Source organism: Myxine glutinosa, chromosome 2, assembly GCF_964187855.1.
Source record: "Myxine glutinosa chromosome 2, kmMyxGlut1.1, whole genome shotgun sequence".
Taxonomy (NCBI): Eukaryota; Metazoa; Chordata; class Myxini; order Myxiniformes; family Myxinidae; genus Myxine; species Myxine glutinosa.
Genome location: NC_136262.1, coordinates 253,839,386 through 254,127,743, shown reverse-complemented (window position 1 = coordinate 254,127,743; position 288,358 = coordinate 253,839,386). Strand labels below are relative to the sequence as shown.

Genomic DNA, 288,358 nt, shown 5'->3' with positions numbered 1-288,358 from the left:
TTTCCCTGCCAAACCATTGGCAATCTTACTCTATGCGGTTCTAAAAACCAATTCCCATTGACCAAACTGTGGTGCTTATCAATTTGGGGTCTCACTCCCCCGGTTCAACTCCCTGTGCCCTTGCACAATTTCCGGGCTGAGTCGTGTAGCTCTCCCAGCAGGTCTACCCACCTGCACACCTCCACCACTGCAGTTGCCTCCGAGCTTACCTGCTCCTTGACCTAACCTATCTAACTGGGGAAGGCCCTCTGGCGCTCTCCCCACTCGGTGCCCTCTCTGGCACTGGGCTACCCGGGTCCGTCCTCCGGATCCTCGGACCCCATCAACAACTCTACCGGCTCCCAGAGCCCACCTGCGGCCTCACCTGGCCGACATCCTCACAGTGGTGGAGTGCTCAACCAACTACACACACTAACAGGCCACACGCCCAGCCATTTCCACGTCACTAATGCACCAATCCAAACTCCATTCTTCCACACACACCACAGATGCCAATATCCAACCACAATTTACCTGTACCCTCTACCTCACTCTTAAACTACCCTCCCCGGGTATTCGTGATGGGGGTCCACTTTTCCCCCATTCACCCCTTTGCACCATCCACTCCACTCCACATTTTCCACCATACTCACTCCATACCATCCACTCCATACTCCATATATTCCATACTCCATACACCTGTTCAGTTGCACACCTGTGCAATCTCACCTGGTGCCACCTGCACCCTCCTTCCTCCAAAGCTCCTTCAATCATTCAATACAATGCACAACCACAATCGTTCCTCATGCACTGCTCCATACACTTCCATGCTCAAAACCATTCACAATCACCTTCTCACAATACACTCCTGAGTACACCTTCAATTCTCAAACAACCATTGCCTCAGGTACCCAGATTTTCCCACGCTCACACACACATCTCTCCCGAGCATTGCCCCGCAATTCCTCATTTCACCGATATCAATACTCACTCACACGGCATCATCTAATCTACCTGGTGCCTGGCTAAAACTTGCGCTTCCCCGTCGCCCCTTACATTATTGCGCTCCCTCGTCATTATCATCCAGCTACCCTCTCTATGTCCCCGACTACCTGTCCACTGTTGCTACCTAAACTTACCGTTACCTATGGTCATCTTCTCTAGATCCCTATCATTATCCTAACCCTTCCGGGCTAGTTTTCACTGCCAAACCCCATACAACTATTGCTCCTTTGCCCCCGCTGTGAGGGATGGCAGAGTTGCCATCCCACCACATCGGGCATCTCTCACTATCACTATCAATTTTGTTCATCCAATTCCTGCAAATCAAAAAATTTCCAATCACTGCCAATTCTATTCACTTTTCTAAATTTCGGATCAAAAACACTATCATCACAGTCTACTCACTGGAGCCTCTCGGTGCGCCAATTCATCTCCAAAGCTCGGCTTCGCAAAGCCGAGCAATGAATGCGGGTTGTTCGGTGCCGGCGGTTGGATCCGTCCGGCATTCGGTGCAGGGAAGGAGGTTTACTCGGGCCGAGATCCCAAGGTCCACCTCGGCACGGAGCCTTTCGGTCCCCCGCCTGATGACCCAATCTCGCCCTGCCGGAACGCCTCAAACAAAAGAGGTCGCCGTCCCGACCCTTCTTACCGGGCCGCCCGTTCCGCCGAGCGGAGCACGCACGCGGCCGTTCAGAGTGCGGCCCGGCGTGGATCCCGCATGGCGGTTCTTTCGAAACCGCCGCGGTTACGATCCCCACTGGTTCCAGCAGCACACGAAGCCCGGCACGAACCGAGGGCCCGCTTCGGCTACAGGTCGATCTAACCGCTAACCCGGTTACCGTCGATGCTCCACTTGCATGCTTGCACACCGCAGCCCGTTCCTTGCTCACACATCCAGCTGTCTCCATGCTCTTTGTCATTGCACCTTCTCTGACACACCCAGGTACACTCATTGACTTCGTCACACACCCGACCACCGCACACCTTAGCACACACTCGTCGTTCGCACACCTCACCAACACACCTCTTCGCGCCCCCTCCTCGGTCACATCCTCTGTGACAACAACGGATGTGCTCTCACTTGCACACCCAATCACGTGCTTGACTACTAACTCCAGGGTGCATTCCCACACGCGCTCGACCATCTCAGGTGTGCATCCTTCCATTCCAGGTGTACATTCTTTCTCACCTGCCGCAACCAACTCACGCTCCGTGTCACTCTCACTACTTTCACCACCACACTCCGTCGCGCATTCACCCTTACTCTCGACGGCGCATTCTGTCCTCATGCACTCCGCTGTTACACACCTTTCTCGCGCATCCTCTTGCGCACACTCTCCCGTCACACCCTCCGTAACACTCACCACAGGTGTGCACTCTTTTGTTACATCCCCTGTAACACTCCCCATCCCGTGCTTCCATGTGCCCCCCCGCACACGCGCTACGACCAACTCACTCTCGACAGCACACTCACTCCTCGGCGCGCACTTTTTCCTCACACACCCCATAGTCGGACCTCCTCGCACACCTCCTCCTTCACACTCTGTACCTGTCGCACACTTCACCCGCGGCCTTTCACGAACACCCGGGTCCAAACCAACCCCCAAGCCGACTGAATCTCCCCTCACACCATATACATTCCCGAGTATATCGCCACTCACCTTGGCACCTCGTCTCCGCACCTCCTTCGCCACCTGCAAACTCTTTATTTGGTTAGCAAGCACACCATCACGATTTGAGCACTGACCTTGTACATATTCCATCACTTCCTCCTTTATCTCTTTCTTAGTTTCCCTCCGTCTCTTCTTAATTTCACTCACCCCCTCTTCCACATCCTCTAACTTTTGCTTCACCTCTTTTATTTCCCAGTGCGTCTCCTCAATTTCGTCCTCTAAGGCCACCTTGACCGTTTCTATGTGCGTTCTAACCTCCCGGTCCTTCGTCTCTATTGCCTCCGTCACCTTGTTGTCAGTCCCTCATGTACCATCTGACATTCCCTCTTTGTCGCTATGAGTTCATTTTTGATTTCTTTTTGTGTCGCTTTCAACCCTCCTAGTACCGCAGTGTTCTTTTCTACCTGCTCCACTAGTTCCTTTTGTCCCACCGTCAGCTGCTCTACTCCCCATGTCAGGTCCTCTATGCCCCCCTGTAACCTAGCCATATTATTCCTCACCTCTTTCTCCATACGCTCCTTACCTCGCTTTACCTCCTCGCGTACCCCCGAGACCTCATCGCTTACACCTCGTCTTATCTCCTCCCCCATCTCCTCCATTTCTTTAGTAGATGCCGCCTTCATCTGTCCCAATTCATTCCTCTGAGCATCCAATTTAGTGTCTAACCCGATTTTCACCTCCTCTATCTGGTTCCCCATCTGTTTGATTTCCCGGGCGGATTGCTCCCCTATTTCCCGCAATTTGCCTTCCATCTTATCTTCTAGCCTCGTTAACCCATTCTTTACCTCTTTTATCCCGTTGTCTAACAACTCAAATTTATTGTCTAAACCCTCAAATTTATTGTCTAAACCCTCAAATTTAGCTTCTAGCCCCCCGATTTGATTTCCCATATTACTTAACCCGTCTCTCAGTTGCTCACTGGTACCCCTCGCTTCGTCCCTCATTCTGCTTTCCATCCCTTCCATCTGGTTCCCCATTTCTGCCCTTGATTTGTCCATCTTTTCATCTATTTCTTTACTTTGCACCACGAAGCATGCCCTGATTTGCGCCATAAAGAGGTCCAATTTCACCAGTGCCGCGGACTCGGCTGCCGCAGCGCCGCTATTTTGCGCCTCTGCAACCACGGGCGCGGCTAAATTTGGTGCCGCTGCAACCACGTGCGCGAGGGCACCATTTTGTGCGCCTGATACCTCCTCAACCACCTCCTCATTGTTCTCCTCCTCCATTTCTCCCACATACATTTCCCTGGGGTCCTGGGTCGACTCTAACTCTTCTATCTCTCCCACCGGCATCCCGTCGCCTTGACCATCCATGGCACGATTTTCAAATTTAGGATGTTAAATAAAAGTAAATTTCGGCCCACTCGAAATTTGAGCGCACTATTCACGCTTCAGGTCCGAATCTCGCTCCCGACACCAATTGTTACGGAATCCAACGTTGGCCTTCCCCACTTACCAAGGGGGGATTAATCCCCTCGCTTATGACTGACCGACGTGGTCCCGGGGGTATAACGCCACGCCCGGTCGGTGCTGGGTAGGGTAGTAGGCCCAAACGTCCTATGACCTAATTACCAGCGCTTCCCGGCACGCGAGGAAATACTCCCCCGCTCACGGCCGCAGTGTAATGGATTGCATGTTTGTGCCGAGCGAAGCGAACTGTGGCGTGAGCCGTTTACCAAGACTAGATCCGATTCTTTACGGTGGCCAAATCGTGCCACAGGTTGTCAATGGGGAAAAGACAAAGACGACAGATGTGAAGAAGAAGAGACAAAGGCAAAAGGTTGGGAATACGAATACTATTTATTACTACTATTTACACAATTAAAGAAACCAAGGAAGAAGGAAGGATAATAAAATAAAAGACAGAAAGGAGCAAGGAGACACAGTGCAACGCTAGCTTATATATTACAGTCTTATTTAACCCCAAGGACAAGACACACAAAGACAGACTACGAGCACACTTACACGGGGGATGATGACAGGAATGGCAGGAAGTGGATGGCTGGAGGGAGAGGAAGGCACGGAGCTGGCTGGAGCTTGATCCCGCACGGGACTTCGGGCTGGACCTCGACGGCCACCGATGCCACCGATCCTGGTTCCCGCGGGGTAACGGGTCGGAGCTGCCTGGTGGAGCCAACGCTACCTGGTGGAGTCAAAGCTGCTGGTGGGGGGTCTGGCGTGACGGGTTCTCTCTCTCTGTCTTGCAACTCGCAGGACCCTCTCACTCTCTTGGCTCTCTCCCTCTCTTGAACTCAATGGTTCGCTGTCTCTTCGCCGTATATCTCCCGTCTCTCTCACAAAGGCTTCCGCGCGCTTATATCTCCCTCGGGCGATCAAGCCGCCGGCCTCCAGGACACGCCCATCGGTGAGGTCGCCTCGGCCCTGATTGGTCGCGAGGGCTCGCCGATCCCGCCCTTAGAGGAGGCGTTGGCAAGGCCACGCCTTGTTCCCGGCGCTGGGCCGACCCCTCCCACCTTCGGCTCCGAGATGACCTCGTGGCTAATGGAGTCTTGCAGCGAAAAACAACCACAACCCCACAGCAGCGGCAGAATGTAGCAAACCGCCCAGTGCAGTTGGCAATTGTTGAAAGGGGAATGTGCAGGGAATCTACCTTATTTGAATTCGGTGCAATGGAGTGTTAAATTAAAGGAAGACAAGGCCTTAACCTACATAGAATAAGGAGATAACTGTATGGAAGGATATATGATTGGCTACATGTGGTATATGAAATACCTACGGGAACGACCTTTTGACGTTTATACACAACAACTGGAGGAAGGAGGGTGATATTTACAACAATTTCATTGCACTTGCAACGATAATAAAAACTACAACACCATTCTCAAATCCACAACAATATATATATATATATATACCCGGTCGTTAGTCATATGGCGAGACCCCATTTTAAAATACCAATTTCACGTATACATCGAATAACTAGAGGAATTTGATGAGAACGCATGAGCATACCTGTTTCTACAGAACGATGGACAAACTAGTGATAGAAAAATTAGTGTCCAAGCAACTGGGATTGCAGAGCAGCAGACGGTTGCGATATGTGGATGTATAAATCCAGCCATGAGACCGTATAAAAATTGGAGGCTGTCAAGCCGTCTGTAGTGATAAAGTAACAAGGTAACAAGATCTGGACCTGACCCATTTGTTGGAAAAGGTGTGATGATGTCCATTGGAGGGAAAACATGGTTGCAGGAACCGTGGCCCACATTGGAGAGCAATACTCCATGACACTGCCTTGCATATCATGCAGAACTAAGGGTCGCCTCAAAAAGGTTCCAATGTATTTGATCAATTGGGCCTAGAATTGATCATGAGCCCTCCTAGAAGGACCTTATAGATAGATGGAGGAATAATGTGAGACTCCAAGTTTAGAACCTCCAACTTTTGGTGCAATTGGAGGAGTTCATGGAGGTGTAACTGTGGAATCTCTGTGTTTGGGCAAGGAAATGCTTGGCAAATGATTAAATATTATCTTCAGAATGATACAAAGGTTTGTCGATGAAGGTTTTGGAAATAGACTAAGAGAGTGATTTGTCCCAGGAGGTTGCAATGAGGAATGCTACCTGAGACGTTCAAAAAGGTTCTATGAACGAGATACTCACAATCGTCCAAGAAACGCTAACATTTTTTTTTAAATCTGAATAAATTCGAATATCTAATAATTACTAGAAAAAGTATTTTAATACTAGTTCTACTGTTTTTTTTTCTTAAACAGCCCCATTTATTCCGAGCTTATTATTGGATCAGCAAGGTAAAGATTTTGACCCAAGTATTTCTTCTTCTTTTTTTTCTTCTTTTTTTAAGCAAGATCTCGGGCAAGATCTCAGGCCTTCATGGCCCGAGAGCTTCATGGCCCGAGTACCGCGCCGGTAAGAATTTTTTTCTTCTTTTTTTAAGGCAGATATTTCACATATATATGCAATACATGTTGATTAAGAAAATATTTTCTTAATCAATTGGCTAATAGCATAACTAAACCACTTGTGCTTCATCCGAAGATGTATCTTTTAGAAATGTAATTAAATAAGTCACTGTAATAAAAAAATTAAATAATTAATTTATTAATCAATAAATAATCGATTAATTGATGAATCAATAAATCAAAAATATCCTTTAGAACCAAATCCCTTTTTTTTGTATACAACATCGAGGCTTGTGAAAGAGCTAACATTTATCACACAAAAAAAAAATCAAACAGACACAAAATATATAATAAGGGGAGCGGTAGACAAGATGGGGAGAAAAGGGGAAGCACAAACACAACATTTGAGAGCAGGGACATCAGGAGATCTAAAGGAGGGTGAGGGCTTGGGGGGAGGAGGTGTGGGAAGGGGGAGGGGGTGGGAGAAGTATAAAACACAAGGACACTGCAAGGACTTCCAGGAAATAAGTTGGTATTTCAAAAAAGTGGATCTGGGGTGAAATTAGTGGGGGTAGAAAAGATCAAGGTTTTGGATTGGGGAAGATAAGAGATGGTGGTGAACAGCTGTTTTAAAGACCTGGAGGGAGGAGTGGGATAGAATGGAGTGGGGGAATTTGTTCCAGAGGCGGGAGAAAAGAGGAATGAAGGAGTGAAGCTAAGTCTTGATTTTGGCAATTTAACCATAAGAGGGTTGCTGGCAGATCTTGTGCGACCTGTAGGGATATTTGGGGGACAGAGCCCAGAGAGAGCTGGGGGAGCAAGGCTGGAGAGGAGTCGATAGAAGACAGAAAGACCACCAACCTGCCTGCGGTGAGTGAGTGAAAGGCCCTCGGAGTTAGCTTCATCGCGGGAGATTCCAAAAGATGCTGTGAGGATGTTAAAAAGATGTTATTTGTTATTTCGTGTTATTTCATGAAACATCTGGCCTGAAGTTCGACTGGAGTTGATTTTGGCAGAGATTTCAAATTGGTTGAGAATGGTGGTGATGACTCGCTGGACACCGGTCTTTGACATCTATCAACTAATGATGGCAGACAGGGCACCCAGTGGGTCCATCCAGACTCCAGAGGATGGCAAACTTTGTGGTGCAATGTCGTACCTGCCTGCAAAACAACAATTAGACAGGTGGGAAACTTGGGCCTCAAATAGACAGCTCAAAGGCAAGAGCTCTACCTCTGTCCAATCTGGTCAGAAATTGTCTTACTAATTATATATCCTTTTATGTCATAAATTATATATATATATATATATATATAATATATATATATATATATATATATATATATATATATATATATATATATATATATATATATATATATATATATATTGTTGTGAATATGAGAATGTTTTTTTTAATTTTGTTGTGGTGGTAAAATGTTGTAAAATATCACCCCTCCTCCCTCCGTTGTGGTTGTATAAAGGTCAAAGGGCGTTCCCGTAGTTAGTCCATAAAAACATACATGCAGGACACGATATATCTTTTCTTTTGCCAGTTATATCTTATTCTGTGTTTTAGGATAAGGCTGTGTCTCCCATTAATTGAAGTACTCCATTGCACCAGTGAAAGAGAATAGACCCCCTTTCATTCCCATCCCCAAAAATCCCCATTTCCTTCACATCCCCCTTTCGTGATTGCTGAGCCCTCGATTGCCATATTACATCCCCTCTCGTCATTGCTGAGCCCTCGATTCCCAATCACCTCCCCTCCAATAACCGCCATTGACCACGAGGCTCGAGTCAGGGAAGAAAGGCGTGTCTCCACCTCGTCAGAGGAGGGGAGGGGCGCGCCCGCCCGTCGTCGTCCGGGGCGGAGCCCGAGGGTCGTGCGACCAGCCAGGGCCGAGGTGAGCGCCCCGATGGGCGTGTCCAAAGCGCCGGGGGCGTGATCGCTGGGGGCGCTATAAAAGGGCGCAACCGGAAGTGGAGAAGAAAAAGAAGAAAGAGAGATGCACTCTGGGTTGGTCTGGGTCGGTTGAGAGAAAGAGAGGAGGAGTTGGTTGCAAGGAGTGGTCACAGTCGGTTGCCAGAGAAAGGAGTTGGTCACAGTCGGTTGCCAGAGAAAGGAGTCGGTGGTCAGTTGGTTGCGGTGGTGAGGAGTCGGTGGTGACGAGTGAGACAAGGCCTGGCAGGGCAAGTGCAGGCGGCCGCAGCAGCGCCACCCAACCGCCAAAGGGGGCCTGAACGGCGGTTCGGAGCAGGGCCGAAACGGACCGGCGGCTGCTGAACGCGCCGGTTGTGCTGCGGGACCCCCCTTGGACCTTTCCTCTCCCTCCAGCCATCCACCTTCTGCCATCCCTGGCATTCCCCGCGTGAGTCAGCGTTCTGTTTGTTCTGTCCTGGGATATAAGTTAAGTCTGTAGGTAAGCTAAATTTGCACTGTGTCACCTGCGTCTTGTGCTTGTAAATAAACGTGACATCTGTCTTTTTGCTTGTGTGTAAATAGTAGGAATAAATGTAGTAGTATTTCAAACCTTTTTTTTGTCTCCGTTTTCCTCTTGCATTGCGTCGCTTTTGTCTTTTCCCTCATTGAGCAGCTAGGGTGCGATACAACCAACGTTCGGGTGGAATCGGGTGAGTTTTGTTAGGTCGCGGTTTTAAACCACCGCTCGGTCTATAACATCCTAACCGCGATCAGTAACAATTGGTGTCGGGGAGTGAGATCGACCCGGAGCGCGCTTCACGCGCTCAAAATTATAAAATACCGAAATTTGTTTTGTTTTAAAGGAAAAGCCCGAATTTTGAAATCGCGCCATGGCTGTCCAAGGCGACGGGATGCCGGTGGGAGAGATAGAGGGGTTAGAAATAACCCAGGACTTCGGGGAAGAAAGGGAGGAGGAAAATGGCAATGTGGTTGCGGGAATTTCAGGCGCGCAAAATGGCGCGCTCGCGCACATGATTATTGTGGCACCAAATTTGGCCGCGCCCGTGACCGTAGCAGCGCCGCCGATGGATTGGGGCCTATTTATGGAACAAATAAAGGCGCTCATGGTCCAGACAAGTGAAGACCTGAGGAATGACTTGGGAAACCAAATGGGGGTAATGGGGAACCGGATGGATGCTCAGGGTGAGCGATTGGAGGGCCAAATGGGGGTAATGAGGGACGAAGCGGGGGGTACCGGTGAGGGGTTAGACAATAATTTTAAGGGATTAGACAAGAAATTTGGGAAGTTAGACGACAAATTTGAGGGGTTAGACAACGGGATAAAAGAGGTAAAGAATGGGTTAACGGGGGTGGAAAACAGAATGGCTGCCCAGGAGAATCAGTTAGAGGGGGTGAAAAATGGGTTAATGGGGTTAGAAAATAGGATGGAGGACAAATTGCGGGAAATAGGGGAACAATCTGCCAGGGAAATCAAACAAATGGGAGAGCAGATAGAGGAGGTGAAAATCGGGGTAGAAACCAAACTGGATGCTCAGAGGGATGAATTGGGACAGATGAGGATAGCATCTACAAAAGAGATGGAGGAAATACGACGAGGGGTAAGTGAGGAGGTTTCGGGGCTACGCGAGGAGGTAAAGCGAGGCGAAAAGCGTATAGAGAAAGAGGTGAGAAATAATACGGCAAAGTTACAGGGGGGAATAGAAGATCTGACGAAAGGAGTAGAACAGCTGACAGAGGGACAAACTAAGTTAGTGGAGCAGGTTCAAAAGAACACTGCGGTACTAGGAGGGTTAAAGGCGACACAAAAAGAAATTAAAAACGAATTAATAGCGACGCAGAGGCAATGTCAGATGGTACGGGAGGAACTGACAATGAGGGTGGAAGAGGTGACAGAAGCAATGGAGACAAAGGACCAACAGGTGAGGACGCACGTAGAGACGGTCACGGTAGCCTTAGAGGACGAACTTGCAGAGACGCACCGAGAAATAAAAGAGGTTAAGGAAAAATTAGAGGAGGTGGAAGAAGGGGTGAGTGAAATTAAGAAGAGACGGAGGGAAGCTAAGAGGGAGATAAAGGAGGAAGTCATGGAATATGTACAAGGTCTGTGTTCAAATCATGATGTGATGCTCACTGACCAAATAAAAAGTTTGCAGGTGGCAAAGGAGGTGCGGGGACGAGGTGCCAAGGTGAGTGGCAATGTATATGATGTGAGGAAAGCTTCAGTCGGCTTGGGGATTGGATTGGATCCGGGTGTTCGTGAGAGGCCGTTGGTGAGGTGTGCGACAGGTCTGGTGTGCGAAAAAAGAGGTGTGCGAGAATGTCCGACCATGGGGTGTGTGAGGAAAAAGTGCACGCCGAGGAGTGAGTGTGCCGTCAGGAGTGAGCCGGTCGTAGCGCGTGTGCGAGGGAGCACAGGGAAGCGCGGTGTGGTGAGTGTTACGGGGGAAGTAACGAAAAAGTGTGCGCGAGAGGATGCGCGAGAAAGGTGTGTAACGGACGGGTGCATGAGGAAAGAGTGTGCCGTCGAGAGTAAGGGTGAGTGCGCTGTCAAGAGTGGAGGTGAGAGTAGTGAGAGTGAAACGGAGCGTGAGTTGGTTGTGACAGGTGAGCAAGGATGCACACCTGGAATGGTAGAGCGTGTGTGGGAAGGCACATTTGAGTTGGTAGTGAGGCACGTGGTTGGGTGTGCGAGTGAGAGCACACCTGTGATTGTCACAGAGGAAGTGACCGAGGAGGGGGCGCGAAGAGGTGTGTTGGTGAGGTGTGCGAGCGACGAATGTGTGCCAAGGTGTTCGGTGGTCAGGTGTGTGACCAAGTCGGTGAGCGGAATGAGTGTACCGAGGTGTGTTAGAGAAGGTACGACCAAGAGCATGGAAACGGCTGCATGTATGAGCACGAAAGGGGTAGCATATGCTTGTAAGCATACAGGTGAGGCGTCGACGATAACCGGGTTAAAGGTTAGAACGACTTATAGCCGACTCGGGCCCTCGGTGCGTGCCGGGCTTCGCGTGCCGCGAGAACCAGCGCCCAGCGGGGATCCGAACCACGGCGGTTTCGAAAGAACCGCCGTGCGCGATCCACGCTGGGCCTCGCGTGGAACGGCCGCGTCCGGGCTCCACTAGGCGGAGCGGGCAGCTCGATAGGAAGGGTCGTCATGGCGACCACTTTCTATTGAGACGTGCCGGCAGGTCGAGATCGGGACATTGGATGGCTCCACGCCGAGGTGGTGCGTGGGATCTCGGCCCGGGTAAGCCCCCGTCCCTGCCCCGAATGCGGGACGTATCCAGCCGCTGGCACCAAACAACCCGCATTCATGGCTTGGCTTTACGAAGCCGAGCTGTAGATGTGAATTGGCGCACCGAGAGGACCTAATAAGTAGACGGACTGTGATGATGATAGTAGTGATTTGGTACGAAATTTATAAAAGTGGGTAGAATTGGCCGTAAATGGAAAGCTTTTGATTTGCTGGATTTGGACGAACAAAATTTATAGTGAGAGACCCCCAATGTGGTGGGATGGCAAATCCATCATCCCTCACATTGTGGGGCAAAGGAGCAATAGATTATGGGGTGTATGGCAGTGAAAACTAGCCCGGGTGGGTTAGGTTATATTGATAGGGCCCTAGAAGATGACATTAGGTAACGTTAAGTTTAGTTCGTGACTGATACCTGTAGTGGGGACGCAGGTAGATTAGTGTGGTTGATAATGACGTGGGAGCGCAATAGTTTAAAGGGACGACTGGGAAGCGCAAGTTTCAGAGGGGAGAAGTTAGCTGAGATGATGCCGTGTGTGTGAGGATTGAACAGGTGTGATTGAACAGGTGTGATTGCACAGGTGTGCAACTGAACAGGTGAATGGAGCAGTGTATGAGTGAGTGATGGTGATGTGTGTTGTGTTGACCAACTGGTCCAGGAAGAGGAGGAGGGTGCAGGTGGCACCAGGTGTGAGGGCACAGGTGTGCAACAACAGGTGTATGTGGCTGTGTGGAATAAATGGTAGTGTGGAATATCTGGAGTATTGGAATGGATGGTCGTGGAGTGAGAATGGTGGAAATTGTGGAGTGGAGTGGATGGTGCGAAGGTGTGAATGGGGGAAGAGTGGACCCCCATCACGGATACCCGGGGCGGGTAGCGTAAGAGTTAGGTAGAGGGTACAGGTAAATTGTGGTTGGATATTGGCATCTGTGGTGCGAGGTGAAAGAATGGTATTTGGATGGGTGCATTAGTGTTGTGGAAATGGCTGGGCGTGTAGCCTGTTAGTGTGTGTAGTTGGTTTGGGCACTCCACCACTGTAAGGATGTCGGCCAGGCGAGGCCGCAGGTGGGCTCTGGGAGCCGGTAGTAGTTGTTGTGGATGGGGCCCGAGGATCCGGAGGACGGACCCGGGTAGCCCAGTGCCAGAGGGCACCATGGGGTGACAGAGCCAGGAGAGGGGCTGCCCCCAGTTAGATAGGTTAGGGTGAGGAGCTAGGTAAGCTCGGGTGGCAACTACAGTGGTGGAGGTGTGCAGGTGGGTAGACCTGTTGGGAGAGCTACACGTCGCAGCCCAGAAATTGTGCGAGGGCACCGGGAGATGAATCGGGGGAGTGAGACCCCAAATTGAGAAGCACCACAGTTTGGTCAATGGGAAGTTGGTTTTTAGAACCCATAGTGTAAGTGGCCAATGGATTGGCAGGGAAAGACCCCGGGTAGTGTAAAGTGTGTTAATGTCATTTAGAGGATAGTTAGGATGAAGGATCCCCTCGCACCATCTGCACCCACTCACCGGAGGTGACAGGTAACTCCACACCATGCCATGGTTTAATTATTTTTATGATGCAAATGTTTGGATTGTGAGACGCATCATGACGTGGGTGTGACATTGTGCTTTGATGTTCCATCTCTGCCTCCTTATGAGGATTGATGATGACTTGATGATGGCAAATTTTGAAGTAGAGGGATTGTGGAGACGAATTTGGTATAGGGGAAATATGGGGAAGACGTGACAGTAGTGACGAATTGGTAATGTGTAGGTTTTGTACATATGGGGTAAGGGCAAGGGTGGGCTAGGTAACAGGGGGGTGACGTACGGTAGGGACGAGCTTTCTCACTTCGCCCTCCGTACGCATTTCGCCTTGCATTGCCTTTTTGATGTGTACCCTTGAGACCTTACCCCTCGCTCATCTGTCTTGTCCCCCCTGTTGTCTCCCACATGAGGACCTGAGCGCCGTTGGGCGCCGAGGGGAGCGTGCGTGGGTCGGCCATTGTGCGCCCGAAATTCCCAGAACCAGCTGTCTGCATCGATGCACCACATTATGGACCACATGTCAGTGGCCGAGCACCACTTATGGACCCCATGGGTTGGGGCATGGCCCCTCTGCTGGAACCGGCCATGAGGGCCCGAAATCTTGCTGGCGGACCTTGGCCACAGGGCACCGATGCCCCACAGGTGAACCACACGTAGTCGGCCCTGTGGGCCATAAATAAAGATAAATAAAATGGACACGTTTGGGCAAGCTTTATTGCAAATAGGCTGCCAGTAAGCAAAGCAAATGAAAATGACAACAACTGGAAGAAATGATAATAACCAGCAGAGGGAGCCGAAGAGCAAGAGACACCTGCAGGGTTGGGTTTGTTGGTTTTATTTTATTCATTGAACAATGGTGACTGCACCGATTGGTGCTTGGGTGTGTATTGGTGCATTTTTGGGTGCTTTAATGGTGCATTGATGCAGAGCAGACTGTCCTCCCCCCAGAAAGAACAATTACAGGTCCTGGGTTAGTTTTGTAAATAAAATTAGCGTCAGTGTAAATAATGCTCCCCACCGTCAGTGTATAGTTTGAAGACCATTCCGCAATTCGGTTAACTGTGGGCGTAAGTCTGTTAGGCAGGGTGCAATGGAGCAGCGGGACACATTTATTTATGTTTTAAAACCAGTCGCACTCAGGGTCAGGTTAAAAGTAGAGGGAACTACACCTACATGCCACACTAAGGTAAAAGTAATAGGCCCGGGACGTGCCTAAGGGGAGGAGGGTGCAGTGTTGTGAATATGAGAATGTTTTTTTTTATTTTGTTGTGGTGGTAAAATGTTGTAAAATATCACCCCTCCTCCCTCCGTTGTGGTTGTATAAAGGTCAAAGGGTGTTCCCGTAGTTAGTCCATAAAAACATACATGCAGGACACGATATATCTTTTCTTTTGCCAGTTATATCTTATTCTGTGTTTTAGGATAAGGCTGTGTCTCCCATTAATTGAAGTACTCCATTGCACCAGTGAAAGAGAATAGACCCCCTTTCATTCCCATCCCCAAAAATCCCCATTTCCTTCACATCCCCCTTTCGTGATTGCTGAGCCCTCGATTGCCATATTACATCCCCTCTCGTCATTGCTGAGCCCTCGATTCCCAATCACCTCCCCTCCAATAACCGCCATTGACCACGAGGCTCGAGTCAGGGAAGAAAGGCGTGTCTCCACCTCGTCAGAGGAGGGGAGGGGCGCGCCCGCCCGTCGTCGTCCGGGGCGGAGCCCGAGGGTCGTGCGACCAGCCAGGGCCGAGGTGAGCGCCCCGATGGGCGTGTCCAAAGCACCGGGGGCGTGATCGCTGGGGGCGCTATAAAAGGGCGTAACCGGAAGTGGAGAAGAAAAAGAAGAAAGAGAGATGCACTCTGGGTTGGTCTGGGTCGGTTGAGAGAAAGAGAGGAGGAGTTGGTTGCAAGGAGTGGTCACAGTCGGTTGCCAGAGAAAGGAGTTGGTCACAGTCGGTTGCCAGAGAAAGGAGTCGGTGGTCAGTTGGTTGCGGTGGTGAGGAGTCGGTGGTGACGAGTGAGACAAGGCCTGGCAGGGCAAGTGCAGGCGGCCGCAGCAGCGCCACCCAACCGCCAAAGGGGGCCTGAACGGCGGTTCGGAGCAGGGCCGAAACGGACCGGCGGCTGCTGAACGCGCCGGTTGTGCTGCGGGACCCCCCTTGGACCTTTCCTCTCCCTCCAGCCATCCACCTTCTGCCATCCCTGGCATTCCCCGCGTGAGTCAGCGTTCTGTTTGTTCTGTCCTGGGATATAAGTTAAGTCTGTAGGTAAGCTAAATTTGCACTGTGTCACCTGCGTCTTGTGCTTGTAAATAAACGTGACATCTGTCTTTTTGCTTGTGTGTAAATAGTAGGAATAAATGTAGTAGTATTTCAAACCTTTTTTTTGTCTCCGTTTTCCTCTTGCATTGCGTCGCTTTTGTCTTTTCCCTCATTGAGCAGCTAGGGTGCGATACAACCAACGTTCGGGTGGAATCGGGTGAGTTTTGTTAGGTCGCGGTTTTAAACCACCGCTCGGTCTATAACATCCTAACCGCGATCAGTAACAATATATATATATATATATATATATATATATATATATATATATATATATATATATATATATATATATATATATATATAATGTTGGCATTTCTTGGACTAATGTGAGTCCCTCATTCATAGAACCTTTTTCACATCCCTCACAGCTTTCAAATGGAGAGTGGAAATGAATGTCCGCAAGAGAAACACGCTTCTTGAGTGCTTTAAGAAAGTGAACGAGAAATGTGAAATTCCATCGGGAAAGAGCTTATCAAGTAAGTTTGGGTACAAAAAGTTTCCAGGATACACGGGTCTCTCCAGTACCTCGCTCCCAAAACCCAGACTGACTGTACACCTCATCTCCTTGTTCGTCCTTTCAGCGACATTAAAATCTCTCTTCCCTCTAGGCTTGGGCTTCAATCAAGCAGTGCAGGCCTCTCTCCTGTCATCCTCCATGTGTATCCTCAATCTTTTCCACATCCATTAATCCTACCTCTTTCAACCCTCTTACTTGCAGGTTACTGTGTTTCCCTCCACTTTCATTCATTCATTCATTCCCTTGCTTATTGTGTCCAGTTGTCGCTCCAATGCCCCACTGTTAGATAATTGTCTTGTTTACCTTTCTCTTTGCCCTTCATTGAGCTGATTACAGATTTAAACGAGAATGCATCTCAAAATACAAAGCCTGTTTGTGTCTGTTTTTTTTACTCGAACCAAACTTTACAAAAACAGCAGCTAAAAAAAGGGAACTACATTTTATCAATTAGTCTTCTCTTTATTCTCATAATAAAGGTTTGTTGAAAATTTGATGACAAAAGGTTATGCTATGGACACACATATATACACACACACACATATACACACACACACATATACACACACACTCACACACACATACATATACACACACATACACACATACACACACACATACTCACACACATACTCACACACATACACACACATACACACACGAATCATAATTATACATACACATTCATGTACATGCACATGAATCATGATTATACTGTATACACACTTTTACATGGTTGTGATTATACATATTGTCGCGTGATTCCCCTCGGTTAAGACCGGGAAATCACGAATGGCAATCGAGTGTTACTGAGGTGACAATCAATGGCGGATTTGACTATATATCTATATATATATATATATATATATATATATATATATATATATATATATATATATATATATATATATATATGCGCGGGGGAGGAAGGATAGAGGAAGAAGAAGCGGGAGCTTTACCTGTGGTTCCGAGCAGTCTTCAAATCTGCAGGAAATTAAACTCACGAACACGGATTTCAAATGTACAAGAATAACACGGATTTCAAATGTACAAGAATAACACGGCTTTATTGCCGGACCCCCGAGAACAATGGATGCGCTGGTAAATAAATGTCCTAAGTTAGGATCCCACACACCTCACTTCAAAAACAGCACAGGGGAAGAATTCATCAAAAAACCATTGCGTTCTGTCATGGGGACTTAGCTCTGTCTGGCTGCAGTCAGGAATCGTCAGGCTTGAGCACCGTCGTTGATCCCGTCAAAGGGATCGAAAAACCGAGAGGAAGAAGGTGTTACGTGGTCCCCTCGGTGAATACCTGGTCTCAGTGACCCCCGGACCGTGAGAGGAACTTCGCCAGAAAGCTGTATTATATATGCGCTTTCGCCACGCAAGCCATATGAATTTCACCCAAGAGACAACTGACGTTCAAGGATATATTTCAATGGTAATGATACCATACAATTTCCATTACACAACCACAGAGATTTTCCCCGAGCAATCAACAATACACAACCATCAACAATATTTCAATGACACCACCACGGAGATTTTCCCCGAGCAATCAGCAATACTCTACCATCAACAATTCCCCAGCCACAATCAATTCCCTATGAGTAAGATGGCCATCTTATACATGTGTGTCCCGGTGAGTACTCACGACACCCTTTTGGTCTCGGTCCCGCACAATGTCTCTGGGCCCCTCCTGACCAAGATGATGGTCGCCGTCGCCGCACTCGGGCGGTTGAACGAACCCCGGGTGGACGTGTTTCCACCGGGCAGGTATCGTACCAGGCACCGTGGCTGCAGCCCCTCGTGGCCACGCGAAGCGGATGCGGTAGAGCAAGCCAAACCCCACGCCGCTTGCAAGGCGCGTTAGGCCCCCAACGTGCGACCCGCACGCGTCTGTTTGGACGGTGCCGCGAACGAGGCCAGACGCGGGTCGATGCACGGCCCCACGTCAACTTGCCGTCTCCACCGGGCAGGTACACGTCCCGGTACTTCCTCTCGCCAGACAGGCTTCGGATCGGAACGCCGCTTTTCCACGCAGCGCAAGGTCGATCCCACCTTTTGTCGGAGCGGGGCGAGGAAGAATAATCCTCGTCCTTTTTTCCTCGTGTCTTTTTCTCTTCCGTTTCCGGTCACTTCCGTTTCCGGCCACTCCCTCAGAAGGGCTCCTGACCCTCCAACCACAACAACTACACAACAACTTAATATACTACACCCGGATAAGCAAAGACCTGAATGGTAATTCACATACATTCATATAAATATGTAACACTCCCCCCCTTCAAGAAAGAAAGTTTGAACCCAGCGAAAACTTTCTTTGCCGGCCAATTTGGAGAAACAAACCAGATAACTCAACCCCTCCAGATTACTCCCTCTGGACTAAGTACCAACAACGACATTGTCCCTGCCAAATCAAACTCCATCTCATGACCCTCTGACTTTGACCGTCAGTTTCTTGGGACTGAAGGTTAAGGGGTTGATCAAAGATCCAAAGTTAAGCAACTCGATAGCACTTTTTCCGGGAGGCCAAGCCGAGTATTCACTACATGGATGCCTTTAGGAACGCGGAGTTCACGGTTAGTCCGTGCAGGAAAGTTCTCTACATGGGCGCCTTGAGGAACGTGGAGTTCACGGTTAGTCCGTGCATGAAAGTTCACTACATGGACGCCTTTAGGAACGGCGTTCACGGTTAATTCGTGTAGGAATCTTGGCTCGGCGGCTCCGCCGCCTTCAGTGCTTCAACTTCTCAGAACTTCCCTAATAATTAGGGTGGGACCACTGGTCCCTGTAGTCCCATGAATAGCGGTCTCCTTCTCGGCCACTACCAAAACTACCGCCCAGTTGTCCTCTCCTGTAGACCTCTCGACGCCTACGAAATGCCTTCCCTACTGTTATGGTCCGACCCTCCAAATCCTTGCCATTCCAATTCTTCTCTGCCTCTCTGGCGTCTTTTGTGCTGGCAAACGTGACAAAGCCGAACCCTCTTGACTGTTGCGTTTCCCAGTCTCTTACCAACCGCACTTCCACCAGCGGCCCATATCTGTTGAAGACAGAGGTCAGAACTTCTTCCTCTGTTTTGAAGTTCAGTCCCCCTACAAATAACTTGGCACTTTTGTCGCCATCCCGAGCTGGTGTGGTGTTATTTTCCCTGCTGGGCTCTTTACCAACCCTCAGGTTACCATAAACTTGACCCCCGGCCAAATCATTCCCGATAACCACAGATACACCCTCTACAGGAAGCGTGGCTTGTAAACCGACGGTGACCGGTCCTGACACCAAATCGGACTCCAACTGGATGACCTGAAGGGGAGCACTAACACCGCCCCCGATCCCCTGTAAACGAACACTATCCCCCGTTGCCGTCTCCTCGGACCATGGCAAAATGCCTTCAAGCATTAAAGATTGATGGGCCCCTGTGTCCCTCAATATCCTAACCGGTCTCCGGTTAGTCGAGGCTCCATCCAGTGACACAAACCCCTCTGAAATAAATGGTTGGTAACCCTTTTGATGGCGATTTCTTACGCTAGCCATCGCATTCGGAGTTGTAATAGTCGGACTCCGCTCTGGGTTGTCCCTTTTCATGAGGTAACAACTGGACATCAAGTGTCCAGGTTTCTTGCAAAACGCGCAAGTAGGCCCGGAGGAAAAACTCGGGGTCTGCCTCGGGCCCCCCGAACTATAAGTTTGTCTTGGGCCCGCATCCCTCTGATTTCGAACCGGTGGGGTATCATAGTTGTCCCCATAATCATCTCGAGGCCGCCGCCATGTATGGTCGTTCTCCGCACCTGCTGTTCCCCACCTCCCCTGCGGAGATCTAGGCGAGGAGTTAGGTTTGTGGACCCCTATTCGGTGGGTTAAGGCATAATCATCTGCCATGGTGGCTGCGTCCCACAACTTTGGTACCTTCTTTTCCTGCAGGTACACTTTGATGTCCTCGTGGACACACTGCTGGAATTCCTCCACCAGGATCAAGTCCCGCAATGTCTCGAAGTCTTTCCCGACTCCTTTTGACTCACACCACCGATCAAACATGTTTTCTTTCACTCTGGCAAACTCCACATGGGTCTCACTCTCCCTCTTCCTGGCGTTCCTGAATTTTTGCCTGTAAGCTTCCGGAACCAACTCATACGCTTTGAGGATGTGCGTCTTCAGTACCTCATAATCTGCACATTGGTCCATGGGTAGCGCCGAATAAATTTCCTGAGCTTTCCCCACCAGCACACTTTGCACGAGTATGGTCCAGGCCTCCTCCGGCCAGTTTAATTGTCGAGCCACTTTCTCAAAGTGTGGGAAAAATTTCGCGACTTCTTTTTCACTGAACGGTGGAACCAGCCTCACATGTCTGCCCACATCCCAGGTTTTCTGGTTAGGTGTCGACCCCGTCAGCAAGGGTGGTGCCTCTCCCCGTTCTCTCATTAACTCCAGCTCCTTGAATTTGATTTCTTGCTGAAGCTCCATGTCACGTTCCTTTAATTCCCTTTCCGCTTTTCTCTCCTCTGCTTCGAGGTCCCTTGCAGCTCTCCTCTCCTCTGCTTTTCTCCCTTCTAACCTTTCCTGGAGTTCTCGTTCCACTCTCCTTTCCTCCGCTTGTTTCTCTTCCCTCCTCTCTTCTGCTTTCCTTTCTTCTTCTGCTCTTTCCTTTTCTGCTTTCCTTTCTTCTTCTTTTATCCGTTCCTGGCTCCGTAATTGCAACTCCAGTTTCCGGAGCTCAACGTCTTCTGGTTCTTCGGGTAGCCACTCCCAGGCTAACTCGTCCCATGTTCCTAATCCCACCATAGATTGTATCACCGTGGCCTGCAACTCTGCCTTCCTCAAATTAGTTCGGACCTCCAAGTTAAAATGTTTGGCCAATTTCAAGAGGTCCGACTTTAGCAACGCTCGGAACTGTGCCTCACTCGGGGTTACCCCAAAGTTCTGTGCCACAAACGCCATGGTGTCTATCGTTAACACCTGTTAACCTTCACCCAAGACTTTACCCCAATTCTCCAAAAAAAATATTTACCAATTAATAATTAATTAATACATTTTAATTAATAAAAAATTATTATTTTATTATTTTATACAATTTTAAATCCCGGACGTAGACCCAATTGCGAAACCGCAAATCGTAATTTGGACGAGCCCCCAATTCTGTTACGTGGTCCCCTCGGTGAATACCTGGTCTCAGTGACCCCCGGACCGTGAGAGGAACTTCGCCAGAAAGCTGTATTATATATGCGCTTTCGCCACGCAAGCCATATGAATTTCACCCAAGAGACAACTGACGTTCAAGGATATATTTCAATGGTAATGATACCATACAATTTCCATTACACAACCACGGAGATTTTCCCCGAGCAATCAACAATACACAACCATCAACAATATTTCAATGACACCACCACGGAGATTTTCCCCGAGCAATCAGCAATACTCTACCATCAACAATTCCCCAGCCACAATCAATTCCCTATGAGTAAGATGGCCATCTTATACATGTGTGTCCCGGTGAGTACTCACGACACCCTTTTGGTCTCGGTCCCGCACAATGTCTCTGGGCCCCTCCTGACCAAGATGATGGTCGCCGTCGCCGCACTCGGGCGGTTGAACGAACCCCGGGTGGACGTGTTTCCACCGGGCAGGTATCGTACCAGGCACCGTGGCTGCAGCCCCTCGTGGCCACGCGAAGCGGATGCGGTAGAGCAAGCCAAACCCCACGCCGCTTGCAAGGCGCGTTAGGCCCCCAACGTGCGACCCGCACGCGTCTGTTTGGACGGTGCCGCGAACGAGGCCAGACGCGGGTCGATGCACGGCCCCACGTCAACTTGCCGTCTCCACCGGGCAGGTACACGTCCCGGTACTTCCTCTCGCCAGACAGGCTTCGGATCGGAACGCCGCTTTTCCACGCAGCGCAAGGTCGATCCCACCTTTTGTCGGAGCGGGGCGAGGAAGAATAATCCTCGTCCTTTTTTCCTCGTGTCTTTTTCTCTTCCGTTTCCGGTCACTTCCGTTTCCGGCCACTCCCTCAGAAGGGCTCCTGACCCTCCAACCACAACAACTACACAACAACTTAATATACTACACCCGGATAAGCAAAGACCTGAATGGTAATTCACATACATTCATATAAAAATGTAACAAAGGGGACGTCGATGCTGGTGCAGCCAAAATGCGACCGTTCGCTATTGTGTCCAGAATCAGAAGCAGAAGCGAGAAGAGAACGAGAGAAGGAGGTCCAAAAACGAGAAGAAGCGAGAGAGAAAATGTCAGTCACGACCATCTGCTATTGCATCCAGAACAACAAGAACAGAAAAATGTCGGTTCGCCGTTCGTGGTGTGGCTCGTCCTCTGATGTCACTGGCCATTCTCTCCAATCAGCGCGTCGCTCCTTGCTCTGCCAATCGGCGGTATGCTTTCTACTCGCCCCTCCTCCCGGTCAATCACGATTCCTTCTGGGCGTGGCTATTTCCTGCCTGAGCAATGTTCCATCACCATGGTGCGCAATGCGCAGCCGCTTCCTGACTGGTCTTCCGGTAAGTTATTGTGAGAGGGAAGTTTTTATTAATGTGTGCGATAATGGGGCTAACTAATGTCTACGGGACAATGGAATGATAACCAGGTCTGACACAGGGGAATTAGCATCATCCCGACAACTACTTATCACAAAGCCATCCTCGTATGGCCACAAAGATACACTTAATCCGAATGAACCCGTCGAATCCGTCGAAGCACCTACCCATGCAGATCTACCTGGATATATATATATGCCCTACCCAAAATTCATAACGATATGATTATACACACAAAGAAACACACAAACACGCTAACGGAGGTGGATAGCTTGAGACTTGGTAGGTCTCTTTTCCATCTCCTGAAATCCACCAAAGTGTGGAGATAGCAGCCAACAGTAGCAACTTGCAGATACTTTTTATGGAGGTGGATACTTTGAGACCTGAGAGGACTCAGTTCCACCTTCTCAAATCTGCATATGGAGATAACAACCAAAGACGCACATACACACACACACACACACGCACACACACGCGCACGCACACACACACACACACACACACACACACACACACACACACACACACACACACACACACACACACAATCAATCAAGGGCATTGATCGCTGTTGAAAAGTGTGGGGAGTGTGGCGGAGGGGGTGGGGGTCTAAAACAACATAATAGACTGTAAATAATGTCTGACAAGCATTATGCCTAGGTCCCCCGTCGATGAAGTGATGTGAGTTGACGAAGTGGAAGACGCAAGGCGGCCATCTTGGATTTTGACGTGGCGACCCAATTTTCAATAGCATTCTCCCTTATGCCGAGCTACACCCACACACCAGATTAGAAGTTAGTAGTTCGTTTATTTTTCAAGATATTTCGCTCACAAGGTTCAGACATATATATGGTGGTGGCCATCTTGGATTTTGACGTGGCGACCCAATTTTCAATAGCGTTCTTTCTTATGCTTAGATACACCCACACACCAGATTAGAAGTTGGTACTTCGCTTATTTTTCAAGATATTCCGCTCACAAGGTTCAGACATACATGGCGGCGGCCGTCTTGGATTTTGACGTGGCGACCCAATTTTCAATAGCATTCTTCCTTATGCGTAGATACACCCACACCCCAGATTAGAAGTTAGTAGTTCGTTAATTTTTCCAAGATATTCCGCTCACAAGGTTCAGACATACATGTCGTCAGACCTTCATGGTGGTGGCCATCTTGGATTTTGACGTGGGTTGCACCCACACACCAAATTAGAATTCGGTCCTTCGCTTATGCACGCATGCATGCACGCACGCCCGCACGGACGGAGGGGAAAACCATAGTCCCCCTTTCACTCCGCGGTGCGACGGGGGACAAAAATGTAGAATTAAGGTGGAAATTATCGAGATGGAAGGCCTGTTGTAATGTGCTCGCCCACCGGGAGTGACGCTACATGGTACATATTGTTACGTTTGTGGGGGTATGCATGAATTATGTCATAGGAAAGTTCAGAATGTGTAGGTTTTAGTATGGACCGTGTGACGCGAAGAAGAAGAAACCCGTCTTGATGTACATAAGCAAGGTAAATGTTCAGTTTAAGATTGTTTGCATGTCGCCATACGGAGGGTGGTTTTGTGATAATTAATTATATGGCTTGTAGTTAATCCCCAATATGTATTGCCTCCCTGTGATTTTTCCCTAATGTTCTTATAAAACTCAGCCGGCCAGGCAATGGACTCATTCGCTCACCATGCTGCCAGGTCCGACAGACACAGCACATTTACCAATTGGCAAGTAAACCCCACGTCATCCGAACCTTCCAGAACAGCGATTAGACTCCGCCCCTGACGACTCATAACGAGGAGGCCACGCCCCAGCCTTCATGATTTGTGGAGGCGTAATGGGATGATTGAGTAGCGCTCGGTGATTGGACAGAGTGTGACGGTCGAACATTCGAGAGCTGAAGGGAAAAAGACACCGGCTCACTCTCTCTCTCTCTCTTCTGGTCCTGGCTGTGTGGTGGACGGTCGCTCCTCTCGTGCGCGCTCGTGCAGAGAACCTTCAGAGCATTGTGGAGGTTTTCAAACCTCCACAATGTGAGGTTTTGCAACGCTTTTGAGGTTTTGCAACGTTGGAGGAGGGGGGTGTCGTTGGACTGTGGTGTCTTTCGGGGGGAGCTGGGGCCGCGTTGCGCTTGGTGGTGGAAGCGAGGAAGGGCTGGTTGAGTGCCTGCTTGCGCCTGGGCGTTTTCTGATGCGCAGGTTCGGTACCATTATCGGGGCGCATCCCGCACGCGTGGCTACACCGGCAGCAACGACCACCGCACCCCTGACACACTTTGAGGCCAGAGCTGAGGATCAGCCCTACAGCAAGGGAAGTTATTTTTATTTATCTTTCCTCCTTGTTTGTATTTGAGTCTGAGTGGAGACGTCTCATTTAGATCGTAGTTTTACCACAACGGTCATTTTTTATTTATTCCTCGCTTTATTTTAATAAATTGGTTTGTGTTGCATTTTCAACGATGTCGTGTTTCTGTGTCTGTGGGGCTCGGATTAACCCCGTGTGTTCCCGATTAGATAAGGCTTCGGGCCTTTCCCACGCGCGCCAAAGACAATCCCGCCAAGGTTTGAAATATGCCTCGGAGTTGAAGCTCGTTTCGGCTATTCGTCTTTGGCCTGTCTTCATCGGCCATGGACAGGACAATATTTACATTGAGCATTTTCGTCGATCCTCCCTTCCAAACTCCAGGGGAGGGTGGCAAATCAAGTAGCTACTATGCCTTTGGCTTATGAGTTACAATGGTCCCTTAGTTCCCCTGGTAAGTTTGGTTGAGAATGGATAACTATTGACCAAATGCATCGAGCAAGACAGACACCAAATTATGTATTTTAGTATGATGATGATGATGATGTCCCTCAAGTGCTGGATCATGCGTGCTATGGAGCGGTGCACATGATGTGGAGTGATTGGGCCAAATATAATTAATTATGTTCAGTCTACTCGATATTCAGGTTAGCAATGTTTGCAAATAGCGTAAAAATATTAATATTCCATTTGCTAACTTTGTTAGTATAAACACTTCTTGTTTTTCACCCGAAACAAGTAGAGGAGACAATTGATATGCCCCCCCCCCCTTCCCCAAAAGTTGATCTGTATCCATGGCAATCTGATGGCAGATCGACAATTTGCAAAGGATTTCAGAAATACCACCCCACATCGTGACACGTCCACATCTAAAATTTTCAGCTTCATGGATACAGACTTGGGCATATCAATCATTGTGCCTTCTGTCGACCTGTGCATGCCAATTGTGCCTTTCCTGGAGAAACCTCACTCAAATCGTCACCGACCATAACACTGATCTTGATAACTGATAATGTTATCTTACAGCAACATGTGATGCATTACCCTTCAACAACATGGTCCAGGCATCACCTTAATGCACGATATTGCTCCCTTTCAGAGGGCCATTCAAACAAGGAATGTTCTTATCAATACAATGTTAATGTCATGAGACACTGGGTTGCCATCTCGACAGATTTGAATCAATTGAAGATCTATAGGATATCATTGATCGTTGCATTCGAACCTTGCCAAGACAGCCACAGGCCCTCCTCAATGAGCTGGACCAGGAGGTGATTTGGGTATGGAATACCATTCTCCAGGTTCAGGCTTGATTGCTCATTTGCTCAATATGGCGACGGTACAATGCAGTGATTCCTGCAGGAGATGGACATAGTTACTCCCGCCAGGGAGTAACGCATTCACTCGTGTGTGTGTGTGTGTGTGTGTGTGTGTGTGTGTGTGTGTGTGTGTTCGTGTGTTCGTGTGATTGTGAACAAGATATCTGGAAAAGTTCTGAACGGATTTGGATGAAAGTTGGTGGGATGATTTCCCTTGGGATAAGGAAGAATTGATTAGTTTTTGGTGGGATATTATTCCCGATCCAGGAATTTTTTGAAGGATTTTTTTACCATTGGAAGATAGGGCTCACCTTTTTTAAACATTATCTTCTACATATTCTATATTTAACATTGTGATATGAAAATAGTTTTCATATTTGTTGTAAATGTAGTTTAAACTTGTGGTTATGCGTTAGAGCGGTGTATTTTTTTAGCAGCGTCGTCTTCAATGTTAATTGTTTTTTTTCTAATAAACACATATTCTGTCATTTTAAAACCACCAAAGTGTGTATTAGGTTTCCCCCGTTTCATAAAATGTATCGTTTGATACGTATGTTTTAAAACTGTTTTTTGTTTTTGTTTTTTATACCTCAGAAGAGATATCAACATTTAGCACAGCGAATGTCATTCGCGGTGTCAGTATTTGATGAACTTATGAAGACTTAGTTCCAGATTTGTCAATAGCTGAGGTATATTAACAAACGAATAAAACAGATTTGGCAAAATTCCAACTTTTTAGCCGCGTCGCAGACGCTGCTCATAGAGTGCCCTCTGCTGTTGTTGTTGTTGTTCTTCTTCTTCTTCTTCTTCTTCTTCTTGCAGAGAAGACAAAACCTCAAAGCTCCACCCATTCTGGGAACCATAGCTCCACCCATTCTGGGAGAGCCTTCATATAAACAAATATCCACCATTTTATTAACTCGCATAGCTTTGAGGCTTGTTTTGTAGGCCCGTGGTGTCTTCCTCTCTCACACAGTTTTATTTCAAATCAAATTCGATATATCATTTCATTTTTCACAGTCGCTAACATAGTTTTAGACTCGGTTGAAAAAAAACGGGAAGAAAATCCGATGAAAGTTGCCCTTTATAGAACGAAATGAATTCTCAAAGGCCTGTAACTTCAAGTCCATTGAGATATATTTTGTTTAAATCGCGGCATGCTCAGTCATACACCGCCCGAAATAACAGACGGGAAAATGCCGAGATATATTAAAAATTCGTCGCCACACACGGGAAATTGCCGAGATATATTTTCACTTTGCACAAAAATAACATCAAGTAATCGAATCAATAGGAATGTCCTGTGCCTATAACATCGACGTTATAGGCACAGCTGCATCTAGGCATTGTGTAACATCGACGCGGCTTTTGTTTTAATTAAAACTTTTTGTACTTGTTTTTAAAAGATCGCATATTCACCCAGGGGTGTGAGAGGCTGAAGAAGAAGAAACCTCGCATGGGCTTCCCAGACCAAATAAATAATTCTGGTTCTGGCTCTGCGATCTTCAGGTTTATTACTCCCGCCAAGGAGTAACGCATTCGATCGTGTCCGTCCGTGTGTGTGTGTGTGTGTGTGTGTGTGTGTTCGTGTGTTCATGTGTTCGTGTGTTTGTGGACAAGATATCTGGAAAAGTTCTGAACGGATTTGGATGAAAGTTGGTGGGATGATTGCCCTTGGGATAAGGAACAATTGATTAGTTTTTGGTGAAGCTCAGGATATTATTCCGGATCCAAGAATTTTTTGGGGAAATTATTTTGGGAAATATTTTTTTCTGTTTTACTGCATTGAAGCTTTTATTCTTATTCTTAAATGATGTTTTTCTCCTCCAATTCCGAGATATATCAAAATAAATTCTCTGACAGTTCGGGCCTACTTTCTCTTTCATTTATTGTTTTGGGGAGAGGGGATGTTAAACAAAACGTATTATTCCAACTAAACCCACGGCGGGAGTATGCGCTCTACTGAGTGGCGTTCTAGTTGGTATTGAAATTGTTGCTTCCATGTTGGATCCGGATGTGCAAACTTACTTTAAATCAGAATCACTTCACTGCCAGATTTAAGTGGTGTATTGATCGCTCCGAGCGTCTTCCCCGAGCTTGTCAGGTCAGTGGTTCAAACCCTGGCTGAGTTATTGTGAAGACTTTAAAAATGCTACGTGCTGCTTCCTTGCTTGATGTTCAGCATTTACAATGATAAGAGCACAGACAAGCCCCATAGGTTCTTGGGATTCATGGAGAGGAGGAAATTGCTCATTAAGAAATGCCCCACTGAGGCGGTGAGAAAGGCGGTGCCGTTGTTGTGGTGTCGCAGTTACGCAGTGCGTCCCAGGAAGTGACGGCATTTCTCCCAAGCCCAGTCGCTCTGTTTGTCTCGTTTAACACTCGTGTGATATCTCGTGTATTTGTGTATATGTGATATGTCCGTGTATGTAAGATGTGTGTTTGGCAACTCAGCCACGAACCTTAGATTCTGTAAGAAAAAGAAACATTCACCACAATGCAGCATTGTGTGTGTCGGTCACAATGATATGTACGGTACATGTTTAGCCTATGATGCTACATAAATAAATTGCATCTAAAATCACGTGTTCAATGTTTTTTTTAAATGGCGGAGAATGTACATTTCGCTCACAAAAGCAACAGATGCTGCCCATGGTTTGTTTTGATCTTCGGCCATTCTAGTCAGGTTCACTATGTCAATAAATTATATTTCGTTCAAAATCATGGTAGATTAGCAAACCTATACATTTTTGGAAAGGTTATAGCATAAGGAAACTAAAAATCAATGTTTACATTTGGAGAGATACCTGTATGGCGGCCATTTTTGATTTTCAAAATGGCCACTGTAAAATACATATTTTGTTCTATTTCTGCCTCTAATTACCCTAAAAACTTTTTAAAATATACTAAACCTATATTTTCAGGGACAAGGAATCCAATGAAAGTATCAAATTAGTGCTATGGGGAATGGTAAGACACGAATCAAAGGTTTTGAATTACAAAATACTGTCTTTATATTCGCGATAAGTTGCATAATCAAATACATGTTATCATTTTGTACAGGCAGTTAATAACATCAAAATGTGTCACAATAATTCATATCACCAAACATACACAGGCAGTCAGCAAAATCATACATACACATGCAGTCAGTATAACTTCACATCTACACAGGCAGTCAATGGCATCAAACATACACGATTACAGAATATGCCATTTAGAGTTCGTCATCACTGTCCTGTGTGTCGTATCCGACAATATAGTCCGCATCGTTTTCACAGTCCGTTCCACACAAGCAAAGGTCGGTCAAATTGATTGGCAAATCGAATTGGTCGAATGGTCGATCGAATCGAATTCGATGAATCGAATCGAATCGAATCGATCGAATTGGTCGAATGGTCGATCGAAGCGATTGGTCGAATGGTCGAATTGGTCGAATGGAATTGGTCGAATGGGCGAATGGTCGATCGAAGCGATTGGTCGAATGGTCGAATTGGTCGAATGGAATTGGTCGATTGGTCGAATGGAATTGGTCGGAATTGGCAAATGTAAACATTGATTTTCAGATTTTCCATGTAATAACGTTTCCAAAAATGTATAGGTTTGCTAATCTACCATGATTTTGAACGAAAAAACATCGTGAACCTGACTATTCGGTTGATGACACCAACTCTGATTGTGTCCAAATCGGTTAATAAAGTCACCTGGTTCAGAAAAGCTAACGCTGCATGGTAGCGTCGGCATCTAACTTCATAATCGATGGTACAATATTGTTACAGACGCGGCTTAGATGTTATTTACCGAGCGGTTTGGTATGACCACGTCTGCACAAGTTACCCGATTATACCCGAACGTTGACTAATCGCGCTACGCTAGATCAATGAAGGAAAAGACACACGGCTGGGATTAAAATGACACGACACCAGGCATACGGTTCTCAAGACCTCCGGAGGAGATTATATTAAGGCGGAAGGTTAGATTACAACTACAAGAGGGACATCATAGAAAGACAGGCACTTAGACACACTTATATTAACCCCAACAGACGACAGATAAACGGGACAAAAGGCTGACTCACACGGGGATTGATGGCAAGGAAAGCGGGTATTCGATGGCCAGCACAAGGTGCACCTTGTGCTCAGGGACAGGATAGCGCGGCCCAAAAGATGCAGGAGGTCTCTCAGCGCTCGGAGGTGGCTCTCTTGTCTTCTCAAGGCTCAAGCTCGGGGCGCATCTGACCTCACATCCGGTAAGTCGCTGCGTATATCCGGCGGGGAGTGACACGCCCTCGGCTCGTTAGCTCCGCCCCAGATGGAATCGGCTCGTTGCTTCTCATTGGGTGCATGCGGGGGGGTTACCGGCTCCGCCCTTGACGAGGGGCTGACAGGGAGCCCCTTCGTGGTAACCCCGTGGAGCGCATGGTCATGGCGGCTAACCGAGCTGGTGGGAGGACGCACACTCCCCCCGCGCGCCGTGGTTGTAGTTGTTGTTGTAGCTGTAGTTGTTGTTGTTGTTGTTGTTTGGGGAAGAAGATGGAAGGAGGTATGGCAAGGTCCTAAACTCACTACTGGTGCCATATAATCACATTCTGGTGCAACGAAGGGTCAGAATTAATGGAAAGGAGTCCTTAACTGACATAGACTAAGAATAACTAGCAAGATGTCCGAAAGTTGTCTACGTGAGATGCGGTGGACCTGGGCACGACATTTAATGGGGGAAAAAGGGGAAGGTCGGTTCTACAGAGTGTTGTTTACAGACAATGGGACTAGGGAATGGGGGATTGGGGATAGTTGGGGAGTATTGGGGAAATAGGGGAATATTTACAAGCGGATATGGAGGCCAAATTCCATATTCGCAACAATATCAATCAACACTACTTTCCAGGGTTGCTGTAGGCCTACCATCCAAAGTGTCATGTCCAGTCTGGTGCACACCCTTGCTTTTACCTTTGACAAGTCAGAAAGGCAGATATTGGGAGACACGGTATTAGATGTTTGTTGTTTATATTTGTTTTTAGGACTGCATGAGGTGATGCTACCCAAGGCAAAACGTGTTCCGGCCATCCAGGAGCTGGCCTCGCTTGCTCGTGCGTCCTTCTCAGGTAAGTTCAACATATATCGATACATACATATAAATACATACATACATATATATATATATATATATATATGTGTGTGTTATTGGTCCTTTTATTCTAGAATCCACAGACAGCCATTATTGTATTCTCTTTGGAGTAGTGAATTCCATTGGACATCAACATGATCATCCTCGTCCCTCATAATTCGTCGGATACGCACAAGTCTTGTTTGTTGTCCATCATACCTCACATAGTCTACCATTACCATGCAGCTCTGCGGACATTTTTGACAGGTGATAAAGTGTCTTTAATCGGTATTTATTTAATTCAGCTCCAGTATTTTATTCACATATTCAAACTAGAGCGAAGTCTGTGGCGCACCATCACAAATCCCCATGCATGTTTCCCACTTAAAACAAATTTGAAAGATGGCAAAAAGTTCCAGCAGGAATGACCGAATATGAACATTTGAGTTGAAAAAAATCTTCTGTTTTTACCCCTGTGACCCCAAGTCCTCACCCCTTGGGGCATGAACCAGGGTTGAAATCCAAAACATTGTTACATATTTCACGAGTCCCACATTATTGATTGCATACACAAAGTGTCATTAAACAATGTTTAAAATGTGCCTTTAATTGGCACGTTTTTGAGTATTCGACCTTTTGACCCAATCTCAGTGCCCCAGGGGGCAGGGCCGAAAATGATACCGCTCTCGCACCTTCTTGGCATGTGTTGATCATAACATTTGAGTTGATATTTGAGTGCAGCGTAAAATGGCATATTTTGTCCAAGTACAGTACTGCAAAACTGGATGTTTTTTGAAATGGCGAGAAGGCGATTTGTGTTCCACAGTGTTTAAATATATAATTCAATTTAAATAAAATAAACATTTTAAAGGTTGTAGAAAAAAAAAAAATTCCCAGAGGTTTACCGCTGTTGATGTTCAGCATTTAAAACCACCTTATTTGACATGTTAAATTAGTTATTTGTGCCTTTCGTTTGTGTCCTTGAAGATGTCCCTAAAATTGGGACAATTGCCCCTGCTGACTATGTGTTAGAGAATATTGACCTGAGGAGATCTCACTGAAGATTTTGATATCGATGTGATAGATTAGATGTCGATAACATATTGTTATGTCGGGGGATAAAGGAATATCTAGAGCCAGGTAGATCTGTATAGGTAGGTATCCGACTGTTGTGATAGGGAATCTACATGTAATAAGTTCTATGTTTAGCCAGTTTGTCGGTATAAGCTGTATTGGTGACCCCGCTATGAGGGGGGGGGGGGGGGGGGGGAGGCTTGCTAATTAGTGCAGGGATTATGGATAAAGTTCCGTCGTTCGTCGTTTCCCCCTGTCGTCGAACCTGTGTCCCTTATGGCAAAGCATTGACATAGACACTTAGATAGATCCCTTAGTGCACACATTAAATAATTCCCTCCCCTTACAATGACTGACCAGAAAGACAAGTAGGCAGCAGCCGTGTACAACGCCACCAGGGCGACCAAGCATCGAGCAAGGCTGGGAGACACGCCCAGGAGTACTGTTGATTGGCCAGGGGGAGGGGCGAGCAACACCCCAGGGCGGGAAGCACTTGGCCAATGGGAGGGCACCAGTGCAGTCAGAACATTCGAGAGGTCGAGAGACGAGGCTCTGATTGGGAACGTGCGAGAACTGACGTCACAGGGCGAGTGACAAAACGTCTCGTTCGTGGGCATTCGCTCTCTTAGCTCTCTTGTCTTCACGCTGGACCTTTTCATGTTGGAGATCGCCCTTCCTGCTTTTTGCCTCTGCGTTGGACCGTCGTGCTTCGCTCTCTTTTGGCCTGGGTTTATTTGCGCTCCTCCCTGCGTTCTTGACTGGTGGTCGTTGGTTCGCCATCTTCGTGGTGCTTGGAGCGGTGCTCGGTTCTTCGCGGTGCTTTTGGTGTGGTAGCAAGGTTCGGTGCTGTGAGCGGGCCGGACCTCGTGGGCGGTCGACGAAGAGCCTGGAGTGGGGTGGGTCGCTCGGGGCCTGGCGGAGCGTGTGGGCGAAGCGGACGGAGGGTTTCTTCGTGCCGGAGCTTGGAGCCGCGTTGGACGGCGGACACGACTACAGACAAAGATAAGATGCACCACATTTCCCAAGTACACGACGGACAGTTATTTTATTAATTCATTTTCCTTTGTCTCGTATTCTGAAGTGAGTTGTGGGGACGTCCCAACCTAGGATTTATTTGTCATCGCATTTCCTTGTCCCGATCTTTATTTCAAATAAACCCTTGTATTATTTTCCATTTCCTTCTAAACCCGGATTCCCATTTGAGTTCATTCCCTCTACAGCTGGGGTGGGGAACCTCCGGCCTCCGGGCCGTATACGGCCCGCGAGACCGTTTGATCCGGCCCGCGAGGCAATTCATCCATCTATAAAAAAATAATTTTTTTTTTTTTTTTTTTTTTTTTTTGTATACAAGATCGAGGCTCGTGAAAGAGCGAACATTAATCACACAGAAAGACAAACCGACACATAAAACATATAACATCGGGAGCAGTAGACAAGATGGGGAGAGGGGGAAGGACACAAACACAACATTTGAGAGCAGGGACCGAGAGACATGGAGACATCGAGAGATCTGTGAGAGGGAAAGGGCATTGGGGGGGGGGGGGCATGGGAAAGGGGGGCATGGGAAGGGGGGTGGGAGAGGTATAAAACATATGGACACTGCCAGGACTTCCAGGAAAGAAGTTGGAATTTCAAACAAGGTGGATCTGGGGTGAATTAGCAGGGGTAGAAAAGATCAAGGTTTTGGATGGGGGAAGATAAGAGATGGTGGTGAACAGCTGTTTTAAAGACTTGGAGGGAGGATTGGGATTGAAGGGAGTGAGGGAGTTTGTTCCAGAGGCGGGGGAAAAGAGGAATGAAAGAGTGAAGGTGAGCAGAGAGCCGAGATTTCGGCAGTTTAACCATCAGAGGGTTGCTGGCAGATCTTGTGCGACCTGTAGGAATATTTGGGGGACAGAGCACAGAGAGAGCTGCGGGTGCAAGGCCGGAGAGGAGTCGGAAGAAGTCAGAAAGACCACCTACCTGCCTGCGGTGAGTGAGTGAAAGGCCCTCAGAGATAGCTTCATCGCGGGAGATTCCAATAATTCTGAAAGCTTTGGTTTCAACAGCGTGAAGCCGAGCTAGGTGTGAGGCAGGAGCACCGGCCCATAGGGGAGAACAGTATTCCATTGAGCTGCGTATGAAAGCCTTGTATGTGGTGAGGAGCTCAGGTGTGCCGAGGAAGGACTTCGCACGACGGAGGATGCCCAGTCGGCGACTGGCTTTGGAGGCCAGCTTGGAAATGTGGTTTTCCCAAGAAAGATCATGGCAGATAGTGAGATCCAAAAGCTTGAGCGACAGAACTTCTTGGAGAGGATTGTTGAGAAAGTAGATGGGAGGGTTGTCCAGTCGATCTTTTCGGAGAGACATAGTAAGAGTGTGAGATTTGTCCTCCCTTTGCTCGAGTTCTACAAACTGTATGTACGTGCTGAGGATTTTACCATTCTGAGGAGACATGCACTGAAGTTTGCATCACTGTTTGGGACGACCTACAGCTGTGAGCAGTTCTTTTCAAAACTGACTCTTGCAAAGACTCGGTTTCACTCAAGACTGACTGACCCAAACCTGCAAAACCAGCTGCGAGTAGCATCATCATCACTACCACCTGACACCAAACGCCTCGCCAAAGAGAAACAGTTCCAGCCATCGCATTAGGTGAGTCCGATATATGTATTCAATAATTTAGCATGGCCCTCGAAGGATGTTCTAAAAATCGAAATGGCCTTCGACAGGAAAAAGGTTCCCCACCCCTGCTCTACCGGTATGTGCTTTTGCCGCTTCTTCCTCTTCATTCTTCCCCCCGTGCTTCTATAGCAAAATCCGTATTTGGTCGTCGCCTCAAGTAAAGCTGTTCGGTCATCCGCGAGCCCTGGTATTAACCGAAGGGGTCGCGCGACAATATTCATATCAGTAACTTGGCACAAGTGTGTTGAAAGAGCAGTGAATTGAGACATGTTATATGCGTGGAGATGTATTAACAACCCAAGGTATGCTGATGTTACTACCCTGTGGCAGAGAGTAAAGAGGACTTCATGAAACTGCCACAGACGGTGAAGAATGAACGTGAAAAAGCCAGTCTTTATTTAAACCTAAAAAAAAAACTAAAATATTGTCAACAGAGAAGATCGACGGGTTCACCAGGGGAGATGATCAGGTGTAAATAGTGGAAAGCTTCTTCTTCCTGGGTTCTAAGATTGAAGTGGGTGAAGAATGTAAAGGAGAGACGTTTGGTATTGACGAGAACAGCAATGTCAGGATTGACAAAGATCTGGAAAGACAAAGATGTGCCAATAAAAATGAAGAGGAAGCTGGTGAATGCTCTGGTATTTCCAGGGGAAATGTATGGATGTGAGTCGTGGACAGTGAAAAACAAATAAAGGAAGAAGATTTACATTTTTGAAATCTGGTTTTGGAGACTAATATTTAAAATTCCACGGACTGCAAGAACAAACAAAGTGCTTGAAGAAATGAGACCATCATGTACATTAGAAGTGCTGATGCTAAATCAGAAACTGTCATACTTTGGTCTGGCAAATGTGCATGCAGACCAGAAACTGGCAAACGTGCATGCAGACCAGAAACTGGCAAACGTGCATGCAGACCAGAAACTGGCAAACGTGCATGCAGACCAGAAACTGGCAAACGTGCATGCAGACCAGAAACTGGCAAACGTGCGTGCAGACCAGAAACTGGCAAACGTGCGTGCAGACCAGAAACTGGCGAGCATGTGTGCAGACCAGCAACTGGCGAGCATGCGTGCAGACCAGCAACTGGCAAACGTGCGGGCAGACCAGAAACTGGCAAACGTGCGTGCAGACCAGAAACTGAAAAACGTGCGTGCAGACCAGAAACTGGCAAACGTGCATGCAGACCAGAAACTGGCAAACGTGCATGCAGACCAGAAACTGGCAAACGTGCGTGCAGACCAGAAACTGGCAAACGTGCATGCAGACCAGAAACTGGCAAACGTGCGTGCAGACCAGAAACTGGCAAACATGCGTGCAGACCAGAAACTGGCAAGCATGTGTGCAGACCAGCAACTGGCGAGCATGCGTGCAGACCAGCAACTGGCAAACGTGCGGGCAGACCAGAAACTGGCAAACGTGCGTGCAGACCAGAAACTGAAAAACGTGCGTGCAGACCAGAAACTGGAAAACGTGCGTACAGACCAGAAACTGGAAAACGTGCTTGCAGACCAGAAACTGGCAAACGTGCATGCAGACCAGAAACTGGAAAACGTGCGTGCAGACCAGAAACTGGCAAACGCGCGTGCAGACCAGAAACTGGCAAGCGTGCGTGCAGACCAGAAAATGGCAAGCATGTGTGCAGACCAGAAACTGGCAAGCGTGCGTGCAGACCAGAAACTGGCAAGCGTACGTGCAGACAAGAAACTGTCAAACGTGCGTGCAGACCAGAAATTGTCAAACGTGCGTGCAGACCAGAAATTGTCAAACGTGCATGCAGACCAGAAATTGTCAAACGTGCGTGCAGAAAACGAAAGTCTGGATAAATCAACCATGCTGGGTATGGTTGAGGGAAGACGAGGAAGATGTAGACCTTGTAGACACTGGATGCATGGGGTAAATGGGGGGCAGCCAAGCTGTCTCTACCTGAGCTTCGGAAAGCAGTGCAGGATTGGGATGTTGGGAGAAATCTGATCATGAATGTCACCAGAAGTCGGTAACGATTCTGCATAAAGAAATGAACTCTTAAATTAATTAAGAAGTTAATTAATGGATAACTCTGCATAAATAAATGCTTAACAACATAGCAGTTTTCCAGATAAATGATGCGGATTTAGATGGACAGTAGTCTCAGGTTGAGATGTAAATCCGTGTTGGAGTAGAAACCGATGCATTTATTTACACGTGCACAGTGAAGAGTTTAATTGCAGTGCGCATGGTTAAATAAATACATTCCTACTGTTGTTTTCTTGTGTGACTGCCACCTATTCACCTTTGTTTTGTCAAATTTCTCGTTTTCATGTGTGTGCGGCATGTGTGAAATTGGCTTTGTACGCCTGGGGGATTGAAGGAAGGGTGGAAAAGATTGAGCATTCTGTGCTTGACTTGACTATGACGTCATTTTGTAGTGCATTAAAACAGGCATCATTTAACATAGTGGTTTTAAACTGATTAGTTTAATATCGTTTAGCTAATGCAGATGCAATTTAATCGTTTATTTACTTATTTTGTCTGTTTGTTGCACTATGCTGAATACAGAAAAATGACTTTTAATATCGCCGATATATATATATATATATTTTTTTTCCCGCAAGTTAAGACTTCAATACATCGATTATTCAGGAGGATATTTGAACGCCATGTACTGTTAATGTCAGCTCATCCAATTTACATTGAGAAAGAACAATTCAATTTCCATGGTTCATATTTATGTTCGGTGTATTGAATGTCGTCGACATGTGGCATTGTGAAATTAAATAATTTCACTGTGCTGAACAAATTAACAAAAAGAAGCAGGAATATATATATATATATAAAACCTGACACTCAGCCACTACCATACCCTTTACGAAGAGCATATATATAGACATCGGCCAACCTGTTTATTACATTTCTTGATGAGATTTATCTATAACTAGCGGAGCCTACTCGTTGTTTCGCTGACAGACCAATTAGTCATCCTCTTTTCCAAAATAAATTTACCCGTGGGAAGAGTGCATTAACCTCAGCGATATCCAGGTAAAAAGGGGGAATTGTAATACCCAATGCCACCACCACCAGGAGGCGCTACATGGTACACATTTACATAGAGAATTTATTTTCCCCTGCCCTCCTCATCACCATGTCCTCCACCGCCACACAGCCAGCCTATGTTACTCCTCCCCTCCCCCGCATAAAGTTGTATTTGTATCCGGAGTTTGGAGTTTGTAACTTAAAATATGTGGCTGTGCATAGAACACATACAACGAGAGAGAGATTTTTGCCTTTTATAGGTACACACACACACACATACACACACACACACACACACACACACACACACACACACACACACACACACACACACACACACACACACACACACACACACACACACACACACACTCACGAGAGGTCTATACAAAGAGCACATGGAACATTTAAGCATTGCACCATGTAAAGTCACTCGACATGGTAAATCAATCAAAACTGAACAGATTTTCACACAATTTGTTTTCACCGACTCTTTATCTATCTTATCGACTACTAGAAATTAAAACAGAAATGAAATCGGAAACAGGAAAAAAAAAATTATTATTATTATTATTATTATTATTGCTAGCAAAGGTACCTGACATTGCTGGGTAAGACTGAGTCGCTTTGTGATGGGAATATGAAGAAGAGGAGGGGTAGAGAGAGGAGGGGAGGTGGATGGGGAGGGAGAGGAGGAGGAGGGGAGGGGGAATGATGGAGGATGGGGGAGAGAGAGGAGGGAGGGGGGGTGGGAGAGAAAGGAGGGAGGGGGGGTGGGAGAGGGAGAGGGAGAGGGGAAGGGGCGTTGAAAATCTGGCAGATGTGACGCCCAGTTTAACGTCTATTTAAACCCCCCTTCCCCTCTCCTTGCTGGACGAAGGATGGGAACAGTGGTGAGTTTGAGGTGAAGGTGGGAGTGCATCAGGGGTCGGTACTAAGTCCACTACTATTTGTAGCTGTGATGGAGGTGCTGGCTCGGAACGTAAAGGAGGGTTTACCGTGGGAGTTGTTGTATGCAGATGATCTGGTGTTGATTGCGGAAAGTATGGATGGACTGAAGGAAAAGATGAACAAGTGGAAGGAATGTATGGAGACAAAAGGTCTGAAGGTGAATATCGGAAAGACGAAGGTGATGGCAAGTGGTAAAGCATGTGGTGAGGTGGAAATAACTGGGAAGTGGCCCTGTGCTGTGTGCAGGAAGGGTGTCAGAGTGAACTCCATTCAATGTACAATGTGCGCTGAGTTAGTCCGTGGGCTGAGTAGGGTTTACATGCACCCCCCCCACAACTTAACTTCCCGGGTATGTCCATGTACCCCCCACCCTAGGGGTTAGGAAAAACCATGTTAACAGAAAAAAAACTCATTCCCAAGGTACCTCCCACGCATATTTTGATGTTACCCCCCCTGTGTCTGATTTCCGAAAATTAGGGGTAGGCGAAATTCAAATGGCCATAACTTTGTACCTAGTCATCCTATGGTTGCATATGACCGCTCAAAATGTTTGTCCTGGGACACTCTTTACAATGATATGTGTTATATGCAAATGAGGTCACTAATGAGGTCACCAGAGGTCAAACTATGAGGGAATGAGTTTTTTTTCTGTTAACATGGTTTTTCCTAACCCCTAGGGTGGGGGGTACATGGACATACCCGGGAAGTTAAGTTGTGGGGGAGGGGGGGTGCATGTAAACCCTACTCAGCCCACGGACTAAGTGGGTTCATCAAAAATGTAGTCTGAGAGGGTCATTAACCAGTGTGGCAGCCACATTCAAATGTAAGGTGTGCACAGAGGGAGCTGCAGATGGAGGAAATGTTGAGTTGGATCTTGGAGACGGCTTGAAGCTGGAAGGTGTGAAAACATTTTGCTACCTCGGAGACATGCTGAATGGAGAAGGTGGATCAGACTCGGCAACGGTTGCTGGAGTGAGATGTGCATGGAAGAAGTTTCGGGAACTGAGTGGCGTGCTGATGAGGAGGGGAGTGTCGTTGAAGCTGAAGGGAAAGGTGTATGCTGCATGTGTGAGAAGTGTTATGATTTATGGGAGCGAGACATGGGTAATGAACGTAGAGCAGCAACGAAGGTTGGAAAGGGTGGAAATGCAAATGGTTCGGTGGAGTGCAGAGTATCGTTGAGAGAGAGGAAGACAAATGATGAATTGCGAAAAATGATGGGAATAGAGCCTGTGATTGATGCTGTGAAGAGGAACAGGTTGAGATGGTTTGGTCATGTGTTGAGGAAGGATGAAAGTGACTGGTTGAGAAGAGTGATGGAAATGAATGTAGAAGGAAGTAGAGGACGGGGAAGACCGCGAAAGACTTGGCTAAAGATTGTGGAAGAAGAAATGCGGGCAAGGGGGTTAACAAGGAGAGATGCAGAAAATAGGGCAAGATGGAGAAGATAGATTGTCATGGGGACCGCAAGGCTAACCCCCGCTCTAGCAGGGAAAATGGCCTTAAAATGCATGTTGTGTTGTGTTGTAACCCCCCCCCCCCCTCTCCCACACAATCCACTGACACAGCCAACCAACCACCCACCCTTACAACATACACCACTCAAGATTAAAACACATGCAAACATAACCTCCATCCACCTTTGGTGGTGGAGGTAAAAATACACACAAGCAACCAACTAGCCTCATAACATACTGCTCAAAACAACAACCATAAACACCTCCATTTCTCTTCCACTCTCAGCCACTACCATGCCCTTTTTGGGCTAAAAGAACCACCACACACTCAACAACCTTCATGTACACCATTCGACCAGCCTCCATAAACTTCCTCCAAATCCAAAGTGAGCCTTTCAAGGCAGCCTGGGCCCACCCTCTCTCACATCGTCCTTCTTTCTGTTCCACACACCAAGTTGAACAAGAAATGAATAAAGGAATTGCCAGTATACCATCTACACCCCCACCACAAATGGCTGACAAGAAACTCGCCAACCCTTCTCCCGACGCTCCACCTCCAACTTACTGTACTTTCTTCTCTTCCTCTCGTGCACGTCCTCCATGTTCTCTTCCCAACATTCTCCCGACGCTCCACCTCCAACTTACTGTACTTTGTTCTCTTCCTCTCGTGCACGTCCTCCATGTTCTCTTCCCAACATTCTTACGGCGATGTAATTCAGGAATGAAAAATTCTCTCAGCATTTCGTGGTACCAATCGCCATTCATGGTCAGAGTTTCCCTTTGCTCAATTTCAATGAAAAGGCCTCTTATCCAATATTTTGAGATAGCACACCACACTGTCCCTTTCTGGCTGTATAAAGCTTTTTCATGGATTTTGTGAGGATTTGTGTTACTCCATATTCGACAGTTTTTTTTTGTTGACCTGCCCCAGATAAATTAATATGTGCTTTGTCAGACATTATGAGGTTTTCGCCAAGATTTGTGTTACTTCGCAAAAGTCTTATGATATTGTTACAAATTGCCAGTCACCTTTGATTGCCTGTTTTGGAGGGATATAGACCAAGATCCTTCTTCATAACTGTACGCATAGTTTCTCTGTTAATGCCTAGCTCTTGCGACTTCTTTCTTCTCCACTTATCTAGGCTCTGTTAGACGGCTTCTCTCAATCTGTAAATAGTTTCTTCAATTCTTACTGATTTTTTTTCACCCTGACCTTTTTGCATCTGCTTCACTGCCAGTTATATTCTTCCTGACTGGCCTCCCTGCTCTCCAGATGTTATTGTACACCGCACCTTTCCTATGCCATCTCCAGGCATTGCAAATCGTCACTGCCGGGCACCGAAGGGGGCTTGGCAGTGACGCACGCTGAAAGGGAGTACTCCGTTTTCACTCTGGTTGTTTGTTTGTTTGTTTTCTTTCTTTCTTTCTTTCTTTCTTGTTTGTTTGTTTGTTTGTCCGGGCGATATCTCAGCCATCCTTTGAGTTAGGAAGCTGAAATTTCGGCACAATAGTGAGCAAGTCCTTTGTCAAAAACGTTATTTTTTGTTTTTTGATTAATCAATTAATTGAGGAGTTATTTAATTATTAGCGATTGATTAAGTACTTATTTAATTAATCAAATTTCCTTTCTCTTCTGACCATCAACTCAGGCACCTTTTGAGTTAGGAAGCTGATATTTGGGCATGCCAATGACCAGGTGATTTGGCTGCAAAGGCTATTTTTGATTTATTAATTAATCAATTAATCAATTAATCGATTAATTAATTGAATTATTCGATTAATGAGTAAAAAAAATTTTTTTCAGTTACAGATTCTGATGAAATGGTGGTGGTTTATGTGTTCTGTGAGCGAATTGATTAATAATTTAATTTTTTTATGATTATTATTTATTTATTTTCATTATTAATCATTTATTTATTTTCTTTCTCATTTGGCCAATATCTCAGGCACCTTTTGAGCTGGGAAGCTAATATTTGGACATGAGTGACCAAGTGATGTGACTATCGCGGATATTTTTGATTTATTGATTAATCATTTAATCGATTAATTTTTTATTGATTAATCGATTAATTATTTGTTGATTAATCAATTAATTATTTAATTTTTTATTAATGAGTTATTTAATTAAATTTCTAAAAGATACATCTTCGGATGAAGCACTAGTGGTTTAGTTATGCTATTAGCCAATTGATTATGAAAATATTTTGTGATAATCTTTTATTGATTTTAATTATACAATTAATCAATCAATTAGCGTACACCTCTCCCTCCCAATGCAGCCTCTATGAGCTGCACTGCAGTATTGCCGGGCGCCGGAGGCACTGTAGGATATTTAATTATTTGGCATGGGGGCGGTGTACTTTGAATGTATGTGTACTTGTTATTATTACTATTTTGTATACAAGATCGAGGCTCGTGTAAGCTCGTGTCAGAGCAGATCTGCCCAACATCTTTGTTGTCGGGGTTCTTCCTGACATTTTTATTCCTGGTTCTTTTCTCATCTCTTTCTACTTTTTCACATTTATATAGTCCAGGCAAAATAAGGTTTCACTTGGAACAAATTGCAACAGAAATTATTTCACCACAATGCATTTCTACAAGGTCCCCAGAACAACATACTGAAAGTCCCAAGCAATCCCAACATGGGAAATATGTCTAGTTTGCATAATCCAATATGGCCGCCAATCTGCAATATTTCTCTCATATAACGAATGATGCTCTGTCTATTGGTGACAGAGACACGAGTTTCATTACAAAATCACCATACTATGTTTATATAACGATGTTCAGCTAGCGAAAATTGCTGCAGTGATTGCTGTAGGTATACAAAATGCTGGAACATCCAACTCAAACGATTAAACAGTTTTGTCATCCTCCTCTGTGAAATCTGGCAGTTCTGCATTGGTACAACTTGCACCATGACATTCCCCGCACACAGCACTGCATGTGAGACCATATTTTCTACAAGTACATCTTCTTGTATTGCAGTCCTTTTTACAGTTGCAGCAGATGACGTCCAGGAGTGCTGATGGTGCTGCGGCCTGATCTGTCAGTATTGGTAGGCAATGTCCATCTACTACGTGCCATCCCCACTCCAGTGGATTTAGATCGATCCCTTTCCACTGCTGTATTTGGTGGTACACACGAAGGCTGTGGTATCTTGCAGCTGCAGAGGCGGGTGGCAGGGTCTGTGGCTCTACATGTGAAACATTCTTGGTGACCTTCTCACAAAACCGCTTGTACCTAAGGTGTCCAATCCTTCCTCCTCAGATCCTCCATACAACGACACTAGTGCATGTTCTCCTGCCTTGGCGATAACCTTCTCCTCCATTTGATGTGTTTGACTGAAAACTTTAGCTTGTTGATAGAAGAAGGCATCGTTGATGATTTTTTTTCAGTGCTGGACCCTTTCCCAAACCAAACAGGCGAGAAGTTGTATCGCAACCAAGAATAGCATGTACGAACAGCATACAGTCACGTACATCACTGCCAAGCAAATTCTTTGATTGCTTCATGTTGCAAATCCTGTTCTTTCTTGAAGTTTGCTTTGGTTCTGGTGTCAGGAACAAGTCATGTGCGTCCATTTCAGCATGGTGAATAAGAAGGATGAGTAAGTCCGTGTCATCTCCCACCAGGACAGTGTCTGTTGTTCGTGCAGAGGCGACAGCTGTTTGAACAATTAACAAATCAGCATCTTGCTTCGCATGAAATGTGTTGCACCCAGCTGTCTCCAGTTTGTCACTCAGATAAGAAATGAAGCGCTGTTTGTTCCTCGCATTGTTCAAGAAATCCTCTTTTCTGGATTGAATCACCATTTCACCCGCGAAGTGAACTGTCACACCAGTACAGGCTCATGTTCCTCGCATGTGTGTGGCATCTTTCGTCGATGGGTCATCATTGTAGCCATCAAAGACAACAGTAGCATCAGCATATTTCTGTACAACATAGTTGGTGTATAGATCACACACATTAATCAAAGGTAGAACCTCTTGGCCAGGGTAGTCTGTGAAGTAGAGCACCACCATCAAGGATGTACTGGACATTTTCAGTGGGTTCTCGTTGTTTCTCTGGGATGACTTTCCAGATAGAATCAGCAATTAGTTGCTGACCGTCCCTGACCAAGGTCCTTCTTGCCCAGTTGCTCAGTTTGGTCAGACAGCCAGCTCTATAGGAAGAGTCTGGGTAGTTCCATATTTGTTCAATTTCCTAATGATGGAGCTCACTTTGTTCTTCGGAACTTTCAACACTCTAGATATTGCTTTATACCCTTCCCCACATCTACGCTTCTTCCTCACAATTATATCTCTGAGTTCTACAGACAGTTCCTTGGCCTTCATGGTAGAGTTTCTGCTCTGACATGCACTGTATACTGCGGGACCTTGTATAGAAAGGTGTGTTTCAATCGAAATCATGTCCAATCAATTGAATTGGCCACGGGTGGACTCCAATCAAGTTTTACAGACATCTTATGGATGATCAATGAAAATTGGATGCACCTGATCACAGCAAAGGGGTTGAATACTTATTGATGTGAGACATTTCAGTTTTTCATTTTTAATGATCTTGTAAAAAAATTTAAAAGAAAGAAACGCCACTTGAGCATTATTCATATAGGGCACTATGTGTATATCAGTAACAAAAAAAATAATCTCAATTTCATCCATTTTCAATTCAGGCTGTAACACAACAAAATGTGAAAAAGTCAAGGGTCACGGGTGGTCAAAAAAGTCATGGGTGTGTACATATATACTGTATATAATATATATGTATATAAATAATATAAATGAAGAGGATTACAACTAATTAATTGACATATATGGGAAAATTACACGCCCAGACCGGGAATCGAACCCACGTCCAGGGCATAGGAGCACCGACAGCCTGCTAATGAGAGGGTCTTCTGTCCTCCAATGGGGGGCAAATCCATGTTCGCTATTACAAACACCACTGGGGGCATAGAAACGCAATTAAATAAATGAACAGGATTATAACTACTTCATTGACATATGTGGGGAAATTACACTCAGACCAGGAATCGATCCCAGGTTCTCTGGTGGACCGTACCAGTTGTCTGTGGACAGGATATCTCAAAATGTTGTGGATGGATATGGACGAAATTTCTTGGAGAGTTTGAATATGTAAGCAGGACGAAATGATTCGATTTTGGTGAAGATCCGGATGCGGATCTGAGAATTTTTAAGCGATTGCTCACCATTGCTCTTTCATTGCTCATTTTAGCTCTTTCACGAGCCTCGATGTTGTATACAAAAGAAAGAAAAAAAATTGAGAGAAAGGGCAAAAACGATGTATATCGTGATATCTCAAAGAGTTGTGAACGGATTCGTACAAAACTTGTTTGACAGGTTAGGTGTGTGAGAAGGAAGAATTGTTTCAATTTTGTTGAAGATTCGAATCCAGAGATTTTACATATATTTTTTCGAGATTTTTTATCGATTTTTTTTCTTTTTTTCAGTGATTCTTCACTATTGAGTGATAGGGCCAAGAACGATATATAGCATGATATTTCAAAAAGTTGTGGATTACTTATGACAAAACTTGGTGGATGAGTTGGTTAAGTGACAAGAACAAGCCGATTAGATCTTGGTTCAGGTCTGGATCCAGGTCTTACCTGTCAGTGGGATAGTAAATGTTAACTGTTCAGTCTGGCGGATGTATGCGCTCCACCGAGTGCTCTTCTGGTTTAAACTTGAATTTTATGTTGACTTACAATCTGGTGCAATTAGCTACGTGTCTTGCACAGGATACAGTTCGGAGAGCAAATGAAGAAGAGGATTCAGAGATGCATTACAGATTCCATACATTACAGATTACAGATTCCATACAGGGGGTTGAAATTGTGGAAGCTACTTTGCAGCCTTCAGGTGATGCTGAAGGGATTTGGGTTCAATCCCCCCATGATCAATCTCAGGTAGTTTTGAGTGATGAGCAAAGAGCTCGATGAATTAATATCTTCTGGGGAGAAATGCGAGAACAAGCAATGTAGATGTAAACATTTATTCATACTCCCTTTAATGCTCAGGATACTAAAGCAATTAATAGATGTTAAAATCAGAATTACAAAAGCAAACATTGGAACATTCTTTATATTATGAATGTGATGGTGATAGCTATGATTTCACCATTCAAACCTCAGCTGATGAAGATGCACATGCGAATGCTGTAATAGATTGTAAATGCCAGGCTGACTGGCATAATGAGTCTACAGAGGTCTGAGATGCCAACCTCTGAGCGATAAATTTGGCACATCTTACGGATAAGTCAATCATACAAAGGAAGGGATCCGGGGGAGACTTGAAATGAAGTGTTTTGTAAAATGGAGCTCAGAGTCCAAAGAGTGATGAAAAGGGAGAATGTTCTTGATCGTAAATTAATGGGAGCGAGGAGCGCATGCCTTGGAGCAATGACGAGCAATGTGATGAACCATTTGTGGAAAAGGTTGTGCAACTGGTGGAGGCAGAAGAGGTTGCGGAACCCGTCGGAAATGTTTGCAATGGCAAAATGGAGTGTGTGAATGGAGCTGCGGACTTATTGATCAGGAATGGTAACAATGGCCGAGGGGGAATTCTAATGTCGGATGTCGTGGATACAACCGATGTGAGGTTGTGCGGACTGGGGAATTGGTGGCAAAGTGTGATAATGTGGAAGAACACGTGCAAATGGAAAGGCGGGCATAAATGGAGCAGCTGTTCGTAAATGAGCCATGGGATTGGTATACGGGTGCACGCGTCGCCTGGGAAAATTATTACCTGAAATTGAGAGTGATGGTACATAAGTAAATCTGGAATTCTGCAAATGGTGGATTGGAAGCATAAGGTATGTCCCTTGGATTTTAGTAAGGTGACTGTGAGGAGCACCCGGACATTCAACTGAGACATGGCAATTGAAGCTCCCCAAAGAGCCCCGTGAGCATCCTTATTTGATTATAAAATTTATTTTTACATTTTACAGTGGTCTAAGACTCGTGGAGGCTGAAGGATAGCTTAGAGGTGTGTACACCCACCTTTGAGCTATCTAACCTGGGTTCAACTCCCGTCCCAGCTATGAATTGTCACCGCACTGTTTTGCATGCAGAGCGATGCATCAGTGGGCTTGTGGGCTCCTCTACCAGCACTGTAGGGATGTTTGCAGACGTTAAACATCCCTCAATTTCTTTCACAAAGAATAGGCAAGTTATCGCCACCACCTTGAACAAATTCCAAATTCCTTGACTGCTGGGAAGGCAACGGCAAACCACCTAGCATAACCTCTGCCAAGAGACTCTTCGTCAGCACCGATGTTCTGTCAAGACTGGTGGCTCAGGTTTTGGAGTAATGGCGAGCTTTGGTTGACAAACAATGAGTTATTGGATAAGGGTCAGCTGAGCTATAGATGAAATCCAACATATTTCAACAATGATGAGATAATGTGAAAATGTGCCCTGGAGTGCAAAAATGAAATAATGATGATGAATGCTCATGGAGGGACTTGTACATAAATCACATGGAGGACAAAGACATGAGTAGATATCGGTGTACATTTACATGAAATGGAAAACTCCGGGGTTAGTCTGGGGGAGTATTAAAATAAAAAATTTCTGCCTTCAATTTCTGATATTTTGCCTTTTCATTTCGGCTTCCCAATTGAAGCCCCGCCCGTAGGGCGGGTACCGTTGCTAGTTGGAGAAAATGGGGCAAAAACAACAACATGCATTTTAAGGCCATTTTCCCTGCTAGAGCGGGGGTTAGCCTTGTGGTCCCCATGACAATCTTCTCCATCTTGCCCTATTTTCTGCATCTCTCCTTGTTAACCCCCTTGCCCGCATTTCTTGGAGAAAATGGGGCAAATATATATATTTGTGCCATGCCTAGTAATCCCTCCAGTCTCCAGCAGAGTTCAGTAAACCATTTACAACCACATATAAAGGCAAAAATCATAATTTGAGTGTGTGGATTTTTTGTGACCCTTCCCTGACCCTGGGTACCTCCAGTATGTATGCAAAATGTGGTGGAGATTGATCCAACCATGTTCTTTTCTGATTTTCAGACGTACACAGAAAATTGTATGATTTAACATGAGCAGGGGTACCTGGCGTTGCCCGGTGATGTTCTCACCCTGTTGGCATTTTGAAGAAATTAATTTTTTTTCCTGTTTTTTTTTTCTGGGGTCCTAAAACACTTCCCTGCGCACACTAAGGAATGGGGTCGGGGATCATTTAATATCACCTTTCATATTGCTACAAAGATTAGGCACTACAGAGCGATTAAATATACAGTATAATATACTGTTGACCTACATCCAAAAAATTCCATTTTTTTTTTTCTAAAAAATAATAAATGCCCCTTGAAACACTCCCCAGCACTGACTGATGAACCATCTCTGAGAAAAATGGCGACACAGACAGACAAACATCTCTCTTCTGTGTGCATTGTAGGATTACAAGGACATTAGTAAACATTCCATAAACACTGCAGGGAACATATGGTATTTGCGATCTGAACCTGAGTCCACATCTACATGAACCTGTGTCCACACCAGGGGTTAAGTTTGGAACACGAACAGGCCAAGCCAAGTTTTGTCACTGTTTGATTAATTAGAGTACACAAGCAAGATAATGACATGCAAATGCGTACGGAGCATTGTTTTTTTGTGCTTTTGTGTTTCAGTTTAAAGATCTTTGGTTGAAAATTGTTGCATTTAATTTGCAAAACGGCCCAATGAGAACATTTTGTGTAAAAATAAAGACTGGCAGTTGATTAATAATTTGATTGAAGTCTAACTTTTTGGATAGATTTATCATGATCAAGCTAAGAGTTGAAGGTTGAGAGAGTTTAGAAAATATATTACCGAATGTTGTGTTCACTTTTAGGATTTGTTCGTTAATAATTTTGCAAGAGTTTATTGTTTGAAAGTAACTTGCAGCCACGCAGAGAGACCAAGTGTGGGGTGATGTAATATATATATATATATATATATATATATATATATATATATATATATATATATATATATATATATATATATATATTTATATACAGACTTGGCATTTAATATGGAATATTTTTTTTTTCTTGACTTGGGTTTACTTTCTTAACTCAGTATATCAATCTTGTGAGTTTCTTTTACACTTTGGTGATTTATTTGTTAAAAGAACCATGTCACTGATTGTCTGTCGCAGCAAGAAGTCAACAACAGGATTATATCACAGGTGGCGTGGCAAAATGTACGGACAGGTGCATTTGATGATTGGCTTCACAGTCGGGTATACAAGGGTTGTTGCGTTCTGTATTAGTGGAAAACAACTGCTGCACATCTCCAAAAGTTATTGCCGCTTCCTCTGGAGATGGTCCATCAACTCGACAATGTTGTTTGTCATGGAGTGGTGGCTTTACGAAATTACGGCATGAAACAGCGTGCTATTGCTCGGCAGTATGGCATCACTCAAGGTCAGGTGTCAAAGATCCTGAAACGAAATGCTCAGAGGGGTGTCCTTACTCCAATACCGAGGCCAGGACGTCCCCGCGCAACCACAATGAGGGATGATCGCCAGCTGCACCGGTTAGTCCGCAATGGCCGTACCAAGTCAGCTAATCGGCTTAGGGCTGAGTGGCAGCAACTGACAAATGTGCCTGTATCCAGAAGGCTAGTCAACCAACGACTGGTTCAAGCAGGCTGTCGTGCCAGGCGTCCCCTGACAAAGCCACGCCTGAACAGACAACACCGCCAGCGCCGATTGCAGTGGGCCAGAGAGCACCGTCAATGGCAGCCAGGACACTGGAATCACGTGATCTTCAGTGACGAGTCTAGATTTCTGGTCTGTCATCAAGATGGCCACGTCCGAGTGAACAGACAAGTGAATGAAGCCTACAACAAAGATTGTATAGTGCCGAGAGTCCAAGCTGGAGGTGGTGGGGTGACCGTTTGGGCTGCTTTTCATGCAGGGGGCAAAACTGACCTGGTTGTTCTGAATGGAAACCTGAACCAGTTCAAGTACCGGGCCATTCTGGAAGAAACATTGCTTCCATTTGCTCGTGCAGCCTTTTAAGGAAACTTTCTCTTCCAAGATGACAATGCACGGCCTCATCGTGCTCGCATGATCCAACACTTTCTTGCTGACCGTGGTGTAGAGCATATGGAGTGGCCTGCCATGTTCCCGGATATGAATCCGATAGAGAACTTGTGGGCAGAATTAACGCGTCAAATCGACCACTTGGACCAGCAGCCTACCTCTGTGCGTGAATTGCAGCAGGCTATTGTCACTGCATGGCAAGCGATTCCTGTCCAAACCTTGGCAAATCTCGTGAACAGCATGCCTCAACGTGTACGTGCTTTCCTGAATGCTCGTGGAGGTTACACGAAGTACTGAACTATAATTTTACTGTTTGTAATCCCAGTCATAATTTAGCTTTTGTTTTTGTTAAAAATTTTTTTGGCTAATGTGCAAAATAAAGAGATACTTCTGGAAAACGTACAGAAGTTTAACACAGTACTGTCCATGAATTGAGTTCGATATCAGTTTACATCACTTTCAAGGATCAATTTATTTGTTTCGAAATGTCAAATGTGGTTTTTGTTTCTTTTAAAGGCCACATTAACAAAATCTAGAATAATTTCAACATAATTCCAATGAACTTTTGGTTCTAAGACATCTTGAAAAGTAAGTTCACCCCCACAAAAAATATATTCCATATTAAATGCCAAGTCTGTATATATATATATATATATATATATATATACACAAAGAATTAAGTTAAGCACCCCCCCCCGTTTTTTTACAACCTCGCACATTACAAGTTTGTTGTCGTCAAAACAGTGTAATATACCCATGATATTGCTATATTTTCTGGAGAAGTGATATTATGGTCACATAAAAACATAACAATCATGCCGTTTTCAATATTTTATTCTGAATAATTTAAGGTGAAATTTTTTGGGAATTTTAGGCATATTCTCACCTCAATTTAAGTATGGAGCTATAGGTCCATCACGGACAGTGTGGATGACGTTTATGTTTTCTAACGTACAGTCATTGTTCTGAGAAGACCTCTAGCGATCTTTGCGTCAATAACGTGTGTAGGACCCACGTGATCGGATCACTGACTCAACCAATCACTTTTTTTCACTTTGATCACTCAATTTCATCAATGGATAATTGCTAATGTCATACCAATCATTATTTGATCTCACATACCTTAGAATATATGCCAATGTATACATATACACAAAGAATATATATTAGGGGGTGCTTACCTTAATTCGTTGTGTAGGGGTGCTTAACTTAATTCTTTGTGTATATATATATATACAGTCACGTGAAAAAGTAAGTACACCCCATGTAAAGTTTTGACTTTTTCAACATATTTCAACATACAGCTATTTGATCTTCATTTCAACAATATTGATAGATAAAGGTGATATAATATAACAAATATCATGAAACATTTACAAAATGTAGTCCATTGAATAATTTAAATAAACATAAATGCAAATTTCGCATGTGGAAAAAGTAAGTACACCCTTGGCTCTAATTGGTGGTATTGCCCCCTTTGGCAGAAACAACCTCAAGTAGGCGTTTCTTATAACTGTCTACCAGTCTCTGACATCGACTGGGAGAAATTTTTGCCCACTCCTCCATGCAGAATTCTTTCAGCTGTGCGATGTTTGAGGGGTTTCTTGCATGCACAGCTCGTTTCAAATCCCCCCACAACATCTCGATGGGATTTAGATCCGGGCTTTGACTTGGCCATTCCAGAACCCTCCATTTCTTTCTTTTCAGCCATTCCTTGGTGGATTTACTGGTATGTTTAGGGGCATTGTCATGTTGCAAGGTCCACCTTCGGTTGAGCTTCAACTTTCCGACAGATGGACTCACATTATCCTCAAGCACCCTCTGGTACAATGAAGAATTCATAGTGGATTCCATGATGGTGAGCTGCCCAGGCCCTGATGCAGCAAAGCTGCCCCAAACCATAATATTTCCACCACCATGCTTCACAGTTGGTATCAGGTTCTTGTGGTCAAATGCTGTCTTTGGTTTTCGCCAAACATGTCTTCTGGTACTGTGGCGAAATACAGTTGTAGCTCTACCTTTGATTCATCTGTCCAGAGCACATTGTTCCAGAAGTGCTGGTCTTTGCCTAGGTGTTCATTGGCAAACTTTAGTCTTGCCCTGATGTTCTTTCTGGACAGCAACGGTTTCCTCCTGGCACACCTCCCATGTAGATCAAATTTGTGCAGCCTCTTTCTAATGGGAGACTCGTGCACTTTGACATCAACAGTGGCAAGAGTTACCTGTAGGTCCCATGATGACATTCTGGGGTCCTTAGAGACTTCTTTCAGCATCTTGTGGTCTGCTCTCGGGCTGAACTTGCTGGGGCGGCCTGGCCTCAACAAGTTGGCAGTTGTTTGGAATCTTCTCCACTTGTGGATGATCTTCCGGACAGTCGAATGATTGATTTCAAATTGTTTGGAGACCTTTTTAAATCCCTTCCCAGACTCGTAGGCATCTATAACCTTCTTTCTGAAGGCCTCAGACAGCTCTTTTGATCTAGGCATGGTGACGCCACACACTTCAACAACAAAGAACAAACCAAACTAAATGTCTGAGGTTTAAATAAGACAGGTTCCTCCAAGATCCGATCCAAGACCGGCTCTCCACGGTCCCCGGCACGTTCCGTGAAGATGGAGGTAGGAGAAGGCAGGACCGCGTATCATGTCGCTCGAACGGAACGGGTTATCTCAGGACGAACGGTAGGGGGCGGACTTAGCGCGGCTGGCAGCTATTCAGCCGCGTTCACTCGCTTTGGCTGAACCGCTTGGTGAGCAAGTTATCAACACCCTGGCTGCGCCCACATATCCCTCGTAACAAAGTTCATACAGCGCGGGTGATCATTTTCAAGTGCGTCTCCTTAGAATCCTCTCATAAACTCCTCACAAGCTCAGTACACCTCCCTCGATAACTCTCAAGTCCTTTCCTCCGCGAGTCCTTTCCTCCGTGAGTCCTTTCCTCCGCGAGTCCTTTCGAGGGCTTTTTCGCATCGGGTTCTATATCCACGCCCTTCGAACCCTCTGGAACTCACCAGACGCTCTTCACCACGCCCTCTCATGCCATGCCGCTCGAGCTCTGATTGGCTGGTTCATTCTTACCGTCCCCACTGCTGCCGCGCCGAGTTCAACTCTCCTTCACCTTTCGAGGCCCTGCCTCGTGTTAGCTTGACTAGTGGACAGCCAAATGGGACGCGGGATGGATTGCGCCCATAGAGGTAGAATGGAGGTATACGCAAAATGAATGGAGGGCCTATTCTCCTGTCTTTTCACAACGCAACTACTAAGAGGGGAAATGGCCTATTCTTACACATACTAAGACATAACTATACTACAAATCGGCCTATATGTTGCTCGTGTGACTGACTATGGAGGGCAAACCTTTAACATTTATTTACTTCAATGTGCCAATCTCAAAACCGCAGCACTGCCCCCCTCCCTCGTCAGACCCGTCCCCGAGTCGAACCCACACAAGTGTGAACGACCGGTTTTGAGCAAGACTTGGGACTAGTTTTTAATTACGTGTGACACTTAGATGTGGTTCCCCTCTAACATTTACTCTAACCCTTGTATGTGACAGTTTTACAACACTAAATATGTCCCACCTACTGCGTTGTGTAACTAACTAACAGACTCGCACCCACAACTAACCAAATTGCGGAATTAATTCTCAAACTACACATAAAGCCGGTGGGTAGCAACTTATTTACAATCACAGAACCTAATTATTTACATTTCTATAACCTAGGACCTGTTCTTTTTGGAAAGAAGATTGGAGGGGAGAAAAAGCACAGCAATGCACCAATACACCAAAACACATTCATCAATGCACAGTTCAAAAAGTTCATAGTTTACCATTTGCTGCAGGGCCGCATCTTCTTCTTGTTTCATCTTCTGTGTGCAATAAAAACTTAGTTCTTCTTTCCTGGCACACCAGAATAAAATGTACAAGAACCCGTGTTCGTTTTTATTTGTCAGCAGGGCCAACCCTATGTGGTCCAACTGCGTGACATTGATGCCACTTAAAACCAGTGGTCCGAAGATGCAAGGTAAGTTGGCAGCAAATGACTGCTCAGCAAAGTGTAAAGCCATAAAACGTGTGGTCCATGTGTAATGTGGTGCAGCAAAGTGTCTGTGCATGTGCAGCAAAGTTATAATAAAGAGTACGGCAGCAAAGCACCATGCAGTTCATCTGCACGGGTGTAGCAATGTGCAGCCGCCCAGTTCGAGGTTGCTGCACAACTCCTCCTCCAAAGTGGGTCCATGGGTGGGGAGGAGAGACAAAGCACAGTTAGCAAAGGAAAGGGCGCAAGGATACACCAAAACACAAGGTAATGCAACATGAGGGGCGCGGGAGAGCGAGCAGAGCAAGCTCGTCCCGAACCGTTCGTAACCCCCCATGTCAGCTTACACTACCCTTGCCCTTCCCTGTATTTACAAATTACAAATCCGTCTACGTCTTTGTTTTTTTTTTTTTTTTTTTTGTATACAAGATCGAGGCTCGTGAAAGAGCGAACATTAATCACACAGAAAGACAAACAGACACATAAAACAAATAACATCGGGGGCGGTAGACAAGATGGGGAGAGAGGGGGAAGGACACAAACACAACATTTGAGAGCAGGGACCGAGAGACATGGAGACATCGAGAGATCTGTGGGAGGGAGAGGGCTTTGGGGGGGAGGCATGTGAAGGGGGGGGGGGGGGGTGGGAGAGGTATAAACATATGGACACTGCCAGGATTTCCAGGAAAGAAGTTGGAATTTCAAACAAGGTGGATCTGGGGTGAATTAGTGGGGGTAGAAAAGATCAAGGTTTTGGATGGGGGAAGATAAGAGATGGTGGTGAACAGCTGTTTTAACCGTGCAGTTCATCTGCACGGGTGTAGCAACGTGCAGCCGCCCAGTTCGAGGTTGCTGCACAACTCCTCCTCCAAAGTGGGTCCAGGTCTTGTCTCCCATATCCCCCTCTAAGCCGAATTCGTCGTCCAATCCCTCCCAAGAAGGAAGAGATGGAATAACACACATTGTCAAATCACGTTGAGATGCGTCTTACTCACTCAAATCATTTACAAAGCCTTGGTGCTGGTGCGGAGCTTTGTCACCTTGGTGAATGAATGTGGATGGTGCGAAGGGGATTCCTCATCCTAACTACACTAATGACATTAACTCAGTTAAACTAACCCAGGGTCATGCCCTGCCAATCGGCATCTTTAAACTATGTGGTTCTAAAAACCTGATTCCCATTGACCACCTGGTGCCTTCCAAATTTGGGTCTCACTCTCCAATTTTTCTTACTGTGCCTTTGCACAATTTCGGGGCTGGGTCGTGTGGCTCCACTAGCAGGCCTACCTACCTGCGCACCTCCACCACTGAAGTCGCCACCCGAGCTTACCTTGATCCTTGTGACCACCTAAATTGGGGAAGGCCCCTCCTGGCTCTCTCACACCCTGATGCCCTCTCTGGCATTGGGCTACCCGGGTCCTTCTCCTGGATCCTCGGGCCCCACTGAACAACTACTCTGACTGGCTCCCAGAGCCTACCTGCGGCCTCACCTGGCCGACAAACTACCAGTGGCGGAGTGCTCCAATAACCATATGCACCAACAAAGCCCACACGCCCAGCCATTCCACAGACTCATGCACCCAACTAAGCACTTCCTGCTACTTCCTGCACCACAGATGTCAATATCCAACAATTTACCTAAACCCTCTACCTGACTTTAAACTACCCACCCCGGGTATTCGTGAAGGGGTCCATCTTCCCCCATTCACTCCTTCACACCATGCATTCCACACCATTTACTCCCACCAAGCATTCCACACCAAATATTCTCACACACACCAAGTTCTCTTGCACACCTCTTGTGCTCACACACCTGTTCCCCACTTGCACACCATGCAAGTCAATTCACTTCAACACACTCCATTCGTCCTCAATACACCACCTCTGGTTATCCCCAACCAACTCCTCATTTGCTCACAAGCTCAATACCATCCTTACACACACGGCATCATCTAACTAGCTGCTTTTTCTAAAACACGTGCTTCCCCGTCTTCCCTTACACTAAGCACTTCCCTCGTCATTAACATCCAGCTAAGCTCTCTACGTCCCCTCCACCTGTACCATGTTGCTGCTTAACTCTCATGTCCTATTGTCATCTCTAAATCCCTAACAATATCCTAGCCCACCCTCGGCTCGTTTGTACTGCCACCCCATAATCTACTGCTCATGTGCCCCAAGATCGTGTGAGGAATGGCGAAACCACCACTCCCCCATGCCGGGTACCATTTCTCAACACTATCGCTATCCGTCCACAATACTGGAGCCTCTCGATGCGAAAATACATCGTCATAGCTCGGCTTCGAAAAGCCGAGCAATGCATGCGGGTGGTTGGTCGCCTGTTGGTTGGGTCCGTCCGGCATTTTTGATTCAGGGGAGGAGGCATGCTTGGGCCAAGGCTCCAGGCGCCATCCCTACGTGAGGCCTTACGGTCCCATGCACGATGGCCCAACCTCCCACGGTCAGAGCACCGCAGCCATGCAGCTCCGACGAAGCTCCGACCTCTCCTACCCCCCCTCGAACCATGCCGATCGCCTTTCCCGCCAAGGCGAAGCACCGACCATACAGGGCGGGGCCCGGCACGAATCGTGCACGTCGCCGCGGCAACGATTCCCGCCGGTCCCCGCTGCACACAAAGCACACCAGCCCCGAGGGCTCGCGTTGGCTATACGTCGCCCTAAACGCTCCCCCGGTCTGCGTCGATGCTCGAGCCGCGTTCTCAACACTCGCGACCCGCTCCATACGCACACAACGTGGTGCTCCAGCGCCTCCCATACACCCCCTGCATTCGGTTACCGCAAGCTCTCGTGCATTCTCTTTTCTTGCACACTCAGGTGCACACCACACAGGCGCACTCATGCCGCTCACACACTCCATTACACACTTTTCCTCCACACACTTCGTCACACAATCGGCCATCGCACACTCTCGCGCACACTCTCTTGTTACACACTCTAACAACCACGGGTGTGCACTCTCCCGGTACACACCCAATCAGGCGCTCTGGTGTGCACTCCTGCACACTCTCTTCAACACGCTCTGGTGTGCATCCTCTCTCACTCTCTGTCTCACACTCCATTTCACACTCGGTTTCACACTCTCGCTCCGGTGCACACTTCCTTCGCACACGCGCGCCATTCGCTCTCGTACATCACACCATGGACCTTCCACGAGCGCCCGGGTTTCGTCTGGATCCCAAGTGCGCCAAAAATGTTTTCGCGCCAAACACTTTCGCGCCATACACACTCCTGCTCACCTTAAGGACCTTTTTCTCCGGCAACCGCACCTGCAAACCTTCATTTTTGTTAGCAAGCACGGCATCACAATGCGAACATGGACTTTGCGCGGATTCCATTTTTTCCTCCCGCGATACATGTACTTTCTCTGCCGTCTCTTCGGCCCCAATTTCAACTAAACTTTCTTTCTGTTTATCTAGCTCGACGACCGCCGGCGCACTTAAAATTTTCTCTTCCAATTCGGCGGCCGTCGGCTTTTCCACACCCCGAGTCGCGATTTCTACACCCTCGGTCAACTTGGCTGCGCTCTGCCCAAGCTCGCTTTCTACGCGTTCCTCACACGGCGTTACCTCATCGCGTACCAATGCGACCTTCCCGCTCGACCTGCGCCTCATGTCCTCCCCCATCTCTTCTATTTCCCTCTTAGATGCCACCCTCATTTTTCCCAATTTGTTCTTTTGGGCACCCATTTTGTTTTCCAGCCCCGTTAATCCATCTTTCATTTCTCTCATTTCCCGGGTGGATTTGTCCCCCATCTCTTTCAGTTCCCGGGTGGATTTGTCACTTTGGGTGTCCATCTTACCATTTATTTTATTTATTTCATTCTGTTGGGCGCCCATCATTTCTTTCATTTCCCGGGTTTCACCCTTCATTTCTTTCATGAATTGCGCCATAAAGAATTGCATGTACTCTGGCACTGCGGGCTCGGCTCTCGCCGCCACGTGTGAGGCGCCGCCATTTTCTACGCCAGCTACCTCTGCTGCCGCTTCCTCTTCGGCTTCCTCCATTACCAACTGTCCTTCTCGGTCCTGGGTTATCAATTCCTCCTCTTCATCTACTCCCACCGGCATTCGACCGCTTTGGCTAGCCATGGCACGAATTTAATCTGGATGTTAATAATAAAATTTTGGTCGCTTGTAATTTTGAGTGCATTAAGCGCACTTCGGGTCCTATCCCAAACTCCTGACACCAATTGTTGTGGCCAATATATACAATTGGTGTCCAAAATTTGGTCTAAAAAATTTCGTCCCAGGTTCCAAATCCCACTCCTGACACCAATTGTTGTGGATCTGTCGCCGGCCTTCTCCCCTTATCAAGGGGGGATTAATCCCCTTGTCTTTACTGACCTGGCGTGACCCGAGACCTATTACGTCCCTTCCGGACAGCGCCAAATAGGGTTTCGGGATCAAATTCGCTCGTACCTATGTACTAACGCTGCCCTGAAGCGAGGAAATAAGCCTCGCACGAACCAGGTGTGATGGTGATACGCCGAGCGGTTTGCGTACACGTGATCCGCGCTATTATTAGTTACTAGACCCGATTGGAGCGATCTTATTCGTACCACGCTTAGTCAATGGAGAAATCACAAAGGCGATCAAATTGGAAAGAAAAGGAAGAACAAATTGGTTTAATTATTATGCACGTATTTACAGCACAGGAGGAAGAGACACAGAGCAATCCTTATACAGTCTTATACTTAATACCCCAGGACAACGGGCCTGACTGACACACAGACACACTCACACGGGGATTGCAGATGGGCAGGATGCTGTTCAGGCCAAACGCGCCGGCTTGGTCGTCCAGGATTGGCCCCGTCCGGCTCTCCACGGTCCCTGGCACGTTCCGTGAAGATGGAGGTCGGAGAAGGCAGGACCACGTATCGTGTCGCTCGAACGGAACGGGTTATCTCGGGGCAAACGGTAGGGGGCGGACTTAGCGCGGCTGGCAGCTATTCAGCCGCGTTCACTCGCTTTGGCTGAACCGCTTGGTGAGCAAGTTATCTGCGCCCACGTATCCCTCGTAACAAAGTTCATACAGCGCGGGTGATCCTTTTCAAGTGCGTCTCCTTAGAATCCTCTCATAAACTCCGCACAAGCTCAGCGCACCTCCCTCGATTACTGTCAAGTCCTTTCCTCCGCGAGTCCTTTCCTCCGCGAGTCCTTTCCTCCACGAGTCCTTTCGAGGGCTTTTTCGCATCTGGTTCTATAGCCACGCCCTTCGAACCCTCTGGAACTCACCAGACACTCTTCACCACGCCCTCTCACGCCATGCCGCTCGAGCTCTGATTGGCTGGTTCATTCTTACCGTCCCCACTGCTGCCGCGCCGAGCTCAACCCTCCTTCACCTTTCGAGGCCCTGCCTCATGTTAACTTGACTAGTGGACAGCCAAATGGGACGCGGGATGGATTGCGCCCATAGAGGCAGAATGGAGGTGTACGCAAAATGAATGGAGGGCCTATTCTCCTGTCTTTACACAACACAGGTACTAAGAGGGGAGATGGCCTATTCTTACACATACTAAGACATAACTATATGACAAATGGGCCTATATGTTGCTCGTGTGACTAACTATGGAGGGCAAACCTTTAACATTTATTGACTTCAATGTGCCAATCTCAAAACCGCAGCAATATATATATATATATATATATATATATATATATATATATATATAATTATATCTCTATATATATTGTTGCAGATCCCGTGTCTGTCGACGTACTAAGGGGGGGGTGAGGGGGAGGGGGTTAAGACCCCGTTTCCCCACAGACACCGGGTCCACGGGCCATCGACCGCGACGAAACTTGCGCCCGGCGGGTTGTGGGGCAACTCCAATCGCCAATCCCCCAACCATGGGCCGAAGGGTTATCGACCGGGATCCGAATACCTTCGAGACCACGTGCCAGAGAAGACAGGGGATTGAACCCCTCACGATCCCACACCTAGTTCAATCGGGTGCGCCGAGCGAATCGCGCAGTGTGGGTCGCGTTTTTACACTACGTTATCAACGGACCTAATTGAGCAGCTGAATTTAGTTCGGATGATGCCGGTTAAATGGGGGAAAAAGACGCACATGAGCAGGTCGAGAGGAAATACAATGTACACGTCTTTATTCACAAAAAACACAGAAAAACGACGAGAAGCAGGCTTATCATAAATCCTGACCTAACTATTCCCAACACAGGCGCCTGGCACACTCGGACACAGGGGATAAATCACACCGGTTAGACTTGTACCGGGAGGACATGCGGACGCTGATTCAGGTGAGGGCAGTTCCTGCACGTAGCCTATGGGTCGATCCGGTAGACAGCACAAAGAAAGTCCAGCACAGAGGAAGATCAGCACAAAGAACGACCAGCACGAAGAACGAACAGCACGAGGACGATCAGCACGAAGAACGACCAGCACGAGGACGACCAGCACAAATAATGACCAGCACGAGGACGATCAGCACGAAGAACGACCAGCTCTGCCTTTTATCGGGGGGTGGGGGTGGATGTCCTTCTGGACGTTTCCACGGACCCCTACTGGCTGCTGCAGGTCACGTGCTGCCATTCATCCACGTCTCCCTCTGGAAGGTCCACGGCCTACCACTGGCCGCTGCCGGTCACGTGCTGTCATTCAACCACGCCTCCCTCTGGAAGGTTCCACTTGGACCGTTCTTGCCCACCCATGAACCAACATCTTCTTCAACAACACGAGGGGTGGGATCCTGCCTAACTCAACGCATACAGTATACAACAACACAACAACATGCATTTTAAAGGCCATTTTCCCTGCTAGAGCGGGGGTTAGCCTCATACAGTATATGCAGCTTTAATGACTACACAATGGAAAAGGAGCTCATCTTTACATTTAATAAGAAATAACTGACTAATGCAGGCTACATGTTGTCGTGTAATTAACTAGAGGGGGTTTCTTTTATTGCTCAACCGTAACAATATATATATATATATATATATATATATATATATATATATATATATATATATATATATATATATATATATATAGTCGCATGTCTACCCTGTAGTGAAGACCTCAGGGCGACAGATGACCAAACGAGCTTTAACTCCGAGGCATACACCCAACTATGGCGGTGCCTTGTGCACGCGCGGTGCATAGTGCAGGGCAGCGAGGGCTTACCTGCACGGACGGATGCAGCACGGGGGTTATCCGATCCCCACAGACAAATAAACGTACAAGACAGGCACGGCAATGGAATGCAATAATTAATGATTTAATGAAAATAATACCAGGATAACAAAAATGAATGCGCGGTAAAATCTAATTTCCTATATTGAGGGACCCTCCATACGGACTCGTATACAACACAAGAGGATGATAAAATTAACGAAAGTAAAATGTAGTGTAGTGTGGTGCATTGGCTGATACTCCGCCTGGCGTTCTTGACCGGTCCCTGAACCACCGGGCGGTAACTGCACAATATGGTGCGCAGTCGCGCCCGTAGCCAGCCCGTAGCCGTATTTATATATACAATATACCAGTAGAAGCCGAGAAAAGAATTTTCAGTCCCCATGTTAAAGTTGCATACAGAGAAACCATCCCCAAAAAAGGAAGGAACACGAATGCTTTGCACCTCCTCCCCTGATTTCCATGCAATAAGCAATTTGATGTGGTACAATACTCATAATGTTTTAATTGAATTCCTCATCTTACTATAATTCACCAAATGTCCGTCTGTCCGTTCAAAGGTACCGCAAAAACGGCTGAACCGATCGCAACGATATTTTGGGTGGGTATTCCTGGGACCCCTTGGAGTAAAATAGGCTATATTGTTTTTCCAAACACGATGGAATAATATTTACCGATATGAACAGTAATGTGGCTTTTATTGAAATTCTACAAATACTGTTTAGATTTTGATGAGAATTACGAACCTGCCACGAATGCGGAAGTGTACAGATTACAGCAATGCGCAGGTTTGATAATATCCCAATACAACCATCATTCAATCGTAATGTTTAATCGTTAAACGTTAAACGTTAATTGTGTTTATCGTTTTGTTAAAGTATCAATGGATGATTGGAATTGAGTGAATACAAGTACGATTTTGAATTCGTAATTGTATTCACCCACCCGTACGGAACTTCATATCAGGATTTAAATATTTGTTTATGTCACGAATGTTGTTAAAAGTTTATTATATTAATGTGTATTTGTGATTGGAGTTATGCTGTTTGGAATGAAAAAAGAGATATCGAGTTCAAGTGAATGACGGAATGCAGTGACGGTTTTGCGTTTTAAACGTGAAATTCGCGGATCGCCATATGCAGATTCGCCATTGCCTGGAACACATGTACCTGTTTGTTTGCGAACGGGTACGTTTTTCATGGAAGTCCTTCACGAACTTGCTGACCATGTCTGACATGCGACTGAAGGTGCTACAGGAATGTGGAATTTATTGGTTTCATGCTTTAGCATTCGCCGTTTCTGCATTGTCTGTTTGCTTCTGGCCTCCCACCCGTGCGTAGCATCAGTGCGTAGCACGGGTACCTCACTAGTCCTAAAAATCTGAAATTGCATGCACATGATCTGTGACCCATTTGTATTGAAATATTACATTTATGACATCATAGGTCACATGGTTTGGCAGCCATATTGGATTTAACCTAAAATCTTTTAAAAAACAGCTTCTCCCAAATCACCAAATTGATTGACTTGAAACTGAACTTTACGTGTGTCATTGACTAGGAATGGTGATTTAAAGTTGATTACGAAAACGTCATTGGTCACATGATGTGGCATCCATATTGGATTGAAGGAAAACATTAAATAATTATATCTCTGAAGCCGCTTACCCTATCGATGCAAAATTTTAAATATGTCATCTAACACCATTGTTGCATATAGTTTCAAAATGATGATGTCGTAAGTCATGTGGTCTGGCAGCCATATTGGATAAAAAAACGAACCTTATCCGAAACTTCACAAACGTGATCCCCTACCCATACATATGCAGAGTGTACATTTTCTAACGTCATATGTCACGTGGTGTGGCAGCCATATTATTAGCTTGAAAGCTGATATTTAAAAAAAAAATTCCCTTCTCTGAAACAGCTTCACCGATTGATGTGAAACCAGTCCTGTCTGGTGAAAACATCTGAAGGTATTTAAATCAAACTTGTTTATTTTTAGGACAGTGAACCAGGGCATCTATCCATTGTCATGGACAGGTACTATGCGGAGGCATATTGGCGACACAGTCGCATTGCTCTAGTTTAATTTTATTTTATTTCCATTACTTATCCCTCCTTAGGGGTCCAATAATCCGTAGTTGAGAAACGTTGTGGACCTAAGTGATGGAAGAGTAACTTATTTGATGACAATGCACGCTTGCATCTTGTGTGTGTTCAGCTCGCTAATCCGAGCACAGACAGATACTGTACTCGTACATCTCTAATGACATCAGCTTCGTGTCTGTGTGTCATCTCACTTTTTGGATTATCTATATCAATTTTTTCAATGTTTGTGTGTTTGTTTTGTTGCGTTTGTATGTTATCCTTTTACGACCGAACCGGCTGTGCCGCTGATGCAGTGCCCCCTGTTTCCAGTAAGCTGGTACTCATTTTTCTGACCCTCAACCCACCTGGTGTTATTTAACGGAACGTCAGGGGCTCAAATTCAAGACCCTACCATCTTAAGCTAGCTACCTTAACCGTTAAGCCACTACCAGGCTTTTGCATCATAGTTGTCATCATAATGATTGGCTAAACCTTCTGCCTGCTTTCCTTTGACAGTCTGTATCATTTCAGGAATATGCTTAATGCATTTTTTTGTTTGCAACTATTTTTGAGATTACGTTCAAATATGGTGATACTTTCATATTGTCATCGTCATTATGTATAAGTAGTATAAAAGCCTGTCAAAAATGACGGGTTGAGACAGTTTATTTGACAGTACAGCCTCATGAGCGTGCCAAATGCATAATTTGGGTGCTCGGGGTCTTTCAGGTCTTTTCGGTCCTCAGGGTCTTTTGGTTCCTAGGGGTCTTTTTGGTCTTCTGGGTCATTTGAGTCCTTGGAGTCTTTTGGGTCTTCAGCGTCTTTTGTGTCTTTTGGGTCTTCTGGTTCCTTGGGGTCTTTTGGGTGATTTGAGTGTTTGGGGTCCTCGAATAGTTTTGGTCATCTGGGTCTTTGGGGTATTTAAGAGTCTTTGGGGTATTTTGAGTCTTTGGGTTAATTTTGGTCTTTGGGGTCCACTGGGTCTTTTGGGTCTTTTGGATTGTTTGCATCTTCAGGGTCTTTTCTGTCTTTAATGGTCTTTGGGGTATTTTGGGTCTTTGGGATCTTTTGAGTCCTCTGGGTCTTTTGGTTCTTCTGGGTCTTTTCGGTTTGCGGTGGTTATTGGTCTTTGGGGTATTTTGGGTATTTAAGGGTCTTTGGGGTCTTTTTGGTCTTCTGGATCTTTCGGGTATTTTCATACTTCAGGGTCTTTTGGGTCTTCAAGTGGTTTTAAGGGTCTTCTGGGTCTTTGGGGCCTTTAAGGGTCTTGGGGTCTTTTGGGTCTTTTAATGGTCTTTGGGCTATTTTGGGTCTTCAGGTTATTTTGCATTTTTGTGGTTCATTGGGTCTTCAGGGTATTTTTGGGCATTTGGGTATTCAGGGTCTTTAAGGGTCTTTGCTGAATTTTGGATCTTGGGGTCTTTTGGGACTTCAGGGTTGTTTGGGTATTTTGGGTCTTTGGGTCTTCAAGGGTCCTCGAGGTTGATTGCGTCCTCGGGGTTGTTTGCGTCCTCGGGGTTGTTTGGGTCTTTTGGATCCTTGGGGTCTTTCAGATATTTTGTGTCATCATGGTCTTTTGGGTCTTCTGGGTCTTCTGGTTCCTTGGGGTCTTTTGGGTGATTTGAGTGTTTGGGGTCCTCTGATTTTTTTGGTCATCTGGGTCTTCAGGGTATTTAAGAGTGTTTGGGGGTATTTTGAGTCTTTGGGGGTAATTTTGGTCTTTGGGGTCCACTGGGTCCTCTGGGTCTTTAATGGTCTTTGGGGTATTTTGGGTCTTTGGGGTCTTTTGAGCCCTCGGGGTCTTTTTGTTTCTCCGGGTATTTTAGTTTTTTGGGGTTTTTTAGTCTATGCGGTATTTTGGGTCTTTAAGGGTCTTTCTGGTCTTCGGTGTCTTTTGGGTCTTTGGTGTATTTTCGGTCTTTTTGGTCTTTTAATAGTGTTTGGGGTATTTTGGGTCTTTGTGGCCCATTGGGTCTTGAGGGTATTTTTGGTTATTTGGGTATTCGGTGTCTTTAAGGGTCTTTGCTGAATTTTGGGTCTTGGGGTCTTTTGGGACTTCAGGGTCGTTTGGCTATTTTGGGTCTTCGGGTCTTCCAGGGTCCTCAGGGTCGTTTGCATCTCGGGGTTGTTTGGGTCTTTTGGATCCTTGGGGTCTTTTGGGTCTTCTGGGTCCTTGGGGTATTTTGGGTCCTCAGAGTGTTTTCGGTCTTTTAACCGGTGGACACACAGTCGTGTTCAAAGATTGCCAATTAAACCCCCACTCAACCCCCAAGCCTTTAAAACCTACACGTATGAATGGGGACAGACACACACATACACATACATACACAGACACACACACACACATTGTGTTTCATAAGGTAGATTATTATTGGCTGTGAAGTTCATCATATGGACTGTAAAAATGGTGCCATGGTGATAATGCCTATTGTTACTTGAAACAGTAAAATTTCAGCTAATTCTATATTTTTAATCAGAATCAGGCCTTCTTCTTAGCATAGCTGGACGCCGCGGCATAATGTCAGATTCCAATGGGCTTGGTTCCCAACCATGCGCAGAGCATCCTCGTGGGATTGATTCATCCCATGCCAATGGCTTTCGAGCTTCTTGCGGCATATTAATGTTTAATCTCAGGGAAGAAAGCACAGCGAAAATAACACAGTTGTAATAAATGGTTTTCACTAAATATTGCAGTTTAACGTTCTGAGTAGCACATAAAGAAAAACCTACATTTACCTGTTATGCTTTGGCATTTTGAGACATCAGCACAACTGAGATTAGCACTAGGATGATGTTTGCTGCTTTATTTTCCCAAGCTCAACTCGCCCTTTTTCTTCAGCTATCTAAGAAGTGTTGTAGTAAGTAAACCTTTGTTTGTGCTTTCATTATAATTTGCTTGAACTCTTTTTTTTTTTGCCTTTGCTTGCAATGTGGATATCAATGTTTTTGCCTTTTTGCTTGCATTATTTTTAAAAAAATATATATATTTTTGTAAATTAATTAATTATTTAATTAATGTAGGTTATTTATTAAGAATGAAAAAAATGTAAAAAGTTAATGATTTTTTTTTTTTTTTTTTGCCTTTGCTTGCAATGTGGATATCAATGTTTTTGCCTTTTTGCTTGTATTATTTATTTATTTATTTTGCAAATTATTTATTTATTTAATTAATGTAGGTTATTTATTAAGAATGAAAATTTTGTATAAAATTAATGATTTTAATTTTTTTTAATTTTTTTAGTACTTTTTTTTTTTTTTTTTTTTTTTGCCTTTGCTTGCAATGTGGATATCGATGTGGATTATTTATCACCATGATTCAGGCCTGTCACAGACAGTGCGTGAGCACGTAACTCAACCAACCCTGATGGCTCGAGGACGTGTTGCGCATGTCATAGCCTGGAAAGGTTGGGAACGACCTGGGGGAGGCCGTCCAGCCACACCTGAAGCCCAGGCTTACAGTGAGCTCAGTGCAACAGAGCAAGCCGCTCTGTTTGCTGCAGGTGAGCTGAATGCACGTATTCACATCATGCTACGTGAAATACTCTTATCCATGCTTCGTTTTTTCTCTCAGGCTGGCAGGATGGCCTAGACTAGAGGTACGCACACTCACCTTTAAGCTGTCTGGCCTGGGTTTTGAATCTCAGCCAGATGTAAACTATCGTCCCTGTGTTTCAGCGGCAGGTGAATTCATCAATCTATGTGCCGACCCTCGGATAGACGTTACATTGAGAATCCCGTCTCCTGGCATCAATTGGTGGATGTTGAGGATCACAGAGTGTCCTTTTCGAGGTGTCGGCGAGCTATCGCCGGCACCCTGAACAAATGACAAATTCCTACCCGAACCTACAGAGGGAATTTCATCAGCAACACACAGCCGCACCCTGGACCAACGATGCTACCCCGCAGCCTTATACTGGATACAAAAGAAGAAGAGGACTCTCTTGTTGAGGGCATAGTGGGCAATTGCAATTGAAAACTAGAACGGTACTCAGTAGAGAGCATACCTCCACCTGATTGGCCATATCACTCAATGGTGAAGAATCACTTTAAAAATTCTACTAGCTGGATCCGAATCTAGATCTTCACCAAAATTGAATCGATTCTTCCTTGTCACGCACACAACCTGCCCAACAAGTTTCGTCCAAATCCATCCATAACTTTTTGAGATATCCCACTATGTATAGTTTTTGGCCCTATCTCCCAATGGTTAAGAATCACTTAAAAAACTAGATGGTATTCATGGAATACTTACCCAATACAGTCGGAAACCTTAAGTTAAGAAACCTATACAGTCGCCGATTGGGCATCCTCCGTCGTGCGAAGTCCTTCCTTGGCACACCTGAGCTCCTCACCACATACAAGGCTTTCATCCGGAGCTCAATGGAATACTGCTCTCCCCTCTGGGCTGGTGCTCCTGCCTCACACCTAGCTCGTCTTCACGCTGTTGAAACCAAAGCGTTCAGAATCATTGGATTCTCCCGCGATGAAGCTAACTCCAAGGGCCTTTCACTCACTCACCGCAGGCAGGTTGGTGGTCTTTCCGTCTTCTACCGACTCCTCTCTGGCCTTGCCCCCCCAGCTCTCTCTGGGCTCTGTCCCCCAAATATTCCTACAGGTCGCACAAGATCTGCCTGCAACCCTCTTATGGTTAAACTGCCAAAATCAAGACTCTCTGCTCACCTTCACTCCTTCATTCCTCTTTTCTCCCGCCTCTGGAACAAACTCCCTCACTCTCTTCAATCCCACTCCACCCTCCAGGTCTTTAAAACAGCTGTTCACCACCATCTCTTATCTTCCGCCATCCAAAACCTTGATCTTTTCTACCCCCGCTAATTTCACCCCAAATCCACTTTTTTGAAATACCAACTTCTGTCCTGGAAGTCTTTGGTGTCCTTGTGTTTTATACTTCTCCCACCCTCCTCCCCCCCTTCCCACGCCTCCTCCCCCCAAGCCCTCTCCCTCCCACACATCTCCCTGCTCTCAAATGTTGTGTTTGTGTGCTTCCCCTTCTCTCCCCATCTTGTCTTCCGCTCCCTCTTTTTATATATTTTGTTTGTCTGTTTGATTTGTTTGTGAAATAAATGTTAGCTCTTTCACGAGCCTCGATTCAGTATACAAAAAAAAACCAAAAAAAAAAAACCCTGCGCAGTCAACTTGGTGTGAGCCAACTCTTCTGTTTTTGAACGGTTTTTTTTTTGATCTAATATGGTTGCCAGACCACGTCAGCGATGACATCATAAACTTATATTCTCATATATAATTGTTGTGTAGGTTACGCTCAATAAATTTCAAACTGATCAGACTAAGCATTGTCCCTGTCGAAATGACGTCATAATTATGGCACCAATGACGTCATAATTATGGCACCAATGACGTCATCGTAAGCAACACCTATTCCCCATATGGAGTTATTTACAATGAGCCACGTTTCAATTTTTTCCATAGAGCGGTTTTGGAGATTAGAGGTGCAACGTTTTTCGGTTTTTCCAAGATGGCGCCTGTACCACATGACCTATGACGTCATGATTATCATTAAAATATTCTAAAAGAGGAGGCGCTCTTATGGTGAAAATTTCATGTCCATCAGACCAACAGTTGCTGATTTAAAAAAAATAATGATCGGATGGATAAGTGTTTTATTTGTCGAATTATGACGTCATAACGAAGGCACCGATGACATCATTAACATATCTTATTCCCCATGGGGAGTAGTTGACAATGAGCAAGGCATCAATTTTTTCCATGGAGTGGTTTCAGAGATGGAGGTGTGAAGTTTTTCCAAGATGGTGCCTGTACCACGTGACCCATGACGTCATAATAATCATTAAAATATTCTACAGGAGGAGGCCCTCTTATGGTGACAATTTCGTGTCAATTGGACCAGGAATTGCAGAGAAAAAATTCATACTGATCGAATCAAGCGTTGTACTTGTCGAATTATGACGTTATAATTAAGGTGCCGATGACATCATTAACATATCTTATGACAATGAGCCATGTTTCACATTTTTTCCATGGAACGGTTTCGGAGATATAGAGGTGCAACTTTTTTACGATTTTTCCAAGATGGTGCCTGTAGCACGTGACCTATGACGTCATAATTATAATTTTAAAAATTCCACAGGGAGAGCCGGTCATATTCTGAAAATTTTGTGCCAATCGGACTAACAGTTGCAGAGGAATTTTTTTTTCATACTGATCAGATCAAGCGTTGTAATTGTCGAATTATGACGTCATAATTAAGGCACCGATGACATCATCATCAACATATCTTATTCCCCATGGGGAGTACCTGACAATGAGCCATGTTTCAATTTTTTCCATTGAACAGTTTGGGAGATAGAGGTGTACCGTTTTTCCAAGAGGGAATTCGTACCACGTGACCTATGACGTCATAATTATGAATAAAAATTTTCTACAGGCGGAGGTGCTCCTATGGTAAAATTTCGTGTCAATCGGACCAACGGTTTTGAGAGAACGGTTGCCGAGAAAATGAATTTTAAAAATGCAGACACGTCACACGTATGGCACACGGCACACGTACGTAACCGATTGCGTAACCCCGTTTTTCGCTTCGCGAGCGCAGAGTAATTATAGTAGCTAGATCAGAAACCGGATCTTCACAAAAATCGAATGATTTCGTCCTCGTCACATACGTCTCTGTAGCGTCACATACGCTACATCTCTGCCTAATTTTGTCCGAATCCGTCCTCAACTTTTTGAGATATTTTGTTCACAAACGGACAAACAGACAAACAGACAGGGGTGAAAACATAACCTCCATCCACCTTTGGTGGTGGAGGTAAATATTTACCCTGCGCTCGCAAAGCGAAAAGCGGGGTTAAGCATTCACCTTCGTACGTATGTGTGTCGTGTGTCGTGTGTCGTGTGTCGTGTGCCTTGTGCTGTGCGTGGTGTGCCGTACGTGTCTGCATTTTAATTCATTCATTAAATGCATTTCGTGCCCAAATTCATTCAATTCAATTCAATTCAATTCAATTGAAATGCATTCGGGTAAATTCATTTTCTCGGCAACCGTTGGTCCGATTGACATGAAATTTTCACCATCGGAGCGCCTCCTCCTGTAGAATATTTTAATGATTATTATGACGTCATTGGTCACGTGGTACAGGCGCCATCTTGGAAAAACTTCGCACCTCTATCTCTGAAGCCACTCCATGGAAAAAATTGAGACCTTGCTCATTGTCAAGTACTCCCCATGGGGAATAAGATATGTTAATAATTATGTCATAGGTGCCATAATTATGACGTCATAATTTGACAAGGACAACGCTTAGTCTGATCAGTTTGAAATGTATTGAGCGTGATCTATGCAACAATTATATTGGAGAATATAAATTTATGAAGTCATTGTTCACGTGGTCTGGCAGCCATATTGGATCAAAGAAAAAAAATGTTCAAAAACAGAAGAGTTGGCTCGCACCATGTTGACTGCGCAGGGTAAGTAATCCATGAATACCATCGAGTCACGAACTGAATTGGTGAAGGAGAGATTTTGCTGCATACTTCCCAACAGGGATATCTTTTCCCACCTTACTCTATCACTCCATCAATTTTCATCGCATTCACTTAATGTCATTGTTTGTAGCTCACCTGGAACCAAGTTCAGGGGAGCTTATGCGATGGCGCGTCGTCCGTCCGTCCGTAAACACTTGCAACTTCTTCTCCGAAACCGCGGAACGTATTGTGACCAAACTTGGCACAAATCATATTTGTTGTGTTGTGACGAAAGTTTGTTCATGGCATTAAAAAACTCGGGGTCTAAGGGGGTTTACCGGGGGTCAAAGTGGATCCAGGTTTGCCCCCCAAAATAGGAATTTGCTTTTTCTTCAGAAACTACGCACACTATTTCGATGAAACTTGACCACAACCTTCATCACCCGTACTGTACCAAAGTTTGTTCACAGCATTAAAAAAAAACTTCCCCTTTGGAGATCTACAGGGGGGTCGCCCCCCAAAATAGGTATTTGCTTTCTTCTCAAAACCACACACGCAATTTCGATTAAACTTCACCACAACCTTAATCACCCATGATGTATCAATGTTTGTTCCAGTCATTAGAAAAATTGGGGTCTTAGGTGGTAAATGCGGTTGGTGGAGGGGGGTATTGCCCCCCAAAATAGTTTTTTTTGTTTGTTTGTTTAAAATCTTATGATTATGTTAGTATGATTCTACATGCTGTCCTGTATTGTAGCAACAATTGAAATTGGCTTAAAATACCTTTAGTCAGTGCAGTATACTGTTTATTCTACCAGGTGAGCGCCAGGGGTATTGCCCCTATGTTTTTATAGTAGCTTCAAGTTCACCAGTAACAGTTGAATGTCAGGCTAGTCCAACGAGTTCATGAATGATATTGATCAAAATCATTCACTGGTCAACCCTACAAAAAGGGGGGAATAATTGGCACCTATTAAATAAGTGTGGTAGTTATCGTAGCAGTAGTAGACTTGGTAGTAGTAGGTGTGATAGATGGGTTTTGCTGTAAGTTGGTCTCACCATCCTGGTGGGCTGGCATAATAGACTAGAGGTACAGTAGGAGCACTCTCGTCTGATCTGTCTCGGCTGTGTTTAAATTTCGACCCAACTATAAACTGTCACCCTGGTGTTTCACAGGCAGGTTGAGGCATCAATGTGTTCCTCGGATGAACATTAAGATGGGTGTCTCGCCTGCTAGCATTAGTTCGTGGACGGCAAAGATCTTGAGTTCTCCCTCGTGAAGAGTCGGTGACCTATTGGCGACACCCTGAACAAATTCCGAAATCCTGCTCCAACATAAAGGGGGCACCGCATCAGTGGCACCGCTGCACCTCTGCAAGAACTGATGCTAACCCACAGCCACGTGCTGCAATAAAAACAGCGTCAGCATCCTGGTTGTGTACCTTAACAGAATCGACTGATTTGTTTCTAGGAAATATGCTCGATGCACAGAATGAACACTTGACAATGTAAGAAGCATGTGCTGTACCTGGGAGTGAATGTACTTCTTGACTGACATGCAGGTGTGGCTGAACAATTTGCCATCGCTGAAGCAAGACTTCGGGCATGGTCTTCACTCGACGATGCAAGTGACGAGTCTACAGATGTTAGTCGGAGCGCAACGCCATCCACAGGTCAGCCAGTGGGGGTGTTGAGGGTAGTAGCTACTTGGGCATTGGGCTGGGGGGGGGAAGGGAATATAGGCTGAAGTTGGTTTTATTATAAAACCCTCGACAGATATTCATCGATATGTGATGTCACTTCCTAATTTTTCCCTTCGCCCTACTCCTTTGAACCCAGAGCTATCATCCAGTCATCTGACACCCATCTCTGATGGATTTCCTCCTGCACTTTGCGGAGAACCCAAGGCCGGTGGCGACAGATAATCATCGTTATTCCGCAGGCCGATGCAGTCGGTCAAGTTTTAGCAAAGTTTTTAAAGAATCAAATTGTCATTGTCTTGGTTTGTCCACTAGTTGGTGATTTTGTAAGCTGTTTTTAAGAGTAAAATTGCAAGCATCATTGTACTTTATGCAAGGGTGCTGTTATGCAGCCTTAATACTCAAAATGCATTGTTATGTCATTCGTATTTGACTTGCTGTAGTCCACCAAATTGCGTGCCGATAACATGCGGTCTCCCGTTAAACACAAATTAAAAAAAAAAAAATTCTCGGACGCTCAGTCCATAATGCTCGTATTATTCTCTGAACTTGAAAAAAAAAAACCTAAATGGAAACATCAGAATTTTCTTTATTATTTAAAAGTATTTGTTTTTGTACCTGATGGGTATTGTGTTTTAATGATAATGCTAATCATAATAAGATGAAGAAGAAGAGTAATAATAACCCGAATAGCATCAGTACCACATTTATTTATTAATATTTTAACATGAATCTCTAATTGGCCACCCACAAGTCATTATTCTTCAACTTGGCCAAATTAACGAACTTGCTTGTGTGGTTGGTGGGTTTGACCACCGTCAGCGGCCATCTTGCGGCGGCCAAAGTGCAGGAAATCCGTCAGGAAGTTGTTGCGTCATGGTGAAATTCTGCAGTTGTGGGCCTTCGAGTAAGCAGAAAGCTATCCGTCATCATTGTGGAATCATAGTATGAGCCGACAGCCATAGCCCAGTCTCTGTACAGTTTTTGTATTTGCATGATCAATTACCACTTGGCGGCTACTGCACTAGCTTTGCTATTTCTGCTTGAATTTCTGCATTATTGCAGAATAAGAATCACATTGTTACTAAGGAAGAGCAAGAACCACATTTATGATTTTTTCCCTTTCCTTGAAGAAATAAACCCAAGTTATGTTTGTTCTCTGCATGATGAAGAAGATTTGCCAGCGGCATATGCATCCCTACATCATAGCACTTAGTATTTTGCTAACTGCATTTGAGTGAAAAATAGAAACAAAGCACTCGTATTACCTCAATGAGGAAGTTCGATTTAATACACACGCCCTCTCCAAAAAATACAAACAAAACACGCCTGACATGTAAGCATTCGGCACCAGAACGCACAAACGTGCACGCGTGACACGCACCGCAGACGAACCGATTCACTTAAAAATGGCATTGCTTAAATATTTGTTCCTTTCTTGAAAGTCCTTTTCCTTTCTTGTCCTTTTCCTTTTCATGAAAAGGTTTATCTCGTAAGCTCGACAGTATTCGACCGCTCGTTTTGTCTGCACGGGCTGCTACCTATCGCATTGGTTCGCGGCAAAGCCATTCTGCTCCTCACGCGCAGCTTTTGTACAACATTGCACCCAATAAAGATGTTGCTTATCAAATAACTTGCTTTGTTTATCCTGTGTCAATTAATTTATTCCTTTTTTTTTTTTTTTTTTCAATTAAAATTTTTTATTGCCATTTTATTGTCAATTTTATTGTCAATTTTCAATTAATTTATTGGCAGGCGCGATTTTTCACCGCATGGTAGGGGTGATGGTGGGAGACGGATCAGTTGAGGACTTTTCCAATTGCAACAGTCCCTGAGCGACGAGGGCGAACCAAATTCAAGGTTATTCTGCACTTTTTCTTTCATGTTATTTCATTAAACATGTGTACATATTACCGTTTGCAAATACACTGTTTCACCTAAATATTTCACAACTTTGCTAATCAAAAACACGACATGCCGTTCATTAACGTCTTAGAAATACCCACGATGTCTTCCGCTGCTGTCACTTCACTGAATAGTTGTCATATAGCACCACAAACATTCAGTGATCTGTCTTTCCTTTGTTTTATCATTATATAGTCGGTGCTTCTCAACCTTTTCCAACGTCATTCATCCTCATCAAGTGGTTCCAAAAACTCTTTCACCCCATGGTGAAGCAGTGGATTCAATCACAGTGATTTGAAAACGAAATAGTAGGAGATACTCTGATCTTTTTGAGGATGAAATGAAGAGGATGTCATGCCAGAACTAGGTACAATAGGGTGGTCCAAAAAACATCGATCTCTCCGATGTTGATGATCTACTGGATTATTGTTAGAAATGGTCTAAAACATTCACCCACCAAATATTTTCGCTCAATTCCATCTAGAAACTCATACACACTTCAATTGAAATATGGCGTTTTTCACCAAATTTGGCTAAATGAGAACAATCCAACAGCAACCTAGGTGGAAAAAGTACATGCACTATTGTACTAAAAGCCATTTTGTGGTTCATGACTTTTTGCATGCGCATTGCGCCTGTGAGTGTGAAATCATCATGGTCGAAACATGTTTGACAATGCTTGAAACATGTTTGAAACATGTTCATACATGTCTGACTCATGTTTCCACCATGAGGACTTCACATGGGTATGTACCATCAATGACATTATTTAGGAAAAAAATATTTCTAAAGTCTTTGTAAGTCATTATCTCATTAAAATTGACCAAAATGACAAATTTATATGTTGAGTGTGTATGAGTTTATAGATGACTCGGATGCAAAATATTTTTTGGGTGAATGATTTAGACCATTTCTAACAATAATCCAATAGAGCATCAAAATCCAGATAAAAAAGTGATTTTTTTTGCATTTATGGACCACCCTAAGGTACAAGTCAATCAAATAGGCCTACATACTGTCGGCATCGTTTTCATGTCTACACTTGGATTTACACACACTTGGACGATGAGAGGCAAAGCAATCCTCTGACCTGCCCCACAGAATCCTGCCTCCTTTCCGCACAATATGCCTACATCTACATTGTACATTCTACAACAAATCCTCATGTCTTCTCTTCTCCTGCATCTGGTCCACGATGGCATCGTAGCATGGAGTGATGGATGTTTCCAGAGCTCACCGCATCAGAGGATCGAGGTCCAGGAGAGCATTCTGTTTCTTCATTTTGATCTCGACTCATGCTGAGAATCCCTTCTCTGAAAGGTAGGTGGTGGCCATGCGAACAAGGATGGGCATTGCTTTCCCTGCCAGTACCCAGTATTCAGGAAATTGAATCAGAGATACCCCGAAGTCCCTGTGGTAATCAAATTCAAATGCAGTGAAGGAATATCAATTTATAAAATCCCTTTAAAGTTAGTTATATTGTTTTGTCATATCATTAATATCATGCTATTATCATAAGTGTTGTTTATACTTTTGTAATGAAAAGCAGCTTTCGAAAAATGCCACGAAAGCTCCTTGTAAGAACTCCACGGAAATGGCAGGAAGGGTCGTGTTATTAACCCTTGAGGGGTACATAAACTGCAGTAGATCTACGATTAGGTGCGATCGTCGACGAGATAAGCAAATACTAATGTCCGGATTCCTCCAAATTTGTTTCGGTTCAATGTTAAATAATATTATCGACTATTTAAAAATATAATCAAACGTGTTTGTGGTTTATAATATTTTTACTTCCTGTCGAGGTCGTTGCTCCTATGAAAACGGCATGATAAGCTATTTATACAAATTAACACGGAAGAAAAAAACCCTTGAGAGATAGGATATTATTAGTGTTAATATTGTTTTGTAATAACATAAATATTATGCTATTATTGTTTGTTTTGTTATTAGAAGCGGCCTTGGGAAAAAAAAAACGCCACGATAAAGCTAATTTAAGATGGATATACACCTCAACATCCCCATTGGCGGCAATGGCGGGGAAACCCACTTGGGGGAGAAAACCCCTTGGGTAGGGGGGCAAATGAATGCGCTACAACCTTAGTCATCCTGTCAAGTTGAGATTGGATAAGTAACGACAGAATGTATCGCGGTCAAAAAATCATCAGACAAACAGACAGATGCCAAATTGCGTATTTTAGTATGATGATGTCCCAACCTTTTTCCCTGGATTGGCAGGTTCAACTTGTTCAAGTGTTCGAATATGGAGGACTTCTAATTCAGTCTGGCAAGCCAATAGTCATCCTGAAAGTTTGAAGCCTTCTCCCTGTCTTTTTCAAAGAACACAGACAATTCGTCTTTCTGAATTTGGGGCCTGAATTTGGGCCTGAATTTGGGCCTGAATTCCAGAGCCTGAATTTGGGGAAAGCATTTGCCTCTCAACAGCAGAGGCTTCGTGTATGTAGCATCCATATCTTTGCACAGCTTTGACAACAAATGGGATTTATTGGCATGTATACGGATGGCATCAACTATTTTCACAGTATCTTGAAGGACCTCTTTGAGATCGTTCTTCGCAGCCATTTTCACACAACCACCCGGGTCACTTTTTTCACACAAGTGACTCGCGCATTTGTGCTCCATCAGGTAATTCGGGAGTAGACGAAGATAAGTCACGAAGGCCGAAGTAGTTCTCTTCGACAGTTGAGAGGTGCACAGGAAAGTGAGAGGAAACTCTCTGTAACTCTAAGAGGGGTTGCAAATAATCTACTATATAAGAGTCTGAGACTATCTATTTCAGTAGTCCACTATCAAAAATGTAGTGGTCTGAGAGGGTCATTAACCAGTGTGGCAGCTACATTCAAGTGTAAGGTGTGCACAGAGGGAGCTGCAGATGGAGGAAATGTTGAGTTGGATCTTGGAGACGGCGTGAAGCTGGAAGGTGTAAAAACATTTTGCTACCTCGGAGACGTGTTGAATGGAGAAGGTGGATCAGACTCGGCAATGGTTGCTAGAGTGAGATATGCATGGAAGAAGTTTCGGGAACTGAGTAGCGTGCTGAAGGGCAGGGGAGTGTCGTCGAAGCTGAAGGGAAAGGTGTATGCTGCATGTGTGAAAAGTGTTATGATTTATGGGAGCGATACATGGGGTAATGAACGTAGAGCAGCAACGAAGGCTGGAAAGGGTGGAAATGCGAATGGTTCGGTGGATGTGCGGAGTGTCGTTGAGAGAGAGGAAGACAAATGATGAATTGCGAAAGATGATGGGAATAGAGCCTGTGATGGATGCTGTGAAGAGGAACAGGTTGAGATGGTTTGGTCATGTGTTGAGGAAGGATGAAAGTGACTGGTTGAGAAGAATGATGGAAATGAATGTAGAAGGAAGTAGAGGACGGGAAAGACCAAGAAAGACTTGGCTAAAGGTGGTGGAAGAAGAAATGCGGGCAAGGGGGTTAACAAGGAGAGATGCAGAAAATAGGGCAAAATGGAGAAGATTGTCATGGGGACCGCAAGGCTAACCTCCGCTCTAGCAGGGAAAATGGCCTTAAAATGCCTGTTGTATAAGAGAGCCATTGGTCTGTCTGTGTGTCTGTGTGTCGCCATGTTTCTCAGAGATGGCTGAACAGATTCTCATCAAACCTTCAGAGGTTCATCCGTGAGTGCCCGGGAGTGTTATGGGCAAAAAAAGAAAAACAATTGAAAAAACAATTGTTTTTTGGGGATTTTTTTTTTAATCGCTTGATAGTGCCTAAGCCTTTTTGATTAATGAGAGTTATATACAAGTACTCATTCGCATGAATAAATACAAAACAATCACCAGACATTTGAACACAAATAAATCAAACAATTCCGGAAGGGTACGAATTTGGTCGTATGGCTTCTTCCTCCTGATCGGCATCACACTTAACTCAAACGTGATGAACGGCACATTCACCAGCATATATTCAACGAAAAGGTAATGAACCCCCTTCCACTCCCCCCACTCCCTTCCTCACCCCTCCCTCTCCTGCCTCCTCGCCCCCCACGCCTCTCCCCCCCCCCCCTGCCAGGCAACGCCGGGTACTCCTGCTAGTTTGTTATAAAGAAAAAACACATTACCATAAACAAGAAATAGCTTTGCTGACTTTGCCAATGCAGGACCTTTGCTGGCTTTGCCGGCTTTGCCAATGCAGGACCAGAGGGCAGATATGATTGTGTTGGAATGGCGCAGTTCCCACAGTGGGGTTCCCACAGGCTTGAGTGTTTTGGGGACTTTTTTTTTTTTTTTTTTGGTATACAAGATCGAGGCTCGTGAAAGAGCTAACATTAATCACACAATAAGTCAAACCGACACATAAAACTCAAAATAAGGGTAGACAAGATGTGGAGAGAGGGGGAAGGACACAAACACAACATTTGAGAGCAAGGACATCGAGAGAACTGTGGGAGGGAGAGGGCTTGGGGGGGAGGTGGGAGAGTTATACAACATATGGACACTGCAAGGACTTCCAGGAAAGAAGTTGGAATTTCAAAAAAGTGTATCTGGGGTGAATTAGCGGGGGTAGAAAAGATCAAGGTTTTGGATGGGGGAAGATGGTGGTGAACAGCTGTTTTAAAGACCTGGAGGGAGGAGTGGGATTGAAGAGAGTGAGGGAGTTTGTTCCAGAGGGGGGAGAAAATAGGAATGAAGGAGTGAAGGTGAGCAGAGAGTCTTGATTTTGGCAGTTTAGTTTAACACTTTTTTCACCCAGCATCTACTTACTTTTTAAGACTCCGCCCCTGAAGGTGGCCCGGGGAATTATGTTTTCGGGTTGTCCGTACGTACGCATGTACGTCCATCTGTATGGCCTAAACCTCGTTTTTCCCAGAAACCACATGTCCGATTGAGATGACACTTTCAGGTTAGGAGCAACACCCATGTAGAATGTTTTTATGATAATTGTGACATCATAGGTCATGTGGTATGGTAGCCATATTGGATTAAATGCAAATAATAATAAAATTATTTCTCCAAAACCGCTGAGTGGAAAAATTTGAAACTTTGCACATTGTCAAGTACTCACAATGGGGAACAAATGCATGATGATGCTGACATCATTGGTGAAGTGGTATACCAGCCACAATGTTTTTATCGAATTCCTTATCCTAAAAATCTGAAATTGCATGCACATGATCTATTATCCATTTGTATTGAAATATTAAATTTCTGACATCATAGATCACATGGTTTGACAGCCATATTGGATTTAAGCTAAAACCTTTAAAAAAAAACTCTCAAACCACCGAAGCAATTGACTCAAAACTTTACATGTGTCATCGACTAGGCATGGTGATTAAAAGTTGATCATGAAAACGTCATCGGTCACATGGTGTGGCAGCCATATTGGATTGAAGGAAAATATTAAATAATTATATGTCAGAAACCGCTTACCCTATCGACACAAAACTTTAAAATGTCATCTAACACCATTACTGCATATAGTTTGAAAATTATTACATCATAGGTCACGTGGTTTGGCAGCCATCTTGGATATAAAAAACCTGATCTTGACACTCCACAAACGTGATCCCCTAGCCATACATATGCTAAGTGTGCATTTTTTACGTCATATGCCACGTGGTTTGGCAGCCATATTAGCTTGAAAGCCGATATTAAAAATAAAAACCCTCCTCCAAAACTGCTTCACCGATCGATGTGAAACCTGTCATGTCTGGTAAAAATGTGATACTTGAAAACAGCTGAAGGGATTTAAATCAAACATGTTTATTTTTAGGTCAACCAGGGCATCCATCCATTGTCACGGGCAATGACTATATGGAGGCATATTGGTGACACAGTCAAATTGCTCAAGTTTCCCTATCATCTAGTTGTGGATTCTACAACGAGTAATGAACACATTCACCCACTAGTCATTCACCCTCCCATTCACCCCACCTTTCCGTTTCACCCAAATCCTGATCTCATTCACCCTCGGATGAACCATGCACCCAGGTTGAGAAACAGACATAGAGTAAAAAGCCCAGATTGGCCTTAAATCACAATGTTAGATGGGTTTTGTCTTTCATTATCTTAGAAATCTCATTGTCATGCCCATGATTCACTATTAGCATCAAATTTAACCTGAAAGCAGCCAAAGTTAAGCACTCAAGTATTTCTCTTTCAACACAACTTCCTCGGGGCCCATGATCCCTCAAGGTTCTTCATAACAATAGAGCAGCATCATTCAATTGGGAAATCGGAGCTGCTAAAACCACTTCATGTTGTGAGCCAAGCTTTTAGGAATGAGGATCGAGTCAAAACAAAATGAATCAATAATTCCCTGCAAACCAGTTCAACTTACGGGAAATAGTAAACGTGTCTGAACTATTGACCTCTTGCGGTTAAGGAGCTTGTGTAATTTCCATTGGGGGCGTGACTGACTACACGTCCAAGTTATGCAACATCAATTGGGCACACTGACCTCGTTTCCACGAAATGAGCTCAAAAGTGACCGTTTTCTGAGCTGTAACCAACCTGAGCTCGTTCTTGCGGTTCCCAAGTTGCTTTCCTCTATGAATTTTCAACTCACGTTGTCTTCTCAGTGAGGGAGATGAAGAAGACGCCTCACGAAATAATGTGGGATTGACGAAAAAAAAACTTCGCATACAGAAGGAAACCACAGAAGGTCCCACTTTCGTAATGTATGTATTGACTTTAGAAGGCAATGATTTTGCACAAAAAGGTTTCTTGTCAAATATGTGTTATTTTGCTGTGTACAATCATAATACACACTATTTATGAAACACACACATTTATGCTTGAGAATAGCGAATTGCAACCAAAAAAACTTGCACTTTTGTGTCAAAACTGCTTCTTTTTGGCAAACAAGATTGGTTTGCACAAAAAAGGTTTCTTGTCAAATATGTGTTATTTTGCTGGAAACAAGCATAAACACACAGCATTTGATGAAACACACGTTTCTGCACGAGAATAGTGACTTGCAGCCAAAAAACTTGCACTTTTGTGCCAAAACAGCTTCTATTTGGCAAACAAGATTGGTTTGCACAACAACGGATTCTTGTCAAATATGTGTTATTTTGCTGTATACAAGCATAACACACACTTTTTGATGAAACACACGTTTCTGCATGAGAATAGAAACTTGAAACCAAAAAAAACTTGCACTTTTGTGTCAAAACTGCTTCTATATGGCAAACAAGATTGGTTTTGCACTAAAAAGGTTTCTTGTCAAATATGTGATATTTTGCTGCATACAAGCATAAACACACTATTTTATGAAACACACGTTTATGCATAAGAATAGCAAATTGCAACCAAAAAAACTTGCACTTTTGTGTCAAAACTGCTTCTATATGGCAAACAAGATTGATTTTGCACTAAAAAGGTTTCTTGTCAAATATGTGTCATTTTGCTGGAAACAAGCATAACACACACTATTTGATGAAACACACGTTTCTGCATGATAATAGCGCTTTATACAAGGACAAGCACCGTTCAGGGGGAGGGTTATAAGAAGCTTTCAGTCACTCATTATCCCTATGAGTAAGGTGAAATCCATCATCAAGAAGTGGATCATACCACCCAGACTCTACCCAGATCAGATCGCCCACCCAAACTCAGCAGCCGGACAAACAGGAAACTGGTTCAGGATGCCACTATAAATCCAACAATGACTGAAAGATCTGCAAGGCTCTATGTCTGAAATGGGGGTCATTGTTCATCAATCAACAATATCCCGTTCCCTTCACAAAGCTGGCCTCTATGGACAGGTGGCAAGAAAGAAGCCATTGCTGAAAAAGACACATCTGAAAGCTTGCAAGGAGTTTGTGAAAAATATTCTTAATAATACTGCAGGTATATGTCGAAACGTTTTGTGGTCAGACAAGACAAAAATTGAACTTTTTGGTTTAATTCAAAGCGTTACATCTGGTGCAAGTGTTACGTCTTACATTACACATCGCCCAGTCAACACCATCCCTACCATCAGGCATGGTGGTGGCAGCATCATGTTATGGGGCTGCTTTTCATCAGCAGTGACTGGCAAGCTTGTCAGGATTGAAGGAACAATGGAAGGTGCAAAGTACAGGAGAATCATTGATGAAGGATTCTGCTTGAATCAGCCATGAATGTGAAACTGTGTAGGAGATTCACATTTCAGCAGGACAATGATCCGATGCATTAAGCTAAAGACACACTGGAGTGGCTGAATAAGAAGAAAATGAATGTTCTTGAGTGGCCCAGTCATCGTGAACCCAATTGAACATTTATGGTGAGACTTGAAGATTGCAATCCATCGACGATCCCCATCAAACTTGGCCGAACTAGAGCAATTTTCACGTGAAGAATGAGCAAATATTTTACCATCTCACTGTGCAAATTTGGGAGAGACATATACTATCCAAAAAGACTCGAATCTGTCATTGCTGCAAAAGGTGCTTCCACCAAGTACTGACCTAAGGGGCTGAATAATTTTGCAACAGGTGAATTTTGATTTGTGCATGTTTACAGGTGTTCCTAACATGCAACCTCCTTATGTTATGAATAAAAAAGTTCATTTGGGAAAAATGTTTCTATGTAATTTGTAATTGATGTAAATATGACATTATTGGAAGGGGGTGAATACTTTTGCAGGCCATTGTACACACAGAACAGGTCGTTGTTGGAGGCCTACAGCTGCCTGTCCTTTGGTGAGTTAATGATTACGTACTTAATCAATTGGCCTGGCCCTCAGTGGGGGGATTGGTTCACTGCTCGACAACAAGGGACACGAGTGCATGTCTCTGTAAAGTAGTTGCTCTGCTGATTGAGTTTTCCTTTTCGTTGTTGATACACAACATGTCTCGTCTTATGCAGTCTTGGATCATCATACTCTATGGTTGCTTCGCGTTTGGCAGGGCTGAGTTCGACATGGTAATTCAAAGAGCATTTCAACACGGTAAGCTTTTCTTTTTTCCTTCAGCCACAGTCCATAACATGTCTTTACAAGTCTTTACATACAGTGTTTTCAAGTCATTGTCTTTTACAAGAGTAAATGATTTTGTTCTGGCTGCATCAATCTGCGGTTTGCCTCATTATTTGTGTTGTTCCTTGATCAGACATTGAAGTGAACAAGGTGGAATCAAATCGTTTCTACCCCTTAACACTTATCAGAACCAAAAATGCAACTTCTGGTCCGATTACTTTTGGAAAGCATTGGGAACTAGAACGGCACTCAGTAGAGAGCATACCTCCGCCAGGTGAACAGTTTATGTTTTGTATCCGAGGGCAAGAACTCCATGGCTTTTCAAAGTCCAACACGTCCCAAAACTACCACCGGGAAAAGCTCAGCCAGCCAGACAGGGCATATAACTAAAGTAGGTGAGTTATTGCCGACACCCGAGCCAAATTCCAAATTCTTGAACCATGATAACAGCTAGATTGTGGTAGATGTAGTATGGTCCTTGTATTGTGTTTTGAGTTGCAGTTAGATTGCCATGTAACAGTGATCTGTCAAGTTACGTTGTTTGTTGCAGGTGATGCTGAGGATGCAGCGTATGTAATTTATAGGCAGGTTAGACCTTCAATTGTGTGTGAACACCTCATGTAAGTAGGTGGGGCTAGTAGGTGACAACTTCTCATGAGAGAGGCATATGTCATGTGTGCAAAGGGCTATCATGATCTGTCTGGCCACTGTGTGTTAGCCATGGCGGCGTAATGTGCTGTGGAGCTGGAAGTACCAATGTGCATTTATCTTTACTCGTGGGGTCACCCGTGGGAATCCCACAGGCATGGAGGTGTATCGCTGCGATCGGTGTAGCCGTTTTTGCGGTACCTGGGACAATAACGTTAGGCGGGAGTCCAAACCTGAAAATGCTGGAGACCAAAGCTGAAATTGGAAAACAATATAGCCTATTTTACTCCAGGGGGTCCCAGGATTACCCACCCAAAATTTTGTTGCGATCGGTTCAGCTGTTTCTGAAGCGTTGTTTCCACCTGGTTTCTGAAGTGGTCTGCTTTGAGTCTGGCATCCATCCTGTGCATCAGAGAAAAAGGGGAATCTCGACTACGTTATCGTCGTGGTGCATGAGTGTGATCTGTGGCCTCTCGTGGGTAAGGAATTACCGTATTTTTGAATCATTTTACATAAGTTTGAATATTCCCATTTACCTCTCTGTGTCCATTTGACTCACTTGGTTAGCGTCTTGTTACTCTCTTCCCTGTTTACTTTACAAAATAAATCCTTTAAAAGGTAAGAAAATGTGTTTGCGGTATATGATTTCCATGTGCATTTGCTGCCATTGCTTCGGCCAAATTGAACGATCCTTGGGGAACAGTAAAGTTGTATAAATTAATTGAACGCAGTGCAATAAAATATCGTTTGGTCCATCTTGCGAGACTAAATGTCTCGGTGCTAAGGTTTCTGTCTTAATGGGAGCTTCAGACGTGACAATATGTTGTTGTTTTTCATTTGAGTCAAACAGACATTATGTTTATTTCAACCTGAACACAAAATCTAGGCTCATGCAAGAGAGAGGAGACTGAGGGTAAAATGACAATGCACTGACTGGGGGGCAGTGGGACCATGACAGTTTAACACCATAAGCACAGCAATGAATGAACAGGAAAAGAGGAGAAAAAAAAGGGGGAGGAAACAGAAACCTGAAAGTAGGACTGTTGGGTTATTTCAAATTAATAGTGAGAAAAAATATATATAATGGGTCAGGATTGGGGATGACATGAGATGGTGGAAAATATTATGGGTAGAGATGAGGGATCACATATCTACTATATAAGAGTGTCCTGGATGTTCCTGGATGTCTTTTTGTTGAATGTGTTTTAATAAATGTTTCCCCCTGTACTGTCTTTCCCTCGTGGTCCCCCTGTGCTGTGTTCCTGGATGTCTTTTTGTTGAATGTGTTTTAATAAATGTTTCCCCCTGTACTGTCTTTCCCTCGTGGTCCCCCTGTGCTGTGTTCCTGGATGTCTTTTTGTTGAATGTGTTTTAATGAATGTTTCCCCCTGTACTGTCTTTCCCTCGCGGTCCCCCTGTGCTGTGTTCCTGGATGTCTTTTTGTTGAATGTGTTTTAATGAATGTTTCCCCCTGTACTGTCTTTCCCTCGCGGTCCCCCTGTGCTGTGTTCCTGGATGTCTTTTTGTTGAATGTGTTTTAATGAATGTTTCCCCCTGTACTGTCTTTCCCTCGCGGTCCCCCTGTGCTGTGTTCCTGGATGTCTTTTTGTTGAATGTGTTTTAATGAATGTTTCCCCCTGTATTGTCTTTCCCTCGCGGTCCCCCTGTGCTGTGTTCCTGGATGTCTTTTTGTTGAATGTGTTTTAATGAATGTTTCCCCCTGTACTGTCTTTCCCTCGGGGTCCCCCTGTGCTGTGTTCCTGGATGTCTTTTTGTTGAATGTGTTTTAATGAATGTTTCCCCCTGTACTGTCTTTCCCTCGTGGTCCCCCTGTGCTGTGTTCCTGGATGTCTTTTTGTTGAATGTGTTTTAATGAATGTTTCCCCCTGTACTGTCTTTCCCTCGTGGTCCCCCTGTGCTGTGTTCCTGGATGTCTTTTTGTTGAATGTGTTTTAATGAATGTTTCCCCCTGTACTGTCTTTCCCTCGCGGTCCCCCTGTGCTGTGTTCCTGGATGTCTTTTTGTTGAATGTGTTTTAATGAATGTTTCCCCCTGTACTGTCTTTCCCTCGTGGTCCCCCTGTGCTGTGTTCCTGGATGTCTTTTTGTTGAATGTGTTTTAATGAATGTTTCCCCCTGTACTGTCTTTCCCTCGTGGTCCCCCTGTGCTGTGTTCCTGGATGTCTTTTTGTTGAATGTGTTTTAATGAATGTTTCCCCCTGTATTGTCTTTCCCTCGCGGTCCCCCTGTGCTGTGTTCCTGGATGTCTTTTTGTTGAATGTGTTTTAATGAATGTTTCCCCCTGTACTGTCTTTCCCTCGCGGTCCCCCTGTGCTGTGTTCCTGGATGTCTTTTTGTTGAATGTGTTTTAATGAATGTTTCCCCCTGTACTGTCTTTCCCTCGCGGTCCCCCTGTGCTGTGTTCCTGGATGTCTTTTTGTTGAATGTGTTTTAATGAATGTTTCCCCCTGTACTGTCTTTCCCTCGCGGTCCCCCTGTACTGTGTTCCTGGATGTCTTTTTGTTGAATGTGTTTTAATGAATGTTTCCCCCTGTGCTGTCTTTCCCTCGTGGTTGTCAGCTCTTTCACGAGCCTCGATTCAGTATTAAAAAAAAAGAAAAAAAAAAAAGAGAGATGTCTGTCTGTGTGTGTGTCTGTCTGTGTCACCATTTTTCTCAGAGATGACTGAACAGATCTTCGTCAAACTTTCAGAGGTTCATCAGTGAGTGCCTGGGAGTGTTTTAGGCAAAACAAAACAAACAAACAAAAAAAAAATTGAAAAAAAATCTTTCTTTGGAGTTGTTTAAAAAAAAAAAAATTGCTTGATAGTGCCTAAGCCTTTTTTAATTAATGACAGTTATACACAAGTACACATTCACATAAATAAATACAAAACAATCACCAGACATTTGAATACAAATAAGTTAAACCATTCCGGAAGTGTACGAAGTTGGTAGTACGGCTTCTTCTTCTTCCTGATCTGCATCACACTTAACTCAGAAACGGGATGAACGCCACATTCACCCCATTCACCCACCAGTATATATATTCTCCCTCCTCTATATCCTTCCCCCCTATCCCCCTCCCCCCCCATTCCCCCATCTCCCCCCTTCCCCTCCTCTCCGCTCCCCTCCCCTTCTCCCCTCCCCTCCTCCTCACTTCCCCCCTCTCCCCCCTCCCCTTCCCCCCCTCCCCCCTCCCCTACCCACTCCCTCCCCCCCCTCTCCCCCCTCCCCTTCCCCCCTCCCCTTCCCCCCTCCCTCCCCCTCCTCTCCTTCCCTCCTCTCCCCTCCGCCCCCACTCCCCCCTCCCCTTCCCGGCAACGCCGGGTACTTCTGCGTCTATTCTATAAAAGAGCCGTGTGTGTGTGTGTGTGTATGTGTGTGTCACCATCTTTCTCAAACGGATCTTCGTTAAACTTTCAGAGGTTCACTAGTGAGTGCCGGGGAGTGCTTTAGGCAAACAAAGAAATGTTTGAAAATTTTGAAATTTTTCATTGGATTGTTTGGGGTGTAGGAGTTGCGGGTAACGGGGAGGCGAGACACTCGTAGCTGGTTCAAAGCTCGTTTATTCCGACGGACTGAAAAACCGACCGGAACTCATGCATCATTTTTATCAAGCCCAACCCTCTTAAGGGGGCGTGGCTCCAACCACCGAGCACACGCCACGCCCATACCATCAATAGCCCCACTGGTCCCGTGCCCGTGGATTGTGCCCCAATGGGGTAACCCCCACAGGGGTCTCATTTCTAATTCCCTCTGTTGTGCTTCGGCCTTTGTAGCTATGTGAAAGGTAATTTTAAATGGTCCCCAACCCCATTACTTAGTGGGTGTCGGGAAGTGTTTTAGGCCCCTCACAAATTTTTTGGAAATAAGAACAAAATTTGATTTCATTTAAATGCCAAGAGAACAGCAACCCCAGGTACCCCTGCTAGTTATTAATAAGACACAGACATATAAATAATAACCAGGTTACGACAGATTAAAAATTGACTCTGAGGGCATTATCTGTGAAAGAGCTCCAATGAGATTACACAGAACAAATCGTTAACTTATTGCAAACTCCAGCCGCAAGCCTGAAATGACAAAGGGGATGTCTGGATAGGGGTTGCAAATGTACAAATAAACCTTCAACTGGGGACAGAGAAAATAAAAGAGAGATAACGGGAGGAATGGCATCTGTCCCTGAAACCGCAAGTGGTTATAGCACAACTAGTGGGAAAACTGGATCCCATGTATTCACGATTGCCAGTGAACCGCACATCGCAGCCTCAGCTCATGCTGAACGATGATGGCGGCCTCCTCTCTCTCCCATACTTTACTGCCGTCCAGTCCATTCTTCTCTCCAATAGATGTCGCACCTTCCAGCCCAATCTATTGGGGTGGGAGTAATTTCCAGCTCCACTTGAATGAACTGAACATACAACTGAACTACTAAAGTCAATACAACTTCACTCAAATGAACCCCCATCTCAAAAAATTCACCTGAACTCCACACTTCATTACTCACCTGCCATCTTTAATAACTCTCTAATCTCAGGACGAAGACTCCTATAACCACTTATTACTCCCGCCAGGGAGTAATGCATTCGCTCGTGTCCGTCCGTGTGTGTGTGTTTGTGTGTGTTCGTGTGTTTGTGAACAAGACATCTGGAAAAGTTCTGAACGGATTTGGATGAAAGTTGGTGGGATGATTGCCCTTGGGATAAGGAAGAATTGATTAGTTTTTGGTGAAGCTCAGGATATTATTCCGGATCCAGGAATTTTTTGAAGGATTTTTTTACCATTGGAAGATGGGGCTCATTTTTTTTTTTACATTATCTTCTATATATTCTATATTTAGCATTGTGATATGAAAATAGTTTTCATATTTGTTGTAAATGTAGTTTAAACTCGTGGTTATGCGTTAGAGCGATGTATTTTCTTTTAGCAGCGTCGTCTTCAATGTTCATTTTTAGCCGCGTCGCAGACGCTGGTCATAGAGTGCCCTCTGCTGTTGTTGTTGTTCTTCTTGTTCTTGTTCTTGCAGAGAAGACAAAACCTCAAAGCTCCACCCATTCTGGGAACCATAGCTCCACCCATTGTGGGAGAGGCTTCATATAAACAAATATCAACCATTTTATTAACTCGCATAGCTTTGAGGCCTGTTTTGTAGGCCCGTGGTGTCTTCCTCTCTCACACAGTTTTATTGCAAATCAAATTCGATATATCATTTCATTTTTCACAGTCGCTAACATAGTTTTAGACTCGGTTGAAAAAAAACGGGAAGAAAATCCGATGAAAGTTGCCCTTTATAGAACGAAATGAATTCTCAAAGGCCTGTAACTTCAAGTCCATTGAGATTTTTTTTTTTTAAATCGCGGCATGGTCAGTCATACACCGCCTGAAATAACAGATGGGAAAATGCCGAGATATATTAAAAATTCGTCCATTTGATGACAATCGTCACGATGAAATATTTAATTTATACGTCGTCACAATAATGTGGAGAGAGGAGCATAGCTTCGTTCACGTGTCGCCACAAACGGGAAATTGCCGAGATATATATTTTTAAATCGCGGCATGGTTAGTTATACACCGCCTGAAATAACAGACGGCAAAATGCCGAGATATATTAAAAATTCGTCCATTTGATGCCAATCGTCACGATGAAATATTTAATTTATACGTCGTCACAATAATGTGGAGAGAGGAGCATAGCTTCGTTCACGTGTCGCCACAAACGGGAAATTGCCGAGATATATATTTTTAAATCGCGGCATGGTCAGTCATACACCGCCTGAAATAACAGATGGGAAAATGCCGAGATATATTAAAAATTCGTCCATTTGATGACAATCGTCACGATGAAATATTTAATTTATACGTCGTCACAATAATGTGGAGAGAGGAGCATAGCTTCGTTCACGTGTCGCCACATACGGGAAATTGCCGAGATATATATTTTTTTACATCGCGGCATGGTCAGTCATACACCGCCTGAAATAACAGACGGGAAAATGCCGAGATGTATTAAAAATTCGTCGCTACACACGGGAAATTGCCGAGATATATTTTCACTTTGCACAAAAATAACATCAAGTAATCGAATCAATAGGAATGTCCTGTGCCTATAACATCGACGTTATAGGCACAGCTGCATCTAGGCATTGTGTAACATCGACACGGCTTTTGTTTTAATTAAAACTTTTTGTACTTGTTTTTCTTCTAATAAAGACATATTCTGTCATTTTAAAACCACCAAAGTGTGTATTCGGTTTCCCCGTTTCATAAAATGTATCATATGATACGTACAATGCTTTAAAACTGTTTTTTTTATTTTTTTATTTATTTTACCTCAGAAGAGATATCAACATTTACCTCAGCGAATATCAATCGCAGTGTCAGTATTTGATGAACTTATAAAGACTTAGGTGAGTTATAAGTGTGACAAGCTATTCTTCCCAGAATGAGTGGTCGCATTAGCTTGTACGACTTAAAATGAGCGAGTTTTGTTTTGCCGTTTGGGCCAGTTTTACATGTTCTATCCCGAAGGAATGAAACGAACGTTTTTCTGGCTTTCAATTTTATTTGAAGTCACACATGCCTCAAAATACACTCACTTATATAGAATTGAACGCTGAATCCGAAAATATAAGTGAAATTGTCTTGTTATTTTTTAACATTATCTTCTATATATTCTAAATATATATCTGTGCAGTGTCTGTCTTGTGTTGTCTTGTGTTGTGTTGTCACTGAACTACTCCCTCAAACTTTTGTGAAATCGTACTATTCCAACTTGACCCACGGCGGGAGTATGCGCTCTACTGAGTGGCGTTCTAGTTTACATGTATATCCTTTCTTACATGGAAATTCTGACTTGATCAACATTGTGTTCCTCTGACCTTTGCAAGTCGTTGACACCAATTCTGTCCTGATGAAATCTGGCCCAAAGGAATGTTGCGACTTCAAAGCAGATTATGAAATAGTTCAACAACATTATGGAAGATTAGATTATCCCAATCTGGGGCTGTTCAAAAATTACGTAACGCTATTTGCTTTGGGAGGCGTGTACTGTGCATGCTGATTGGCTTGGTTAAACCTTACCAGTAATTTTTATTCGACATCTATGATCTATGATATATGATCTATGATCCCTGGTGTTGGGCTAGTGGCTAGGGTGCCGGCTTAGGATCTTAGGATAAACCTAGGATCCTGGGTTCGAATCCCGGTCGATCGCTGAATTAACGCCAGGGGGGTTGACTCAGCCTGTTCATCCTTCCGAGGTCGGCTAATCGAGTACCAGTTCACTGGTAATTCCCTGGTTGTCGTTAAAGACGGCAAAAAGGGTTGGCGTCAGGAAGGGCATCCGGCCGTAAAAGCATTGCTTCAAAAAGGGGACCAAAAAACAACAACAACCACGGTCCCCGAAAAAGGCCAACCCCTGCTTTGTGGGGAAAAATGGCCTCTAAAGGTGTTTTTATTTATTTATCTATGATATAATATAAAAGGAGCTTGGTCTCGGCGTGTCTGCGTGCATGCGTCCGTCCATCAACAATTGTCCGAAAAGGGATTTATACATCGTACTATTGCTCGCCATCAATTCTGATCGTCATCTTTTTATCAATCAGATGCTAGGCAATCCACAAACAGTATGATATAGTTGAGTAAGATGAGGATAGATGGGCCAGTTTCAATTGAAGACCATAGAATTATAACCAGGCTAAGTCACATTTTTTTTTTTTTTTCCCCCGTTTTTCACGTTTTTCACGTTTTTCAAAATATTTTTCACGTTTTTCTCGAAATGACTAAAATGTGACTTAGCCTGGTTATAATTCTATGGTCTTCAATTTACATCACCAAAAACTCTTACTCCATCTTCTTCTTCACTTTTAATAATGCTAAGTCTCATTGAATCCCGTTTCTTATATCGATTAGATTCAGAAAACGCTTGCTATATTCAATACATTTTATTTCAACATTTCTATTTTATTAATATAACAGTAATACATCGCCCTATCAAACAATATTTCTGATTATACACCGCCTTTTAAAGCATCACAAATCAAGTAATTGCCTGGAGGTAAAATAGGGGGACTGAACATAAAAAGTTATATGGTTCTGCAATGGTGAAACATAATTATACATAGAAATAACAAGAAATATAAACTGACATTCTGTACTCTTGCCTCTTATTTGTCTTTTAATCTCAAATCCAAATTTCTTGAGTACATAGGCCTACATAGCAATAATTACAAATTTATCTTCACTGTTCCAAAACTTATGGAGGGCACTCTAAGGAAATGCCTTTTCTACTGAGATGGAAAATTGCTCATGAAGGCTAGTGTAAGGTAAGCTCTGCTGGTGATAACCACCAAAGGAAAGACTCGTTTGGAAATTATTAGGAATATGACTGATTGTGATGAAGAAGATGAAAAGATTGTGAAGATGAAGCTGATTGTGAGGGCCTTTCACTCACTCACCGCAGGCAGGTTGGTGGTCTTTCTGTCTTCTACCAACTCCTCTCTGGCCTAGCCCCCCCCCCCCCAGCCCTGTCTGTGCTCTGTCCCCCAAATATTCCTACAGGACGCACAAGATCTGCCTGCAACCATCTTCTGGTGAAATTGCCGAAATCAAATCTCTCTATTCACCTTCACTCCTTCATTCCTCTTTTCTCCCGCCTCTGGAACAAACTTCCTCACCCACTCCTCCCTCCAGGTCTTTAAAACAGCTGTTCACCACCATCTCTTATCTTCCCCCATCCAAAACCTTGATCTTTTCTACCCCCGTTAATTCATCCCAGATCCACTTTTCTGAAATACCGACTTCTTTCCTGGAATTCCTAGCTGTGTCCATGTGTTTTTTTTTTTTTTCAGCTATCTCACCCCCACCCCTCCTTCCCACACCTCCTCCCCCCAAGCCCTCTTCCTACCACAGATCTCCCGATGTCCCTGCTCTCAAATGTACTTGTGTGCTACCCCCTCTCTCCCCATCTTGTATCCCGCTCCCTTTATTTCGTCTTATGTGTCCGTATGTTATTTATTTTTTTTGTCATTAATGTTAGCTCTTACACGATATTGTATACAAAAAAAAAAAAGACACAAAATAATACGAGCCCTTACAAGAGACTTTTGCTGCGGGAGGAGGCCATTAAGCCCCATCAAAGCCTGTAATATTATTACCAACCTATGTGGTTATTTCTTTGTGCTCTATCCTTTTAAATGCTGACCATTGAGCACACACCATTCTTGAACTCTTTTGTATGACTCTGTGACAGCAGCTCGGCGTATGCCACTGTGGGGATTTCACAGGTTTTGAGGAACGAGGACCGATGACCATGGGTTGAATACAGAAGCTTCATTCACCAGAGCAGACACCAAATAGGTCGTTTGTTCCTTTATCAGCACCCACCACAAACTTTCTAGGCTGTGAAGCTCCTAAAGCTCGGAAGACTTTGTTACAGCTCCATTAACGCTCCATTCATTAAAACTCCGTGAAACTAGAATAAGGAACGAATAACAATGTATCAGATACGGGTTTGGGTTAACAAGCAGCAAATACAAACCCGGACAACAGCATGTTGCTTTATCCTCGTTGACAACCATCAGCTGTTTATTGAATTATTATACTTCTGGAATGTGTTTGCTCGTTAAACACAGCTCTACCCTTCGGTGTAGGGTACTGCTGTCCTTTTTGCATTCAAACTGTCCTCATGAGCAAGATGGCTCCAGATAGATAAAGGATGCAATACCAGTTCTCTGCACCACTGATGTCACATGGCCAATGCCATTAGCAATGGAGACAAGTGTGGTGCTGCGCACACACGACTCGATTGCCAGAGAGGTAGGCCACAACGCGTTGGTACAACAAGAGTCTTTATTCAGAGCTCGCACTTCAGCACTGGGCGGGCTCGAGCTTAGAGCCCGCATATATGTCCCGAGGCCACGCCTTGCCCCCGGGCGTGGCCGATCGGTCGAAAGGTGGGGCATGCATTTTAGTTCCCCGCCTGGATGCTCGCGCCACCCACTGGTGCGCGGAATTATTGCCCCTTGTGCCCGCCACACGTGCCCCCCCAGAATTCCGCGCACCTGAAGGGTGAGCTTGCGGGGAAGCCGGATGACCCGGCCGAAACGCCCCCTGGCGATGCGTGCAGGGCTGGGGGGTAGCGGGACGGCCTCGACGCGGAGGCAGAGCTGCTTGCGGGGGGTGGTCCACATCGAGGTGGGCCGGCTTGAGGCGGTCCACTGAGATACGATCCGGGGCACCGCCGATGTCGACGGTGAAATATTGGTCCCCGGTCTCCAGCACGCGGAAGGGCCCGTCGTACGGGGGCCGCAGCGGTGCCCGGTGGGCGTCGTGCCGGACGAAGATGTACTTCGCCGTGCGAAGCTCCGGGGCGACGTGGGAGGACCGGCAACCGTGGTGTGCCGTCGGCAGCGGGGCGAACCTCCGGGCGGTTTCCTGCAGGGTGGAGCGCTGTTGCGCCGCGGACCAAGGAGCCGTGGAGTCAGGGATAAATTCGCCCGGTACCCGCAGTGCTTGCCCGAAGACCAGCTCCGCCGAGGACGCGCGCAGGTCGTCTTTGGGCGCTGTGCTGACACCCAGCAGGACCCAGGGGAGCCTGTCGGCCCAGCTGCCATCGCGGAGGCTGGCACGGAGCGCGGCCTTCATCGAGCGATGAAAGCGCTCACACAGGCCATTGGCCTGGGGGTGGTAGGCCGTGGTGCGGTGCAGTTGGACGCCGAGCCCTTGCGCCACCGCACCTCAGAGCTCGGAGGTGAACTGGGGGCCGCGGTCGGACGAGATGTCCGAGGGGGCACCGAACCGGGCAACCCAAGTGGCGATGAAGGCTTGCGCCACATCAGCCGCAGATGTCGCCGCCAATGGCACGGCCTCCGGCCACCGTGTGGTGCGGTCCACCATGGTGAGGAGGTGGGTGAACCCCCACGAGGGGGGCAGAGGTCCCACCAAGTCGACGTGGACATGGTCGGACCGACGCTCGGGCACCGTAAACGGGGCCAACAGGGCCTGGGTGTGGCGGTGGACCTTTGCGCGCTGGCACGCGAGGCACGTCCTGGCCCAGTCGCGGACGTCCTTCCTGAGGCCATGCCAGACGAACTTTGCCACGACGAGCTTCTGGGAGGCCTTCGTGCCTGGGTGGGACAGGCCGTGGATGGCGTCGAAAACCGTGCGCTGCCAGCCAGCGGGCACGATGGGGCGAGGCCGGCCGAGGGAGACGTCGCACAGGAGGGCCGCGCCCGCGACGTCGAACGGTACCTCGGTGACGCGGAGGCCCGTGACGGCAGTCCGCAAGGCCTGGACGCCGGGGTCGGCGGTCTGGTCCTCCGCCATCCGGGCATAGTCGATCCCGAGGTGGACCGCGTGCGCGACGGACCGGGAAAGGCAATCCGCCACCGGGTTGTCTTTACCCGCGACGTGACGGATGTCCGTCGTGTACTCGGACACGGCAGAGATGTGACGCTGCTGCCGTGCCGACCATGGCTCAGCGACCTTGGCCATCGTGAACACAAGGGGCTTGTGGTCGATGAAAGCCGTGAACGGGCGGCCCTCGAGCAGATGGCGGAAGTGTCGGACCGCCAGGTGGAGCCCGAGCAGCTCGCGGTCGAAGGTGCTATAGCGGCGTTCGTGCGGGCGAAGCTGCCGGCTAAAAAATGCCAGCGGCTGCCAAGCACCACTCACCCACTGCTCGTGCACCGCGCCCACCGCGTAGTCCGACGCGTCGGTGGTGAGGGCGATCGGTGCATCGGGTGCTGGGTGCGCTAGCATGGTGGCGTTGGCCAGGGCCAGCCCCTGCCCGCGGTTTGCTTGTCGGACGTGGAGGCAGGGAGGAAGCTTACCTGCGCTCCTGTGTCACAAAGAAAACGGCGCCCGGACAAAGTGTCCGTGATGAACAGGAGGCTGCCGGAATGGCCGACGCTCAGGGCCGCAAGTGAGCGCCGGTCAGGTCGTTTCCCGACCCGTCAAAACAACACGGCGGGCGGCACGTTTTAGCCTTGCGGCCGAACCTGGCATGGTAGTAGCACCAGGTTTGCGGCGGTGGCGGCCGCGTCGGCCGTGCTGGTGGTGGTGGCGGCGGCGGTAGTGGGCGGGGCGCAGCAGCGGCCACGAGGGAAACCGGGGGCGCTGGAGCCTCTGCACCCGGAGCCACTACGGCAGCACCGTAAACCGACCGCGTGTCGCAGGCTGCAAAAAACTTGTCAGCCTCTCCGGCCAGGGCGCAGGGTTCCGTTAGTTTGGAACCGGCCAGCGCGAGGCGCACCTGTATCGGTAGCTGGCGGAGGAAGAGTGCGCGGAACAAGAAATCCGGGCGCTGGTCCCCAAGCAGAGACAGCATGAAATCAATCCGGACGGATGGTCGTGTGTCGCCGAGGGCAGGAAGGTCCAGGAGGCGGTCGGCCCGTTCGATCTCTGTGAGCCCGAACGTGGCGAGGAGGAGACGTTTGAGCGCCTCGTACTTGTGGTCGCCTGGTGGGCGCCGAAGGATGGACACGACTCGGGCGGCAGTGCCGGGCCCGAGGGCGGCGATCACATGGTAGTACCGGGTCTTGTCCGCCGTGATGCCTCGGAGCTGAAATTGAGCTTCGGCCTGCACAAACCAAACGTCGGCTTGCGCTTCCCAAAACTCCGGGAGTTTGACTGCGACGGCGTTGGTAGCCATGGCGAGTTCGGGGGTCAGCAACGGCTGAACCAATCGGGGTCACCAGTGTGGTGCTGCGCACACACGGCTCGATTGCCAGAGAGGTAGGCCACAACACGTTGGTACAACAAGAGTCTTTATTCAGAGCTCGCACTTCAGCACTGGGCGGGCTCGAGCTTAGAGCCCGCATATATGTCCCGAGGCCACGCCTTGCCCCCGGGCGTGGCCGATCGGTCGAAAGGCGGGGCATGCATTTTAGTTCCCCGCCTGGACGCTCGCGCCGCCCACTGGTGCGCGGAATTATTGCCCCCTTGTGCCCGCCACACCAGGATATTATGTAGTTTTTGACCATTTTTGTGCTCAGGGAGTCTTGGGTTGTCGAGGCAAGGGATCACCAGCTCTATCAACTTCTCAACTCCTTCAGCAGTGATCAGGGAAGAATGGCGCTGCATGGGTCTCGATAGTCAACGACTTGAAGATCACGACGTCAATGGCGACAATGAGAATGCAATTTTTATCACTACATGGTTGAATCGGAAGAATCATATCCGTATCCATATTCTGTATCTGCAGATTGAAGGATACGGCTGCATTGTATAAGATTGCACTAACTCGCGGGCACCGCCACCCTCTGGCCAGAAGTCCCTTTCTCAGTTTATCGGAGCTCAGGTCGGAGAACGTGCTGGAGCATGTGCACTGGAGAAAAGCTAAAGTACGTGCTCGTCTGCTGGCCTGGGTGCCCACTTAAGGCCAGTATTGGGATTGGAAACAGAGTTAGAACCTGGTTTGAAACGTCTATGCATCAGCCCAAAACTGTTTAATGTCCATTTTGGGGTTTCGGAGACATCGACATTTGCTCCATTAGTTGGATTACAGGATCATTATGGCTACAATTATTTGATTATATCTAATAAATAAAATTCATCGGGCTGTCTGTCTGTTCACGTTTTCTGCAAAGACCGCTGAGCTGACAACCACCAAATTTGGTCACATAGACCGAGCCTGACAAGGGAGTTGTCCTGCGGGTATTTTCATCCATCACCTCAGCCTTTGAAGGCCACTTTTCCGGCTTTTTCATTTATATGCAATCTCATTGGTTAACAGCTATCACGGGACACATAACACGGGCAATGGCCAGCAGACCCAATTAGCCGCGCTGTCTCTTCCAGTTCCACCCATTGGCTCGCTGCACAGCTGCCCTGACTCCACCCCCAATTCGAACCTAACTAAATAAATATTAAATAATACGCTCACCATTCGTCATTCGTTCATCATTCGCATGCGTGCTGTGGTAAATGGTGTAAAGTACCGGTATGTAGCGGTTACCGCTGGATGCACACAATCGCCTTGCACCGGCCAGAACACGGCCAGACGCGCCTCTCCCGGGCATGCCCGGACTCACTGTTCCCGGGCACGCCCGAACCTCCCGGGCACGCCCGGTCTCGTCTTTCCCGGGCATGCCCGGACTCACTGTTCCCGGGCACGCCCGAACCTCCCGGGCACGCCCGCTCTCGCCTTTCCAGGGCTCGCCCAGAGCGTCCGGGCATGCCCGCTATCGCCTTTCCAGGGCTCGCCCAGAGCGTCCGGGCATGCCCGCTATCGCCTTTCCAGGGCTCGCCCAGAGCGTCCGGGCATGCCCGCTATCGCCTTTCCAGGGCTCGCCCAGAACGTCCGGGCATGCCCGCTATCGCCTTTCCAGTGCTCGTCCAGAGCGCCCGGGCACGCCCAGCCTCGACTTGCCAGGCCGCAGCCAAACACGCCCGGGCAGGTCCAGACTCGCCTTTCCAAGGCTCGCCCTTGATACCCGGGCATGCCCGGTATAGCTTTTGCCGGGCAAACTTCCCGACATAAATGTGTATATATATTGCTGCCCGATAAACGGGCTTTTCAGAGTACCCGAGTGTGATACATTTATTAAACCTACTCGGACGAATTTCCATCTTTGGTCGCATCAATTCTTTCAACTCGCGTTGGAGCACAGCTCCTTCAGGTACGTACCTATTCGTAATCGCCATTCCTTTCTTTGAAGATGTATGGTTTTTAAAATACTATTAATTTTATAATTGTGTAAAGGATTCATTTGCTTTGATAAATGGAACTTTATAATGATGGCGCTTCCTGCCTCCCTCACAGCTTCTGACTGGACATTTGTTTTTCATTGACAAAGGTTAAAGGGGAACCCAAACGTTTAGACCACTTCGACACGAATTCTTCTCTTGATATGATGAGATATGATGTCTTTTTTCCGATTTATAGTCGGTAATTCTGCAATTGAGTTAAAATCTTCTTCTTCACAAGCTTCGTGACGCCACATTCGGAAGTCGTCCGCCATTTTCGTACTGTTTGCCGGTCATGGGAGACGGAGAACCGCCCAAAATCTAGATGTGCAAAGCTGATACAGACATAACCAAGAAGACTCAAAGCTGTAATCACTGCCAAAGGAGCTTCTACGAAGTGTTGACTCGGGGGGGGGCTGAATACTTATGTAAATTAGATATTTCTTTACTGTAGGAGCTATGCTCGCACGATAAAACCAGACAAAATGGACGACGCCAGGAATGAAGTTTCACTGAGCTATTTATTTCCAGCTCGCTCGAAAGAACTCAAAAGCACTGAATCTGAATCAGCCCATCGAACGGGCGGCAATTTATAAGTAAAGTTCAACACACAAAAGCCACGCCTCTCAGGCGGGGCGTGGTATGCAAATAGGTAAGTCAAGTGTTCGCCTGGGAAAGGCAAGTCTGGACACGCCCGGGCGAGTCCGGACAAGTGACCGCTCGCCGGTTGCGTCATCGGCCGGTGCAAGGTAATTGTGTCATGCTTCCGGTAACCGCGACATTACTTCATTTTTTATTACTGTGTAAAAATTCCTAAAATAATAATTCCACTTGGACATTATGGGAGTATTATGTGTAGATCAGTGACAAAAATAATCTCAATTTAATCCATTTTAAATTTAGGCTGGAATACAACAAAATATCAAAAACGTCAAGGGGTGTGAATACTTTCTGAAGGTGCTGGAGCTAGTTAGTACCTTTTGTCTTCATAATGTCTGCCCCGTGTTGTGCAGATTTCATAGTCTGATCATCACAACTGGACTTGTCCTCCTGCTTTTGAGAATTAGCCTGAGAGGAAACTGTACATGATAAATGTACTTCGTACATTCACTTCATTTATTAAATCTGGAAAATTACCTGCTTGATATTAGCTGTATAATTTGCACTTGGGGAAGGCTAAGGTGTAAAATGACACTGGTGGGATGGGCCAAATGGGGAAGACTAAGGTGTAAAATGACACTGGCAGAATGGGCCAAATGGGGAGGGCTGAGGTATAAAATGACACTGATACGATCGGCCAATTGGGGAGGGCTAAGGTGTAAAATGACACTGGTAGGATGGGCCAAATGGGGAAGGCTGAGGTATAAAATGACACTGGTGGGATGGGCCAAATGGGGAGGGCTGAGGTATAAAATGACACTGATACGATCGGCCAATTGGGGAGGGCTAATGCATAAAATGACACTGGTAGGATGGGCCAAATGGGGAGGGCTAAGGTGTAAAATGACACTGGTAGGATGGGCCAAATGGGGAAGGCTAAGGTGTAAAATGACACTGGTAGGATGGGCCAAATGGGGAAGGCTAAGGTGTAAAATGACACTGATATAATGGGTCAAATGGGGAGGGCTGAGGTATAAAATGACACTGATACGATGGGCCAAATGGGGAAGGCTAATGCATAAAATGACACTGGTAGGATGGGCCAAATGGGGAGGGCTAAGGTGTAAAATGACACTGGTAGGATGGGCCAAATGGGGAAGGCTAAGGTGTAAAATGACACTGGTAGGATGGGCCAAATGGGGAGGGCTGAGGTATAAAATGACACTGGTAGGATGGGCCAAATGGGGAGGGCTGAGGTATAAAATGACACTGGTAGGATGGGCCAAATGGGGAAGGCTAAGGTATAAAATGACACTGGCAGAATGGGCCAAATGGGGAGGGCTGAGGTATAAAATGACACTGATACGATGGGCCAAATGGGGAAGGCTAAGGTGTAAAATGACACTGGTAGGATGGGCCAAATGGGGAAGGCTAATGCATAAAATGACACTGATATAATGGGCCAAATGGGGAAGGCTAAGGTGTAAAATGACACTGGTAGGATGGGCCAAATGGGGAGGGCTGAGGTATAAAATGACACTGGTAGGATGGGCCAAATGGGGAGGGCTGAGGTATAAAATGACACTGGTAGGATGGGCCAAATGGGGAAGGCTAAGGTGTAAAATGACACTGGTAGGATGGGCCAAATGGGGAAGGCTAATGCATAAAATGACACTGATATAATGGGCCAAATGGGGAAGGCTAAGGTGTAAAATGACACTGGTAGGATGGGCCAAATGGGGAAGGCTAAGGTGTAAAATGACACTGGTAGGATGGGCCAAATGGGGAAGGCTAATGCATAAAATGACACTGATATAATGGGCCAAATGGGGAAGGCTAAGGTGTAAAATGACACTGGTAGAATGGGCCAAATGGGGAAGGCTAAGGTATAAAATGACACTGATATAATGGGTCAAATGGGGAGGGCTGAGGTATAAAATGACACTGGTAGGATGGGCCAAATGGGGAGGGCTGAGGTATAAAATGACACTGGCAGAATGGGCCAAATGGGGAGGGCTGAGGTATAAAATGACACTGATACGATGGGCCAAATGGGGAAGGCTAAGGTGTAAAATGACACTGGTAGGATGGGCCAAATGGGGAAGGCTAAGGTGTAAAATGACACTGGTAGAATGGGTCAAATGGGGAGGGCTGAGGTATAAAATGACACTGATACGATGGGCCAAATGGGGAGGGCTAATGTATAAAATGACACTGGTGGGATGGGCCAAATGGGGAAGGCTAAGGTGTAAAATGACACTGATACGATGGGCCAAATGGGGAAGGCTAAGGTGTAAAATGACACTGGTAGAATGGGTCAAATGGGGAGGGCTGAGGTATAAAATGACACTGATACGATGGGCCAAATGGGGAGGGCTAATGTATAAAATGACACTGGTGGGATGGGCCAAATGGGGAAGGCTAAGGTGTAAAATGACACTGATACGATGGGCCAAATGGGGAAGGCTAAGGTGTAAAATGACACTGATACGATGGGCCAAATGGGGAAGGCTAAGGTGTAAAATGACACTGATACGATGGGCCAAATGGGGAGGGCTAAGGTGTAAAATGACACTGATACGATGGGCCAAATGGGGAGGGCTGAGGTATAAAATGGCACCGATAGGATGGGGCAAATGGGGAGGGCTGAGGTATAAAATGGCACCGATAGGATGGGGCAAATGGGGAAGGCTAAGGTGTAAAATGACACTGGCAGAATGGGCCAAATGGGGAGGGCTGAGGTATAAAATGACACTGATACGATGGGCCAAATGGGGAAGGCTAAGGTGTAAAATGACACTGGCAGAATGGGCCAAATGGGGAGGGCTGAGGTATAAAATGGCACCGATAGGATGGGGCAAATGGGGAAGGCTAAGGTGTAAAATGACACTGGCAGAATGGGCCAAATGGGGAGGGCTGAGGTATAAAATGACACTGATACGATGGGCCAAATGGGGAAGGCTAAGGTGTAAAATGACACTGGCAGAATGGGCCAAATGGGGAGGGCTGAGGTATAAAATGACACTGATACGATGGGCCAAATGGAGAGGGCTGAGGTATAAAATGACACTGATACGATGGGCCAAATGGGGAAGGCTAAGGTGTAAAATGACACTGATACGATGGGCCAAATGGGGAAGGCTAAGGTGTAAAATGGCACTGATACGATGGGCCAAATGGGGAAGGCTAAGGTGTAAAATGACACTGGCAGAATGGGCCAAATGGGGAGGGCTAAGGTGTAAAATGACACTGATACGATGGGCCAAATGGGGAAGGCTAAGGTGTAAAATGACACTGATACGATGGGCCAAATGGGGAGGGCTGAGGTATAAAATGACACTGGCAGAATGGGCCAAATGGGGAGGGCTGAGGTATAAAATGGCACCGATAGGATGGGGCAAATGGGGAAGGGTAAGGTGTGAAATGACACTGGCAGGATGGACCAAATGACCTTGCCTGTCTCATAAGTGTGTGTGTGTGTGTGTGTGTGTGTGTGTGTGTGTGTGTGTGTGTGTGTGTGTGTGTGTTTCAACAACTTTTTGTTTCTGAAAGTTTGGAATTCGTAGAAATGATGCGCTGTTGATTCTGCCATTTTTCTTCCTGCAGTGGCACAATGCAACGTCTCCATAACCGACATGGCTCAAAGGAATTTTGTTGTTACCAGACGCCTATGATTACTTCAAGGTGTTTGAGGTATGTACAATGACTCCTAAACCACCTGTCAAAAAGTAAAATAAGTAAACTATGATGAAATGGATTTTTTTTCTTTTTTTACCAATCGGCCCTAGCACTGACAACAAAGATCAGTGCCCACTTGTACCATTAAAACAGAACAATAAAAGTGCAAACGAAAACAAAATTCAACATTATTACAAGTATACGAGCTGGATCCCATGGTAAAATAGCACGATATAAAAATAAAGAACAAGAAGAAGCCCACTCCTTTGGCATCTTCAGATGCATAGGTCTGCTGAAGCAGTTTCTCGGCTATTTGGCACAATCCTGCACAAGTTGCCACTCTGACGTAGGATACTTGAATGTCTCATTCTTCCAAAAAAAAAGCTGGTACTCATTTTGTCAACCTCAGAAGGATGACAGGCTGAGTCAACCTACCTGCTGTTAATTCAATGGCATGACAGAGGCTTTGAACTCAGGACCCTGAGATCACAATCCAGCTACCTTAACCATTAAGTCAACAAACAGCAGGCTTATAAAAATTAAAGGAAGCCTTTTATTCGTGTGCTGGTTGAAGCCTCTGTCATGAAGCCTCCTAGGTGCGTTTCTGTGTTTCGGGGTGGGACAGACAGACAGACAAACAGAGACAGACAGAATTAGCCGATTTTATATATATTCGGCGATTCTTATAACTGTCTACCAGTCTCTGACATTGATTGGGAGAAATTTTTACCCACTCCTCCATGCAGAATTCTTTCAGCTGTGCGATGTTTGAGGGGTTTCTTGCATGCACAGCTCGTTTCTTGATGGGATTTAGATCCGGCTTTGACTTGGCCATTCCAGAACCCTCCATTTCTTTCTTTTCAGCCATTCCTTGGTGGATTTACTGGTATGTCTTAGGGTCATTGTCAAGTTACAAGGTACACCTTCGGTTGAGCTTCAACTTTCTGACAGATGGCCTCACATTATCCTCAAGCACCCTCTGGTACAATGAAGAATTCATAGTGGATTCTATGATGGTGAGCTGCCCAGGCCTGATACAGCAAAGCTGCCCCAAACCATAATATTTCCACCACCATGCCTTACAGTTGGTATCAGGTTCTTGTGGTCAAATGCTGTCTTTAGTTTTCGCCAAACATGTCTTCTGGTACTGTGGCCAAATAGCTCTACCTTTGACTCATCTGTCCAGAGCACATTGTTCCAGAAGTGCTGGTCTTTGCGGAGGTGTTCATTGGCAAACTGTAGTCTTGCCCTGATGTTCTTTCTGGACAGCAAAGGTTTCCTCCTGGCACGACCTCCCATGTAGATCAAATTTGTGCAGCCTCTTTCTAATGTTAGACTCGTGCACTTTGACATCAACAGTGGCAAGAGCTACCTGTAGGTCCCGTGATGACATTCTGGGGTTCTTCGAGACTTCTTTCAGCATCTTGCGGTCTGCTCTCGGGCTGAACTTGCTGGGGCAGCCTGGCCTGAACAAGTTGGCAGTTGTTTGGAATCTTCTCCACTTGTAGATGATCTTCCGGACAGTCGAATGATTGATTTCAAATTGTTTGGAGATCTTTTTGAATCCCTTCCAGACTCATAGGCATCTATAACCTTCTTTCTGAAGGCCCCAGAGAGCTCTTTTGATCTAGGCATGGTGACACCGCACACTTCAACAACAAAGAGCAAACCAAACTAAATTTCTGAGGTTTAAATAAGACAGGTTCCTCCAAGATCTTCTCTAACGATGTTCTAATCATTTGCACCTGAGCTGGTGCATCTGATTCTAATTTTAGGTATTTGAAGTAGTGATAAATGGAGGGGTGCACTTACTTTTTCCATATGCGAAATTTGCATTTATGTTTATTTAAATTATACAATGGACTACAAAATGTAAATGTTTCATGTTATTTGTTATATTATATCACCTTTATCTATCAATATTGTTGAAATGAAGATCAAATAGCTGTATGTTGAAATATGTTGAAAAAAGTCAAAACTTTACATGGGGTGTACTTACTTTTTCACATGACTGTATGTATGTATGTATATATATATATATATATATATATATATATATATATATATATATATATATATATATATATATATATATGTATATATATATATTATATATGTATATATATATATATATATATATATATATATATATATGTATATATATATATATATATATGTATATATAATATATATATATATATATATATATATATATATGTATATATATATATATATATGTATATATATATATATATATATATATATATATATATATATATATATATATATATATATATATATATATATATATATAAGTGTAGCAGCATAGCAAACCTGTTGTGCATTTTGTGATACACAGCACCAAATTTGGCACAAATGTTACATTAATATGTTGCGAACATTTTCAGATATTGGGCCACTTGAAATTCTTAATTTTTTTTTTCAAATTTTTTCAAATTTCGTAATTTCACATTTTTCGGGGTGACACCGTCACAATTTTCGGTCTTCGAGGCCGGCCGATATAGTGGGGCGGCTTAGCCCAAATATTCAAAAGAATTGTGCATTTTGTGATACAAGCACCAAATTGGCACAAATGTACATTAATATGTTGCGAACATTGTGTGGTCAGCAATGAAGACGAGAGTCTGAATTACATGTATGCAAAAGACCTTGTGAACCAGTGAAGCAAATACACGGGTAAGCATGAATTAAATCTAGGGCATGATATAATTTCCATGATGTTTACCTCTACACTCAATGCGTGGAAGGAGGTAATGTTTTTGATCCCAGCTTGTCTGTATGTCTGTTTGTCTGTTAGTCCACAAAATTCCAGACAAAGCTTGTAGTAGTGGTAGTTGTAGTGGTAGTGGTGATAACAGAAATTGTTATATAGAACTGAACTTATATTATTATTATATGCAGAAATAACTTCATTTCTATATGCCCTGCAGTGGACAGGTTAATTGGTTTATGCACTGAAGGGGTCACCCTGTGTGTGCACTGCTGTGTTCTGCCTCACTGAGTTGTTCAGGTATGATGTACTCAGCACAAGCTTCCGGTCGGCCCGGAGGTGGGGGGTGCGGGGCCTGTCACGGAACGTCAAAACAACGGCCTGCCCGGGGCCGCCCAAAAGTCGGGTCGTGAGGGGCGCGTCGCACTAATGAAACGCCTCTCGCTTCCAGATCGAGGGGCCACGTGGGTCAGGAGAACCTCGTCCCTTCCGGTCACACTTTGCCTATCGGTATCGGCCTCGAAGACCGAAATTGTGACGGTGTCACCCGAAAAATTTGAAATTACTCGAAATTTGAAAAAATTTGAAAAAAAAAATTACGGAATTTTCAAGTGGCCCAATATCTGAAAATGTTTCGCAACATATTAATGTACATTTGTGCCAAATTTGGTGCTTGTATCACAAAATGCACAATTCTTTTGAATATTTGGGCTAAGCCGCCCCACTATATATATACATATATATATATATATATATATATATATATATATATATATATATATATATATATATATATACTATATATATATATATATATATATATATATATATATATATATATATATATATATATATATATATATATATATATATATATTGTTATGGTTCTGATGCCGGCCTTCTCCCCTTATCAAGGGGGGATTAATCCTCTTGTCTTTACTGGCCTGGCACGAACCGGGGCTTGCAACGTCCCTTCCGGACAGCGCGAAATAGGGTTCCGGGACCAAATTCTCGCTCGTACCTAAGTACTCGCGCTGCCCTGGAAGCGAGGAAACAAACCTCGCACGAATCACGTGAGGTTGGAATACGCCGAGCGGTTTGCGTACACGTGATCCGCGCAGTTATAACTAATGGAACCCGATTGGAGCGATCTTATTCGTGCCACGCTTAGACAATGGAGAAATCACGGGACCGATTGAATTCAGAAGAAAGGAAGAACAGATAGGTTTAATGATTATTGCACGTATATACAGTTCAGGACGAAGAGACACAGAGAAATCCTTATACAGTCTTATCCTTAATTCCCAAAGACAACGGGCCCATCTGACACACTCACACGGGGTATTTCAGATGGCCAGGTGTTCCCCAGCACGTCCAAGGATGGTTCTCGTGCAGCTCTCCACGGTCCCCGGCACGTCCGCGAAGATGGCGATGGACGAAGACAAGGCCATGCAGCGCGTCTCTTGAGCAAAGGCGATATATCCGGGCGAATGGCAGGGAGGGCTTTACGGTAAAGGCGGGACGGCTTTTATGGCGAAGGGCGGTTATTCAGCCTTGTTCACTCGCTTAGCTGGAATGCGCAAGTTCGTTATAACCCGCGCCTGGCTGCACCCATGTATCTCTAGCGGCCAACTCTTCTTCATCAACCCTTGATGTTGGTTAGTGCACGCGTTCTTATTCGAAAGTCAAGTTCAACAAGCCGTACAATGCAAGCCCTCTCTCTCTCCTTTGCAAGTCCTCCCTCTCCTCTGCAAGTCATGTTGAGGGCTTTGCACATCGGGTTATATAGGTTATATAGGCGAGCCTTCTGGAACTCACCAGACTCTTCTCACCACGCCCTCTGACGCAACCACCTCTGAGCTCTGATTGGTGGCTCATGCTTACCGTCATCGCCTCTGCCGCTCCCGACCTCAACGCCACCCCCACCTTTTGAGGCCTACCTCGTGTTAGCTCGACTAATGAACAACCAATGCTTAACAAACTGGATTGCGCCCACAGAGGTGGAATGGTTTGCCGAAGTAGGACCTATTCTTCTGTCTTTACACAACGCAGGATTAACACTGGACGGGGCCTACTCTCACATATACGAAGACATAACTATACTACAAATGAGGCTACATGTTGCTTGTGTGACTATCTATGGGGGGCAACCTTTAACCTTTATTGAGCTCACTGTACACATCTCAAAACCGTAGCAATATATATATATATATATTTATATTTATATATATATATATATATATATATATATATATATATATATATATATATATATATATATATATATATATACAGACTTGGCATTTAATATGGAATATTATTTTTTTCTTGACTTGGGTTTACTTTCTGAACTCAGTATATCAATCTGGTGAGTTTATTTTACCCTTCGGTGATGTCTTTGTTGAAAGAACCATGTCACTGATTGTCTTTCGCAGCAAGAAGTCAATAACAGGATTATATCACAGGTGGCGTGACAAAATGTAAGGACAGGTACATTTGATGATTGGCTTCACAATCGGGTATATAAGGGTTGTTGCGTTCTGTATTCGTGGAAACAAACTGCTGCACGTCTTCAAAATTTATTGCCGCTTCCTCTGGAGATGGTCCGTCACCTTGACAATGCTGTTTGTCATGGAGTGGTGGCTTTACGAAATTCTGGCATGAAACAGCGTGCTATTGCTCGGCAGTATGGCATCACTCAAGGTCAGGTGTCAAAGATCCTGAAACGAAATGCTCAGAGGGGTGTCCATACTGCAATACCGAGGGCAGGACGTCCACGCAGAACCACAAGGAGAGATGATCACCAGCTGCACCGGTTAGTCTGCAATGGCCGTACCAAGTCAGCTAATCGGCTTAGGGCTGAGTGGCAGCAACTGACAAATGTGCCTGTATCCAGAAGGCTAGTCAACCAACGACTGGTTCAAGCAGGCTATCGTGCCAGGCATCCCCTAAGAAAGCCACGCCTGACCAGACAACACAGCCAGCGCCGATTGAGGTGGGCCAGAGAGCACCGTCAATGGCAGCCAGGACACTGGAATCACGTGACCTTCAGTGACGAGTCTAGATTTCTGGTCTATCGTCAAGATGGCCGCGTCCGAGTGCGCAGACAAGTGCATGAAGCCCACAACGAAGATTGTATAGTGCCAAGAGTCCAAGCTGGAGGTGGTGGGGTGACCGTTTTGGCTGCTTTTCATGCAGGGGGCAAAACTGACCTGGTTGTTCTGAATGGAAACCTGAACCAGTTCAAGTACAGGGCCATTCTGGAAGAAACATTGCTTCCATTTGCTCGTGCAGCCTTTCGTGGAAACTTTGTCTTCCAAGATGACAATGCACGGCCTCATCGTGCTCGCATGATCCAACACTTTCTTGCTGACCGTGGTGTAGAGCATATGGAGTGGCCTGCCATGTCCCCGGATATGAATCCGATAGAGAACTTGTGGGCAGAATTAACGCGTCAAATCGACCACTTGGACCAGCAGCCGACCTCTGTGCGTGAATTGCAGCAGGCTATTGTCACTGCATGGCAAGCGATTCCTGTCCAAACCTTGGCAAATCTCGTGAACAGCATGCCTCAACGTGTACGTGCTCTCCTGAATGCTCGTGGGGGTTACACGAAGTACTGAACTGTAATTTTACTGTCCGTAATCCCAGTCGTAATTTAACTTTTGTTTTTGTTAAAATTTTTTTTGGCTAATGTGCAAAATAGATACTTCTGGAAAACGTACAGAAGCTTAACACTGTACTGTCCATGAATTGAGTTCGATATCAGTTTACATCACTTTCAAGGATCAATTTATTTGTTTCGAAATGTCAAATGTGGTTTTTGTTTCTTTTAAAGGTCACATTAACAAAATCTAGAATAATTTCAACATAATTCCAATGAACTTTTCGTTCTAAGACATCTTGAAAAGTAAGTTCACCCCCACAAAAAAAATATTCCATATTAAATGCCAAGTCTGTATATATATATATATATATATGTATATATATATATATATATATATATATATATATATATATATATATATATATATATATATATATATATATATATATATACATATATATATATACAAACATGCATAATTGCATATATATACATATATAATCATATATCAACCCTTGCAAAATACAAAATGACTATCAGGGTAGATTTGTGTTTTTACAGGCCATGTCTGGGTCATCTGACCATAACGGTCATTCGGGGCCATAAAAGCAGTAGCCATCATAACCCTTTTCGTGGACATCACGACCTAATGGCACTGATCCTCTTTCCAGGTGTTTCTCAGGCAGGAATTTATAATGTGACCAGAGTTACCAATACATAGTATCCTGCTGTTTTTGCTTGGGATTTTTTTTTTTTTTTTTTGTATACAAGATCGAGGCTCGTGAAAGAGCTAACATTAATCACAAAAAAAGACAAACCGACACACAAAACACAAAAAACAAGGGGAGCGGCAGACAAGATGGGGAGAGAGGGGGAAGGACACAAACACAACATTTGAGAGCAGGGACATCGGGAGGACTTGGGGGGAGGTGGGAGAGGAATAAAACATATGAACGCTGCAAGGACTCTGGGGTGAATTACCGGGGGTAGAAAAGATCAAGGTTTTCGATGGGGGAAGATAAGAGATGATGGTGAACAGCTGTTTTAAAGACCTGGAGGGAGGAGTGGGATTGAATGGAGTGGGGGAGTTTGTTCTAGAGGCGGGAGAAAAGGGGAATGAAAGAGTGAAGGTGAGCAGAGAGCCTAGACTTTGGCAGTTTAACCATAAGAGGGTTGCAGGCAGATCTTGTGCGACCTGAAGGAATATTGGGGGGACAGAGCACAGAGAGAGCTGGGGGAGCAAGGCCGGAGAGGAGTCGGTAGAAGACAGAAAGACCACCAACCTGCCTGCGGTGAGTGAGTGAAAGGCCCTCGGAGTTGACTACATCGCAGGAGATTCCAATGATTCTGAAAGCTTTGGCCTCAACAGCGTGAAGCCGAGCAAGGTGTGAGGCAGGAGCACCAGCCCAGAGGGGGGAACAGTATTCCATTGAGCTGCGGATGAAAGCCTTGTATGTGGTGAGGAGCTCAGGTGTGCCAAGGAAGGACTTCGCACGACGGAGGATGCCCAGTCGGCGACTGGCTTTGGAGGCCAACTTGGAAATGTGGTTTTCCCAAGAAAGATCATGGCAGATAGTGAGACCCAAAAGCTTGAGCGACAGAACTTCTTGGAGAGGATTGTTGAGAAAGTAGATGGGAGGGTTGTCCAGTCGGTCCTTTCGGAGAGACATTGTAAGAGTGTGAGATTTGTCAGGATTGAAAGACATGTTCCACTTGTTTGACCAGTCTGTGATTTTGTCCAGGTCTGCAGAGAGTGAGGAGGCTGCAGACTGCCGATCTGAGGGATGAGGAATGGAGCGGCAGATAGTGGAGTCATCAGGAAAGAGATAGAGAGGATTTTCCAGAGAGTCGGAGAGGTCATTGATGAAGACCAGAAATAGCACAGGGCCCAGAACACTGCCTTGGGGAACTCCAGCCAGAACAGGAAAGGAAGATGAGAGAAATCCATTCAGGGCCACACGTTGCCTACGACCAGAGAGGAAATCCGCAAGCCATGAGTGGAGATTTCCCTGAATACCATAGGAGGTGAGTTTGGTGAGCAGAGCTGGGTGCCAGACTGTATCGAAGGCACGTGATATGTCAAGTGAGACAGCTCTGATTTCCTGTTTGGCATTGAGGACCTCCATCCATTGTTGAGACAGCAGAAGCAACATGTCCAGAGTAGAATGACCTGGTCTGAATCCAAATTGATGATCAGAGATCAAGCCATTGGAGAAGAGGAAGGATTTGATATCTGAAGCAATGATGGATTCCATGACTTTGCTGATAATTGGGAGCAGGCTGATTGGTCTGTAGTTGCAAGGATCTGTTTTTGCACCTTTTTTGTGTAAAGCGGTAATGTTTGCTGATTTCCAAGATGCTGGCAGATGACCTTGAGCAAAAGAGAGGGTGAAAAGAACAGAGAGAGGGTGAGATAGAGCGGCAGAGCAGGATTTTAGGACCCGAGGGCTGATGCCATCTGGTCCATTTGCAGAATCAGAGTCGAGGTTTGATAAAAACTTCTCCACCTTGTCAGGAGAGAAGGACACAGAGTCCAGGAGCAGTTGGGTTCGACTGGGAAAGGTGGGAACAGAGAGAGATGGGTTTGGGACACAAGATTTTGAGGCAAACACAGAGTTGAGGCATTCGGCTTTGTCACGTGCGGTGTCAACTGTGTAGCCATTTGAGGTAAGGGAGGGGATGGAGGGGGAACAAACACCAGAAACGGATTTGACCAGACGCCACCAGGATTTGGAGGAAGGAGACAGGTTTGAGAGTTCAATCTTGAGTGTGGAGAGATAGTGCTTCCTGGCACTCCTGAGGGTAGAAACACACTTGTTTCGAGCTTGGTGGAAGGAACTGAGATTGCCTTCAGTTGGATTTGCCTTCCAAGACGCAAAGGCAAGTTGTTTCAGGGCAACTGCCTCACCACAAGATTCAGTGTACCATGGACGGGAGGAAGGGTAAGACAACTGAAGACGAGATGGGATAAATCTGTGCATGAGAGAGAGCAGTTTGCTTTGGAAGAATTCCCAGGAAGAATTGATGTCAGAGGCATTAGAGATGGGAGACCAGTCCAGTTGATTGATGGCTGCTTGCAGACCGTGCCAGTCGGCCTGAGTGAAATGCCAGACTCGTCGGCGCTGAGGAGGCTCTCTGAGAATGGCCAGTGAGATGTCCACTTTAACAAGCACATGATCAGAAGAACCGATTGGAGCAGAAGAAGAGCAGCAGACATTTGCAGGGATGTTAGTCATAACCAAGTCCAGAAGAGAAGATACTCCATTGACTGAGATCCGGGTCGGGAAATTGACAGATTGTGTCAGTCCCAATGAGTCGCAGAAGTCCTTTGCTGAGGTGCCATGGCTGGTGAGAGATGAACCCACACCCAGCCAGCTGGCATGATGACAGTTCAAGTCACCACATATGAGGAAGAGAGAGTTTGGATGAGTTGATATAAGTTGGTCCATGTTGTCCGACAGAGAAATGTAAATGGAGTCATCACTGTTTGGAGGACGGTACAGAACACATATGAACAAAAGGTGGGAGCGGAGAGGAAGCCCCTTAACATCCGCGGAGGGATAGCCCACTATTAATGCTAGCAGATGGGATATCCAGCTTAACATCTCACCTCCCACCCTCACTTTTCCCCAAAAGAAAGGCATATTTTATGATGCAATGCCCTGCCTCTGAAGCATCAGGGAAACAATTATTTGTAGTCACATCCTTTCCAACCACCAAATTGAGGCCACACTACAAAGGCAAGTACAGTCACGTGAAAAAGTAAGTACACCCCATTTAAGGTTTTGACTTTTTCAACATATTTCAACATACAGCTATTTGATCTTCATTTCAACAATATTGATAGATAAAGGTGATATAATATAACAAAGGGGGCAATACCACCTATTAGAGCCAAGGGTGTACTTACTTTTTCCACATGTGAAATTTGCATTTATGTTTATTTAAATTATACAATGGACTACAAAATGTAAATGTTTCATGATATTTGTTATATTATATCACCTTTATCGATCAATATTGTTGAAATGAAGATCAAATAGCTGAATGTTGAAATATGTTGAAAAAGTCAAAACTTTACATGGGGTGTACTTACTTTTTCACATGACTATGTATGGTACTTCTGAGATACCTTTGTATCCTAATAGCTGACTAATTCATATCTGCTTCTACGTAAGTGTTACAGGTGTATATTTTTATGCTAATACTATGTTTACATGTTGCTTAAATATCTTTTTTCCTCTCCAGGAAGGACATTCAAGCTCTTTGTATTTGGTCAAAGGGTATGAGTTTCCATCGGGTTTGGAGGTGAAATTTGAGTGCAAAAAAGGTCACTCCATAAGGGAAGCAATGTCCTATATCTGTTCCGATGGAGACTTGCGCCTACCAGTTTGCCTCCAAGGTGAGAGATGATCATTTAGGTTTTGTTGGGCCACACAGGGTGGTGCAGTCATAATGTCATTGGTGCAGTCATAATGTATGGATTGTTCATACAGTATTTCCCCCTTTGCTGTATAACTTTTTCATGAAGTTTTGATTGACAACTCAGAAATAAGTAAAACTCAGAAAGTGCCTTCTCTCATTCCTTCTGTCTCAGACACATGCTTAGTTCCTGTCACCAGTCTTGCCATGAACAACTTGGTGGTTCCACCGAGTAATCAACAGTATGAAGAGATTCAGGTACAATGCCTCTACACTTTGTGAAAGTATTTTTTCTTTCATTGACTTTTAACATCTCTTTTGTATACCAAATCTATGGTAATGAAAGAGTGAGAACATGTCAAGACAACAACAACAACAGGCATTTTACGGCCATTTTCCCTGCTAGAGCGGGGGTTAGCCTTGCGGGCCCCATGACAATCTTCTCCATTTTGCCCTATTTTCTGCATCTCTCCTTGTTAACCCCCTTGCCCGCATTTCTTCTTCCACCACCTTTAGCCAAGTCTTTCTTGGTCTTCCCAGTCCTCTACTTCCTTCCACATTCATTTCCATCACTCTTCTCAACCAGTCACTTTCATCCTTCCTCAACACATGACCAAACCATCTCAACCTGTTTCTCTTCACAGCATCAATCACAGGCTCTATTCCCATCATCTTTTGCAATTCATAATTTGTCTTTCTCTCTCCCAACGATACTCCGCACTCCACCGAACCATTCGCATTTCCACCCTTTCCAGCCTTCGTTGCTGCTCTAAATTCATTACCCATGTCTTGCTCCCATAAATCATAACACTTCTCACACATGCAGCATACACATTTCCCTTCAGCTTCAACGACACTCCCCTCCTCATCAACACGCCACTCAGTTCCCGAAACTTTTTCCATGCACATCTCACTCTAGCAAACGTTGCCGAGTCAGATCCTTTGAGCTTCACGCCATCTCCAAGATCTAACTCAACATTTCCTCCATCTGAGGCTCCCTCTGTGCACACCTTACACTTGAATGTAGCTGCAAATGAATGAATGTACACTTGAATGGAGAATGCTGAGAACATGTCAAGACTGATGTAAGCAAATCAAATATTGTTGAGTATTGTCTTATTGTAATAATTATTTCACGGAATCGATTAATGTACCTTGATTTACTCAATATTGTTACGCTGGTGAGGGGTAAACTATGAAATACCTTGGCCGAGAAAGAATCGTATAAATTAGCATGCTCCGGGTGTCGCAAAGAAGAAGAACCCACCTTGTTGTATCTAAGTAGTGTTGAATGCCTGGGTAAGATCGTATATGTGTCTCCATACGAGGGGTGGAGCTATGCTAATTAGGTAGGGCTTAAGGATAAACCCCAGCGTGTAATTGCCCTGTGATTTTTCCTTTCGTTGTTATTGCATCAAAAAGGGCCGCCACTACAACTACAACGATCGCACTGTAAATGGATTCATTTGCTCACTACGCCGCCAGGGCTAAACAACACCTAGCACATTTGCCGATCGGCATGCAAGCCCCGCCTCACGGCCTTCAACATCATCAGAACATTCCTGAACGGAGACTGGACTCCGCCCCCAACGACTCGTTACAAGGAGGCCACATCCCGGCTCTCGTGATTGATGGAGGTGTGATGGGGGTGATTGAGTAGAGCTCGGTGATTGGAGAGAGGGTGACGTCAGTGTGGAATATTCGGGAGCTGAAGGAAAAGAGAAGCCGTCGCGGCAAAGCCATCTTGCTTTTTTTGTCCTGACATTCGTAGAGGGCGGTCGCATTTCCTCTCTTGTCCTGTGTTTGGTTGCGGGCAGCCACATCTCGCTATCTTCCTCTCGTTTTGTCTTGGTTGCGCTGGCAAACGGCTGTGGTTGCACTGCGTCCTTTTGTAAAGCCTTGGATAGTAACGGAAGAAGAAGAAGCCATCCCGTCAATCTTTGTCTTGGTGCCTTGGTGGAAGGTGGGCGTGGGTCATGCTGGTGGGGTTTTGGTCACGTGTGCGCCTGTGAGGAGGAGGAATACGGCGGCGTTTTCAAGAACTCTTGGCGCGTCGGTCGGAGGGAGACAAAAGCGAAAGGTGACCGGCCACACAAACCCACCTCACATTCATGGCGACTCGAAGAGGAGCTAATTGCCATTTGACGATTTTTCCAGTGCACGGCTGCGGGCCACTTTGTGCTGTCGGCTTCATCCAACACCCTCGCTTGAACAACAACGCTAAATGTCGGCACTATAAACATCATTTTATTTTCATTATTTTTTCCCCTTGTTTGTATATGAGTCTGAATGGAGGGTCCCTCACTTAGGAATTTCAGTTTACCTCACCTTTCGTTGTCTTTTTAATTATTGTAATTACATTTATATTTGTTGAATTTTACTTTCTTTCCTGGTTCATTTCTTTGTTTTGTGTGTTCAGAATAACCCCGTGTGTTTCCGATCAGATAAGGCCTCGAACCTTCCCGCGCGCACGAAAACATAATCCCACCAAGGTTCGGAGTACGCCTTGAGTTTAAGCTCGTTTCGGCCATTCGTCTTCTTGGGGTCTTAACCCCGGGGCCCCAACAATATATACAATTGGATGGGAATTTATTTGGGGATACAGTTTCTCTCTTTACCTTTTTTATTACAATGATTTAAGGCTCGTGAAGGAGTTGTCACATGAATCACACACAAACACACACACACACACACACACACACACACACACACACACACACCAAAACACTGAACTTGGCGTCAGACAAACAGGCAGTAACGTGGAGGGAAGTGACGGACACGACATCAGACAGACAGACAGACACCATCAGAAATCGGCAGACAGACAGACACCAAATTGCTTATTTTAGTATGATGGTGTGTCAAATCATTATAACTTTGAAACCTAATCATTTGGAAATGATAAACCACTCCTAGCTTGGTTTGAATAGTGTTAATATTGATGTTTTTTTTATTTGAGGTAGCAATATAGTTGATGCTAACTAATTGCAAATAGTTTTGCCAAAGTGGTTAGGGTTAGAAGCTTTTGCAAAACTGCCATCATTGCAGTGCCCCATTTTATGTAGTCACTTACAATAATTATCTGCAATGCTATCTCTTTACTTGGGCTGGCAGGATGGCCTAGACTCTAGAGGTAAGCACACTTGCCTCTCAGCTGTCTAGCCTGGGTTCGAATCCAGACCCAGCTGTAAAATGTCATCCCGGTGTTTCACAGGCAGGGTGTTCATCAGTGTGTGCCGTCCCTCAGATGGATGTTAAATTGGCATCCTGTCTAAAAGCATTAGTTGATGGAGGTTAAAGATCCCACATTGTCCTTTGTGAAGAGTAGGCGAGTTATCGCCTGTGCCCTGGTGTACAATTTACAGAATTTTATCACCTTCAGGCCTGACCAGTCAGCTTGCGAAAAAATTGGCCTGAAAATATTCCCTGGCCGACTCCTCAAGAAGGTGGTTATAATTGCAGTGATTAAAAGAAGCAAAGTCAGATTTGCTCGATTGTCAAGAATTAAGGAGATAAGCCAATGTATTTCAACCTGGAAACTTGAGGTCGCAAGATATTTTGTCCAGCACGTCTCTTTTAAATATTAAAAATACTACGACAATTCCAGCTCGCAATTTAACATTTTCAGTTTTCACCATCAATGATGTCATAATACAACAAATCCAGACATGCATTTTTCAAAACAAAATGTTGAAATTATCTTGGATATTATTCGGACAATTTTATGAATGATCTGAAGATCAGAAATTTGGTGAAATGTCTGCAATCTATAAAAATAAAAATCAGTGTCCGTCCGTCCGTCCCCTCCATAACTTCAAAATCATGAAACCTAGTGACCCCAAACCCTGCATGCATACACCTGGACCTCCAATAGATTGCACGGATGAAAACTGGGTATTTGGGTGTTACAACATCATTTTTGAAGATGATTAACGAGGTACTCAAAATAAAACAAAACCCTGATGTGGTGGTGTACCAGTATGGCGGCTTGCCTTCTTGGTCAGCCCACTGCACCTTGCTGGGTTATTAACCCGCCATTTTGTTTTGGCCTACTCAAACGTGGCTTGCCTTGGAAACACGATCGATTATCATTACATAATTGAAGCATATCATCAAAATCTGGATTCGGATATGAGGATTGGATGCTGTAGACTAAATAATGTCCAGATTTGGAGTGAAATCTGACAAAACTCACCATTTTTTTCGATTTTATAACTAAGTGTATATATGCATTTATTTAAGCGAGGCTTGGATTCTCGTTCTGGTGTTAGTTTTTTATTTATTTATCTTTGTCATGTAAAACGCATCTCGCTATACCGTATACGAGATCGGTGCCTGTGTGTGTGTGTGTGTGTGTGTGTGTGTGTGTGTGTGTGTGTTACTGTGTGTGTGTGTTACTATGTGCGTGTGTGTTACTGTGTGTGTTACTGAAACTGAACGAAACTGTCAGCTAAAGGAGCAAAAGAATGTCTACTACGTGTGTGTGTGTGTGTGTGTGTGTGTGTGTGTGTGTGTGTGTGTGTGTGTGTGTGTGTGTGTGTGTGTGTGTGTGTGTTACTGAAACTGAAAGAAACTGTCAGGTGAAGGAGCAAAAGAATGTCATTGTCTTACACTAATGGTTTATTAAATTGCAGAAGCATAGTCTGGTACTTTGTAAACAGTGTGCGAGTGTAACTTCCATGGGATAGGGTGTCCATCCACTGCATCAGAGTCCACTGTACCTGCGATCTTTTTTTATATTCGCTCTAGATGATGGACCCAGATTGCGTATATTATATTTCCGTCAGGAAGCAATTCAGGCTAACCCCCGCTCTTGCAGGGAAAATGGCCTTAAAATGCATGTTGTGTTGTTGTGTCGTCAGGAAGCAATTCATTTTTACCCGGCAACGCCGGGTACTTTTGCTAGTCTATAATAGCCGGCGAAGTCAGTGTTGTGAATGAACGCGTACGTATTATGTTGAAAAGCCAGATTTTGCTGAATCCTTTGAGAATTTCCAAACTTTGATGCACCAAATCGCTCCATGGAGGCCGCCATCTTGCGGATGCGGAAGTATGCATAAACAATTGCGAAAAAGTTCAATAGGAGTTTGTTTCACCCATCTTTTTTTGATTCACAATCTTATGCACCTCTAATTTGTAATTAAAATACTTTAAGCCCAACCTCGTTCCCCGGGCCCGCACGGGCCCTGGTTATCTTCAACGAAAATCGTCACCAAACACCGGAACCAATGAGATTCGAGCATTTGAAAAAATATTTCAAAAAAGCTTATTACCGGTACCGCGTTTCGGAGGCTGAAAACGGCGTCAAATATTCTAAAATTGACGAAGAATTGTTTTTTAGAAATCTCGCGGCCGTAGGGGATAGTTTTTCAAGGCCGGAAATATCTGAAGTTGAGACAGAATTCACCGAATTAATCAAGAAGTAAATTTATACATTTTAATCTCATCCAGAATGCAAATGGTGTCATTTTGAACTAGGTACGGTACCTACTACACCTACCTACTACCAACTACCTAACCTACTGATGCCATAGTGATGGGTAAAATAGTGGCAAGAGGCTTTGGCTTCGCCGGCTCATTGCGGCTTTGCAGTAGGGTACTAGTAATAAAAGGCAGTGTCCGTCCATCCGTCTGTCTGTCTCCTCTATAACTCCAAAACCATGAAACCTAGCAGCCCCAAAATTTGCATGCATACACCTGGACCTCCAACAGATTACAAGGCTGAAAACTGGGTGTTTGTGTGTGTTATAACACCCTTTTTGAAGATGATTAACGAGGTTCTAATAAGCAAAAAACCCGATGTGGTGGCTTACCAATATGGCGGCCCGCCATCTTGGTCAGCCCATTGCACCTTGCTGAGTGGTTAGGCCACCATTTTGTTTCGGCCTACCCAAACGTGTCTTGCCTTGAAAACACGATCGATTAGGCCTATCATTATATAATTGAAGCATATCATCAAAATCTGGATTCGGATAGGAGGACTGGATGCTGTAGACTAAATCTGACTTTCCTGGGTCTATGGATGTCCTGGGTCAAAACCAAGATCCAGGCTTTCAATGACATATTGGATGCTGCTGTCTTGTCTGTGCCTGTTTGTGGCGAAGATGTAGAGGTCAAGAAGAGAGTCACTTACATCGGCAGTGTTATTCATGTCTCCGCATGTTGCGAGCCAGAGGTTGATAGACGTCTGGGTCGGGCCTGGGGAGTCATGAATTCACTGGATTATGGGGTGTGGCGCTGTCGATATCTATGCAGGACGAAAGTCAGAGTCTTTAAGTCCTTGGTGCTTCCAGTCTTGCTCTACGGATGCGAGACTTGGACCCTTATGAAGGGCCAGAGAATGAGACTAAATGCCTTTGGAATCGAGTCTCTTCGGAGAATCCTTGGCTATCGCTGGTCGGACTTTGTGTCCAACGAGCGGTTGCTGAGAGAGACTCAGATGACATTTGTTTCCTGTTTGGTCCGTGAGCATCAGCTGCAGCTGTATGGACATGTGGCTCGTTTTCCGCACCCTGATCCAGCTCACCAGATACTCTCAGCAAGGGAGCCTCGTGAGTGGAGGAGGCCAACGGGCCGACCGCGTGCCTCGTGGTTGTAGCAGGTTGATCGGCATCTCAAGGAGATAGGGATGGGCCAGGCATCAGCCTGGGGGATGACCAGACGGAGGCCCCTGGAGTACCGTCGGAAAGTGGATGCGGTGACGCGCTGCTCCGGCGCATGCTCCCATACCTGACCTGAGACGAAAAAATGTCCACATCTGACAGTGGAGTGAAATCTGACAAAATTTACCATATCTAGCGATTGGTGGACGCTATTCAGGCTGCTTTTGCAAGCCATGCATTACAGTCGACAGAGCTCCCTTTTTGTTTTTACTCATAAGGCCGGGGAAGTTTGGGTATGTTATAACACCATTTTTTGAATTTGTCTGCTCTCAGTGGTTTCCACATGATTTGCTGCTTGAAATCGATGCGTTTTTATAATTCCTCAGCTATTTCAACCAGAAGCAATCAGCTTGCTATCGCTTGCCATGCCAGCCGTTCCTTATCACCCATTTTGTTGGAGTGCTTAAGCTGCTTGGCGAGGGCTCCACAAATGAAGTGAGAAATGCCTGTGTACTTAATTAATTAGTCACAAGGCTGAGGAAGTTTGGGTGTGTTATAACACTCTTTTTGAATATGATTAACGAGGTGAACCACCACTTGGTACTTGGTGAACACTATTCAGGCTGCTTTTGCAAGCCATGGCGTTACAGTAGATATTGCTGCCTTTTTGTTTTCACGTACCCATTTTTTCATTGACTAACATTTTTGTGCGATATAGTCACTACCCCCCCACCCCCCTTTCCTCTTCCTCGCTCCATCCGCCTTCCCTTCTCTCTCTCTCCTTCCTGCTCCTCGCTTCCCCACCCCTCCTCGTTCCACTCCTTCCTCTCTCCCTCACCCCTCCTCGCCCCCTCCCTCCTCTCTCCCCCTTTCCCCCTCCACCCTCCCTTCTTCTCTCCTCCCTCATTTCTCTTTCTCGCCTCCACCCTTCCTCCCCTCTCCCCCTCCCACTCCACTCCCTTTCCTTCCCCCTCCCTTCCCTTCACCCCCCTTTTCCCCCCGTCCCCTCTCCCCTTTCCCTCCTCCTCTCCCCCTCCCCCTTTCGCCCCTCCTCTCCCCCTCCCCCTTTCCCCCCTCCTCTCCCCCTCCCCCTTTCCCCCCTCCTCTCCCCCTCTTCCTCCCCCTTCCCCTCTCTCATCCCCTACCCCTTCCTCTCCCCCTTCCCCTCTCCCTCTCCTCACCCCTTCCCCTTCCTTTCTGTCTCCTCTCCCTCTCCCTCCCCCTCCCCCTTCCTCTCCCTCTCCCCACTGCACTTCCCTTCTCCCCCTTCCTCCTCTCCTCTCCCTCCCTCCTCTCCTCCCCTCCTCATTCACATTCCTGCCAGGAAACGACTCATTGTTACCCGGCAACGATGGGTACTTTTGGTAGTTCAAAAGATGTCTTGATATCTTATTCAGTAACAAAATACCCAAGGAACACCACTGCTTTCACTACATCACACACCTTACATGTTGGTTGCAATGAAATAATCAAAGCCATGCTGGAAGGAAATTTCTTGCTTCGTCTTTATACAACCTGAGTTGTCATAAAATCAATCCAGCTTCGAACAAAGGAATTCATTCGCTTTCATTCGCCAGGTGTGATGTGGAATTCATTCAGGAGCAAAATTGGCCAGAATTCTCCACTCAAAACACCTTCTTATTTGAGATCACACGTTGCATGGTGTTAGTCACCACAGTGGAAACATTGTGAGTCAACACGCTGTGCAATTTGATGCTCCAGTACCTTTCACTTGCCAGCTGCTCAGACTTTTCAAAAATCTTTGCCTTGAGAAATGCTTTTTGTCAACAAGCTTTCTGTTGTACAGACATGTGAATTAATATCTTATTAACCACAGCAAAAACCTAATTTATATTCACTGCAGATTGCTGTGCTAAGGTATGTTGTACCTTGTACAAGTACAATCCGTATTTATTACTTGCGAAAATCGAAGATTTTTCAAATACAGTATATTTGTTGGTCGCGGATGTTGTTCTGTCTGTTTTTCTGTTTGTCTCTTTGTCTGTTTGTCTGCCTTGTCTGTCTGTCAAAAGCCTACAGGTCACAATTTTAAACTGATCTTAACGAAATTTCTCCAAATGGTAGAGTTGGTCATAAGGAAGAAGGCTATTGATTTTTCAGGTCAAAAGGTCAACATAGGCCAAATATCTAAAATTGTCAATTTTCATCTGATTGATTTGAAATTTGAAGAGGATTTGCATATTTGGTCATTTAATTCAACTACCAATTATGTTAAGGTCAAATAGGCCAAAAGGTCAACATAGGCCAAATTTCTAAAATCCTCAATTCTCATCCGATTGATTTGAAATGTAAACAGGATTTGCATATAAGGTCACTGAATTCAACCACCAATTATTTTGAGGCCTAACGGTCAAAAGGTCAACATATGGCAAATTTATAAAATCGTCAATTTTCATCTGACTTTAAATTGGAAGAGTATTGACATATTTAATCATTGAATTCAACCACCAATTATTTTTGAGGTCAAAAAGTCAACATAGGCCAAATTTCTAAAAGCCTCAATTTTCATCAATCCGATTGACTATATATTTGAAGAGGATTTGTAGATTTGGTCTTTCAATTCAAGCACCAATTATTTTTTTGGTTAAATTTGTTTTAGGGGTTTTACAAGTATCATGCACTGCAGGAAGTCAAACCAGCCATCATAATCAAACCAGCCAGCATAATCAAACTAGTCAGCATAATCAAACTAGTCAGCATAATCAAACTAGTCAGCATAATCAAACTAGCCAGCATAATCAAACTAGTCAGCATAATCAAACTAGTCAGCATAATCAAACTAGTCAGCATAATCAAACTAGTTGGCATAATCAAACTAGTCAGCATAATCAAACTAGTCAGCATAATCAAACTAGCCAGCATAATCAAACTAGTCAGCATAATCAAACTAGTCAGCATAATCAAACTAGTCAGCATAATCAAACTAGCCAGCATAATCAAACTAGCCAGCATAATCAAACCAGCCAGCATAATCAAACCAGCCAGCATAATCAAACTAGCCATCATAATCAAACTAGTCAGCATAATCAAACTAGTCAGCAAAATCAAACTAGTCAGCATAATCAAACCAGCCATCATAATCAAACCAGCCAGCATAATCAAACTAGTCAGCATAATCAAACTGGTCAGCATAATCAAACTAGTCAGCATAATCAAACTAGTCAGCATAATCAAACTAGCCAGCATAATCAAACTAGTCAGCATAATCAAACTAGCCAGCATAATCAAACTAGTCAGCATAATCAAACTAGTCAGCATAATCAAACTAGTCAGCAAAATCAAACTAGTCAGCATAATCAAACTAGTCAGCATAATCAAACTAGTCAGCATAATCAAACGAGTCAGCATAATCAAACTAGCCAGCATAATCAAATGAGTCAGCATAATCAAACTAGTCAGCATAATCAAACTAGCCAGCATAATCAAACGAGTCAGCATAATCAAACGAGCCAGCATAATCAAACGAGTCAGCATAATCAAACGAGTCAGCATAATCAAACTAGCCAGCATAATCAAACGAGTCAGCATAATCAAACTAGCCAGCATAATCAAACTAGCCAGCATAATCAAACGAGTCAGCATAATCAAACTAGCCAGCATAATCAAACTAGTCAGCATAATCAAACTGGTCAGCATAATCAAACTAGTCAGCAAAATCAAACTAGTCAGCATAATCAAACTAGTCAGCATAATCAAACTAGTCAGCATAATCAAACGAGTCAGCATAATCAAACGAGTCAGCATAATCAAACTAGTCAGCATAATCAAACTAGTCAGCATAATCAAACTAGTCAGCATAATCAAACTAGTCAGCATAATCAAACTAGTCAGCAAAATCAAACTAGTCAGCATAATCAAACTAGTCAGCATAATCAAACTAGTCAGCATAATCAAACGAGTCAGCATAATCAAACTAGCCAGCATAATCAAACGAGTCAGCATAATCAAACTAGTCAGCATAATCAAACTAGTCAGCATAATCAAACTAGTCAGCATAATCAAACTAGCCAGCATAATCAAACGAGTCAGCATAATCAAACTAGTCAGCATAATCAAACGAGTCAGCATAATCAAACTAGTCAGCATAATCAAACTAGTCAGCATAATCAAACTAGTCAGCAAAATCAAACGAGTCAGCATAATCAAACTAGTCAGCATAATCAAACTAGCCAGCATAATCAAACGAGTCAGCATAATCAAACGAGCCAGCATAATCAAACGAGTCAGCATAATCAAACGAGTCAGCATAATCAAACTAGCCAGCATAATCAAACGAGTCAGCATAATCAAACTAGCCAGCATAATCAAACTAGCCAGCATAATCAAACGAGTCAGCATAATCAAACTAGCCAGCACAATCAAACTAGTCAGCATAATCAAACTAGTCAGCATAATCAAACTAGTCAGCATAATCAAACTAGTCAGCATAATCAAACTAGTCAGCATAATCAAACTAGTCAGCATAATCAAACGAGTCAGCATAATCAAACGAGTCAGCATAATCAAACTAGTCAGCATAATCAAACTAGTCAGCATAATCAAACTAGTCAGCATAATCAAACTAGTCAGCAAAATCAAACTAGTCAGCATAATCAAACTAGTCAGCATAATCAAACTAGTCAGCATAATCAAACGAGTCAGCATAATCAAACTAGCCAGCATAATCAAACGAGTCAGCATAATCAAACTAGTCAGCATAATCAAACTAGTCAGCATAATCAAACTAGCCAGCATAATCAAACGAGTCAGCATAATCAAACTAGTCAGCATAATCAAACTAGTCAGCGTAATCAAACTAGCCAGCATAATCAAACTAGTCAGCATAATCAAACTAGTCAGCATAATCAAACTAGTCAGCATAATCAAACTAGCCAGCATAATCAAACGAGTCAGCATAATCAAACTAGCCAGCATAATCAAACGAGTCAGCATAATCAAACTAGTTAGCATAATCAAACCAGCCAGCATAATCAAACTAGCCAGCAAAATCAAACTAGTCAGCATAATTGATAATGCAGCAAAATCAAACTAGTCAGCATAATTGACAATGCAGCATAATGCAGCATAGCAGCATAATGAGAGAAACCCATTCAGGGCCACACGTTGACTACGACCAGAGAGGAAGTCCGCAAGCCTTGCGGGAGATTTCCATGGATACCAACAGAGGAGAGTTTGGTGAGCAGAGCGGGGTGCCAGACCGTATCGAAGGCACGTGATATGTCAAGGGAGACAGCTCTGATTTCCTGTTTGGCATTGAGGACCTCCATCCATTGTTGAGACAGCAGAAGCAGCATGTCCAGAGTAGAGTGACCTGGTCTGAAACCAAATTGATGATCAGAGATCAAGCCATTGGAGAAGAGGAAAGATTTCATATCCGAAGCAATGATGGATTCCATGACTTTGCTGATAATTGGGAGCAGGCTGATTGGTCTGTGGTTGCAAGGATCTGTTTTTGCACATTTTTTGTGTAAAGCGGTAATGTTGGCTGATTTCCAAGATGCTGGCAGATGACCTTGAGCAAAAGAGAGGGTGAAGAGAACAGAGAGAGGGTGAGATAGAGCGGCAGAGCAGGATTTTAGGACCTGTGGGCTGATGCCGTCTGGTCCAGTTGCAGAATCAGAGTCGAGGAGCAGAATCAGAGCAGAATCAGAGTCGAGGAGCAGAATCAGAGCAGAATCAGAGTCGAGGAGCAGAATCAGAGCAGAATCAGAGTCGAGGAGCAGAATCAGAGTCGATTTAAATTTAATTCCAAAATTGACCCAGTCGTCTATTCTCTTTCAAACATTCAAACCGACAGAGGTAGTTATGTATCACAGCATCTGTAGAATTTTCACCCTTTTACTCAACTCCGTTTCGCTGTTGTTTGGTGGAGCAAAAAGTCCACTGAGCTTTATAGATATTTAGATTAACTCACAGCTTGTTATAAATCCTGTATGTTAACAGTTTAACAGCTTGTCATAAACCTCTGTTCACAGTTATAGTCCATGACATATTTGCAGGTTTGGGCTTTGGCAGTCTCGTAATTGTCTTTTGAAACACTAGGGCATGCCCGTACTATATATATATCGAAAATTATATCCCCCCCCTCTATTTACATGAAATGGTTTGGTCCATTCGCAAAGCCAAAGCGAACGGCTTGCGAGTACGGTGACAATCCCCCCCCTCTATTTACATGAAATGGTTTGGTCCATTCGCAAAGCCAAAGCGAACGGCTTGCGAGTTCGGTGACAATCCCCCCCCTCTATTTACATGAAATGGTTTGGTCCAAAGCGAACGGCTTGCGGAGTTTGGTAAAGAAATCGCCATAGCTCGGTAACTACTTCTCCGATTAATATGAAACCTTGAAAAGGCACATCCTCAGGTCCCCAGCAATATACCTGGCAAGTTTCAAGTATATCGGACCCGTGGTTGTCGAGAAACAGCGGTCACAGACACACAGACAAACACACAGACAAACACACACACACACAGAGATTACTGGAATTATAGATAGATTATTCTCGCTGGATTCCAAGACGTGATGAGAACGTTTTTCAAGTTCATCACACAGAACCTCAGTGATGATAGGTTTGAGGATTGGGCCAAATTATGCTTTGGAGAACATTCTGTTTTTCTTTACCATCTGCACGATTTAAAAGGATGGTTCGTTATAATTATATTCACTCTTTTAAAGGATGAATCATTCCTTCACTAATAGACAAAACACCAGAAGGCAATGCACACCTTTGTATTCACTTTGTGATTGTTCTCTTTGCCCATTGGTCCATTAATTCTGTACGAATGAATAACTTTATTTCTTTATTTTTACATTGATCTAAGGCTCATGGAGGACCTTGTACATAAACCAACCATGTGCATAAGTCTGCTTCGTCCGTACACTGCACAAGGCTATGGGGTAGCATCATTGCCTGAGGATGAGGCCGTGCCATTGATGCAGTGCCCTCTGCTGGTGAGGGCAGGAATTTGTAACGTGTTCATGATGCCGGTGATAGCTCGCCTCCTTTTCAGATGGACTCCATGGGGTCTTTAACTTCCACCAACTAATGATAGCAGACAAAACGCCCATTTAACGTCCATCTGAGGGTAACATTGATAAATTACCCTGCCTGTGAAACACCGGGATGACAGTTTATAGCTGGGCCTGGATTCGAACCAAGGCTATTGATAGCCTAGAGGCGAGTCTGGTACCTCTGGGCCATCCTGTCAGCAAAAAGTCATAAATTATATCATTGTACTTTTACACTAATTACAAGGGCATTAGTTGACGATGTACAAATACATATAGTATATGTGATTTGAACTTGGGTACCCCACATCATAAGTGATCAGTTCAGTTGGGAACAAGAACAGGCCTTCATAATCATGCAGAATTTGCTAGAAAACAAACTCAAACAAGAAAATGAGCAATTAGAGATTGCAAACCCTCGCCAGGATGTATTTTCAGTGATGTTTAAGGCTTTTGTGTTAAAACAAATATGGCGGCCGAACCACGTGACCGATGACGTCATTATTATTTTTTCTCCACCAATTTATGCCGACAGGACTCTCAAGAAATTTCATCTTGATCGGATGAAGTTTTGTACTTGTCGAATTATGACGTCATAATGGAGGCACCTTTGACATCATTAACATATTTTATTCCCCATGGAGAGTTCTTTACAATGAGCCATGTCTCAATTTTTTTCTATGCAGCGCTTTCGGAGATATCGAGGTGCAACGTTTTTCGGTTTTTCCAAGATGGCGGCCGAACCACATAATAATAATAATAATAATAATATATTTATTTTATATAGCGCTTTTCAAGAAGCCCAAAGACGCTTTGACAGAGTACAAAAAACAAGTGCAAAAAGACAAAAATAAATAGGTAAATAATCAAAGCAAAAGGAAGGAGCAGGAGAAGAGATAGTCAGGGGTTAAATGCTGTGGGTTAAATGTTAAATGCAGTGTTGAACAGGTGGGTCTTGAGTGTTGTTTTGAATGTGGTGAGTGAGGAGGAGTCTCTGATGGTGTGAGGTAGTGAGTTCCAGAGGGTGGGAGCAGCGATGGAGAAGGCCCTGTCCCCCCAGGATCTGAATTTGGTCTGGATGGGGAGGGGGGGGGGGGTGGGGTGAGGGTGGGGAGGACAGGAGGTTGGCGCCAGCAGATCGGAGGTTGCGGGTGGGAGTGTGTCTGGAGAGGAGGTCAGTCAGGTAGGATGGGGCCAGGTTATGGAGGGCTTTGTAGGTCAAGAGGAGGATTTTGTACTGGATTCTCTGGGGGATGGGGAGCCAGTGGAGCTTGTAAAGGACGGGGGTGATGTGGTCACTGGTCCGGGAATGGGTGAGTAGACGGGCAGCGGAGTTCTGAATGTATTGGAGTTTATTGATGATTATTGAGGGTGAACCATAGAGGAGGCTGTTGCAGTAGTCCAGACGGGAGGTGATGAAGGCATGGATGAGGGTTTCTGCAGCCGTGGAGGAGAGGGATGGACGGAGACGGGTGATGTTTTTCAGGTGAAAGAAGGCTGTCTTTGTGATTTGTTTCGTGTATTTGTCGAAGGAGAGGGTTTGATCAAAGATGATGCCAAGATTCCGGATGTGAGGGGAGGTGGATATTGGGAAACCGTCAATGTTGAGGGCGAAGTTATGGGTGGATTTGGTGAGCGTTTTTGGGCCAATGATGATTATTTCAGATTTATCATAGTTAAGTTTGAGGAAGTTGATTTGAAGCCAGGATTTTATTTCAGTGATGCAGTTTGTCAGGATAGAGTGGGTGGCGGTGGAGATTGACTTGGTGGAGATGAAAAGCTGGATGTCATCGGCGAAGCAGTGGAATTGGAGACCATGACGGCGGATTAAGTGACCGAGGGGGGACAGGTACAGGATGAAGAGGAGGGGGCCGAGAACTGAACCTTGGGGGACACCTTGGGGGAGGGGAGCAGTGGGGGATTTGCAGTTATTGATGGAGATGAACTGGCGTCTGTCAGAGAGGTATGATTTAATCCAAGAGAGGGCAGTGCCGGTAATGTTAAAAGTGGTTTCAAGTCGGGTGAGGAGGATGGTGTGATTGATGGTGTCAAAGGCGGCGCTGAGGTCGAGGAGGATGAGAATGTTGAGGTTGCCGGCGTCAGAGGAGAGGAGAAGGTCGTTGGTGATTTTGAGGAGAGCAGTTTCAGTACTGTGGTTGGAGCGGAATCCAGATTGGAATGTTTCATACAGGTTATTGGCAGAGAGGTGATGTTTGAGTTGAGTGGCTACAGCGCGTTCCAAAACTTTTGACAGAAAGGGTAGGTTGGAGATGGGTCTGAAGTTATTTAGGGTGGCAGGGTTGAGTCCAGGTTTTTTCAGAATGGGGGTAAGAGCAGCAATTTTGAGGGATAGTGGGACGATGCCTGTAGACAGGGAGGAGTTTATTGTTGCAGTGATAAGTGGAGAGAGAGCAGGGAGGGAGGCCTTGACAAAGCTGGAGGGGATGGGGTCCAGAGTGCAGGTGGCAGTTTTCATTCCTATGAGGAGTTCAGAGAGGTCAGTAGGGGAGACTGGGGAGAATTGAGACAGGGGTTGGCAGGATAAGGGGGGGCAGGTGGTTTGAGGGGGAGCAGGTGCGGTGGTGGTTAAGCTGTTGTAGATGTTGTCAATTTTGCTTTGGAAGAATGAAAGGAAGGAGATGCAGTTGTCTCCTGTGAATGACTGTGTGGTGGTGTCCAGGGGGCTGAGGAGTTTGTTTATTGTAGAGAAGAGTGCTTTTGGGTTTCCAGAGCCAGAGTGGATAATTTGAGAGTAGTAGGCGGAGCAGGCGTGGGAGAGGGCATCTTTGTAGTGCTGCAGGTGGTCCTTGTAGACTTGGGAGTGAATTGTGAGACCTGTTTTATTGCGGAGTCTTTCAAGTTGGCGAGCACGAGTTTTCATCGGGCGGAGTTCAGGGGTAAACCAGGGAGCAGAATGGGTGAAAGAAACTGTTTTGGTTTTTACAGGCGCAAGCTGGTCAAGGCAGGAGGAGAGAGTGTGGTTGTAGTAGTCAGTGAGGTCAGAAGGGGTGTGGAGGTCAACGAAGGGAGAAGTGGACATTTTTTCAGAGAGGGTGGATGAGAATGAGGTAGGTGAAAGAGAGTTTAGCTTCCAGAAGTTGATAATGCGATAATGCCTTGGTGCTGGGGTGGGGATGTTGATGGTCATAGTGATGGCTAAGTGGTCAGAGAGGGTGAGGTCGGAGATAGAGAGATGGTGCAAAATTAGTCCAGTAGAGCAGACAAGGTCGAGAATGTGACCACGGTTATGGGTAGGAAAGTTGACATGTTGAGTGAGGTTAAAGCAGGTGAGTAAATCAGTGAAGTCAGTGGTTATTGTGGAGTCAGTGGAGTCCATGTGGATATTGAAATCACCGAGGAGGAGGATTGAGGGGGAGAAGGAACAGAGCTGGGTCAGAAAGTAAGAGAAGTCAGACAGGAATGATGGGTGTGGTTTGGGAGGGCGGTAGACGACTGCCATGACTGACTGTGTGTGACCAGAGAGTTTAAAAGCCAGGTGTTCAAATGATGGAGCAGATGAGATGGAGATGAGGCTGGTCTTGATGTCCTGTCGGTGAATTACGGCAATTCCACCACCTCGGCCCCCCGAGCGTTGTTTATTGATGTATGAATATCCATTGGGTGTAGTGAGGTTGAGTGAGAAGTCATCCAGAGGTTGTTGCCAGGTTTCAGTGAGACAGAGAAAGTCCAGTTTATTGTCCAGAATGTAGTCGTTCAGGATGTGGCTTTTGTTGTTGAGGGACCGGGTATTGAACAGAGTGAGCTTCATGTTGCTTTGTACGGTGGGGATGAACTCGGGTGATTTTGCCAGGGTTTGCAGACAGGAGGCGCGATCGTGTGCGTTGCTGTGATGACGTAGTCGATGAGTGGGAGTGCGCTGAGCTGACCAGAGTACGGGAATGGAGTGACCTGTTTGTAAGTAAACAAACTTGCGACCGGAGCCTCTATGAATGTATCTGGGTCGTCGCAGGAGTCCGTGGTATTTGATTGCAGAGATGCATGATGGGGTGGAGTGAGTGTTGAGCAGAAGAAGCCTTGCAGCAGAGTACCTTAGAGCCATGCCAGGCAGGAGCGAAGGGGACGAGGACGAGGCCAAGGCCGAGGAGGACGAGCAGGCCTTGCCAGTGCGGGACGTGCAGGACGTGTAGGCCAAGGACGTGCAGGCCGGGCTCAACGACCGCAGCGGCAAACCAAGACAGCAAAGGCCGCAGCGGCAAACGACCGCAGCCGCAAACCAAGACAGCAAAGGCCGCAGCGGCAAATGACCGTAGCCGCAAACCAAGACAGCAAAGGCCGCAGCGGCAAACGACCGCAGCCACAAACCAAGACAGCAAAGGCCGCAGCGGCAAACGACCGCAGCCACAAACCAAGACAGCAAAGGCCGCAGCGGCAAACCGGGCGTCTTGCTCACCCCGGCCTCGTGGTGTTCCAGCGTCAAACCGCCCTCGTCCATGCGCAACCGTAGCCGCAAGCAAGACAGCAAAGGGTAGGAGAGGCGTAAGACACTCCGGGAGCGGGCCTGAGGCAACGGTGGAAGAGCCGGGCAGGCAAAGCCGGGAGCAGAGCCGGGACCGAGCAGAGAGCAGACCCAATGGCCAAAAATCCGCCACGACCACCAGAAAAGCAGACTATATACAATGACCCAGTCGAATGACCTATGACATCATTATTTGTTTTTTTCTCCACCAATTTATGCCGACAGGATGCTCAAGAAATTTCATCTTGATCGGATGAAGTTTTGTACTTGTCGAATTATGACGTCATAATGGAGGCACCTATGACATCATCATTAACATATTTTATTCCCCATGGAGAGTTCTTTACAATGAGCCATTTCTCAATTTTTTCTATTCAGTGCTTTCCAAGATATAGAGGTGCAAAGTTTTTCGATTTTTCAAAGATGGCGGCCGAACCACGTGACCTATGACGTCATAATTATCATAAAAAAGTATACAGGTGCAGTTGCACCTATGGTGAAAATTTCCTGTCAATCTGACAAACGGTTGCAGAGAAAATCATATTTATTCTGTGCGGACAAACAGACAAACAAACAAAAGGACTCAAATGCAATGCCCTCTCCTCTGGCGAGGGTTACTATTATGATGACCACCCAGCATTCTACAGACTTTCTTTGAACAAACACGCTACTTCATAAATCAAATACATACATATTTGATGAATTAGTCCATGACCTGTTTCCAGTCTTTCTTGGTGAAATATCATGTACATTGGTCTTGCTCATTTGAGTTTTAACTATTGTTAAAGTTCCAAGTGCACACCTTTTTCACAGATACACAACCTTTTAGTCCAGCATCTCGAAGATGTCTCTTCATGCGTTCTAATCTGCTAAAGGCAGTCGCTCACACAATTGTCGGAGCAAGCAAAGCCTATTGTGGTTTCGAGTTTCTTTCACACTCCATGTAAGGGGTTTACCAAGTACTTGGTAAATGATCTCATCTTCAGGCCCTGATTAGCCCAGACCAACCCTCTATTTCTGGCATGAAAACAATTTCCCAATTTCCAAGTGTTTCATTTGCCTTTCACATTTCACAGATTGGGCTAAACGACGATGTTCCAAATATAAACCGAGCTCTTATACTAAATTGATAACTGTTGGCATAGATCTTCACTCATGTGAATTATTAACGCACGGATCATCCAATGCGTGTGTCGTTATTATTTCCTCGGCCAAATCTTGCCTCCTTTACTCAAGTATAGTCGAGATTTGGGGTGGAGATTTGGGCATGTGGGCACATTGACACAAAATTATTGTGCATGTGGGCACATTGACACCACAATCCATGTTGGAAAGATTTGGGGTCGAGATTTGGGCATGTGGGCACATTGACACCACAATCCATGTTGGAAAGATTTGGGGTCGAGATTTGGGCATGTGGGCACATTGACACAAAATTATTTTTTTCAACATTGGAAATGAACCAGGAAGTAAAGCAATCTACCATTTTCACTGTAAACTACATGCTGCACCACAATCCATTTTGGAAATGGTTTCCGTAGGGGAAGGCGGGGCAAGTTGAGCATAGGGGTAAGTTGAGCCACCACCTCCCAGCCAGTTATGAATGAGTCAGACTTTGTGGTGGCGCCATCTATAGATGCCCCATTGCATAACTCCAAATTCTGCCATATTGTTTTCTAAATTGAAACAGAAACCAGTGTTGCAGAGGGGAAAACCCAACTTTCAGCCATAAAAGTAAAAAGGTGTAAAACAGGTAAGTTCACATTTCTTCCATATGCAGCATCTATCTATAATTCCAGTAATCTCTGTACGTTTGTACGTTTGTACGTCTGTACGTCTGTACGTTTGTCTGTGACCGCTGTTTCTCGACAACTACCGGTCCGATATACTTGAAACTTGCCAGGTATATTGCTGGGGACCCGAGGATGTGCCTTTTCAAGGTTTGAAATTAATCGGACAAGTACTTACCGAGCTATGGCGATTTAGCCGTTCGCCGTTCGCTTTGCCGTTGCGAATGGACCAAACCATTCATGTAAATAGAGGGGGGGGGGGGGGGTTCTGTGGTCGTTCGCTTTGGCTTTGCGAATGGACCAAACCATTCATGTAAATAGAGGGGGGGGGTTCTGTGGTCGTTCGCTTTGGCTTTGCGAATGGACCAAACCATTCATGTAAATAGAGGGGGGGGGGGGGGGGGGGGGTTCTGTGGTCGTTGCGAATGGACCAAACCATTGTTTTTTTTTTGCAGTTTTTTTTTTTTTTGCAGTTTTTTTTTTTTTGCAAGGAACGGGCACCCACGTACGGGCACGTCCTAGCTTATATATAGTATGGGCATGCCCTAGTAGATATAATATGGATATCAGATGACAATTGTTAGTCCAGGTATGTGTCTCCATTCTTGTCATAGACTTTAATACGATGGATGCATAGAATATGTGTGTATGTGGAGACATCTCAGAAAGTTCAGACTGGGGTAAGTTGAGCCAGACCCTACGGGGCAAGTTGAGCCATGGCTCAACTTGTCCCGTAGGGTCTGGCTCAACTTGCCAACTCATGTTGGTGGAGATAATAATAATTAGCATTTATAATGCGCTTTTCCCCAAAGGCTCAAAGCGCTTACAGAATACCATATTATTACCCCAGTCATTGGATACATTGCGAGCCTGCACCACACTGGGAGTACCATCTCCACTCCCCGGGGAGCATTCCTTGCCGTGCTGCCATTTCAAGCACTCCGAGCAAAGCTCGGGCAAATGTGCTGGCAAATCAAGATTTGTGCATTCCATTGCTCGGGTTGATGTACTGAATGGAGAGGAATTTCAGTTTGAAGGTGTCTTCCTGCAGAAGGTTGCTGGAAAAGTTGGATCTGACAACCCAGTGTTTGTTCCAAACCCAAAGGATGAAGCAGGATTTGAACTGGAAGACATCGTGCGTAAGCTGCCACAGCCTAAGTGCATTGGCAGTTCTGCCCGTTGTTCTGGACAGCTTGTGTTCAATTGTGACTTGTCAGTTTGGCAGCTTAATTGACTTGATTTCTGACATGTTTTAGTTTTAGTTCCAGATCCAAATGATGAAGCTGGCATTGATGAGCAAGATATTGTGCCTTAATTGCCACAGTCTGACTGTTGGCCTTTCTGGGTGTATTTGGGACACTTTTGTTTTATTGTGACTTAAAACTGTGGCAGCTGTTTTCAACTCAATCCAGCTGCCACATTGAATTATAACCATGAACACAAGGCACATGTAAATATTTCGTTCAGTGTTGTAACAAGTACATTAAATATTTTTCAGGCAGACCTATTTTTGTACTTCAGTTATCTTTATTTGGGGCAATGATCAACTATTTGGGATACTTTTTGTTTAATTGGGACTTGAAACTGTGACAGGTGGATTGAGTTGACTTTTCTTACCACAGTTGACAATCTTGTTTTTCTACGAGAGTGACTCAATTTGTTCGTAACTGATTACTATAACTGGGGTCGGAGCGGATTGCGTGGCGAAAGCGCATATGTGATAGAACTTTCTGGCGAAGTTCCTCTCACGGTCCGGGGGTCACCGAGACCAGGTAGTCACCGAGGGGACCACGTAACAGAATTGGGGGCTCGTCCAAATTACGATTTGCGGATTCGCAATTGGGTCTACGTCCGGGATCTAAAATTGTATTTGTATAAAATAATAAAATAATATTTTTATTAATTAAAATTTATTAATTAAGTATTAATTGGTAAATTTTTGGGGGAAATTGGGGTAAAGTCTTGGGTGAAGGTTAACAGGTGTTAACGATAGTCACCATGGTGTTTGTGGCACAGAACTTTGCGGTAACACCGAGTGAGGCACAGTTCCGAGCGTTACTAAAGTCGGACCTCTTGAAATTGGCCAAACATTTTAACTTGGAGGTCCGAACTAATTTGAGGAAGGCAGAGTTGCAGGCCACGGTGATACAATCTATGGTGGGATTAGGAACATGGGACGAGTTAGCATGGGAGTGGCTACCCGAAGAACCAGAAGACGTTGAGCTCTGGAAACTGGAGTTGCAATTACGGAGCCAGGAACGGATCAAAGAAGAAGAAAGGAAAGCAGAAGAGAGGAGAGAAGAGAAACAAGCAGAGGAAAGGAGAGTGGAACGAGAACTCCAGGAAAGGTTAAAAGAAGAAGAAAGGAAAGCAGAAGAGAGGAGAGAAGAGAAACAAGCAGAGGAAAGGAGAGTGGAACGAGAACTCCAGGAAAGGTTAGCAGAAGAAGAAAGGAAAGCAGAAAAGGAAAGAGCAGAAGAAGAAAGGAGAGGGGAACGAGAACTCCAGGAAAGGTTAGAAAGGATGAAAACAAGGGAACTCGAAGCAGAGGAGAGAAAAGCGGAAAGGGAATTAAAGGAACGTGACATGGAGCTTCAGCAAGAAATTAAATTCAAGGAGCTGGAGTTAATGAGAGAACGGGGAGAGGCACCACCCTTGCTGACGGGGTCGACACCTAACCAGAAAACCTGGGATGTGGGCAGACATGTGAGGCTGGTTCCACCGTTCAGTGAAAAGGACGTCGCGAAATTTTTTCCACACTTTGAGAAAGTGGCTCGACAATTAAACTGGCCGGAGGAGGCCTGGACCATACTCGTGCAAAGTGTGCTGGTGGGAAAAGCTCAAGAGATTTATTCGGCGCTACCAATGGACCAATGTGCAGATTATGAGGTACTGAAGAAGCACATCCTCAAAGCCTATGAGTTGGTTCCGGAAGCTTACAGGCAAAAATTCAGGAATGCCAGGAAGAGGGAGAGTGAGACCCATGTGGAGTTTGCCAGAGTGAAAGAAAACATGTTTGATCGGTGGTGTGAGTCAAAAGGAGTCGGGAAAGACTTCGAAACATTGCGTGACTTGATCCTGGTGGAGGAATTTCAGCAGTGTGTCCACGAGGACATCAAAGTGTACCTGCAGGAAAAGAAAGTACCAAAGTTGTGGGACGCAGCCCCCATGGCAGATGATTATGCCTTAACCCACCGAATAGGGGTCCACGAACCTAACTCCTCGCCTAGATCTCCGCAGGGGAGGTGGGGAACAGCAGGTGCGGAGAACGACAATACATGGCGGCGACCTCGAGAGGATTATGGGGACAACGCGGATACCCCACCTGTTCGAAATCAGAGGGAGGCGGGCCCAAGACAAACTTATTTTCCGGGGGGCCCGAGGCAGACCACGAGTTTTTCCTCCGGGCCTACTTGCGCTTTTTGCAAGAAACCTGGACATGTGATGTCCCAATGTTATGCCCTGAAAAAGGAAAATCAGGAGCGGAGTTCGACTAGTACAACTCCAAATGCAATGGCCATTGTGAGAAATCGCCATCAAAAGGGTTACCAACCATTTATTTCAGAGGGGTTTGTGTCACTGGATGGAGCCTCGACTAACCGGAGACCGGTTAGGATATTGAGGGACACAGGAGCACATCAATCTTTAATGCTTGAAGGCATTTTGCCATGGTCCGAGGAGACAGCAACGGGGGATAGTGTTCGTTTACAGGGGATCGGGGGCGCTGTTAGTGCTCCACTTCATGTCATCCATTTGGAGTCCGATTTGGTGTCAGGACCGGTCACCGTCGGTTTACAAGCCACACTTCCTGTAGAGGGTGTATCTGTGGTTATCGGGAATGATTTGGCCGGGGGTCAAGTTTATGGTAACCTGAGGGTTGGTAAAGAGCCCAGCAGGGAATATAACACCACACCAGCTCGGGATGGCGACAAAAGTACCAAGTTATTTGTAGGGGGACTGAACTTCAAAACAGAGGAAGAAGTTCTGACCTCTGTCTTCAACAGATATGGGCCGCTGGTGGAAGTGCGGTTGGTAAGAGACAGGGAAACGCAACAGTCAAGAGGGTTCGGCTTTGTCACGTTTGCAAGCACAAAAGACGCCAGAGAGGCAGAGAAGTATTGGAATGGCAAGGATTTGGAGGGTCGGACCATAACAGTAGGGGAGGCATTTCGTAGGCGTCGAGAGGTCTACAGGAGAGGACAACTGGGCGGTAGTTTTGGTGGTGGCCGCAATCAATATTATTATGGAGGCTCCCTGAGTTACGGCAGCTCCCGAAGGAAGGATTGTCAAAGTAGTGGCCGAGAAGGAGACCGCTATTCATGGGACTACAGTGACAAGCGGTCCCACCATAATTATTAGGGAAGTTCTGAAAAGCTGAAGCACTGAATGCGGCAGAGCCGCCGAGCCAAGATTCCTACACGGATTAACCGTGAACGCCACGTTCCTAAAGGCGTCCAGGTAGTGAACTTTCATGCATGGACTAACCGTGAACTCCACGTTCCTCAAGGCGCCCAGGTAGAGAACTTTCCTGCACGGACTAACCGTGAACTCCACGTTCCTAAAGGCATCCATGTAGTGAATACTCGGCTTGGCCTCCCGGAAAAAGTGCTATCGAGTTGCTTAACTTTGGATCTTTGATCAACCCCTTAACCTTCATTCACAAGAAACTGACAGTCAAAGTCAGAGGGTCAGGAGATGGAGTTTGGCTTGGCAGGAGTCCAACGGGAAATTGAACATGTAAAGGGCAGGGACAATGTCGTTGCTGGTGCTTTGTCCAGAGTGAATTACCTTTGAGAATCTCGGGGGGTTGTGTGAAATTTTGTTGCTTTATTTTTAAGTGATAACTGTGCCCGGGGGGAACTGATAATGTGGGGGGGATTGAGTTATCTGGTTTGTTTATCCAAGTTGGCCGGCAAAGAAAGTTTTCGATGGGTTCAAACTTTCTTTCTTGAAGGGGGGGAGTGTTACATATTTATGGGAATGTATGTGAATTCCTATTCAGGTCTTTGCTTATCCATGTGTAGTCGATTAAGGGTTGTTGTGGTTGGAGGGTCAGGAGCCCTTCTGGAAAAAGAGACCGGAAACGGAAGGAAAAACACACGAGGTCAAGAGAAGCGACGAGGATTCTTCTTCCTCGCCCCGCTCCGACGAAAGGTGGGATCGACCTTGTGCCGCGTGGAAAAGCGGCGTTCCCAAGCCCGTCTGGCGAGAGGAGTTACCGGGACGTGTACCTACCCGGTGGAGACGTCAAGTTGCCGTGGGGCCGTGCACCGACCCAGCGTCTGGCACCGTTCGCGGCACCGTCTACAAAGACGCGTACGGGTCGCACGTTGGGGCCTAACACGCGTTGCAAGCGGCGTGGGGCTTTTGCTTGCTTTACCGTACCCGCTTCGCGTGGCCACGAGGGGGCTGCAGCAGCGGTTCCCGGTACGATACCTGCCCGGTGGAAACACGTCCACCCGGGGTTCGTTCAACCGCCCGAGTGCGGCGACGCCGACCATCATCTTGGTCAGGAGGGGCCCAGAGACATTGTGAGGGACAGAGACCAAAAGGGGGTCGTGAGTACACGAGGGGACACACATATATAAGATGGCCATCTTAATCATCTAGGGAATTGATTGTGGATTGTGAATTGTTGATGGTTGTCTATTGTTGATTGCTCGGGGAAAATATCCTTGATTGTAGCATTGAAATTGTATGGTATCATTACCCTTGAAATATATCATTGAAACTCAGTTTCTCTTGTGGGGAATTCATATGGATTGCGTGGTGAAAGCGCATATGTGATAGAACTTTCTGGCGAAGTTCCTCTCACGGTCCGGGGGTCACCGAGACCAGGTAGTCACCGAGGGGACCACGTAACAATAACCATGAACACAAGGTAATCATTTCGTTCAGTGTTGTAGAACTTTACAACATTAAATATTTTTCTGGCAAAACAATGGTTTTCTACTTTAGTTATCTTTATTTGGGGCAATGATCAACCTACCCCTATGTGGTACAACTTACCCCAGAGGTTGGATCAACTTACCCCTCAGGCGGGGCAAGTTGAGCCATTTGGCCTCCGTTTTTTCAAAGGTCACAGTGACTTTCAGTGTGGGGATAGAAAGTAAGAACTAGCTACAAAATGTTTCCCAAGGATTAAATTAGAAGGCAAGATACTCATTTGTGCAAGATCATCAGTAAGTTCAGTCCTAACATTCCAAGAACAAAAACTGGCTCAACTTGCCCCGCCTTCCCCTACCTCACGGTCAAATTACAGACTATATATTGGTTTTGTCTTACTGTGCTCTACTCCCTCCTTTACTTACTTTCCCTACTTTGGCTATTTGTGTATTCCTCCTGTGCATTATGAATGTTGATTGTTTGTGTGTGGCAGTGGTTTGATTCTAGGACGTCCCCACAATTATACAAAGGCTACAGACTACCAATGAGTAAAGATATGACCTTCGACTGCGCAATCAGCCACATCCAAGAGAGCCCACTTGTGGCACGTTGTCAAAGTGGACCCATGGATCTCCCATTATGCAAGCCAGGTGCTCACGACTAACTCTTGACGTTCACCAAAAGGGATCTCTATGTATTGCTCTCATTTTCAGAGTAGTCGTTTTTGTGACGGGTGAAACATTTTTGATTTAGATTGCCATAATCCATGAATGGGTTAAAATACATCTTGCAAAATAAGGTATGAATTTATGAGCAGACAAATGTGGACCATCTATTTATTACGTATGTAAAATGACAAAAATGTTTGCCATGCCACCCCTGCCCGACAGTATTCCTCATACATCTCACTTTGCTCTTCCCCCAACTTCCTTGAATTTATTTCCCCACCCCTCCCACACACCACTTTATTATTCTCACTTTTCTCAATTTACCTCCTCTCCATGCATATGTGACAAATATGGGGGTGTGTGTAGCCCCTGGGGGATCCACATGGAGAAGGTATTAAAACCTGCATGTTACAGGTGAATGTAGATCACCCAGAGTTATGCAATAGAACCACCTTTAGAGGCCATTTTTCCCCACAGAGCAGGGGTTGGCCTTTTTCGGGCACCGTGGGCCCCTTTTTTAAAGCAATGTTTTACAGCCGGATGCCCTTCCTGTCGCCAACCCTGTGAGTCGCTTCTTGCGACAAACACGGAATTACCAGTGAACTGGTACTCAATTTGCCGACCTCGGAAGGATGACAGGCTGAGTCAATCCCCCTGGCGTTAATTCAGCGATCGACCGGGATTCGAACCCAGGATCCTAGGATCCTAAGCCGGCACCCTAATTGAGAAAGAGAAGGAACCTGGAGAGGACGGAAGAAAAGAGGAGGGTATAGGAGCATTGTAGGATGGGCGAGAAAAAGATAAATAATGGGAAGAACGGGTAGGCACATGTACGGGGAATATGGGTAAGATGGGGGCATCGGTAAGACTTTGAATACTTTTGGCATGAGTATTATGTACATGTGTGGGAAAGGAGAGAGGCAAAGGAGTGTTGGGGAGAGAGAGGGAGGAGAGGATGGGTGAGAGGAGTGGGGGGAGGATTGGGGGAAGGGGAGGAGAGGTGGGGGTGGTTACTTACATTAGTAAGTAGATTGATTGATTTCTACATTAGTAAGTAACCAATATTGTAGGTCTTCCATGAGCCTCGACTATGAACATGCAGCTGGAACAGTCTCAATACAAAAAAGAAAAAAGACAACTAAACATAATAATCCAATCGTAAAATTTTTATTGTTAGGGAACATATGAAGGTGAAATAATGATGTCAGGTATTTTGAGAGGTGATAGTACATGGTGTTGTGTCATTGTAATGCAAAATTTGCTACACTAGTGGAACCAATGTTTTTTGGAATCCTTATACCCTAGGCAACAAGACCTGAGTTGGTTCCATTTTTTTCAATGGCGTCTTGTCAAAATGGCCGCCATTTTTTGCAATTTTGTATGTATCTTTTCACATAAAACACTTTGATTAACCATTTTTTCTGGCATTTATGTCATTCCTTGTATAGTACTTGTACAGCTACAGTCTCGTATTCTGATACATCTGGGGGAACTCGTTGATAGACAGCAAGAGCAGTCCCATGGAATGTGTTCCGTCCATCAGCTGTGTCCACCTTGGCATCTATGTTATCAGCTGAGCATCTGATTGCCACCACAGTCCAAGAGAATACGAATGAATTCAATGGCGTTTACGTGCCTCCAGGACTGTTGAAAAATCTGCCAATCTTTGAAGTGATCTCCTTTACACGTTGATATGAAACACCAACGCCACTCTGGTACAACATGTCTATGTCTCTGCGACTGATGTGCATGATGGCTATGGAGTGAAAGTCCAACTCCTAATGGCGTTTCAGTTGTGAACCTGAAGGTTGAAGTTGAGGACTTTGGCTGATATTGCACCTGCCGATCAGATTTGAACTCCCGGATGATGTGCTGTCCAATAAGTGCACATGTTCCATTTATCTTTTCATTGCGTGATTGTGTTTTGGTGGTGGCTGCTCCCTGGAAATTTGAAATTGCACATTTGAAATTGGCATGAGCAACGTCAACCAAAGGTTCAGGTTGGCAGAATACTTGGCAGAATACTGGCAGAATACTCTCTTGGCAGAATACACAAAGTTCGTAACTTGTGCATTGCTTCTTAGAAGGCGGCTCTTCAAACGATGACATTATGCGGCGGTGAAGCTGAAATCCAACTTGTCTATGAATACCTGTAAGATGAAAAAGAATAAAGCAAATGTTCATATTTCTTTCATTATTGTAATTATAGTTTTCTATGTGTAGTTTAAGACTGTAGAAATTAGAATACATACAAAATTGCAAAAAACGGCGGCCATTTTAAAATTCAAAATGGCCGCCGAAGACGCCATTGAAAAAAATGGAACCAACTCAGGTCTTGTTGCCGAGGGTATATAGATGCAAAAAAACATTGGTTCCACTAGTGTAGCAAATTTTGCACCTACATATAATAATTCTACATAACACCGTGTACTATGAATGAAACCATTTGTAGGACATATTGTTGCTGGGATTTTCATCAGTGAAATTGCTGATTTATTTGCTTCGTTCTCCCACAGTCAATTGTTTCGTGTCAGACGAGCAACTGATCGAGTCAAACGTCTTTTTATCTCATATGTACAAGAAGTATCACACAAAGCAGGTAGTCCTTTCATTTCGTGATTAATTGGAATTTTAATTTTTTTTAGGAATATGCATCAACAATTATTACATTAAATCTCGAAAGATAACTTGCATTAATTTTTTTAACGACTTTCTGCTTTTCCATGCAGCTGCAAAAGACAGGGAGTGTGACAATGGGCTACACTTTCCCACTGAACCTGGGAGTGACATTCACCTGCTCTGAAACCTATGCCCAAGCTGGGCCAATGGTGACACTCTGCCACAGCCATGGCCTCATGGAACTGCCCTTCTGCATGCCTACTGCTGAAACAGAAACGAGTATGAGGATATGCACATCACCTGATTTAATCGTGGCATCCTGGGATCCTCAACGACAAAGATGTAACACGTATAGTCGCATGTTTACTGTTGTAGTTCCACTGAGGTGGTGTAAATGTGGAGCTTAATTACGATAGAATGGCAACCGGAGGGAAATATGAAATGAGGGTGAGAACTCTATCCCTTGTCATGCATCCCTTTTCCTTCCATGCAGAACCGTGTGTTGTCAATGTCAAGGATATTGCAATGAACTACCTGCAAGTTCCAGAAATCTATGATGAATACTTTACAAGGGATGTGAGTAATGTTTCATTTAACAAAGCAAACAGATGTGAAAGGCTCATGGAGCAGATCCATAGTGCAAACCCTAAACTTGAACAACGGCTAAACCTCAGATCTTGCTCAAATGGTATGCAACGAGGTTCAGAAAAATATTGTTACTAAATGGAATTGACTTCTGTAGATTTAACATTGTTGTGGATTTAGGGATTGGAGAATGTTGCATGATGATGATAACTTGATCTGCTGGTCTTGATCAAAGGGTCTGTGGCCAGATAGACCCATGGAAAGGCTGATCACTCATCAAACGAGTTTATTGCAGGTCAATGAGGAAAGTGCTATTGGTGAACAAATATCACCAGTTGATGATCAGTTTGAGTCCTTGGGAACAAAGTAATGCTGCACACGGAACTCAAATGCAGTGGAATGCCGTGTCGGTGCCCGACAAAATTGCCACGCGAACTGATGGGAAAATTTGGTGAATCCCAAACATAACATGTGGGGACAGTAGAGAATAACCTATAAATCTATCATTAACTAAGCATGAACTAACAGGGCTTTCACAAAGACTCAAATGCAGTGGAATGCCGTGTCGGTGCCCGACAAAATTGCCACGCGAACTGATGGGAAAATTTGGTGAATCCCAAACATAACATGTGGGGACAGTAGAGAATAACCTATAAATCTATCATTAACTAAGCATGAACCAACAGGGCTTTCACAAAGACTCAAATGCAGTGGAATGCCGTGTCGGTGCCCAACAAAATTGCCACGCGAACTGATGGGAAAATTTGGTGAATCCCAAACATAACATGTGGGGACAGTAGAGAATAACCTATAAATCTATCATTAACTAAGCATGAACCAACAGGGCTTTCACAAAGACTCAAATGCAGTGGAATGCCGTGTCGGTGCCCGACAAAATTGCCACGCGAACTGATGGGAAAATTTGGTGAATCCCAAACATAACATGTGGGGACAGTAGAGAATAACCTATAAATCTATCATTAACTAAGCATGAACCAACAGGGCTTTCACAAAGACTCAAATGCAGTGGAATGCCGTGTCGGTGCCCGACAAAATTGCCACGCGAACTGATGGGAAAATTTGGTGAATCCCAAACATAACATGTGGGGACAGTAGAGAATAACCTATAAATCTATCATTAACTAAGCATGAACTAACAGGGCTTTCACAAAGACTCAAATGCAGTGGAATGCCGTGTCGGTGCCCGACAAAATTGCCACGCGAACTGATGGGAAAATTTGGTGAATCCCAAACATAACATGTGGGGACAGTAGAGAATAACCTATAAATCTATCATTAACTAAGCATGAACCAACAGGGCTTTCACAAAGACTCAAATGCAGTGGAATGCCGTGTCGGTGCCCGACAAAATTGCCACGCGAACTGATGGGAAAATTTGGTGAATCCCAAACATAACATGTGGGGACAGTAGAGAATAACCTATAAATCTATCATTAACTAAGCATGAACCAACATTCAAAGTCTTTCTGAAAATGTAGCCCTGAAATTAAGGAACTAAATTGCTACAGGAAAATGTTCCCTTCCAAGGAAATTCAATGCATGAGGAGGCCATAAGTACCATGAAAGTCTGCACTGGCATTGCCAACTTATTTTTATGCTTTATCCTTTTAAAGGCTGAGCCAGATCAGTCCCCGGTCAGAAATTAAGGAAGCAGCATGTACCATGTTTAATGTCTTTGGTATGACGAGGCTAGGGTTCAAACCGTCGACCTCCCAGACTCGGAGCAGACGCTCCAACCATTATGCCACCAACTCTGGGAATGAATGAAGTCTTTGGGATCAGTTCATGAAGGAGGATCATCCTGCTCGTCTGTCTCTTTGAAATTTGTGCTGCAGTCGTAGAGAACTTCAGATTGTTTCCCCCCATGATTGCCAAGCTGGTAAAATGACATAAGCAGACGGTTCAACCTCTGAGCTGCGGCTGGGCGGGACGGCGAGCGCTTTAGCACGAGTCGGGCCATAACGGTGGGGTTCTGGCCTCGCCATGTGGCCTCCCACATGCATTCTCGCTGTTTTTAGGTACTACTGGACAGACCCGTTGCTTCGCTGGTGAAAATACCAATCTTTGCTGCGATGGCTAATCCATGGGGGAAGAAAAAAAAAAGGATTATTGGGAGATCCTGCTCTCCGTGCAGGGATAACCAACGTCACGTGTTGGCATTTGCAGTTTTGACATGCGTGTCCCATGTACCCATTTTAAAAAAAAACATTTATTGGGATCACAAACACTCTCGGGAGTTACCAGAATCCACCGTAGATGCATTTATTGAAATCCGTTAATCCGTTCTCAAGTTATAACACGACAAACAGACACGACTCATTTTATAATACAGATTTCACAACACCCCTCCCTTCCCCTCCCCTCTCCTGCCCCTTTCCACTCCCCGCCTCTTTCCCACCATCTCCCTTTTCCTCTTCCCCTGCCCTCTCCCCTCCCCTTCCCCTCCTGGCCCCCTCTCCTCCTCCCCCCTTCCCATCCCCTCCTCTCCCTTTCCCCTCCTCTCCCCTTCCCCTCCTCTCCCCTTCCCCTCCTCTCCCCTTCCCTTCCCTTCCCCTCCTTCCCCCCTCCCTCTGCCCTCCACCTACTCTTACTCTTCTCTTACTCCTCTCCTCCTCCTACCTCCTCTCCCCTCCCCTCTGCTCTGCTCTCCATCCTCTCTTTCCTAACCCTCTCTTAATATTCTCGCTAGTATTTAATAGGCAATTAGCACTTGGGCAGGGCTGGGTGAGGGAGGGAGGGAGGGAGGGGGGGGGGGGGGGCACAACAGGAAGCAATAACAGGAACAAAATAAGCAAACAATCCCCTTAAGCCTCTACTGATACGCGCCAAAGATCCACACAAACAAACGGGCGGCCCTTAATTAACTGTGCTGGTTGCATCATCGCTGGGAGCACAGCTGTGCTGCTGATGCAGTGCCCCGTTGCGAGTAAGCCGGTACCCATGTTGCCAACCTCGGAAGGATAGCAGGCCGAGTCAAAACACCTGGTGTTATTTAACAGAATGACAGGGGCTCAAACTCAAGACAGCCACCTTAACCGTTAAAACAACACCACACTTACTTTCCTGTTTTAAGAACATAAAATAAATTTATTTTCTTGACTTAAGCTCATGAAACTTACCTTTAATAATAATGATGATAAACTTGATCCATTATTGCGATGGCGATGTTTATGGTGACGATAAAGACGAGTTGATTGTGAAGGTGATGTTGGAGGGCTTGAGGGTTATTGTGTTAATGGCCCATGTTAATTAAGCAGGTGAACAAATACCCATTAACCATAAGCATTCTGCTAATGGCGGGCTCTTCTTCACTCGATATGCACACTCCCACATGCCACGCCCCATCATGTTATATATCGATATATTGCATGGTTTTTAGTATTATGAAGGTGATTTGTGTCATTCAGTCTTCCACTATATAATTAAATTAAAATAAAGATATAAAGGGATTTAAAGAGGTTTCATGGCATATATATATATAAATAAATTCCGGGTTTTACTACCGTTTTCACCAGTGGCTATGACATCACCCTGTCTAACACAGTTACTGTTGTGGCCAAAAATATTGGCACCCTTGCACTTTTTTCAAATAATGCACCATTTCTTCGAGAAAACTGTTGAAATAATTTTTTTTTTTTCTATCCACATTTGTATTTCTTTGGTTTGTAGTGAAACAAAACAAAAAAAGCTGAAAAAAAAATACTAAATCTTAGCTTATTCCACACAGAAATCCTAAAATGGCATGCACAATATTATTGGCATCTTTTAGAAGTTGTTAGAAATAATTACATTTCAAGCAGGTGATTCTCCTTTACTTTGGAATTTAACTCACTTGTGGTGAGTTGCAGGTGCCTGCAATATAAAAATCATTCATTCAACCAGTTTGAATGGAGAAAAGGAGTCATTCTGGTGTGTTGTGTCACTGTGTGTACCACAATGAACATGGAGAAAAGAAAGAAAACCAGAGAATTGTCTGAGGAGGTCAGACAAGATTGTAGCCAAGCATGGACAATCTCAAGGCTACAAGTCCATCTCCAGAGACCTTGTTGTTCCTGTGTCCACTGTACGCAATGTTATCAGGAAGTTCAAGGCCCATGGCATTGTAGCCAACCTCCCTGGACGTGGCCGCAAGAGAAAACTTGATCGAAGATTGCAACGAAGGATTGTTCGAATGGTGGGGAAATCACCTCGATCAACTGCCAAACAGAACCAAGCTGACCTTCCGACACAAGGTACGACCGTTTCAATTAGCACCATCTGTCGCCAACTCAATGAAAGGGGATTCTATTGTAGGAGACACAGGAGGACCCCACTGCTGAGAGAGAGACATAAGAAAGCCTGACTGGAGTTTGCCAAAACACACCCGAACAAGCCAAAATTATTCTGGGAGAATGACCTGTGGACAGATGAGACTAAATTAGAGCTTTTTTGTAAAGCACATCATCTCTATGTTTACAGAAAACAAAATGAAGCTTTCAAAGAAAAGAACACCTTCCCTACAGTCAAACATGGTTGAGATTCAGTGATGCTTTGGGGTTGCTGTTCTGCCTCTGGCACTAGGTGCCTTGAATGTGTGCATGGCATCATGAAATCATGAGATTACCAAGGCATTTTGGAGCACAATGTTCAACCCGTATCAGAAAGCTGGGTCTCCGTCGAAGGTCATGGGTCTTGCAGCAGGACAATGACCCCAAACACACTTCAAAAAGCACTCAGAATTGGTTCAAGACAAAACGTTAGACTGTTCTGAAGTGGCAAGAAATGAGTCCAGATCTAAATCCCATTGAACACCTGGGGGAGATCTGGAAACAGCAGTTGGGAGAAGGCACCCTTCAAATCTGGGAGAACTGGAGCAGTTTGCACAAGAAGAGTGGGCCAAACTGCCAGTAGAGAGGTGAAGGAAGCTCATTCATGGCTATAGGAAGCGCTTGACTGATGTTATTTTGTCCAAAGGCCGTGCTACCAAATATTAAGTCGAGGGTGTCAATTATTTTGTCAATGCCATTTCTTTTTATTTTCTGATTTAAAAGGATATATTAAGTTCTGAATCAAAAACAAAGGTTCTGTAACATTTACAGTGAAATAAAGAATTGTGGAGACCGTTGGAGAGACTGTGGAGACTTCGTCAATTGTGGAGACTTCTGTCAATTTCAACTTATTTTTCGAGGAAATTGTGTGTTATTTGTAAAAAGTGCAAGGGTGCCAATATTTTTGGCCACTTCTGTACATTAATTACTCGTGCCTCCTGCATGGGTGCATTATGATGTCATTATAAACAGTAAGTTTCCTGTTTGTAATGATTTTCAATTTTTGTTTGACTGCCAAGCAGGCAAAACGAGAGGTGCCATGTGATGGGGGTGAGTTGCTTGAAGGATGAAGTGGGACAAATCGTTGACCCAGATATAATTACAGGAAGATGGAAGAGATATATGGAAATGCTGTTGAATGCAGAGAATGAATGGGATGGCAACATTGAGAGTAACCCAGTTTTAGGACCGGCAGAGAACATAACTGAGAAGGAAGTTGACGAAGCGATAAAAGCAATGAAGAGTAGAAAAGCGGGAGGGCCGACGGGAGTTGTGGGAGATATGTTGAACACAGCGGGAAGTTGGGGTGTGAAGAGAATGACAGAGATCTGTAATCTGGTGGTGAAAGAAGGCCGCATTCCAGTGGATTGAGAACTGAGTACCCTCGTCCCTCTATACAAGGGGAAAGGTGACCCTCTGGACTGTGGCTCGTATAGAGCGATAAAGTTATTGCCCTGCGCTCGTGAAGCGAAAGGCAGGGTCAAGCATTCGGGTACGTACGTACGTCGTACGTACCTGCAATTTAAAAATTCATTTTCTCGGCAACCGTTGGTCCGATTGACATGAAATTTTCACCATAGGAAGGCCTCCTCCTGTAGAATATTTTAGTGAATATTATGACGTCACAGGTCGCGTGGTATGGGCGCCATCTTGGAAAAACCAAAAAAGATTGCACCTCTATATCTCAAAAACCGCTGCACAGAAATAATTGACAGGGCAAATGCAAAGAACACTCCATGCCAAATGACATGTGAATGATGACGTTATAGGTGCCACCGTTATGACGTCATAATTCGACAATTATAAAACTTTATCCGATCAGGATGAAATTTCTTGAGCACTTCTCGGCATAAATTGATGCAGAAATAAAATTATAATGACGTCGTAGGTCACGTGGTTCGGCCGCCATATTGTTTTGAGTGAAAAGCCTGAAAAACCACTAAAATCCAATTTTCTCCAAAACGACTGAACAGATCGAGGCCAAACTTTGCAGGCAGAATCGCATACCCATGACAAACCAAAAAAGTCAGCGAGTATGACATCATGCATCACATGGTTTCAGAGTTGTGATGTTTTTAAGCATAAACTTTTAAAACCTAGCTCCGCCCTCATTTTTGATCCTATCGAGGGGAAACCTCACAGATATGTTCAGCATATCAGTCTACTAAAATGACCTTTTGGAATTTGCGCTAAGTTACGTGGTTTGGCAGATATAAATAATTCAACGAAAATGTTTTAAAATGTATAACTCTTGAACTGCTTCTTTGATCAATGTGAAACTTTATATTATAGTAGAGATAATGAAGTGTAACCAGTCTGAAAAATTTCAAGATGATTGGATGTACGGTCTGGAAGCTAGAAGTTGCTCTTGCGTGAAGAAGAAGAGTTTTCTAGTGAAGGGCATGGAATTAATTTATCACACTGCACATGACGAGCAGGCAAGGTACGGAGCGACCTCACGGGGTCATTTTGACTTCAAATAAAATTCTGATTTCAGATTTGTCAATCACTGAGGTATATTAACACACGACCAAAACAGATTTGGCGAAATTCCAACGATTGATGAAAATATAACATTTGTGTCTGCATTTCAGTAAAGTAAAGTGTGTGCCGTGTCAGCATTTAAAAAATTGAAATGTGGCTCATTGTAAATAACTCCATATGGGGAATAGGTGTTGTTAACGATGATGACATTGGTGCCATAATTATGATGTCATAATTCGACAGGGACAACTCTTAGTCTGATCAGTTTGAAATTTATTGAGCATGATCTATGCAACAATTATTTAGAGAATATAAATTTATGATGTCATCGCTCACGTTGTCTGGCAGACATGTTGGATAAAAAAAAAAACGTTCAAAAATAGAAGATTTGGCTCACACCAAGTTGATTGTGCAGGGTAAGTATTCAATGAATACCATCTAGTTAGAGCATGGAATGAAGGTATTGGAAAGGGTGTTGGAGAAGAAGATAAGGAAGAAAGTGAAGATCGACGAAATGCAGTTTGGATTTATGCCAGGAAGAGGAACGACAGACGTGCTCTTTATTGTGAGGCAGTTGCAGGAGAAGTACATGGAGAAGAGGAATAAGTTGTTTCTTGGGTTTGTTGATCTGGAGAAAGCATTCGATAGGGTTCCACGCGAAGTAGGGACATGGGCATTGAGGAAGTTAGGAGTGGAGGAATGGTTGATCAGAGTAGTGATGGCAATGTACGAGAGAGCGCACACAGCTGTAAGGACGAAGGACGGGAACAGTGGTGAGTTTGAGGTGAAGGTGGGAGTGCATCAGGGGTCGGTACAAAGTCCACTACTATTTGTAGCTGTGATGGAAGTGCTGGCTCAGAACGTACAGGAAGGTTTACCATGGTAGTTGTTTTATGCAGATGATCTGGTGTTGATTGCTGAGAGTATGGATGGACTGAAGGAGAAGATGAACAAGTGGAAGGAATGTATGGAGACAAAAGGTCTGAAGGTGAATATCGGAAAGACGAAGGTGATGACAAGTGGTTAAGCATGTGGTGAGGTGGAAAGAACTGGGAAGTGGCCATGTGCTGTGTGCAGGAGGGGTGTCGGAGTGAACTCTATTCAATGTGCACTGAGTGGGTTCATCAAAAATGTAGTGGTTTGAGAGGGTCATTAACCAGTGTTGCAGCCACATTCAAGTGTAAGGTGTGCACAGAGGGAGCTGCAGATGGAGGAAATGTTGAGTTGGATCTTGGAGACAGCGTGAAGCTGGAAGGTGTGAAAACATTTCGCTAATTAGGAGACATGCTGAATGGAGAAGGTGGATCAGACTCGGCAACAGTTGCTGGAGTGAGATGTGCATGGAAGAAGTTTTGGGAACTGAGTGGCATGCTGATGAGGAGGGGAGTGTCGTTGAAGCTGAAGGGAAAGGTGTATGCTGCATGTGTGAGAAGTGTTATGATTTATGGGAGCGAGACATGGGTAATGAATGTAGAGCAGCAACAAAGGCTGTAAAGGGTGGAAATGCGAATGGTTCGGTGGATGTGCGGAGTATCGTTGAGAGAGAGGAAGACAAATGATGAATTGTGAAAGATGATGGGAATAGAGCCTGTGATTGATGCTGTGAAGAGAAACACGTTTGGATGGTTTCATCATGTGTTGACGAAGGATGAAAGTGACTGGTTGAGAAGAGTGATGGAAATGAATGTAGAAGGAAGTAGAGGATGGGGAAGACCGAGAAAGACTTGGCTAAAGTTGGTGGACGAAGAAATGCGGGCAAGGGGGTTGACAATGGGAGATGCAGAAAATAGGGCAAAATGGAGAAGATTGTCATGGTGATGGGCATTGTCATGTCATGGTTGTCATGTCATGCCTTACGGGAACCATTGTCATGGTTCCCGTAAGGCTAACCCCCTGCTCTCGCAGGGAAAATGGCCTTAAAATGCCTGTTGTTGTTGTTGTTGCCAAGCAGGCAGACATAGTTAAAATATTATCTCACTCATCTCTGTGCATTTGCGATCAGGACAAATTCAGAGACAAAATACAGTAAAATCAACTGATAAGACGGACGGATGGACGGACAGACATGAACCAATTGCTTAAATCTGCTTTTCGCTTCGCCTGCATGGGATAATGATGGCTGTAGTTACAATTCAGCTTTACACTGCCTTTGCAAGTTGTAGGATCTAGGGTCCAGTTTCAAGATAATGTTGCTGTGATGATAAACATTCCTGGAAGAAAAATGAATTAATGCACTTTTTTCTTTTATTTCTGTGGTGAAGAAATTCGAATTTCCTGGGAAAACAGTGGTTGTCTTTGAATGTATACTGGAAGATCAGCCAAAGAAGAGTTTGAATGTGTCATGCCACCATGGACAAATGATCTTGCCATCCTGCGAATACACACAAGGAGGTATGTGGTAAGGTAAATGGCATGTCTATAAATTCACAGATGATGGGACTTGAATCAATAAAATGCTTTCTTCAGCAGATAAAGAAATCATCAATGATCAACCAGATGTTGAAGAAAGCGGTCATACTAAAGATCCAAGGCATAAAGGTAAAGTAGGTGTCGGTTTTCCATCTGAAATAATGATATAATAACATCTCGATATAAAGGCATGACTTTATTGTGAAGGAATTTAACTAACCCTGCACTTGCTACTACTGAACCCCATTCTCAGCATTATTCACCACTAGTACCTATTGTTGCCCGGGGAGGAAGAGGGAAGAGGGTGGAGGGATTGAACTGGAGGGGGGAGAGGAGAGGGGTTGAGGGGAGAGAGGGGAATGATAGGGGAGGGAAGAGGGATGGGAAAGATATACTGCATATACGTTTTGGGGGGGTTTGACAGGCCCTTTGGGGGGGGGGGAGAAGGGAAGGACGACAAATGTACCCATGCAAAGAGTGCTGTAACACCTCAGCGTTGCCGAGGTAAAAAAGTAAAAAAAAGGAAAGTGTAATGACTTCTGTCACCACCACCACCAGGTTGTGCTACATGGTACTCACTTACATTGATTAATTGATGCCCCCCCACGCCCCCGGCCCCCATACCCTCGCGTGATGCCACAGCCACATAGCCTATTTTACCCACCCCCTCCATAAACATAAAGTACAGCCATGGTCTTGGAAAAAATAAATTCTAGTTTTAACCTTGCAGAAACAACTGCACTGAAAAACGACGTGACGTTGCAATGGTGAAGGGGTTTACTATTTCGCTTCTCCTTTCTAGACAGGTAAGCAGCAAGTTTAGCTGTAGCTACATAGAAACACAGCAGTTCATACTTTTTGTCATGTTAACCTTCTTTTTTGAACCCAAAAAGAAAGGATCGAAAAGTAAATGTGAAATTCATTTTGAGCAACACACAGTTTAACCAGTTAAATAATTGAGAAAGTCTTTCACAACCAAAAAAAAAAAAATATGAAATACATCCTAATTAACGGAGCAGAAGGGGCAGCATGCAGATATTGGGCCAAAATGCCTGTAATTTGTGTTGCATGTGATGATCCAGTGGGCTAGGCTCACTGGAGATCTCCTGTTCTTTTGGTGATTAGCTTGCAATACATACATTGATTCCCATATAGGTTCAGAAAGCTGGGTGGAGAAACGCAGATAATTTGATTTATACTCGTCTTATACAAGCTTTTGCTGCTAGCAGCTTGCAATTAATTTGTCCCTGTGCTAACAGTGGTAGTTCCCTGGGAGAACAGTTAAAATCAGTTTCCGGAAATAGGATTCATTGGGCTGAACATGTGCATTCCGATTCCAAAATAGCCATAACCGATGACCTTTTTGAACTACTTTCCTTATTATTAACCCAATTTTTCTCCTGGATCGATTCCCTGTTACAGTTGAAATTTCCGTTACAGTCTTCCACCCTACACCAGAGCTTGGCCGTAGGTGCCATACTTTGTTTGTGCCCGCATCAATGCAACGTTGGCACAATTCACGGCTCCTGGATATATCAGGGAAGTGATGAGTGAAAAATAGTTAAACTTCAAACATCCCTGGGGAGTATGCATCACCTCTGCGACTTACGGATAGGCCTATCCAGGCATTGAGAAGGCTCTGGTAAAATATGGGGAGCGTTGATATATCCACGTACTTGAGGTGAGTCAGGAATATTTCAAGACCGTAGCCGAGTCTATTGCAAAAGTCTATTAAAAAAGATAATGCCTATTGCAAAATATGACAGGCCAAGCGGTGGTTTGGATGGGGCTCAACATATAGAAGGTGTTGAATGGAGCATAAGCGAAAGGCCATAACACAGGACTTCACACGAACAAGGCCTCTAGTGGATGAAGTACGTTGTATTACATTTGGCCACAGCCAATGATGGCCTTCCGAAAAAAAAAAGTCCACCAGTTTGGCTTGGATCATGTCCAGCAGCACTTTTGGTGGGTGTAGGCAAATAAATTGATGCCATAAAGTTGCAGCAACCAAGTTATTGGCCATCAAGACACGGCCCTTAAAAGAAAGGTGTGGCCGTGCTCGTTTCCACAAGCTCAGTCTCCTCTCCATGTCTTCAGTCAGGCCTTCCCAAATTTTTTTTCACAAATTGTTTGGAACCCAGGGATATAACAAAGTAATTGCCATCGTCTGCCTTCCATTCTAGGTTTTCTGGAAAAGGTGCTGGATGTGTCGAGACAGGTAGGCAACTATTAAGGTATAGTACCCAAAGAGCTTTACTTTTTGTCCAATTAACTTTCAGAGAAGAAGCAAGGAAAAAAGTTCTCAAGGATTCAACAACAGCAACAACAATATCGTGGTTGTTCCTGATTATGACGCAAACATCATCTGCATACGCTGATATAGTCAATGGTGGACTCCTTGGAAAACAAGTCAGGCCGGAGATATTCTTTGAGTTTACAAAGTAGTGGTTCTCTTGCTAAAGCAAAAAGGAAGCAAGTCTAGAAAAAATATTCCAAAATAATTTTGATAATGTCAAGCGTCCATTAAATCCCGAACCAAAAAAATGTTGTCGCAATTGGAACGACTGGGGATGCAGAAAGTCTAATCAGGTGGGACCAGATCGCTAATGAATTTCTTTGTACGATTTACCATCACTTTTGCGAAAAGTTTGTAATCGGTGCATATTATTGAAACTGTTCGGCAATTCTCCATCCTCCTGAGATATCCTGACTTTGAGAGGAGACTCACCACTGCTCTCCGAAGACTTGATGGCATTAGATCAGATCACAGTGATTCCTGGATAATGTTCAAAAGTTTCCAACCCAAAATATACCAAAATTCCAGTAATACTCAGCTGGTAAGCCATCAATTCCTGGAGCTTTTCCAGAATCCATTACACACCCAGGGCACATTCTAGTTCAGCAAGGGTTAACGGCACATCCAGCTCCAGGTGTTAGGTCTCGGTCAAGGATGGGAGGTAAAGAGTTTTATCTCATCCTCACAAACATCCTTTTTTGCAAATAGTTCTGAATATAACTTTCTAATAGTATTTTTTACCCCATCAGATTTCGTAATTACATTCACACTGGGGTCCATAACTGATTAAAAAAAATAAGCCGAGATGGTTTGGTTTCAGATTCAAGGTGAAAAAAAAAAGATTTGCTGGGGCTGTCTGATACTTTTCTATTTTATATTCTTAGTCTAACGAATAATCCTGCAGCTTTCTCCTGCAATGATTCCCTAAGTTGGGTCTTTATTTCAAGGAGTAACTTATAGTTTGCCTCATTCTCTTGTTTTGCCGGGTTGCTCTCCAATTTTAGAATTTCTGTTTCCCAACGAGCCAATGTGACTTGACTTTCATGAGTGACTGTTGAGAAACTGTTGATAAAACAGCCGTATATAGGTTTTCATATTGTCCCATCACAGGTTAATGGAAGTGAAAAGGGCCTTTCTTGCAGCTACTGATAGCCAGAGATTGCGAAGGCTTCCTTGAAAAAGGCATCATCCAAAAGACTTATTACATTTTCAATAGGCACTCTTACATTTGAATTGGGGAAAGGGTAGGCCCATAGTGACCATGTGGTGATTGGAGAAGATATAGGGGACAATACTCGTGAAGGCCACGACATTCCTAAAATGTGGTGTGATGTACCATCAGTCAAGCCTCGCTAAGGACACTTGACTATTGGAGCAGCAACGCTGTTATTAGTCCACTACCGGTGTACACCGGAGGGGACTATAGGTTTGCACTCCGTCCCTCCGTCTGTCCGTCAGTCCGTCAGTCCGTCACGCAACGAACAGTTTTCCGGACTTTTTTTCTAAACTCTTAAAGCTAATGATTTCAAACTTGGTACATGGTTTCCTCATGATAAGGTACAGATCAAGTTCGAACTTCACGACCTTTCGATCATTTTTGACAAAGTTATGGCACTTTGAACTTTGGTAATTTCCCCAACAGTTTTCCGGACGACAGACTGCCGGTAGGGGACATGTATTGCAGCGCAATACTCAGAATGCTTGTTCAGTTGGGTGCATCAAGCGCCATACATCAAGAAAACCCACGAAGGAAATGAAATGAGAGAGGTTAGCATGGGTTTCAGAATGTGGTTCTGGTGAATTTCTGTCCAATTTGGGCACAACCGTACAATTGAAGTAATCCCTCATGCATATGCACTGATAGAGGTGAAACGATTTAAAATGTTTTACCACTGCAGAAAAGAAGGTTTTACGGTCGGTACTCTCACTTGGTGCATACACATTAAAAATAATGAATTTTAGGTTATTTATCACCAGTTCTAGGGAGTTAAAATGGGCCTTTATCACCTGAAAGAGGAAAAGATTCAGATGCAAGGCCTGGTTTTACCAAAGAAACATCTCCAGCAGATACAGACGACACATTACTGAAGAAGCATTTACTTTAAAAATGCTGCACCAGTCATTTTCTACCCTCTCAGAGATATGAGTTTCCAGCAATAAGATTACATCAACTTGTTTCCATTTGGATAAACTATTTACTTGGATCTGCGGGTGTGACTTGTCGCGCCACCATTTATATTAAGTGTTGCAAGAGTGAGTGTCTTCATTACTTGGTAATAAATTTTGTCTGACGCTGAGAATACTCAACCTTTGCCTTTGTTATAATTTTATTTGGTCGATGAAACTGATTTTGTTAGGCTTCGTTCTTCAGACTTTTTTTTAGGACTAGCTTTGCAGCCTGAACTAGAACGGCACTCAGTAGAGCGCACACCTCCGCCAGGCTGAACAGTTTATGTTTTGTATCCCAATATTACGCCGGATCTGGATTCGGACCTGAACCAAAATCTAATCGGCTTGCGCTTGTCACCCTACCAACTCGTCCACCAAGTTTAGTCATAACTCGTCCATAACTTTTTTTTAAAATATCATGTTATGTATAACTTTTCTCCCGATCTCTCAATTGTGAAGAATTACTTAAAAATTAAATAATTATCATATCCGAATCCACATTCAGATCTTCACCAAAATCGAATCGATTAGTCCTTGTCACACACCCAACCTCTCCACCAAGTTTCGTTCAAATCCCTCCACAACCTTTTGAGATATCTTCTTCAAAGACAGACAGACAGCGAAACAGACAAACAAACAGACAGACAGGGGTGAAAACATAATCTCCATCCACATTCAGTGGCGGAGGTAATAAAGGGAACCAAATCGGAAAAATGATCAAAAATGACAACATTCCGTTGTTCTCTCATTTCTTAATGAAACGCATAGACAAGATGGGGAGGAACCTGGGGCTGATCTGTCATTGGCTGTGTCTGATGTCATGTCCACCCCCTCTTCTGATAAACCAGACATTGCCCCACTGGGATCTGGGTCAATACCCTCAGCCATTCTTGTTTCAGGAACAGGTGTGCCAGCATCTGGGGGTCTCCAGAGTGTTGTGTTTGGGAAACATCAGCACACTGACAACCATTTTCCTCAAATGGAGCTAAATCTTTGTTGTCACACTCCTCCAGATTTATATTTACACTTTCATTTGCTAAGTGGGCATACTTATCTTGGGCCACAGTTTGTTCAACTTCAAGTGTTTGGATTGATGATTTATCATTCACTGACTCAAAGTCAGCTTTAATTCGTCCGTGCGAGTAATGGAAGCACACTGTTGTACAGTTTGAAACCCATTACCCATCTCCAGGGGATCCGTTTCATTTGTTTGTTCAATGTTCTGCAATGGGACTTCAGGAGAAACCTTAATTACAATAGAATGGCAACCGGAGGAAAATATGAAATGAGGGTGAGAACTCTATCCCTTGTCATGCATCCCTTTTCCTTCCATGCAGAACCGTGTGTTGTCAATGTCAAGGATATTGCAATGAACTACCTGCAAGTTCCAGAAAACTATGATGAATACTTTACAAGGGATGTGAGTAATGTTTCATTTAACAAAGCAAACAGATGTGAAAGGCTCATGGAGCAGATCCATAGTGCAAACCCTAAACTTGAACAACGGCTAAACCTCAGATCTTGCTCAAATGGTATTTAACAAGATTCAGAAAAATATTGTTACTAAATGGAATTGACTTCTGTAGATTGAAGATTGTTGTGGATTTAGGGATTGGAGAATGTTGCATGATGTTGATAACCTTCCAGACTCAGAGCAGATGCTCTAACCGTTATGCCACCGAGTCTGGTTACGAATAAAGTCTTTGGGATTAGTTCATGAAGGAGGATCATCCTGCTTGTCTGTCTCTCTGCCTTTGAAGTTTGTGCTGCAATCATAGAGAACCTCATATTGTTTGCCCCCATGAGTGCTAAACTGGTAAAATGACAGAAGCAGACTGTTCTGAGTTGTGGCTGGGTGGGACGGCGAGCGCTTTAGCACGAGTCGGGCCATAGCGGTCGGGTGGGGTTCTGGACTCGCCATATGGTCCCACCAATCCTATAATTTTTTTGGTGCTCTCACGTGCATTCTCACTGTTTTTAGGTACTATTTTACAACACTGTAATTGGGTAATTGTGCCAAAATTTGACCATTTACTGCAATAAATGAAAATCATGGAAGACTTTGCACTGGAAAATGTGACCATCTTCCGGAAGACGGTCTGGATCCACTCCTGGTTCTCATAGCCTGTCCTGCCGATCCCATACACACTGACACATTAAACTTTGTTTGTTGTCATTGTCTTGTTAGCTCCCCTGGAACGAAGTCCGTCCGTCAGTCCGTCCATCCGTAAACACTTGCAACTTCTTATCTGAAACCGCTAATGGGATTGTGACCAAACTTGGCACAAATGATACTTGTTACGTTGTGACTAAAGTTTGTTCACGACTTTATAGAAGTCGGGGTCTAAGGGGGTCTACTGGGGTCAAAGTGGATCCAGGTCTGATGCCCCCAAAATAGGAGTTTGCTTTTTCCTCTGAAACTACACACACTATTTCGATGAAACTTTACCACAACCTTCATCACCCGTGATGTACCGAAGTTTGTTGACGGCACTAAGAAAATCGAAGTCTAAGGGGATATATGGGGGGTTTGTTCACAGAAGGAATTCCGATGAAACTTGACCACAACCTTAATCACCTGTGATGTACAATGTTTGTTGCATTAGAAAAATTGGGGTCTGATGAGGTATAGGGGAGAGGGTGGGGTAGGGGAGGGGGGTGGGGTGGGGGGTGGGTGTTGCCTGCTTAGAATCCGACGGGTCATCTTAATACGACTGTGACGGTCGATCACTTCGGGGTCTTCCTCGCCAGATTACGTGCGTAATGTCGTGATACCATACGGATTGGAAGTCCGCATTAACCCAGAGTTACGCCAATTAGGTGTTGCACTTTGTATGTAAATGTGCGGTGTTGAATCACTGCAGCCAAATAGTTCCTTAACGGATCTGCCCTAATCACCTCAGGAATAAGTATCTATAATAATAATAATAATAATAATAGGCAATGTGTGGATAAGTATCTATACTTAAGGACAAGATGGAAGGGACAAGATAGCGGATCATGGAAGGGACATTTGAAATGACAACATGAAATTTTGTTCCCAAGGGAATGGGGAATGACAGTGAAATTTTGAATGGATTTACATATACATGCAATTGCCATAGAGGTGCGCTCACGAAGCTCTCTATCATCTCACTGCTCTCTGCACATGTGCAGTCGGGATGAATTCAGAGACAAAATACGATGAAACGGCAAACTTGTCTTTCTCTTGGTGTTCTGATTCGTGTTAAAATGTAACATTCGATTTAAATAGGGTATTCCTCCATCATCAACTGAAAACACGGATGAGAGACATGAACCAATTGCCTGACTCTGCTTTTAGCTATGCACACGTACTTGAGGTAATGGTGGCTGTACCTGTAGTTACAATTCAGCTTTACACTGCCTTTGCACATTTTAGGATCTAGGGTCCAGTTTCTGGAAAAAAAGATGAATTAATGCATTTTAAAAATTATTTCTGTTTTGAAGAAATTCGAATTTCCTGGGAAAACAGCGGTCGTCTTTGAATGCGTATCGGGGTATCACTCAAAGAAGAGTTTGAATGTGCCATGCCACCATGGACAAATGAACTTGCCTTCCTGCGAATACACACAAGAAGAAGGTATGTGGTAAGGTAAATGGCATCATACTAAAATCCGAAATTTGGGGTCTGTCTGTCTTACAATTTTTGACCGTGATATATTTCGTCGTTACTTATCCAATCTCAACCAAACTTGACAGGAGTCTAAGTGTCACACAATGAAGATTGTAGCAAATTAATTTGCCCCCTTCCCCAAGGAGATTTTCTCCACCAAGGGGGTTTTCCCCGCCAATGGGGTTGCGTGTTGAGGTGTATATCCGTGTTAAGATAGTTTTATCGTGGCGTTTTCCCAAGGCCGCTTCTAATAACAAAAGCATAATGTTAATGTTATTAATACAAAACAAATTAATACAAAATATTAACTCCCCAAGAGGTGTTTCAACGCAGTGTCAATGTTTATAAATTGCTTATTGTGCTGTTTTGTGGGAGCACCGGCCCCGACAAGAAGTACAAATATTATAAACTACAAAAACATATGACCACCTTTTTAATCAGTCGCTAATTCTGTTTAACACGAAATTAAAGAAATTTGGAGGAATCCCGACATCCGTGAGGCAATTTTTACTTAGGCCAAGTAAAAAAAAAAAAAAGTTTCTCGTCTGGACTTTTTTGAAAAAAGGAGGAGGGAGGCCCTTACTATTTACTATTTTCTTTTTTTTTGCTATTTTTTTCCAAGATGGCTGCCATGAATTGAATGACCACTGTGGCTGACTTAAAGACTCTATAGTTTGTCCAATGTAATGTGAAACATGCCAGTGTTGATTGTTACCGAAAGGCCTGCAATTTCATTTCCAAATTACCGCAAATAAATATATGTTTTAACTGAAATGGCATATGAATAGAATCAATCAATGGAACATGTCATGTGTTACACCGGACAAACTATATTTGAATAAAACAAAAAAGAAACAATGACAATGTTTAAATTTGGTATGTGTCCTTGTTTAATATAAATACACAATAATACACTAATAGTAAAATAATTGTTCATATTGGGGACTACTCAGAGAACAGACCAAAAGATTGATGAAATCCTAAAAAACAACTACTGTAGTTTCATTGGAAGGCTGATCCTTCCCTCTTACAAATCCATAATATCCATGGCGGGATCCATAATAGTTCAGATCATCAATGCACAAGATGCGATCAGCAAACGCCCGGAAACGGCAAGTTTTAGACCGAGTTTCTTCGCAAAACGATTTTTTTTAGAACAAGTATATATTTAAAAAAAATAGTATTAAATAGTAAATAAAAGTAGGCGGCGACCAAAAAGGAAGCGGGCGGGGACGAGAAACTTTTTTTTTTTTAACTTGGCCTTACGGAACTGAGCGAAGATCAACTGTAATCTATACACCTCACATAGTTTATGACCATGACACTTCCGGGTGTCTGGGTGGGGAACGGGTGCACTAGTGTCTATAAATTCACAGATGATGAGACTAATCAATAAAACACTTTGTGATGCAGGTGATCCAATCAGCACTGAATCACCATATTCTGCAGAAGAAAGCGGTCATACTAAAGATCCAAGGCATAAAGGTAAAGTCGGTGTCGGTTTTCCATCTGAAATAATGATATAATAACATCTCGATATAAAGGCATGACTTTATTGTGAAGGAATTTAACTAACCCTGCACTTGCTACTACTGAACCCCATTCTCAGCATTATTCACCACTAGTACCTATTGTTGCCCGGGGAGGAAGAGGGAAGAGGGTGGAGGGATTGAACAGGAGGGGGGAGCGGAGAGGAGAGGGGTTGAGGGGAGAGAGGGGAATGATAGGGGAGGGAAGAGGGATGGGAAAGATATACTGCATATACGTTTTGGGGGGGTTTGACAGGCCCTTTGGGGGGGGGGGGGAGAAGGGAAGGACGACAAATGTACCCATGCAAAGAGTGCTGTAACACCTCAGCGTTGCCGAGGTAAAAAAGTAAAAAAAAAAGGAAAGTGTAATGACTTCTGTCACCACCACCACCAGGTTGTGCTACATGGTACACACTTACATTGATAATTGATGACCCCCCCGGCCCCCATACCCTCGCGTGATGCCACAGCCACATAGCCTATTTTACCCACCCCCTCCATAAACATCAAGTACAGCCATGGTCTTGGAAAAAATAAATTCTAGTTTTAACCTTGCAGAAACAACTGCACTGAAAAACGACGTGACGTTGCAATGGTGAAGGGGTTTACTATTTCGCTTCTCCTTTCTAGACAGGTAAGCAGCAAGTTTAGCTGGAGGTACATAGAAACACAGCAGTTCATACTTTTTGTCATGTTAACCTTCTTTTTTGAACCCAAAAAGAAAGGATCGAAAAGTAAATGTGAAATTCATTTTGAGCAACACACAGTTTAACCAGTTAAATAATTGAGAAAGTCTTTCACAACCAAAAAAAAAAAAAAATGAAATACATCCTAATTAACGGAGCAGAAGGGGCAGCATGCAGATATTGGGCCAAAATGCCTGTAATTTGTGTTGCATGTGATGATCCAGTGGGCTAGGCTCACTGGAGATCTCCTGTTCTTTTGGTGATTAGCTTGCAATACATACATTGATTCCCATATAGGTTCAGTCGGGGTACCAGCAGGGTGTAGCTTCTTCCAATGCGTTACTCTGTTTAATGGAGAAACGCAGATAATTTGATTTATACTCGTCTTATACAAGCTTTTGCTGCTAGCAGCATGCAATTAATTTGTCCCTGTGCTAACAGTGGTAGTTCCCTGGGAGAACAGTTAAAATCAGTTTCCGGAAATAGGATTCATTGGGCTGAACATGTGCATTCCGATTCCAAAATAGCCATAACCGATGACCTTTTTGAACTACTTTCCTTATTATTAACCCAATTTTTCTCCTGGATCGATTCCCTGTTACAGTTGAAATTTCCGTTACAGTCTTCCACCCTACACCAGAGCTTGGCCGTAGGTGCCATACTTTGTTTGTGCCCGCATCAATGCAACGTTGGCACAATTCACGGCTCCTGGATATATCAGGGAAGTGATGAGTGAAAAATAGTTAAACTTCAAACATCCCTGGGGAGTATGCATCACCTCTGCGACTCACGGATAGGCCTTTCCAGGCATTGAGAAGGCGTTGGGGAGGTGAGTAAAATATGGGGAGCGTTGATATATCCACGTATTTGAGGTGAGTCAGGAATATTTCAAGACCGTAGCCGAGTCTATTGCAAAAGTCTATTAAAAAAGATAATGCCTATTGCAAAATATGACAGGCCAAGCGGTGGTTTGGATGGGGCTCAACATATAGAAGGTGTTGAATGGAGCATAAGCGAAAGGCCATAACACAGGACTTCACACGAACAAGGCCTCTAGTGGATGAAGTACGTTTTATTACATTTGGCCACAGCCAATGATGGCCTTCCGAAAAAAAAAAGTCCACCAGTTTGGCTTGGATCATGTCCAGCAGCACTTTTGGTGGGTGTAGGCAAATAAATTGATGCCATAAAGTTGCAGCAACCAAGTTATTGGCCATCAAGACACGGCCCTTAAAAGAAAGGTGTGGCCGTGCTCGTTTCCACAAGCTCAGTCTCCTCTCCATGTCTTCAGTCAGGCCTTCCCAAATTTTTTTTCACAAATTGTTTGGAACCCAGGGATATAACAAAGTAATTGCCATCGTCTGCCCTCCATTCTAGGTTTTCTGGAAAAGGTGCTGGAGGTGTCGAGACAGGTAGGCAACTATTAAGGTATAGTACCCAAAGAGCTTTACTTTTTGTCCAATTAACTTTCAGAGAAGAAGCAAGGAAAAAAGTTCTCAAGGATTCAACAACAGCAACAATATCGTGGTTGTTCCTGATTATGACGCAAACATCATCTGCATACGCTGATATAGTCAATGGTGGACTCCTTGGAAAACAAGTCAGGCCGGAGATATTCTTTGAGTTTACAAAGTAGTGGTTCTCTTGCTAAAGCAAAAAGGAAGCAAGTCTAGAAAAAATATTCCAAAATAATTTTGATAATGTCAAGCGTCCATTAAATCCCGAACCAAAAAAATGTTGTCGCAATTGGAACGACTGGGGATGCAGAAAGTCTAATCAGGTGGGACCAGATCGCTAATGAATTTCTTTGTACGATTTACCATCACTTTTGCGAAAAGTTTGTAATCGGTGCATATTATTGAAACTGTTCGGCAATTCTCCATCCTCCTGAGATATCCTGACATTGAGAGGAGACTCACCACTGCTCTCCGAAGACTTGATGGCATTAGATCAGATCACAGTGATTCCTGGATAATGTTCAAAAGTTTCCAACCCAAAATATACCAAAATTCCAGTAATACTCAGCTGGTAAGCCATCAATTCCTGGAGCTTTTCCAGAATCCATTACACACCCAGGGCACATTCTAGTTCAGCAAGGGTTAACGGCACATCCAGCTCCAGGTGTTAGGTCTCGGTCAAGGATGGGAGGTAAAGAGTTTTATCTCATCCTCACAAACATCCTTTTTTGCAAATAGTTCTGAATATAACTTTCTAATAGTATTTTTTACCCCATCAGATTTCGTAATTACATTCACACTGGGGTCCATAACTGATAAAAAAAAATAAGCCGAGATGGTTTGGTTTCAGATTCAAGGTGAAAAAAAAAAGATTTGCTGGGGCTGTCTGATACTTTTCTATTTTATATTCTTAGTCTAACGAATAATCCTGCAGCTTTCTCCTGCAATGATTCCCTAAGTTGGGTCTTTATTTCAAGGAGTAACTTATAGTTTGCCTCATTCTCTTGTTTTGCCGGGTTGCTCTCCAATTTTAGAATTTCTGTTTCCCAACGAGCCAATGTGACTTGACTTTCATGAGTGACTGTTGAGAAACTGTTGATAAAACAGCCGTATATAGGTTTTCATATTGTCGCATCACAGGTTAATGGAAGTGAAAAGGGCCTTTCTTGCAGCTACTGATAGCCAGAGATTGCGAAGGCTTCCTTGAAAAAGGCATCATCCAAAAGACTTATTACATTTTCAATAGGCACTCTTACGTTTGAATTGGGGAAAGGGTAGGCCCATAGTGACCATGTGGTGATTGGAGAAGATATAGGGGACAATACTCGTGAAGGCCACGACATTCCTAAAATGTGGTGTGATGTACCATCAGTCAAGCCTCGCTAAGGACACTTGACTATTGGAGCATCAACGCTGTTATTAGTCCACTACCGGTGTACACCGGAGGGGACTATAGGTTTGCACTCCGTCCCTCCGTCTGTCCGTCAGTCCGTCAGTCCGTCACGCAAAGAACAGTTTTCCGGACTTTTTTTCTAAACTCTTAATGCTAATGATTTCAAACTTGGTACATGGTTTCCTCATGATAAGGTACAGATCGAGTTCGAACTTCACGACCTTTCGATCATTTTTGACAAAGTTATGGCACTTTGAACTTTGGTAATTTCCCCAACAGTTTTCCGGACGACAGACTGCCGGTAGGGGACATGTATTGCAGCGCAATACTCAGAATGCTTGTTCAGTTGGGTGCATCAAGCGCCATACATCAAGAAAACCCACGAAGGAAATGAAATGAGAGAGGTTAGCATGGGTTTCAGAATGTGGTTCTGGTGAGTTTCTGTCCAATTTGGGCACAACCGTACAATTGAAGTAATCCCTCATGCATATGCACTGATAGAGGTGAAACGATTTAAAATGTTTTACCACTGCAGAAAAGAAGGTTTTACGGTCGGTACTCTCACTTGGTGCATACACATTAAAAATAATGAATTTTAGGTTATTTATCACCAGTTCTAGGGAGTTAAAATGGGCCTTTATCACCTGAAAGAGGAAAAGATTCAGATGCAAGGCCTGGTTTTACCAAAGAAACATCTCCAGCAGATACAGACGACACATTACTGAAGAAGCATTTACTTTAAAAATGCTGCACCAGTCATTTTCTACCCTCTCAGAGATATGAGTTTCCAGCAATAAGATTACATCAACTTGTTTCCATTTGGATAAACTATTTACTTGGATCTGCGGGTGTGACTTGTCCCGCCACCATTTATATTAAGTGTTGCAAGAGTGAGTGTCTTCATTACTTGGGAATACATTTTGTCTGACGCTGAGAATACTCAACCTTTGCCTTTGTTATAATTTTATTTGGTCGATGAAACTGATTTTGTTAGGCTTCGTTCTTCAGACTTTTTTTTAGGACTAGCTTTGCAGCCTGAACTAGAACGGCACTCAGTAGAGCGCACACCTCCGCCAGCCTGAACAGTTTATGTTTTGTATCCCAATATTAGGCCGGATCTGGATTCGGACCTGAACCAAAATCTAATCGGCTTGCGCTTGTCACCCTACCAACTCGTCCACCAAGTTTAGTCATAACTCGTCCATAACTTTTTTTTAAAATATCATGTTATGTATAACTTTTCTCCCGATCTCTCAATTGTGAAGAATTACTTAAAAATTAAATAATTATCATATCCGAATCCACATTCAGATCTTCACCAAAATCGAATCGATTAGTCCTTGTCACACACCCAACCTCTCCACCAAGTTTCGTTCAAATCCCTCCACAACCTTTTGAGATATCTTGTTCACAGACAGACAGACAGCGAAACAGACAAACAAACAGACAGACAGGGGTGAAAACATAATCGCCATCCACATTCAGTGGCGGAGGTAATAAAGGGAACCAAATCGGAAAAATGATCAAAAATGACAACATTCCGTTGTTCTCTCATTTCTTAATGAAACGCATAGACAAGATGGGGAGGAACTTGGGGCTGATCTGTCATTGGCTGTGTCTGATGTCATGTCCACCCCCTCTTCTGATAAACCAGACATTGCCCCACTGGGATCTGGGTCAATACCCTCAGCCATTCTTGTTTCAGGAACAGGTGTGCCAGCATCTGGGGGTCTCCAGAGTGTTGTGTTTGGGAAACATCAGCACACTGACAACCATTTTCCTCAAATGGAGCTAAATCTTTGTTGTCACACTCCTCCAGATTTATATTTACACTTTCATTTGCTAAGTGGGCATACTTATCTTGGGCCACAGTTTGTTCAACTTCAAGTGTTTGGATTGATGATTTATCATTCACTGACTCAAAGTCAGCTTTAATTCGTCCGTGCGAGTAATGGAAGCACACTGTTGTACAGTTTGAAACCCATTACCCATCTCCAGTGGATCCGTTTCATTTGTTTGTTCAATGTTCTGCAATGGGACTTCAGGAGAAACCTTAATTACAATAGAATGGCAACCGGAGGAAAATATGAAATGAGGGTGAGAACTCTATCCCTTGTCATGCATCCCTTTTCCTTCCATGCAGAACCGTGTGTTGTCAATGTCAAGGATATTGCAATGAACTACCTGCAAGTTCCAGAAATCTATGATGAATACTTTACAAGGGATGTGAGTAATGTTTCATTTAACAAAGCAAACAGATGTGAAAGGCTCATGGAGCAGATCCATAGTGCAAACCCTAAACTTGAACAACGGCTAAACCTCAGATCTTGCTCAAATGGTATTTAACAAGATTCAGAAAAATATTGTTACTAAATGGAATTGACTTCTGTAGATTGAAGATTGTTGTGGATTTAGGGATTGGAGAATGTTGCATGATGTTGATAACCTTCCAGACTCAGAGCAGATGCTCTAACCGTTATGCCACCGAGTCTGGTTACGAATAAAGTCTTTGGGATTAGTTCATGAAGGAGGATCATCCTGCTTGTCTGTCTCTCTGCCTTTGAAGTTTGTGCTGCAATCATAGAGAACCTCATATTGTTTGCCCCCATGAGTGCTAAACTGGTAAAATGACAGAAGCAGACTGTTCTGAGTTGTGGCTGGGTGGGACGGCGAGCGCTTTAGCACGAGTCGGGCCATAGCGGTCGGGTGGGGTTCTGGACTCGCCATATGGTCCCACCAATCCTATAATTTTTTTGGTGCTCTCACGTGCATTCTCACTGTTTTTAGGTACTATTTTACAACACTGTAATTGGGTAATTGTGCCAAAATTTGACCATTTACTGCAATAAATGAAAATCATGGAAGACTTTGCACTGGAAAATGTGACCATCTTCCGGAAGACGGTCTGGATCCACTCCTGGTTCTCATAGCCTGTCCTGCCGATCCCATACACACTGACACATTAAACTTTGTTTGTTGTCATTGTCTTGTTAGCTCCCCTGGAACGAAGTCCGTGTGTCAGTCCGTCCATCCGTAAACACTTGCAACTTCTTATCTGAAACCGCTAATGGGATTGTGACCAAACTTGGCACAAATGATACTTGTTACGTTGTGACTAAAGTTTGTTCACGACTTTATAGAAGTCGGGGTCTAAGGGGGTCTACTGGGGTCAAAGTGGATCCAGGTCTGACGCCCCCAAAATAGGAGTTTGCTTTTTCCTCTGAAACTACACACACTATTTCGATGAAACTTTACCACAACCTTCATCACCCGTGATGTACCGAAGTTTGTTGACGGCACTAAGAAAATCGAAGTCTAAGGGGATATATGGGGGGTTTGTTCACAAGGAATTCCGATGAAACTTGACCACAACCTTAATCACCTGTGATGTACAATGTTTGTTGCATTAGAAAAATTGGGGTCTGATGAGGTATAGGGGAGAGGGTGGGGTAGGGGTGGGGGGTGGCTGTTGCCTGCTTAGAATCCGACGAGTCATCTTAATACGACTGTGACGGTCGATCACTTCGGGGTCTTCCTCGCCAGATTACGTGCGTAATGTCGTGATACCATACGGATTGGAAGTCCGCATCAACCCAGAGTTACACCAATACCATACACAATTAGGTGTTGCACTTTGTATGTAAATGTGCGGTGTTGAATCACTGCAGCCAAATAGTTCCTTAACGGATCTGCCCTAATCACCTCAGGAACAAGTATCTATAATAATAATAATAATAATAATAATAGGCAATGTGTGGATAAGTATCTATACTTAAGGACAAGATGGAAGGGACAAGATGGCGGATCATGGAAGGGACATTTGAAATGACAACATGAAACGTTGTTCCCAAGGGAATGGGGAATGACAGTGAAATTTTGAATGGATTTACATATACATGCAATTGCCATAGAGGTGCGCTCACGAAGCTCTCTATCATCTCACTGCTCTCTGCACATGTGCAGTCGGGATGAATTCAGAGACAAAATACGATGAAACGGCAAACTTGTCTTTCTCTTGGTGTTCTGATTCGTGTTAAAATGTAACATTCGATTTAAATAGGGTATTCCTATTTGGGTTGTTGGTGTTGGTGTTGATATTCCTGAAAATCCCTGGTGTTGGGCTAGCGGCTAGGGTGCCGGCTTAGGATCCAAGGATCCTGGGTTCGAATCCCGGTCGATCGCTGAATTAACGCCAGGGGGGTTGACTCAGCCTGTCATCCTTCCGAGGTCGGCTAATTGAGTACCAGTTCACTGGTAATTCCCTGGTTGTCGTTAAAGGCGGCAAAAAGGGTTGGCGTCAGGAAGGGCATCCGGCCGTAAAACATTGCTTCAAATAGGGGACCGAAAAACAACAACAACCACGGTTCCCGAAAAAGGCCAACCCCCGCTTTGCGGGGAAAAATGGCCTCTAAAGGTGGTTATTCCTCCATCATCAACTGAAAACACGGATGAGAGACATGAACCAATTGCCTGACTCTGCTTTTAGCTATGCACACGTACGTGAGGTAATGGTGGCTGTACCTGTAGTTACAATTCAGCTTTACACTGCCTTTGCACATTTTAGGATCTAGGGTCCAGTTTCTGGAAAAAAAGATGAATTAATGCATTTTAAAAATTATTTCTGTTTTGAAGAAATTCGAATTTCCTGGGAAAACAGCGGTCGTCTTTGAATGCGTATCGGGGTATCACTCAAAGAAGAGTTTGAATGTGCCATGCCGCCATGGACAAATGAACTTGCCTTCCTGCGAATACACACAAGAAGAAGGTATGTGGTAAGGTAAATGGCATCATACTAAAATCCGAAATTTGGGGTCTGTCTGTCTTACAATTTTTGACCGTGATATATTTCGTCGTTACTTATCCAATCTCAACCAAACTTGACAGGAGTCTAAGTGTCACACAATGAAGATTGTAGCAAATTAATTTGCCCCCTTCCCCAAGGAGATTTTCTCCACCAAGGGGGTTTTCCCCGCCAATGGGGTTGCGTGTTGAGGTGTATATCCGTGTTAAGATAGTTTTATCGTGGCGTTTTCCCAAGGCCGCTTCTAATAACAAAAGCATAATGTTAATGTTATTAATACAAAACAAATTAATACAAAATATTAACTCCCCAAGAGGTGTTTCAACGCAGTGTCAATGTTTATAAATCGCTTATTGTGCTGTTTTGTGGGAGCACCGGCCCCGACAAGAAGTACAAATATTATAAACTACAAAAACATATGACCACCTTTTTAATCAGTCGCTAATTCTGTTTAACACGAAATTAAAGAAATTTGGAGGAATCCCGACATCCGTGAGGCAATTTTTACTTAGGCCAAGTAAAAAAAAAAAAAAGTTTCTCGTCTGGACTTTTTTGAAAAAAGGAGGAGGGAGGCCCTTACTATTTACTATTTTCTTTTTTTTTGCTATTTTTTTCCAAGATGGCTGCCATGAATTGAATGACCACTGTGGCTGAATTAAAGACTCTATAGTTTGTCCAATGTAATGTGAAACATGCCAGTGTTGATTGTTACCAAAAGGCCTGCAATTTCATTTCCAAATTACCGCAAATAAATATATTGTAACGATTTTGAGAAGTGTGTAACGAATTTGAGAAGTGTAACGGTTTTTGAGAAGTGTAACAATTTTGGAGGAAGTGTAACGAGTGTGAAAACGTTACAATGTGAACGTTACAAAAGTATGGTAACACCCTGTTAATGTAAATAATGGTCGTAACCGTCGTCCTAGTTAATTCCATGAAACTTACACGCAGGTCACGATATATCTTTTAAATAGTGTATTTCCTTATTCCATGTAGGCTAAGTATGTGTTTCCCACTAGATTGACTTTGCATTGTATCAAACAAAATAAGCGTAGGCCCTTCCAATTTCCCCAAAACCTCCCTTCCAATTGCCTTCCGCATTTTGGGCGGTTTTCTTCAACCGCCATTGCCCATGTGCTTTGAGTTGGGGAAGAAAGGCGTGTCTCCACCTCATCATAAGAGGGAAGGAGTGAACCAGCTCTAACAGCCAATCAACACCACGGTGAGCGACCCGGTAGGCGTGCCCTCGGAGCCGGCGGCTTGATTTCGCCCGAGGTGATAAAAGCGACTGTAAGGGACTGCTTTGAGAGATGACTTGGAGAGGCCTTGGGAGATGAGCAAAGAGGCTGCACCAAGAGGTGAGATGCGAAACGCTCCAAGCCAAAGAGGAGAGGTACTCGGCAAGGAAACCAGCTTTGGAGAGACGCGCTGAAAGGAGGGAGACGGCCCCACCCCAAGAAGAGGAGCAGGTGTGCCGAACCAGCGCGTGACGTCTACCGCAGTGGATACACGACGGAGGGTTTCCCGCCAAAACCGCGAGGAATTGTGAGCTGCGGCCTCCCGACCTGGCCTCCCTCTCAAGCAATCCATCTCAAGCCCTACCTGCCTGCAATATCCCCTGTGTAAGTGTGAACGTCCTGTCCTACTCGTTTGTCTTGGGGCTAAGTAAAAATGAATAGTGTAAGTTAACGATTCGCTGTGTTACTGCTTCTTCCATCCATTGCTTGTGTGTGTATAATAAAATCTGTTCTTCCTCCGTATTCTTCTTCTTCTTCTTTTTCATTCTCTTTCGGTCGCTTTAGAGATTTCCCGATTGAATATCTGTGGGGCGATCTGGTCAACGTCGGGTGGAATCGGGTTTTAATCGGGGAGTAACTGTTCGGACGCGGTTAAATACACCACCGCTCGGTCAATATAACATCTAAAACCCGCGTCTGTAACAATATGTTTTAACTGAAATGGCATATGAATAGAATCAATCAATGGAACATGTCATGTGTTACACCGGACAAACTATATTTGAATAAAACAAAAAAGAAACAATGACAATGTTTAAATTTGGTATGTGTCCTTGTTTAATATAAATACACAATAATACACTAATAGTACAATAATTGTTCATATTGGGGACTACTCAGAGAACAGACCAAAAGATTGATGAAATCCTAAAAAACAACTACTGTAGTTTCATTGGAAGGCTGATCCTTCCCTCTTACAAATCCATAATATCCATGGCGGGATCCATAATAGTTCAGATCATCAATGCACAAGATGCGATCAGCAAACGCCCGGAAACGGCAAGTTTTAGACCGAGTTTCTTCGCAAAACGCTTTTTTTTAAAACAAGTATATATTTTAAAAAAATAGTATTAAATAGTAAATAAAAGTAGGCGGCGACCAAAAAGGAAGCGGGCGGGGACGAGAAACATTTTTTTTTTAACTTGGCCTTACGGAACTGAGCGAAGATCTACTGTAATCTATACACCTCACATAGTTTATGACCATGACACTTCCGGGTGTCTGGGTGGGGAACGGGTGCACTAGTGTCTATAAATTCACAGATGATGAGACTAATCAATAAAACACTTTGTGATGCAGGTGATCCAATCAGCACTGAATCACCATATTCTGCAGAAGAAAGCGGTCCTACTAAAGATCCAAGGCATAAAGGTAATGTCGGTGTCGACGGTTTTCCATCTGAAATATGATATAATAACATCTCTATAAAGGGCATGACTTTATTGTGAAGGTATTTAAGTAACCCTGCTCTTGCTACTACTGAACCCCATTCTCAGCATTATTCACCATATCCTGATTCAACAGAGAAATTGTGATTAACAGTTTTGTAGATCTACAGAGTTACGCTGTAGACCAAGAGGCAAGAATTTAGAATTTGAGCAATGCACAAACATACAAGTCATGAGCAATGTTCTGCTTTTTTCAGAAGATACTGAAGGGTCTTTAACTCCTGATGAATGCATTCACTCTGTTAGACCTATGGTGAGACTGGAAGCTGAGAGGGTTTGGGAAATAATAATATCTCTTCCTGGTCTCGCGAGAACAATAATAATAACAGGTGAGAGATAGTGGACGATTGAAAGACCACCGATCATTGTACGATCAGAAAGTAGAAGGACATGCATTTGATCAGTTTGTAGATGAGTGAATCTATATTTGCATTCTTATTACCCTGCGCTCACGAAGTGAAAAGCGGGGTTAAGTGATCGTTGTACATACTGTACGCACGTATGTATGTACGTACGTACGTGGCTGTATTTTCAAAATTCATTTTTCTCTGCAACCGTTGGTCTGATCGACCCAATTTTCACCATAGTATGTGTCGACTCATGTGGAATTTTTAAGTGATAGTTATGACGTAATAGGTCATGTGGTATGGGCGCCATCTTGTTTAAATTAATTTAATTTATATGTGTGAGAAAATGACATGACCAGACCAGAAATCGAACCCAGGTCCTCTGGTGAACCATACCAGTGATCTGCCGTCTGAGCTATCTGGGCGACCCTGACTAAGCATGCTATTTTCCCACACATAGGATTGCCACTCTTTCTGTCAATGCTCTCAGGGCACTAGCTGCCAACCATAGGAGCACCAACGGCCTGATCACGAGAGGGTCGAGAGGGGCATGTAATTTTCCCACATATATCAATTAAATTATTTAATCTTGTTCATTTTTTTGTATACAAGATCGAGACTCGTGAAAGAGCGAACATTAATCACACAGAAAGACAAACCAACACATAAAACATATAACATGGGGAGCGGTAGACAAGATGGGGAGAGAGGGGCAAGGAAACAAACACAACATTTGAGAGCAGGGACATCGAGATCGAATTGGAGGAATCCCGACAACATTAATCAACATTATTCAACCCGACATTAATCGAATTGATTCACTACACCCCCAGTGGTGTTTATAATCGAGGACATGGATTTGTCCCTTCCCCCCCCCCCCCCCCCCCCATTGGAGGAAGACCCTCTTTGGTTTGGCTCTGCTGTTGGTGTTTCCCATCTCTCTCTCTCTCTCTCTCTCTCTCTCTCTGCTGTTCTTTTTGTCCGGTTGTGTCCTGATATGTGCACTGTACTTGTACTAGCTCTTCCACGAGACACGACTATGTACACAAAAATCCCATCCATCTTACTTCTGTTTTCAGTATTTCCCCTCTCTCCTTACTCTCTTTTCCTGTTTGTTCATTCACTTGATGTTTGCCCCACTGTCAGTTCCACCTTGCTTTGCAGTGAGGCTCGCTGTAAAAAAGTACAAAATACAATGTTACTGGTTGAGGTCGTTATCAATACAGTATACATCATTTCAAATCTTAGTGTGTTTGTGTTTGTTTGTGATTGTACATTATTCTTTCATGGCCAAACTGTAACACCGAGAGGCGCCAGATTTTGGATTTAGGTACTTCAGAATCTGGGCAAGGTTTTAAGCTACCTGGGATTGACCTTGACGTCCATTTGGAGGCCACCAAAGGCCGCTATTATTATTATTATTATTTTTTTGTATACAAGATCGAGGCTCGTGAAAGAGCTAACATTAATCACACAAAAAGACAAACCGACACAAAAACACAAAAAACAAGGGGAGCGGCAGACAAGATGGGGAGAGAGGGGGAAGGACACAAACACAACATTTGAGAGCAGGGACATCGGGAGGACTTGGGGGGAGGTGGGAGAGGAATAAAACATATGAACACTGCAAGGACTCTGGGGTGAATTACCGGGGGTAGAAAAGATCAAGGTTTTCGATGGGGGAAGATAAGAGATGGTGGTGAACAGCTGTTTTAAAGACCTGGAGGGAGGAGTGCGATTGAAGGGAGTGGGGGAGTTTGTTCCAGAGGCGGGAGAAAAGGGAAATGAAAGAGTGAAGGTGAGCAGAGAGTCTTGATTTTGGCAGTTTAACCATAAGAGGGTTGCAGGCAGATCTTGTGCGACCTGAAGGAATATTGGGGGGACAGAGCACAGAGAGAGCTGGGGGAGCAAGGCCGGAGAGGAGTCGGTAGAAGACAGAAAGATCACCAACCTGCCTGCGGTGAGTGAGTGAAAGGCCCTCGGAGTTGACTTCATCGCAGGAGATTCCAATGATTCTGAAAGCTTTGGCCTCAACAGCGTGAAGCCGAGCAAGGTGTGAGGCAGGAGCACCAGCCCAGAGGGGGGAACAGTATTCCATTGAGCTGCGGATGAAAGCCTTGTATGTGGTGAGGAGCTCAGGTGTGCCAAGGAAGGACTTTGCACGATGGAGGATGCCCAGTCGGCGACTGGCTTTGGAGGCCAGCTTGGAAATGTGGTTTTCCCAAGAAAGATCATGGCAGATAGTGAGACCCAAAAGCTTGAGCGACAGAACTTCTTGGAGAGGATTGTTGAGAAAGTAGATGGGAGGGTTTTCCAGTCGGTCCTTTCGGAGAGAAGTGTATATTGTGTATATTGTATATATTGTCTATAAAGTGTATATTGGGATTTGGGGTCAGGCAGTGCTGCCGCTGACCTGCAGGCAAAGGGTAACTACTATGAGGCCAACAACTCCATTGCTTTTCAATGCGCAACATGTCCTGAAACCACCAATGAGAAAAATGAAGCCAACGGGCAGCGCTGTGTATACCACCTCCTGGCAGCGCTGGGTTTCCCTGACCCCACCCCATCCCCCAACCACCATCCCCCCCCCCCCGACCCCCAAGCAGCGCTGGGTAGCTTCTGCTAGTAATGAGTAGAATTGTCAAGCACCTCTCTTAACCAGCAGTGAACTGTCACTCTTTCCCTTCTAGATGTCTGCAAAATAATGGAACACGAGATGGACAGCAACAATCTTGTGTTGCCGGCGATGTACTACAATCTGCAGACCAATAGGGTAGTTTCTTTTTATCCAAGCTTTCATTTTCACAGAACTTGAGACGTTTTATTGAAGAATTAAATGCATTAATTAAGTTTAAGTGACTGAACTGACCTAAGAGCTATTGAGTAATGAGCTCCCTAGTGGCCTAAATTGCAACTGACATTTTCTAGTTGTACTTGTGTTTTTGTGGTGTTCATCATGCAATTTTTACAGCCTAAAAGAGACGTTCTGGTCCCAGAAGACGAGCTGATTAGCTTCCAGTGTTTGCCTGGATATATACCCAACATGCCCCTGCATGCAGTTTGCTCTCACGGTTACATGGAGCTGCCACATTGTCTTTTAGGTGATGTATTATTTTGTTAAATGATGTGAAAACAAAGCACACTTTTTTGAAGAAATGACTATCCACAGCACCTATCCTTTGTGCTGTTCATTTAATCTGAATTCGCTGTGAACTTTATACTCAATAATATGCATCTCCTTCAGGATCAAAAATCGTATCTTCAATGCCATCTTTCCCTGTGCATTACAAATCCAGGAAATTGGGACCGTGGATGCTATATCATCCTCCGAGCACGGGTAAGTTTGATTTGCTTTCATCGCTTTATGTTGCAACATCTCTAATTAATTTCACACAAAGTCTGGTCGTAAGCTCAGGCTCTTTTGACTATTTCTTGCTCAGACATCACTCGGATGTGTGAACAAGACATCCCCTTCTAAAATTACTTCAGTGCCTTCTATACGCTCATTGATCTGTTGTTCTTTGGTCTCCATTGTTTGTCCCATCTCTTTTATTTTCTGTATTACTTATTGTCATGTCTCGTCTTACATTCTCTCTTTACTGTTATTTGTTATCCCTTGGTTTCTTTCTGGGCCCTTTTTAGTTCCTTTATCGCTCCCTATTTTTCCCGATATATGTTTTTCATTATTTTTGTTCTTCTGTAAGTCCTTTTACTTCCATATTAATTTCATTTATTTTATTCATCACTTTAACATGACCTGCCCTCATCTCATCCCAGACCGCTCACGCAACCCCTCACTTCATTCACCTCCCCCGTACAACCTCGATCCTTGCCGCCATCTCATTGCCCATCACATCCATTTTGTTGCCCATCGCCTTTGTCAGCCTTCATCTCAGCGTTTACCTCCATGAGTCCCGTATACGAAACGATTTTACCCATCATCTGGCTGAGCATCATTGTAAATTGATCCATGTTTGGTTGTGCTGTTGGGGCCGACCTGCTCTCCTGCAGTGTGGATTCTAGGGGGATTCTCGGGGGGTTGCAGTGTGCATTCTAGGGGGATTCTAGGGGGGTTGCTGTGTTTTCTGGGGGATGGGGTGTGGGTAGTGGACCGCGAGCATTGTAAGCGTCCAAGCTACGCCTTCCATGGAATATTTTCTTGCAGATTTGCTTTCTGACGCAGCCTTGTCCATATTCTCCATTTCTACTGAGCCCACCTGGACCTGCTCGGCTTGGTTAGACATACGGTAGCTGCTATCTTACTATAATTCACCAAATGTCTGTCCATCTGTCTGTCTGTCTGTCCGTTCGAAGGTACCACAAAAACGGCTGAACCGATCGCAACGATATTTTGGGTGGGTAATCCTGGGATCTCCCGGGGTAAAATGGGCTATATTGTTTCCCAATTTCAGCTTTGGCCTCCAGCATTTTCAGGTTTGGACTCCCGCATAACGTTATTTTCTCGGGTGCCACACAAACGGCTGCACCGATCGCTGCGCAGCTGCACCGATCGGACTCGGTGACCTCGGACAAAGACCTATTATAAGCACATGGGTTGAATCCCTGCTTGAGAGAATGCCAACCCCCTCCCCGCCATCACGGTCGTCTCTCCAACTCACAATCCCATGAGATATGCGGAAGGGACGACCCAAAACCAATTATCTTCTTTTTCATTCGTATATAAACATCATTAAAAGTAAATAATGACCATAAAATTTCTTTGTTTAATGTTATAAACAGCATTAACGACTGTTTGAAAAGCTAATCATATGTGTTTGTGGTTTATAATATTTTACACGCCCGGCTACGCCACTGTTAGACTTTTGGTCTTGTTTCTCAGAAATAGCTTAACGGATCTTCTTCAAACTTTCAGAGGTTCATCAATGAGTGCTGGGGAGTGTTTTGGGCAAAATGTTTTGAAATTTTTGAAGAAAAAAAAAGTTCGATTAAAATTTTTTTTTTTTTGCTCTATGGTGCCTGAGCCTTTGTGGCATTGTGAAAATTAATATTACATTATCCTCGATTTGTGTGTGTGTGTGTGTGTGTGTGTGTATGTGTGTGTGTGTGTGTGTGTGTGTGTGTAATATTATAATATAAATTATAAAACATAAATTTTTCTTAGGTGTAGGGAAGTGTTTTAGGCGCCCACAAAAAAATAAAAACCAAATTGATTACTTCAAAATCCCAACAGGATTATAACATCACCGGGCAACGTGGGTACTCCTGCTAGTACAGTATACATTCACAACAATATTTTCTTCATTTGTTCTTCTTGCAGCCCTAATGGACACTGTGAATGGACTAGTTTTAACTGGACAAAGCATCATCTTCCTCATACATAGGGATGCAGGGGCCAATGATCACTTAACATTCTGCTATGAAAATCTTCCTCCCTGGAACATCAAGGTATGTTTTATCGGAAAGGTTCTGGAGTCTGGATTTCTCTTGGTGTCAACAAAAATGCAGAAAGATTTGTAACACAAGCAATGAAGTGCAGCTGCAATGTTATACAGATTATGAATGAAAACAATTGCTTCAAAGATGAAAGAAACATTTGTTGTTGTTTTTTAAGATAAATTGCTCATAATTGTCCGTGGTCTCAAATGATGTCGGAATGTTTTATAGTACAGGATATTTTTGAACATAAACGTCCTGCAAAATGATAGAACAAGCTTAACATTATTAATAGAGTACTCTTTAGAGTTCAGAGGGACAATTTAAGTTGTCACATTTTGAATGTTTAAACGTTCACCAGGATCAAGAGTAACCAAATAAATGGTGAAAAGTTGAAATGACATTTTTCTTTTCTTGTCGAATGACCATGAAAAAGCTTCTACACAGACTATAATAAACAAGCATTCTGAGTATTGCGCTGCAATACATGTCCCCTACCGGCAGTCTGTCGTCCGGAAAACTGTTGGGGAAATTACACGTATTGCACTGTGTGAATTATATAATTACCAACTCAAGGTCTGAGGTAACTCGGCTAAACAAATTCCGATTTGCACCAAATAAAGTTCATGAATGGTTGTACAGACCCCTACTTCTCACTAAAAGGGGAAAAATAATGTAAATCGGAGTTAAAATAACAAGCAAGCAAGCAAGGAGCAAGGCAAGAAGCAAGGAGAAGAAGCAAGGAGCAAGGTCGTTCCGTGGAGCGGCCTGCGCGTATTGCACTGTGTGAATTATATAATTACCAACTCACAGTCTGAGGTAACTCGGCTAAAAATTATCCAATTTGCACCAAATAAAGTTTATGAATGGTTGCACAGACCCCTACTTCTCACTAAAAGTGGAAACAGAATGTAAATTGGAGTTAAAACAAGGAATATTAACAGCTTTGACTTACCGCACTCCAAATTATAGTCCGAAAACTGTTGGGGAAATTACCAAAGTTCAAAGTGCCATAACTTTCTCAAAAATGACCGAAACGTCGTGAAGTTCGAACTTGATCTGTAACTTGTCATGAGGAAACCATGTACCAAGTTTGAAATCATTAGCATTAAGAGTTTAGGAAAAAAGTCCGGAAAGCTGTTCTTTGCGTGACGGACTGACAGACTGACGGACTGACGGACTGACTGACGGACGGACGGAGGGACGGCGTGCAAACCTATAGTCCCCTCCGGTGTACACCGGTAGGGGACTAACAAGCATTCTGAGTATTGCGCTGCAATACATGTCCCCTACCGGCAGTCTGTCATCCGGAAAACTGTTGGGGAAATTACCAAAGTTCAAAGTGCCATAACTTTGTCAAAAATGATCGAAACTTCGTGAAGTTCGAACGTGATCTGTAACTTATCATGAGGAAACCATGTACCAAGTTTGAAATCATTAGCATTAAGAGTTTAGAAAAAAAGTCCAGAAAGCTGTTCTTTGCGTGATGGACGGACTGACTGACAGACGGACAGACTGACAGACTGACAGACGGAGGGACGGAGTGCAAATCTATAGTCCCCTCCGGTGTACACCGGTAGGGGACTAATAACACGATTGAGACAGTAAAAATATGCAGTTATTAATTCATTAATTTTATACAAGGTCACTATAACTCTCTACTACTGTTCCGATTATTCCCATCTTCTGATGACGTTGTTTTAGCACAAGCCGATAGTTAAATTTGGGCCATCTCTTTCATGAACGAGGTGGTCTGGTCTGCGGTTCATCTGAAAATGGCAGGAAATTGCAATTTTTTCAGGTACTGGTGATAATTCACTGAGTATTCATTGAAAGATATCGTGGGATCTTCTACGTCCAGCAGTTAGTGATTTACTATACTAGGGCGTGCCCGCACGTACGTGCTTGCCCGTACGTGCTTGCCCATACGTGCGTGCAAAAAAACATGCGTTTACATGCAGTAACGACCACAGAACCCCCCCCTCTATTTACATGAAATGGTTTGGTCCATTCGCAAAGCCAAAGCGAACGACCACAGAACCCCCCCCCCCCCCCCTCTATTTACATGAAATGGTTTGGTCCATTCGCAAAGCCAAAGCGAACGGCTTGCGAGTACGGTGACCATACCTTGGGAACCACTTGTCCGATTAATTTCAAACCTTGAAAAGGCACATCCTCGGGTCCCCAGCAATATACCTGGCAAGTTTCAAGTATATCGGACTGGTAGTTGTCGAGAAACAGCGGTCACAGACAAACACACACACACACACACACACACAGACACACACACATACACACAGAGATTACTGGAATTATGATTTACTATATAAGAGATCTGTTGGTCTGCCTGTCTGTGTGTGTCGCCATTTTTCTCAGAGATGGCTGAACGGATCTTCGTCCAACTTTCAGAGGTTCATCAGTGAGAGCCCGGGAGTGTTTTCGGAAAAAAATAAAAATAGAAAAACAAAATTTTTGTTTTATTTGGATTTTTAAAAAATCGTTCTATAGTGCCTAAATGACAGTTATAATTATATACAAGTACACATTCACATAAATAAATACAAAACAATTCGCCAACATTTGAACACAAATAAATAAAACAATTCCGGAAGTGTACGAAGTTGGTAGTAAGGCTTCTTCGTCTTCCTGAAAGTCATCATACTTAACTCAGAAACGTGATGAATGGCACATTCACCAGCACATTCAACAAAAAGGTAAAATGATGATTTGACATTTGTGATGGATGTAATTGCTTTTACATTATATATGCCCTCATTTCAAATATGTTAATGTTTCTTTTTTGCCTAAGCAACGCCAGGTACTCCAGCTATAAACACTTATATACTTTACTCAGGGTACAAATACAACTTTTGCTGGGGTGTAACATAGGCTATGTTGCCGCGGCCTCATGCGAGGGTGTGGGTGTCTTGGAGAGGGGCGTAAATTCTCTATGTAAATGTGTACCGTGTAGCACCACCTGGTGTTGGTGGCAAAGGGTGTTCCAATTTTCTTTTTTTTTTACCTGTACTGGGCAACACTAAGGTGAAAGCACTCTTTGCATGGGTAAATTTTTTCTCCCTCTCATCCCCCCTTCTCATCCGGTCTCATCTACTAGGGGGTTTTGGTCCCCCAAAATAGGTATTTGCTCTCTTATCTGAAACTACAAACATGATTTCAATGAAACCTGGCCACAAGCTTCATATCTGATGCCTAATGAGGGTTTATTGACTGCATAATAATGTGCCCTCATTAAGGGCTTTATTGGGGGGGGGGGGGGATTTGTCCCCCCAAAATAGGTATTTCATTTGCCCAGTTCTCCCAAATTACACACACAAAACGGAGGGGCCTGTCAAAGCCACCCCTACCCAAAATATGTATATGTAGTATATCTCTCCCCTCCCTCTCCCCTCACCTCTCGCACCCTCCCCCTTCTACTCCCCCCACTCCCTTCCTCACCCCTCCCTCTCCTGCCTCCTCCCTCCCCCTCACCCCCCCCCCCGGGCAACGCTGGGCACTCATGCTAGTATTTGACAGCAGAAAGGACACCCAGCTTAACTGGATGGTACACCTTGAGATACAACATTAGTAGTATTATGGGGATTCCCAGGATTCCCATCATGAGGTATTTAGCCAAATTCCTGCACTAACTACTTAGCCAAACGGCAGGCCAGGCCAGCAGGCTTGTGGAAGACTTGAGCCAAACATTTCCTCTTGGCCAACCACACGGGAGCAACAACAACAACAACATGCATTTTAAAGGCCATTTTCCCTGCTAGAGCGGGGGTTAGCCAACACGGGAGCGTGAGAATAAATGTGGCCATTAAAGAAAGAAGTTGTGAGACACCCCAATATCCTACTTTTTGTAAAAATAATGAATTGTAGTACCAGAACCTACCACTAAAACACAGTGATGCTAGAGAGCCACTTATTTTATTTCAGATATAGATATTTATATAGTGAGGAAACACTTATCTGCAAAAAAAACATAATTTGTAATTGAGATTCGGGGGACATAACCCCCTCCCAATTTTACATGTAAGTGAATGGAAAAAAGGAAAACACTATTTGACCATCCTGAAATATCACACCGACTCCTCTCCATCTTAGCATCTTAACAGCATGGTATTGAAAATCTTTCTGATAATTCACACCCTATTTCTCCCCATATTGATATCTTGACATTTTAATGTCTTAACATCTTGGTGCATCTGATCATCTTTACAGGAAGTAATTACAGGCAGTCCCTGGGTTACGAACAAGTTCCGTTTTTAAGTCTGTCTGTAAGTCGAATTTGTATGTAAGTCGGAACAATTACGTACGGTTCACATCTAGCGTCAATTAGTCAAATGTTTGTCTTAGTATGTAGTATATATTTTACCGAAAACATCTATAGATATAAAAAACATTAAAGAAACATTTCTTAAACTGTTTAGATAGAAAATAAAAGATAATGATTAAAGGTTAACACTTACTCTCATTCCAATTGATGTCTTGCACACCTTGAAACGATCATACCTTGATATATCTCTCCAATATTATGGACCTGGTGCTGGAGAGGATGCACCTGGTGCTGGAGAGGATGCACCTGGTGCTGGAGAGGATGGACCTGGTGCTGGAGAGTCAGGGATTGATACTGCTACTGGAGAGTCAGGGTCTGATTCTGCTGCTGGAGAGTGGGGGTTTACTTCTGGAGTCAATTTCTTAAAGTAAACATAAAGGGAGGCTTGAACAGAGCTTTTCTTTTTCTCATTATAAATAGTCTTGTAACAGCTGAAGCCGTCGGTAACTATCCGGTAAACTTTGGTGAACCTCTCTGCATTCGCATCTTACTCCTCTAACTTTGCCATCCCTGCTTCAATGAGACGAAAGGCTTCAGCTAACTCCTTTGTCAAAAACTTCTTGGGTTCTGGGGTTTCTAGGTCACGGCCTTCTTCCTCAAATGCTATCATCTGCTGCTCCAGCTCCATAAGGTCCTCATTGGTCAGTTCTTCGGCATGGGATTCAAGCAAGTCTAAGACATCATCTTCATTGATGTCTAACTGCAGTTGATTATTACCAATATCAACCACAGCTTGCCTGGCTTCGGCGATGTCCTCAGCTATAAACCCCTTAAAACCATGTGCGAATTGGGGGCACAATTTGTTCCACACTCCTTTCATGTTGGTTTTCTTCACTTCCTCCCAAGAATCTGCAATGTTTTTGATGCCATCGTAGATGTTATAATTCCTCCAGAACTCCTTTAAGGTCATTGCATCATCATCTTGGGTAGCCCTGACTGGTTGTGAAAAGGTCTGGCATAAATAGTAAGCCTTAAAGGAGGCTATGACCCCCTGATCCATTGACTGAAGTAGTGATGTGGTATTGGGTGGTAAAAAGACGACCTTTACATTGAGGTGAAGGTCATCTAAAGTGCTTGGATGTCCGGGGGCGTTGTCAAGCACAAGGATAATTTTGAAAGGAATCTTCTTGGCCAAGCAATAACATTCAGCAGCAGGAACAAAATAGTTCAGGAACCAATCTTCGAAGAGAGCTGTTGTTACCCAAGCCTTTGTGTTTGCCTTCCAAATAACGGGAAGAGATGCCTTGATGATTCGGCTAAGTGCCCTCGGATTTAGGGAGCGATACACAAGCATAGGCTTAAGCTTGCAATCCCCGGATGCGTTACCACCAAGCAATAACGCTAGCCTATCCTTGGATGTCTTATGCCCTGGAGCAGTTTTTTTCCTCTTTTGAAATGTATGTCTTTTCAGGCATTTTTTTTCTCCAAAATAAGCCAGTCTCATCTGCATTAAATATTTCCTCAGGCACATAACCTCCCTCCTCAATAATTTTTTTCAACATTTCAGGAAACTCTCTCACAGCACTTACATCGGCATTCGCTGTGCTTCACCTTGCAATTTAATATTGTGTAAATTTACCCTCCCTTTGAAACGGTTGAACCAACCCCTACTCGCAACAAATTCTTCATCACAAGCACGTTCACTTGCTGCACGTGCAGTTTTTAAATGACTGAAAAGGCTTCGAGCCCTTTCTTGCACTAAGCCAAGGCTAATAGGAATATTACGCTGATTTTGATCCTCTAACCAAATTACCAATAGCCTTTCCATTTCGATAATTAAACCACTGCGTTGCTTTGTGATAATTGTCGCTTTCATCGGGACAGAGCCTTTTACATGTTCCATTACTCTCCCCTTGTCCTTTATAATTGTCCCGATCGTTGACCGACTGTAGCCTAACGCTTTTCCGATGTTTGTTGGCGTTTCACCTCTCTCCGATCGCTTTATTATTTCCACTTTCGTTTCAAACGTGATCGTTTTCCTTTTCTTTGATGCATCACCATCACTTGCATCAGATTTACGCTTTGGGGCCATGATTACGAGGGTAAACACACGAAAATTCTAAGTCAAAACACAACGCACACAACAGTGTTTACGCGATCCAACTTAAAATGGCGACGACGGTGTGGCGTTGTTCTCCCTCGGGCCGACGAACCGCTGAAAACGCGCAGTGTTTTGAGCGTCGCGCAAAGTAGTCCGCCCGTTCGTTAGTACGAACCATTGAATGTAACTCTATTTTTTAAATAATAGGCTTTATGGAGGTCGGCACATAAGTACGGGCGTTCGTAAGTCGGGCGTTCGTAACCCGGGGACTGCCTGTAATTGTAAAGACCAACGGTGTCTCTGGTCATTTAACTCAAAAAGGGGGTCTATAAATATTTGGTTGTTTTGTAGTTTATCAAAGTGTTTTATTTTGTTATCGCTTTCATCACCGTCAATAATGTTAATAAATGGTATTGTGGGATTTGTTTCTTTGTTTATATATCTTTGTTGAACAGAGATTAAATGATAAACCTCTCTCCCTGTTCTGGTCTGAGCCACATATTCTATATGAATAACATCTGTCCCACCCTATATTATTTGAGATTGTAATAAATTATTTTTCTGTTGATTTATTTGGCAACCATCAACATTTTCTGTCCATTCAAGGATGTTTATCTTTTTACATCCTTGAATTCATTGGTATTTAAATTTGTTTGCTTAATTGTTTCATCACCTTTTGTTTTGGTTCTATCATCAAGGTTTATTTTATATTTTTCACATTCATTATGCTTTACATTTAAAAACCAAGGTTATGATTTTAAACCAAGGAAAACCAAAAATTAAAAAAAACAAAGAAAAACCAAGGCTGGTTGTTGCTTGGTTCAATCATTTATATAGCAGTAAAAATGCTTCAGTAGTTTTTTTTTAATCCCCCCCAAATCAATTTTATTTCCAGCACTTCTGCTTATCTTAGCCCCTAAATATCTTCACAATTATATAATTATCTTTTTTTCTTGACACTTTTTTTAGTATATCTTAAGTCTTAAATAACCTGACACTTATACCCATAAGGGAGGGTGTCAATTCCGTTTTCTAAAATGTATCTTTTATCATCATACGTATCCAGAGCCTTTTTCTTTACTTGTTCGGAGTACAGTTGATGATTATAACTTGGAGTATTCATTTCTCTATACTCTTCTCTCTTGAAAATTAAACCGTTACAATAAGAATCAAAACCTATAGTTTCTTTCATTACATTCTTCTTTTCCCTTTCAATTTTTAATCACATTTAGAAGCACCATCCTTTAAAAACCACCGTTTAGAGGCCATTTGAACATCATAAACATAAACACATCCACATCATAAACACATCATAAACATAAAACATAAACATAACAATAAACATAAAAAATAAACATAAAAAAAATAAACATAAAAAAATTAACATAAAAACATAAACATAAACATAAACATCATAAACATAAACACATCATAAACACATCATAAACACATCCTTTGAAGAATAATATTTATAAGCATAAGCTTTAGCTCTCAATCCCACGAACGAACTCATGATTGCTCCACCCAACTCGTCTTTAAAGTTTCCAATTACGTTTGCAGTGTCCGTGGATCAGTCAGTCAGTCAGTGAGTCTGTAAACACTTCGGTCATTATCGCTTGAACCAAACACACGATTTTGATGAAACTTGGTCTAAAGCTTTATATCTGATGCCTAAAGAAGGTGTATTGACCACATCAAAATCTGCGCTCATTAAGAGAATCTATGGGGAGTTTTGGCCCCCCAAAATAGGTACGTGCTCTCTTATCTGAAACTACACACAATTTCAATGAAACTTGGCCACAAGCCTCATATCTGATGCGTAATGAGGGTTTATTGACTGCATAATAATCTGCACTCATTAAGGGCATTTATGGGGGGGGGGGAGGATTTGGCCCCCCAAAATAACTACAACACAATTTCAATGAAACTTCTTTTAATACTGATTTGACACTTGATAGAGAAAATCACTCATTTTGCAACAGAGTCATTGCAGATATCACATCCCTCTAATTTTCTTACATCCTTGGGTTGTGCTAATGAGTTTGCAAATTGTTGATTTTTGACAGAAAACACATTTTTCAAGATCAATAGAAACATCCTCAGATTACTCTAATAGTGCAACAGATTCCATCCTTGATACTATTAAATACTCAGGATTTGTGCAGCCAAACTCGTCGTTTGTTGTTACACCTCGACAAAGCAGCACTCTACACCTGGAAATAAAAAAACCGCCGTGGTCAACAAGCAACCATAAGACACCAACATCATCATTATATTATATGTATTATATTGTTTCGGTACGAGGAACCGGCCTCGAAGGCAATGGCACCCAAAATACAGATTCCATAATATAAACCCAGAGTAGTCCCTTCCATTTGTGTAGTGGGTATGAATGTGATACAATGCGTTGGTGAGGGTTAGAGTGGTTTTTCCCCCTTTCTCCCCATTACCTGGGGGTAATTATAATTTATTTACGATTTTCGTGGTGTGCGGTGAGTAAGACGGGTGCAAGCTCATTTGAATATCAGGCCCAAAGCATGTTTGAATCTCGCACCAAAACCCAACGATACACAAATCGGCGGCCATATTTACACCAAGAGGCCGTTTTGATCCAATATTGAGCCCCAACCCCGCTAAGGGATTACAAAAGCACCGCTGGCAAAGACTCGGCAGGTTGGTTCTTGGCTTTGGTCATATGCTAGCTTTGTGGTGCCTAAAAGGAGTGGACAATCAGGCTTGAGTGGTGGCGTTGACGTTGTGGGTTGAGCTGAGAGCCGAGGCTTTGGGGTGAACAGAGCAAGTCCAGTGAATAGGGCCGAAGCCAAGCCACTCTTACACACTCTTTTACATTCTCACACAGTAGGCTATTTCTCCCACACATTCTTTTCTTGGCTTTATTGTTTATTATCGACTGGTAGACTGGCGGCAATTTTTGATGTAAAAAACCCATTACTAAACACGTCTTCGACCATTTCTCAGACATGCATTTACCGATCTTGTTCAAACTAGGCACACAGATAATGAATAATGTCTTACATATGCATGTCATTTTTATTGAGATCAGATCTAATTTAGCCACCTGGTGGCCATTTTGTTACTTAAATGTGTCCCCAGAAATTCTCGATATGCATTGACTGATTTGGTTCAAACTTGGCACAAAGACAAAATATGATAGTATACATGTGCAGCCGATTTTGTTTTGTAATCCGACCAAAGATGGCCGACTGGTGGCCTTTAACTCTGTACAGCAAAATTACTAAAACCACGTGGCTATGACATTTTATGTCTTTTTATCCTTGTTATTGACAACTAGTGGGAGTACCCTGGAGTGGGGGCAGGAGCGGGAGGGGTGAGAAAAGGAGTGGGGGGAGTGGAAGGGGGAGGGCAGGGAGAGGTGAGGGGAAAGGGAGGGGAAAGATATACTACATATACATCTTTTGGGGGTCGGGGGGGGGGGGTGACTTTGACATGCCCCTCCGTTTTGGGGGAAAGGGAGGAAGGGAAGGAGGTAAAAATTTCCTGTGCAAAGAGCGCTTTAATCTGTGTTGCGCAGGTAAAAAAGGGAATTGTAATACCCTCTACCACCAATCATCAGGTGGCACTACATGGTACACATTTAAATGGAGAATTTACGCCCCTTCCCCAGCCCCCTCCTTCTCCCCCCCCCCTCCCCTTCCCCCCCCCTGCCCCCAAGAGCCCTGCAGGAGGCCACGGCCACATCGCCTATGTTACCCCCCATACAAAGTTGTATTTGTATTTGTACCTCGAGTAAAGTATTATTACGTTTGTAGGGGGAAGGCAGTGATTACCTTAGAACCAGGTCGAATGTATAGATTAGTGTGCTCCGATTGTCGTGAAGAAGAAGTACCACCTCATGTAATAAGTAGGGATCAGGTAGACCGTGTGTTCAGATTAAGTGTATATTCGCCCCCATTACGAGGAGTGGGGTATGTTAATTAGGCCAGGGATTATGGGTAATTATCCCTTGTACGTTGTTACCTCTGTAATTTATTTCCTATGTCCCTTTTGGCACCACACCATAGACACATAGCCAAGCCACGCAATCGCCCGCATTTAAACTCACGAATTAAAAACCTACCAGAAGCCAGGACATTGAGCGCTGCCGCTGACAGCCCTGACTTTGGAGGCACACATAGGTCGGGCAGGCCAAGGCCATGCCTTATCCAAAGGAGAATCCATCACATATTTAAAATCATCATTTTACCTTTTTGTTGCATATATCCTGCTGAATATGCCGTTGATCACGTTTCTGAGTTAAGTTTGATGACGTTCAGGAAGAAGAAGAAGAAGAAGCCTGAATACCAACTTCCACCTCTTCCGGAATTGTTTGATTATTTGTGTTCAAATGTCTGGTGATTGTTTCGTATTTATTTATGCGAATGTGTACTTGTATATAACTGTCATTAATCAAAAAGGCTTAGGCACCATAGAGCAATTTTTTTTTAATCCCCAAAAAATGAACTTTTTGTTTTTAAAAAAAAAAGAATTTTTTTTTTTGCTTAAAACACTCTCCACGCACTGATTAGCCTCTGAAAGTTTGACCAAGATCCGTTCAGCCATCTCTGAGAAAAATGGTGACACACAGACAGACACACAGACCAACGGCTCTCTTATATAGTAGATACCATAAAAATAAATAAAAATAACCACCTTTAGAGGCCATTTTTCCCCGCAAAGCGGGGGTTGAGCCTTTTTCGGGAGCTGTGGTTGTTGTTGTTTTTCGGTCCCCTTTTTGAAGCAATGTTTTACGGCCGGATGCCCTTCCTGACGCCAACCCTTTTTGCCGCCTTTAACGACAAACAGGGAATTACCAGTGAGCATGGTACTCAATTAGCCGACCTCGGAAGGAATGAACAGGCTGAGTCAACCCCCCAACCCCCCAACCCCCCAACCCCCCAACCCCCCTGGCATTAATTCAGTGATCAACCGGGATTCGAACCCAGGATCCTAGGTATCCTAAGCCGGCACCCTAGCCGCTAGCCCAATAGTAGATACCATTATTACGTGCAAACCATTTTGATTGCTATCTGCGTGATTTGTTTGTTTGTTTGACATTATTAATTCTTCATATTGACCGAGCACTTTCCCTTATTTTGGAATCCTTGCTCCTTCAAATTTTGGATGTAATTATTATTACTTTCTTACTAGCCGAATGCACCCGGCGTTGCCCGGGTTGTTTTTGAATGAATTTACTACTATAATTCAGCTTTTACTCGCGGCCGTAGAAAATTGACTACTATAATTCAGCTCAGATTTTAATTGCGAAATGGGCCCAGCCTGGCCGTGGCGGCCTCGACCGACCTCGCCACCTAGCCTCGCCACCTAGCCTATAACCTTCCCGGGGCCCGTCCCGACATTTTTTGTTTCAGAGGTTTCCTCCTATCTTTCACCGTTCAGGAGATTAGCGCGTGCAGACAAACAAACAAACAAACAAACAAACAAAAACTTTATTTTATATATATAGAAGATAGAAGAAGAAGATAGAAGATAACTTAAATTAATGTTCTTTACATCAAACTGTGAAGTATTTGTGGGTTGGGAAGCAGAGTCGTGGAGATTGCCTCTTTGGCAAGGAAAATCAAAGCAGGAAGAAGTGGGATTTTTGGAGGCAAAAAGTAAAGGGATTTTCGAGTCAAACCACAAATATTCCAATAGCCCAGCTGGAGAATTATGACCTAGACATGACATTCCATCTGAAATGGTTTCTTTTTAATTACTTCACACAGTCATAAAATAGACATCATTACTTAAAAATGAACAGACATGTTGACATGTGAAAAGAATGTCGTACATTGTGACTTCAGGTGCTGCAGGATGGAAAGGTGGTTTGGAACCTGCAGAAATTTGATGCAGCGGATGAAGGCTGTTTTTCAATTCGAGTTCCGCATCGTGGAGGCCTCGTGAGTGCTCATCTTGCTTGTCACATAACACACCAGGCTTACATAAACTCAATTTATATGTCTTGTTTTCTCAACAATAACTCCATATCTCTCTCCTACACAAATGGAGCCACATAGTATTCCTTTTGTAATGTAGGTGAGATATATGGTTGGGGAAAGTGGAGGGGAGAATGAGGAGAGAGCTGTTTCTCTTGCAATATTTATTTACTAGAATTCCAAGCTAATGTGATGCAGGATATTTTGAGTTACAATCTTCCCAAAGAGGAGGTGGCTGGACTGCCATTAGGGAATCAAATAAGCTTGACTGCCATAAGGGAATGGTGGGGCACGAACACAGCTCATGGTTCGAATGAAGTGGAGGAAAGTTCTCATTCCAGTTGTGCACTTGGCCATCACATGGAACAACGATATACTGTCTTGCAAGAACCACATCACAACATACACACCGCTGGTGGAGCCCAGATTCACCCATTTTCTTATCCCAGTAGTGCCTACGGTACCCACAGTTCTAACTTTGGCTACAACATTCACCAATACACCACGGATGCAGAGTCTTTCAAGCAGTGCTGTCTTGGGTTTTTTTTTAACAACAAAAAAGCAGACTTGGGTCAAGCCTGCCAGCCCAACCAATCACTAGTTTCAACCAGGCCACAAAGGTGTTGTTCCCCCATGGTCGGTCCTCAGAACCTTCCAGACCATATCACTTTATACCTAAATCTTTTTTGTGATTCTGCGATTATTGGAATATTATCCCCTCTGTGGCGAGCACTAGAGTCTGAGCTCTTATCAACCCTCTTCATAGTTCCCCCCTCTAGCCCCTGAGGAGCTTGTTACAACAACAACAACAACAACAACAGGCATTTTAAGGCCATTTTCCCTGCAAGAGCGGGGGTTAGCCTTGCGGTCCCCATGACAATGTTCTCCATTTTGCCCTATTTTCTGCATCTCGCCTTGTTAACCCCCTTGCCCGCATTTCTTCTTCGACCATCTTTAGTCAAGTCTTTCTCGGTCTTCTCCGTCCTCTACTTCCTTCTACATTCATTTCCATCACTTTTCAACCAGTCACTTTCATCCTTCCTCAACACATGACCAAACCATCTCAAACTGTTTCTCTTCACAGCATCCATCACAGGCTCTATTCCCATCATCTTTCGCAATTCATCATTTGTCTTCCTCTCTCTCAACGATACTCCACACATCCACCGAACCATTCGCATTTCCACCCTTTCCAGCCTTCATTGCTGCTCTACGTTCATTACCCATGTCTCACTCCCATAAATCATAACACTTCTCACACATGCAGCATACACCTTTCCCTTCAGCTTCAATGACACTCCCCTCCTCGTCAGCACGCCACTCAGTTCCCGAAACGGCTTCCATGCACATCTCACTCGAGCAACCGTTGCCGAGTCTGATCCACCTTCTCCATTCAGCATGTCTCCAAGGTGACAAAATGTTTTCACACCTTCCAGCTCCACGCCATCTCCAAGATCCATCTCAACATTTCCTCCATCTGCAGCTCCCTCTGTGCACACCTTACACTTGAATGTAGCTGCCACACTGGTTAATGACCCTCTCAAACCACTACATTTTTGATGAATCCACTAAGCGCACATTGTACATTGAATGGAATTCACTCTGACACCCTTCCTGCACACAGCACACGGCCACTTCCCAGTTCTTTCCACCTCACCACATGGTTTACCACTTGCCATCACCTTCGTTTTTCTGATATTCACCTTCAGACCTTTTGTCTCCATACATTCCTTCCACTTGTTCATCTTCTCCTTCAGTCCATCCATACTTTCTGCAATCAACACCAGATCATCTGCATACAACAACTCCCATGGTAAACCCTCCTTTACGTTCTGAGCCAGCACCTCCATCACAGCTACAAATAGTAGTGGACTTAGTACCGACCCCTGATGCACTCCCACCTTCACCTCAAACTCACCACTGTTCCCGTCCTTTGTCCTTACAGCTGTGCGTGCTCTTTTGTACATTGCCATCACTACTCTGATCAACCATTCCTCCACTCCTAACTTCCTCAATGCCCATGTCACTACTTCACGTGGAACCCTATCGAATGCTTTCTCCAGATCAACAAACCCAAGAAACAACTTCTTCCTCTTCTCCATATACTTCTCCTGCAGCTGTATCACAATAAAAAGCACGTCTGTCGTTCCTCTTCCTGGCATAAATCCAAGCTGCATTTCGTCAATCTTCACTTTCTTCCTCATCCTCCTCTCCAACACCCTTTCCAATACCTTCATACCATGCTCCAATAACTTTATCACTCGATACGAGCCACAATCCAGAGGGTCACCTTTCCCCTTGTATAGAGGGACGAGGGTACTCAGTTCCCAATCCACTGGAATGCGGCCTTCTTTCACCACCAGATTGCAGATCTCTGTCATTCTCTTCACACCCCAATTTCCCGCTGCCTTCAACATATCTCCCACAACTCCTGTCGGCCCTCCCGCTTTTCTACCCTTCATTGCTTTTATCGCTTCCTCAACTTCCTTCTCGGTTATCTTCTTTGCCGGTCCTAAAACTGGGTTACTCTCTATGTTGCTATCCCATTCATTCTCTGCATTCAACAGTATTTCCATATATCTTTTCCATCTTCCTTTAATTCCATCTGGGTCCACAACGATTTGTCCCACTTCATCCTTCAAGCAACTCACCCCCATCACATCACACCTCTCTTTTGCTATCTGCTTTGCAATCCTGAATACCGCTCTCTGACCCTCTTCCAAATCCAAGCGTTCTCCGAACATTTTCCTACATGCCTCCTGTGCCTTTGCTACCTCTTTCTTTGCAGCCTTCTTGGCTGCCTTATAACTTTCATGCTCTGCCTTTTCTGCACCCATACCCTTCACCTTCTGCCACTCCTTGAACTTCGTCCTCTTCTCGTCAATCTTATTTCCAACTTCATCATCCCACCACCATGTTTCCGAGTGCCTCGGTGGTCCTTTTGTCCATCCACATACCTCACCAACGGCTCCCAACAGACTATCTTTCATTGACATCCAACCACTTTCAAGCTCAACCACATCATCCTCTGCCCTACTCAGCCTCTCTTTTAATGCCTCCCTCACTGTCACCTCTTTGAAGCTCCACACCTTCATTCTCGGTTGGTACTTCACCCGCCGAGCTCTCCTCGCACCTTTCACCCTTATGTCGCAGACAACCAAGTGGTGCTGTGAAACAGCCTCCTCCCCCGGGATCACCTTTGTGTGCCGGAGGTGCCCCCTATCTCGCCTACGCACGAGCAGGTAGTCAATGGTTGTTGTCGACCCACCTGACGTGTATGTAACAAGCTTATTATCCTCTTTCTGGAACTGAGTATTACAAATCAGCTCCATCAGCAAACTCCAAAATCCTTTCACCTTCTCCATTTCTCACACCATATCCGTAACCCCCATGAACTCACTCAAAACCGTCCATACTCCTTCCCACATGTCCATTTAGGTCTCCTCCTACCACAACAACTTCCTTATCTTTCACGTTTTCCATCAGCTTCTCTATAGCACACCAGAACTTGTCCTTCTCTTCATCGCTCCGACCAACCTGCGGAGCATATCCCGAGATGATGTTCACCAAGAGCTTTCCAATCATCATTTTCACCATCATCAACCTTTCACTCACTCTAGTCACACTCACCACACTGTCGACAAACTCCTCAGAAAACAGGACACCAACACCATTCACGCCCTCTGGGCACCCTTGCCACACAAACTTGTATTTCTGTCCCTGCCTACCCTTCACAATTGTCACACCACTTCCCTTCCATCTCGTCTCCTGCACACAACATATGTCCACTCTTCTTCTGACCAATACTTCCACCACTTCTCCTGATCTCCCTGTCATTGTCCCTACATTCCATGTCCCAAATCTCAGAAACCGATCTCCACGTCGGGTTTATTGCCACACAGTGGCAATAAACAATGATTGCAATTTTATACATTTTAGATTTAATTACCTTCTAATTACTGCACATACAGTGTCTTCAGAAAATATTCACACCCCTTGATTTTTCACATTTTCTTGTGTTACAGCCTGAATTTAAAATGGATTAAATTGACAATTTTTGTCATTGAACTACACATAATAACCCCATAACGGTAGTGGGCTTTTATTTCCTTTTTTTTTTTACAAAGTAATTAAAAATGAAAAGCTGCAAAGTCTTGAGTAAATAGGGAATTCAACCCATTTGCTATGACACTCCAAATTGAGCTCAGGTGCACTCAATTTCCTTTGATCATCCTTGAGAGATGTCTCCCCAACTTTATTGGAGTCTACCTGTGGCCAATTCAATTGATTGGACATGATAAAATCCCAAGGCCCTTGAAGCCACCTAAGACCATTAAGATCCCCAATAACCTTAAGACCCGTAAACACCCCTAAAGAGCCGCAAGACACTTAAAGCCCTTCAAGATCCCCAAGACCTCCATAACCCATAAGACCCTCAATACCCTTAAATCTCCCAAAACTCCTCAGACCCCTAAGACACGAACACTCTTAAGAACCCTAAAATCCCAAAACCATTAAGACCAACTAAAACCCCGATAACCCTCAAGACCCCTAAATGCCCCGAAGACTAATCTTCAAAATCTTCTGAAACTCAAAAGTCCTAAAATCTTCAAAATCTTCCTAAAATATTTTATAATCCAAACTCATCCTTCCCCTCCTAAACTCACCCTTCCAATCCCTTTCGAAATCTCCCCCCTTGCCCCTCATTTCCTAAACTCCCCCCTTACCCCTCCCCTCCTAACCTCCCCCTTCACCCCTCCCCTCCTAAACTCCCCCTCCCCTCCCAAACTCCCCCCTCACCCCTCCCCTCCTAAATTCCCTCCTCACCACTCCATTTCAAAACTACCCCTCCCTCCTCCCCTTCAAATCTCCCCACCCTACATTTTTCTCCAATTCTCCCCTCTCACCCCTCCTCCTCAAAGCGTCCTCCCCACTTCCTCTCCCTTCCAACTCTTACCCCCATCTCCTCCAACCTTCTTCTTCACTATCCTCCCTCTCCCCCCTCAAACAACACCTCACTGTGCCTCATCCAATCACCATCAAACCTTTTGTCCTCCTCCTCCTTCCCTTTCTCTGAGGTCTTCTGAAATCTCTGACACACTATCAACAACTCTGCCTACCTTCTCCTCCTCTTCCTCATCTTACCCTCCTCTTCCCTGTCCTGTATCCGATGCTCCCCCTTCCTCTTCCTTAACGGTATGGACCTCAAACATCCGGGGCCTTCGCTCAAACCTCATTGATCTCTCCATTCAGGTTGATTCTGACAAACCAGACTTAATCTGCTTAAAATAAACTTTCCTCCTTCAAGATGTCTGATTCCTTAATATCTCTCCCTGGTTACTCCCTCATCCGGTCTGATAGACCTGAGCCTCGTCCTGGAGGTGGCATTGCTATCTTTATTAAAAACTCTCTTCCTCACTCTCCCTGCACTGCCCTCTCTCCACCTCACCCCCATGAGTACCTCTGGCTATGGCTTCCCCTTCGCTCCCACCTTTTGTTCATATGTGTGTTGTACCATCCACCAAACAGTGATGACTCCATCTACATCTCATTGTCTGATAACATGGACCAACTTCTATCTACTCATCCCAACTCTCTCTTCCTCATATGTGGTGATTTCAATTGTCACCGTGCCAGCTGGCTGGATGTGGGTACCTCTCTCACCAGCCATGGCACCTCAGCAAAGGACTTCTGTGACTCATTGGGACTAACACAATTTGTCAATTTTCCGACCTGGTCCGCCAACCCCTGCTACATTTCCTGGCCCGCCAGGCTAACCCCCGCTCTAGTGGGGGAAAATGGCCCACTCTCAGTCAACGGAGCATCTTCTCTTCTCGACTTGGTTATGACAAACTTCCCTGCAAATGTCTGCTGCTCTTCTTCTGCACCATTCGGTTCTTCTGATCATGTGCTTGTTAAAGTGGACATCTCTCTGACCATTCTCAGAGAGCCTCCTCAGCGTCGACGAGTCTGGCATTTCACTCAGGCCAACTGGCACGGTCTTCAAGCAGCCATCAATCATCTGGACTGGTCTCCCATCTCTACCGCCTCTGACATCAACTCATCCTGGGAATTCTTCCAAAGTAAACTGCTCTCTCTCATGCACAGATTTATCCCATCCCGTCTTCAGTTGTCATACCCTTCCTCCCGTTTATGGTACACAGAATCTTGTGGTGAGGCAGTTGCCCTGAAACAACTTGCCTACACCTCCTGGAAGGGAAATCCAACGGAAGGCAATCTCATTTCCTTTCACAAAGCCCAGAACAAGTGTGTTTTACCCTCAGGAGAGCCAGGAAACAATATCTCTCTCCTCTCAAGAGTGAACTCTCAAACCTGTCTCCCTCTTCCAAATCCTGTTGGCATCTTGTCAAATCTGTTTCTGGTGTTTGTTCCCCCTCCATCCCTTCCCTTACCTCAAACAGCTACGCAGGTGACTCCACATGTGAAAAAGCTGAATGCCTCAACTCTGCGTTTGCCCCAAAATATTGTGTCCCAAACCTGTCTCTCTCTGTACCCAACATACCCAGTTGTGCCCCACTGCTCCTGGACTCTGTGTCCTTCTCTCCTGACAAAGTGGAGAAGTTTCAGTCAATCCTCGACTCTGATTATGCAACTGGGGCAGGGTTGGCGTCGGGAAGGGCATCCGGCCATAAAAACATTGCCTCAAACAGGGAACCATGATTGTCATGGGGCCCACCAGGCTAACCCCCGCTCTAGTGGGGGAAAATGGCCTTAAAATGATCATTCATTCATTCATATATTAGTCAACATACAAACAGTATGATTTTGTTGAGGATCCTGTGTCTATCGACGTACTAAGGGGGGGGGGGGGGGGAATGGGTTAAGACCCCGTTTCCCCACAGTCACCGGGTCCACGGTCCTTCGACCACAACAAAGCTCGTGCTCGGCGGGTTGTGGAGCAACTCCAATCGCCAATCCCCCAACAATGGGCCGAAAGGTTATCAACCGTGATCCGAATATCTTTGAGACCACGTGACCGGGAAAACCGGCGATTGAACCCTTCGCGATCCCACACCTCGTTCAATTAGGGAAGCGAATTGTGTGGTGTGGGTCGCGTTTTCACACTTCGTTATCTACGGACCTGATCAATCAAGCAACCAAATTCGGTTCAAACGATTCCGGGTCAATGGGGAAAAAGACACACATGAGCAGGTCGAGAGGAAATAAAATGTACACGTCTTTATTCAAAAAGGCACAGAAAAAGGACGAGAAGCAGGCTTATCATAAATCCTGACCTAACTTTTCCCAACACAGGCACCTGGCACACTCGCACACAGGGGATAAATCACTCCGGTTAGACTCGTACCGGGAGGACATGCGGATGCTGATTCGGGTGAGGGCAGTTCCTGCGCGTAGCGTATGGGTCGATCCGGTAGACAGCACGAAGGAAGATCAATACGAAGGAAGATCAGCACGAAGAACGACCAGCACGAAGGAAGATCAGCACGAAGAACGACCAGCACGGAGGAATATCAGCACGAAGAACGACCAGCATGGAGTAAGATCAACAGGAATAACGACCAGCACGGGAGAAGATCAGCATGAAGAACGACCAGCACAGAGGAAGATCAGCACGAAGAACGACCAGCACGGAGAAAGATCAGCACGAAGAACGACCAGCACAGAGGAAGATCAGCATGAAGAACGACCAGCACGGAGGAAGATCAGCATGAAGAACGACCAGCATGAAGATGAAGGACGACCAGCTCTGCTTTTTATCGGGGGGGGGGGGAGCAGGGGGGGGGGGATGCCCTTCTGGAAGGTTCCACGGACCCCTACTGGCCGCTGCCGGTCACGTGCTGTCATTCAACCATGCCTCCCTCTGGAAGGTTCCATGGCCTACCACTGGCCGCTGCCGGTCACGTGCTGTCATTCACCCACGCCTCCCTCTGGAAGGTTCAAGGTGGACCGTTCTTGCCCACCCACGAACCAACGTCTTCTTCAACAACACGCGGAGTTGGGATCCTGCCTAACTCAACGCATATATGCACCTTTAATTACTACACAATGGGAAGGGAGCTAATCTTTATATTTAATAAGAAATAACTGACTAATGCAGGCTACATGTTGTCGTGTAATGAACTAGAGGGGGTTTCTTTTATTTCTCAACATTAACAATATTGTTGCGGTTTTGATAACCCACACTTTTGTAAATAAATAATCACTTGTGTAAATACTTGTAAATAATTCTTGACATTAAAGGTTAAAGGTCGCACCCATAGATAGGCCACAGCAACACGTAGGTCACCTTAGAAATCTCAGTTATTTCCTTATTATGTGTCTAGTTATGGCTGTGTTCCCAATAGTCGAATCTGCGTTGCATCAATCAAATAAGCAGTGGGCCCTTCGGTTAATTTTCCAATCTCTCTCTCTCTCCAAGCGACGCCATTATGCGCCCCTACAGTCGGTGCTTGTCTCTCCCCAAATTGTCACGTGGTTTGATTAGCAGCGTTCGTTGCATTGAACTGGTACTTGAGCTCTAACGGACGCCATTAACCATGCGGTCAGGCCCGAAGAAAGGGGGCGGGACGGCCAAGAACAAGGTGGGGCTTGTCAACTAGTCATCATCGGCGGAGCCGGTAAGCCCCTACCAGCCAACTCGGGCTGAGGTGAGCTCGCTTGCGGGCGTGGTTTCCAAGCACGCGGAGTGATCTGGGAGCGCGTAATATAAGCGCGAGCGCAAGCCTTTTGACAAGTTCCGATGAGAGAGACGAAACTGGGCAGGGCCCCTTTTACGGACTTCGAGGAGAGATGGCTTGTGGTACTGCTTCGGACTGCGCAGAGAACCTGTTCAGCAGCGCTCTTGCATACGAACACTGAGCGAGAGAGAGCGTTTGGCACGATATACGTGTATTACGTACACAGCATCCCAGTCCCCCCGCTATATGTAAGGTCCGCTCGCGGTCAACGACACGCGGCGCGCTGCTGGCCTGCTGCCTTTTTCCACCACCACCACGGCACGAGCCTGGACGGGGGTCGCCTGGAGCCTGGATCATCTACCTGGACCTTCCACCCTACCCGCTTCAATCCCATGTGAGTGTGTCTGTTTGTCCTGGGGTCGTTAAGTTAAGACTGTATAGTTAAGCCTGCCCTGTGTCTTCATCTTCTTCTTCTTCTTCTTCTTCTTCTTCTTCTTGTACATTCTTTCCTTTCCTCTTCTTTTTGGCTTGTAAATAAATTACCTTGTTCTTCCTTGGTTTTTCCCTAATCCGATCGCCTCCGTCTTTTCTTCCATTGAGTATCTGTGGCACGATTCGGAACTGCTAAAATCGGGTTTAGTCTTTGTTAATAGCTCGGATCGTGGATTTCTAACCGCTCGGCATTATCCATCATATCCGCGGTTCGAGCGGGAGTTATTTCCCTGCTCGCGATCGGTGTTGGTAATTAGGTATTTGGGACCCAAATTGACCAATCACCCTACCCAGGACCGACCGGGAAGAGCGTTATTATAGCTTCCAGGACTCGGGATGGCCAGCTTAAAAGGACAAGGGGATTAACCCCCCCTTGATAAGGGGAGAGCCGACCCCCGGAATCCGCAACAATATTATAGTATGATAAGTACCACCCACTCCTAAAATGTCTATTTTATCACATTTCCTTTTCAACCCATTTTTTGTCTTTTCACCCAATCTCCAGGTGCAACTGACATTGTTCACAAAGAGGATGATCATTGGTAAAGCCAAGTTGGTTGTCCCCAAGAAAGCATCACTCAATGGTGAGTCTAATGTTGCAACCTATATTTACTCATTGTTTGATAATTAACAGTGCAGGGTGTGAACAGTCAGCCTCAGTTAACAACTTATTTTACGATGGCCTTTTATTTTGTATTCTTGGTCGAGGCTTGTTTAAGACCTAACACATAGAACAGATAAAAAAATGGAGCTGGAGACAAGAGGAGAGGGAGGGAAGCACAACAACAGGAGGAAACAGGTACATCAGGAGATATATGTAAGCGAGATAGCTGGGGCAGGTGTACATGGGATAAACAAGATGGACCCTACAGAGTATTCCAGGAAAGAAAACAGAATTTGAAGTAGACGGGTTTTGGGTGGATTAACTGGGATAGAAAAGATCAAGGTTTTAGATGGGGGAAGATATGAGATGGTGATGAACAGCTTGGGATTGAAGAGAGTGTGAGAGTTTGTTCCAGAGGTGGGAAAAAAGAGGAATGAAAGAGTGAAGGTGAGCTGTGAGTCTTGATTTAGGCAGTTTCACCAAAAGAGGGTTGCCTGGCAGATCTTGTGCATCCTGAAGGAATATTGTGGGGGACAGAGCACAGACAGAGCAGGAAGTGCAAGGCAGGAGAGGAGTCTGTAGAAGACAGAAAGACCGACAACCTGCCTGCGGTGAGAGAGTGAAAGGCCCTCAGAATCAGCTTCAACGCGGGAGATACCAATGATTCTAAAATCTTTGGTTTCTACCGCGTGAAGCCAAGCTTGTTGTGAGGCAGGTGCACCAGCCCAGAGGGGAGAACAGTACTTCCGGTTCCCCCGGGGAGGTTGTGTCATCCGAGCTCGTCTACGTCGATCAAAGTTAAGTTGTATTTTTTTGAAAGTTAAGTTTTTTATTTTGCTGTGTAAGTGTTTACTGTGTGTTTCTGGTTTGATCGTGTTTTGCATTTTGTGCAAATTTGTGTATTAGTCAGTCAGTTTGGTCGTACGTGTTTGGGGCCTGGTTAGCCTTGAGGCCTGCCCAGTCTGCTTGTTTCAGTCTTTTGTTTATTCACGTCCGTTCTTTCTCTGGATGACATTTTTCTTTTCAACCCTACTTTCCCCCTAACGTCTTACCCTTTGTTTAATGTCTTAAATACAAAAAAAAAAATCCTTCTGTCCTCGCGGTCTCCCCTCCCCCGCGACCACGTGTTGTCCTGCCCCTCCCATCTATCCATCATAGCTCCTTCCTCTTTGGACCATGTCCTGGTGGTGGAGTTGCTATCTTTATCAAAAACTATCTTCCTCACTCTCACTACATTGCCCTCTCTCCACCACACCCCCAGGAGTACCTCTGGGCACGGCTTCCTCTCCGCTCACACCTTCTGTTCATATGTGTTCTGTACCGTCCACCAAGCAGTGATGACTCCATTTACATCTCACTATCTGGCAACATGGACCAACCTCTATCCACGCATCCCAACTCTCTCTCTCTCTCTTCCTCATTTGTGGTGACTTCAACTGTCATCATGTCAGCTCGCTGGGTGTGGGTTCCTCTCGCACCAGCCATGGCACCTGAGCAAAGGACTTCTGCGACTCTTGGGACTGACACAATCTGTAAATTTCCCGACCCGGATATCAGTCAACGGAGCATCTTCTCTTCTCGGCTTGGTTATGACTAACTTCCCTGCAAATGTCTGCTGTTCTTCTGCTCCAATTTGTTCATCTGATCATTTGATTGTTAAAGTGGATATCTCTATGGCCATTCTCAGAGAGCCTCCTCAGCATCTACGAGTCTGGCATTTCACTCAGGCCAACTGGCATGGTCTTCAAGCAGCCATCAATCATCTGGACTGGTCTCCCATCTCTACTGCCTCTGACATCAACTCATCCTGGGATTTCTTCCCAAGTAAATTGCTCTCTCTCATGCGCAGATTTATCCCATCCCGTCTTCAGTTGTCATACCCTTCCTCCGGTCCATGGTACACGGAATCTTGTGGTGAGGCAGTTGCCCTGAAACAACTTGCCTTTGCCTCATGGAATGCAAATCCAACGGAAGACAATCCCTGTTCCTTTCACAGATCTCGGAACAAGTGTGTGTCCACCCTCAGGAGAGCCAGGAAACAATATCTTTCCACTCTCAAGACTGAACTCTCAAACCTGTCTCCCTCCTCCAAATTCTGGTGGTGTCTTGTCAAATCTGTTTCTGATGTTTGTTCCCCTTCCATTCCCTCCCTTACCTCAAACGGCTACACAGCTGACACTGCGCATGACAAAACTGAATGCCTCAACTGTGTGTTTGCCTCCAAACTTGTGTCCCAAACCTGTCTATCTACGTACCCACCTTACCCAGTCGAACGCATCTGCTCCTGGACTCTGTGTCGTTCTCTCCAGACAAGATGAAGAGGTTTCTGTCAAACCTCGACTCTGATTCTGCAACTGGTCCAGACGGCATCAGCCCACGTGTCCTAAAATCCTGATCTGCCGCTCTTTCACACCCTCTCTCTGTTCTCTTCACCCTCTCTTTTGTTCAAAGTCATCTGCCAGCATCTTGGAAATCAGCCAACATCACCGCTTTACACAAAAAAGTGGAAAAACAGATCCTTGCAACTACAGACCAATCAGCCTTCTCCCAATTATCAGCAAGGTCATGGATTTCCATCATTGCTTCTGATATTAAATCCTTCCTCCTCTCCAATGGTGTGATCTCAGATCATCAATTTGGATTCAGACCAGGTCACTCGACTCTGTGCATGCTGCTTCTGCTGTCTCAACAATGGATGGAGGTCCTCAATGCCTAACAGGAAATCAGAGCTGTCCCCCTTGACATACCTTGTGCCTTCGATACGCTCTGGCACCCTGTGCTGCTCACCAAACTCTCGTCCTATGGTATCCATGGAAACTTCCACGCATGGCTTGCAGACCTCCTCTCCGGTCGCAGTCAACGTGTGGCCCTGAATGGAATTCTCTCATCTCCCCTTCCTGTTCAGGCTGGAGTTCCTCAAGGCAGTGTCCCTGTGCTTTTTCTGGTTTTCATTAATGATCTCTCTGACTCTCTGGAAAATCCTCTCTATCTCTTTGCTGATGACTCCACTCTCTGCCGCTCCATATCCCAACCCTCAGATCAGCAGTCTGCAGCCTCTTCAGTCTCTGCAGAGCTGGACAAAAGCACAAACTTGTCAAACAAGTGGAACATGTCTTTCAATCCTGACAAATCTCACACTCTCATTTTGCCTTTCTGAAAAGACCTTCTGGACAACCCTCCCACCTTCTTTCTGAACAAACCTCTTGAAGAAGTTATGTCACTCAAGCTTTTGGGTCTCACTATATTCCATGATCTTTCCTGGGAAAACCATATTTCCAAGCTGGTCTCCAAAGCCAGTCGCCGACTGGGCATCCTCCGTCATGCAAAGTCCTTCCTTGGCACCTCTGGGCTCCTCCATCTCATCCACAGCTCAATATGATACTGATCTCCCCTCTGGGCTGGTGCTCCTGCCTCACACCTAGCTTGGCTTCACGCAATAGAAACAAAGCTTTGAGTATCATTGGAATCTCCCGCGATGAAGCTGATTCTGAGGGCCTTTCTCTCTCTCACCGCAGGCAGGTTGGTGGTCTTTCTGTCTTCTTCTGACTGCTCTCCGGCCTCGCTCCCCCAGCTCTGTCTGTGCTCTGCCCCCCAAATATTCCTTCAGGATGCACAAGATCTGCCAGAAAGCCTCTTCTGGTGAAACTGCCAAAATCAAGACTCTCTGCTCACCTTCACTCTTTAATTCCTCTTTTCTCCCGCCTCTGGAACAAACTCCCTCACTCTTCAATCTCACTCCTCCCTCCAGGTCTTTAAAACAGCTGTTCACCACCATCTCTTATCTTCCCCCATCCAAAACCTTGATCTTTTCTACCCCCGTTAATTCACCCCAAATCCACCTTTTTCAATCTCCGACTTCATTCCTGAAATTTCTCGTAATGTCCACTTGTTTTGTACCATGTACTCCTCCCTCTCCCTCCCACAGATCTCCCGATGTCCCTGTTCTCTTCTGTTGTGCTTGTGTGCTTCCCTCTCTCTCCCCATATTGTCTCCCGCTCCCTTTATCATATGTTTTATGTGTCAGTTTGTTTTATGTGATTAATGTTAGCTCTTACAGAAGCCTGGTGTTGGCTTAGCAGTTAGGGTGCCGGCTTGGGATCCTAGGATCCTGGGTTCGAATCCTGGTCGATCGCTGAATTAACGCCAGGGGGGTTGACTCAGCCTGTCATCCTTCTGAGGTCGGCAAATTGAGTACCAGCTTGCTGGGATGAATGATCCCGGTGTGTACCCCGGTTTAGAATAGGTGCACCGTATCCCTGCGCATCGCAAGAGTGTGAACCAAGGGTTGGCGTCAGGAAGGGCATCCGGCCATAAAAACATTGCCTCAAACAGGGCACCATGATTGTCATGGGGCCCGCAAGGCTAACCCCTGCTCTAGCGGGGAAAAATGGCCTTAAAACGATCATTCATATTCATTCAATGTTAGCTCTTACACACAAAAGCTCTTACACGAGCCTCGATGTTGTATACAAAAAAAATAAAGTACTCCATCAAGCTGTGGATGAAAGCTTTGTATGTGGTGAGCAGCTCAGTAGTGCCAAGGAAGGACTTCACATGATGGAGGATGCCCAGTCAGCGACTGGCTTTGGAGGCCAGCTTGGAAATGTGGCTTCTTGTTACAATGCAACGCACCTGGATAATTTCTCATGAAAATTGAAAGATATATTGCTGACTCCGAGTGTGTCCTATTTCTCTCAATAGTCCAAAGAATATATGCAAAGTATGTGCCCCCTGTTTGAAGGTCTTATTTATTTTTAACGAGTTTCATTTTTTTGCAGATGCCCCAACATTCTTGAAAGAGGGTCGTTGTCCATTCCTCAGCTTGCCTGAGGATGTATTGCTCTGGGGAGACCTGGATGGAATATACAGGCCGGGGCACACCTTCTGGATTTCATGCCCATCGCAAAATGTCGTCGACGTCTTAAGGAGAAAGGTCACTTGTAAGAACAACTTACAGTGGGAGACCAGCTGGTGTCGCCTCATTAAATGAGGGTGGGATTGTGATCATGTATTCGTCAAATTAATAACATAGAGGCCTGCACTTGCTTTACAATCATTATTTGCATTGAACCACAACTTACCTGTAATTCTTTGACAAGATATAATGCAAAGCCGTTTGAGGAATGTTGGATAAAACATTTTTGTAATGGGAAGCGAGTAAAGAAATTGGTTCATGGGACTTGCATCACCGTTATTAAAGTTCTTTGATTTACCTTATGGAATGGAAACCTGCTTTGTTGTTAATTCATGATAGCTGAGAGATTGCAGTCAGGAAGAGCTCAATTGTTCCAAGGTTCCCTATAAGCTATTTTTTTTATATCTTGGAATTTCATCATTATACTCACTGACGGGCAAGAAAATGGACCATAGAGTATGATGTCCTTTGGAGGGGACGTTAAGCCTCACCTGGCAGCATCTGGTAGTCTCATCTGGTAGCAGTTTTGTGGTAGTTAAAGGCCTTTCAAATTGTCGGCCATTGAGTGCCATCTTCACTATAGAGAAACTGCAAGTTCATGCACCTACAGTAGTAGTGTCCACCTTACCTTGTGGACACTACTACTACTACTACTATCTTTACCAACCCCTATTATTCCCACCTTTTTATGGTGTCGACTGTGGGAGATTTTTTTGACTTAAAAAAAAAAAATTCACAAACCAACTCACCTGACCTGGCCTGATCTATTTGATGTGGCAGGAATTTGGAAATTGTTCTGTATGTCAGCAATCACTTGCCTACTCTTTGTGAAAGATGTCGTAGGATCTATAACGTCCACCAGCTAATAATAACAGACAGGACACCCAGTTTAGCATCCATTTTAAGGACGGTACACTGAGATGCAATGCCTTCCCTTCGAGGCACCGATCCGACGGTCCATAGTCAAGCCGGGAATCGGACCCAGACCAAATAGATCAAAGACAAGTGTCTACATTTACACCACCCTGACTGACTCCTGCGCAAACTACTGCTGAGAAGAATACGACCAACCACCCAGCATATTGCTCACAATCAGAATGTTTCCTTCCCCCAAGGAATTAATCTTGACACCTGTAATATGACACCGCAGTTTTGCACCACCGACTGTAACATCTGTAATTTGTGGAAATCCAATTAGATTTTCCTCAATCTCAGCTGTGAAGGTATCACCACCCATAAACAGCTATGACACACAGGCCATTGCTAATGTTTAGTGTTTATTATAATTGACACAATTAACGAACTTTCTGAATTAATTGTAATTAACTTTGTAATTAACTTTCTGTAATTGTAATTAACTTTCTGTAATTGTAATTAACTTTCTGTAATTGTGATTAACTTTCTGTAATTGTGATTAACTTTCTGTAATTGTAATTAACTTTCTGTAATTGTAATTCACTTTCTGTAATTGTAATTAACTTTCTGTAATTGTAATGAACTTTCTGTAATTAACTTTCTGAAAACAAGTAGCATGCAGAATATGACCTCATCCCTTCAGATCTTAGAAGCTAATCAGAGTCAAGCCTGAGTTAATACTTCATGACAGGTTGGGTGGTATCGGTTGATGGATGGCACGATATGTGGTACTTCAGTTGGCATTGTGCTCATGATCATCCCTCTCCCCTCCCACCATCTTCGGAGTTGAATCCGAGTAAAGGTGAGATACGTTGCAGCGCTGGCAGGGGTCTCTTGTCCTCAGAGGTGTCAACAACAATAACCGGTTGTGAACGTAAAGTTGGCCGCCATTACCTTGTGGACATTAAATATCCCATGCGATCTTGCAAAAACAGCAGCCCATTGTGTACCGGTAACGTCACTGAATTCCATGCCTGGAGGTTAAATGGGGCATGCAAGTTAATGAAAAAGGATTGTGGATATTAAGTTATACATATTAAGTAACCCTGGTGTTGGGCTAGCGGCTAGGGTGCCGGCTTAGAATTACCTAGGATTCCTGGGTTCGAATCCCAGTTGATCACTGCAATTAACGCCAGGGGGGTTGACTCAGCCTGCTACATACCTTCCGAAGTCGGCTAATTGAGTACCAGTTCACTGGTAATTCCCTGGTTGTCGTTAAAGGCGGCAAAAAGGGCTGGCGTCAGGAAGGGCATCTGGCCGTGAAACATTGCTTCAAAAAGGGGACCAAAAAACAACAACAACCACGGTTCCCGAAAAAGGCCAACCCCCGCTTTGCGGGGAAAAATGGCCTCTAAAGGTGGTTATATTTTTTTTATAAGTTATACATAGTTAACGCTATGAATGGGTCATTGCATCGAAGACCAGTAAATTGATCAATTTATTGGCACGTGGATACAGCACAGGAACGATGGGCCAAATAGCCTCCTCCTGTTTCTAATGGTTTTGCATAAAGCAGGGGTTCTTAACCTTTTTCCCTGTCAAGACCCCCAACGGATTGCCCACGATGTCCCCATACCCCCTTCACCAGGCTGATGACTGTCCAAGGCGCACCGAAGGTGCGCATAGCTAGGGGGGACTGGGGGCATGTCCCCCTATAATTTTTTGGATTTCTCGGTGCTCTGTGGTGCATTCTGAGGGGTGTTTTTACTTTAGTTGCCTATTTTTTTGGATGAAATTTGGTAACTTATTACCCAGAAAATGGGCCAAGTTCGGGGATCGGCACCTGATTACCAGTCCCATTAGGTTCCAGTGTGACTTCAAAATATCTCAATAGCTTAGTTTTACATAAGGATAATTAGGAACAGAACAGGGAGAAGATTATCATTAGGATTTTATCGCTATTTATTTATTTGCTTGTTAACAAAACAAAGTAAACTAAACTAAAACATGCAAGTTTTATGCAAGCCGTTTTACTAATCTAGTGAGATTGTTGCTGCTGTTTTCGTGCAATCAGAATATGGAATCGGGGCACATTTCGTGACAACGCCACTCGCATATCATCGGACACATCAAGTCGATTTCTCCACTTTGACTTCAGGTTCAATAATGCAGAGAAACCTGTTTCACAGAGATACGTAGTTGTGAAGGGAACCAACACATTCATTGCCCTCTTCACCAAGCTAGGGTAAGCCGCTATCTGCTCACACCAAAACTGCTTAAAATCCAGCCCAGCCTTTCCGAAATCAGCTTTCTTTCTTTGATCTTATTCAAATAGTTGATTTATCGTTGATTTATTAGTACAGTATAGTTGATGTATTCGAATTTTATTAGAAAATTGAATTTATATTTGTTTGAAATATATTATACAAATATAATGTTTTGAAATATATATGTCTATATTTAAATATATATTTATTATATATTTAAAGTTGATATTTCATTGAATTTATTACAATTTATTATTATTATTTATTACGAGTCCCATACCCCCAGATTTTGGTCCCCATATCCCCAAGGGGTATGGATACCCCAGGTTAAGAACCCCTGGCATAAAGGGATAAGTGATAATTGTACAGTACATATTGGACCAAATCGGACCTTTTACAAATCCGAAAAATGGACAAGTACAGATAGATTCAAAGTACGCCACCCCCATAGATTCAGAGCACACCACCCCATAGCTTCAAAGCACACCACCCCATAGATTCAAAGTACGCCACCCCATAGATTCAAAGTACGCCACCCCATAGATTCAAAGCACACCACCCCATAGAGTCAAAGCACACCACCCCATAGATTCAAAGCACACCACCCCATAGATTCAAAGCAGGCCACCCCATAGAGCATAGATTCAAAGTACACCACCCCATAGATTCAAAGTACACCACCCCATAGATTCAAAGTACACCACCCCATAGATTCAAAGTACACCACCCCATAGATTCAAAGCACAGCACCCCATAGATTCAAAGAACAGCACCCCATAGATTCAAAGTACACCACCCCATAGATTGAAAGTACACCACCCCATACATTCAAAGCACAGCACCCCATAGATTCAAAGTACACCACCCCATAGATTCAAAGCACATCACCCCCATAGATTCAAAGCACACCACCCCCATAGATTCAAATTACACCACCCCATAGATTCAAAGTACACCACCCCATAGATTAAAAGCACACCACCCCATAGATTCAAAGCACGCCACCCCATAGATTCAAAGTACGCCACCCCATAGATTCAAAGCACACCACCCCATAGAGTCAAAGCACACCACCCCATAGATTCAAAGCACACCACCCCATAGATTCAAAGCAGACCACCCCATAGATTCAAAGTACACCACCCCATAGATTCAAAGTACACCACCCCATAGATTCAAAGTACACCACCCCATAGATTGAAAGTACACCACCCCATACATTCAAAGCACAGCACCCCATAGATTCAAAGTACATCACCCCCATATATTCAAAGCACACCACCCCCATAGATTCAAATTACACCACCCCATAGATTCAAAGTACACCACCCCATAGATTAAAAGCACACCACCCCATAGATTCAAAGTACACCACCCCATAGATCCAAGTACACCACCCCATAGATTCAAAGTACACCACCCCAAAGATTCAAAGTACACCACCCCATAGATTCAAAGTACGCCACCCCCATGGCAACTAAATAGATAACATATCCTCCAGCGCCGTCGTGCAGCACATACAGACGGTATTGGGAGGAAAAGGTGCACAATAATTGATTAATTGCGTAATGAAAATAAATAAATGAATGATAATTAATCGTAAAATTATTAATTTATTTATCAATTGGCTAATTGCACATGTAAACCACCACCTTTTCATCCAAATCTGTAAGTTTTTGGAAATGAAGTAATAAGTAATTAATTGATTAATCAATAAATAATAAATACCCTTTACAGCCAAATCACTTGGTCATTGTCATGTCCAAATATCAGCTTCCTCGTTCAAAAGGTGCCTGAGATATTTCCCAGATGAGAAATAAAATAAATAAGTACTTAATATATAAAATAAATAAATAATTCCCTTTTTAAGGCCATTTTTTCCCTGCTTGAAAGGGGCCCTGCTAGAGTTGGCCTTGCAGGCCCCATGACAATCATCATGGATCCCTTTTTGAGGCAATGTTTTTATGGCCGGATGCCCTTCCTGACGCCAACTCTTTAGTCGCCTCTTACGACACGCAGGGATACAGTGTACCTATTCTAAACCAGGGTACACACCAGGATCATTCATCCCAGCAAGCTGGTACTCAATTTGCCGACCTCGGAAGGATGACAGGCTGAGTCAACCCCCCTGGCGTTAATTCAGCGATCGACTGGGATTCAAACTCAGGATCCTAGGATCCCAAGCCGGCACGCTAACCGCTAAGCCAACACCAGGCTAAATAAGTATATCGATAATAATTAAGTAATTAAACAATTAATAAATAAAAAAATACTGTTTTTGCCAAAGCACTTGCTCACTATTGTGCCCAAATTTCAGCTTCCTAGCTCAAAAGGATGGCTGATATGTCACCCAGACAAACAAACAAGCAAACAAACAGAGTGAAAACTGAGTACTCCCTTTGACGCATGTCATCGCCGGGCCCGCTTTGGTGCCCGGCGATGACGTCATGCAGTGTCTGGTGATGGAATAGGAAATGGGCGGTGTACAAAAACTACTCGGTAGCGAGCATACATACCTCCTTCGGCAGCGAGCTGAACAGTTTATGTTTTTTATCCACTGATAGGTCAGATCTTGATTCAGACCTGAACCAAAATCTAATCGGCTTGTTCTGGTCACCTAACCAACTCATCCAGCGAGGTTTGTCATAAGTCATCCACAACGTTTTGACATATCGTGCTGCATATTGTTTTTGGCCCTATCACTCAATGGTGAAGAATCACTTACGAAATAAAAAATTCTCGGATCCAGATCGGGATTCGAATCTTCACCAAAATCGAATCATTTCGTCCGTGTCACACGCCCAACCTCTCCACCAAATTTCGTCCGAATCCGTCCACAACCTTTTGAGATATCCTGTTCACAGACAAACAGATAGGCATTGCAGGCACGGTGTTGGATCACAGGTTGCGAGGACCCTCGGATGGACGTTCAGCTGGGTGTCCCGTCTGCTAGCATCATTTGTTTACTTGGTGTCCTTCTTGAAGAGATGGTGGAAGCTAAAGCTTTTGTGCCAGATACACATCTGAGAATGTTGAAGGAGATTGGAGAGCAGATAGCATGATGGCGGCCGAGAGAGTGGGAGAGAGAAAGACAGAGAGAGACAAAGAGACACCATTGCGCAAAGTATAAGGAAATTGAATATTATATGTGAAAAGTTTGTGAACATCAGTAAACATGTACAATACAGTATTGCCTTATTACCCTGCACTCGCGAAGCGAAAAGCGGGGTTAAGCATTCAGTTACGTACGTTCGTGTGCCGTACGTGTCTGCATTTAAAAAAAATCATTTTCTCGGCAACCGTTGGTCCGATTGACATGAAATTTTCACCATAGGAGCTCCTCCTCCTGTAGAATATTTTAATGATGATTATGACGTCATAGGTCACGTGGTACAGGTGCCATCTTGGAAAAACTTCGCACCTCGACATCTCTGAAACCACTCAATGGAAAAAATTGAGACCTGGCTCATTGTCAACTACTCCCAATGGGGAAAAACATATGTTAATGATGATGTCATCGGTGCCTTCGTTATGACGTCATAATTCGACAAGTACAACACTTATCGATCATTATTAAAAAAAAATTCAGCAATTGTTGGTCTGATGGACATTAAATTTTCACCATAGCAGCGCCTCCTTCTTTAGAATATTTTAATGATAACCATGACGTCATAAGTCATGTGGTGCAGGCGCTATCTTTGAAAAACCGAAAAATATTGCACCTGTATATCTCCAAAACTGCTGCATGGAAAAAAACTGAAACATGGCTCATTATAAAGAACTCCATATGGGGAATAGGTGTTGTTAACGATGACGTCATTGGTGCCATAATTATGGCATCATAATTCGACAGGGACAACGCTTAGTCTGATCAGTTTGAAATGTATTGAGCGTGATCTATGCAACAATTATATTAGAGAATATAAATTTATGATGTCATCGCTCACGTGGTCAAGCAGCCATATTGGATCAAAGAAAAAAAAAAGTTCAAAAACAGAAGAGTTGGCTCACACCAAGTTGACTGCGCTGGGTAAGTATTCTTAGAATACCATTTAGTCAATGAATGTTTGTGTCTGTCCTGTCTGGGGGTTGTACATAAAAGATGTAGCTCTTTTTTGGCACTTTTTGTCACCCCTCGCCCCCTTCCACCACATCCTCCTCCTGGTGACCTATCACATGACCGCCAAAAATTCGTTACTCCAACAAGCCCCCTCCCCCCTGCCACCTTCCATTGCCCAAAACAACCTACAGGGAGCACTGCATCAACAGCTCAGCCGCCCTCCCAGCGATGATGCAATCAGCAGCCAAATCCTGCATACGACATAATTACGACTTCTTCACAAGAGGATTATATAAAAGCATTCCGTCCTGTTTATCGAGCAATAACTTAGACTCCCGACGACATACTCGCGCATTATGAAAGCTGAAAGCACAAAAAAAAGAAACATAAATGTATTTGAAATCAAGCTTTATTTTGCCAGGTGCGCAATCTTCCTGGGAAAGGTCCAAATCTAACAGAATTCTTTTCAAATCAAACAGGGGAAGACCACACACACGGGCATTTCCACCGATACTGTTTACCAATCAGGCTTTTCCAAATTGTTATGATTTCAAAGCAGAAAAAACGACCGTTCATGAAAGATATGAGATTCATTGTAAATGTTATTAATGTCACGGAAGGAAAATCAAAGTGTGCTTGGATTAAGCGAATGCCCGAAAACGAGGAACAAAAAACAAGAAAAAGATTTCTGACCTATGCCCCTTGTATTAAAATCCAAATTAAAGATGTTGGTACACTTTTACACACAAAAGAAATGGCCCGACACAATTCGTGGGACGTCAATGTAATGCGAGTGAAGAACAGTATTTGAAAGCAATTGATAAATGGGATAAAAAAAAAAAAACAACCACCTTTAGAGGCCATTTTTCCCCACAAAGCAGGGGTTGGCCTTTTTCGGGAACCGTGGTTGTTGTTGTTTTTTGGTCCCCTTTTTGAAGCAATGTTTTACGGCCGGATGCCCTTCCTGACGCCAACCCTTTTTGCCGCCTTTAACGACAAACAGGGAATTACCAGTGAACTGGTACTCAATTAGCCGACCTCGGAAGGCATGAACAGGCTGAGTCAACCCCCCTGGCGTTAATTCAGCGATCGACCGGGATTCGAGCCCAGGATCGTAGGATCCTAAGCCGGCACCCTAGCCGCTAGCCCAACACCAGGGTCATATTATGCAAATGGGATGAGGGGGAAAAAAGGGAGAATGCGCAAGTGGTGACAAAATCTCTTACAACGTGGCACATGTTTTAGGTTAAAAACATAAAAAAAAGAAAAAAAAAGGAATACTTATTTAAAAGGAGCATAAAACCCTCAAAGCATTACTGCTTATTATCATTTTGCTTGTTCAAAGTTCACACTAAAGAGTTGCAGCATATATTTATATTATGCATGACTATATTCTGAGCAACTTCAAATAGATAGATAGGGTGAGATGAAAACACATTTTGGAATTCCCTATATTCCTATAAGGCCCCAGTCCCACTGTGGCGATTTTTTAAGCGAACCACAAGGAAACAGTACGAAATTGTTACAACGATTTAGGCCACGAATAATTTCAAAACATGCCACCGGGATTGCCAGATCTGGTTGAGGAACGAATCAACAGGACAATATTTGCGAATCAACTTGATTAGCAACGAATGTAGTAGGATAAACGACGCAGAAAGAACTAGAACGAGGCAGTGCGAAGTGTGAGCCGCAGTAACACTAAGCAGGCGAAGACGTACAATGACGTATTACGAAAAGCAACGGAACAGGTAGACGGAGAACGGAGGCGCAACTAACTAGAACGAACTGGAAAGAACTGGAACGTGTCAGAGAACGATGCAGTACGAATTGTTCGGAGGCTAAAAATACCGCGCATTTCCGTGGCGCTGCGCCAGTCCTTGAGAACATTTCCTTCCACGTTGGACCAGGTGGGCGACACCATGGTTGTTCTGAACATTCTGTAACTGGACCTGCAACAAATATGTAGGTAGAAAGAATGATACTGTATGAAAGACCTAGCTGTCAATGATACAAAAGTACTGGGCTAGCATACAACAACAACAACAACAACATGCATTTTAAAGGCCATTTTCCTTGCTAAAGCAGGGGTTAGCCTTGCAGTCCCCATGACAATCTTCTCCATTTTGCCCTATTTTCTGCATCTCTCGTTAACCCCCTTGCCCGCATTTCTTCTTCCACCATCTTTAGCCAAGTCTTTCTCGGTCTTCCCCGTCTTATACTTCCTTCTACATTTATTTCCATCACTCTTCTCAACCAGTCACTTTCATCCTTCCTCAACACATGACCAAACCATCTCAACCTGTTCCTCTTCACAGCATCAATCACAGGCTCTATTCCCATCATCTTTCGCAATTCATCATTTGTCTTCCTCTCTCTCAACGATACTCCGCACATCCGTCGAACCATTCGCATTTCCACCCTTTCCAACCTTCGTTGCTGCTCTACGTTCATTACCCATGTCTCGCTCCCATAAATCATAACACTTCTCACACATGTAGCATACACCTTTCCCTTCAGCTTCAACGACACTCCCTTCATCATCAGCACGCCACTCAATTCCCGAAACGTCTTCCATGCACATCTCACTCGAGCAACCGTTGCCGAGTCTGATCCACCTTCTCCATTCAGCATGTCTCCGAGGTAGCAAAATGTTTTCACACCTTCCAGCTTCACGCCGTCTCCAAGATCCAACTCAACATTTCCTCCATCTGCAGCTCCCTCTGTGCACACCTTACATTTGAATGTAGCTGCCACACTGGTAAATGACCCTCTCAGACCACTACATTTTTGATGAACCCACTCAGCGCACATTGTACACTGAATGGAGTTCACTCCGACACCCTTCCTACACACAGCACAGGGCCACTTCCCAGTTCTTTCCACCTCACCACATGCTTTAGCACTTGCCATCACCTTCATCTTTCCGATATTCACCTTCAGACCTTTTGTCTCCATACATTCCTTCCACGTGTTCATCTTTTCCTTCACTCCATCCATACTTTCCGCAATCAACACCAGATCATCTGCATACAACAACTCCGATGGTAAACCCTCCTTTACGTTCTGAGCCAGCACCTCCATCACAGCTACAAATAGTAGTGGACTTAGTACCGACCCCTGATGCACTCCCACCTTCACCTCAAACTCACCACTGTTCTCGCCCTTCATCCTTACAGCTGTGCACGCTCTTTTGTACATTGCCATCACTACTCTGATCAACCATTCCTCCACTCCTAACTTCCTCAATGCCCATGTCAATACTTTGCGTGGAACCCGATCGAATGCTTTCTCCAGATCAACAAACCCAAGAAACAACTTCTTCCTCTTCTCCATGTACTTCTCCTGCAAGTGCCTCACAATGAAAAGCGCGTCTGTCGTTCCTCTTCCTGGCATGAATCCAAACTGCATTTCGTCGATCTTCACTTTCTTCCTTATCCTCCTCTCCAACAGCCTTTCCAATACCTTCATTCCATGCTCCAATAAGTTTATCGCTCGGTACAAGCCACACTCCAGAGGGTCACCTTTCCCCTTGTATAGAGGGACGAGGGTACTCAGTTCCCAATCCACTGGAATGCGGCCTTCTTTCACCACCAGATTACAGATCTCTGTCATTCTCTTCACACCCCAACTTCCTGCTGCCTTCAACATATCTCCCACAACTCCCGTCGGCCCTCCCGCTTTTCTACCCTTCATTGCTTTTATTGCTTCCTCAACTTCCTTCTCAGTTATCTTCTCTGCCGGTCCTAAAACTGGGTTACTCTCTATGTTGCCATCCCATTCATTCTCTGTATTCAACAGCATTTCCATATATCTTTTCTATCTTCCTTTAATTCCATCTGGGTCGACAACGATTTGTCCCACTTCATCCTTCAAGCAACTCACCCCCATCACATCACACCTCTCTTTCGCTATCTGCTTTGCAATCCTGAATACTGCTTTCTGACCCTCTTCCGAATCCAAGCGTTCTCCGAACATTTTCCTACATGCCTCCTGCGCCTTTGCTACCTCTTTCTTTGCAGCCTTCTTGGCTGCCTTATAACTTTCATGCTCTGGTTCTGCTCCCGTACCCTTCGCCTTCTGCCACTCTTTGAACTTCTTCCTCTTCTCGTCAATCCTCTTTCCAACTTCATCATCCCACCACCATGTTTCCGAGTGCCTCGGTGGTCCTTTTGTCCATCCACATACCTCACCAACGGCTCCCAACAGACTAGCTTTCATTGACATCCAACCACTTTCAAGCTCAACCACATCATCCTCGACCCTACTCAGCCTCTCTTTTAATGCCTCCCTTACTGTCACCTCTTTCAACCTCCACACCTTCATTCTCGGTTGGTACTTCACCCGCCGAGCTCTCCTCGCACCTTTCACCCTTACGTCGCAGACAACCAAGTGGTGCTGTGAAACAGCCTCCTCCCCCGGGATCACCTTTGTGTCCCGGAGGTGCCCCCTATCTCGCCTACGCACCATCAGGTAGTCAACGGTTGTTGTCGACCCACCTGACGTGTATGAAACAAGCTTATTATCCTCTTTCTGGAGCTGAGTATTACAAATCAACAAATCAGCTCCATCAGCAAACTCCAAAATCCTTTCACCTTCTCCATTTCTCACACCATATCCGTAACCCCCATGAACTCCGTCAAAACCATCCATACTCCTTCCCACGTGTCTATTTAGGTCTCCTCCTACCACAACAACTTCCTCATCTTTCACATTTTCCATCAGCTTCTCTATCGCACACCAGAACTTGTCCTTCTCTTCATCGCTTCGACCAACCTGCGGAGCATATCCCGAGATGACGTTCACCAAGAGCTTTCCAATCATCATTTTCACCATCATCAACCTATCACTCACTCTAGTCACACTCACCACACTGTCTACAAACTCCTCAGAAAACAGGACACCAACACCATTCACACCCTCCAGGCACCCTTGCCACACAAACTTGTATTTCTGTCCCTGCCTACCCTTCACCATTCTCACACCACTTCCCTTCCATCTCATCTCTTGCACACAACATATGTCCACTCTTCTTCTGACCAATACTTCCACCACTTCTCCTGATCTCCCTGTCATTGTCCCTACATTCCATGTCCCAAACCTCAGAAACCGATCTCCACTTCGGCCTGTACCATGCCCACATGTAGTTGTAATTGTCATGGTTCTCTTTTTGAGGCAATGTTTTTTATGGCCGGATGCCCTTCCTGACGCCAACCCTCTTAGTCGCCTCTTACGACACGCAGGGATACGGCGTACCTATTCTTATCCAGGGTACACACTGGGAAACGTTTAAAACATGGAAATTCTGGGGGGTGGGGGGGGGGGCGGCGTCAGCATCACGGCTGCGGTTTAAACATATTTAAATAAATATTTAAACAAAACCATGAAAACAATCTGGGAAAAGTCTCTCAGTGAGAACGTGGATTTGAGAAAGCAGGAGCAGAGGTGAAAGAAAAACGAGATATAGGGGGCTGGGCACAAGTCGAGACGAGGAGGCCGCACGAGACACCAGGCCGCACGAGGAGCGAACAAAGAAACGACTAATTACACACAAATTTGCAACAACTACAAAACCAAAACCAAATAGAAACACACAATAACACATACACAACAAAATACGCAGCGGAAATTTGACAAAGAAACGAACGGGAAAACACTCAAACTTTGATGCCATGGAGAGATCGAAGCAAGCCCCGTCGCTCGAGCTTGGAGATGGGCTAGCATGATGTTATATATTATTTTTAATAATTTCATGTAACTAATAACCTGCAGGAGGTCGTGTGCTAGTTGTAGTCTCTGAAGAGGGGTGAGGATGACAACCCACAGGAGGCACAGTGACTTTAAGAGCCACGTAGTGATGAACCACAGTGATGTGAGCTACTCTGGAAACTGACTTCGAGGAGAATCGGGTCCTTCTTATATACCCCTCGTACCCAAAATCGTGCTGGGCCTACTTGCATCGTTATATATACCGTTCTACATCGTCATGGTCGTTCTGTATTCTTTCTTCATCTCATACAGCCGTTGTAACTCCTTGTGCCTCGCTGCTTTGTCGCATAGCTGTTCGTTCTTAATCTTCTCTGCTTTCTGCGATTACCAACGACCGTCGTTCTTCCTCAATACGCATCGAGTCAGGTCGTCCGACCACCGTTCTGTGTCTTCTCTCCTCGCGGCAGAAATTGAACCAGAACCACAACGGAAAGTGGCGATCTTAACAACGAAGCGGCGAGAGTCACAAAGAATTGCAAAGAAGAGGAAGGATTACACGCGAATACACAACGACAATGGGCGAATGTGATTAAATCGTTGCGGCGCAACGACAGTTTTGAACATTACAAAACTGTCGTAGCGCCTCCGCGAATCGAGACGATCTGCACGATGCGCAAGGAAAGTTTAACAGAACAAGAACGAACTAAAAAGAATCAGAACGTCCAAAGCGATTTTCTCCACGAATGCCAGATCGTTGTGGTTCGCTAAAAGAATCGCCACAGTGGGACTGGGGCTTAAGTACCTAACCACCTATATTGACGGCCTGTTTTTGGGGATATTTATAGCGTGTTGTTTGGGATATTGATGGCCGGTTGTTTGGGATATTGATGGCCGGTTGTTTGGGATATTGATGGCCGGTTGTTTGGGATTTAATATGAACATGTTAGAGCAGTTAGAGAGGGGAAGAATGGTGGGGTGGTGGAGTGAAGGTTGTTGTTTTGGATTCGTTTTATTTCCCACCCAAATGGCTCAATCTAACTTATGTGCAACTTCCTACGTGCAAGAAATTCGGATGTGGGATATCCAATGTGGTCATGAAGGAAAGGTCAAAAATTTGAAAGTTCTACCAAAAGTATGATAAGCGAGAAATTGGATTAGATATGAGGTGTCGTCAACTTCTGTTGGCTTATGTGGTTGCCACTGCTTGTTACTGTTGGATAACAGAGACGGGCCGCTTGGTTGACCCAATTAAGTGACCTTGGAGGTAGATACGAGTTGCATTAACTTCTGTTGTCTCTGTAGTTCCCACAAACTTTTCATCTTCAATGGCCTCCAAAACTCCGGCAGATCTGTTACTGGGCTCCAGCAATGTCAGGATCAGGAAGACAGGAGATGGTTTCCGAGACCCTGTGGATGTACAATCAGTCTTCATTTTACAACATCGAACAAACTGAAATTATGATTCATTCCCTGGTTCCAAACGGAAAAGAAAATCAGAAAACATGCGCATAGCGCAAAATGGGGTAAAGCAATTGGTTCACTCGGTATTGTCTATCAGTCTATTTCTGTAATCAAGGAACGACTGAATTGCATGTTTTTAACACTGTAGAACACGAATCAGAACAGAAACCTGCAGTTTAGCAGTACTTTGGCTCTGAATATATATATATATACACACACACACACACACACACACACACACACACACACACACACACACACACACACACACACACACACACACACACACACACACACACACACACACAATGGTCCAGAAACCCTGGGCACATTTTGAAGAATGATACCTGCAACAAACATCTTAGTTTATTATTGTTCTTTCGTGCAAAACAAAACATGATCACTCGTAAATAGATGTGACCGCTTCAACACGCACAGGCATCATGTGATACGCAACAGGGTGAGGTGCATCACGTGATATGGATTGAGTGAGCTTCACTCACTGTGCTGCACACGTTTGTCTTTGCATTAGTTCAGTTAATTGTGAATGAGACTCCCTAATATGATGGCAGATATCGTGAGACAGAAAATTCACGCTGTACGCTTGTATTCTGTATCTGGAAATTTGGCTGAAATTCACAGACAACTTCTCAAAGAATGTGGCACCAACGCAATTGACAAGAACCATCGGCAGAATAAACAAGCAGTTTGATGAAACCGGCAGCATTCTCACAAAACAGTCACTGGGTAGGCCTCGTACTGTTCGAACGGAGGAAAGCAGAGCGGTCATTCAACAACAACTCGACAATAACACACCATTATCAACTCGTCGTTTATCAAACGTCACCAACATGAGCCGATCATCGATTCGAAGAGTACTAAAAGACCTTAATGTGAAACCATACATACCCAGATTAATTCACCAACGATCTGAGGATGGTTTTGACTGGCGTGTTTAGGCATGTGAGACATTGCTTGGGTTAATGGATATGGACAATGATTTGCAGAACAGGATCTTGTGGTCAGATGAATCCAAGTTTACTTTATCTGGTTCTGTGAGTCGTCATAACAGCGTGATATGGGCAGCAGACAACCCATGTTTTACTGTTGAGCACAACGTCCAGTATTCAGCGAGTGTGTCCGTCTGGGCAGGCATTTCTTCTGGAGACAATGTTGGACCAATATTTTTCGAAGAAAATGTGAATGCTGCAAATTACCTTCTAATGTTGGAGCAGCATGTATTTTCACTCAGTGATGACCAAATGTGGTTCATGAATGATGGTGTGCCTGCTCATTATGCTGCCAGTGTACGTATGGCCCTTGATTTGAACTTTGCAGACAAATGGATTGGCCACCGTGGTCCGGTTGAATGGCCGTTGAATGGCCGAATATGAAAATAATTCCAAACATGAATCTTAGTGCTTTTACGGGCATCATAAAAGACACAAACAACAGACACTAATAACTAATTTAATATATTAATTAAGGTCTGTGTAAAAGACGGTGAATCAACGGTGGTGTATTTCTGATTCAATGTTGTTTTTTTCTGCAGCCTTCAAAGCTTAATTATGTATACTAGGGCATGCCCGTACTATATATATATCTAAAATTATATCCCCCCCCTCTATTTACATGAAATGGTTTGGTCCATTCGCAAAGCCAAAGCGGACGGCTTGCGAGTACGGTGACAATCCCCCCCCCTCTATTTACATGAAATGGTTTGGTCCAAAGCGAACGGCTTGCGAGTACGGTGACAATCCCCCCCCCCCTCTATTTACATGGAATGGTTTGGTCCATTCGCAAAGCCAGTAACGACCACAGAACCCCCCCCTCTATTTACATGCAATGGTTTGGTCCAAAGCGAACGGCTTGCGGAGTTTGGTAAAGAAATCGCCATAGCTCGGTAACTACTTCTCCGATTAATATGAAACCTTGAAAAGGCACATCCTCGGGTCCCCAGCAATATACCTGGCAAGTTTCAAGTATATCGGACCGGTAGTTGTCGAGAAACAGCGGTCGCATACACACACACAGACACACACACACACACACAGAGATTACTGGAATTATAGATAGATGAATGCAATAGAACACAAATCGCCTTCCAATAACCTATTCCAATAACTAGCACTTCCAATAACCCTCAGTTTAGTCGTACTTAGGCAAAATTTTATGCCATCTCACCCAATCAAATTTTCCGCATCCTCTGATGGCAGAGTAACAGCGAGATTCAGACAAAATGGTGGCATATAACGATTCAATGACAGAGCTAATTTCGTCCAAAAAATATTTGTTTAGTGCATCTTTTTCTCAAAGATCGTTCCAAAATCGTCAGTTTATCCGAGAAGAGTTGGCAGAAGGTTCAGCTCTGCACCGTGCTGTTTCATATGGTTACCATCACTCCTGTTTTTCAAAGTTCACGGACAAAGCAAATATAGATTGTGCTCAGAAACGCAAAACACGACTTGAAAAGACCCTTCCTATATCCTTTTTCTCATGACTGCGTAAGGTGTTCTACGAACTCCCTATTTTAAATTTTCTTTTATTTTTTATCCTGTTTCTCTGCTTCATTACAGGTTTGTGTAAGATATATACAGTCACATGAAAAAGTAAGTACACCCATGTAAAGTTTTGACTTTTTCAACATATTTCAACACACAGCTATTTGATCTTCATTTCAACAATATTGATAGATAAAGGTGATATAATATAACAAATATCATGAAACATTTACATTTTGTAGTCCATTGTATAATTTAAATAAACATAAATGCAAATTTCGCACGTGGAAAAAGTAAGTACACCCCTACATTTATCACTACTTCAAATACCTAAAATTAAAATCAGGTGCACCAGCTCAGGTGCAAATGATTAGAACATCGTTAGAGAGGATCTTGGAGGAACCTGTCTTATTTAAACCTCAGACATTTAGTTTGGTTTGCTCTTTGTTGTTGAAGTGTGCGGCGTCACCATGCCTAGATCAAAAGAGCTCTCTGAGGCCTTCAGAAAGAAGGTGATAGATGCCTTCGAGTCTGGGAAGGGATTTAAAAAGATATCCAAACAATTTGAAATCAATCATTCGACTGTCCGGAAGATCATCTACAAGTGGAGAAGATTCCAAACAACTGCCAACTTGTTCAGGCCAGGCCGCCCCAGCAAGTTCAGTCCAAGAGCAGATAGCAAGATGCTGAAAGAAGTCTCTAAGGACCCCAGAATGTCATCACAGGACCTACAGGTAGCTCTTGCCACTGTTGATGTCAAAGTGCACGAGTCTACCATTAGAAAGAGGCTGCACAAATTTGATCTACATGGGAGGTGTGCCAGGAGGAAACCTTTGCTGTCCAGAAAGAACATCAGGGCAAGACTAAAGTTTGCCAATGAACACCTAGGCAAAGACCAGCACTTCTGGAACAATGTGCTCTGGGCAGATGAGTCAAAGGTAGAGCTATTTGGCCATAGTACCAGAAGACATGTTTGGCGAAAACCAAAGACAGCATTTGACCACAAGAACCTGATACCAACTGTAAAGCATGGTGGTGGAAATATTATGGTTTGGGGCAGCTTTGCTGCATCAGGGCCTGGGCAGCTCACCATCATAGAATCCACTATGAATTCTTCATGGCACCAGAGGGTGCTTGAGGATAATGTGAGGCCATCTGTCGGAAAGTTGAAGCTCAACCGAAGGTGAACCTTGCAACATGACAATGAACCTAAACATACCAGTAAATCCACCAAGGAATGGCTGAAAAGAAAGAAATGGAGGGTTCTGGAATGGCCAAGTCAAAGCCCGGATCTAAATGCCATCGAGATGTTGTGGGGGGATTTGAAACGAGCCCTGCATGCAAGAAACCCCTCAAACATCGCACAGCTGAAATAATTCTGCAAGGAGGAGTGGGCAAAAATTTCTCCCAGTCGATGTCAGAGACTGGTAGATAGTTATAAGAAACGCCTACTTGAGGTTGTTTCTGCCAAAGGGGGCAATACCACCTATCAGAGCCAAGGGTGTACTTACTTTTTCCACGTGCGAAATTTGCATTTATGTTTATTTAAATTATACAATGGACTACAAAATGTAAATGTTTCATGATATTTGTTATATTATATCACCTTTATCTATCAATATTGTTGAAATGAAGATCAAATAGCTGTATGTTGAAATATGTTGAAAAAGTCAAAACTTTACATGGGGTGTACTTACTTTTTCACGTGACTGTATATAATATATATATATATATATATATATTGTTACAGACGCGGTTTTAGATGTTAGTTTACCGAGCGGTTTGGTATTACCGCGTCCGCACAGTTACTCCCCGATTAGAACCCTATCCCGCCCGATTCCACTCGACGTTGACCAAGTCGCGCTATGCTAAATCAATGAAGGAAAGGACACAACGGCTGGGATAAATGCAACGACACAAGGGGTACAGTTCTCAAGACCTCCGGAGGAGGATATAATATTGGTGATGCAGAAACGGGTAGATTACACGGTAAGAGGTAAAGCACAGAAAAGATGGGCACTTAGACACAGTCTTATCTTATCCCTGACAGACCACAGACAAACGGGACAAGACTGACTTACACAGGGATTGATGGCAAGGAAGGGCAGGCAGTCGATAGCTCAAGGTGCACCTTGGCTCAGGGACAGGATACAGCTCGGTCCAGTCCAGAGATGCGGGGAGGTATTCAGCGCTTGGAGGTGGCGTCTTCTCTCTCCGTGGGGTGGGCGCATCTGACGTCACCTCCCTCTTCCTGCGCATGTCCAGCGGGGAGTCACACGCCCTCGGCTCGTTAGCTCCACCCCAGATGGAATTGGTCCGCCACTTCTATTGGGTGCGGGGGTTACCGGGCTCCGCCCTTGACGAGGAGCTGACAGCGAGCCCCTGCGTGGTAACCCCGTCGGAGCACATGTTCAATGGCGGCTAACCAAGCCGGAGTGAGGACGCACACTCCCCGCGCCGCTGCCGCTGTTGTTGTAGTTGTTGTTGTACCATGAGGAAGAGCTGCGGGGAGGTATTGGGAGGTCCTAAACTTTCTAACGGTGCCATACAATCACATTCTGGTGCAACGAAGAGTCAGAATTAATGGAAACGAATCCTTAACTGACATAGACTAAGAATAACTAGCAAGATGTCCTATAGTTGTCTACGTGAGATGCGGTGAACCTGGGTGCGACATTTAATGGGGGAAATAGGGGAAGGTCGGGGCTACAGAGTGTTGTTTACAGAAAATGGGACTAGGGAATGGGGGATTGGGGATAGTTGGGAAGTATTGGGGAAATAGGGGAATATTTACAAGCGGATATGGATGGAGGCCAATCTCATATCCGCAACATTGCACCCTTCTCTACCTCGGGGCGTCCCGACCCGATAAATTTTTACTTACTTTAGTGTGGCACTCAGATGTAGTTCCCTCTACTATTAACTCAACCCTGAGTGCGACAGTTTTACAGATGTTCACAAATGAGTAAATATGTCCCCCTGTGACGTTGCACCCTTCTCCTCACAGAAACACACCCACAGGATAACCGAATCGCGGAAAGAATCCTCAAACTAAACATACAGCCGGTAGGGAGCATCATTTATACAAGACTACACTGATATTTACACTACGATCCAGGACCTGTTTTTGGAGGAACACATGCAGATGTTATGCATAGAGAGAGAGCAAGCATGCCAGCATCGATACACCAACCCACGAGTGCCCTGTGGCCCTACGGCCTTTAATAATGTCCAGAGCACCCCATCCAAGCACCAAAAGCACCACCCCATACATACAGTCAGCACCATCCGGTGCACCAATAAAGTGTTCAATAATCACCGGTGGTGTCGCAGCCGGCCGATGTTCTGCCGCTGGTCTTGCCTTGGAGCCCACTTGGTGTTCTGGCTTCCCTAGAAATAAAGAAAGGCGCCAACCGCGTCCATTTCTAAATTGTGGCCGTCAGGGGGCCAACTATAGTGGTTCACCTCTATGGCATAGGTGCCACGTTGACCCAGAGGTCCATCAACGGGTGGTGCTTGCCCGCAAAAGAACTGCGGTCCATGGTGGGCGGCCACAAAAATTGCGGTCCATATGGTGTATCGATCCAGGCAGCAAGCAGCGAAAGTACAGGCCCACAACTGCGGAGCCAGCACCTCTCTCTCCTCTCTCTCTGCCCCAAAGCCAGATCCTCGGAGGTGGGAGACAAAAAAAGAAGACAAGTGAGTAAGGTGGTAAGGGCGCAAAAGTGCACGCAATACAAGATGATGCACACTGGGGGCACATGGGAACCAGGTGAGACAGGTACGTTCCTACCGTACGCCCCCCCCCCCACCAGGTAACCTACATTGCCCCTCCCTTACCCCTTACTGTATCCACAAAACACAACACTACCCATAAACATCTACTTTACAAATCAACAAATGTCCCTACTGTCTTCCCCGTTCCTCCCATAAACCAAATTCGTCTTCTCTCCCTCCTAACCAATCAAATTTGCCATTTCCAACTCTCATCAAAATTTGCCATCTCCAACTCAACATCAAAATTTGCCATCACCAATTCATCATCAGTCCCTCCTAGGGAGGGAGAGATGGAATCACCCCAATGTCTCATCCACGTCGTGATGCGTCTCACAAATCCTCACAGCAATTCTCATTTCCTGCAACACAGAACAAAGAAAACACAGGTGTGGAGTCATCATCATCACCTCAGGTAAGTGGCTGCGTATGGTGCGACGGGTTCATCAATCCTAACTATTTCCTAAATGACTTTAACAACTTTACATTACCCGGGGTCTTTCCCTGCCAATCCATTGGCCAACTTACACTATGGGTTCTAAAAACCAATTCCCATTGACCAAACTGTGGTGCTTCTCAATTTGGGGTCTCACTCCCCCTATTCAACACTCGGTGCTCTCGCACAATTTCTGGGCTGTGACGTGTAGCTCTCCCAGCAGGTCTACCCACCTGCACACCTCCACCACTGTAGTTGCCACCCGAGCTTACCTGCTCCTCACCCTAACCTAACTAACTGGGGAAGGCCCTCTCGCACTCTCACCCCCTCAGTGCCCTCTCTGGCACGGGCTGCCCGATCCACACCCGGGATCCTCAGGCCCCCACTGACACTAACGGCTCCCAGAGCCCACCTGCGGCCTCACCTGGCCGACATCCTCACAGTGGTGGAGTGCCCAAACCAACTACACACACTAACAGGCTACACGCCCAGCCATTTCCACAACACTAATGCACCCATCCACAATACCATTCTGCAACCGCACCACAAATGCCAATATCCAACCACAATTTACCTATACCCTCTACCTAACACTTACACTACCCGCCCCGGGTACTCGTGAAAAGGGGTCCACTCTTCCCCCATCCACACCTTCGCACCATGCACACCACTCCGTACCACTTACTCCAACTCTCTCCACACCACTCATTCTCTGCTCCATGTATTCCACACACCTGTACTTGCACACCTGTTCTCTCACACCTGGTGTCACCTGCACCCTTCTCTCCCCAAGCGCATTCGCGCTGATCCACACACTCACTTCTCATACACTGCTCCACACACCTGTCCAGTTCTCACACAGCATCATCTCAGCTAACTACTCCCCTCTGAAACTTGCGCGTCCCAGTCGTCCCTTTAAACTATTGCGCTCCCTCGTCATTATAATCCACACTAATCTACCTGCGTCCCCACTACAGGTATCAGTCACTATCTAACCTTAACGTCACCTAATGTCATCTTCTAGGTCCCTACACACAAGATCCTAACCCACCCGGGCTAGTTTTCACTGCCATACACCCCATAAACTATCGCGCATTTGCCCCACCTTGTGAGGGATGACAGAGTTGCCATCCCACCACATTGGGCATCTCCCACTACCAATTTTGCACATCAAATTTCAACAAATCAAAAATTTGCCAATCACTACTCATCATCTGCCAATCATCACTGCCAATCCTTTGCCAATCATCAAATTTTGTTTTTTTTCTAATTTTGGGTCCAAAACACTAACCTCATCACACAGTCTACTCACTAATGCCTCTCGGTGCGCCAATTAACTTCTAAAGCTCGGCTTCGTACAGCCAAGCCATGAATGCGGGTTGTGTGGTGCCAGCGGCTGGATACGTCCCGCATTCGGTGCAGGGAAGGGGGCTTACCTGGGCCGAGATCCCACGCACCATCTCGGCACGGAGCCATCCAATGTCCCGATCTCGACCTGCCGGCACGTCTCACCAAAAAGTGGTCGCCATGACGACCCTTCCTATCGGGCTGCCAGCTCCGCCTAGTGGAGCACGGACGCGGCCGTTCAAAGCGAGGCCCAGCGTGGATCGCGTACGGGGGTTCTTTCGAAACCGCCGTGGTTCGGATCCCCGCTGGTCCTCGCGGCACGCGAAGCCCGGCACGCACCGAGGGCCCGATTCGGCTAAAAGTCGCTCTAACCGCTAACCTGGTTACCGTCGATGCCTCACCTGGATGCTTACAAGCATACGCTACCCCTTTCTTGCTCATACCTCCAGCTGTTCCCATGCTCCTCGTACCTTTCCTTACACACCTCGGTATACTCATTCCACTCACAGCCTTGGTCACATACCTGACCACCGAACACTTTGGCACACATTCGTTGGTCGCACACCTCACCAACACACCTCTTCGCGCCCCTTCCTCGGTCACCTCCTCTGTGACAATCACAGGTGTGCTTTCACTCGCACACCCAACCACGTGCCTCACTACCAATTCCAGCGTGCATTCCCACACACGCTCTACCATTCCAGGTGTGCTTCCTTTCTCACCTGTCACAACCAACTCACGCTCCGTGTCACTCTCACTACTCTCACCTCCACTCTCGGTCGCGCACTCACCCTTACTCTCGACAGCACACTCTTTCCTCATGCACCTGTCCGTTACACACCTTTCTCGCGCATCCTCTTGCGCACACTCTTTCGTTACTTCCTCTGTAACACTCACCACACCGCGCTTCCATGTGCTCCCTCGCACACGCGCTACGACCGACTCACTCTCGACAGCACCCTCACTCCTTGGCACGCACTTTTTCCTCACACACCCCAGAGTCGGACTTTCTCGCACACCTCCTTTTTCGCACACCAGACCTGTCGCACACTTCACCAACGGCCTCTCACGAACACCCGGGTCCATCTCGACCCCCAAGCTTCTTAAATCACCTGGCGCATCATACGCACGACCATATTGGTCACCACTTACACCGGGTCCTCTTCCTCTTCGCTTCTCCTCCATCACCTGCGAATCCCTCATCCGGTTAATGAGCACATCATCACGATCCGAACACAGACTTTGGACCAATTCTTTTACTTCCTCCTTTATCTCTTTCTTATCCTCTCTCCGTCGCTTCTTAATTTCGCTCACCCCTTCTTCCACTTCTTCTAATTTCTGCTTCACCTGTTTTATGTCCCGGTACGTCTCCTCAAGCTCGTCCTCTAAGGCTACCTTGACCGTTTCCATGTGCGTCCTCACCTACCGGTCCTTCGTCTCCATTACCTCTGTCACCTCGTCCAACCTCGTTGTCAGTCCCTCACGTACCATCTGACATTCCCTCTTCGTCCCTATCAAGTCGTCTTTTAGTTCTTTCTGTGTCGCTTTTAACCCTCCTAGTACCGCAGTGTTCCTTTGTACCTGCTCCACTAACTCCGTCTGTCCCACCGTCAGCTGTTCCACCTCCTGCATCAGGTCCTCTATGCCCCCTTGTAACTTTACAGTCCCCTTTCTCACCTCCTTCTCCATGCGCTCCTTACAGTGCCTCACCTCCTCGCGCACTCCTCCGACCTCCTCACTCACACCTCTTCTGATCTCTTCTCCCATCACTTGCATCTCCTGCCCAGATGCCACACTCATCTGCTCCATTTCCTCCCTGTGAGTATCCAATTTAGTTTCTACCCCCATTCTGACCCCCTCTATCTGCTGCCCCATTTGTTTAACTTTCATTTCCGCTTGGTCCCTCATGTCCCTCAATTTGCCTTCCATACTGTTTTCTAACCCCTCTAACCCCTTTTGCATCCCTTCCATTTGATTCTCTTGAGCGGCCATTCTGTTTTCTACCCCCATTAACCCCTCCTGTATTTCCCTTAATCTATTGTCTAATCCCTCTATTCTACTCCCTAACCCTCCGATCTGGGCCCCCATGTCCTCCCTCAATTTCTCGCTATTGGACCCCATGTCGTCCCTCAATTTCTCGCTATTGGACCCCATGTCCTCCCTCAATTTCTCGCTATTGGACCCCATACTGTTTTTCAAACCTCCAATTTGGTCTCGCATTTGTCCCATAAGGGCCCCCATCATTCTGTTTTCCATTTCTTCATTATTCTTGTCCATAAGGGCCTTCATTTGCATAAAAAAAGGTTCAAATCCACCGGTGGCGCTACTACGGTCGCGGGCGCGGTCGCCGTGGCCATGTGCGAGGCGCCATTTTGCGCGCCCGTAACCTCGTGCGCGACGACGCTATTTTGGGAACCTGCCACCGTCACTGCTTCGCTCTCCTCATGTCCCTCATGTCCCTCAATTTGGTCCTGGATCGACCCTGCCTCACTCTCCTCTACCGGAACCCAGCCGTCTTGATCCGCCATAGCGCGACTTTCAAAATTCGGGTTTTTATTTTTGTAAAACACAATCAAATTTCGCCGTTAACAATTTCGAGCGCGTGAAGCGCGCTTCGGGTCCGATCTCACTCCTCGACACCAATTGTTACAGACGCGGTTTTAGATGTTAGTTTACCGAGCGGTTTGGTATTACCGCGTCCGCACAGTTACTCCCCGATTAGAACCCTATCCCGCCCGATTCCACTCGACGTTGACCAAGTCGCGCTATGCTAAATCAATGAAGGAAAGGACACAACGGCTGGGATAAATGCAACGACACAAGGGGTACAGTTCTCAAGACCTCCGGAGGAGGATATAATATTGGTGATGCAGAAACGGGTAGATTACACGGTAAGAGGTAAAGCACAGAAAAGATGGGCACTTAGACACAGTCTTATCTTATCCCCGACAGACCACAGACAAACGGGACAAGACTGACTTACACAGGGATTGATGGCAAGGAAGGGCAGGCAGTCGATAGCTCAAGGTGCACCTTGGCTCAGGGACAGGATACAGCTCGGTCCAGTCCAGAGATGCGGGGAGGTATTCAGCGCTTGGAGGTGGCGTCTTCTCTCTCCGTGGGGTGGGCGCATGTGACGTCACCTCCCTCTTCCTGCGCATGTCCAGTGGGGAGTCACACGCCCTCGGCTCGTTAGCTCCGCCCCAGATGGAATTGGTCCGCCGCTTCTATTGGGTGCGGGGGTTACCGGGCTACGCCCTTGACGAGGAGCTGACAGCGAGCCCCTGCGTGGTAACCCCGTCGGAGCACATGTTCAATGGCGGCTAACCAAGCCGGAGTGAGGACGCACACTCCCCGCGCCGCCGCCGCTGTTGTTGTAGTTGTTGTTGTACCATGAGGAAGAGCTGCGGGGAGGTATTGGGAGGTCCTAAACTTTCTAACGGTGCCATACAATCACATTCTGGTGCAACGAAGAGTCAGAATTAATGGAAACGAGTCCTTAACTGACATAGACTAAGAATAACTAGCAAGATGTCCTATAGTTGTCTACGTGAGATGCGGTGAACCTGGGTGCGACATTTAATGGGGGAAATAGGGGAAGGTCGGGGCTACAGAGTGTTGTTTACAGAAAATGGGACTAGGGAATGGGGGATTGGGGATAGTTGGGAAGTATTGGGGAAATAGGGGAATATTTACAAGCGGATATGGATGGAGGCCAATCTCATATCCGCAACAATATATATATATATATATATATATATATATATATATATATATATATATATACATATATATATATATATATACATATATATATATATATATATATATATATATATATATATATATATATATATATATATATATATATATATATTGTTACGGTCGCGGTTAAAGATGTTATTTTCCGAGCGGTTGGTATTACCGTGACCGAACAGTTATTCCCCGACTAATACCCGATTTGCCCCAAACTTTGGCCGGATCGCGCCACCGCTATTCAATCGGGAAAACTCTAAAGTGACCGAATGCAAAGAGGAAAACGAAGGCAAAGAAAGGTTTGGAAATACTACTAAATTTATTTACTATTCACACACATAAGCAAAAAGACAGCAGTCACGTTTATTTACAAGCACATGAGACGCAGGTGACACAGTGAAAATACTAGCTTATACAGACTTATTGTTACTACCCAGGGACAAGACAAAAGACAGACTACGAGCACACTTACACGGGGAATGATGATAGGGATGGCAGGTGGGTGGCTGGTGGATGGCTGGCGGGATAGGGAGGTCCAACTAGTTCTGCAGCTGATCGACTCGTGGGCAGCCGCCGCTCCTTCGCGGCCCTGCTCCAAACTGCCGTCCAGGCCTCACGCTGCTGTGGCTGCAGTTTCGGTGGCTCCAGCTGCACAACAAATGCAGTTTCAGTGGCTCGAGCTGCAGCAAGTGCAGTTTCGGTGGCTCGAGCTGCAGTGAGTGCAGTTTCGGTGGCTCGAGCTGCAGTTCAACCCTGGACTTCTTCTCGTCTCTCTGTCGTCAAAGCTCATCTCCCTTGTCTGCCTTGGGAACGCCCTGCCTGCGGGTTATATAGGCCCCGCCCCTCAACCTTCGCGAACCTCCTCGATGTTTCTCTCCACACCCTCTCCAAGTCCAACCCCTTGGTCGTGGTTGGTTGAGTGGGTCTGACTCACTCCTCCCCTCTATGATGAGGTGGAGACACGCCTTTATTCTCCGACCCTGCCTCGTGGTCAATGGCGGCAATTGGAGGGGAGGTTCTTGGCAATGGCAATTGACGAAAAGGGGGAATGGATGTTTTGCGAGTGGGAATGGAAGTTTTGGGAGTAGGAATGAAGTTTTGGGAGTGGGAATGAAGGGAATCTATCTCTTTCGCTGGTGCAATGGAGTATTTCAATTAATGGGAGACACAGCCTTACCCTAAAACACATAATAAGATATAAGCTATCGAACAGGGGTATTCTATGATTAGCTGTGGTGTGGATGCTTTATGGACTAATTATGGGACGCCCTTTGACCTTTACACAGCTCCGGAGGCAGGAGGCGCAGACTCAAGCAATATTCATCACCAATTTACCACAATACAACACAATCAAAAAAATACAGTCCTCATATCCGCAACACTGCACCCTCCTCCTCTTAGGCACGGCCCGGGCCTACAACTTTTATTTAGTGTGACATGTAGGTGTAGTTCCCTCTACTTTTAACCTGACCCTGAGTGCGACAGTTTTAAAACATAAATAAATGTGTCCCGCTGCTCCATTGCACCCTGCCTAACAGACTTACGCCCACAGTTAACCGAATTGCGGAATGGTCTTCAAACTACACACTGACGGTGGGGAGCATTATTTACAATGACTCTGCTTTTATTTACAAAACTAACCCAGGACCTGTAATTGTTCTTTCTGGGGGGGGGGGGGGGGGGGAGACAGTCTGCTCTGCATCGACGCACCATGAAAGCACCCAAAAACGCACCAACACACCCTCAAGCACCAATCGGTGCAGTCACCACAGTTCATCAGTGTTCAATGCATGTTCAACAATAAAAATAAATCAACAACCCCTAACCCTGCAGGAGATCTCTTGCTCTTCGGCTCCCTCTGCTGGCTATTATTATGTCTTCCAGTTGTTGTCATTCTTTCATTGTCTTACTGGCAGCCTATTTGCAATAAAAGAATGCACCTAATGTGTCCGTTTTATTTATTTTATTTATGGCCCACAGGGCCGACTACGTGTGGTTCACCTGTGGGGCATCGGTGCCCTGTGGCCAAGGTCCGCCAGCAAGATTTCGGGCCCTCATGGCCGGTTCCAGCAGAGGGGCCATGCCCCAACCCATGGGGTCCATAAGTGGTGCTCGGCCACAGACATGTGGTCCATAATGTGGTGCATCGATGCAGACAGCTGGTTCTGAGAGTGCCGGGCGCACAATGGCCGACTCACGCACGCTCCCCTCGGCGCCCAATGGCGCACAGGTCATGTGGGAGACAAAAGAGACAAATGAGCGAGGGGTAAGGTCACAAGGGTACACATCAATAAGGCAATGCAAGACGAAATGCGTACGGAGGGCGAAGTGAGAAAGCTCGTCCCTACCGTACGTCACCCCCCTGTCACCTACACTACCCTTGCCCTTACCCCATATGTACAAAATCTACACATTTACAATCCGTCACTACTGTCACGTCCTCCCCATATTTCCCTTCTACACCAAATTCGTCTCCACAATCCCTCTATCCAAAATTTGCCATCATCAATTCATCATCAATCCTCATAAGGAGGAAGAGATGGAACACAAAGCACAATGTCACACCCACGTCATGATGCGTCTCACAATCCAAAACATTTGCATCATAAAAAATAATTAAAACATGGCATGGTGTGGAGTACCTGTCACCTCAGGTGAGTGGATGCAGATGGTGCGAGGAGACTCCAATCCTAACTACTTTCTAAATGACTTTAACACTCTTTACTCTACCCGGGGTCTTTCCCTGCCAATCCATTGGCCACTTACACTATGGGTTCTAAAAACCAATTCCCATTGACCAAACTGTGGTGCTTCTCAATTTGGGGTCTCACTCCCCCGATTCATCTCCCGGTGCCCTTGCACAATTTCTGGGCTGTGACGTGTAGCTCTCCCAGCAGGTCTACCCACCTGCACACCTCCACCACTGCAGTTGCCACCCGAGCTTACCTAGCTCCTCACCCTAACCTAACTAACTGGGGAAGGCCCCTCCTGGCTCTGTCACCCCACTCGGTGCCCTCTGGCACTGGGCTACCCGGGTCCGTCCTCCGGATCCTCGGGCCCCATCCACAACAACTACCGGCTCCTAGAGCCCACCTGCGGCCTCACCTGGCCGACATCCTCACAGTGGTGGAGTGCTCAAACCAACTACACACACTAACAGGCTACACGCCCAGCCATTTCCACAACACTAATGCACCCACCCAATCACCATTCTTCCACCCGCACCACAGATGCCAATATCCAACCACAATTTACCTATACCCTCTACCTAACACTTACACTACCCGCCCCGGGTATTCGTGATGGGGGTCCATTCTTCCCCCATTCACACCTTCGCACCATCCACTCCACTCCATCGTTTCCACCATACTCACTCCACGACCATCCATTCCAATACTCCATATATTCCACACTACCATTTATTCCATACACCTGTTGGTGCACACCTGTGCACTCACACCTGGTGCCGCCTGCACCCTCCTTCCTTCCTGGACCATTTGGTCAACGCAATACACATCACTATCACTATCATTCTTACTCATACACTGCTCCATTCACCTGTTCAGTTGCACACCTGTGCAATCACACCTGTTCCTCACACACTGCTCAATACACTTGAATACACCTCCAACACTCACACGGCATCATCTGATCTACCTGTTACCCTGCTAACTTAGTGCTCCCCGTCTTCCCTTTAAACTAAGCACATACCACGTCATTATAATCCACTCTAACCTACCTGCGTCCCCACTACAGGTATCAGTCACTAACTAACCTTAACGTTACCTAATGTCATCTTCTAGGGCCCTACACACAATATCCTAACCCTCCCGGGCTAGTTTTCACTGCCATCAACCCCATAAACTAGTGCTCCTTTGCCCCCCCCCCCCCCCTGTGAGGGATGGTGGATTGGCCATCCCATCACATGGGGCATCTCTTACTATAAATTTTGCTTACCAAATTCCAACAAATCAAAAATTTGCCAATCATCTGCCAATCACTGTACCAATCATCAAATTTCGCCTTTTTCTAATTTTGGGTCCAAAACACTAACCTCATCACCCGTATACTTATTAGATCCTCTCGGTGCGCCAATTCACGTCTACAGCCCGGCTTCGTACAGCCGAGCAATGAACGCGGGTTCTTTGGTGCCGGCGGCTGAATGCGTCCGGCACTCGGTGCAGGGACGGGGGCTTACCCGTGCCGAGATCCCACGCACCACCTCGGCGCGGAGCCATCCAATTTCCCGATCTCGACCTGCCGGAACGTCTCAATAAAAAGTGGTCGCCATGATGACCCTTCCTATCGGGCTGCCCGCTCCGCCTAGTGGAGCACGGACGCGGCCGTTCCAAGCGAGGCCCAGCGTGGATCGCGTACGGCGGTCCTTTCGAACCCGCCGTGGCTCGGATCCCCGCTGGTTCTCGCGGCACGCAAAGCCTGGCACGCACCGAGGGCCCGATTCGGCTAAATGTCGTTCTAACCACTAACCCGGTTACCGTCGATGCCTCACCTGCATGCTTACACGCATACGCTACCCCTTTCTTGCTCATACCTCCAGCTGTTCCCATGCTCCTCGTACCTTTCCTTACACACCTCGGTACACTCATTCTGCTCACAGACTTGGTCACACACCTGACCACCGAACACTTTGGCACACATTCGCCGTTCGCACACCTCACCAACACACCTCTTCGTGCCCCCTTCTCGGTCACCTCCTCTGTGACAATCACAGGTGTGCTCTCACTCGCACACCCAACCACGTGCCTCACGACCAACTCAAGTGTGCATTCCCACACACGCTCTACCATTCCAGGTGTGCATCCTTCCATTACAGGTGTACATCCTCGCTCACCTGTCACAACCAACTCACGCTCCGTGTCACTCGCACTACTTTCACCACCACTCTTTACAGCGCACTCACCCTTACTCTCGACAGCGCACTCTTTCCTCATGCACCTGTCCGTTACACACTTTTCTCGTGCACACTCTTCCGTTACACCCTCTGTAACACTCACCACAGGTGTGCATTCTCCCTCACTCTTGACAGCGCACTCTTTCCCCATGCACCCGTCCGTTACACACCTTTCTCGCGCATCCTCTTGCGCACACTTTTTCGTTACTTCCTCCATAACACTCACCACACCGCGCTTCCATGTGCTCCCTCGCACACGCGCTACTACCGACTCACTCTCGACTGCACCCTCACTCCTCGGCGCGCACTTTTTCCTCACACCCCATGGTCGGACATTCTCGCACACCTCTTTTTTCGCACACCAGACCTGTCGCACACTTCACCAACGGCCTCTCATGAACACCCGGGTCCACAACAACCCCCAAGCCGACTGAAGCTCCCCTCACATCATGTACATTTCCGAATATATCGCCACTCACCTTGACACCTCGTCTCCGCACCTCCTCTGCCACCTGCAAACTCTTTATTTGGTTAGTGAGCACCTCATCACGATTCGAGCACAGACCTTGTACCAATTCCATCACCTCCTCCTTTATTTCCTTTTTAGTTTCCCTTCGTCTCTTCTTAATTTCACTCACCCCTTCTTCCACCTCCTCTAATTTTTCCTTTACCTCCTTCATCTCCCTGTGCGCCCCCTCTATCTCTTCCTCTAATGCCACTTTAACCGTTTCTATGTGCGTCCTCACCTCTCTGTCCTTTGTCTCCATTACTTCTGTCACCTCCTCCAACTTCTTCGTCAACCCCTCATGTACCATCTGACATTCCTTTTGTGTCGCTATTAATTCGTTCTTAATGTCTTTTTGTGTCGCTTTTAACCCCCCGATTATTGCCGTGTTCTTTTCCACCTGGTCCACTAGTTCCTTTTGTCCCACTGTCAGCTGTTCTACTCCCTTCGTCAGACCCTCTATGCCCCCCTGTAACCTAGCCGTATTATTCCTCACCTCTTTCTCGATACGCTTTTCGCCTCGCTTTACCTCCTCGCGTACCCCCGAGACCTCCTCACTTACAGCTCGTCGTATCTCCTCCTTCATCTCCTCCATCTGGTTCCCCATCTGTTCGATTTCCCGGGCGGATTGCTCCCCTATTTCCCGCAATTTGTCTTCCATCCTATTTTCTAACCCCATTAACCCATTTTTCACCCCCTCTAACTGATTCTCCTGGGCAGCCATTCTATTTTCCACCCCCGTTAACCCATTCTTTACCTCTTTTAGCCCGTTGTCTAACCCCTCAAATTTAGCTTCTAGCCGTTCCCCCATTTCTCCCATTTTGCCCCCCATTTCTCCCATTTTGCCCCCCATTTCTCCCCCCAATCACTCACTATCAGCCCTCACTTCGTCCCTCATTACCCCCATTTGGCCCTCCAATCGCTCACCCTGAGCATCCATCCGGTTCCCCATTTGTCCCCCTATCCTGTTTTCCATCCCTTTGAAATTATCGTCTGTTTTTACCATAAAGGCCATCATCTGTTTCATGAACAGGTCCAAATTCATTGGCATCTCTGGCTCGGCTGCCGCGACCACGGGCACGGCTAACTTTGGTGCCGCTACACCCACGTGCGCGAGGACGCCATTTTGTGCATCTGATACCCCCTCAACCACATCCTCCATATACATTTCCCCGAGGTCCTGGGTCGATTCCACCCCGTCTATCTCTAGCTCACCCACCGGCATCCGATCGCCTTGACCAGCCATGGCGCGATGTCAAAATTCGGGTTTTTGTAAAACAACACAAATTTCCAGCAGCTTGTAATTTTGAGCGCGTTAAGCGCGCTTCGGGTCCTTATCTCACTCCCAGACACCAATTGTTACGGTCGCGGTTAAAGATGTTATTTTCCGAGCGGTTGGTATTACCGCGACCGAACAGTTATTCCCCGACTAATACCCGATTTGCCCCAAACTTTGGCCGGATCGCGCCACCGCTATTCAATCGGGAAAACTCTAAAGCGACCGAATGCAAAGAGGAAAACGAAGGCAAAGAAAGGTTTGGAAATACTACTAAATTTATTTACTATTCACACACATAAGCAAAAAGACAGCAGTCACGTTTATTTACAAGCACATGAGACGCAGGTGACACAGTGAAAATACTAGCTTATACAGACTTATTGTTACTACCCAGGGACAAGACAAAAGACAGACTACAAGCACACTTACACGGGGAATGATGATAGGGATGGCAGGTGGGTGGCTGGTGGATGGCTGGCGGGATAGGGAGGTCCAACTAGTTCTGCAGCTGATCGACTCATGGGCAGCCGCCGCTCCTTCGCGGCCCTGCTCCAAACTGCCGTCCAGGCCTCACGCTGCTGTGGCTGCAGTTTCGGTGGCTCCAGCTGCAGCAAATGCAGTTTCAGTGGCTTGAGCTGCAGCAAGTGCAGTTTCGGTGGCTCGAGCTGCAGTGAGTGCAGTTTCGGTGGCTCGAGCTGCAGTTCAACCCTGGACTTCTTCTCGTCTCTCTGTCGTCAAAGCTCATCTCCCTTGTCTGCCTTGGGAACGCCCTGCCTGCGGGTTATATAGGCCCCGCCCCTCAACCTTCGCGAACCTCCTCGATGTTTCTCTCCACACCCTCTCCAAGTCCAACCCCTTGGTCATGGTTGGTTGAGTGGGGCTGACTCACTCCTCCCCTCTATGACGAGGTGGAGACACGCCTTTATTCTCCAACCCTGCCTCGTGGTCAATGGCGGCAATTGGAGGGGAGGTTCTTGGCAATGGCAATTGACGAAAAGGGGGAATGGAAGTTTTGTGAGTGGGAATGAAGTTTTGGGAGTGGGAATGAAGGGAATCTATCTCTTTCACTGGTGCAATGGAGTATTTCAATATTTCAACACAGCCTTACCCTAAAACACATAATAAGATATAAGCTATCGAACAGGGGTATTCTATGATTAGCTGTGGTGTGGATGCTTTATGGACTAATTATGGGATGCCCTTTGACCTTTACACAGCTCCGGAGGCAGGAGGCGCAGACTCAAGCAATATTCATCACCAATTTACCACAATACAACACAATCAAAAAAATACAGTCCTCATATCCGCAACAATATATATATATATATATATATATATATATATATATATATATATATATATATATATATGTATATATATATATATATATATATATATATATATATATATATATATGTATATATATATATATATATATATATATATATATATATATATATAATAGATAGATATATATATATATATATATATATATATATATATATATATATATATATATATAATATTGTACATAATGTATTAATCGCTACATTATCATGATAGTGTTGCCTGCTAAATTATATGTGATTGATTAATTGGAATTATACATAGTACCTTGCTCTCTTTTTTTTTTACCCCACCACCCAAGGTGGACAGATGTTATGTTTTCACCCCTGTCTGTCTGTTTGTCTGTGAACAGGATATCTCAAAAAATTGTGGACGGATTCAGACGAAATTTGGTGGAGAGGTTGCGTATGTGAGAAGGACTAAACAAATATATTTTGGTGAAGATCTGGATCCGAGTATTTTTAAAGTGATTCTTCACTATTGAGTGATAGGGTCAAAAACTATACATAGCACGATATCTCAAAATGTTGTGGGTGACTTATGACAAAACTAGGTGGATGAGTTGGTTAGGTGACATGAACAAACCGATTAGGTTTTGGGTCATGTCGGATCCAGATCTGGCCTATCAGTGGGATTCCAAACGTAAACTCTTCAGCCTGGCAGATGAATGCGCTCTATCGAGTTCTATTCTAAACTCTAAATCCCTTCTGCACAAGTTGTGGGTACGTCTGCGAGTTATATTCGTAAAGCATCTTCTTGACTGCACAACCATGATATAGTAGTTCAAGCAACCTATGCCATTAAATTATTTACATCCAGAATAATACAAGTTGAGATTGAGAAACTTAGGAGCACAAGAGGGAGATTGGGGGGAATTGAGGGGAAGGTCTAAGTAGAAAAAAAACTGAAGACGAACGAGAATGATAGCAGAAATAAAGGCAATTATGGGGAGTGTGTGAGAAGTGAGGTTGCAGGGGGAAAGAAATTTGAAAAGAGGAAGGAGGGGTGAGATGAGAGAGAGAGATGAGGAAAAATAATTCCCTTTTTGTATTTGATAAATGGATTTTGCCATTTATAGGATTCCACACTCACCGCTCGCTCCATCACCATCCTCACTAGCCTGATGGTGGATTACTTCTTCACAACCACCTCTTGCACCATCCATGCCTCAATGGTAACCCCAATGGGTTGAAGGTGACCTGCACACAACAGACACGCGACTTATCTCTGAAAAGTGGATTTTCTGGCTTGTGATTGATTTACTGAGATAACTCACCTGAGATCGCTATCTACGGATACACCACAAAGCAATCCGCCTCTGACGTAGCAGTTTGGGCAATAGCACACAATGATGCTCAACAACAAAGTTACTCAAAAGTTGTGGATTAGACCAACAATTCCTTTTTTCAGGTAAATGAAAAGGAGGCGCAAAGCGCCCCTCCCTTTATATAAGGGATCGTTTCTCTGTATGCAACTTTAACATGGGGAATGAAAACACGTTTCTTGGCTTCTACTGTTATATTACATATATAAATATACATATATACACACTTCATAACCCTTTAAAAAAGTTTTTTTTTATTCTAACGTGCTGTCTCAATGGCCTAATGGATAAAACATCACACTCTCCAAGCTGGGGATTGTGGGTTTGTAATCCTGTCTGGAGTGAATATTTTTTTCCCCTTACTTTTTCAAGTCTTTTATATCATCTTGAATTAAAGTCTTGTACGATGAACACATGCATTTTGTTCGTATTTAAAATGTATCTTGTGAAAAATGCCAGGGGCGTCGAGGAGGACCCTTTATATGCGATGTGCCATGTGGCAAAGTATAGAAAAGAATGGACATTCCATAGCTTGTAGAAAATGCCTAACAATGTAAAATAAGGGGCATTCCAAAAATCTCATGTGCATGCTGGACTACCCTTGTGTTCTGAGGAGGAACCAAGTAATGCTCTGGAAAAGTTAATACAAAGGGGCGCCAATTTGATTCATACAGCTACATGAAGAAGAAATGTATTTTATTTCCCAGATGTAGGGTGCCCCTTTATATGAACCTTTTATATGGGGGAAGGGGGAGGGAAGGGGTACACGGTATAAAATAAATTAACACGACAAGGAATTTCAAGAATGAAGTCGGAGATTGAAAGAGGTGGATTTGGAGTATATTAACGGGGATAGAAAAGATCAAGGTTTTGGATGGGGGAAGATAACAGATGGTGGTAAACAGCTGTTTTGAAGACCTTGGGGGAGGAGTGGGATTGAAGAGAATGTGGGAGTTAATTCTAGAGGCGTGAAAAAGAGTAATAAAAGAGTGAAGGTGAGCAGAGAGAGTCTTCATTTTCGCAGTTTCACCAGAAGAGGGTTGCTGGCAGCTCTTGTGCGTCCTGCAGGAATATTTGGGAGACACAGCACAGACAGAGCTGGGGGAGCTAGGCCAGAGAGGAGTCGGTAGAAGACAGAAAGACCACCAACCTGCCTGGGGTGAGACAGAGAGAAAGGCCCTCAGAATCAGCTTCATTGCGGGAGATACCAATGATCCTGTAAGCTTTGGTTTCTACAACGTGAAGCCGAGCTAGGTGTGAGGCAGGAGCACCGGCCCAGAGGGAAGAGCAGTATTTCATCAAGGTGCGGATGAAAGCCTTGTATGTGGTGAGGAGCTCAGGTGTGCCAAGGAAGGACTTCGCATAACGGAGGATGCCCAGGCGGAGACTGGCTTTGGAGGCCAGTTTGGAAATGTGGTTTTCCCAGGAAAGATCATGGCTGATAGTGAGACCCAAAAGCTTGAGTGACAGAACTTCTTCGAGAGGATTGTTGAGAGAGGATATGGGAGGGTTTTCCACACGGTCCTTCCGGAGAGAAAAAGTGAGATTTGTCAGGATTGAAAGACATGTTCCACTTGTTTGACAATTTTGTGATTTTGTCCAGGTCTGCAGAGAGTGAGGAGGCTGCAGACTGAAAGATCTGGGGGATGAGGTGTGGAGCGGCAGAGAGTGGAGGCATCAGAAAAGAGATAGAGAGGATTTTCCAGAGAGTCGGAAAGATTATTGAATACCAAAAAAAGCACAGGGCCCAGAACACTGCCTTGAGGAACTCCAGCCTGTACAGGAAGGGGAGATGAGATAATTCCATTGAGGGCCACACGTTGACTGCAACCGGAGAGGAGGTCTGCAAGCCATGCATGGAAGTTTCCATGGATACCATAGGAGGAGAGTTTGGTGAGCAGGGCGGGGTGCCAGACTGTATCGAAGGCACGAGATATGTCAAGGGAGACAGTTCTGATTTCCTGTTTGGCGTTGAGGGCCTCCATCTATTGTTGAGACAGCAGAAGCAGCATGTCCAGAGTGGAGTGGCCTGGTCTGAACCCAAATTAATCAGAGATCAAGCCATTGGAGAAGAGGAAGGATTTAATATCATAAGCGATGATGGATTCCATGACCTTGCTGATGATTGGGAACAGGCTGATTGGTCTGTAGTTGCAAGGATCTGTTTTAGCATCCTTTGTGTAAAGCGATAATGTTGGCTAATTTACTAGCAGATGGTAGAAGACCTTGAGCAAAAGAGAGGGTGAAGAGAACTGTGAGAGGGTGAAGAGAACTGTGAGAGGGTGAAGAGAACTGTGAGAGGGTGAGATAGAGCAGAAGAGCAGGATTTTTGGACCTGTGGGCTGATGTCGTCTGGTCCAGTTGCAGAATCAGAGTCGAGGTTTGACAGAAACTTCTCCACCTTGTCAGGAGAGGACACAGAGTCCAGGAGCAGCTGGGTACGACTGGGTACGGTGGATAAAGAGAAGGATGAGTTCGGGACACAAGATTTTGAGGCAAACACAGAGTTGAGGCATTCGGCTTTTTCACGTGCGGAGTCAGCTGTGTAGCCGTTTGAGGTAAGGGAGGGGATCGAGGGGGAACAAACACTAGAAACAGATTTAACCAGACGCCGTCAGGATTTGGAAGAGGGAGACAGGTTTGAGAGTTCAGTCTTGAGAGTAAAGAGATATTGTTTCCTGGCTCTCCTGAGGGTAGACACACACTTGTTCGGGACTTTGTGAAAGGAAATGAGATTGCCTTCCGTTGGATTTGCTTTCCAGGAGGCGAAGGCAAGTTTTTTCATGGCAACTGCCTCACCACAAGATTCAGTGTACCATGGACTGGAGGAAGGGTAAGACAACTGAAGACGAGATGGAATAAATCTGTGCATGAGAGAGAGAGAGCAATTTACTTTGGAAGTATCCTCTGGATGAGTTAATGTCAGAAGCAGTAGAGATGGGAGACCAGTGCAGGTGATTGATGGCTGCTTGAAGACCATGCCAGTCGGCCTGAGTGAAATGCCAGACTCGTCGTTACTGAGGAGCCTCCATGAGAATGGCGAGAGAGATGACCATTTTACCCAAGAATCAGATGATGAACAACCTTTAAATGTTTGTTCACATTTGTAGCAATGCAATGTCTGGCAAGCTAATCAAGTAATTCATGAAGCGGCATAAAATAAAGTGAATTCAATTATATGATGATTATATAAATTAGTGTGAAAATCAGTCAAAAATGACGGGTTGGGACATTTTATTTGACACTACAGCCTCGTGAGAGTGCCAAATGCGTCATTTTGGTACTCGGTGTCGTTCCGGTCTTTTGGGTCCTATAGGTTGTTTGGGTCTTTAAGATCTTCAGGGTCTTTTCTGTCTTCGGGGTCTTGAGTTATTTTGGGTCTTCAGGATATTTTTGGTCTTTTAGGATCTTTGGAGTATTTTTTAGTCTTCATCATATTTTGGGTATTTAAGGGTCTTTGGGGTCTTTTCCATATTTTGGGTTTTCGGGGTATTCAAGGGCCTTTTGGGTTTTCAGTGGCTTTTCATTCTTTGGGGCCTTTTGGGCTTTTCGGGGTTTTTAAGGGTCTTTGGTTCTTTTGTATTTTCGGGATCTTTTCGGTGTTTGGGTCTTTTAGGGTCTTTGGGGTGTTTTGGGTCTTGCAGGGCTTTTTGGTCTTTTGGGTCTTCGGGATATTTTGGCTCTTTGGGGTCTTTTGCATACTCATGGTCTTTTCGGTCTCCGGGGTCTCTTTGGTTTTTTTGGTCTTTTTGGTGTTTCAGGGTCTTTCGATCTTTTGGATCCTCAGGGGACCTTTGTTTCCTCTGGGTCTTTTCGGCCTTCGTGGTCTTTTGGGTCTTCGGGATCTTTTTGGTCTTTAAGGGTCTTTGGTGTATTTTTTTTTTTTTTTTTTTTTTTTGTATACATAATCGAGGCTCATGAAAGAGCTAACATTTATCACACAAACAAATCAAACATACAAAGAACCAAAGTATATAAAAAGGGGAGCGGTATACAAGATGGGGAGAGAAGGGGAAGCACATAAACACAACATTTGTGAGGGACATCGGGAATGTGTGGGAGGGAGAGGGCTTGGGGGAGGCGGCGTGGGAAGGTGGGGGGGTGGGGGGGTGGGAGAAGTATAAACACAAGGACACCAAGGACTTCCAGGAAATAAGTTGGTATTTCAAAAAAGTGGATTTGGGGTGATATTAGCGGGGGTAGAAAAGATCAAGGTTTTGGATGGGGGAAGATAAGAGATGGTGGTGAACAGCTGTTTTAAAGACCTGGAGGGAGGAGTGGGATTGAAGAGAGTGAGGGAGTTTGTTCCAGAGGCGGGAGAAAAGAGGAGTGAAGGTGAGCAGAGAGTCTTGATTTTGGCAGTTTAACCATAAGAGGGTTGCAGGCAGATCTTGTGCGACCTGTAGGAATATTTGGGGGACAGAGCCCAGAGAGAGCTGGGGGGGGGGGGGGGCAAGGCCGGAGAGGAGTCAGTCTTCAGGGTCATCTCCCATGCAAAACCTTGATCATTTCTACCAGCATGAACCCTCCCTAAACCCACTTCTTTCCTGGTTTTCAGTTTTTCCTTCCTGAGAGTTTGCGACTGTATTAATCTTGGTCATTCTAAGCGTCCCCCCTCCTTACCCATCATTCCTCCCCGCATCCCTTATTTCTCCAACTCCTACTCTATTTTGTCACTGTGTTTGTGCTTGTCCATGAATGCTCGAGGACAAACGCATGGTATATGGGATTTCGACCTGAGTTCCTCACACGACACAGGGGGTTTAAATGGGAACGCTCTCATACCAACCTGGTCATATTCACTTGTCCGTTCAACGACCCAATCTCTAATCTCATCATAACAAACTCCATCGTTGGTACTACTGAACACTGCCAATGTCTCCATCTACAGTACTGGACACTGACAATGTCTTCATTGGTAGTACAAATGTGTCCTTCATGTTCAAATATAACGATTAACTACTTGACTACACATTCACCTTAACCGTTTAAAACATACCTGCAGAACTTGTGAATTGAGACAAAAATCGCCAATATTTGCCCCTTATTGCCCCTTATTCGTATCAGTCATTGCCCCCTTAATGTAAGCGTGTGTGTATTCTATAAACGGTTCCAAATTCCAAAATGGAGAAAGTACGAGCACTGGCCCTACCTTTCCCTTGAGGATCATGGACAGACAATTATACAGATAAACGAATGTCTTATACATGTGATTTCCATCTGTAGTATTTGTGGTATAACACAACGGCAAACCTGTAGTAAAACGTGTTCCGCGATGGCAATCCTGCAGTCCAAGGAGACGGACGTCTTCTGCTATTGTGTGACTTTGTGTAAGGTTCTTCAAGCTAGTTTGGTGTTTGAATTACAAACACTAAGTCTGACAATATTTCAGTGGAAACCAGTATTCGTTTACACTGTCAACACCGAAATCATTAATCGCGGGCTTGTTGACCTTTGCAAAGTTGGGTGGACGTTCATAAGATTTCACAAGTTTTTTTTCTCTAAGGTACCTGGAGATGCTCATTTTACAAACCAAAGTTGTGTCATCAATTAATTTAGTTGCCATAAAAAATAAAATGTCAATAATATACTATGTACACAAAAATAAAATGAAACGACAAAAGTTTTGAGGCTTGGATTGTTTTTTGTGCTGTTCGAACGTGTCCATGTTTTGGTTGAATAGGACCAGCACATTGATTTGGATATTCCACAAACAAACATGTTATCTGAAAGCCAAAGTGAAGTTTCTCCGCTCTATCTAAATATATTGAGCTTTTTTTCCGACCGCTCTATCTCTGTAATTGTTCATGGCTCAACATCTTCCTCCTTCCCTATCAACAGCGGTGCCCCTCAGGGTTCTGTCCTGTCTCCAACACTCTTCCTTCTTTTTATCAATGACCTTCTTTCTTCCACAAATAACCAAATGCACTCATCTGCTGATGACTCAACGTTGCATTTCTCCATGTTTTTCCCATCTGCTCCATCTTCCCTCACTCGATCTGCATCTCGTTTGATCACAGCCACCTCTTTAAATTCGGATTTGGACAAGATTTCCCAGTGGGGCAAATGTAACCAGGTTCAATGCTTCTAAAACTCAATTTCTTCCAATCTCTCTCGAAAACTCCTCTAAACTCTCCAATCTCCTTTGAAAGTTCCACAATTACACCATGTGATACAATAAACCTACTAGGTATTACCCAAACTTAAAATCTATCCTGGAATCCACACATTACACAAACAGCTAAATCTGCCTCAAAGAAACTGGGAGTCCTGTTCAGATGTCGAAGATTCTTCTCCTCTCAACAGTTGCTTCAACTCTATAAAGGTTTGATTCGTTCTTGTATAGAGAGCTGCTCTCACATCTCGGGAGGTTCTAGTTCCACATGCTTACTGGACAGAATTGAATCCAAAGTAATCCGACTTATCAACTCTCCCAATCTCACCTCAAACTTGACCCGTTGGAATTACGCCACAAAGTTGGCTCCTTACTCTTTTCTACAGATATTACATCGGTTTCTGCTTCCAAGAACTTGCTGCTTGTGTACCTCCGCCATTAGCGAGACCACGGAATACTCGACAAGCCACTACATCTCATGATTATTGTGTGGCCATTGGCAACTCAAGGGTGGGCCGTTATGATGTTTGTTTCTTCCCTTCCACTGCCAAATTCTGGAACTCTTTACCTTCACATGTCTTTCCAAACACTTATGGTCTTCCCCTTTTCAAAAAGCAGATTTTTTACCTCCTCAAAAACTCTTAAACTATTCTCTCCTTCTTAGTAAGGGCATTTTATGAGATATTTCACAAATCTGTTAACTAAATTGTTACCAAAAAATTTCTTCACCAATATGTTTGTAAAGGTGTGTAATAACATGTGTTAAAATGTTGAAGTTCAACTCCCGTGGGAAACCCAGAAAAAAAGCTGTTGAATTCGGGTACCGAAAAATTATTTTCGAGAATTTTTTTTTTTTTTAATCGGCCCTTAAGTAACTTATGAGGGGTCAAATAAGGGTTTTTCATGATTCTGAGTTGATTGTTAACATTTATATTTTCACTTTTACATTTACACACAAAGTAGCTTTTATTTCACATACATATATAATACTCAAGAGTTATTTCTCATTCACAATGTCAGAAGTTTCAACAGTCATTGTCTATGTCTTCTTCAGACTCAACAACATCATGACTGCAGTTTCTGCATGTAATGCCATTACAGACTCCACAGGCCGAGATGCACGTGACCCCATTCTTCTTGCAGCTGCATCGCCGGTTGCTGCAATCTCCATGACAATTACAGCTCATGAACTGCAATAGCTCCTCAGGAGCCGTGGGGTCCAGTGTTGGAACTGGCTCACACCCATGCACACCGATTGTCCATCCATAGTCACTGGTGTTGGATGGATTTTTGGATGGTGTTGAGGTCATTAGGGTCTCCTTCAATAACTGGGAGGAACTCGATCTGTGTGCTCTGCTTTGCATCATTAGCATGGATTCTCTTCATCCAGCCATTCCAGTTGGAGTGTGGGAACTCAGGATCGTTGGCTTTGATCACCCACCCCGCTGCCCAGAGTGTGTCACCTGGAGTGAGGAGTGGCTGATCATGAGCCAGGGAGGAGGAAAGCTCAGCGAGGGGGAGAAACATGATCGCGTTCGTTCCTATCTGTTTCCTGTTCGTAAATGGAATAATCTTTACTTCAGTTCCTCTCAGGATCTTAGCTTTGTCGAGTGCCTTCAACTTCACCCGGGGGAAAGCTGCTGTTGTCTGTGGATCTGGCAAAGGTGGTGCCGGAGAGGTGACTTCGATCCAACCCATTGAGTAAAAGGGAGTGTTTCCGTGAATAGAGACAATGTTTAAATCTATATTGTCTCCAACAAACTGAGTGACTGCATTGTTTGTTTCCCCAACCTCCATAAAGACCACCTGATCATTACTTGACAATTCACTTTCACTGGCTGGCACTTTGGCTGTCATCACTGATTGATCCTCAAGCGCAGCATCAACCGCAACCTCATCATTGATCTGTTCATCGGTTTCTTCCACAATGGTGTCAAGAGTGCCAGAAGTATCTGGAACATCATCTCCACTCCTACTATTAAGGAAGCAGTATTTGTAGTTTTGTGTCTCCGTGTAAGACTCAGTGTATCCCAGCCGGTGGAACTTGTTGAGCATCCATTTTGACCCAAATCTATGATCAAGTTGTATGGCAAGCCCCATTTGTTGTGGCAATACTCCAGACCGAGGTCGACAGGCCTTAATAAAATTCTGCCCCCAAACGGCAACTCTTTCGTCTGTCTTGACAATCGGTCTCAAGAACATCTGAAGGCTTGCAGGAACAAGTGTCAGCTGACTATCGATGTCAGTCATACAGTGTGTGGTGGGGTATGACTTTGGACCTAAATCAATCAAGGCAATATCATTGGATATGAACTTGAGTGCCGTCTTTATGATCTGAGTCTTCTCATCTCCATGGTCAAGATTAGCATGATGCTCTCGCAGAATATTGTCCGTGCCATCTCTGAGACAGAGTACATCTGCCCTTCTTTCCTGTGTTGTGAAATACAAGGTGTCTTCGTATTTCTCTAGAAGTTTTATCTTTAGCCAATGCTTTGAATAAGAAAGGCTCTTCTCTGGTGACTGATCAAACTCCTGCAGCTTTTCATGGACTTGGTCCATGTTCATTACCCCATGCTCTAATTCTGAGTCTAACCATTCGCAGAATTCAATAAAAACTGCCTCTCGCTCCTCATCAATACTCCTCTGTCCTCTCTTCCTTTTTCCTTCCTCATCAGTCTTGGACAAACTGTCACCTCTCGCAAACATAAGTTTGCATCGCAAATGGTACAGTGTTTCTTCTGCTACCAAGTCGTTGATCCCTTCCAGGCGTCCAGTGACTTCAGTGCCCCAGTCATCCCCGCGACTCCGTGCTGTCTTCAGCAAGCTTGCCTTCAGTGTATCTGCAGTCAAATTATCTGGCACTCTGTATTTCTTTCTAGCTTGTGCTGGATTATTTTTGTAGAGCTGGGCTGGTTGGTTGCAAAGAATGCATACATCCTTATACAGGAGGTCAACTGACTGTGATCTTCTAGAACTGCAGCCAGTTGATGAACTGAACTCACAAGTAGTGCGTCTTCACTTCAACTTTGATGACTCTTTCTCTGCCTTTGATGCTTGAGCTGACTTCTTGGTGGTTGCAACAAAGTTGTTGTACAGATCATTTTTACACTTCTGGTGGTACCTCAGTTTTCCTTCCTTTTGAGCCTCCTTCATACGTTCCACAACAGTAACATTTTCGACAGTTTCTGCTTGTTTCAATAAAGTTGAGTATCCCTTTGGAGTTGCCTGTATGAGCCTTTCAGCTGGTGTATCCGAGCGTGCACAGATGAAGCAATTGAGCACAGGTGGAGTAACGTCTTCATCCATATTGCTAGACTCCATGTCCTGCAAAGTAGAAAATGAGATATATTTAGAAATTATTTTTCCACAAAGGAGTGTCTGTGGTGAAATATAAATGTTAACAATCAACTCAGAATCATGAAAAACCCTTATTTGACCCCTCATAAGTTACTTAAGGGCCGATTAAAAAAAAAAAATTCTCGAAAATAATTTTTCGGTACCCGAATTCAACAGCTTTTCTTCTGGGTTTCCCACGGGAGTTGACCTTCAACATTTTAACACATGTTATTACACACCTTTACAAACATATTGGTGAAGAAATTTTTTGGTAACAATTTAGTTAACAGATTTTCATATGTTTCCCTTACTATCTTCACTTTTCTATCAATGCAGCTCTTTTATTTAGGCCTGGCCTTGATGAGGACTACATAGTCCGTGCCTGGAGCCTTCTACATATATATTTATATATATATATATATATAAAAGAAGTTGTCTGAAAACGACATTGCTGTCTAAAATAAGCATGTCTACCTGTGATCACAGACAGGTTCAGATTGCAAGAAATGGCTTTAATATCGTGTGTGTCCACCATTGACGCAATCCAACCTTGTAGACATCTTGTCATTGACCAAATCATAGGATCCAGCTGTCGCTGTGGGTTGCTGTGCTATTCTTCCACCAGGGCCCCTTCCAGTTGAATAAAACTAGGTGAGCACGACGGAATATTACAGGGTAAAAAGGGCAGAGATAGGATGTCCAAGAGCAGGTTTTTAGGAAATGTGAGCATCCAGTCCAGTTACAGAATCAGAGTCGAGGGTTGTCAGAAACTTCGACACTTTTTCAGGTGCAAAAGACACAGAGTCCAGGAGCAGTTGGGTTTGACTGGGAAGGGTTGATACAGAGAGTGAGTGGTTGGGAACACAAGATTTGGAAGCAAACACAGAATTGAACCATTCAGCCTTCTCATGAGTAGAGTTGGCTGTGGTGCCATTTGAAGTGAGCGTACGGATGGAGGGGGAGCATACTCCAGAGACAAATTTAAGAACGCACCAACAGGTTTTAGTGGAGGGAGACAAGTTTGAAAGTTAAATCATGAGGTTAGCCAGATGTTGTCCTCTGGCTCTCTTTAGAGTGGCCATGTACTTTTTGTGGGTTTTCTGGAATTATCTGAGGTTGCCTTCGGTCGGATTTGCCTTTTGTTTTTTGTATACATTGCCAAGGCTCGTGGAAGAGCTAGTATGAGTACACTGAACAGATCAGAGTGCAACAGGACAAAAGCAACAGCAGGGAGAGGGGTGAAACAGCAATAGCAGAGTTGAAGGCCAAGACAGAGGGAGGTGGACAAACAATGGGTTTTGTGAGGAATGGGGGGCAGGAGAGGATGCATGGACAAGATGGACTGAGAAAGAAACTTTCAGGAGGGAAAAACTGGAAATTTGGAAGGAGGAGGGATTGTGATGCGGATGGAGGGAGGGGGTCAACGACGGTAGAATATATCATGGTTTTGGATTGGGGACGATCTGAGATGGTGGTGAACAGCTGTCTTGAAGAACTGGATGGAAGAATGAAATTGAAGAGCATGTGGAAGTTGGTTCCACAGGTGGTAAAAAAAAAAAAAGGAGGGACAAATGAGTGGAGGTGAGCAGTGATCTTGGATTTTAGGTAGTTTCACCAGAAGAGGGTTGATGGTGGACTTTGTGTGCCCTGCATAAACCTGGGGGGACAAAGCACAGAAATAACGAACAGTGGGTGCAAGACCATAAAGGAGGTGGTAGAAGACAGAGAGACCACTGACTTATTTGCAATGGTGAGGTGATAGGCCCATAGACTCAGCTTCATCACGGTAGATTCCAGTAATCTTAAAGGACTTGGTTTCCATGGCATCAAGCTGAGCAAGATTTGAGGCAGGGGAACAAGCCCAGAGGGGAGAACAGTAGTCCATCAAGCTGAGGATGAAAGCCTTTTAGGTGGATCGGAGGTCAGGTATGCCAAGGAAAGATTGTACGATGGAGGATTTCCAGTCAGCAGCTTGCTTTGAAGGGCAACTTTTACATATGGTCTGCCCAAAGAAGATCATGGCTGACAGTGAGACCCAGGAGTTTGATGGTCTGAACTTCTCAGGGTTGTTAAGAAAGGGGATGGGAGGGTTTGCCAGACTGTCCTTTTTGGAGAGAGATAGTGAGAGTGTGATATTTGTCAAGATTGAAAGACTTTTTTGGGATACTTTTTTTTAATGTTGAAGGCTCCATTCACAGGCTATATAGTCCTCATCGAGGCCAGGCCTTAAATATATAATAACCGCATAAAGAGAAATTAAAGAGAGAGAATGTAAAGGTGAGGAGTGAAAATGAGTAAAAAAAGTGTATGATGTTTGTTTGTAAGAAAGAGAGATTAAAGCTAGTCCGGCAGCTATCGTTTGAGTGAGACAGAAAGTAAGACCAGCAAGATAGTTCGTTCATTGCAAGAAAGAAGAGAAGCTCTTTGTTTACGTGTCGCCAGCATTTGGAGCTGCTCTCCGCCCCCTCTTGATCTCCGCCCTTTCTTGATCCCCGCCCCCTATTGATCTCCGCCCCCTCTCGATCTCCGCCCCCTCTCGATATCCGTCCCCTCTTGATCCCCGCCCCTATTGATCCCCGCCCCTATTGATCCCTGCCCCCTATTGGTACTCGCCTCCTCTTGATCCCGCCCCCTATTGATCTCCGCCCCCTCTCGAACTCCGCCCCCTCTTTATCCCCGCCCCCTCTTGATCTCCGCCCCTTTTCCAAATCCACCCACTTGTCTCTTATTCAGCAGGTACTCTTGTGCAACAGGTGAGACTTTTCCAGCTTCCTGTTCGTTAAAATGCTTCACTCGGTTATGTACTAACTACCCTGACCTATCTTACAACCGGACACCTTATTTCATCTGTTCCGGGTGATGAAAGTTTCAACATATCGATCGAAAAGCCTTTCCAACTTTGACCATGATTTTAACCGTTTGTATGGGGCGAACGGTCGGGTCGGGTCATAGGTCATAGAGCATGTCCAACCTCCTTCGGTAAATTGTTGTGGTACGGTTTGCCGTGGGAGTGTTAATTCCTTTGTTGTTGTTTCCTGGGCTGTTGCAGTTCTCTCCCCCTGCTCCCTGCACTGCTGTCGGTGTACACATTTTCCATGCGAGTCAAAACTCGGGTATGACACCAATGCAATGGAAGCACAGCTTGTTGTTCCTACGTCAGAGTAAATGACGTCAAGCACGTGCTTGCTGCCCTGCCATATACTACCAGTGTTGGTCAATGTGCAGATCCTCGTCCTGGACTCCTGGTGGTGTTCATTTGTACATAACCTCAGAAGGAATATCCTTTGGGAGTTTAGGGTGTTATTCATATGTTACATGTTATGGCGATATGTGAGTCACAAGTCTCAGGTCACGGATTTAGTTGCTTAACCTCATACAATATTTGTTTATACCGTCTACCAGGGTGAGGCATAAGCCCCAGGAGTAATAACATATTACAGTAACTAGCATGCCTCGGCGCGCTCCGCGCACCTCACCACACGTCGTTTCAGAGGGATAGGCATCTTTGACCATTTCGGTGTCTTTTGAATCTTCATTGTGTTTTGGGTCTTCAGGGTATTTTGGATCCTCTGGGCCTTTTAGGGTATTTTGGGTCTTTGGAGTGTTTTGGGTCTTCAGAGTCTTTGGGATCTTTTGGGCCTTTGGTGTCTTCAGGGGCTTTTGGGTATTAAGGGTCTTTTGTTTCCTCTGAGTCTTTAAGAGTCTTTGGGGGTATTTTGGTTATTTGGGGTATTTAAGGGTCCTTTGGGTCTAAAGGGTATTTAAGGGTCTTCAGGGTGTTTTGGGTATTCTGGGTCTTTGGGATGTTTTGGGTCTTCAGGGGCTTTTGGGTCTTAATGGTATTTTGGTTCCTCTGGGTCTTTGGGTCTTTTGTGTCTTTTAGGTCTTCGGGGTGTTTTGGATCCTCTGGGCCTTTTAGGGTATTTTGGGTCTTTGGAGTATTTGAGGTCTTTTGGGTCTTTGGTGTCTTCAGGGGCTTTTGGGTATTAAGGGTCTTTTGCTTCCTCGGAGTCTTTAAGAGTCTTTGGGGGTGTTTTGGTTATTTGGGGTACTTAAGGGTCCTTTGGGTCTAAAGGGTATTTAAGGGGCTTTGGGGTCTTCACGGTGTTTTGGGTCTTCAGGGTGTTTTGGGTCTTTTGGGTATTCCGGGTCTTTTGGGTCTTTGGGGTGTTTTGGGTCTTCAGGGTCTTTGGGGTATTCAGGGTATTTTGGGTCTTCAGGGTCTTTGTGGTCTTCAGGGTATTTTGGGTCTTCCTGGTCTTTTGGGTCTTCAGGGTGTTTTGGGTCTTCGGGGTCTTTTGGGTATTCTGGATCTTTTGGGTCTTCAGGGGCTTTTGGGTCTTAATGGTATTTTGGTTCCTCTGGGTCTTTGGGTCTTTTTGGGTTTTCATGGTCTTTTGGGTCTTCGGCATGTTTTTTTTGGTCTTTAGAGTCTTTTGGGTCTTCAGAGTATTTGGATCATCGGGGTCTTTTGGGTCTTCAAGGTCTTTGGTGCCATTTGGGTCTTCAGGGTCTTTTGGATCCTCTGGGTCTTCAAGGGTCTTTGTGGTCTTCAGGGTGTTTGGATTTTCCTGGTCTTTTGGGTCTTTGGGGTGTTTTGGGTCTTCTGGTTCTTTTGGGTCTTCAGGGTCTTTTGGGGCTTTGGGGCCATTTGGGTCTTCAGGGTCTTTTGGGGCTTCGGGGCCATTTGGGTCTTCAGGGTCTTTTTGAGCCTCAGGGCCTTCAAGGGTATTTTGGATCTTTGGGGTGTTTTGGGTCCTTGGGGTCTTCAGGGTCTTTAAGAGTATTTTTGGTCTTCAGGGGTCTTGGTGGTCTTAAGGGTCTTGGAGGAATTAAAGGGTCGTCAAAGGTCTGACGGGTCTCAGGCTAGTGATGGGCGTAATCGATTAAATGTAATCGATTACTTTGATTACTGTTAGGAATGGTGGAGTAATCGGTTACTTCATGAGTAGTCGGTTACTTGGATGAGTCGATGGTCGCCGATGTCCTCGTGATTGACAGATGCCAAATTCTATTAAATTGTTATAAAAGCTATTAAATTGTTTTATTTCGATTTATTTTAGATTTAGTAACTGTGGTAACTAGATGGAATTCCACCTTCTACATGCCAGAGAGAATGGAGGAACAAGCTGAGGCAGTAATTATGACACAGTGTCTCCTTGGGAAGAACAACATGTGCTTAACCACGGATGAAATCAACATCATGAGGGAAACCATCACCATTTTGCGCCCATTTGACAAAATCACGACAGAGATGAGTGCTGACCTCCACGTGTCAATATCAAGGGTGATCTTCAATATACGGACACTGAGAGAAAATGTCATGAACATGAGCGGGGAATCGATTAGTTCAAACAGTGGCGAGAGGCTACTTGAGGAGTTGAACAAAAAAATGACAAAGCGCTTCCTCCACTACGAAAGCAACTTTCCCCTGGCAGCTGCCACATTGTTGGATCCACGACTGAAGAAGATCCCATTTGTTGATGATGAACAAGCTAGCACACAGCAAGCTCGTCTTGTCTCAGAGATGAAGTCAAACGCAACTGCTGAAGCTTCAGGCGGCAGCACTTCATCTGCAGCTGGAACAAAGGAAGAAGAAGACGACGACATGTGGTCCTGGTTCAGCAAGAAAGCCAAGGCATCTGAAAGTCACCGCACCCAATTCACCGAGGCGACAGTGGAAACAGATTCCTATATGAAAGTGAAGCTCATTGGGATGAAATAAAATCCCCTCGCATGGTGGAAAGAACACGCCGCTGGATACCCTCTGTTGGCAAAGCAGGCAAAAAAGATCTCTGCGCACCAGCAACATCTGTGCCGTCGGAGCGACGTTATTCCAAAGCCGAGGAGCTGATTTCAGAGAAGAGAAATCGCCTCAAAGACAAGCATGTCAACATGTATTAATTTGTTCGTTAACAAGAACTTGTAAAGTCATGTTCCTATATTGTACATGTCGTTAAAAACTTGCTGCAAATAAATTCAAGACCATAGAATTATAACCAGGCTAAGTCACAGTTCAGTCATTTCGAGAAAAACGTGAAAAATATTTTTATGCTTATATTGCTCGCTTACGTTTAAGTGATCATATTTGTTTCATTCCTGCATCACCAAAAGGTTCAATTAAATAGTTATGTATGTTTTCATCACTCCTATGGGGTAAAAATATGGCAAAACTCCAACATCCCAATATGGCTCATATTATAACCAGCTAAGTCACAATGGACTTGGCCCATTTGTAATATTGACACAAGTGGGCGTTGCTTAGTAAATGTTTAAAAGAGCACAAGGAACAGAAATATACCGGTAATTTTATCATGAGTGATTTATTCAATAAAAGTGTAACTATTTGACCAACGTTCAGAAAACTATAAATGTTCAGATAGCTATAAATGTTCAGAAAACTATAAATGTTCAGATTATGAACATGTTTAAATGTTTAGTCGATATTCATGTAGTTCAGGAGCGAGTACAAGGCCTCGTTCAGTCCCGCGTTCAGTATTCGTAAACATCACCATGAAAACTATAAATGTTCAGAAAACTATAAATGTTCAGAAAACTATAAATGTTCAGAAAACTATAAATGTTCAGAACTACAAACATTCAGACAACTTTAAATGTTCAGAAAACTATAAATGTTCAGATTATGAACATGTTTAAATGTTTAGTCGATATTCATGTAGTTCAGGAGCGAGTACAAGGCCTCGTTCAGTCCCGCGTTCAGTATTCGTAAACATCACCATGAAAACTATAAATGTTCAGAAAACTATAAATGTTCAGAAAACTATAAATGTTCAGAAAACTATAAATGTTCAGAAAACTATAAATGTTCAGAAAACTATAATTGTTCAGAAAACTGTAAATGTTCAGATTATGAACATGTTTAAATGTTTAGTCGATATTCATGTACTTCAGGAGCGAGTACAAGGCCTCGTTCAGTCCTGCGTTCAGTATTCGTAAACATCACCATGAAAACTATAAATGTTCAGATTATGAACATGTTTAAATGTTTAGTTGATATTCCTGTAGTTCAGGAGCGAGTACAAGGCCTCGTTCAGTCCCGCGTTCAGTATTCGTAAACATCACTATGAAAACTATAAACGTTCAGAAAACTATAAATGTTCAGAAAACTATAAATGTTCAGAAAACTATAAATGTTCAGAAAACTATAAATGTTCAGAAAACTATAATTGTTCAGAAAACTGTAAATGTTCAGATTATGAACATGTTTAAATGTTTAGTCGATATTCATGTACTTCAGGAGCGAGTACAAGGCCTCGTTCAGTCCCGCGTTCAGTATTCGTAAACATCACCATGAAAACTATAAATGTTCAGAAAACTATAAATGTTCAGAAACTATAAATGTTCAGAAAACTATAAATGTTCAGAACTACAAACATTCAGACAACTTTAAATGTTCAGAAAACGATAAATGTTCAGATTATGAACATGTTTAAATGTTTAGTCGATATTCATGTAGTTCAGGAGCGAGTACAAGGCCTCGTTCAGTCCCGCGTTCAGTATTCGTAAACATCACCATGAAAACTATAAATGTTCAGAAAACTATAAATGTTCAGAAAACTATAAATGTTCAGAAAACTATAAATGTTCAGAAAACTATAAATGTTCAGAAAACTATAATTGTTCAGAAAACTGTAAATGTTCAGATTATGAACATGTTTAAATGTTTAGTCGATATTCATGTACTTCAGGAGCGAGTACAAGGCCTCGTTCAGTCCTGCGTTCAGTATTCGTAAACATCACCATGAAAACTATAAATGTTCAGATTATGAACATGTTTAAATGTTTAGTTGATATTCCTGTAGCTCAGGAGCGAGTACAAGGCCTCGTTCAGTCCCGCGTTCAGTATTCGTAAACATCACTATGAAAACTATAAACGTTCAGAAAACTATAAATGTTCAGAAAACTATAAATGTTCAGATTATGAACATGTTTAAATGTTTAGTTGATATTCATGTAGTTCAGGAGCGAGTACAAGGCCTCGTTCAGTCCCGCGTTCAGTATTCGTAAACATCACCATGAAAACTATAAATGTTCAGAAAACTATAAATGTTCAGAAAACTATAAATGTTCAGAACTACAAACATTCAGACAACTTTAAATGTTCAAAAAACTATAAATGTTCAGATTATGAACATGTTTAAATGTTTAGTCGATATTCATGTAGTTCAGGAGCGAGTACAAGGCCTCGTTCAGTCCTGCGTTCAGTATTCGTAAACATCACCATGAAAACTATAAATGTTCAGAAAACTATAAATGTTCAGAAAACTATAAATGTTCAGAACTACAAACATTCAGACAACTATAAATGTTCAGAAAACTATAAATGTTCAGATTATGAACATGTTTAAATGTCTAGTCGATATTCATGTAGTTCAGGAGCGAGTACAAGGCCTTGTTCAGTCCCGCGTTCAGTATTCGTAAACATCACCATGAAAACTATAAATGTTCAGAACTACAAACATTCAGACAACTTTAAATGTTCAGAAAACTATAAATGTTCAGAACTACAAACATTCAGACAACTTTAAATGTTCAGAAAACTATAAATGTTCAGAACTACAAACATTCAGACAACTTTAAATGTTCAGAAAACTATATATGTTCAGAACTACAAACATTCAGACAACTTTAAATGTTCAGAAAACTATAAATGTTCAGAACTACAAACGTTCAGACAACTTAAAATGTTCAGAAAACTATAAATGTTCAGATTATGAACATGTTTAAATGTTTAGTCTATATTCATGTAGTTCAGGAGTACAAGGCCTCATTCAGTATTCGTAATCGTCAGCATCGCTGTCACTTTCATCATTGTTGGCATTTTTGCGATGCACATGTCCAACATGTGGCAGATTTCGGTAGAAATCCTGATGTTCTAGAGGTATGATATTCTTATTCACTAGTTTCTGAAGATCATTATATTTTTCTAGCTTAAGAGGAACATGCCCATCAGGATATTTCTGTTGTGGATTGTTGGCTGCTTCATTTGCTTCCCTTTTGTATGGATTGAACTTGACCCAGGGCTCAAATTGACTGTAGCTGTGCCTTGCCCACACCTCATTTTTATGAGGTATGAGCCGGGAACACTCGGAGCCAAAGTCTAGCTCTTCACTTATGCCATACGAATATCACATCAGTTTCCTGATAGGCACATTGTTCCCTGTTTGATCTTTCATTTGAGCTTTGACTTTCTTATCTAACCATGCTCTGTAATCTTTGAATTCGCCACTTTTTATCATTACAACTTTGAATGGATTGAGTTCTCGTGCTTTTTCGATGGTTTCCTTACAGTCATCCACAACGAAGGCCGTCCTTTTTCTTTTGTATATTTCAATACTGGCGCAATCTCTATCGCTAGGCAGGAATGTGTGTCCTCTGGTCAAAAAGAAATGGTCAATCCTTTCGAAACGTCCAGTTTCTATCTGATGTTGCAGGTAACCTATTACAGTTTTGTTTTTATTTTGACCAGGACATCCATCGGTGAATAAGACCAAGCGAGGTTTGGATTCATGCATCTGAAAGTATTTTTCCAAACAGCTGCATACCTCTGAGGCACCTCTTTTTGCAGAGGTCTCTGTCCATAAGTTCATTGTCCCTAGCTCAATAGCACAATCATGGATCCCGAAATTGTATACCCACAGCATCCTGCTATAGAACATGTCCGACGTACCAACAGTAGGAAGGGGCAAGTTCTGTTTAAAATCAAAAGTCAACATTGACAGATTTCCTTTCTTAGCTTCATCTTGGTGGGTCCTCAGGGTTTCGTACCCTTTTTCGCTTCTCCTCTGGTGAAGTTCTAGCTGATTTTGCAAGTCTTTTTGTTGGTCACTTTTGTGCTCAGCAGCGGATATTTTGTTATTCAAAGTGTCACACATAACACAAGTGTCACTCCTTGGCATGCCAAATGACAGATTGAACTCTGTCACAAAGATCTGGTTGTACAACCACAGTTTTACTTCTCCTGTATACTTCTGGTTGTTTTTTAGACAAGCGAGTTGAGCTGGCTCATTTGCTTCAAGATAGAGAAGCCACATGCGTCTAACACTTAATCCTTCAGGAAGATAGCACTTTCCTTCATTTTTTTTGCCAGCGAGTAGTGTGATTTTCGGTGTGGGAAGCTCTTGATGTGATTTCGTATGCGGTCCTTTACTTCCTCTTTTGTTTTGCGCTTTACTTGCTTGCCCCTTTTGTCTGAGGGTGCTCGCATTTCAGGCTGTTCCCTCACTCTGTCAACACAGGAATTATCTATTCCAAAAATCGCCGAAAATGCTCATCAGCTTGGGTTTGTGAGAGTTAAAATATAGAATTGCGTCCTTATGGATAACGAATCTGACTATGAATAGGACATCATGTGATTTTCAATACATTTGCCTGTACATCTTGTCTAGTATTACAATCGGGCCAAGTCCAATCTGAAGAAAATGAATGTATTCCCCGAAATGGAAGATATACCATGATGCATTTTGTGTTCTCTGCTTTCCAGAGGATAAATGAAATATTATTTAAGCTTACCTTTATTTTTTATGAAATGTATCAGGTCATAAAAACATGAGCTAAGCTGACTTCAGCAAAATGGCTGACAGGCATGAGCCATGTGCCCACTTCGTGTCGAGTACTACAATCAGGCCAAGTCACATAGGTGGACGTAGCCTGAATGTAATTCTGTATTTTGACCTATTTACTCGGTTCTAGTTCGGGCCATGATGCAGATATCACCCAGGTAGTGGTTTTAGACAATGGAGAGAGCCATCTTTTGTGTAAAAATGTCACTAACTCAATATCTATAAAAATGTGACAGCCTGGTTATTATTCTATGGTCTTCAATTGATTTCGTCTTCATTTTTATTTTTTGCATTGCGATTGTAACAATTATTCTGAAAAATAAACTTGAAAAGACACCCCTCCCCAAAAAAATCAACTCAAAGATTACAATAAATAACTAGTCCCCGTCTAACAACAAACAGCAACCCGTCTCAAACAATTTTTTTAAATTTTTTTTTGCATTGCGATTGACATACATACAAAAACAACATACAAAAAATTCATTTTTTGCATTGTGATTGTAACAATGATTTGAAAAATAAACTTGAAAAGACACCCCTCCCAAAAAAAATAAACTCAAAGATTACAATCCATAACTAGTCCCCGTCTCTAACAACAAACAGCAACCCGTCTCGAACAAAAAATCTACTCCCCCCCCCCCCCCCCCCCCCAAAAAAAAAAACAAAAAAACGGAGTGACAAAAATCAGACCAAGTAGTCGATTACTCTCGATTACTCCTTGCAAAAGTAATCAGTAATCGCGATTACAAAGAATCGATGGTATCGCCCACCACTAGTCTCAGCAGTCTAAACGTATAATTAAGAGGGTTAATTAAGAGGGTGTTCATTTTATTTGAAGAAGAAGAAGACTTTTTCGTCACATATAAACATAACGACATAACCATAATATACGTTTGCTCTATTATCTGTACCAGTAAGGTCGAAAGAAAAAGAAGCGTTTCCAGAGGTGTGGGAAAATAACGTTAGGCTGGAGACCAAACCTGAAATTGGAAGATTTGCATTATGCCTATTTTACTGCAGGGATTCCAGGAATACACACAAAAAATCGTTGCTATCGGTCCAAATAACGTTAGGCTGGAGTCCAAACCTGAAAATCCTGGAGATCAAACGTGAAATTGGAAAAACAATATCGCCTATTTTACTCCAGGGGGTCCCAGGAATACCCATCCAAAATGTTGTTGCGATCGGTTCAGCCGTTTTTGCGGTACCTGGGAACGGACGGACAGACAGACGGACATTTGGTGAATTATAGTAAGATAACAATAATCCTCACTATAATTCACGAACCGGTGTTTGTTTATGTGGTGTTTTGAATTATAATGTTTTTGGCATTTTTTTGGTCGGAATCTTTTTGCTTCATGTATGTAACCCGTGGTTTTTTTTTTTTTTTTTTTTTCAGGAGCAATTGAGGGAGCTGCCAGTTGTCTATACACCGCCCAAATAAAGGTATGCGTCAGAAGAACGTGTTTCATGCTTGGAACAAGATCGTCGCCCGTATGGTTTCATGTGAAGGTCTTCTTTCATTGTGTGACGTAACGATCAATACGAAACACCAAACTCTGCAGAACGTTTCCGTAATTATTTTTTCGGAGATCTGAGAACGGATGTTTTAACGTTTTGAATGCCCAAATCACAAAATTTTGGTCGTTTGCTGTGCTTGCTGCTGAGTACACTTCCAGTCTGAAGTTCCTTTTTTTCCCCCAAAGATAAAGATTTCATTTTGACGGTGCTGGCTTCCCAAAACGCTTCTCAAAGTGTTTTTGCGCTTGTTTCATCGTCTTGTTTGTGTTTCTCCTCTCATGGTAACACACCACTACTACCATTTACTTCCACTGTAAATTGACTGGTGTGTGCCATCTTGGTTTAATATATGATTTGTATTATCTGGGAAAAAAAGAAAACGGTGTAAATACGTGGCATAAACAAATTTTGTATAAGCAGCTAAAACTGTGTTCTGGGACTTATGGCTCACCCTGTTGGTTGATATTCCTGACTGTCCATATCCAGGATTTCACAAATCTCCTGCATTAGCTACGACTCAAATTTGCACCCAACGTCTATTAACAGGCATTCTGGAGTTCCGTGTCGATATACGAATCCATTCCAAAATACCCAGGCGACTGTGTAGTGCCCAGACTCCCAGCCACTTTGTGAAATGGTCCATAACCACCAGGATTCAAGTGATTCTTCACCATTGGGTGATAGTACCAAAAACGATATATAGCATGACATCTCAAAACGTTTTGGATGGATTCGGATGAAACTTGGTGGACAGGTTTTTTTTTTTTTGACAAGACATGATTTAATTTTGCTGAAAATCCGAATCTGGATCCGCATCCGATAATTTTTTAAAGTGATTCTTCACCATTGAGAGATGGGACCAAAAACGATATATAGCACGATATCTCATAAAGTTGTGGACGGATTCAGACAAACCTTGGTGGACAAGATGTGTGTGTGACAAGGATGAATTGATTAGATTTTGATGAAGATCTGGAATCTGGATACAATAATTTTTTAATTTATTCAGTGATTCTCTACCATTGAGAGATAGATCCATAAACGATGTACAGCATGATATTTAAAAAAAAGTTATGGACAGGTTAAGACAAAACTAGGTGGATGAGTTGGGTGACAAGCGGATTCGATTTCGTTCAGGTCCGGATGCAGATCTGGCCTATCAGTGGGATACAAAACGTAAACTATTTAGCCTGGCAGAGGTATGCGGTCTACCGAGTGCAGTTCTAATTAAATTTGGCGTTATCTACTGTTGGTATCTGATTTACAGTAGAGGAAAAGATCCAAGAGTACTGTCTTCTACCGACTCCTCTCCGGCCTTGCTCCCACAGCTCTCTCTGTGCTCTGTCCCCCAAATATTCCTGCAGGTCGCACAAGATCCGCCTGCAACCCTCTTATGGTTAAACTGCCAAAATGAAGACTCTCTGCTCACCTTCACTCCTCTTTTCTCCCGCCTCTGGAACAAACTCCCTGACTCTCTTCAATCCCACTCCTCCCTCCAGGTCTTTAAAACAGCTGTTCACCACCATCTCTTATCTTCCCCCAAAACCTTGATCTTTTCTACCCCCCGCTAATTTCACCCCAGATCCACTTTTTTGAAATACCAACTTATTTCCTGGAAGTCCTTGCAGTGTCTTTGTGTTTTATACTTCTCACACCCCCCCCCCCCTTCCCACGCCTCCTCCCCTCAAGCCCTCTCCCTCCCACAGATCTCCCGATGTCCCTGCTCTCAAATGTTGTGTTTGTGTGCTTCCCCTTCTCTCCCCATATTGTCGACCGCTCCCCTTATTATATAGCTCCCCTTATTATATACTTTGTGTGTCTGTTTTGATTTTTTTTGTGTGATAAATGTTAGCTCTTTCATGAGCCTCGATCCTGTATTTTAAAAAAGAAGAAAAAAAGTACCTTTTGTGTTTTGTGCCGTTTGTACCCTACCTAGGATTGCTAATCCATCCTTCTGGTCTTGGGTTTGACTCATGGTAGAATTATATGCGATTAAAATCTCCCTTTTGAAGAATTGGCAGCAGGTGGCTTTGTATCATGGAGAATGCTAACTAGTCAGGGCCTTTAGGGATATTTTGGGGCTGTTTGGTTCAAATTCTTCCAAAAGCACCAAATTTGGCCCAGATGTTGCCCATGCCATACTCTTTCGATTTTTGACGGGCGCCAAGACGGGCGCCCCCCCCCCCCGGGGGCCCCATATTGGCGAAATACTCAATGGCCGCCACCCGGATTAGAGGAAAATCAGTTAAATAACCAAAAGGGTTGGAATCATGTACGATACCACTTTTCAGGGGTTTTCGAGGTCGAGGAATCCAATTATGATGTTATTTTGATGATTCGAGGTCAAGGTCAACCCTCAAGGTCATCTTAAAGGTCATTTTTGAGTCAAACATGTCGGTTTTTGAGGTTTTTGTCAAGATTTACGCGAGGTTCACCATTTTATGTTTCTGGGTTGGGTAATCGAACTCTGACCTTATTTTTGACAATTAGAGGAAATATTTACATGTCTATTTCCTAATTTTCAGGCATATGCAGTTCATCAGTCTAATTACAAAGGTACGGATTTTGATGTTTTATGAACTGTATGCCATATCCTTGTTTAATTTTTGTGCGATCATGATCTGGGTTCATGTATACATGATTGTATACATGTCATAAATATGACATCATAGGTCATGTGACCTGGCGGCCATATTGGAATCTATGAAAACCTTAAAAATGGATCCCTGCCTTCATTTTTCGATCGATTCATTTTGAACTTTGACCACTTATAGTACGCCATGTGATTGGATGCATATCCTAATTATGACGTCATAGGTCAGGTGACATGGTGGGATGGACCGGTATGGTCCCCGGATCATACCGCCCTTGGCGCCTGTCAAAAATCGAAAGAGTATGGCATGGGCAACATCTGCGCCAAATTTGTTGCTTTTGGAAGAATTTGAACCAAAATATCCCTAAGGGCCCTGACTAAACCTCGCTGTCCATTCTGCACCTCCGAGTCTTGGAGGTTGGTGTTTCTGATCGTCACCCGAGTCGTACAAAACACTTTTAAAATGGTACTTGCTGTTTCCTTGCTTGACGTTGAATCAGCATTTAAAAGGGTTTAGTCTCCAACCACAAACAATCTCCATAGGTCGGCATCCATGAGAAGGAAATTCCTCTTTAGGAAATGTACCGCTGAGTGCTGTGAGAAACATTGCCCCATTGTTGTGACTTTGCAGGTACCCACAGTGCCCTGGGAAGTGACAGCACTTCCCCCAGGCTCAGGGGCGGTGTTTGTCTCGTCGAACAGTCCTGTGTTTGTGTGTGTGTGTGTGTGTGTGTGTATGTGTGTGTGTGACGCTGGCTGTTATCTCCATATGTGGGTATAAGAAGGTGAAGCGGAGTCCTCCTGAGTCTCGAAGTATCCATTTCGGTCAGGGGTGGGTTCACATTTCATGAATCAAGCTCTAAAGTTTTGTTGTTCTCAAAGTTTTCTTTCGAGGTCTCTTTTCAGGAACGTCACAGCCTCCAAGTGCAGTTCGTTTTTAGTAATAGCCGGCGGGGCCGGTGTTGTCAATAAACGCGTACGTATTATGTCGAAAACCAGATTATGCTGGATCCCTTGGCTTGAGAATTCCGAAGCGCAATGGAGGCCGCCATCTTGCGGATGCGGAAGTAGGCATAACAAATTGAAAAACGTTCAATAGGAGTTTCTTTCACCCGTCGTTGTTTGATTCACAATCTTATGCACCTCCAATTTATTATTAAAATACTTTAAGACCAACCTCGGCCCGCACGGGCCTGGTTATCTTCAACGAAAAGCGTCACCAAACACCGGAACCAATGAGATTCGAGCATTTGCAAAAATATTTCTAAAATGAAATCACTCAATGGTGGCCGCCATCGACCGGATGCGGAAGTTTGCATAAAACAATTGCGAAAAAGTTCAATAGGAGTTTGTTTGACCCGTCTTTGTTTGATTCACGATGTGATGCACCTCTAATTTGTAATTAAAATACGTTAAGACCAACCTCGTTATCTTCAACGAAAATCGTCACCAAACACAGGAACCAATGAGATTCGAGCATTTGAAAAATATTTTTAAAAGCTTATTACGCGTTTCGGAGGGTGAAAACGGCATCAAATATTCTAAAATTGACGAAGAATTATTTTTTAGAAATCTCGCGGCCGTCGGGGATCGTTTTTCACGGCCGGAAATATCCGAGGTTGAGACGGAATTCACCGAATTAATGAGAAGGAAATTTTATCAATTTTAATCTCATCCAAAATGCAAATGGTACCTACTACACCAACTACACCGACGGTACCTACTACACCTACCTACTACCAACTACCTAACCTACTGATGCCATAGTGATGGGTAAAATAGTGGCTAGAGGCTTTGGCTTCGCCGGCTCATTGCGGCTTTGCAGTCGGGAACTGGTACTATTTTTCCCAGGGATGATTTTAAAGATCTCTGTAAGCTTCTTCTTCACCATTCCTGTTGCTCCAATTTTATTTTAGTAAAAGATCGTAAATGCAAACGCTGGACTTACAAGTCGGTAGAGCCGACGTTTCAGCGGGAATCCACTGACCTTGTTCACGGCAGAAGTTGTCGTGAAGAAAAAGCTTGAAAATCGTCACGTGACATCAACCGTCGGTCAAATGAATTGGTCTATTGACCAATCCGGGCTAGCTGTGACGATTGCAGACGATGTGGGAGAGATGTCATAGCCTTGTCCCACGTCCGTGACGCAAATCACCCCTTTTGGTTGAGAGATGCTGATTCAACTCTTTCCCACATGGATTCTTCACACCACGAGGAAATCTTTCTTTTTCTCGAAGATGATCACTTCACCGTATTTCCAGCAGGTTCCAGCAGTATCAAAGCAGTATCAGCAGCAGCAGCAGTATCAGCAGCAGTATCAGCAGCAGCAGCAGCAGCAGCAGCAGTATCAGCAGCAGTATCAGCAGCAGCAGCAGTATCAGCAGCAGTATCAGCAGCAGCAGCAGTATCAAAGCAGGTGAAGCAGGTTCCAGTGCGTATTTACAGCAGAGTTCAAAACCTCTTCATGAGCCGGACGACGATGTCGGTTCCTACGCGCCTTAAGAGTTTGCCAAGTTATTACATGTCTCCCACGTCGTCTGCAATCGTCACGGGATGCTCGGATTGGTCATCAGACCAATAGGTGAGGGCGACACTACCGGAAGTAAGCTGGAACACGTGCCCTTTTGTGATTTGTTTTCAACGTTTCCAATCACGTGACTTGTCGCGAAGGGCGCACTAACCGGAAGTTACGTAGTTCCGCGGGCGCCGATTCGTCTTCCTCACGGTGGATGTCACGTGACGATTTTCAAACTTCTTCTTCACTACAGTCTACAACTCCTGCCGTGAACAAGGCGAGTGGACTCTCGTCGAAACGTCGGCTCCACCGACTTGTAAGTCCAGTGTTTGCATTTATGATTGAGTTCCACTCGATGAATCATAACAACCTGCATAGATATTTGTCGACGATTATTTATTCCTCTGACTTCAATTACGCTAGAATTTATTTGTGACTCTTGGAAAGGCGCCTCCTCTCTAAGAAACGCGAGATAAATATATGGAGGGATATCGGGGAGTTTAGTGAGCCACGTGCTTACTAGAACTATATAAACACAAACACACTGTTGTCGATAACGTCAAACATGAAGTGAAACACATGAATTTAGAGATGAGGTCATTGCCACACACCATATAACAAACTGTGCAGCATTTAGCTCAATTTCTTTTGCATTTTATGCTTTTGTTTTAGATGTCCAAGAATACAGGCAATTTGGATGTGAAGGCCTATCTGGAACGCATAAACTACAAGGGTCCTTGTGAGGAGCCAACCATTGATTGTCTGCGTCAGCTCCATGTCGCTCACCTGACCTCGGTGCCTTTTGAGAACCTGAGCATTCACTGTGGAGAGGATATTGTGCTGGACCTACCCCTGGTTTATGACAAGGTAAAAAGCTATGGAATGTCATCATGTCAATGACTTTGGAAGATGCTCATTGCTCAAGGTTCATGAATAACATCCTGTGTTCTCAGTTCTTACACGAGGCTAATACCGCGTTATTGTTTGGATTTTTTTGTTACGATGAACAATGTTCGTGATTCATGATGAACAATGAATTTGAGATGATGTATTCAAATAATATTGCAATCAAAGAGGAAAAAGTGAAGCATCAAAATTGAGTCTCTCCAAAGGAATAAAAATGAAGAGCTGGATATGAGAAAAGGAGCGATGAAAATAGATAAATAATTGCAGCAATAAATCTGCACAAATGCCAGAGAAAGCTTAGAGACCTGAAATATTGATTTGGGCTGAAAGGCGAAGATCACAAAGAAAGACTTGAAGGTGATGAAGAGAATAATCAGAATAAGTCGGTCTTCATAAGACTGCAGAGTAATGCCAGCTGATTGTGATGCAAACTTGTTGCTCTTAAAAATCCCCTTTGGGTGAACACAAGTTTCATAAAACTAAAAAGTGAAGAAAAGAGCATAGAAGCCATGGTCATGTGGTTCCAATAGCGAATCAGTGAAGCAAACGAATTCTATGGAGTTGTTGGAGGGAATTTAAATATAGAATTCATGGACATGAATCTTAATGTTTGTTTTAGCCAAAGTTGTGGTTCATTAATTTTTATGGCATAGCCCATAGAGCAAAGCCGTCCAAGAATAGTGTATGTATGTATGTATGTATGTATGTATGTATGTATGTATGTATGTATGTATGTATGTATGTATGTATGTCCCTTCAAACGTACACCAATCGGAGCTGAGGATCTAGTCACATGACGGGGTGATGTGATGTCATTACATCTGTGATGGCATTGCGGCATACAACGGCTGACTCCACACATCACCATTTTGATTTATATGCCGTTCAGGCCGAACATATCGTCGAACCTGTCATATATCACAATCGCCATGCTCTACCTTTATGTTTCTCAATCAGTGTGAAACACAAACAAACCGATTGTTAAAATGACCATCAAATATCGAAAGCATCGGCGTTACGGATCTTCCAATAACCTATATTAACCGAAATAACCTATATAACCGTCCGGGCCTCTGGCGCCCGGCAATACCGCAGTGCAGCTCATAGAGATTGCATTGCGAGGGAGGGGTGTACAATAATTGATTGATTAATTGTATAATTAAAATCAATGAAAGATTATCACAAAATATTTTCTTAATCAATTGGCTAATAGCATAATTAAACCACTAGTGCTTCATCCGAAGATGTTTCTTTTAAAAATGTAATTAAATACGTCATTAATAAATAATTAAATAATTAATTGATTAATCAATAAACAATTAATCGATTAAATGATTAATCAATAAATCAAAAATATCCTTGATAGCCACATCACTTGGTCACTGTCATGTCCAAATATTAGCTTCCGAGCTCAAAAGGTGCCTGAGATATTGGCCAAATGAGAAAGAAAATAAATAAATGATTAATAATGAAAATAAATAAATAAGAATCATTAAAAAATTAAATTATTAATCAATTCGGTCATAGAACACATAAACCACCACCATTTCATCAGAATCTGTAACCTCTACAAAAAAACAATTTTTTAGTCATTAATCGAATAATTAAATAATTAATCGATTAATTGATTAATTAATAAATCAAAAATAGCCTTTGCAGCCAAATCACCTGGTCATTGGCATATCCAAATATCAGCTTCCTAACTTAAAAGGTGCCTGAGTTAATGGTCAGAAGAGAAAGTAAATTTAATTAACTAGCAACATTACCCCCCCTATGGGTGGGGCTTCAATTGGGAAGCCCAAATGAAAAGGTAAAATATCAGAAATTGAAGGCTTTTTTATTTTAAACGATTCATATAAACATCCGTTGAATCATATCACACGCAAATCATCAAAATCTAAACAGTACATGGCTAAACAGTACATGGACGATCACGTACCACGTACGTCTCGCGTCTCGCTCGCTCTCATATTGTCCCGATAATGATCCTTCCGCAGGTTCACCGACGGAAACCTTGTTACGACTTTTACTTCCTCTAGACAGTCAAGTTCGCTCATCTTTTCGGTGCATCAGCACGAGCCGAGAACGGCCCGTGCAGGGGCTGATCCGAGGATCTCATCAAACCGTCCGATCGGTAGTAGCGATGGGCGGTGTGTACAAAGGGCAGGGACTTAATCAACGTGAGCTGATGACTCGCGCTTACTGGGAATTCCTCGTTCGTGGGACACTGTCTCAAGCCCCAGTCCCCATCACGGATGGGGCTCAGCGGTTTACCCGAGCCTGACGGCAAAGGGCAAGGTACACGCTGGCCCGTCCAGTGTAGCACGCGTGCGGCCCCGGACGTCGAAGGGCATTAAACGTTCATTAAACATTAAACGTTCATTAAAGGATTACGAAACGAAAAACATTACGAAATTATGTTCACACCATCACGTCAAACACTACCGTAAACACATACATCGTCACAACATCGTCACAATGAGAACATCGTCACAATGAACGTTATGCGAACGCGAAAGTTATGTGGGAGTCCAAACCTGAGAATGCTGGAGACCAAAGCTGAAATTGGGAAAACTAAATAGCCTATTTTACTCCCAGGGGTCCCAGGATTACCCACCCAAAATATCTTTGCGATCGGTTCAGCAGTTTTTACGGTACCTTCGAACAGACAGACGCACATTTGGTGAATTATAGTAAGATCAAATAAATACTTAATTAATCGCTAATAATTAAATAACTCCTCAATTAATTGATTAATCAAAAAACAAAAAATAGCGTTTTTGAAAAAGTACTTGCTCACTATTGTGTCAAAATTTTAGCCTCCTAGCTCAAATGATGGCTGTGATATAGCCCGGACAAACAAGAAAGCAAGAAAACAAACAAACAAACAAACAACCAGAGTGAAAACGGAGTACTCCCTTTCAGCGTGCGTCACTGCCGAGCCCCCTTCGGTGCCCGGCCATGACGATATGCAGCGCCTGGAGATGGCATCTAATCGGAAAGGTGCGGTGTACAACAAACAACCAGAGTGAAAACTGAGTACCGTGAAATGGGGTGAATAGGGACACAAACTGAAAAAAAGTTCGTAAACTGTTTTCGCTGAAAATTGATAACCATACTGATTTGTTGATATTTGGGTTGAAAGTGTTCTCTTGTTTTTTTAAAAAGCAACTTATAGTCCCTATTAACCCCATATATGGGTTAAATAGGAATAAATAGGATTTTTACAGTCACTAATACAAAAAAATAATAATCAAGAAACAGGGACAGTTTGGAGAAACTTTTTATCCCATTTTTTTTTTCATTGGCACCGTGGTTTATATTGTGGGTGCATATTATGTGCATCCATCTGAGCTATCAATTTATCAATAAGTTGGAAACTCAGGATTGTTTCTTGATGATTATTTTTTTGTATTAGTGACTGTCCCTATTCACCCGTAAAACGGGGTGAATAGGGACAGCCATAAAAATCCTATTTATTCCTATTTAACCCATATATGGGGTTAATAGGGACTATAAGTTGCTTTTTAAAAAAACAAGAGAACACTTTCAACCCAAATATCAACAAATCAGTATGGTCATCAATTTTCAGCGAAAAAAGTTTCGGAACTTTTTTCAGTTTGTGTCCCTATTCACCTTGCTGTCCCTATTCACCCCATTTCACAGTACTCCCTTTCAGCGTGCGTCATTGCCGAGCCCCCTTCGGTGCCCGACAATGACTATATGCAGCGCCTGGACATGGCATAGGAAAGGTGCGGTGTACAAAAACCTCGAGAGTGTCTTTCACATCCGGCCGTGCATAAATTCCTCCTGAGAGGCTCCGCCCCTCCCCTCTGTCCCCAACCTATTGGTTGGAGGGAACCTTAAAACTACACCAGTTTACATTCGAGGAGCGACCGGATGTTATCCGGTCTCTCAAAGGGAAAGAACCGCCACAGTAGCTACCTCCAGTATGCCTTCTGGTCAGCAAAATAAAATAACGCAAAATAGAAAATAATATGCAAATAACAGGCAGATGATTTTATCACGGGCACGTGACAAGTTCCTCGATGAAAGTGAGAAGAAAAAGGCTACCTCCAAAGCTAGCTATGCAGTGGGTTCTGTAAAGCGCAAAGCTGCTTTTAGTGAGTACTATAGTGCTCACAGAGACGAGCTCAAAGCTGCTTTTAGTGAGTACAATAGTACTCACAGAGACGAGCTCAAAGCTGCTTTTAGTGAGTACAATAGTGCTCACAGAGACGAGCTCAAAGCTGCTTTTAGTGAGTACAATAGTTCTCACAGAGACGAGCTCAAAGCTGCTTTTAGTGAGTACAATAGTGCTCACAGAGACGAGCGCAAGGCTGCTTGTTGTGAGTACAATAGTGCTCAGAGACGAGCTCAAAGCTGCTTTTAGTGAGTACTATAGTGCTCACAGAGACGATCTCAAAGCTGCTTTTAGTGAGTACAATAGTGCTCACAGATACGAGCTCAAAGCTGCTTGTAGTGAGTACAATAGTGCTCACAGAGACGAGCTTAAAGGCTGCTTTTAGTGAGTACAATAGTGCTCACAGAGACGATCTCAAAGCTGCTTTTAGTGAGTACAATAGTGCTCACAGAGACGAGCGCAAAGCTGCTTGTTGTGAGTACAATAGTGCTCACAGAGACGAGCTCAAAGCTGCTTTTAGTGAGTACAATAGTGCTCAGAGACGAGCTCAAAGCTGCTTTTAGTGAGTACTATAGTGCTCACAGAGACGATCTCAAAGCTGCTTTTAGTGAGTACAATAGTGCTCACAGATACGAGCTCAAAGCTGCTTGTAGTGAGTACAATAGTGCTCACAGAGACGAGCTTAAAGGCTGCTTTTAGTGAGTACTATAGTGCTCACAGAGACGATCTCAAAGCTGCTTTTAGTGAGTACAATAGTGCTCACAGAGACGAGCGCAAAGCTGCTTGTTGTGAGTACAATAGTGCTCACAGAGACGAGCTCAAAGCTGCTTTTAGTGAGTACAATAGTACTCACAGAGACGAGCTCAAAGCTGCTTTTAGTGAGTACAATAGTGCTCACAGAGACGAGCTCAAAGCTGCTTTTAGTGAGTACAATAGTGCTCACAGAGACGAGCGCAAGGCTGCTTGTAGTGAGTACAATAGTGCTCAGAGACGAGCTCAAAGCTGCTTGTAGTGAGTACAATAGTGCTCACAGAGACGAGCTCAAAGCTGCTTGTGGTGAGTACAATAGTGCTCACAGAGACGAGCTGAAAGCTGCTTGTAGTGAGTACAATAGTGCTCACAGAGACGAGCTCAAAGCTGCTTGTAGTGAGTACAATAGTGCTCACAGAGACGAGCTCAAAGCTGCTTGTAGTGAGGACAATAGTGCTCACAGAGACGAGCTCAAAGCTGCTTTTAGTGAGTACAATAGTGCTCACAGAGACGAGCTGAAAGCTGCTTGTAGTGAGTACAATAGTGCTCAGAGACTAGCTCAAAGCTGCTTTTAGTGAGTACAATAATGCTCACAGAGACGAGCTCAAAGCTGCTTGTAGTGAGTACAATAATGCTCACAGATACGAGCTCAAAGCTGCTTGTAGTGAGTACAATAGTGCTCACAGAGACGAGCTCAAAGCTGCTTTTAGTGAGTACCATAGTGCTCACAGAGACGAGCTCAAAGCTGCTTTTAGTGAGTACAATAGTGCTCAGAGACGAGCTCAAAGCTGCTTTTAGTGAGTACTATAGTGCTCACAGAGACGAGCGCAAAGCTGCTTGTAGTGAGTACAATAGTGCTCAGACGAGCTCAAAGCTGCTTTTAGTGAGTACAATAGTGCTCACAGAGACGACCGCAAAGCTGCTTTTAGCGAGTACTATAGTGCTCACAGAGACGACCGCAAAGCTGCTTTTAGCGAGTACAATAGTGCTCACAGAGACGAGCTGAAAGCTGCTTTTAGTGAGTACTATAGTGCTCACAGAGACGAGCTCAAAGCTGCTTGTAGTGAGTACAATAGTGCTCACAGCGACGAGCTCAAAGCTGCTTGTAGTGAGTACAATAGTGCTCACAGAGACGAGCTCAAAGCTGCTTGTTGTGAGTACAATAGTGCTCACAGAGACGAGCTCAAAGCTGCTTGTAGTGAGTACAATCGTGCTCACAGAGAGGAGCTCAAAGCTGCTTTTAGTGAGCACAATAGTGCTCACAGAGACGAGGTCAAAGCTGCTTGTAGTAAGTACAGTAGTGCTCAGAGACGAGCTCAAAGCTGCTTGTTGTGAGTACAATAGTGCTCACAGAGACGAGCTCAAAGCTGCTTGTAGTGAGTTCAATAGTGCTTAAAGAGACGAGCTCAAAGCTGCTTGTAGTGAGTACAATAGTGCTCACAGAGACGAGCTCAAAGCTGCTTGTAGTGAGTACAATCGTGCTTACAGAGACGAGCTCAAAGCTGCTTGTAGTAAGTACAATAGTGCTCACAGAGACGAGCTCAAAGCTGCTTGTAGTGAGTACAATAGTGCTCACAGAGACGAGCTCAAAGCTGCTTGTTGTGAGTACAATAGTGCTCACAGAGACGAGCTCAAAGCTGCTTGTAGTGAGTACAATCGTGCTCACAGACGAGCTCAAAGCTGCTTTTAGTGAGCACAATAGTGCTCACAGAGACGAGCTCAAAGCTGCTTGTAGTAAGTACAATAGTGCTCAGAGACGAGCTCAAAGCTGCTTGTAGTGAGTACAATAGTGCTTAAAGAGACGAGCTCAAAGCTGCTTGTAGTGAGTACAATAGTGCTCACAGAGACGAGCTCAAAGCTGCTTGTAGTGAGTACAATCGTGCTCACAGAGACGAGCTCAAAGCTGCTTGTAGTAAGTACAATAGTGCTCACAGAGACGAGCTCAAAGCTGCTTGTAGTGAGTACAATGTTGCTCACAGAGACGAGCTCAAAGCTGCTTGTAGTGAGTACAATAGTGCTCACAGAGACGAGCTCAAAGCTGCTTGTAGTGAGTACAATAGTGCTCACAGAGACGAGCTCAAAGCTGCTTTTAAAAGACACTACATTGCTCACAGCAATATAATAAAAGCTGTTCGTCATGTGTACAGTACTCACAGACATAAAGAACTAGCTGCTCGTCGTGCACACTTATCTAATGAAGGCCGTCTTGTAAGAGGCTCGTGTAAGAGCTTACATTAAACACAAAAAGAGAAACTGACATATAAAACATATGCTAAAGGGATTGGGAGACAAGATGGGGAGAAGAGGGAAGCACACAAGTACAACAGCAGAGAACAGGCACATCAGGAGAAATGTTGGAGGGAGAGGGCTTGGGGGGGGGGGGGGGGGGGGGAAGGGGCATGGGAAGGGGGGGCGGCGGGGTCTCTTAAGATAACTTAAGAACCTCGCGAAGTCGAAGAGTGTCGTTCGAGTTCTGTTTTTCACTTGTGTGCTTTACTTTAAACAATTTTCACTTAAATTACAGGTTGGCCTATCATGAATTTAATTCAGGGACTAAATGTCAATCAACCACACTCACCTACATGAAAACCATGTTTATTATAAGGATCACGGAAGATTCTGTGGGTGCATGATAACCCGTAACAACCTGGCCGCTGTGCTGCTGCGCCAACAGGTTGTGCGGCGACACCGAGGTGGATTCTGCTATGAACTGAATCGCCTGTTTGCTTGGCTTCTTGAACAGATGGGGTTTAGTGTTACTCTCATAGCAGCTACTGTGTATCACCTGCACATACAGCAGTAAGCAAACATCTCCACTCCTCACATATTCAGTTACATCATCATGAATGAAATATTATGTTCCTTTTATATTATTGTGAGCTGGGTAATGACATCCATGATTAATGTGCTCCTATCAGGTATGGCCCACCTGGATATCATATGTTGACTTTGGTGACCTTATCATCTGGGCTTCATGTCCTGGCTGATGTTGGCTTTGGCTCTGGTTTCCGGCTACCACTATTCCTGGAGGATGGAATAATAGATGCTCAAGTCAATGGGACGTTTCGACTTCGTTTGGATTCTGGAATGTGGTTCATGGAGCAGCTCAACATCACCGGCCTGGGTACTACCACACCTGGCTGTGTACGTTATCACAATGCTTCATGTAGTCCCCCTTCTGGGAAGCGAAGGCAATGACAAACCACCTTTTATCACCCTCGCCAACAAACTGCTTTGACAGCACCAACATTCTGTAAAGTGTATAACACATGAAAATAAATAATACCCCCTCACACTGGGAGTGACGCTAAACAATGTACAATATACATTTACATAGAGAGAATCGGAGTCCTCCTGCAAATCTGAAACCCAGCGACATGGAATTTGGTTTCTTCTTTCTTTCTTTTCCATTTAAGTAGCATCTTCGATCCAAAGGTTGCTAATCATGAATCTCCATGCTTCTGTTTTTTCCGCTTTACTTTTCAGCCACCTATAGTCTTCGTTAACATACCATTCTTTGATAGCATCTATTCACATTCCTCTTGGTCTTCCCAATGCTCTTTTTCCTTCAATGTTACCTTCCATGACGTTGACATTTTGTCTCGGGATCCTCTTGTTATAAATCCAAAATAAGCTGACTTTCTCTCTGTTATGCTACTCAGCAATGTTGGTTTCTCTCCTACCATTTCGCTCCTACCTGCTACAATAACCTCTTTGTTGCTAACTATACTCTGCCATCTAATCTTTAATATCCACCTGTAGCACCACACCTGAAACACATTTATTATTTTCTTATTTATTACTTGCAAAATCGAAGATTTTTCAAGTATATTGGTCGGTTCCGTTTGTGGTTCTGTCTGTTTGTCTGTCTGTTTGTCTGTCTGTTTGTCACCGGCCTACAGGTCACAATTCTAAACCGATCGTCACGAAACTTCAGCACGTTGTATAGGTCGTCCCAATTGAGAAGCCTATTGATTGAGGTCAAAGGTCATCGAGGTCATATTTCTAAAATCGCCATTTTAAATCCGATTGACTTGAAAATTGAATAGCATTTGTATATCAAGTCACTAAATTGGGAAACATACTATTTTTGAGGTCAAAGGTCAACATAAGGTCAAATTTTAAAAATCGATTTTCAATATAATCATCAAAAAGCCGTCAATTATAATCAACCGATTGACTTGAAAATTGAACAGCATTTGCATATCGTCACTAAATTGGGAAACATACTATTTTTGAGGTCAAAAGATCAAAGGTCAACTCAAGGTCAAATTTTAAAAATCATCAATTTTCATCTAAAAAGCCATTAATTCTCAACCGATTGACTTGAAAATTGAACAGCATTTGCATATCGAGTCACTAAATTGGGAAAGATATTATTTTTAGGTCAAAAGGTCAAAGGTCAACTCAAGGTCAAACTTCCAAAATCACTTTTTATCTGAAAAACCGTCAATTTTCATCCGATTGACTTGAAAATTGAACAGCATTTGCACATTGAGTCACTAAATAGGGAAACCAACTTTTTGAGGTCAAAAGGTCAACTCAAGGTCAACCTTCCAAAATCATAATTTTTCATCTGAAAAATCGTCACTTTTCTTCGTATTGACCCGAGCTTTGATCAAGATTGTCAATTTTAATCTTGATTAAATGGACAATTTGCTGTATCAATGGAATTTTTTTTCTTGGGGATGGGGGGGCGTATTTTGCAAGTATCATGCTCCGCATGACGTCTTCTTGTTTTCCTATTGGTCATGCTTCACTGTGTCAAAGACCGAGACTCAGCCCTCTCCAACTCAGGACACATAAAGTAATTTATTTTGTGATCATGAGAGAAACAAAACACTATGTCATCGACACATTATGATCCATGATCGGCCTTATAGTCACTGATGGACTCAAAGAGGTGGGAGGGATGCATGAGTAACATAATTTGTTGAAATTTGGTGGGGAGGTATATGTGACAGTATATGTGACAAGGACGAAATGATCAGATTTTGATGAAGATCCGGATTCGGCTACTATAATTTTTCAGGTGATTCTTCACCATTGGGAGATAGGGCCAAAACTATATATAGCAGGATATATCAAAAAGTTATGGATGGAAAAGGACGAAACTTGGTGGACCGGTTGGGTGTCTGACAAGGACGATTCGATTCGATTTTGGTGAAGATCTGAATATGGATTCGGATATGAGTATTATTTAATTATTAAAGTGATTCTTCACCACTGGGGTTAGGGCCAAAAACGATACATAGCAGGATATACCAAAAAGTTATGGATGGATTCGGACGAAACTTGTTGGACAGGTTCCGTATCTGACAAGGAAGAATTTATTCAATTTTGGTGAAGATCTGAACATGGATTCGGATACGGGAATTATTTAATGTGTAAGTGATTCTTCACCATTGAAAGAGTGGGTGAAAAGCGATATACAACATGATATTTCAAAAATATTTGTATACAGAATAGAGGCTCGTGTGAGAACTAACACATTAACCATGAAAACATGCACGGACACATAAAACATTCAATGAAGGGAGCTGGAGACGAGAGGGCGAGAGGGGGAGAGAGACGGAGGCACACAAGTACAACAACAGTAGAAAACAGGGACGTCGGTAGATCTGTGGAAGGGAGATGGCTGGGGGGAGGAGGGAGGTCTACACGGTTTAAAGCAAATGAACACTACTAGGAATTTCAGGAAAGAAGTTGGGGATTGAAAGAGGCAGATTTGGGATGCTTTAACGGGCGTAGAAAAGATCAAGGTTTTGGATAGGGGAAGATCAGATATGGTGGTGAACAGCTGTTTTAAAGACCTGGAGGGAGGAGTGGGATTGAAGAGAGTGTGGGAGATTGTTCTAGAGGCGGGAGAAAAGAGGAATGGAGGAGTGAAGGTGAATAGAGAGTCTTGATTTTGGCAATTTCACCAGAAGAGGGTTGCTGGCAGATTTTATGCGTCCTGCCGGAATATTTGGGGGACAGAGCCCAGAGAGAGCTGGGGGGCAAGGCCAGAGAGGAGTCGGTAGAAGACAGAAAGACCACCAACCTGCCGGCAGTGAGAGAGTGAAAGGCCCTCAGAATCAGCTTCATCGCTGGAGATTCCAATGATCCTGAATGCTTTAGTTTCAACAGCGTGAAGCCGAGCTAGGTGTGAGGCAGGAGCACCAGCCCAGAGGGGAGAGCAGAATTCCATTGAGTTGCGGATGAAAGCTTTGCATGTGGTGAGGAGCGGAGAAGTGCCCAGAAAGGACTTTGCACGACTGAGGAAGACCAGTCGGTGACTGGCTTTGGAGGCCAGCTTGGAAATGTGGTTTTCCAAGGAAACATCATGGCAGATAGTGAGACCCAAAAGCTTGAGTGACAGAACTTCTTCAAGAGGATTGTTGAGAAAGTGGATGGGATGGTTTTCCAGATGGTCTTTTCAGAGAGACAAAGTAAGAGTGTGAGATTTGTCAGGATTAAAAGACATGTTCCACTTGTTTGACCAGTTTGTGATTTTGTCCAGGTCTGCAGGGAGTGAAGAGACTGCTGACTGCTGATCTGATGGTTGAGATGTGGAGTGCGGAGAGTGGAGGCATCAGCAAAGCGATAGAGAGGATTTTCCAAAGTCGGAGAGATCATTCATGAATACCAAAAAAGCACAGGGCCCAGAACACTGCCTTAAGGAACTCCAGCTTGGACAGGAAGGGGAGATGAGAGAATTCCAATCAGGGCCACATGTTGACTGCGACCAGAGTGAAAGTTGGCAAGCCATGCGTGGAGGTTTCCATGGATACCATAAGAGGAGATTTTGGTGAGCAGGGAAGGGTGCCAGACCGTATCGATGGCACAAGGTATGTCAAAGGAGACAGCTCTGATTTCCTGTTTGGCGTTAAGGACCTCCATCCATTGTTTAGACATCAGAAGGAGCATGTCTAGAGTAGAGTGACCTTGTCTGAATCCAAATTGAAGATCAGAGATGAAGCCATTGGAGAAGAGGAAGGATTTTATATCCGAAGCAATGATGGATTCCATGACCTTGCTGATTATTGGGAGCAGGCTGATTGGTCTGTAGTTGCAAGGATCTGTTTTTGCACCTTTTTTGTGTAAAGCGGTATTGTTGGCTGATTTCCAAGCAGATGGCAGATGACATTGAGCAAAAGAAAGGGTGAAGAGAACAGAGAGAGGGTGAAGAGAACAGAGAGAGGGTGAAGAGAACAGAGAGAGGGTGAAGAGAATAGAGAGAGGGTGAAGAGAACAGAGAGAGAGTGAAGAGAACAGAGAGAGAGTGAAGAGAACAGAGAGAGAGTGAAGAGAACAGAGAGAGGGTGAAGAGAACAGAGAGAGGGTGAGATAGAGCGGCAGAGCAGGAATTTAGGAACTGTGGGCTGGTGCCGTCTGGTCCAGTTGCAGAATCAGAGTCGAGGTTTGACAGAAGCTTCTCCACCTTGTCAGGAGAGAAGGACACAGAGTCCAGGGGCAGTGGGGTACGACTGGGTAAGGTGGGTACAGAGAGAGATGGGTTTGGGACACAAGATTCTGAGGTAAAACGCAGAGTTGAGGCATTCGGCTTTGTCATGTGCAGTGTCAGCTGTGTAGGAGAGAGAGAGAGAGCGAGAGGAAGAGAAGAGAAGAGAAAGAAGAGAGAGAGAAAGAAGAGAGAGATAAAGAAGAGAGAGAGAAAGAAGAGAGAGAGAGAAAGAAGAGAGAGAGAGAAAGAAGAGAGAGAGAGAAAGAAGAGAGAGAGAGAGAAAGAAGAGAGAGAGAGAGAGAGAAAGAAGAGAGGAGAGAGAAAGAAGAGAGGAGAGAGAAACAGCAGTTTACTTTGGAAGAATTCCCAGGAAGATTTGATGTCAGAGGCAGTAGAGATGGGAGACCAGTCCAAATGATTGATGGCTGCTTGAAGACCGTGCCAGTCGGCCTGAGTGAAATTCCACACTCGTCGACGGTGAGGAAGGCTCTCTGAGAATGGCCATAGAGATATCCACTTTATCAAGCACATGATCAGATGAGCCGATTGGAGCAGAAGAAGAGCAGCAGACATTTGCAGGGAAGTTTGTCATAACCAAGTCGAGAAGAGAAGATGCTCCGTTGACTGAGATCTGGGTCGGGAAATTGACAGATTGTGTCAGTGCCAGTTGGTCGCAGAAGTCCTTTGCTGAGGTGCCGTGGCTGGTGAGAGAGGTACCCACACCCAGCCAACTGGCATGGTGACAATTGATGTCACCACAAATAAAGGACAGGGGAGGGGTAGGGTAAGATGAGGGGTGAGAGGGTAGGGAGGGCTGTTAATAATGTGTCATATTGATGGTGATGGGATGAGGCACAGTGCGGCATTGTTTGAGGAGGGGGGGGGGGGGTTGATGGCAGAGCGAAGTAGAAGGTTGGAGGAGGTGGAGGTATGAGATTGAAGGGAGAGGAAGCTGGGAGGAGGCAGATTTGAGGAGGAGGGAGGAGAATTGGAGAAAGATGGTTGGGGGGAGATTATAAGGGGAGTGGAGTGGTGAGGGGGGAATTTAGGAGGGGAGGGGGGAGAATTGAAACGGAGAGGTGAGGGTGGAGTTTATAAAGTGGACAAGGACCACCTTTAGAGGCCATTTTGCACTGCAGAGCAGGGGTTGGCCTTTTTTGGGCACTGTGGGTCCCCTTTTTGAAGCAATGTTTTATGGCCAGATGTCCTTCCTGCCACCAACCCTGTTAGTCGCCTCTTGCGACACATGGAATTATCAGTGAACTCTCAATTTACCGACCTCAGAAGGATGACAGGCTGAGTCAACCCCCCTGGCGTTAATTCAGCGATCGACCGGGATTCAAAGCCAGGATCATAGGATCCCAAGCCGGCACCCTAACCACAAATCCAACACCAGGCTAAACCAGGCCAGTTTAGAAAGTGGACGATGAATGAAAAATGAACATTTATTACAAACTGGGTTTATTGTGATTTTCAAGTGAGATCCGTTTGAAAACGTTAGAGGGGTGGAATTTAGGTGAGTTTAAAGAATGCAGAAAGGAAGAACTGTAAGAGATTGAATATTTTTTTTCAAATGGAATGCTTTGATGAGGAAATTGAAAAAAGCCTTTCAAATAGGAAGAAGAACAGCGTGTTGCAATGTACCACTGAATAAAACACTGCAGGGGAAAGTTGTGGACGAGTTTTAACTATACTTGGTGGACGACTTGATTTGGTGCCAAGAACAAGCCGATTAGATGTTGGTTCAGGTCCGAATCCAGATCCGGCCTATCAGTGAGATACAAACACATAAACTCTTCAGCCTGGCAGAGGTATGCTCTCTACCAAGTGCCTTTCTAGTTAATTAAGATATTTAGTCATCACATTGTTGGCACAGTCTATTAAAAATGCATAATTGCGTAATTGGCAAAATGTCAAATTTAACCCTATTGACCTTTAAATTACTTTCAAATCATAGAGATGGCATCTGCCCACATCATGTTCGGCATCTCATGCCCTATTGAACTAGAGGCGATACTCTATTAACATGAAAAAGGTGTCCTCACTTTTTCGAGATCACGTTTTCAATGTTGGTGATTTATTTACCTTATAATATTGCATGAATGACGTCTGTCTTGGCTAAGTGGGGTCAAGCAATGACATCTGTTGCTTGACCACACTTAGTGACTACAAGTCGATTTGGGAGCGACAGAGTCTACCATGGCTGCCGCATCTGAAGTCGTTGGTGTGGTTTTCATCTCCTGTAGTTGTGGGATTATGTTTGCAGCGACAGTGTCTGTTGTGCAGCTTCTCCAGCCACTGATCATCATGATGACTTATCCCAGCCCATAATTGATGTTGTCATGTGCCTCTGGAGTTAGCTACAGTTCACTCGTGTCAAAATTGATGTGCATATAGGTCTTTCATATCCCGCTTACAGACATCCTTTGGGCGCCCTTTTGGTCTTTTGGCCCCGGCTATCTCCCCATATAGGGCGTCCTTTGGGATATGTCCATCCTCCATCCTGTGCACACCCCCAAGCCATCAAAGTCGTCTTTGATTAATGAATGCAAGGCTGCTTGGCAGATTTGCCTGGGAGAGGACTTCTATATTTGTGTATCTGTTCTTCCACGTGATGCCAAGGATGCGTCATAGACAGCGAAGATGGAAATTGTTAAGTCTCCATTGTTCTGTTGCATCTTAATCCAATCTATGTTCTCGCTCTTCCACGAGTCTTGACCTTGGATACAAAACAGGGTTAAATACGAACAACATTGTAACTAAAGCGTGTTTAAGTCAGTGTTGTGCATTTAATAAACACATTTTTCATTACTAATGGTAACTATGGATGATATTTTTGCCATCCAGGTGCCCCAAAAAGGTGGTGGCTGGGTCCCACACTACAAGTTTGATCTAACCAAGAAATGCTGGAGAGACTTCATTGCCATAAGTATCTATCAGCAGGTTTCTCCTACTACTCTGTTCTACTGTAAGAGCTTCTGCAGCAAGCATATTCCAGATGGTGCAATCACATATATGGGTTGGCGGGTTATCTCAACCATTTACGAAGATGGGAAAGCACAGAAGACAAGTCGGACGATAGCTGAAGAGGAAATCCCAGCATTTCTGAAGGACACTTTTGGGTTCACCTTGCCGAACAAACTTGTTCCCAAGGATAAACCCCTTGAGCTTCCACCAGCATCAACTCCTGCACTAAGTTAGTAAAGTACTTGTTAGCCCGTCACCTGCATGGCAGGAGACGGGGTTTTGTAATCACGTCGATGTGTGTGTATGTGTATGTGTGTGTGTGTGTGTCCGTGTCCCGGCCGTAACGTTTTTACCATTTCAGCTATCGTCGTCAAATTTTCAACAAAGCTTTATTATCAAAGGGGGGCACAAAGCGCCCTTCCCTTTATATAAGGGATGTTTCTCTGTATGCAGCTTTAAATGGGGACTGAAAATACGTTTCTTGTCTTCTGCGGGATGAAATCGGCTGAAAATTTCAGTAGTCAATGCTTTGTACGTTGAGGTTATATATATATACATACAGTCATACAGTCTGTATGACTGTATGTATATACAGTACATACAGTCTGTATATATATATATATATATATATATATATATATATATATATATATACAGACTTGGCATTTAATATGGAATATTTTTTTTGTGGGGGTGAACTTACTTTTCAAGTTGACTTAGAACCAAAAGTTCATTGGAATTATGTTGAAATTATTCTAGATTTTGTTAATGTGACCTTTAAAAGAAACAAAAACCACATTTGACATTTCGAAGCAAATAAATTGATCCTTGAAAGTGATGTAAACTGATATCGAACTCAATTCACAGACAGTACTGTGTTAAACTTCTGTACGTTTTCCAGAAGTATTTCTTTATTTTGCACATTAGCCAAATTTTTTTTGAACAAAAACAAAAGTTAAATCACGACTGGGATTACGGACAGTAAATTTACAGTTCAGTACTTCGTGTAACCCCCACAAGCATTCAGGAGAGCACGTCCACGTTGAGGCATGCTGTTCACGAGATTTGCCAAGGTTTGGACAGGAATCGCTTGCCATGCAGTAACAATAGCCTGCTGCAATTCACGCACAGAGGTCGGCTGCTGGTCCAAGTTGTCGATTTGACGCGTTAATTCTGCCCACAAGTTCTCTATCGGATTCATATCCGGGGACATGGCAGGCCACTCCATATGCTCTACACCATGGTCAGCAAGAAAGTGTTGGATCATGCGAGCACGATGAGGCCATGCATTGTCATCTTGAAAGACAAAGTTTCATCGAAAGGCTACATGAGCAAATGGAAGCAATGTTTCTTCCAGAATGGCCCTGTACTTGAACTGGTTCAGGTTTCCATTCAGAACAACCAGGTCAATTTTGCCCCCTGCATGAAAAGCAGCCCAAACGGTCACCCCACCACCTCCAGCTTGGACTCTTGGCACTATACAATCTTCGTTGTAGGCTTCATGCACTTGTCTGCGCACTCGGACATGGCCATCTTGACGATAGACAAGAAATCAAGACTCGTCACTGAAGATCACGTGATTCCAGTGTCCTGGCTGCCATTGACGGTGCTCTCTGGCCCAATGCAATCGGCGCTGGCGGTGTTGTCTTGTCAGGCGTGGCTTTCTCAGGTGACGCCTGCCACGATAGCCTGCTTTTGAACCAGTCGTTGGTTGACTAGCCTTCTGGATACAGGCACATTTGTCAGTTGCTGCCACTCAGCCCAAAGCCGATTAGCTGACTTGGTATGGCCATTGCGGATTAACCGGTGCAGCTGGCGATCATCCCTCCTTGTGGTTCTGCGGGGACGTCCTGGCCTCGATATTGGAGGAGGGACACCCCTCTGAGCATTTCGTTTCGGGATCTTTGACACCTGACCTTGAGTGATGCCATACTGCCGAGCAATAGCACACTGTTTCATGCCGGAATTTCGTAAAGCCACCACTCCATGACAAACAGCATTGTCGAGTTGACGGACCATCTCCAGAGGAAGCGGCAATAACTTTTGTAGATGTGCAGCAGTTGTTTTCCACTAATACAGAACGCAACAACCCTTATATACCCGATTGTGAAGCCAATCGTCAAATGTACCTGTCCGTACATTTTGTCACGCCACCTGTGATATAATCCTGTTATTGACTTCTTGCTGCGACAGACAATCAGTGACATGGTTCTTTCAACAAAGAAGTCACCAAAGCGTAAAAGAAACTCACCAGATTGATATTCTGAGTTCAGAAAGGAAACCCAAGTCAAGAAAAAAAATAAATTCCATATTAAATGCCAAGTCTGTATATATATATATATATATATATATATATATATATATATATATATATATATATATATATATATATATATATATATATATATATATATATATATATATATATATATATATACATATATATATTTATATATATATATATATATATATATATATATATATATATATATATATATATATATATATATATATATATATATAATACATATATATTGTTACGGACCGCGGATAAGATGTTGGTTTTGCCGAGCGGAGGCCCCGCGGCCCTAACAGTTACCCCGATTCCCGAACGTTGGCCGGATCGCGCCACAGATATTCAATAGGGAAAAGACAAAGGCGACACGGATGTGAAGAAGAAGAAGAAGACAAAAAGGTTGGCAATACTACTAAATTTATTCCTATTATTTACATGCTCAAAGTAACCAAGGAAGAAGGAAAGATAAGAAAATAATTTACAGAAGATATTAGGGACACAGTGCAACGCTAGCTTATACAACTTAATTAACCCAAGGACAGAACAAACAAAACAAACTCACGTACACAAGAAGGATGGAAAGGCAGTAGGTGGATGGCTGGAGGGAGAGGAAGGTCCAATGGTACTGCAGCACGATCGGCGCGTTTAACAGCCGCCGTTCCTTCGCGGCCCTGCTCCGGAACTGCCGTCAAGGCCCCACGCTGCTGTCGTTGCTGCTGTGGCTGCGGCTGCTCTGTGGACGTTGTATGCTTTGCCAGGACTCGTCTGGTCCAACCACACAACTGAACAACGTGCTTGCTTCTTGCCCAACTCTCTTGCTTGGTCCAACTTTGGCGAGCAAGGCAACGAATAGCAGGCTTTGTGCTTCCCTGGATGATCTCTTACTCAACCACCGACAACCACCCCCTTGCTTCTTGCGCGCGTGCCTTTATAGCGCCTCCGGCGATCAAGCCGCCGGCCTTTAGGACACGCCCATCGGTCAGCTCGCCTCGGCCCTGATTGGCCGGCACGGCCCTCTGGCTCCGCCCTTGATGACCATGG

General features: G+C 44.5%; 3 protein-coding genes and 1 long non-coding RNA gene across 7 annotated transcripts in view; 3 read left to right on the top strand and 1 right to left on the bottom strand.

The window, feature by feature from the left end:
• LOC137414786 (protein FAM131A) overlaps nucleotides 1-74,207 on the top strand; it is an 84,853-nt gene extending 10,646 nt beyond the window's left edge. Inside the window, exons 2-6 of the mRNA XM_068100283.2 lie at nucleotides 15,953-16,060; nucleotides 31,288-31,371; nucleotides 67,215-67,394; nucleotides 72,915-73,025; nucleotides 73,192-74,207. Coding sequence (XP_067956384.1) covers nucleotides 15,953-16,060; nucleotides 31,288-31,371; nucleotides 67,215-67,394; nucleotides 72,915-73,025; nucleotides 73,192-73,277 — 569 coding nt within the window. The 3' untranslated portion in view covers nucleotides 73,278-74,207. The remainder of the gene's footprint in view (nucleotides 1-15,952; nucleotides 16,061-31,287; nucleotides 31,372-67,214; nucleotides 67,395-72,914; nucleotides 73,026-73,191) is intronic.
• Nucleotides 74,208-83,630: 9,423 nt separating this feature from the next.
• LOC137414787 (uncharacterized) lies at nucleotides 83,631-206,913 on the top strand. Of its 4 annotated transcripts, none has more exons than XM_078772449.1 (23): nucleotides 83,631-83,868; nucleotides 103,442-103,528; nucleotides 114,100-114,253; nucleotides 114,449-114,531; nucleotides 140,549-140,705; nucleotides 143,240-143,322; nucleotides 143,453-143,621; nucleotides 143,836-143,918; nucleotides 153,001-153,130; nucleotides 153,209-153,277; nucleotides 158,954-159,036; nucleotides 161,085-161,217; nucleotides 162,664-162,735; nucleotides 168,459-168,541; nucleotides 170,948-171,080; nucleotides 173,714-173,785; nucleotides 176,900-176,982; nucleotides 177,181-177,310; nucleotides 177,454-177,546; nucleotides 179,488-179,615; nucleotides 191,809-191,904; nucleotides 201,598-201,676; nucleotides 206,475-206,913. In XM_078772449.1, the coding sequence occupies exons 3-23, from the start codon at nucleotides 114,202-114,204 to the stop codon at nucleotides 206,684-206,686; spliced, it is 2,223 nt and encodes a 740-aa protein (XP_078628575.1). In that variant the 5' UTR covers nucleotides 83,631-83,868; nucleotides 103,442-103,528; nucleotides 114,100-114,201; the 3' UTR covers nucleotides 206,687-206,913. The 4 variants fall into 4 exon arrangements, with proteins under 4 accessions (XP_078628575.1, XP_078628573.1, XP_078628577.1 ...); XM_078772447.1 differs by having other exon boundaries at nucleotides 83,663-83,868; nucleotides 153,206-153,277; XM_078772451.1 differs by lacking the exons at nucleotides 158,954-159,036; nucleotides 161,085-161,217; nucleotides 162,664-162,735 and having other exon boundaries at nucleotides 83,663-83,868.
• A 12,848-nt stretch (nucleotides 206,914-219,761) lies between these two features.
• LOC137416030 (uncharacterized) lies at nucleotides 219,762-247,597 on the bottom strand. Its single transcript, XR_010982184.2, has 3 exons — nucleotides 247,398-247,597; nucleotides 241,913-242,019; nucleotides 219,762-220,909 (listed from the first exon to the last, which is right to left on the bottom strand). It is a non-coding gene; the product is annotated as an uncharacterized LOC137416030 (long non-coding RNA).
• A 6,721-nt stretch (nucleotides 247,598-254,318) lies between these two features.
• LOC137416035 (arylamine N-acetyltransferase, pineal gland isozyme NAT-3) lies at nucleotides 254,319-287,337 on the top strand. The gene is made up of 7 exons (XM_068101561.2): nucleotides 254,319-254,348; nucleotides 254,645-254,708; nucleotides 263,578-263,624; nucleotides 269,480-269,674; nucleotides 277,282-277,406; nucleotides 277,526-277,751; nucleotides 284,902-287,337. Exons 4-7 carry the CDS (start codon nucleotides 269,480-269,482, stop codon nucleotides 285,253-285,255), a joined length of 900 nt encoding a protein of 299 aa, XP_067957662.2. The 5' UTR covers nucleotides 254,319-254,348; nucleotides 254,645-254,708; nucleotides 263,578-263,624; the 3' UTR covers nucleotides 285,256-287,337.
• The last annotated feature ends 1,021 nt before the right edge of the window (nucleotides 287,338-288,358 follow it).

Excerpts from the sequence above, each read along its gene's own strand:
- LOC137416035 (XM_068101561.2), top strand. The coding sequence starts at position 269,480 with ATGTCCAAGAATACAGGCAATTTGGATGTGAAGGCCTATCTGGAACGC. Across the intron at positions 269,675-277,281 it reads TACCCCTGGTTTATGACAAG|GTTGTGCGGCGACACCGAGG; the intron begins GTAAAAAGCTAT and ends CTGCGCCAACAG. Across the intron at positions 277,752-284,901 it reads GTACTACCACACCTGGCTGT|GTGCCCCAAAAAGGTGGTGG; the intron begins GTACGTTATCAC and ends TTTGCCATCCAG.
- LOC137414787 (XM_078772447.1), top strand. The coding sequence starts at position 114,202 with ATGTCCTATATCTGTTCCGATGGAGACTTGCGCCTACCAGTTTGCCTC. Across the intron at positions 176,983-177,180 it reads ACAATCTGCAGACCAATAGG|CCTAAAAGAGACGTTCTGGT; the intron begins GTAGTTTCTTTT and ends CAATTTTTACAG. Across the intron at positions 177,547-179,487 it reads ATATCATCCTCCGAGCACGG|CCCTAATGGACACTGTGAAT; the intron begins GTAAGTTTGATT and ends TTCTTCTTGCAG.